We start from the raw sequence: 283,633 nt of genomic DNA, 5'->3' as shown, positions 1-283,633 counted from the left end.
CACCACTCACCCTCGAGCCTAAGTAGTGCTCGCGTCAAGCTGAGCAGAACTGAAGTCTTTCAGGGACATTATAAGTGAACATATTAACAAAGAGAAGAGTATCCTTGTCTGTTCTGCCAACAAACCATGTATATTTGGACTTGTCAGTAATTTTGTCATGACACCCCCACCCCCACAAAAAGCCTTACATAAGAAGTCAGATATGTTTGCAAGGAGCATCTGAAATAAGAGATAACAAATGTATACTAACCACAGGAAGGACACTTTTTTTTTTTTTTCCCTATTTTTACTTCTTTCATTAATCCAATGACTGGAGTCACCTAAAGCAGCTCAGACACTTCTTTCTGGCTGACTTTGCATCCACAGAATGCCTAAGACGTTGCTCTCCAGCTACTGATGTCTACATTGGCTTATATATCAAATCTGCAGTGATTGCAAGATAGCTTAAAACTTAAAATGCAAGTTTGAAGATCTTAATGAAAATTCTACCTCCTTTTTTGGCCTATCCAGTTTGGATACAAGCTAAAACAAAGAAAAAAATGACTTAGTGGAAACATTCATGCTGCAAAATGAATTCCCCTTATTACAGCCAACTAAAAGAAAAAGTGCTAAGAAATAATACTATTGTCCAAAATCTGGGTTCTGTTACCCAGTGTGCAAGCAGCCAATAGACACACACAGTCGAGATATCTGTTTATTTCATTTCTGCGCAGAGATGGGTGCTAGCTTTGTGGATTTACCACCACCCCTAAATGAATAATGACATGGAAATGACATGATAATGATGCTACCGCCTCTTCTTCGCTTCCTATGCTAATTAACAGGAATGTGAAAGTGCAAGCGCAGAGTGATTACCTGACACAATGAAACTGTAACCAATAGAAAGATTTGTATAAAGTACTCCCTGAAAAGTGGATATAAATAAAGAATGACAGGAGGAAGGTGCACTAGCTTTGTGGATCTACCAGCTAGCACCAATCTCTGCACAGAAATGAAATAAGTATCTCGACCCTGTGTCTATTGGTTGCTTGCACATGGGGTAACAGGACCCAGATTTTGGACAACAATACAATCCATATTTTCAATGGTATTTAGGTGTTGCTATGTATGCCAACTTTCAAATTAAAAGGATAGCATCTCTGCTTTGACAACTTTTCAAATATACGGAACTGTACTTTACAAGTTTATGCTACATGCACCCTTTTTCCTCCTCCTATGCTGTTTACTGCAACGTTACCAAAACAATCCTATTTACTGGAATACATGTGAAATGCTGTAATGTGCGCTAGATTCTCCAGAGCACAGAAAGATGAGTCTCTTCTGACAAAGTCTCTCCTCAAAGGTGAGTTTGTCCATCAACTTTCATTAGTTGTGGTCTCCCTTGCTACATAATTTGCTAGGTCCTGATTTGGTGGGCCAGTGGATATTCTAACATTCCAATAAAAACTTCCTTCGACAGCCATACCCCTTCCTGCTGCTTCCTCAGTTATATTGAAACAATTTAAAATCAGAGACCATTAACAGTCTGTGAAACACATATAGTTTAACTAGAGTGAGGCTACACCTGACAAGCTCAAACAATAAATATTTTAGAACTGTGCAACAACATTCAAATCAATTTTAAGAAAAATCAAACTTAACTACTAACGAAAACAAACCAAACCTAAAAGGAGCAACATAAAGAGCAAACAAAACAGACTAAGGAAGTTGAAATGCACTTAAAAAATTACCCACCATAGTGCAAAAAAGAAATGTGGTTGCCCAAGTCACTGGGACTTCTTCCCTCCCCGTCATGCGCCGCAGCATGAATGAGATGCAAAACAAGATTGGTGTATTTGGCTCTCCGAACCTTTGTCCTCCTCGTAAATAGGAAAGGTTGGAGACTTTCCTACAAATTTTTTTAAAGGAGGATGTATTCAGCACAAGAATTCCCAGGACAAAGAGGAGAGGAGGATATGAGGAACGAAACAGTTGTTGCAGAGATCTCTGTGCCCATGCCATACATATTTCAGTGATTTTTTTTACTTCAGCATAGCTCTGTAGCTAGTGACTGACAGCCCACTTGTAGCTGGGGGTGCATCTTCTAGTTCAGTTTCATCCCAAAGAAAGCCACTTAACGAACTACATGACTTCTCTATGAGGTGAATTCAAGTCTGGTGAGTGGGGATTTGCCTCAAAAGCATGGCACTATGCTCTTCTACTGAGAACACCTCCACAGCCGTATGAAGAGAGAAGCATTTGCGGTTAGAGCAGAATTAAACAGTAACAAGTTTTCCAGTTTTACAGCTGCCTTTTCCCATAGCAGTCTCACAACGAGTCTTTGCTTAAATAAATTCTATCTAAATCTGCACTTTTCTTGAGTAGGTAGGGAGGGTCTTGCCTGATGTCCTTCTTTACAGTGGGCAGCTGATTAGATTTAGCTAATTAGAAAATATGAAGAACTATAATACAACAGCTATGTGAAAGAACCCAAATCAATCTTGTTGAAAATTGGAACAAGAAAGCTATGCACAAAGCTTACAGGCATTTTGGTTGTCAACATATGTGTAGAGAAAGACAAGTTTTCTGATGCAGATAATGTCAAGCAACTTTGCATTTCCTTAATACTTGAGCTTTGTAAGAGCGGAAAACTTTGAATGCCACCACTTTTGTCATGAATATTTCACACCTCTCTAAGACCAACAACACTTACATACATCAGAGGGGTGCTATGAGATTTAATTAATGCTTGCAAATCACTGTGAGATACAGGGATGAAAGGTGCTACAAGACAGCGATATCTCATTGGTAAAACTTTTAAGAGTAGATCTTCAGCTGGTGTCAATTATCAGTGCCCCTCTGAAGCCACTGAAACTATCCAATGTATAACAGGCATTTGTTCCTTAAATCAAATGGATTTTGCAGGAAGAGAAACACCATTCTTGTTAGAAAGATATATGCAGAATAAAATGCCAGCTTATCAGCAGAGGTTCCTTACTAGCTGTCTCACAATTTTAAGATATACTTTGCTTCTGACAAGTGCATTTCTTAAACTACAAAAAGGTCTGTCTTTGTGTATTTTAAGCAACTGTCTGACAACCGTAAAAATGAAATGCTGTAGTTACTGAAAAATTCAGTCTTTTTTTATATAACAAGTATAGATACAATCATCACCAGATAAAATAGATTAAATTAAGTTGTTGCTGGTGTACATGGACACAGTAGTGGGACACAGACAAATGGAATAGGTGCTCTGTTCATGCCCACTAAGCAGCTAGAATGTCAAAATAAAGCTCTTTTCTACATGGCTTTGTCTATGAACAATTTCCAGTGCTCAGAAAAGACTACGAAAATCACCCTGCCATTCTCAGCTCTTATGACTCATTCTTGCAGGTGCAAACGGTTACCAGGGTGACACACATTCACAGGCTACAAGCCTCAAAATCATGTGCGATTTCTTACCACGTCTTGCAACAAGCTGCTGCACCAGAAGCCAGGATTCCTTCTGTAAGAGCTCAAGTAATTAACCCACAAGGCATGCACTGAGAGAGCTTGTAAAGGGAGCAAAGTATCAAAAACCATGTTGATTCCCTGCCTGTATTTTTAATACCATCTGTCAATATTGGCTACTACGGTTGCTTTCTGAGGCCAGAGTGCTTTTAAAAAGTTGAAGTCCTCAAAACAGCAGAACACTCCTTACTAGGCTTATATGAGGATTTTTCTAATGATCATCTTTCTAACATCTCACAAGCATTTCTTAAAAACAATGGTTAGCACTCACTTTCCCTCTTTCCTTTCCTCTTGCTCCATCTACAAAAAATGTCAGCTTTCTCTCAAATAATTTTCAGGCTAAAAGATAAAATATAATCCAAAGCTCACTCAAGAGTAAAATACCAATCCTTGTATATTAAAATTTGTGTGCATACACACATGCACAAAATCAAATGCAAAATAAGAAGAAAAAAACAAAACAGGTGAACAAAGTGTGCCAACCTGCTAAATCCATTCCTAAGGCTCACTGTAGGTGCTGCAAATCTCTCCTTAGGGACAGTACTTGACAATCATACTCCTGTGATAGCTATCAGTACACCTGCTGCCCTAAATTTGCCCAACTCCCTTGGTATTACAGACTCACAGCATAAAGATTATTGCTGTTTAGGAAAATGTGTGTGTAATGTCACTTCACCTAGGTGTGTGCAAGCTAACAGGATCTAGACATACTCTGATACTTCAGAAGATTCAAATGATGAAATAATGAATAATCACATTTATGTATGCTCTTCCTTAGAGGATCTCCAAACACTTTGTGAAAATATGATTTAAGCCTCACTGTGCCTCTCTGCAGCCACATTATTCTTATTTTTATCAAAGTAAAGGGAAATGTACAAAAAGAATAAGGATATTCCCTAAGGGTCCCATGGCTAGTCAGGTGCAGCAAAGAGAATTTAATTTATGAGTCTGAACCCCAGTCAACACTTCTGTTCCCTGAAGTAAGTAAACTCTTGGAATTATACAGCACTATATATGTTCCTACACTGCCTTGTACATTTTCTTTCCTGTGCTATTTGGGAAAATACCACATACACATTTCAACTCATTACAGCACCGCCCTCAGCTTCAAAGCATTTTGATTATAATTAAGAGGTTTTCTTATAATGAAGGTGATTATTATAAAAATGAAATGTAGCTGGGAGCCATGGGACAAACGTCTTATATCATTCTGTGAGAAGTAACAGACACATAGCAAAGCATGATCATAAATGCAATTCATTAAAAAGAGAAGTACACTTACATTGTCTCATAAAACAATTATGCTAGAGGGAATCTCTTTTTGTGGAAGTCATTTTATCAACACTTTCTTTCTTTCTTGGGAGACAAATGATATAAAATGCTCATTTAGTAGATGAAAAGATGTAAAATCTGATAAATAATCAATAGTTCTAAATATCACTGAAATGAATGTTTTTTTTTAGTTTACTAGCAGGAAACACGTTGTAAAAAACAAGGACAAAAACTGCATTTTAATTTAGACTTTGACAAGTTTTAGCACAGATTGCTTGAGTGATTCCTTCTGCTGAACAGGGACATACATATGCAGTCCAAGAGTCAGACTGCCAAAACACAGCCCTAAGAGAAGACGTACAAAAAGCCTTGCTGTGCCTCACTCAAACCTCCAGTTTGCTTTTCCCTTACAGTTTTAAGTTTCCCTTTGCAGTTGTGATTCCTTATAAGAAGTAAAAAGAACATTACTGTATTTGTGCAGCTCATATTGTGGTGGGGCGAATGAGGAGGCTACAAATGGAAAACTCATTCTGCAGCACTGTATGAACAACTGCTAAGGTTTAAAGAAATTCAGCAACAAAAATGATATCCTATTTAGACACAGACAGCAGAACAACAAACCTCATCTAACGAACGGCAGACCAGACAGAAAGGTTGTTTGAATTCAACTTTCATCACAAAAAGATGAAACTTAGGATAGTAACACAAACACTGGCGCATCTTTCAGGAAATCTGGGCAGAATTCCTAGAAAGCTTTTTTGGAGCTTGGCACCAAACGTAGCCAAGTTTTGAGTGTTCCGGGGCCAGCCTGCAGCCTCGGATTGGAAATGCGCAGTGCTGTTAGGATGATGTAAACTTTTACTAGAGAAGGTTCCTTTTGACAGTAAAAGGCACAATGAGACAGAGATTTTTCTTTATAGTTCACATTGAGTTGAAAGAGCTGCAGGAATCCGTTTTGTAAGAAGCTGCACGAACAAGGTGAAGGTTTGAGGCAAATAGATGTCGGCTTCTTTTCATTGACAGATTCCTTAATGCGTTCCAATTATGCTGGACTTCTGCGTAGTAACCGTTAAGCTTACAGACAGTAGCTTACTTTTTCATTTACTTTTCATAGGCTTCCTAGAAATAGTCTAAGAGCCTTGAAGGAAACCTCTACTGATGACTCAAAGTGCCACAAACAAATTTAACAAGTTTTTAATCTCCTGAGAAGGTAACAAAGCAAAATGCAAAGATGAGACACAAAAAAGAATTCAGTCTTGGAACGGAAAAAAGGACTCACTTGGGGAACTTTGCAGTATGACTCAACAGGGCTGAGATTTCATCTTGAACATTTAAAATTATGCAAAACACTAGAGAGAAGACTCTAAACTTAAAAGGGATGTCAGTCCCATAAACAAGATGGCATTAATCATTCCTATACAAAATATTATCATCGTGTAGTGTATAATTTTTGCTCAGAAAAGTTCTCCTACAGCCCTTCTAGAAAGCAGTTGAATGTTCCTGTTTTTTAATCAATATACTTTTTCTGTGGGAAATAATTTGGGAGGAAAGAGTAAGCAACAGTTTTAAAAAAATGTGGATTTATGACAGGGGCATTTCAAATTTTTCAAATCACATGCTTACACCTCCAGCTGTTTGGAGCTGGAGCAATCTCCCTTTACCAAAGCTAGCCACTGCTAGGTAACAATCTGGATGTTTGAGTCCCACTGGAACAAGAGCCATTCCTGGCATTGCAGACAGCAACACTATAATTGATTTGGCACTGAAAAATCCAAATTTTGTGCGGATTTTTTTTACTGATAGTTAGGAGATTCTGCAGGGTCAGATTCAGGCAGCAGTCTGCACTCGTGGACTTGCTAGCGACACCACACAGGGCATGGAGACGCTGCGTACGTACTCTGTGCCTTGATTTCTCCGCCTCAGAAAGAGGGATGAGCAGAACCTACCTGTAGTAGGCAAGCAAGTGCCAATCCACTGAAATTTACAGGACTGCCCTTAACTTACACGCTCCTCCTGCCTCATACAAAAGATGAACACAGACATGCAACAGTTATTTCATGCAGCCTTAAAAAATAACAAAGAACAGTTTTTCCACATTTGGCCTTTTGTTTGGGCAGGAGATAATCTCTGACTTCACTGTCCTAACATGATTTCTCCTCAGTAGCTAGTATTCACTTCTTTACTAGGTCATTCACAGTTTTAAATGAAGGACTTTAAAACACATGAAGCTAAAGTGACAGTACAGAAATAAAAATCACTCTAACATCATAGAATCATGGAGTTGGTAAGGTTGGCAGAGACCTCTGGAGATCATCTAGTCCAACCCTCACTCAAGCAGGGTCACCTGGAGCATGTTAGACAGGGTTCCATCCAGGCAGATTTTGAACATCTCCAGAGAAGGAGACTCCACAACCTCTCTGGGCAGCCTGTCCCAGTGCTAAAGGGACAGTGGTGTTTCCGCCCATTTTCAAACCGGGCACCTTTCGCGTGTCAGGCGAACGTGACAACCACTACATCAGATCGGTTCAGAAAAGATCTTTAACATGGTCTTGATTCTGCAGATCACTTATGCATATATTTAACTTTAAATCTGTGAATTATCATACTAAAGCCAATGAGTTCTTCATTTACTGAAGCACTTTGGTAGATCAAAGACTGTACTGTGATTTGCACAGGCCTGTCCCGTTATTTTTAAAAATAAATTTAGAATAAATATTAAAAAAAAAGAAACACTCCATATTTGCTTGTGTCAATCATCCCCCTTCACCTGACAAAAAAAAGTCATCAACCCCTGAAAAAGGCCCTGGCTGTGGGTTACTACATAGTCTGGAGATAAATATCCTGCAAGTACAAGCATTCTGTATTGGTCATTCAGAAACAAGCAGCCAAGATTTTCCACAAGAAATATTACATTTATAAGTACATAGCTTGAGATGCCTTGCAAAGAAACTCCATTTTGTATATCTTGGTTTTGTTCAAAAACAGGTTCTTTAAGATTATACCAGATTTGCCACCAATATCAACTGTTACTGACCTCTTTTGAAAGGCCTGGTTAACACCTTTGTAGTAGGTGACACCAGTGTAGTATGACCTTTTACTTAATTCTATATTCAGATTATTTTTTATTGTAATTAAAAGGACAAATTAGAGCTGAATATTCTAAAAGCTTCAAGGAACCTGAAGCACATTGTTTCTAGAGATCCATTCCTTTTCGGATGAAAAAGGAAACAACAGGATTTTTCTTCTAAATTGCATGATCTTAAACTACTGGTTGATTTTAAAGGTCTTGCTTTCTAGCTTGTTTGTACAATGTCAGCGTGCCAGGTACTCTCTACACACATCTGAGGAAAAGGACTTTCATGCTTTGATTGCAACTGTCAGGTTTTACTTTCCATCCTGCTGCAGAACTCATGTATGATTTTTAAAACTGTAGAGGACAAAGCACATGTTTTCCAGGTGTGGTTTAACCACTGTGGAACAGTCCTCCTACATTAAGTTCCTCTCTTTATATAGCAAAGCATTACATTTTATGGCAGCATTGGATTATACAGTCAAGTTCAATTTGATGTTTACTCTCAAATTATTTCTTCACTTCCATCATTTCTTCACTTCCATCTCTAATCAGCACTCTCTGAGCTTATATTTATATATTTGATTACCTGCTCCCAAAGGGACCATGATGGCATTTATTCTGTTTCCATCTCACCCTTCTGATTTCTGCCTATTGCTCTCTACCTTTTTAGATGCCTTTGTCTGCCACAGTATTAAATATGCCTCTCGATATTAGCGCTCTCAGTAAATTTCAGCAGAACTCCCTCGGGAGCTACGTGATACTGAAACAAGAACCACTGAACCGCTTAAGAACTTTGCTTACTTATCCCCATTAACTCCATCAGATCTGACAAAGTTTTGACTCAAGGCTTTAGTTTTGGCACACATCCAGTCAAAGAGGATTCCTTTGTCAGAGGAAGTCAGAGACACAAATTGGTCAACTTCTCTTAAATGCCAACTGATTTGCACAGTTTCTTCCTTCCTTTTAGAAAAGAGACCGGGGGGGGGGGGGGGGGGGGGCGGGGGAAGGAGAGAGAAGCCACCTCTTTTTCCATTCTGAAACCACAATGCACAAAAGATGATTCCCCATGAATAATACAGGACTAGTAAAAACACTGAATTGCCACTTAAGAGGGCAATATCCTTCCCAGAAGGATCACTTTTCATAGGTGAAATGGAATATTGTTTCGTTCCCTTGCTACTGAAAGTACTTGTTTTTATATAGGTTGTCTGTGTTTGCAACAATTCAAAATACACTGTGAAATGCAAATTGGCTTGTACAGATGGATATTCAGTTTATGAATGATATCTATCACATCTGGGCACTGTCTTTTGTGTCTTTCCACAACAAAGCTACCAGAAGTTTCAATTAAAATTGATCCATCTCTCTCCTTCTGCTTATCTGCTAGTAAGGTTTTTTCTCCTTACACACAGGAAACAGATACAGTAGCAGTTAATTGTAGAATCTTACTCTATTAGACAGATTGTAGAACATGGCAATTTGGTTTTATTACTTCCTCCTGGGTTTACCACTTCTAGCATCCACAGCTATTTATAGCTGAATTCTTCATGGTAGAAGTTTTAAATTTCAGTAGCAGGCTTTACAGAGGCAGATCAGTCTCTGACAGCCTGCACCCTTCTCAGTATCAAGATTAAAGATGTTTTGATGCCTAAAATGTGCCTCAGAATTTTCTCAGAAAGAGACCAACAAAGAGAATATGCAAGCGGCATGAAAACACACTCTCTGGCTTTCAGCACAAGAAAGTAAAATTTTCAGATTATATGTCCAGTTGAAATACAATCTTTCAAAAAAGGAGTAAAAGCAATCGTGGAGATGAAGCATACCACACCAACTTCTACTCAGTACTCCCCACTCTTGCCTAAAGAGGACATGAACTTCCTCATCAATCCTTAATGGTGCAGAAATTTCCCTGACTACAGCAGTCTACAGCATACTTTAATTTATTGCATTTAGGGCTATAAAACCATGTTTTACTATTGAAACTAATTGTATCTGACACTTTCATCACATTAACACACATTAGGCACCATGACCTTTGGATGATCAAGGAAGACCTAATTTAATAATTTAGAGATAGTGTGAGGTCTGAGTAGGCCCCAAAGGGGAAAGAAACATGTTATGAAAAATGATCCTATTTCACTAGTGGGGATATTTGCTTACTAAATCTGCCATATGAACTTTGGCAGCTACTTTACCGTAACATCTACAGGTCACATAACCACATACTGTACTCTAAGTCCTCAAAGTACTACATATTCCTTATAATGCTGGTCTTGTAATGCCCCATCACATATCCTCTTGGCTCTTTGAAGAGCAATCTACTTTTGCCTAAAAGACTCCGATCCTAAACCAGAAGCATTTCTAATATGGCAGCTGAAATAGCAAACAGAGAAACAACTGCAACTAAAGGCATCGTAATTCAGTTGAACCTTAAGGTACAAATTTGACAGCTTTAAAGAAATTACTTTGTAAAAAAAACAGTGTAATCAAACTTTGCTATTACTTACATATGACTGATTCTCATCAACTTAACTCAATCTTTACATGAGAGCAGATATAATTCAGTAAGAACAGACAAGTACTTCTTTTAACAAATTCATAGAAAGAGTGTGGGGACTAAGAGATGAGCAAATAGGCAAGGAACCAGGCCAATTCATTTCTATTCCAAAATAGAGAGGCCCCAGGAAAGTGCTTAGTATGTTCTTAGCCTTGGAACAAGTATTTGTATTCCACTGGGAAGTTTATGAGAAAATAAAGTAAAGACGTGGACATTAACATGCTTTATGTTTAACAAAAATGGTTTCTGGTACCAGGGTTTGAGGGAACTGAAATTCTCCCACTGTTCTACCTTTATTTCATGTCTTTTTTTTTTTTTTTTTAATTTCAGTAATTATTCCTTTATTAAGCTGGCTTTTCAAAATCTTAACATCAAATATTAGTTTAAACTAACTACAATAATTGATGATTGGTAATAGTAATCCTTTAAAAGGCTTTTTACTGAAGGTTTAACAACTGTAAAAGTTAAGTTTACACACTATTAAAGTGTGGGGCTAGGAAAGAAGCAAAACACACCACAAATAATTTATTCACAAAATCATCTGCTGTAATAAATTTTAATACCTAGGTTAATGGGGAAAACAAGGCCTTATAGGGAGATATGGGGCAATGCATGTATCCCCAAATTGCATTTGCAGTACAATTCCTTCTTGCTCATTACTTCTCTTTAAAGTTTTTACTCATACACCTGGCCAATATTTTTACAAAATTAATCACAATACAAATGTTAAATGTCATTTGTATTCAATTAATCAACTCTTGGGGACTAAGCAACTACAGATCTTACCTGTTGTCCAGAAGAAGACAGCTCCTCTGACCAATAAAGCAGCTCAGTTACCCAGCTGTTGGCCCTGCTTGCTGAGACCAGAATTTTTAAATAGGGTAGATCAGAGCATCAGCTGCAGTCTATCATGAGCTGATATTCACAGCTGTTAATCATCTGGCAGATAGCAAAACAGCATTACAGCTTTAGGAGCACAAGATTAAGTTGTTTTGCTTTGTCTTAAATTAATTCCTAATCCTCTTGGCATGAAAACTTTTACATTAAAATGTGAAATTAGTAAGTTAACACTTTGGGGCTCCAGTAAGAAAAACACACCTGAAAACCTGAAAAACACACCTTTCTCAGACAAGGCAACGTACTATTAAGTGTTTTATAAGACTCGTTTTGTCTGGGATGGGACAACAGAACAATGATATACAAGCAGGTAAAGTACAAGTCTATTTTAGCTGCTGACTCCATCTTTATGGAATTAATGAACCATGAACACCTTGATAAATATACAGCCTGAGAATGGTAATCTGTTGATACAAGATATAATTCACCATATGAAATGTACAGCAAACGCAGCAAGATTAAGGGAATTAAGCTTCGTTCTTGCTAACAAGCATGTATTTACTTTCTGCGACAGCTGCAACATCAAGGCTCCTCAAAAGCAATTAGCAAGGTGACAAGAAAGTAGTTATGTTCACTTTACAGGCACTAGGCAGTATTTATACTTTTGTTATTTTCACACCTTGGGCACAGTGGCCTAGTTTTCCAATTTTCTTGCCTCTCCAAACTATTAACGGTTGTGTCATGCTTCTCTCCCTGTAATGCAATTTTGTTTTGAGACAGATATACAATGCTCAGCATTTAGAGTATTTTCATGAACAACTTTGCACTGATTAGACTAGAATTTCATGTAATTCCCTTGTAAAGCAACTTAACTCACCTTTGTTTGTAGGGTTTACTAAAACAGAGCTTCCTCAGCAACCTTAATTGCTAAGTAGTTTGCAATGCTGCAAAGTTGGTTCAGGACATGTTGCCTTTCATTCTGCATCTCAGCCCAGCATGAACCTAGAGTAGGAATGATGTCTTCATTGACATAGAGGGATATTTCTTATACAGTCCCACCATCTTCATTGCAGAAATGCCATACGTATACTCTAACTGTCTTCCTTCTCTTTCTCTCCCTGTCTCTCTCCCTATCCTTTCTCCCTATTGGGTGGGTATTACTTGATCATTTATTCAAACAGTGATGCTTTCAAGATAAGATTTTCATAAATTAAGGCTTCTAGTTTACAGGATCCTGTGCCTTCTCTACTCTCATGAAGCTATTCAATGATGTGAAAACCTCTGATAAATTTAGGCTTAAACATATCTTGACCAATTGCAGGATAGCAGTAGACACTATGTGTTGCAAACTGTACGCGTGAAGTATGCTAATAGACTACTTCAAATTATAGTGTGCCTTGTGCTAGGACAGTTTTGCCAGAGGACATACTGGGGACACACAGAACCTACTCATTTTCACACAGCACACTCATATGTCCTACTCACATGAGTATTGTGGGAGTAACATGGCTCAGCACACATCCCTCTCCCTATTACTGTCCAGATTAGCTGAACGCTTCAGACACAGCAGAAGATAAGAGAAGGAGCACCTGGAATTAGAAATGAACCATTTCCACAAGTGCAGGCAGTGCAATGGTTGACGCTTATGTGCTCATGTCTTTGCTTTGGATGATGAAACATAACCTCGTGGAACATTAACAATACACAGACAGTTAGGTGAATTTACCTCTTTACCTTTTGGCTTAAAACCCCATCCTTTCCTTTATCCCCTTAAGCATTCGCACACTAATGGAGAACTGCCGCTCTGCTGGAAAAGCACATTATTTAAAGTGAAGGATAATTTTTCATATAGACTTCTGTTGGGAATGCGAATATTTTTTAAAGTGAAACAAAGCTTTTCTGTCATACAGTCTGTTCAGGAGACCTATTGCAGCACCTTTGTTCCTTCTAATATATTCTTCACATGAGAGGGGAAAGACAAAAGGCATATCCTCCTCATCATCATCTTTACTGATTCCTTTCAGGGGTGCTTCCTTAATGGAACCTTTAAACTGTTGCATCTAAGAACAGAGCTCATCCTTACTAATCAGAAATATGTACTTCAGTCTCAAGTCTTGACCTATTTTAGGTGTGGCTTGACAATGCACATAAATATGCTAAAATCTAAGTGAAGTCAAAGGGCCCACTCTCCCTTTTCAGATGGTTAACCTAGCTGCTTAGCTTTCAGTGTGATAACATAATGTGTACATCCTTTCAAACAGATAGAGTAAAAATCCAGTACCACTTTATCATTTGATGATGCTTAATATATGCTATAAATTTTCTATTAAATTATCATTTGTGTTAGAGAACATGTAGCATCTACAGACGGTGTCCAATTGACTGGTAATGCTTATTTTCCTAATGTTTTTACATCCATTTCCTGTTTTGAGACCATAACTTGATGCCTCCTTGTATCACACAGGACATGATAACATGGTGCATACTGAATCCATAGAAAAGTCCCATTTTCTGTTCAAGTGCTCCCTGTCCTTGAATAGTAGGGGATTAATAAATATGATTTCTTATCTTGCTAAAATTACCGGGCTTGCCAAGACCAAAATATCTTTTCATATATTTCAGCAAAGAGTCTCTGTTTACCTCAGACAGAAAATTATCAATATAAGATCATTATTGCTGGAGGGAAAAGAGAAAAAAATATAGCCTAAAATTTTTGAAACATAAGTATCTCTCTCTCTGGAAGGGAAAATTTAATCTATAATTTAGACAAACTGCTGAACAGAATGGCATCCTTCCTTGAAATGATTTTTACATGCTCTGGTGCCTTACCTGCTTTTGATGTGATAACTGAGCTTTAAAGTGCTGACTATCCACCTAAAAGAACAATGAGAGAAACTTTGGTCCTGCATATATTACGTGGAATAATTTGAAGAGGAATGTGACATTTGGGACCATTTTACATCTCGGCAATAGCACTCAAAAAGAAATATTTCAAGGAAGTATTTAATGTAAAATGGTGCAATGAGAACCCTGGCTTCCAATTTACAGTCTGCAGCAGCATTCACCAACCACCAATTAACGAGCCTCTAAAAATGCTGAAATCAAGCATATTTGGAGTAGGCAGGGGGGAGGAAGAGGAAGGAAGGAAGGGAGTAAGAGAGCAAAACTTTACAGCCAACAATATTTCCATAGGAATATCATTCTAGACTACTGCTAATAGAGCTAAAAAATAGACCAGAAAGAAGTCTTTCTGAATAGCTACCCTGTACTGCTATCCAGCTCTTACAATGGCAAAGCATCCTGTCTTGAAAAAATGCCAGCAATATCCCTCAAAAGATGCATCAAAAAACTGTGAACGGCACTGTGTTTTTCCTTCGTGCCTCTCATAAAACACTTCTGCCCTCTGGGAATCCTAGCAAGAGTCAGCACAAGACACTGCGCCCTAACTATATCAAATATTTTCTGCAATTTTTACTGTTAGCATACACAAATGCAGATTTATTTCATCATTCAATTTGTGAATCTGCAAAGGGAATTCCTAAAATACCTTCATTACAGAGATTACATCTGATTACAAAATACTAGCAGAGATGCCCTGCAGTTTGGGCTCCTGACCTCCATGAACACTACTGAAAGCTCATATTTGGGATTTAGTCATCATAACCTTTCACATCACCAAAACAGAAGGAGGAATGTCTTAGGCCATTTGTAGTGTTTGTTTTAGTCCTTTTGTATAATCAATTTACACAAGAATGCCATTCCCAGAGTTGCCACATAGACAAAAATAATAACAAAAAAAGAAAAATCAGCATGATTGAGTCTGATGTTTTTTTCTACAGCATTTCAAGTACCACAGCTATTCCACCCTGCAGACCAATTCACTTACTATCTTGAAGAGGCTGAGTAATTTTTGCAACAATACATTGGCCATTCACTTGTATATTCTTCTTAAATATGAAGACAGATGAGTCTTCATAATTACCCTCCAAGGAATATTTGTAAAAGTGCCAAAATAAATTTTATTTCAATGCCTTCTTTACATTTACCAGTGGCAACGGGAAATGAAACACTCCATTTAGCATTCAGAATCACAAACAGTATTCCATTTGTTGTCAGATCTTAAGGTTGCATTGGAGTTTCCAACATTTGATGTTTTTTCCTTTAAAACAACCAGAGTAACATGTTCATGTGAGAATCTTAGCTTCCATCAGATAAAAATTTTAGTGGTATGCAAAAAAACCTGGAAAATGTGAAATCCTCATGATTCAAAAACCAAGATGCAAAAAGGAAATTGAGCTTTGGATTAATTTTTATACAACTAGCTTTGTGTGGGTATCTCATTTCCTGAGATTTCAGTGTTAGCTGTTAACAATACTGCTATTGACTTATCAAGGTTCTTTAGAACATGTTTAGAAACAAGATAAGTAAGATTGAAATGCATTTATCAAAGATAATGTATGTATCCACCCTACTAACAAACATCTTGCATCTTCACAGTCTTCAAATGCGTCTTTTCACATTGACTCAAGTTGCTATAAATATTCATTCCTATTTCTTTTCAATTTTAGGCACTGATTCACATTATGATCTGGTAATATGGGCAGTAATGAGAGTTCACCACAGAGAATTAAGCTTTGATAACGGAGAGCCAGATACAACAGCATACCCAACAGAGAGAAAATAGCCTCCCAAAACCTTTGCTACAAAAATGCTGCTCCATTTTCTTCAACCTCACCTCTTCAGACATTATATTGATAAAGTAAATATATATATATATAGTCCTCTTGCAAGAAAGAAATGTCATGATTTTGCATAAGATTTATTACAAAAATATAATAAAAATATTTCTGAAAAGAAAGTTTATATAAGCGCACATCTTTTCATTTTTCTCCCCAGTCGAAAAACCTGAAAAACCCCTCTTAGGGGAGGGGTGGAGTGGGTGGCAGGGGAGAAACAAACCTTATGCCTGCACTTATTGAGAAACACTAAGACAGAGGTGTCAGCCATGCAATAAATATGAGCCCCTGTTGCTTCTTTAATTTCAGTATGTGATAGCAGGGTTGAATTAGGTTTCTCTATAGAAATGAGGAATTTCTCTCATTCTGGGACATATTTCTTTAAAGCATGAAACAAAAACTCAAGGCTAAACTAACATCCTCACCCATAAAAGAAATCCTATCAGATTGATCTATATTCCACTGCCTGTTATTAAACAGAGTATCAAATCTGTGATCATTATTACAAATAGGAAAGCTATATAAAGACATATTAATCTTACTAAGGATGGAAAAGCTATAGGCAAAAGACATGCTAGAGCCAGCAGGGATTTTCCATCAAGCAAAGAAATGTATGTTAAAAATAGGGCTCCGAAGAATTAGCAAAGCCAAACTTCAAAAATCCCTCAGAAGGTCAGAAGAGTGACGCACGTGAATGAATCCTACCAGATGCGCTCTCATGGCACTGAGAGTGTTACTTATCATGAGCCTTTTTACTGCAAAGCATGTAGCAAGTCGGCAAAATAAAACGAGGTGGGGGAGAAACAATTCGTAGTCTGAGTATTTTACTAAATTTATGAGCCTTTTCTGGAATGAACTGGAAAAGCATGATGTCCAACAGCTTGAGGCAGAGCCAAGATTTGCCATGTTGGGAAAAGCTCGCCTAAGAATTTGTGGCTGGTTTCACGGCGTATCTACAGGAGCACATGCTGGGATACAACACTGTTCCTTCAAAGCTGTTTTTCTCTGGCAGTCTGCACCACCCCAGTGATGTTTCTTTGAGGCATGCTTCTGAGCTGCTCAGTCCACTTCTTATCAGATCCAGTCTTGAAAAAAATATCTCTGTTTTTCACCAAACTGACAACATTTTGCACAAATATATAATCATCTATAAGACAACTTAATTTTTTTTTTTAACTAACATGTGGAATACGTTTTAAAGGAAGCACTGTAAGCTCCAAGTCAGCAGAGCTTTTTTTCAGATGTGATTACGCTCACATGATAAGGTTTGGATTCCAGACAAGCAATTATGGAATCAGAGTTTGATGTACCACTTGCTCCTCCCTCTTTCTCATGATGTTCCTCAGAATCCTCCATTTGCCTCATTTTTTTTTCTACCTTTGCTATTTTTGATACACTTGATTAAATATCTACAAGAGTTTCATGGATTCTTTTAAAACAAGTACACTGTGTCCTTCCACATTACTTTGTTTCTTGGTAGATTTCCAAGGTGTTGCTTCCAGCCTTCCTAGTCATGTATCAAAATTTCAGGCTAGAGAACTGAAACAAGAACAAGATATAGCAGGAAAAATGTTTTCTTTCAGCAGATATTTGAAGCGACAGATGATGTTGGTGAAGAGAGAGAATCATTGTCCTGGGGAGCAGCTGAGGACGCTGCTAATGGGAGACCATCCAGGACTGGTGGAGGGTGAGGGCCATGCCAGTGCTGGACAGCAGAGACAAGGCAGGCAGCAGAGACAAGGGAAACATTTTCTCAGTATAAGTAATGCAATATGCCTTTCAGCAGCCATTGCTCTTGCCATGACTGCGCTAACACTGACATATCCACATCCCGTTATTTATCCCGCGTGGCCACAGAAGCCTGACTCAAAGTAGTTTTCCAAGAGTTTGTTCAGTTTCTCAAGTTAATTTTATGACCTACAACATGCCTGAACTATTACTTCTACCCAATCAAACCAGTTTAAAGCTAGATTCACTGCACTTCAGTTACTGCCTTCTGGATGAGTCCTTAGAAATCCCACTGTGCAGAGCATGTGGAATAGATCAGGCTCTTGTCAATACATAGTCTTACTCTTAACAAGCAGTTTCTTTGGCCTAAGGTATGTCCTAAAACTGTAACTATTTCCAATGAAATAAATCTGTTGGAAAGTGCTGGAAGTTAAAAAGAAAGCTTGGAGCTTGTACCAAGTCAAGTAACTTCATTGCCTTCCAATTCTTCCACAATCTAAAAATACGTAAGGAGCCAGAGAATGGCCACTGCATATCCCAGGAACACAAACACACAAAAAATACATCAACATGAGTAATAATTGGAGTTTTCCAGCTGTTTTTTTTAATTGGAAAGCGTCAGTTTGTTTAAATTTAAAACTTTTTTTTTGTTAGAAACCATTAGTTTTGACAAAAAATGTTCACAGGGGAAATTTCTCAGGCCCAAAGAACCAGCTCCCAGGAGCTTGCACTACGGCTTAGTAAACTGCTTTCATATTCCAACTATTTCTCTAGCTGAAACTTCTAGAAATGCCAACGGACTTAGCAAAGTAATTTGTAGCCTTTATACAGTGAAAGCAGCAGATTTGTATGATAATTTGAAGGCATGGGAAAGTACACAATCTTCTTTTGACTCTGAACTGTTGTTCCACTTACAATACCTCAGAATGTTTTCAGAAACATTTTCTTTATGGGAGCTCTCACACTATTTGAATAGTTTTATTTGTATTCTGGAGCCTATTAGTTCAATAAGGTTAATCACAGTGTAAAATCACAAATACCAAAGTCCTTACAGTTCTTAAAATCCCTAATGTAAAATGATATCGAATTGAACAAAACACATAAGCCTTTTAAGATCTGGCATACTTAACACAAGTGTCAACGAAGGGGTTGCAAAACAAATCCATAGGAACAAATCTATTTATTTCATGTGTAAAGCACAATACCAAGAAATGAAGAACACCATCACATTAAGTAAAAATAGATCATGGAAAGCCTGGCTGGAAAAGGTATAAAATACTCCATCCAAAGATCAAGTATCTATCAGAGAGATTGCTTAGTGACTCTGCCCAAGGCACAAGGAGTAGCTCAGCCACGTGATAAAACTCACTCCGTATTAAAGACAAAGAAAAGATATGCAAAACCAGTTCTCCAGGACCCTTTCTGGTCTGGCAAAAGTCAGCATTGTTTACTGAAAGGTCCGTATTTTTGTATTGGCATAAAAGCTCCTGTTGAGCTTGAAGTTGCTTTAAAAGGAATCTCAGCCCACGGCACAGAGTCCGGGCTTAATTTATTATAAATTCTCTTGAGAAGGATTTTTGTGAGATAAACAGCCATTGAAATGTTTTTCAGCTGGAATACACACCCTCCTTTGCTTTTTATTACACTTACGTGGCTTTGTTTGGTCTGGTGCTGCATTTAATGCAAGTTTCCCAAAGTTTGCTTCCTAATGTAATCATGAACTTTAACAGCCCAAGTGACAGAGAAGTCAGTTCACTTTCTCTGTCAAAACCAATCAACCAACTAAAAAATCTAAGTGGTACATAACTTGGTTTTAAAACATCTTGAACTGCTCCTGCAAATTGCATCTGATACTTTAATGGAAAATAGCAAGAATCTGCTTACTATAATCTTGTGTTAATCTTGTATCTGGCATACATCTGTGTATTACTGCAGCAACTGGCAAAACTGGGAAAGCTATAGACAAAAGCAGTATCCTCGAGAGAGGAAATTTTCAACATTAGACGTGTGTGTGTGTCTGTGTGAGTGTGTGTACACAGCCACGCACGGGTGCGGGAGACTGCTTAAATTGGCCTTGCTTGAGAGGAAGCCGATATCTTTCCATGAGGATCAAATTTACCTCCGGGCATGCTCAGTTCTTAGAGGCCGGTCTGCTTTGCTTTATCTTACCAGATGCTCATCTTTTCATGGGCTATAGTTAGAAAAACGATCCAGAAAGAAACTCTAACCATAGACATTAAACCTCTGTAGAAGTTTTTAACTCATCACATGAATTCAGTACCATCCATACCAAACACTGCTGCGTGGTTATTTCAAGTTACGGCCAAAGCCAGCAGCTAGCTATCCAGTGCCACGGCAACTTGTCACAGATACAGTGAGGAAAGAGGCTAATCCATCTTGGATTGCAATGCAGACCCCAAGCAAAGTGCAGGGGGAATACGCAGGTTTATTCAGGTGAACTAAACTGGAGCAAAACCACAGACGCTTGTGGCTTTTTATTCACAAAATTATCAGTTACTCAATCTGCAATAAGTAAAGCTGAAGACAAAAGGAAAACAAACTCAGTTTGGAAACTGGAAAAATGAGTGCAAGGCAAATTACAATCTATGTTACTATCAGTCACCCACAAAGGGAACAATCCAAGAGCGTTTTGTTTACTATTAATGTAACTATTAAAACATGTGTTGTTCTTATCATATATAGCATGTTTTATTTTGCACCTGCTTTCAAGAGATTTATTGAGATAATTATTTAATTACACGTGAAATTTAAATGCCTAAAGACTATATTCCAAAAATGTTAACATCATGCAGATTCTCCACTATTTTGTCATGGTAACTAACTCTTTACTTACAATCACCTTTTTCATAATTGATGAATTGTGTTTTAATCTGTCACCTCACTGAATGACATTGTTTAATAAAATTCCTCATCCATCAGATCAACTAGTCAGGGATCTCAAATGAGCAATCAGAGCAACAAAACTCAATCCATCTGTATATTCAGTAAAGCTAGAAATACTAATACAATTAATAATAGGCAGAAAGGAAAAATGTACATAAATGATTGCATTGTAGTCACTCAGTTGAAGAAAGTTCATTTATTGAAGCAGAGTTGAAAAATGGGTTATAATCTTCAATAAGCAAAATTTACATTTTCACCAGGTAAACTCTTTGCAAAAAAATTAGATTTTAACATTCTTAAAATTTTGAATATTTACCAGATAAAGGACTTTTCCTAATACTTATTCACATAAAATCAATTCAATTAAATTTTTAAATAAAATCCAATTTTCTGCAACTTGATTGACTGGAACTATGAAGTGCTTAAAAAGATGCACAGCAGGGTGGCAAAAACAGAAAAATAGAAAAAAAAAAGAAAAAAAGGAGGTACAATCCTTACTACAGCATTTAGCACAATAAAACCAAGCCTGCTTGCCCCTCCATATCTATACAGAGTATTGGCTGTCTTAATACAAAAAACGCATTACAAACACCATCTCCAAGTGAGGTTCATCAGTATGCACCACCTTATTACGCTATAAATCCAGCAAGCACAGAATGTATCACCAAATTACAGTACATTGCAAGCCTAGTAATTGAATGTATACTTGGAGGAGATTGGCTTTGTTCTAATATATCCTGGTAATAGGACAGAAAAGAGTCAAATAAAGGCAGGTTAGAAGAGAATGATCTTTGAATTCAGTAATAGGGTATGTATCTTTTACATGCACGCTGCACAAGTTGTCTTTAGTTCCACTGACAGATAGTGTTGCTGTACCGCTAAGATGGTCTAATTATTAAACGCAAAGCCCTTAGCCCGAAGAGTGACCCTTTTACTTTATGGATAATCAGTAATAGATTTTTTTTTGAAAACATTTGCTTAATAAATGTATTTGCTGTTTACAAGATCAGACAAACAGTGCAGATAATTATTGATACGATTGGATTACACTAAAATCATTGGAGTTTTCCATCACATGTACACGCTAATACGCTATATAGAACATCATTATTAGTGCTTTTTTTCCAAATGAATAACTAGTACCAACTACTTCCAAGTTGCTTTCCTTGCTCTTGAAATGGTAACTGATGAGGTGCAGACACCTCATTAGCTAACTTGAATACTGTTAACTATCATAATTTTAACATCTTCTGATACACATTACTTAAGGTGCGCGTATTGAGGGAAAAGGGGCATGTTTCAGAGAAAAACTAGAAAACACACACAGAGAAAAGCCTAAAAGTACTAAGTAAAGAAGGAAATTAAATAAAAGCCCTAAATCTTAAAAATCTAAATAATTTTCAAGCCATCTACTGAGTCCTGGATGGGACTTTTTTCAGCATACACTACCATCATCAGTACCTATTTATGGGTGATTATCCACTTTGTTCCTAGGTAAAAGGAACAGGACAGTTATAAAGAGAGAGGAGAAGAAAAAAGCATTCAGATGTTCTACTCTGACAAATACTACACTAACCCAATAAAGTACGCAGTTAATTGCAATTATATAGAAATATGGTATGAGTTCCTGTGGGAGAAAATAATGTGCAGATGCAAAGCAGAGGGAAAGACACCAGCATGCAGTGTCTGAAGTCACCAGCTCCAGTCTTGACATCGGAGGCACCAAGGACGGGCTGCTCCACAAGCAAAGGCTAGCCGGGAGCCAAGGGCAACCGCAGGGCAGTGAGGAGCAGCATTCTCACCATAAGGGCACAGTCCTACACTGCACGTTCACCAGAGTTAGCCAAGATCAGCTATTAGTCCAGCAATCGCCAGGTAAGCCTGCAGTGATGAGGCACATTCAAGATCAAGCCAGGAAGTCAAATCAGCAAGGCAAGCTCAGGATCAGATAGGCGGGCACAGTGGTACCTACAACCTTGCTCACACAAGGACCAAGGGCAAGGATCTGAGTCTAAATACCTCTCCTAAGCCAGAGGGAAGAGACCCCAGACAATGCTTCTCACAACTATTTCTCATACAGCTCTTCCTCACAGCTTAGCTGTTTTCGCAGCAGTCTCATCTGAGCTTATGCAGCTGGTGCCATAGCAGAGCTACCTTGAACAGAGGTAGCTAAATCCCTTGGAGCAAGTAGGAGAGAGGTTTACATAGCCTGGTGGTGTACTCGAGGTCTAGACACTCAGTTAGCAGGCTGCATAGTTCACCCTAGAACTACCACCAACAGTAAGAGAAGAAATGACTTATAAGGAAGAGCAATGGAAGCCCATCTATTTTCCCTTGTCAGTAAAAGATGGACAGCTTACCCTAGAAAAGTTACATATTAGCAACAGGAAAGAAGTGCGTAACAAAAGGGCATAGAAGGACATAGGAGTATCTAGATAAATGGAGTGAGTTGAAAGAAGAAGATTAAGTGGTAGAACTGATTTCCCCATCAATGTAAATAAGAATGAATCAATTAGGGACCAATGCAGAAGGACTCCCTTTGCAAAATCAGGCCCCTGCATGAGTTTCTCTGTCCATGGGAATGCAGGTAATATGGGAACATACATAGTCTTGCTTAGAGGTTCTTATATGGTATGTTTTGTAATGAAAACCCTTTCCATCTTTTCCACCTGCATTTGTCAGAAATGGCAATGGACACTGAGCATCTGAAGTTCTAAATTTAGCATTTCTTAGTGACAATACTGACTTGGCAGTAACACCAGTAAAGTAAATGGAGAATCACCAGATTACTTCAATGCGTAGTGAAGAGGGGATAAAAGATAAAATGTGGACTTGGACAGGCTTAAAAAAATTGTGAGTAAGGAATAATGGATTAGACAAGAATAGAATATGCTCTCTGCTCCATTAAATCACACCAATCCACAGATGCTTATTTAAAGTTAAAATATTCAAATACCAGTTGGAAGCCATGGTAATATCTTGATTTCAGTATCAGCTAGTGATTAAATCTCAGGAACATTGCACTATTTAGAAAGACTGCAAGATGTGACAATCAGAATAGGCAATGTATTAATTCTTTGCGCTGCAGAACTCCCAAGGGCAAATGATTTTATGGCGGGAGGGGGGAATCTGACTGCATGACTTGAAGATAACATCCAACGTAGAACAGAGTATTTCTTTCAGAAACGCATTAACAAAAGAGGAATAGAACACAGCATATTTTAGCTTAATCAGAGGACTATGAATTATTGAATGGAATTTAATATACCTTTAAAATGCTGCTAAAGCTCTAAAAGAAACCCTAGCTTCAAGAAATTCTCTATTTATTCTGTATCTGTGATCTCCCCATTATATTTTTAAATAAAAGATAGAGATACATGCATACATTTTTTTCTCCTTTTTGCAAATACTGGCTCAATATTGGAGCAGAAAGTCAAACTGGATTCTCATTTCCTTCAGCAGCAACAGTAGGAATAAAGCTTCTGAAAAACAAGTTATTGCTTGAGCTCTTCAACAAAACAGCTGTTAGTGTGTACCTTGCTTTTCCCATGGCCTTCTATTGCCCTGGCAGCAAACTGCTCCAGTACTACTAAGCATATATTTGAAGCCAATACAGTTTTAATAAATAGACTTTGTTTTGAAACATTCTTAATAGCTGGATTGATAAAATCATGAGCACCAAGGCCACTCCAATTCACCTTACTGAAGGTCTGTCTATTTATGCAGAGCTGACAGTCATAAGTACTTATTTTTATATTTTTATAATGAACACTAGAGTGTACCTTAATAGCCTGAGAAGACAGTTGCATTGGCTGACTTCACAGGCATTAAGAATGAGTCTCCCCTTTTCAAGGTGCTTCTCTTCTACCACTGTACTTGCACCCAATGGAGACAAAAATCTTCCGACTTTCATCAGATCAAAGAGGAAAGCCTTCTCCGAAGAGTCGTCTATGCCAATTCATAACAATCCTACCTTCCTTTCCAGCAAGCAGATTCTGAAGCTACAGAGTAACACTTATCTCCCCTACCTATATATATATATATATAGTATACATACATATGTGTGTGTATATATATATATATTTGCCAAAGGGGGGACACAAATTTTCAATAGTATCAGAAACTGAAGTCATCAAACCTTTTATTAACTTCTCTATTCAGCAAGTCTCAAAACATAGGATGTGATTAAAAAAAAAAGAGAGGCCTTAAAGCATCCATCTGTCCTAAAAGGTATTTTTTTGTTCTCTCAGTTTAATTCTATGCTATTCTACTGGATCCTGACATGCAGACACACTCATTTCTGTATATCAGGCAGGAAGTACTCATTGAACATATTTTTTTTCAACATCTGGATTAAAAGGATACTGAAACAATGTTACCCTTGTTCTATGGACTCATTGGTCTATGCTTAGTATCTTAATTGCAGAAGATTCTGCACAAAGATACAGTATAAAGACTTTATTGGGATGTGCTCAACATGGTTGCATTATTCAAGAGTGACAAAGGCAGAAGTGAATTACACAAGTTCTCTCAGAGAAGCACCACTAAAACCTTTATAATGCTCCACATCGACAACAGCATTCTGTTTGTACTACATATTCCATGCAGAAAGTCTACTTCACAAATCTTTAAAAGTTTTTTAAAAAGGCACTGGAATATTTTGTGTGTTCTTTGGCTTGTAAATACAGATCCTAAACTCTTCTGGGTCAGATAGTACAGGGCTCGGAGGAAACTATAAAAACCTACAAAAATCTGGAAAGCTTTTGTGTACTGAAAATGTCACAAATTCTTAGGCCTGTTACTACAGTCCCTTTCAAGACTTAATAGCCAGAGTTACATCTTTCATTTGAGACAGAATTCCAATTTTTCAAACTAAGTCCTCCCACAGCCCTCAAATATGTACCAAAAACTATCTCTCCGCATGACACAAGTTGTTTTATTTATGGCACGCTAAAAATATACTGTACACTAAACCTTGTATTTTAAAAAAGTATCCCTGAAAATATATTTACTTCTTGTCACGGTATTCCAGCTTTAGTGAACTAACAGGCCTACTCCTATTGCACCATGACTACTTGTAACTGCTCAAGAAGAGAAACAAAGCAATGAGAACCTAGTACGTGAGATGTTCTATTTGTAGCTGAAGGGATATTGTTTAATTACTGGAAATATAAGGGAATTATGATCAAATTAGGACCTTCAGAGTGGGAATATCATATCACAGAGGAAATCATGTTTTTACATCATAATAAATCACAACCTAACATGTCACTTTGAATTAAATTTGAAAGGCTTTTTATTAACTCCCACATATCTCCTAGTTTCACGAATTATTGCCAATGGATCAATATAGAAGTTTTATTAAAGTTGAAAGTGTCTCAATATTATAAATCTAATTTTGATTTCTGTAACATAAATATTTTAGCAGAAAAATGAGTTAATTATCAGAAAATGCACTCCAAGTAAAATATTACACTGATGTAAAAACAGAACCTTATTTTACATCCTATCAGCATGCATAATAGTTTAAAGTCTCAGTACATTCCAGTCAACAATAATCTACACTTTAATTTTTTTTTCCTTAAAAGTTCCTTTTAATATTCAAGGCGGGGGGGAACACAAAATGATGTGCTAATTATTCCTTTCAAAATCAAAAAGGACAGGAAAACCACTATTATCCCATGTCTGACTTCATTAGTCCAATTCTTTTTCTAAGTGATCCCAGTCCTGGTCTACTGACCAAAAGGTATTACCGCATAATTACTTGCTTTTGCCTACATCCTTGGGCTCAATTTCTCCATTATCACATTAGCGTGGATTAAGATTTGCATGCAGAAGAGAATTCAGTGAACATACAGAAATCTGGATAGTTAATGACCTCTTCTTAATATGCAGGCTATTCTTTACATTAATGTAACTCCTTAGTGAGAAACACAGATATTTCACTTAGTCGAAGTGTGCCAAGATGTAAGGTGATATGAGTAAAATGTGCTTGCACAAATCCTTCCTGCTGTTAATCATCCAATCTTTTAATGTGTTACTCATTTTCACTGGCAGCTCGGTAGTGTAGCTAGCTCAGCAGCAGCCAACTAGCATTCTTGGTCATACCAGATGTCTTTCCTACAGCTACAAACGTGTCTAAAAATCCTCAAAAGACAGTTGTAGGCTCCTCTTATTTAAATACTTGAATTTCTCATTGATCTAATGTTTTAGATAATTAGATCAAGAATGTTTGTTTTGCCCCATCCTATGGCAAAAAAAACAACAACAAAAAACAAAACAAAACAATAAAAATATTTTAAAACTCTCCTGTCTAGTGTTTGAAGGAAGATGTTCACAACAAAACTGGCTTTCAACAGTACTGATTGTTTTTCATTTTGAAATAAGCTAACTGCACAAAGGAAGACAATTCTTTAAATTAAAACAGATTATCTTTAGTATTTAAAGATAATGTGATGTCAGTAGCTACTGGTGTAAAATACCAGCTGCTCAAGATACTTAATCTCAGCATTAATAGTCTGCCACTCTTCAAACTCCTTCCCTTTCAAAAGGCAACTCAAGTAAGTGTAAAAAGATATAGAACATCTCTGTTTTGAGAAAGTAATTAGTGTCTTTGCAAGGATCAAAAAATCATGCAGTATCTTCTGAAAATTATGTTCCTTTAAAACGATCTTGTATTGAATGCAAAAGATGAAAGCAAACAAGTTCACCAAATATTACTGGAATTCTTGCTATTGGATCCACAGCGTCCCAGTATCATGAAAATTCTTCCTCAGTCCCAAACCAAGCTACAGGCAATGCATGGACTGGTTTAGGGCTTGGATAATCTTCAATATAAAGATGAAGCTAATAGCTCTCTGTCAACAATCTCCACTAAAGAAGTTTTTCATACTGGTTCTAGTCTGAACTCAGGCCTAAAAACATTACCCTGAAAAAGCACTCCTAAAACAGAAGGGGCATCTCTTAACCTTGTTTAACACTTAGTTAACACTTATTAATCCTCCAGCCTGGATACAACTAAATTATCAACTCTGCATGTAGAACAAGTGATATACTCTCCCAACGATTTAGCAGCAAATTTGGCACAATTTCTAATGAAAGCAATTGTCTATTTACACAGCAATATACCCGGTACTTCCCAAAGATATGCAGAGTACCAAATTGAAAACGGTGAAGCCCAGTCCTGCTAGATTGCTAGCTCCCACGTCACAGCTGAGCGATACAATAAATAAGACAATGTAGAAAGTCTGCCTTCATTCCTATTGCATATCATTTTGGAATAAAGAGATATTGTTAGATTTCTTAAACCATAAAGCCTACACCATTTAGGAGATATAAGACATTAAAAACAGTAACAACAACAAAACCCACCTCTCCGGTATAAGCAAAATGGAAAAATGGAATTACTCAAAGACTGGCACAGCGTTATAATTGGATCATTTTCCCCAGTATATTTTTTATTCATTTTGCATACAGCATGATGTCTTCAAAGTTCTCCATTTCTTTGTGGAACATCACCCATTCTAAAGCATATTTTGCCTGAAACCTGACGTGCATCCTCAAATTAAACATTCTGAAGGGGTATTTCTTCTGAAGTAATGCATACTTTTCAGTCATTTTTCCTGGCTAAACTGTACAATGTCTGGCCTTAGCATGACTCATATACACAGGAGAATTCTCAAGTCTGCGTTTTATTATTGCTGCTAAGACAATTATATAGTTACAAAACATCTCTCTAGTCTTGACTGAGATTGTGCTATGAACAGGAAAATGAACTTTTATCTAATTTTACACACTAGTAATACACTAGTCAATGGCCCAAAGAGCCCTAAATACTAAAAAGCATCTTCATGTCAGAGAGAGTAGATTAGGAATGGAAAAGTTCCCACATAGGCAGTTTAGTGTCTCTCGGATGAAGAGATATTGACTAAAAAACCCTTACCTCCCTCACACAGATTATTTGAATCTAGGCATTTTCTGCCCCAAACGCCAGCTTTTAAGGCTGCAAAACAAACTGTTTCTTCAGACTCCTTGGAATATCGGAAACTGAACTGACTTGAAAAATTGAGCCATTAAGCATATGAATGGAAAGATTCAGGTAATGCTAAATATTGATACAAATGGCATAATTTACGCAGCTTAGGGGAAAAACTAGCTAAAAAAGACCAATTACCAGCTAGATTGCAAAACCCATTATGAATCAACTATCGATACTGGATGAAGATGGCTTTTGACACATGAGAATGTTTGTGTTTTGCCCCATCCCATGGCAAAAAAAACCAAAAAAACCCCAAAAACCCCAGATTATTTAAAAACCTTCTATTTCAATTCAGGCTTCACTGTCTGTACAAACACAGGTTCTGTAATATCTCTAAAATGGATTTTAAAGCTGATAGTTTATCACTGGTTTGATAGCATTCATAAGCAGAAACTATCATAAAATCTTTTGGTAACAGCTGTGCTAAGGGACACGAAGCAAGCTGTAGGAAGTTACGGAGAAAAGCAGAAAGTGGAAATGAAGGTGAACATTAGTTCAGTTTAGTCACTTGTTGCTAATAGATTTATGCAGCAATTAGCAGTAATGTGGTTGCATTATTGTTGATATGCGAGTCATCTGGAGAGTTCAAGCTTTTTTGTTTTTCTGAAAGTTTTTAGTATGTCTACCTAGAAGAAAATTTAATTTCCTATTGAAGGACAAACACAATATCAGATGTTTAATTTAAAACCTTTGCATTTCCCTCAACTACCAAGCTATAGCTTTGAACATAATAAAATAGAGAGATGAATGGTTTCTTAATTAAAAGGGAATTCAGAACAGAGCAGATAGCCCTGTGCATGGAAATAAGGGAGACAGTTTGGACCTATGTTACCTGGGGACTATACATCTCCATGAATTCTGTGATATACAGAACTTCACAGAAAATTCCCAAGGTAAGCTACTGTTGCCTTCACCTTTCACAAGTAAAATTGCAGTTTCACAATCAACTTGAAAAAAATGATATAAAAAGAATTATCAGCAATAAACATGACAATGTACCACTAGCAATAAACTTGCCAAGCATAGAAGCTCAAAAATGTGTTTTGTCTGAAAAGTAAACACATCTGAAAAAAACTTAAGAACTAATTTGCAAAGTCATCATATATGAGAAAGGTAACAGATTCTTCTTTTATGTCTAACGCCTAGGTTGAGAAGAAAACTTTCATGCTTTAGGGCATATCCTCAGCTGTAGTAAGATAATACAGCTAGCAAGACACCAACAGAGGCCTAATATCATTCTAACTTTCCCCCCTGAGGATCCTGAATCCTCAGAACTCAGTCCTCCTGAATCCATTACTGAGACTTGCTATCCACGTGATCTGTAGCATTCACAGTGCTGTAAAATACATCCATAATGTAATTGCAAAAGCTCTTTGAACTAACAGATGACTTCTGCAAGACAGGTAGGAGTCTGCAGGACTTTCCTGAGTCTAGAAATCTTTCCAGAGCAGTTAGTCAGCTGAGGAAACAGAACTGCTATAGGCAGATCCCAAAAGAAAAGTTCAGGTTGACCGATCCAGCGTGAAGGATCCCTCCCCTGCCAGAAACAAAGCAGGTATCCATCTGCACAAAGTGGTTTTAAATCCTTCTAAACAAACATAGTCTACCTTAATTCTTCGAGAGTCCACGTCTCCCCCCCCTCGCTTTTTTTCTCTCCTAAGTGTCCAAAGAAAGTGCTGAAATCTGCAGACCACAAACTTAAGAGGATCACAGGGACTACAGAGAAAGAAGCAGCTCATGTACGCGTGGCCTGCTCTGCTTTTTGATCATCACAGTAGGCCAGAAAGTCTCTCCTTCTGCTCAGAGCTGGACTTTGTGGAAAACATAACTGCTGCACAACAAGCAACAACTTCTCCGTTTTCAATGGTGTTGGTTGCATTTGATCATGTGCTTATAACTGCCACGATTTTTCTTTTGAAAGAAAACATGATAATGTTTACCAAGAGCTCCAAAAAATAACTTCATTTTCAAATGAAAGTCAACATCATGGATTTCTTCAGTATTTTCCTCACATCACAATAAAACAAACCAAAACCAGCTTGTGTCTTTAAGCAAACTGCTGCGGGGGAGGAAGGGAAGAGGAAGAGTCATGTAAACACTCTTTAAATGTTAATTCCAGAGTTTAATTGTAGCTCACTGCAAGCCTATTAAACCCTGACTAAGTGCACCTGACAGACTGACAACAGCATAATGCTAATGCATGCCAGGGAAGAGCAGTAATTAGCTTTTTTCAAAGAAAAGGGTGAGATTTAGGGGAAACTGTTAATAGAACAAAAGAAAATGGGGGGAGGGAGAAGAAAAAGAATGATAACTTTTTTCCTTTGTTATGCCTTTTTACATCTTACGTAAATCTCTCTGCAGAACTCTGAAGACTACGAGGATTGTGCTACAAAAACTTTTGAAATGGCAAATAAAACAAAGACTACTGGGGAGCAGGCAAGGGCTGTTTACTGTTTCTGTATGGACTCAGAACAACCAAGGTAATCCTGAAACTGATGTTAGGAAAGAATGTTATTTCCTAGTCTGATATTTCTGCTAACTTCACAGAACTGGAAATACATCCAGTGAATAATATCATTATAATATCATATATATCATATATATAGTCCTTCTTACTGTGTATGCCAAAAGACAGAACTCCTCTAAGCAGATGATGATGATGAAGGCAGAATTGGTGCATATCAATCAGCACAGATATCATAGTAGGTGACCTTCTCCCTCTACATACTTGCACTGAATCTCATTGCATGTGCACATTAAAAGTCAACATTGTGCTTTGGAGTACAACCTGATTTGTTTAATTCTAGATAAACAAAGATCCTTCCCCTTGTCTGAGATAACATCTCAAAGCTTTGAAGCTTTAAAGTGCTCTAGGCTAAAGTTTGACCTTTTGAAACTATACTGAAATATATACATTTTACCTGTACATTCTATCCAGCCTTCTATAATAAAAGCATAGCAAATTTCAGTAGGAGTCCAAGCTGACCTTATGGGAAAGAATCATTAGTTTTAGTAAAAGTCTCTTATAAATAGACTAGAATTTCATGTTATAGATCTGGTACTTCTTTCAGAGTGGTCATTTGCAGCCTAGTCCTTAAGGACTTGGGCTGTTTAACAATAACATACCTAGAAAATATATATAACATATCTAACAAATTACAATCCTACAAAAATCCACAACACTTCCAAGATTTCAGAGGTGCTCTTGGTGCTAAGACTGTTTAAGGTTACGATTTCTTTTCTGAAGAAGCATGGAACTAGTCTAATAAAGATTGCAAAAAAAAGCACATAGAAATTTGTGGCAGTGAGGGAACTCCAGAGAGATAATAAGCTGAGACCATACTTTGAGAACAGAGTTGGACGGGAACATCACTTCTCTTCCATTTGTAATAAATACTTTATCAAGACCTGGGAGCACATTTATGAAAAGTAAATGTGGTACCTTAAACTACAGCAAACTGATTTCACACTGTCTGCTTCTTTACATATATACCAGAAAGTTAGCTAAATAAGGAATATTTAAATTAAAACTAAAGAAATTAGACTTAATTTTCATAAACTGCTTCTATTAAGCTCATTCCTGCATATATCAAAGCAATCTCTGTCTAGAGTGCTGTGGTTTTTCAACTTATTGGTATTTTATAGACCACTGTGGATTCCCAGCCCCTGAGGTTCAGAACCAAAATACTAGCAATTAGCCATCATTTCTTTGGAAGAACATTTTGTGCACCTGATGAGAGACCTCTCTCTTAAATGGCTACCCCAGGAAAGGAGGAAAGTCCAAGAATTAAAGTGCCTTGGTAGCAATAACTGTGCAAGCTGTTCCATTGGCTCAGTCCTTGCTCTTTGTTAGAAATGACCTTGCAAAGGTAGTGAAGGCAGCAAACGAAAGAATTAAAACAAGGAAGGTAACAATTAAAGAGAAAGATCATGTGCTAGGAAGGAAAAAAGTCATCCTGATGGATCACAGAAGGATGTCTCTATTTTTTTTTCCAGTTTCCCATCCCTTGTAGCTATCTAACTTTCCGTATACTGTACAAAAGCTGGAATATCAGGCTTTTAATTTGTGATCTCTTACACCATTGGACAATACATTGGAAATTTTATGTGACATATACTGCATACTAAAAGATATGTTTTTTTGTGGATCCAGGAATTTCTTACTAAGGCTGGCAGTAAAGCATCGTGTAAGGAGGAATCTACAGGACTCAGGCTTGCTTTTGTCGTTACACAGAAATTTCCTGTAAGATTGATCCTTTTAGTGTTGGACCCAGTTTGTGTCTTTAATGACCCACTGATATTTGGAAGCATTTGTTCACAGCTGCCTCTGTTTCTGAATCTGGATCATTTCCATCATCTTAGATTCCTTGCAGGGGACTGTGGTAATTCATTTGATTAAGCCAACTTCCTCACTGTGTTACCATGTGTCTGCGTTCGAGCAGCCGTTCTGCAGCCCCTGAGGCTTCTCACCTTTTCCAGTTATCATTCAAGCCATGTGGCAAATTGGCAAGTAGGCAAGATGTTTAGTATTGGGAAAATCTTATGGTATTGGGTGATCTTCGAAGCACCTCACTTTCTTAATAGAAGTATCTGCAGCCACCTTTGGGGGAACTGAAGTGCACTAGCCAGGAACAAGCAGAGAAATTTCAACTGGGGTGGCAAGGCTGCCCACTGCTCCTTTTGTTCCTCACTATAATTTCTTGTCATTGTCAAAACAATTCTCTCCGGGTACACTTAGCATTCTGTGCCCCATCGAAGAGCTGGCAACCAGCTTCTGTTTGTCTCGGGTAGAAGGTCTGGTCAGCAGGGGCATCTAATGCATCCAAATACTATCTTTCCAATAAATTACAGATCATCGTAGCAGACGCTCAGCCAAATTGCTGGATTTCTGAACGTAACTCCCTATCAAGTCAAATGACTTTCACCTACCATGTACTGTGTTCTTACTCAAGGCACCAAGCTGAACAGTCTCACAGTTTCTCCTGTTCTATTTTATTTTCCCATGACGGCTGGGAGGATCGCCAGGGAAATCTAGCCAAAGTTACCAGAAGCATACGAGAGTACTACAATTCTCCATAACATGTCTAAGGATAATACGTTATAGTTTTCTGAGTTTGAAAACTTACATTTCTTCCTGTTGAAAAATTCTGTCATTTCCTTTTAAATAAGCAGACATCTTTAAATAAGCTGATTTCTAGCCTTAGTCTTGCAATAAGACAATTTTCTTGCCAGGCTTTCTTAAATACACTATATATTTATTCAGTTTTGTACTTTAAATACTGGAAAAGAATACTGAAAAAGATACCAATCATAAAGTGAAGATTATTAATTCAAGCATAAGCTTTGATTTCTAATAAGGCAAACTACGATATCCTCTGGAGATAACTGATGAGATGGTAGTTGAGAACACATCCAGTTTAGAGGGAGGAGTTGTCTACTGGAATCCTTTAATGAGCTCTGCTTTTCATTTAATATCTATAATACTCTGGTGTAATTTGTAGACAATACTAAATCAGAAAGAGCTGTGAATATCAGTCAGAAGAGAAATATTAGCGAGAGAGCCAGAGACATCAGTGAGCAGAAAATTACAGTATGAGCTTCAAATTAGAAAAATGCACATAAAAACATCTAGAAGACAGAATTCAACATGTGGCTGGCTATTCAGCGAGCAGTAGAAATCTAGGAAATACAAACAGAGGAAGAGGTGTATGGGAGATGGATGTAACATCAATAACAAAGGAAAACAGAGTATTAGTGCAATTGTAGTCTAAAGTCCAAAAGACAATACATCATGGAGCACAGGAATTGCTTCACCTTTGGACAGTTTTTAGTGTGATCAGAACAGAAAGAATGATGAACAGAAGAATGAACAACAGATGAATGTGATGTTAGCTGAAAGACTGAAAAAACCCAGGGAATTAAGAAAAGACCAGCAAAACAGATTAGACCATGGAAGAACTGATCTGTAAGTGAAATATTACATAATATTGTATGAGTAAATATTTATTCACCTGGCTAGATGAAAATGAAGACAGGAGGAGAAAACATAACAGCCTGCAAATATCTGAAAGGGTGCTCATGATGAAAAGAGAAGATCAATTACATATATCCAGGTCTACAAAATGCTAAAGTTTGAGATTGAATTACTGTACAAGTTTTAAATACCGAGCCTTAGACTGCTGCTCAGAAGGATGATAAGTCTGACATTGTGAATTGATCTTTCAAGAAAAACAACAGGAGTCTCAGCAAATGGAAACTAACTTGAAGAAAATTCTAGCAACAAGGCATCCTATAGTGGCATCAACATATTTAGCAGAGCTTTGCTATTCTATAGTGAACTGTGGAGACAAAATGGTTCTAAGGATCACATGAAACAGACTTTCACTCAAATACCTACATACGACCCTTCACAGTAATCTTGCTTGTACAGTGATGATTACAATAAGCATGGCCCAAATCAGGGCAGCTAAGCAACTACTGACTCCAGTCTGTTCTCCTGCAAACTCTGACTTCTTACATTATAAGCTGACAGTATTATTTTTTATTTTGAAATATGAATGAAAAACTAAAATAACTTGCAAATCGTTCTGTGCAACAGAATGACCCAATGATCCGGATGTGTTAAAATTAAATACATTAGCAACAACTGAAAAGCATGCTTTCATTAAAAGATCCAATTATTATTATAGCAATGAATAAAATCCTAGTCCTAGCCATGCACAGACTCTGTGAGACTGCACAGACTGTGCACAGCCATGCACAGACTACTACGAGAAATGGAAAGACAACAGTGAGATGGCACAGTGATGGAAGGGACGGAGAAAAATCCTAGAAAATCGTTCAGGATTCTGCTCTTTCTTATTTTGTTTCACCCTCCACTGAGCATCTATACTTGCTTTACTGATGCTGACTGAATGCTTTCCTAACATTCTTCTGGGGTATTTCTTTTATCCCCTTCCTGCTCAAATTTCATTCTTCTGATATTGCAGAATGAACATTAGTAGGGGGACTTTAATCAAGTTCAGTTGCAATAAATTTCTCCATAACCCTATATATACAGAACCTCAACTTTCACTCTGTCCCCAAAAGATGGCACATCAGATCAGAGTGCTCATTTAGCCCACCTGTAAATGAGAGAAAGCAGCTACGTACACAAAGTCATCTGAATCCTTTGCGACAGCAAACGGATTAGGGTAGTCCATACAGCTACTGACTCACGCCATCAGCGTAAATATAGTAAAAAAACATATTTGTAACCCCTCTCTTAAATCTCTAATTAACTACTTGCCAATTTAGGAAAAAGAACTATTCTATAAAATCTTTATCAGACATATAGTTAAACGTAAAAAGCTGCTAAACATAAAACATTCCTCATATTTCATTCTTCAATACTTCAACCTCTCATGCCTGCATTTTGTTCTCTCACTGTTTTCTGTGGTAGTCAGATGTGCATTCTCAAACTATAAAACCTATGATGTCAACTTCCTAGGCGTTTGAAGATATATTTACATATATCTTAAAGATATATGTATGATCTTTAAGATACATGTAAATATATCTTGGACAGAACATTCTAAGAGAAATTAGTATATTGAAAAATCCATCCAGAGCTGATAATATTCACCTAGGATTTGCAAAAACTCCAGAGAGATGTATATACAATTTCTGAGAAAAACCAATGATTGCTGATGTTATCTTCAGAAAGAGAAGAGATTCTTATTTCTTATAAATATATTTAAAGACTTGCACCACTCCAGGAAGTCTTGTAATGTTAGTATTTGCAAGTAACAAGTCCTCTTAATGAGGTATATAAGTACTTCTGATTATCTTGCACACTGGATATGGGACAAATAATATCCTAGGTTGTAATTTCCATTTTTTTTTAAGGCTCCCCACAGACATATTCCTCAACCATCTGTTCTCTGGACCCAATGTAAATAGATGTCTGCATTGTGCCCTACCTGCTGGGAAGGGACAGGCAGCTATCCCTGGCTTCATGGCATTGTGCTACCTCCCAAGAGAGGTATTTTTTCTGAAATAGAAAAGAGCTATCATGAAAAGCTATAAAATTATGAATAATACTGGGAAAATGAATGGGAAATGAATATTTACTATTTCATATAATACGAGATATGCAGGCCAACAATGTTGTGATGAGGTGTCTGGCTAAAACAAACATAAGAAAGCATAAAACAATTATATAGCTCCTTGTTGCAGGTATCACCAAGAGCAAAAGTATAAATGGATCCAAAACAGAAGGAGAGAACTTCATGGAATGCACGTCCATCACTATTTGTAAAAAACAAAACAAAACAAAAAAAAAAAATCTGCATATAACCTCTGATTTGAGATGTCCGTAAATCATTAATTGCCAGAAACAAGAAAGATGTGCCAAAGACAGTTTATGTGCAACATTTCTTACCTTCACAGGTTACCGCCACAGCCAGGATGCTGGGGTAGCCAAACCTTAAACTAAATCCAGTATCTCTGTTCTTATGCTATTACACCCTTTTTGTGAAAGTGTACACTTCAAAATGAAATAAATTGATTTTAGAAACAGCTGGTTTAAAGAAAACTCCAGTCATGTGCCTGGGGACCAGGAAAAAACACCCAACCCCAGGATCTTCTGTTTTCTACTGTACAAATAAACCCCTAAAAATTAACAAACAGAATCACTGCATTTGGCCTGTATTTCAGCAGCTCTGTTAATATTACTTTACTGATCTTCTCTCTTGGAAAGCACAGTATAAGACCAAGATGAGCTATTAACCTGCTTAGTCACTCAGGACCAACTGTATCTTCCACACCTGAATTCACATCTGAATCCAGTTCAGAATTAGCTTACTATTTCCAAGCCTTTCCCTACCTCTTTTTACTTCCTTTGGGGTCTTGACCCCATTGATTTAGTTAGTTTTCCTTTTATACACTGTCTTCATCCTTTCTTATCATCCTCTGAACTCTATCTGCATTTAAGCATGCGTCTTCTATTTACACTGAAGACCTTGAAAACATCTGCTTTGCAAGCCCAGCGATCTCCTCCTTCTAGCTTTTAGCCTAATACCCCTCTGATTTGAACAAACTTGGTCACTGGACACTCTAGTCTGCTCACAGTAAGGAAGACTGCAAAGAATATTAACTTAGCAGAAAATATCACCATATAAATCTGTTTGGATGCAATTAATCACTTGATAAAGAATAAATTCTGTTAGACCTTAACCTTTAAAACAAAGGCCATACTTGCTTTTTTGCATACCACTAAAAATGCATTTCATTTCAGTGTATGGAACGCAAAGAGAGAACTCCAAACTACGTATTCCCCTAGCTGCAGAGGCTGCTAGGTTAGCATCATCAAAACAAGAAATAAAGATGTTAGTGTTGCTAGACAACCAGTTCTTTTTTCAACCCTCCTCATGACTGAAGCTGTAACAGTAAAGAGGAAAATTTACTGCTATTTTTAGGAACCTCTTTGGATATATTTATTGTGAAGTTACTTTTCTAATATTTTTAATTAAGAAAGAGTCATACTCAGCTTAAGCCACTGGGTGTAGACTGGGTATTTATTAGTAAGAAAGTTTCTCAGAAGGTTTATGTGGTATAATAATTTTATTACTGTATTAAATTGACATATTATCAATTCAAAATATACTGAATTTAAAAGAAATTTTAAAGACATTTTCATTAAAACATATATATATATATATATATTTATGAGACTTTTAAAAATGCTTATTTTATATCTGCCTGTATTTCTGATGTACTAAATAGCTGATAGTAAAGTAGTAAAGTACTGCCTTTTTTCTAGCAGTTACTGTTAGTAGATATGGAAGCATGATAAATTCACAGATAGTCAGAAATCTTGATGTGCTTTTGGGTCACCATATCCATTCTCCAGCTTCCTTAAGGAAGTGCTAATTGAGAAATTAAGTAATCAAGAGAAATCTGAAAATTCTGTAATAATAAAAATCTTAACTCATCCTTGCTTGACCTAAATTGCCATTAGTACTATATACAGTATAATCATTTAAACAGCAGTAAATAGATCAAGTAAACATGATAAAATCAGGAAGGAAATTATACACATGTTGTATTATCGGCAAGTGCTGATATTTTGATGTGTGGTATGATACAGTAAGAGCTCATATTTACGTTCTGAAAGATTAAATATATTTAGTGTGTGAGACCAAGTAGAAAATCTTCAACATTTAAACTTAGCTTGGTATACTTCCTCATTTTTTATAGCATCCATCAAGAGAAGAACCTAAAGGAAACTCAATTATATATTTATGAGAGATGTAGAAATCTTCAGCTCTTGCTGAAATCTTGCTGAAAATTGTCCAAAATTTTCCTTTTTCTTTCCTTGCAGTCCATATCACAACAGATATATTGGATAAAAATGCCCTAGGTCACTGTAAAAATTTTGTCTCCCTGTCCCTCCAATTTCAGATTCAGATAGGTCAAAAGGCATAGATATTTAAAATATGCACTCAACACTTCCTCTCTCATATATGGATCCAAAATGAAAAATAATTCAGATAGCTAAAACAATAATACAATCCAAGCATACATTTAAAAAATAGATTAAACACAATCTCACTCAATCTAAGCCAATAACGAAACAACTAAGTAGAAGAATTTATAAAGTTTTCAGTGAAATCTCTCTCACTGTGGAGAATTTCTCTCTTTTCTTAAAAATGTGATGTGCAACTATCTTTATTTAACAATTCAATATGTTTTCTACGAAATGTCTGCATCCAATTTTGTAACATAAAAAGCAAGAAATGCTATATGAGCTATCAGAGACGGGATTTCCTTCAACCAGCTCTTACAAAAGCCAGCCCACAACAGAAACTTCCTTCATCTAAACTTTGGTCTCCAGCTGAAGGGCAAGGGACAATATAGAGGGACTCAGAGTAATATAAAAAAGGAAAAATAGTAGGGGAAAAAAGGGAGAAAGGGCCTGAGTTACCTCACTACCCCAACAGTTCATGGGAGCACAGTGCACTTTCCAGAGTAAAGTCCAAGAGACAAGATGAAAGTGAAAGTGCGTTTGCAGAAGGCCTACAAAAAAAATTACCTTTGTACTTGTGCCTTGCCTTTTTTGCACAATTTTTTCCACACACTCATTTCCTTACTGAGAGAAAATGCATTATATTGAGAGTGGATTTATTTTGCTTGGGCCAACTCATTCTAAAAAGATTTTATCATCCTGCCTCTCATCTATCCTGCGGAAAATGCCACACGTTCACTTCTACCACTGCAGTATGTGAAATGACCTCAACAAACACTTCGGAAAAACAGGTAGAAACACATTTGCATCTTGAAACAGGCCAAGCAAAATCCATTCTGCACAGAACCAGGCTTATTAGACACAGGGAAACTGAAAGCCCGTGGGTTCAATTCTGAAACTATACATGCTCAAACACACATCTCAGGAAAGCAGCTCGGCCAGAGCTTACAGCAAGTGTGGCTGGACAGACTTTGGGGTTATGCATTGCTTCTTTTTCCACAGAATTGATGAAAAAATTTCAAATTAGAATCCAGAATCTATAACTATAGTTTCCAGCCTATATTACAGAGCATTAGAAGTTTCTTCATTAGATTAGCTATTTGGATTCCATATTTTGTTTTCTGAAGACTGAGCTACTCAGTCCAAGAGTACTGAGCTACTGACTCCAAGTTAGGATTTAGAAATTTCATCCAGAAGAGTCATGCATGGGGGAGGGTCAGAAGAGGTGAGCAGAAGCTTGAGATAAAATTATTTGTCTACTGAATTTCAAGTTTCTCTTACCTTGTGAAAATAGTGAAGTTTTTCTCTCTCCAGATCAGAACATAATCCTGAGAAGTCCTTTCTACATGTAAATCCTGTCTCTGCTGAGGTCAACTGGGAGCTTTGCCAACAACTTTAATACAAGTAGATTTTCACCTTTCATGTTTAAATTGATCTAACAGTGATAGCTAATAAAGCTAATAAAGCTAAATTTGATTGTGCAACTAGGAGGATTAATATTCCAAGTCTGTAGACAGCTTAATCTCCTAAACATCAAATATAATTTTCTTTAAATATAAATTGTCTTTTCAATTTGAAGAAAGGATTTAAATGTTAATTACAAGCCTGAATATTTTTCATAATTCTCAAAGTGGCTGCAGCTGCATCAAAAACTTTAGGAAAACAAATATCCAAATAAAGGGATGAATTACTGCAGTTATTGCTAAGATGCATGCCACATCTGGGAAACTCTTTCAGGCAAAAATCTATGCACAGTTGGAAATTTGCAATAAAAGCAACAGCAGCAACATCTACTGCAAATAGCAATCCTTAGCAATAGAGAAAAGGGAGCAAAAATCTTCATGAAGACCTAGCAAAGAATTTTCTATGCATTTTTTATCATGGGAAAATTTCAAATTTTCTTACATAATTTTGGTCAGTTTTTAAAGATAAATACTAGCCAACCACATTCAGAAGTTTTAGGTTGTTTCATTGATGAAATGGTAGATCCTTAAGGCTCTTTCATACGTAAGATAGAGGGAACAAAATAAAGTTGATAAACAAGCAAACAAAACCTGTCTTTGTTTGCTGGCATCATTAAAAATGAACGGAGCAAAAAAGCAAGTAACTTCAAATTGACAAAAAGCAAATAACAAGAGGGTGAATCCTGAAACCTCCACTTAAATGTAGAGGCATTTAATGCCTTAAATACGGAAGCAGAATGAAAGCACAACAATTAGCCAAATTTGCTACTCAAATAATTGCAACCCCCCGGTCCCCCCCAACACACAGAAAGCAAATGCCCCCTTCTAATAAACAATTACAACATCACTCACAGAAGAAATCAAATCACCATCAAACAGCCAGTGCCACTGAACCAGCTGAACAGCACGAAGATAAATTCTAGATAGTCACAAACATGATAACTGAAAAGCCAGGGAACAGAGCAGTTGGGAGATCTCTCGGATGTTTTGAAATGTGGAAAAGTGTTAGCTCAACAAGCTGATGTGTCAAGATAGGGTGGAATGAAGACTACGATTGGTACATTTTATACGAATGAATTTTAAAATTTTAATTGTGTATTTAAATATGCACAAGTCCTATTTAAAAAAAATGAAAGCAGTATTTATAATATTGCAAAACATGCCCCTATTCACCATATATTCAAAGTTTGAAATATTGATATTACAACATTAAAACTAAGCTTCATTTACCAAACGAATTTTCATTTACCTAAACTAAAGAGAACTTATTTTGTAACCTAGAGACTTATCAGCTTGTTGGGAAATTGAGAAAGGATTTTTTTGAAAGAAAGTAGCCAAACTAACAGAGCATTAATTTTTGAGAAACTTTAGAACATCTTCAGATATATAATTTCTGATTAGCAACTGCAAATTATTTTTAATGCAGATGGACTGATTCTGGAATTCAATAAAACAAAAGTATCAGTTAAAGAAAACCAATGAAAAGAGAAAACAGTAAGTTCTCTAAAAGCCTAAACCAAAAAGGATTACCCATGCAAGATGTTTAATTAACTTCTTTTATTAAATAAATTTACTTTATTAAGTAAACCGGTCACAGCTACGTGGGTCTTATTCCCTCAGGCACGCTGAGTACCATGGCACGGAGCTAGGCTGAATCAGAACAGTCAGCTGCTGCAACACCTGCCGCGGTGGTGCCTGGTGCTACAGCCCCTCTGCCTGTCCCCGGGGAACACCCCAGCCAACCTTCATTAGGACTGCTACAAGGCAGACTTACAGACAGGGATGTCTGCTGTTCTACAGATAGAAATCTTCGCTAGCAGTGTAAACAGTGACACTAGTAACGGCTTTTAAGTAGTTATATTTTTTTTGTGAGGCCAATAAAAGTTGGGATTGTTCAGATGGTTTCCCGGGTGCATCCCTTTCCAACATTAATTCTCATGAGCATCTGCGGTCCATTCCCTGCAACTAGAGGACCTGCTGATAACAGCTCTCATCCCAATGAAAAGCAATAAATTTTCAACTGCATACCATTCCAATTAGTAGCTATTATTTCTGAACTATATGTGGAATTAAAACTGTTAAAAAAGATCTAACATTAATGGCTACCATTAAGAACTAGTTCATTCATGCACCTGGTTTGTCTGAAACAGCTGCAGTTATGGGGCATATGCTCAGGCTGCGGGACAGGTGCAAGGAACAGGTGGTAAATTCTGCAAAAGGCAAAAAGAGAATTCAATCCAGAGCAAGGTCAGGCACCTGGAAACAGCGCCAGACCAACCAGCCAGAAGGACTCCTCATGTAGCCCCCAGTGCTGGACAGAAGGACCCAAGATACTTGGTTTCAGGCATTGTTTCCTCCTGACCAGACCAGGAAGAGCAAACGGCAAGCGTACTCCTCCGCTGCAAGCCGTAGCTGCCTCCCTTCATCTAGGGGGTCACTTAAACTATGGCTGAAGTCAACTATTTTGGAAAGGAAAATACAATGCTGTTGCAAAAATAGTAGATGATTCAGTGGTTTCAGTTAAATTTCTGAGATTACCAGGTTTATATTAACCATTAACATTTGCTTTTGGCTCTGTGCACACATCCAGATTATTTTCACTGACACTATTTACTTGAGGACCTCGATACACAATGCACAAGGACGGGATAGAAGCAGAACCAGCAGATTCTGGCCTGTTGGCCATTTCTCAAACTGAGAAGAAAAGTTAATTCTTTTTGCTTGATACGTTTTAAATTGAAAATCAAAAAAAAAAAAAAAAAATCAAAAAGCAGCATTTTTAATGCTATGACAAGAACATCCTACGATGGGTTTTCAGATTTCCAGTTCTGCTGATATCATGCTAACATGCCTGGGGAAAAATCTCCCAGGGTTCCCTGTTTAGGGAAATTATGCAGATATTTCTTTTTAATCTTTAAAATCCTATAATATTTATTAAAATACAGTTTGCAGCTTTTGCAGTGGAAAAAAATGAATGTATACTCACTCAGCAGTTAGGAGGAAGCTAGCATCAGAATATGCATAACAGGAATAGAGTTACACTTAAATCTCACCCACAATTCCAGTAGGAAGGTAGCTGAAAGAAGCAGTCATAGGCTATCTGGTAGATGTAGAGGCCCAGCCTGTGTGAAGCTGGAAAGGCTAACGTTACTGTTTCTACTAACTCACGTTTGTGAAAATTAAAACTGACATCTAAATGTCATAATTGGGAAAGGCTGAGAAATAGCACACTCAAAATTGTCATTATTAATCAAATTGTCACTCTCTTTACACCTCCCTCCATCTCTATCATTATATATTATTGTATTTCTGATACCACAAACTGTGTTACAGCTGCTGACTGGCCTATGTAACAGTAATATGAATAATATGAGTAATAATATGAGTAATATGTAATATGAAACCTTTCCACAAGATACTGAATCACAGTAAAAATAGCTGCATTGCATTTGGTTTAGACAATCAACTACAAAACCTATTATTCATTTTGACTGCTATTCATGTTTATAATAATAACTGATTATTATACAATATTCCAGAGGGAAAAAAAGTCATAGAAAGACAGAAAAAGAAAAATCTTTAAAATTCCCCTGTTATAAAACTCTGTTCCCATTTTGCCAGATTCTAACCAGATCACTATTATTTTCTATACCTAAGTACCTGTCTGATATCAAACCGGGATTTGTGTTTGTGTGTATGTGCATGTTAGCACATGTGAAAAAAGATGAAAACATGTTTTTCCTATTTTAAAGGTAATACTGTGTATATGTATGTAATGTAAACATTTATATATGTATGTAAGCATATTCTACTGTATCCATGATTTACATTAGTGACTTATATTTTCCTTCTGTCTGTGGGAAATTCTTCTATGGTTAGTACATCCATAAAAAATCATCCTCTATTAATTTAACAATTTTTCAGTTACTACAGCTCAGTTCAGTTTTGTAAGTGAAATTCCCTGAAGATTGCCAGAATTAGTTATTTTTCCATTTGATACTGCAGAGAATGTTCCTCATCTGCTGCCAGTGCTTTTACCTTTGGCCATTTTCTTTCACTAGGACATTTTCTCTTTTTTCTGGATGATATTAATAAAGCCTAACCAGGACACCAGTAAATAAGCAGAGAAGTGAAAAGAAAGCCAGTGACAACTTTTACAGTCATAACTAGCATAGTAAATTATTACATGGCATTGAAACTGTGGTGGAACCTTACAGCCAGCAGTATTTATGAAAATATGATATACACTGCAAAAGCCTGATTTTATTAGGAGTTGGTAAGTAAAAGCATTTAATCTGACATCACTAATTTCAAAACTACCAAGGACTTAAAACTGAAATTACACACAAACTACTACAAGAACATAGTTCTTCATGCTGCAAAGCACGCATAGTGCAGAAGAGCTAAGCTTTATCCAATTTGATAGTTTGAAGCTAGCACTTACTATGATATAAAATCAAAAGTAAAAGGAAGTGAATGATTCTAGTTAGACAACTTATTGATCCATTTACATTGTTTCTAAAGCCTATTTTAAGAGTATCTACAGATAGGTTCTTTCTTAACATATACAGTTATTTAAGCTTAGGAATGGATCAATTAATTTACAATGAATGAAGATACAAAATGATTTTGACATGAAAAGTAACAGAGGTAAGTAAGTAAATGTAAAATAAAATAAAATAATTTAACGCAGGCAAACAGTATGAAAAACAGCCTTCTGGTCTATTCAAGTGGTTTAGCTGAAGAAGAAGTCAGACTACCACTGCCGCAAGATCATGGAAATATGTATTGTAAATTAATTTTTTTTAATGCAAAAAAACAAACAAACAAAAAAAAAACCAAAAAAAAAAAAAAAAAACTAAGCAAGTGTATTCAGCTACTGGACATCTACTTAACTCAAGTAAGCAGTATTTTTTATTCTAGGCACTTCCTGGAAGTTTGCTGAAAGTCACTATCACTTTAAAAGAAAAAACACCACCACCACCCCCCCAGATGTTTTCAGTACTATGTCTTTAACACTCATTCTCAATCAATAAACAAACCTTTTTCCATATACACATCCTTCTTATGCCAAGGAAGAGTGGCTGTGCTTAATAAATAGCTGTCTAATATTTATTAGATTCTTTAATTGCCAAAATATATAATTCTACTATTTATTTGTGAGACTGTTAATTAACACCTACCTTTAAAATTCTAGGCAACATTCTTTCACATTCATCAAGATAAATACAAAATATATTTCTGCAAATAAAAAGTGAAGCTGTATAACAACTTTGTAAATTAATACTGAATAACATAAATATACACAGCAGCAAGATCTCACAGCTGATTACAAGTGTGTCATTGAAGAGATTAATGGTTAACATGAAGTCTTAGGCCATTTAGGTGCATTGAAACTTATGCCTAGCTATGCCATGCATATATGAAAAGAACAAACCCTTTAAAGGTTTTGAACTTTTACACGAGTCATTTCATATTAACCAGTTTTCTGAAAGAGAGTAGTTTAAGATATATGGCTCAATCCTCTAGTGACTGGGACCATAACTGGAAAAAGGAGAATAATAAAATGACTTGCGCAGGTTGATTACTCTGAACACCGCTAAAGATGTTTAGTGATGTTCCTCCTGCTTTTGAGAAGCTTTACAAAAATGTTTCCATGAGTACACTCAGTACAGAACTGGGACTACAGGAATATGGGTATCATTTCTTCTCTTTAAAATAGAGGCCAACCCAGCCATTTCTAGGTTGTAATCACAAGTTTTGTTTCTCTCTTATCTTCCCCTAATGAAAAAAGCTGTTCATCTCATGCAGTTAGCTTGTTGCTCACCAGTAACTTCTCAAACAATTGCAAGAAACAAAGCATTTTTCCTAAAACTCCTGCATTTCTTCCTGTGATTTTTCTTCCACAAATGCCTTTCACAGATACCATTTTCTGCAGATAGATCTAACAATGGACATCATACTAAGCTGCATATAACTCAAAAGTGGAAAAGCTATTTCAAATACCAGTGTAGAAAACCCTGGCTATAGTATCTTTCACTTTCTTTCCTCTTTTTATTTTTCATTTCAGTTACTTCATCTTAGCACTTCCCTTTCCAAATTTCTATTTTGTTGCCGTGTTGGATGATACTGAATACCCATGAGACTTCGTTCTAAACTCTAGTTACAAGAATTTTTTTCCCCAACAAACCAAGCCCATCATACTGAGTATAAACCCAAAGACAAGACATCAAGTAGTCTATTTTTTTTTTTTTAATAAGGGATCATCTGAAAATGAAACTTCCTCAGATCCTGAAGGGCAGCCTTGAGAGCCCCATGGTTTGTCAGACTCCAGGCAGTCACAATGAATGACCTCAGTCAGTATTAGGAGACTTGTAGGGAGCAAAGAAAAAGGATTTCACTGCCTTCCCACTTTACCTCTTCTCAATCACTCCTTGTTTTCTGCTATTGAGATAGGAAATTGAAAAGACATAGCCTGGTACTGTCCATAATACTTTATAATCTCACAAAGCAGCTTGTCATGCAAAACCTGGCGGGATGCTGCCCTTCAGGCTTTACCTTAACACAATCCAAGTGCCATCTAATCTCACTGAGGTATAAGGCAGAAGGGCATGTAAAGGCATAAATACCTCAAAGATAAAAGGCAGATCGCAAAAGGAAGGAAAAGCCAAGCTTGCTGGTGTAAAAAGTTCAAAACAGACTATTTGTCAAGAAGATTCCAAGGAGCAGCTTCATATTCCTTACCTTTACATAATTTGTGATGAAATTTCCACATGGAAATTATTATTTACTATCTATTTAGATGTGCTGCTATTTAGGTCTACTAAAACACTGCTTACTAGAATGAGGAGCAAAGCAGTAAAAGAACAGGAAAGAATAATTTTTGAAGAAACAAATACAGGTATAGAGTTAACCAACATGTGCTGTGTGCAAGAAAAGACTGAGTGAGTATAACAGGTTTGTTCATTAAGAAAGAGGTAGCATGTGTGCTGATAAAATTAAAACAGAGTCAATTTATATAACATCATTTTAGGAAAGGATTATAAAGAGGTTGTTCTGGAGGAAAATTAAGATACTATTACAGATTTGCTAGATTAAATATACACACAGAAATATTTGTATTGTTACTAGAGAGACAAATAGAACCAGGATGTGTGTCATTCTGGAAGACTAGTTTTCCAGGTAGAAAAAAAGCAGTTAACAGTGATATTCCAGATATTTCTCAAGCTTGTAGCCAATAACTTTCTTTGTCATCTGTTAAACTCACTTTGGTATATAGTTGACCCAGGATGGAAAAGTGGATCACAGAAAATATTCTGAAGTGAAGCACTAGAAACTTGATTCAGACAAAGAGGAAGAAAGGTACACTCTGGATGTCAGAAAAAGTATGGATAAAAAAGGCTTATTAAAAGAACTGCTGTAATAGAGATAACTGTTCAATAAAGCTAGTTAAAATTTGGAAATGATATTGGAACAAATAGCAGTGGTCACATTTGGAAGGTGATCAGGAAAAACTAAATAATCCTTCTGCCTTTTTTCCATAGAGGACTGATGAAACAGAATTTGAAGCATCTGTGTACTGAAATGAAAACATCCATATTGATGTGGCAGCAAAACCCAGAAAAGAAGCATAAGAGGAACTGGGGATTGAGCAATCTCCAGTTCAGATCATGAAAGAACTAATATGTGACACTGTAAATCCAATTGCAGGCTTTTTTGATTACATTATCTAATCTAGTCTGGTACTGCACAACTGGAGAACAGAAAACATAGTAAACCATATTTAGTAAAGAAGGTTAAGTAACTACACACTACTCACTCTGACTCCAGTAATATGCCATTTTCAGATGGAAAAGAGATAGATTTGGGGGTAAATTAGGTAAATTCAACTACGTGGACCATTCCAAACTAATCTAATAATACCATTCTCTAAAAAAAATTAAAAACTTATTTTAGCATGGTGGCTTCAGAAAATGAATTCAGTAAGGTGGAAAAAGCGTATTTTTTTTATTTTGACCTTAATAAATGCACGAAAGTAATCCTATGATATGCTGTACACCAAGAAGATCCTTCTCCTAGTCCTATGCTTCCTGTTCAAAATCAGCAGACGTTATCCAGATTCACTTGACACTTGAAATTATTCTCCTAAATTTTAACTGTACTAAGAGGATTGACCCTCTGAACATGATGTCATGGTGACTAGGTTATTCTCTCACTGCTTTACATAAAGGATGCAACAGAAAAGAAACGAAAGACAGAAGAGAAAGCTGGGTGGAATTTCCCTAAGATTTTTAGAAACAGGTCACGGACAATCAAATAGGCTGCTTCTCCACGCCTAAATAGGGAAGGCTTACTTAGAAAGAGCAGTGGCTCTAAAATATTCCCAGTGTTGAAAAAATAGAATCTCTCTTTCCACTCGTTGCCCTATTTCTGGATTTTTTTTTTTTTTTAAACAAACCTAATTGTCCTTTATTGCTATGACCTCAGAGGCTAGATTCCAGTCAAATCAGGCATCCCTGTGTGACTACTCCGAGCTCTCCACAAGTCTTATGCAATTAAAAGCATCAATACTGGCACACATTAATGACAAAAGTTAATGTAAGGGCTAATTGAGACCATCTCCCTCACAGGCCATTTCGCAACATTAATAACACAGAAAACAGCCATTAATATGTAATTAAATTTCCAGGATGCATGGGCTATCAAGCCAGGTAGCTGGAACCCTTTTTCACACTTTTTAACCTCTCACTACCTCTCAGAGCCCAAAATAGCTACTGTGGCCAGCAAGACTGCTACTGCTTTCCCCTACGAAAGAGAACTGGCATGGTACCAAATACCAATTTTGCCAGCAACCAAAGCCAGTTCAGTGAAGCAAGCTGCATTTTCTAAACTTTACTCTACTGGGGAGAAAAGCAAATGACAGGTAATCACTAACCTGTTTTTCTGATGTGCAGGTATGTAAATGTTTTGCTAACTGCAGATACAATTCCTTGTTCACACTATCAATTTCAAGGCTCCAAATAACTTACTCCAGAATATGACTATGTTGTTCTTATTGACAAACTGGTTTCATTAACAAAACAAAAAGCCTCTGCAATTTTAATTGCTTCTTAATCTTTGCCCGCACTGCATCAACTGAAAAAGATGCAAAGTAAAAAATAAACCTTGCTAGTCTGGGGTTGAAATACACACTTCCACAACATTGTAAGCTGAATGCTAAGGTTTAATAGAAAAATCTTTGTGCCTAGGATCTTACCAGTGGTTTACAGTCAAGAAACAAGCTGTACATTTTCCAATAGATTTGTAATTTTGGGCATGTTTCTGGAACATTTAGCACTACGCCAGCTACTGTTACATGTTGCTGAGTACATCTTAGAGTGAGTGCACAAGCCACAGGACAGTAGATCACTCACGCCAACCTCAAATAATAATAAAGCTAAAATGAGCTACAGAGGAAAAGCATCCAACTTATCTTGCAACCCCCATAAATACCCCTCATTCAACTATCTGTTTCCTTGACAGCCACAAACTTCTCCCACCAAACCACAATTGCCACGTGTGTCCAGCTTCTGCTACTGCTTGCAAATTGCAATCAATATGCAAATAACAAATTATTTTATATAAAACATCACATTGAGATGAACAAAACTTGGCAGTTATGGGTGCATTAGAATGTAATACAACTTTTATATCTTCACAGCATGCTTCCTCTAAGAAATAGCCATTCTGCAAATGTTAATTAAGCCTCACAAATTTTACTACACTGAGGCACTGGTTCATTCTTGAACGTTTCATACAGATAATCTGACCATCTGCATCAATTCTTCAGTTTTTCCATTGACAAATCCTGTAAGTTTTAGTTTCCCATTGCCTCAGTGTTTTCTTATTTTTAAATTATATTTTAAAGGTGTAAGAAGTATTCAAAAACCCTAAATATTTTCAAAATATTTTCCAAATCCAGAACATATTCTTTTTTAAAATCAGTAAAACATTGGACTTGCTCTTCAGTCTGTGTATGTGTAATCACTTCTCAAATATTACAATAATCATTAGGTCGTCATTTAGGCAAAAATGTTGGAAGAAAACCATATACTTCATTAAAACTCCACAAAAGTACAATGGTTCACTGAAATAGTGCCCTATCCTAAAGACAGGAGCATTCTTAAGAGCTGCAGGAGCTGCCCAAGGACATCTGCTTGCTAGGCCATGTCCTGGCCTCTCAAAAGGAAGGTTACTGTCCTAAACTACAGGTAGTAGTAAAGATTTTGACTGTGTGCATGTGAATAGATATTTTATGTACTGTCAGGTTTTACCCATTTCTTTTTATTTTAGTAATCTGGAATAACACTTGATATGGCATACTTCCCAGCTGCTCTTGAGTGGTGGGATACTCCCTTTGGCATGCAATTTGAGGCAGAAATTTGCAGTTGGTATCTCACAACTCAGTCTTAACCACAAATGCTGGCTGGATCTATCTGTCATTCATTTGAAGTGAATTTTCATTAATCGGGATGAACTGTTCAAGGAGTTGTACCAAAACAGACAAATTTTCTGTCGGGAGGAAGGAGAAAAGAAAGGGTGGGGGGAGGGGAGAAGTCCTGCTATCCTATGATGTGAATGGGCTAGTATTTTTAGTGAAAAAAAAATGTTAAAGGATTGCCAGCCTCTGAGCTTTGTGAACACAGTTCTAGCTTTATAACCATACAAAAATTAGATTGCAAAAGTCTTCTAAAAGCAATAATGACCAAAATTATTATTGTCACATTTTAATGGAGCAAGAAAAAAGACATTTTAGACTTCATGCTCTTATACAACTTCTGATCCAAGAAGAAATTTTTCAGAAATTTTTCAGATAATAAAATATTGTTTCACAGTGGAAAATACAACTGAACTAAATCTTTCAATTGCTACAAAGTTTGTTTCCAAGGTCTCAGCATTCAGGTGAAATCATGCAGTGTTTCTCATCTATCAAGGCTACTGCTTTGGAAACCTGAGATATGATATCATCTCCTTTCTGCTCAGGTATGTTGATTCACTAATATAGCCCTGCAGAGCTAAGTTCAATCGAATATTCTGCAGTAACACCATAGGTATTTTCTACAGCATCGTCACAGGAAGATATAGTCAGAGGCAAATATTTTCAGAGATGGGTTGCCCAATTCATGATTTCCTATACACACTTAGATAGTCAAAATCACTGGCTACTGCACAGTTTGCAAGGGTAGGTGCAGAACTCTTGAAGACAGGCCAGTTATTTATATGAACGAAGGCTGATTTAAAACCTCACTGTAAGTGTAAATCCTGGCCAGACCATTTTAATATTATAAGTAAGGCTCGTGGTGAACAGCACAAAATTATTTTCTTCAGAAATACTCGATAAAATAAGAATTTGAATAAAACTGTACTTGAGAGAAAATGCACATAAGCAGAATTTCCCATTATCAGATTGGAAAATAAGGCTCTTTCCTCACTTCTTACATATCTGTGATGAGTTTACACACTCAAATGAGTTTTCAGTTACCACAAACACAGCACCACGAATGAAGTCAGCTGGATGTGCACTGCCAGAACTGGGGCATCTGCCACTGAAGGACACAGTAATTTGGCAAATACCTTTGGCTCTGTTCTTTGAACAGCTTTCTAGAATATGCTTTATACTTCTGAAGGCACAGACCATCTTTAACAGTGAATTTACTTCAGATTTTATTAGGCATACATCAGTGAGGATACTGTATTTGCTGTGACTAACAAATCATAGGTACCACCAAAAAAGGTATCAGAGAAACAGTCTTACTTAGGCAGCTCTTCTGATATAAAGCTTATTTGAGGTCAGAGTTTATCCTATACTGCTACTCTGCTACAAAAGCCTACTGCCAGAGCAAGAGCATTCCAAGCAAGAGCATTCCACTGGCCAGGTCAGGGACCAAAACTGGTCCATTTTTCCTTAACCTGTCGCATCAGGTTCAAATTCCAATGGAGGATGGAACCCAGAAAGAACTAGTACAGTATCCTACTTGGAATTTAAAGGAAAAACCTATAGAACAAAATGTTTTAAGTGAGTCGCTCCTGTTTTTAAAACATTTTTCATGTTTTGATATTAATGTCTGGTTGATAGAACATGAATTGACAATATAGTGACATTTCCATCAATGTGAAAGTTAGAATGAATTGTACCAGAATAATCTACTAGGTCTGTGATTCTCTGGACAAGTGTGAATCCCAATTATAGTCACTTTAATTACAGTAAAAAAAGACAATAATTGATTATTTCCCACCTGCTTCGTTTCTTGTCAGTAAACATTTCTATAAGCAGCCAACTTTTAACTACGCAAGTATCCATCCTGTGGGCAGAAACATATATGTATGTGTTATTATTCTGTCAGGTGATACTGGCAACATTAACATAGGAGTTCAAATCACTTAGGTCTCTGCATGCAGCACAGGTTCACACCTACAGTCAGAATTCACATGGTTAATGAGAGTTTTCTACGCACTATTGAGGTATGGAAGATACGCATATTCCACCAATGCAGAAGGAAAGAGGAAATGCTACTAAAGAAATTATTAAAGTTTAGGATAGTACTTTTATAAACTAGTTTACATCAACAGATAAGTATTCCAACTTTAATTCTGTGTCCAAAGAGAAGCACCCCTCTATCACCTTGCTGTGGTTTGGTGTCAGCACCCCAGGCTGCCAGCACATCAGCAGATACACCTGTCCAGCCTGTTGGCCATGCATGAAACCCCAGCTTCAGCCACTGCTTTCAGTCACTGCAGACAAACACGGTTAATAATTTTGTGCTAACAAGTGTCATTCAGACTTGTGCCTACACTGCCTCTCCCCGCCAAACCTTCCCAAGAGCACAGAATCTCCAAGGTCAAGCTCCAGTAGCATACAGGGCATCTGATGCACAGTCCTGCTTAGAGCAGATGTACTCCATGATGTAAAGTCCTTTTCTTCTCCTCTACCACCACAACCATTTTTCAGTCCAGATCTGTTACACAGATAATTTGAATTTGTGTACAATTCTGTTGACTACTAAAAGACTTGGAGGAATTGTGGATAGAAATCCTATGCACAGTTAATCCTCCTTGATGATGCACTTCTCCATGGTCACCCCTCAATAGTAGCAAAGATCCCTTTCTCCTAATGAATCTATGTCCACAGGGAGTTCAGATTACACACTTCTGCAGATAGTTTTCATGCTGTTCACTCACAGGCTGGAGGAGAAAGCTGCTTACATTTCACAGCAGCCCACGGCTCACGGGTATATGCTGTTCGTGAGAACACGCAACGTTAGCTATGCAAAATCAAAGTTAAAACAAAAGTTGCTATGGTGGTTCAAATTGACTATGGTTCAAATAAGCTTTTAGATAGGGGCTGCTCTTCTGTTTCACTATGAATTAATAAGGCTGGTAAATCCCTAGTACCTTTAGCAAAGTTGAAATTATATATATAATTAAATCAACGTTTTTTAAAAAGATCTAAAAAGCTCACATTTCATTCTCACAGGACCAATAACAGCCAATAACAGAATAGAAAAAAACATCATTCTGTACTCTGTAAAAGGGAAACACAGACCAAACACCTAAGGGATATTTAACTGGTATAATCATTTACAGTAGATGTGAAAAATCTAATTATCATACATTCAGTTTCTAATCAAGAACACATACACGTTTTAGATCTTCCATGTTTATGTCGTTGTTCTTTATTTCTTTTCCTAGTTTTCTCTGGGAATTGAAATAGGTGCCAATTAATCAGCATTAAAACCATTCTCTCACATCCACACTGCAGGAAATATAAAATATGAAACAACACCCCTTTTCAGAAACAGATGAATTTGATAACTGTTCAGAGCATCTAAACATGACACTCTTTTTTTTAAGAACCTGCTGCAAATATTTTAATAAAGGATGTCCAAAAAGCCCACAAAAGCTTTCCAGACTTTTTCCCTCCTTTGATAGAGGCTAAGAACTAGGCGCAAGTTGTGGGAACACTAGACATTGCTTCCTCTTTCCCACTGACACAAAAATATTTCCAGCAATCACAAACGTCTATGAAGTTGTCCCATACTCCTAATTTCTTAAAAATATGTCTATAAACATACAGAGAGACAAATATAGATATACAAGGGATGCACCTGTGTGTGTGCATGCACACGTGCGTATGTGTATATATAACAAAACAACTGAACTACGCTTTGGAGACTTTGGGCAGAAGTGAGCAGTGGGAAGAAGCTAGTAGCGTTTCCCTGGCGAAAGTCCTGCCATTCAGTGCAATGTTGCTCACTCCAACAGCTCAGTTTTTCCCCTCGTGAATTATGCCTAGCCTCCCGAGGAAGGGCCTCGTCTCTGGCACCGATTCCTGATATGTAGTGACAATCCCGATACGCAGACTGTCCAAGGACGATCACCAAAGGCTGAGAAATTATCCCAACCCAACCTTTTGCTGCAAGTAACCAAGAAATGTCTTCCTCCCCAGACATGTTGCACGTGATTCTGTGTTCCCCATCAGGCCTTATCATCTTTTTCTCAGATGCCAGAATTACTGCACTGCCCTTGCCTTTCCTCTCGGAAAAAACCAGACTACATAACTGCTGAAAGAACCCGAGTGCCGTCTTTCACGCAGCCACCAGGCAGACCTCTCTACCCGGCATACTCGGTGCGCAGCATCTACGCCAGCCTCTGACACAGAGAGATACTATCGCAGCCGAAATGCTGAGAAGTTCCTTTAGGCACAGACGGAAAAGAGGGCAGGACCGGGGAAGGCTTTAAATTCAGAGGGTGCGTTGCATATTGAAAAGTAACTTTGCGGCAGCGCGTGGCGAGCCGGAGCAGCGAGGGGCGCGCGCAGCCACATGGTATATTCCTGCCGCTGCCTCTGCGCTGCGCGGCGGGGTCGGCGGGCCGCCTGCGCCTCTCCCCCGCAGCGGGCTGCAGAATGGGACACGCTCGTCCCCCCGCCAGCCGGCAGCTGTCACACAGCGGAGGCAGCCAGCAGCCGGTGCAAAGAGCGAGCCCACTCTGCCGTTTAGGATGACTCACTGGGATCTGGCATTAATCTCCCTTTTTCTGGTAGTGGACGGAGAACAACCCAAAAGCTACACTGGACTAGATCAAGGTAAGACATTTACAAGTCTTTTAATGCTAAAATAGCCCGTTGCTGCGAGGGGTGCCAAGCTGTGCACAAAAGCTGGCACTGGAACTAATTCGGCGAGCGCTTTAACACCTGGTATTACATGCCACCAGTGTGTCTTTCTGGTGTTAACCCCGTGTGCACCACCGAGCCGTGCCCTGGGTACAGACAGCAGGTCAAAATATAGCACAGAGATTGCTTTTTCTGCCCTTAATGCAACTTTTGCAGCAGCACTTCCACCTGCTCTTGTTCAAATGAGAAGCTTGTCAATATTTCTAAACCATCAGGCGTGCTTTTGTGCCCTGCCTCTGGGAATACGGTGCATCAGGCATCTATCATGGACTCCTTGCAGATTCACTCCCACCACAGTTGTTTCATCACTTTAACGAGTTGAAATTCCACAATCCACAAAAACGTGCTTCCCCGGCACTTCCCCTCCCTCCCAGGAATTTCTGTAGGATCAAATAGATACTATTCATTTTTAGGCTTTTCGAAAGTAGTGCTCAGTAAAACCACCAGAACAAGTCTGCTGAGGCACAGGCACTGCACATTCTGCCTGCATTCGCATCTGCGTTTTTTCTGCTGTGGATCAAAAATTCAGTGTTGCAGGAGGATTTCTGAAAGGATAGAACATAATTCTCACACAGCAATTTATAGTAAAGGAAGGAAATTCTTCTCCGCTCGATTCTGAAATCTTGGCAAAATTCTCTTCTTCCATTTTCTGAGCAGGTACAGTATTTCAAGCAGAGTTATCTAAGCAGGTTTCTATTGGGGCTGTGTGATAGTTTTTATTTATTTATTTAATGAAAAGATTTCACCTAACATCTACAGCTTCATCTCAGTCAAGCCAATGCTTTTCAATAAATGGCTTGCTTCGAAGGCTGGCACCATTAAATTAGCACAGCATCACGCTTTTCTATGAACAGAATACCAGACCAGCTAGTGCCCCACTGCAGAATCTCACAATTTTACCTTTGGATCTTCTTTAGTTGGCTAACTGTAATGAAGACATTTGTTTCGGATTACATCTTCTCTGTACTGTGGAAAGACCTGCAGATGTGATTGGATGTACCTATGCTTCTTAGACATTATACAGCATTTTCTGCAACATCTTTTATGTAATATTTGTTCTAACTGTCTGTGCACCAGCAATCAGTTTATTAAGAGTTGACTTTTAAACGATACATTAAAAATTGCATTTGAAATCCACTAAGAACTGCCCTGACATTATTAATACAAAAAGCTAGCTCTATTCAAAGACCAGGCTCCACACTGATCACATCTACAGTGACAAGACAGGTATCAGCATTAACACTGAACACTATTCGGCATCCAGGTAGTCACCAAGACCCACAGTCTGTTGACCCAGCATGTGTATTTTTGGAAAGAACTTATGTTTCTCTCTAACAAAAAGACAGTAGTAATAGACCCTCCCCTTAGTTACTGCCACTCTATGCAATCTTTTAGACAGATTTGGGCAAAGCAGATTCTTATTTCAGAGAACTTAAAGCATTTTGGAACAAATCGCAAAAGAAGGGGCAAAAGAAATGCTTGATGTGCCCGCATGGCTTCTACCTGATTTTCCATCTGAATATGGTATATTTCTCCACTTGGTAAAACTGGAAAGCATTTACTGTTGTTTTGTTTTAAGATTATTTCTTATTATTTGGACAGAGGCCTTAGTAGGTATGTTCTTTGAATTTACCTTTTCTCCTTAGGGTTTGCATATTATACCTGATTGTAAGGGTATCAGACTATTTTGAGGGAAAGTAATTCCACAATACAATTCAGACAACTGATTGCTGCAATTCTGTCTTCAAATACTTGCAAATATTCATGATATTTAGTTTTATATCAGTAGCTATTTATTGCTTGCAAGCTGTTATTCACTTGCTACAGTAGCACACGTCATAGTCTCCAGAGTATGAACAGCTATTTTTGACCCTATCTGGCCAATGTATAGAATATAAAATTATCCTAGTCACAGGTCGGTGTTTTTTGGTTTATTTTCCCCCTCTTTGAAAGCATTAGTATATTATCAGTTTGCATCACTATGGCTCCTTTTAGGTAAAATCTTAGTCTATTTAAACGTGGACAATTCACCGTGATAACACTTTTTTGTAACTTGGCAACAAGAGAGAGAAGGGAAAAAAAAAAAAAAGCAAGTTACATCCATTACACATGCAAACCTTGTATTCTGCTGCCCCCATACTCAGCAAATTAAACCCTTATGAAAAACGACATTCTAGACTTATGGACCAGTCAGTTTAATATCATTAGCTAGGCTCACTGGTTATCCTAATTACAGAAGTCAAACACTGCAGGAAGCAGCTGCAGAGTCAGCACATGTGCAAGGAGTTGTCTGTAAAGCAGAAACACATGATTTTATTCAATTAATTTATTATTTTATTTTTTGTTGCAACACACATTATTGAGGAAAAGCATAGCATTTAATAACAATGTTGAGAAAATAGTCTGGCTACAGTCCAGGTGTCAAGAATTGTATGGTCATGTGTGGTTATCACTTGCCTTTCTCTGAAGCTTCATTTCTGGTGTTATATTTTTACTAAAATAAACAAACACTTTCAATGTCATTTAGCTATGAAGCTTGGGTCATTTATTTACTGGTGAGCTCAGAAGACACCAAGAGTGAATGAAATTTGTTGCAATGCTAATAGAGAGAGGTTAGCACAGCACTATCTGCTGTTCCACCCATCTTACTGCTCATGGAGAACCCATTACTAATGTGAATCTCAGTGGGGAACCACCCCAGGAGACAGATATGCCCAATTCTAGAGCTGATCCAGCCTAGAAAGATTAAACCAGTCACAAACTTTGCTCCTAAATCTCGGATGTATGGCTAATGGAAGCCAGGCTGCTGCTTTGACGGATGTTTGAGGATCCTCTCAGCTTTGAGTTACAAATCCCTCCTGGCAGATCACATCCACAAACTGAAATCAGGGGAGGAACAAGTTTACCACAGATAATTAGCTAAATGGACTTAGTTTTATAACTGATTGCTTTCACAAAGAAGATATTCAGCCAAGTTGTTCAACTCAAAAAATCACCTTAAATAGAAACTACTTCACTTTAGTTCCCATGTATTTCTGTAAATTGCATCTGAAGATAACCCCTTCCATCCAAATATTAGGAGCTCTAAACAATTTAACAAGGTTTTACACATTAGGAACACGCTAGCTCTTGATAACAACCTCTAGGAAAGTATCTAGTTCATCTTAACTACTTAATAAAGCATACCCTCCTGTATATAGATGTGTGTATATAGAGACGGGTAAAATTTCATCTGCCCCTTTCATGGTTCACTATTACTGGTCCTGAAACTCAGGCAGCACTAGCTCTGTTCATTGAGCACTGAACGCTGTCAAGATCACCTCCACCTCATTGCCTAGTACTTTAGTAAAAGGTAAACAAAAGTCAGCTACAGGCAATATTTAGAGTAGTTCCGTTAATCATTATTGACATGTTATATTAAGCTGAATTGTACACAGGCACTGGTTTTAAAACAGGGGACGTCACACACGTGCTATATTGCCTTCCTGAAACTTCTTAAAACATCTTCTAAAATCATCAGTTATGATAAAATCTAATCTTAGTCCAAGATTTAGGTGCTTCATAGGGATGGAAGTGTCTTTATTATTCAAAACATGCATCCAACTCTTATAATTAGATATTATATTTTGATAAGACCATGCTTTCTTCTTCAGGTTAAAGAAGTCTTGATTTCAAACATGCTTTAAATTAGGGATGAATGAATCAGAGAATGGGGTAATACTATCTTCTTTGCCTTAGTATCTCTCAGCAAAAATGAACACCTTGCTCTCCAGCATTTTCAGTCCATCTGAATCTGAGCCTTTGACCATCTGAACCAGAGAAGAGTACAAACAACTGAGCCACTGAGTCATTATATAAGAACTGGGTAATGTTTCTTAGAGTACATGCATTAAAGTAGTCTCAGGACCTAATACAAATACAAGAGAATACCTAAACTCCAATCACAACTGAATTTTAATAGACTCATGTTTAAAATAATTTCAGTAATATTCAGTTTTTACTTAATTATTTTGTTGGCACTATTTCCTTTTATCATTACAATCCTCATTATTTATTTACTTATTTTTAGCAAACCGTGTTCTATATTTTCATTGAGATAAAATGAAGACGGTGCAGTTTCCAAGGCACCATTTTTTTTCCTTTCTTGCTCAAATGAAAGAAATCCAATATTGCGTTCACCACAAATTAGTTTTTCCCACACTTTTCAGCTTTGCATATTATTTGGACTTCTGAAAACTGATGTCTTTCAACAAATGAAACAACAGAAAAATAATTTTTCTTTCTTTCATTGACACAAGTGTTTTCATTCCACAGCAGTTTACTTGTTTTTGTTTTTCTGTCTGTGATTGTGCTACAGATTTCCAAAATGGTGAGGAAACTAAGTTCAGGCTAGACATATTTTCCCTTTAGCTATTGAGACAACTTAGTTATTGACTAGTTTAGAAATGCTGCATTAAAGAAACTAAGAACAGTTCAAAATTGGAAACACTTATAAGAGCAAAGTCTATAGAGCAGTTCCAGTGGGTGATACATCTGAAATTATATTAGACACAGTATCGATGTTTGGCTATACTCTAAAAGCTTTAGGTAGCATTTATTTCCTGTTCCTGATCATGACTTTCCCAGCCTGGTCATACTAACTGTCTAGGCGAGTTTGAGAAAAATGTTCTTGTTCCTAAGGCACCTGCAAACTAGATATCATCTGGGCAACAGTTTGCAAAACATACCTCATCCAAACGATTCCTAGGTTACTCAGAAGACAATACCGTGATCCACAAGTTCAAGTAACCACAGTAAAAGCTATCCAGAACCATCTTTTGTTGATACAATTACCAAGATCGTCAATTCACAAAGAAGCTTCAAATCTGCAGCAACACATTACTTGAAAACATTTAGTGAAGGATAGATTTACACACTGCAGAGGTACTGGAATCTTACAAGACATGGCCAAACAGAAAGCTATCACAGTTTTCCTACAAAGTAGATGCAAAAAAAGCCAGTACCCCTTGATCAGAGGTCTCTCACGAGCTTATGTGAATTTACAGTCATTTTCATTATTTCAAACTATTTCTCTTACCTCCAATTGTTTGTGCTAATCCATACTGCACACAGAAGAAAATACTTGACTATATAGATACAAACTAAAAATTTCACATATTGTCACCTCTAAATATCTTCCCAACTTTGGAAAACACTAAAGCAGTTTGGTTAAAAAACAGTAATTATTCTTAGGACTTGTAAATAAAATAAGACTGCTAATGCACATTTTTGTTAGACAATGACTATGGAAGCAGAAATCAAGGCAGGAAGTAGAGCATAACTATGGCAACAATTACAATATACAACTTATCACAATAAATGTCACTCTTTCAACCACTCTTATACAGTAATTTAGAATCTTTGTCATACTCTATGTATTAGTATTCCCCTTGGGCAATACAAAAAAATTAATGCACCAAAATGCATAAGGGCACAAAGGAAGTATACGGTAGAAACAACAAAAATGAGCTCTCATTACTCTCTGTTGTAGATTTTTTTTTCTGTCTTTTACAATGAAAGGACTCAAATTTTTTCTTGGTCCTAAACAACCAAATCCTGTAATTAAAATTAAAAAGATAAGACACTCAAAAATCATATGGAAATGTGTGCACTGTGTGTATGCACATATGCATGTATGGCATCAAAACACTTCCAGATGCAAAAGCAAAAAAACTACCACCAAGGCAGAAATGCAACTTCAGCCTCCCAAATCACATCCAGACATCTTTGAGACAAGGCTTGAAGGCAGAAATAGTCACTTTAAATAGGTGCCCTCACATAAGTAGACAAGAACATTCAAGCTGTGAGGCATACAAGCCTTTCCTCAGGTCCTAAAGCACCTACAAACCCTGCCTTGCCCAAGTCCTCACAACTTTACCATCATCACTGCATCAAGTCCACTGTACTGAATGAGAACATAAAAAGCAGATGCCTGAAGAGATTATAAACCCTTCTGAATAGGATGCACAAGAGCATCTCTTTCTTGGTGTTAACCAGAATATAAGGAATATAGCTGGATGTTATTCACATGTGACAAGTCCAAGGCTGGAGTTTAAAACATAAACAACCTGTCTGGGGGGACTGGGTCTTGCTGTTTCTTTGATGGTTCTGATTACACAAAATGGTACTGACTTGGTACTACTTAATTCCCTGCAGTCTTGCAACCAATTAACATAGAAAAGCAATAGTTGTAACAAACACGAGATATCCCAGAATTTCTTAGCCTTGCTTTTTAGTCAATCAAATCCCTCTTTTCTCTTCTCCCACTTCCTCTTTATGGTGATTAACATAAGTAAACTCAAGTATACCAGTTGGTTCCCAGATGAATTATTGCAATCTAGAAATTACTCCATAAATCTTCAGGACATAGCTTAGGTTATAAAACACCTGCAAACCCTGCCGTGGCAGGACACAGTCGAGGTTTCTCTCTCAGGGACACTACGGGAGTGAAGTGCAGCAGAGCAATGGCATTTCCTACCAGGAGGCACCAAGAACCCTGCATACTGCAGCTACTGTCTTTGGAGGCTATAACAGAACAGTACTTGGGACTGACAGAAAAAATGAGGCAAAAAACAAGACAGTGTGTATGTCACCAGGAACTGCAGAAAGCATCTACCACCTTATAGCTGGTAACTACATAATAGCTAGTAACTATTTTAAAAGGGAAGGAAACAAGGAAGAAAGCCTTGCATTTCTAAGAATGCCAAATAATTCCACTGCTAGCTTCTTCACCAGGGAAATGGAAGAGTAAACTAAAACTGTTAGCTCTGCTCTGAAGTGTTAACCTGACAGTTGTGTTTGGTCTTTTGTGAAACAGTTTAATAATGCTGTCTGTGCCTTTACATATTCCTTATTGTTTTGCTCAGTCCTCTGTTGCCAGCAGTATTATGTTTTCAGTATTAGTAGTAAAACAATTACTGATCTTTACTGTTATTTAACAGGTTTGAAACCTCAAGGGTTGAAAATAATTAAGTTGGATACTTGCTTATAATGAAGTTTGATACCTGATGAAAAAGGAAAACAAAAAACTAACAGAAAGATCCATAAATATTAATGCCAAATGGGACCACTGAATAATTGAGCCTGACTTGCAGTGTATCACAGCAACCATGCAATTTCATCCAATTTTACCTGTGTCAAGCCTCGTATCTTGTAAAGATAATTCCATTGTTATAAAAATACATACAGATCTTAAAAATGATAATTCGGGCTGCCAATGTAGGACATTACAACTGCTGATCAGAAGACAGGGATCATTTCTTTCTGCCCCCTACATATACCTCAGACCAAATAAACTAAATTTGCCTTCCTTGCAACACATTTGCTCTGTCTAAATATGGCAATTTAATCACAAAATGTCGTTCTTAAAGAAAGTTGAGAGAAACCTAAAGAAAAGGAAAGCGATTACAGAACGTAAGTTAGGATTCAACATAGTGGCAGGCATGTCTCCAACTTATCAAAAAGTTAATAACAATGCCAGAAGTCTGAGGAGAAACCCAGCACTATCACATTATTCTTTTTTTTCCCCTGCCTGAATCATTTACTTTTTCTTCAGTGCATTGTTCCTAGATACTATGATAGGGAAAAGGAATACCACTAGGTTTTACCGTTATCAAAATTTTCTCAGTGCTGCACCTCAAAAGGTGAATGTAAATGTTAATCCTCTTTGTGCACTTTCTTACAAAAGGAGCATATAAAGTTTTCTAACAAACTCCTCAGTTCCCTCAATCATTCCCTGCATTCCAGCCAGAGGGGAGGAAAAAAAAAAAAAAGTTTGAAGTATTTCTTCCTTCTGCTAATGAATAAAAATAAAATAAACACACCTGAGGGAGAAAAAGAGAGGCAGAGTGAGTAGGAAAATAAAGGAAAGAAAAAAGCAGAGAAGGAAAGGGGGACAAGAAAATAAGATGTATTTTCTCCCATCCTCTACATTTCTCGCATTTATAATGCAGCTAGAGAAGAATCAATAAAAAATAAGAATTAAAATGCAAATGAATACAAAAGAAAAAAGAAGAAAAGGCAATAGTGACTGAGGATAACAGAAAATAAAAACAAATATAATAAAGTAGAAAATACAGATGATGCCACAGATGTCATCCCCTCTAAATCCAATCCTGTGATCCATACTACGGGTGGGAGCTACCATAAATGTCTTTGGAGCCAAATACGCCTACAAGGTGTCCGCACCTTCAGCTCGCAACCCTAGTGCGACGAAAGCAGGGGTCATGCCTGCTAGAGACAGGGGAAGTGAGAGAGCCATAGCATAGCAAGAGAGCTCTCAGTGTGGCATTAGTTCATAGTACATTGCAAAATCAATTCAGTACCATTCCTAGTCTTGCCAATCATCATTTTGAAGCCCTGCAGGAAAATGGATTTTCTCTGTGGCGATGGGATAGACGTGAATTTTGAAACTTCTGGCGGACAATTCAATATCTGCAGGGCTGCCTTGTCACATAAGCAGAATCCAGTCTGCCTTTTAGCATCTCGTCTCGTTGCTGGTACCCAAGCACGGGCGTCTGAAGGGAGCAGAGGCTTGTGGCCCATGAGGCTAAAGGAGAGCAGATTCTGTGAACTTCAAAAGAAAGAAAAGAGCTAGGAACAATCACTGAAGTAGCACAGTACACGATACTAGCATCTCCTTAAAAATACTGCAAGAGGGAAAATCTGTGGTCTGCTGAAGAAAATAATGGAGGGGAGAAACGTGGGTGCTACTTTACTACTAGTGTGAAAATTAAAAGCTGTAGAATTAACTGAGGATTCAGTTTTTGCTGTTATGATTCAGGACCATGTAAAGCCATAGCAATCTCTTCCCTGAACACCTCAGATGTGCCAGAAATAAATGTTTTACATCAGGTAACCAGCTGGGAATGGAAAGCTCTGTGATATTAACTCAGCATTTTAGGTAGGGAAAAGCTGAAGAACTGTCAGTAGGAAAACTCCCAAACATCTATTACTTCATATATCATCAATCTACAGTTGCTAAATTGCGGCATTGTTTTTAATCTTCAGATCTGTAGTGTTAACTCACAGTAACTAATATCCCATTCGTGTACTACTACTAAATGTATTTTGACAGCCAGAAAATTGTTCGTCTGCCTGAATTTAGGAAACAATTTATTTTCTAAGGTGAAAATGTAAATATAACAAGACACAGCAGCAGAGAGATCCCAGCCCTCCTTTGGCAGATCAGACAACTAATGGTACATATATTTGGCCCTCATTCAGAAACCTAAAATCACACCCATTTATGTCAGTACAGAAACTGCTTAGAGGGTATGGCCTAAAAGAATTTATTATTTGTTGTTTAAAAAAGTTATTACTGACATATTAAGACAGCACGTGGTATCATAATTGTCTCCCCAGGGGACTTTTGAGGGTATTTTGAGGTTGCTCTTTTTAGAAGCTCACAACCTTTTTTTTTAATATATACATACACATATATATATTTAAAACATAGCCACTATCTTATTTTACAACTCTTTAGTCACAACAGACAGTATTTTTCCAGCTTTTCCTCACTATTTGTGAGCTACTTTCATGGTTCTATTAATCAATTTGGGTAGAAACTTTGCTTACTAATCTGTGGTCATAGCTTACAAATAACCTGCAGCATCTTTCTGGAGTGTAGAAGGTCATTTAAAATCCTGGAATGAATTTCCCTTTTCCCTCTCAGTCAACAATAGTTTATTCCATGATAACAGCTCTAATTTGGGGACCATGAATTTTGTCCCGAGGAGGAGGAAGCTTGAAGCCCTACTTCTTGGCTTACCAGAGACTCACTGTTGACTGGGCTTATGAAAGCAGAGCAAGCTGAGCATGTGTAGCTCGTACGAGCCCCAGCACTCAGTGCATCACTGGCACAGGAATGTTTCCATGCTATGCATGGACTGGGGGTAGGCAGAGAAGGGAAGGGTGGTAGATAAACCAAGTTTTTCAAATGGCAGAGGATGCAAAAAGTGTTCCAGAGAGGGAGCGGAAGAAACGAAGTATAAAAGTTTGAGGTCCTCTCCTCTGGAACGTAAACTCCAAGTGGTATCTCAGCCTTCTGCAATCAGGCCTATCTAATTATATTTTATGTAGATGCAGTGCTTTCACCTCCTAATCACTATTCGGGTCTGACTGAAAATCCTCAGCTCATAGCTAGGCCTCTGTGAATATAAATAACTAAATGTCTCCAATAAGTGAGGCAGCTGACCCCAGGGTTTTAAAGGTCAATAATTTCTTTTTAAAAATCAATATATTTGTAACTAGCTAGTAAAAGCTTCCAGCCTAAAACATGCTTAAATGGACAATCCAATGGAGTTTTTTCCAAGCTGCATGAATTTTAACAACCCTCACACTTGTCAGTTTTCAAACTGTCAGAAGGTCTTTTCTAAGGAGTGGGGAATTCTGAAGATTAATTCTGTTCCTTTCCAGAAAGTCACCACCTCATCATCCCATATTCACTGCTTATCACATACTGTGGATACTATTCAACAGTGACAACTCTGCTGCATTAAAACAAGGAAAGTGTTTAGGCAACAGGTGAACAATTCTATTTCACCATGTCAAAGGGAAGCAGACATGGTGCTGCGCTTGGTTTCCCTGAAAAGAGCACGCACTTTCAGCTCACTGCGTTCTCCAGCTTTGCAGCTAGACTCATCCCTGTAGCACAGCGGATAGTTCCTTTCTCTTGCCAACATCTGCTAACATTCATTTGAAGCTTGAGCATAAATGAGAGCTTATAAATTAACTTTGAGGGCCAAATGGTTTAAACACAAGACATGCAGGGCTATTTAGACAAATTATTATATTCTATACTAAAAGGTATTCTGTGTAGGACTTAGTTACCTGTTCTATTTAATTTCTCAGTTAAATTGCTGGATAGAATTGTACTAATTAAAAAAAAAAAAAAAAAAAAAAAAGACAAAACAAAACCAAAATCTGCTTCAAATCACTCAAATGAAGTACTCAAAATATATGCAGAGAAACAGAGGTCATAATTATAAAGAATATGATGTAAGGACCTTGGAAAACATAAAACAATGGTCTTGAATAGTAATTTCCTAAAATCAGTTCAAATCATTTACTGTACAATACAGAACCTCTGAGGTTTTGAAAACAACATCTGGGGAGAAGGAAATGTTGGTCTCTAAGAATGAACAAACTGACCTGGACTCAAAAATTCATCTGAAAAGAACAACTAGGCTGGAGCAGTGAAGAAGGAGGCTCGAGAAAAACCAACACTCATTTCTAGCTTCTTAGCATTTTAGGACTATTTCATAAATATTTTATTACAGCCTTGTTTAAATAGCAGTAAATATCATTTTGAACTATACAGGATAAACTGTATAACTATTCCCCAGGGTTACTAAGGTCACATCCACTGTGGCACCCTGATCATGGTTTTCATACTTAACGCAGACACATGCTACAGCTAGAGACAGAAAAGAACAGTTTTTTCTAACCATTCAAACCATTTAACATTATTTGCACTATGCTAGACATCTAGAGGAAAACTAAGTAGCTTCTCACCAGCAAACAGTTACATAAATCTCTTCAGTAGTAACTAAGGTTATCTCATTCACCCTGAAATGATTTTGCTATTTTAATAATAGTTTAGTTATTGTTTAATCACTTTGGGTATATTCACAGCAACAGATCCCCGTTATACGGGAGCACAACTTGCAGACTCAGGGCTGGTGCAGACGTGGGTAAGCAGGGCCGGGTGGACACGGGTACGTACATACCACCCATGGCACCTGGCGCATTACTTAGGCTTGAGGCGCGGGAGCAAGAGAGTCTCCGCTTCCCTAGGACTTGCCAGGGGATCTTCCCAGGGTAGAAGACTTGCCTTTCTATCAGCTAGTGTTTAGGCACATGGTAGGACAACTTACCTTGTCTCAACAGCCCAAAAGAGAAAATTAATTCAGACTTAACAACTCTGTGCAGCTCTTCAGAGAGTTTGGCATAGGGACTGACCAGGGGAGAGCCTGCTGACTGCAGCCAGCATACACAGTTAAGCCAGGAGGCTTTTCAGAGAGAGAGGTATCCGCGGCACAGACAGTGCCGGAAAGCCCTTTTGGGGACTGCAGCAATGCATGTGCTGGAAACCGCCAAGAGGGGTGAAAGATAGATTTGGACAACTCTGTGACTGACTTCCTTGCGTACCTGGGGAATCGGCCAGTTAGTGCCGTTGCCTGTCACAGACACAGCCAAGGAGTTTGCCCCACTCCTTCGGCAACACACTATGTAACTCAGAACCCTAACCGACATGGAAGTCTATAAACTATCTTCCCCAGGTTGTCCAATACTGGTATGGATTCAAGGTTAATAAATTAGATATTGAGAAATTAGTCCCTGGGCAGCTGGTCTGGAGCAATCCTGGAAGGCGATTTTCAACGGTATTATAAAGACAAAGTTTTGGAGGCACTCATCTAGCCTTTTTCTGACATAGTTTTTTTGAGGCCGTACCATATAAGCCAAAATCAAAACAAATAATCACGTTGGTTTCCTAATGGCTCCCCAGGGGTGGTAGAGTGGGCACCTGCAAGAACAATGCTGCTGCTTCCAAAATCACTTTAAAGCTTTCACAAAAAACTTGTGCAGGTTTGTATCCTGCTGCGCTCCAAATAGCATCTGTGAAACCTGAAACAAGCATTTACTTATGGAGGGGACCTCTGTAAGTGTGACAAAGGACTCCATAACTGATGCATACAACCAAGCAGCCCTCCTAACAAGAGCATCATCATATATACCTATATTTATTGTACATGTGGTAGTCTTCATGAGCAATGAATTGCTAATATGCATGCTGTTTTGTGACAAGCTGCTGTGAAACATATTGTTCTCGTATGCACTAGGGATCTAAAGTGCCAGTTGTGCTTTTTTTTTTCCAAAACTTCTTGGATGACGAGCTTGCCAATCTGCACGTGGCATTTTGTGACTGATTAATTTTATAGATTGTACTAGGTAAGAATTCACTGACTTGCTGAATTCAATATCAATTTTAATCAAACTCTTGCTAATTTGGAGACATGGGGCGCCATTTTATTGGTTTGTGTATATTGCTTGCTCTCCATACGTATAAGTAGTTCAGAGAAACCTTTTGGCATACCTGTTTCTTTCCAGCTGAGGGGACCACCACAGAACAAGAAAGAATTTCTGAACAGTGCAGCAAATTATATATATCTATATACATCTCTCTCTATATAATATATTATACACATACACACACACATATATGCACATAAATAAACAATTCTAACATGATAGTATTAGGAAAACCAAAATTCAAATTAATGCTCTAACTAAAAAAATACCTGCATTTAACACACAAAATTCAAGCATGACAAAAATGGGAGTATTACCCATTATGTAGACTGCTGACTAAGCTCTAGAGAACCACAAACAATTTTATCCCATAGACAGTCGGCAAATATTGCAAGAGATGTATGAATCTGTGACTATCCTTACACTGAACTGTGGAACTAAATAAGGATTTGTAGGTGCTCCTGTTTCAGTATCATGCTCAACAAATACTCAGTGGGTTCCTGGGCCTGCTCCCCTTCTATCATCTCCAATCTTCGATAATCTCATCGTGTAATTCCACAAAAGCAGCTTCTGTGCTCCTGTTCTCAGTATGCTAACAGTAACTACATGAATCCACCGATTCTCTGAATGTGATACTCCACAGAATAATTTTCTTTTGTTGTTTCATGCAGCATCTCTATGCCCAGGCTCATTTGAAGGTGTCTAAGCCTTCAAATCTTGCAATAGCTGCTCAGAAAGAGAAAGGGTTCTTCTATTTCTGCTTTTAGAGATGTAAAAAAATCAATTATTAATAATTAAACACTACAGTTTTTTTTAAATTCATTTTTGATGTTTGGTTCTTTAATGTATTGCATCATACATCAATTGCAGACAGAGCCATTGGCTCCCCTGAATTTTTTTGAGGAGTTGGGAAGGAGAGTTGCTGCTGGTTTTGGGGGGATTTCTTTTAAAAACAGGTTGCCCACTGAGGACATACGTTTTAGAGCTCCTAGAATGGAAAAAAGCCGTTGCAAGTCAGGACAATGAAGATTTTTGAAAACCTGGCGACTACGCAAAACATAAATGAATGGCTTATTTTAATGACTAAGACAAGCTCAGCCAAGTAATTTAACCAACCAGCTGCACGAAAAATTTGCCAGAATCACCTTCTGGCAAATCATAGTGGGTGAAAGTGCTCCAGTGCTCCAGAAGGAGCACTGACAGGCACTGATAAGCTGCGAAGTCAGTGCTGTTTAACAGACAGACACCAAAAGGCTTCATTTACTGTCTAGAGAATCACCAAAGTAGAAAAGGGTCAAAAGAAAAAAAAGAAAAAAAAAACCCATTTTGACTATAGAAAGTTGTAGCAATTTTTCTTAACACTGAAATTAAATAGCAGCCTTGCAATAAAAAACAACAACTCAAAAAACCCTACCAACAACAGCTGACTTTCTACTCCATTGGTAACTCCTGTAGAAAGAAACAGAAATTTCCTTGCAATGCTTAACACTGACAGATATAGCTTATCAATAAGACTATAATGTTTTCTAAAAAGTTTTAATTTCCTGAAATTCCATGGCTTTCCCTAACAATTCCCATGAGACATGTGGCCCTGCAGCTGAATTTAGTTTCAAAAATTCCATTCAGACCAACAACAAAGACAACATCTAGCACAGATCCAGCAACACTGGTGGCCTAGAGGAAGCTTCATTGCACAATAACCAGTAATTTTTTAAAGGCACTTCCAAAGGAAAAGAAATAGAAAATCCCTAAATTTAATGAATCATTTGGCTGTGCCAGTTGGTAGAGCAGACTAGAGCTATAGAATATCATCTGCTACATCCTTGGAACAGTCTGCATTATGTATTGGGCAAAAATACCATCCTTTTGGCTTCTGAAGTCCTTTAAACTTCAGAACAATACCTCAGATTCTTCACAGATGCTTCATTCCAAATCTTCTTTTGAAATGGGTAACAATTGGGTTAGGAGCAAAAATAATCCTGTATTTAACTAATTTTTTTATTCCAACACATCGAGCTAAATGACAGTGAACTTTTTGCACTGATTCCCTGTCCACTTTGCTGAAAGTGCCTTTTCACCTAACACTTTCTTAGGCAGCTCAACACAGCCTAGTCCGTCCTTTATGAACATTGTTTATCAGAGGACCAGAGGAGTTGTACATAAATGTTACATATGCCAAGATCTTCAGATGGATGCTCTTTAGAAATACTCATAAAAGGCATATTCCCCTCAGAGTGATCTTTTAAGACAGCTCCTATGAAGTCATCTAGAATTTTGCTGTTTACCAGCAATGCAGCTAGCTAATGCCATAGTAGGAACAGCATGGAGTTTTACGTGCAAACACAGAGGTTGTACCAGCCTGCAACATGAGCTTCACTTTTTTTTTTTTTTTTTTTTTTTTTTTTTTTTTTTTTAGTGATTTGTACTAGGACTGCAGCAAAGCATTGCAGATGCTGAGAGGTTCAGATACAGCCCTTTCAAAATGGGGTTGTACCATCTTGACACTATTTTTCTTTCAAAAGCACCATTACAAGATCAAGTCATCAGGCTAATGCGTATCTGCTGGCTTTATCTAAGCCACTTGTAACACGTGCCTTGGCTATGCTAAGCCAATTAAGAGTCTTTTGAGAGCTGATACCATCTGTCAAAGAAATTGCTGGCAGTTCTGCAGGTAGTCTCCATCTCCAAGAGGGTTTCACATTTTACTACTTATTTCCCCTCCCAGTGCCAGAACGGAAAAAAGAAAAAAAAGAAAAGAAAAGCTTTAATCATTATCTATTGTGAAAAGATGCAGAAGAGATAAAGTGTGTGTGCACACATGCATGCACATTTGTGGGTTTCTTGTTGTTTTTAAGTTGGCATTTGGCTTTCAACACTCACTGCACTTCTGATTTTACCTTTAAGAGATGTAGGTTTTCAGTTGCCATAGCAACTCTATTAACAAATAGCAGCATAGGCTTTACACAAATGATGTGATTGTCAGGCACTGGGGGAGATGTTCTAACAGGTTTTTATTAGCATTTTTCACTAAAATATGTGCCCTCTGCTAGCTTAATGGCTAGCATAATTCCATTATCTTTTTGCTTTTCCTATTCCATACCTCTCATTTCATGACACCAAAGGTTTTTGTTTAAGAGGATGTATTTATATATGCAGCCTCTAAATTTGATACACTTTATCTTTTATGCCTGAGAAAGGCATCACATGATTGCACCATTCTTTAAAAGGCATAAACTGATTTGCATTAATGCTTCTCTTAGTGAGCTAACTAGCAGGCTCTAAATACAATTCCTGTTTCCAGCATTACTTAGCATTTTTACTCTGAAGGGGAGGGGGGAAAGGGAAGAGAATCTTAGAGACAGATGGAAGGGGGGAGAAAAGGTTCTGTACATCATCCAAAAAATTAATGATGTATCTGTTAGATTCTTTAAATGTAAAGATTTATAAAGACTAAATTACACAGACTTCAACACCTGAAGATACTGCATACTATTCATAGTTCATATGCAGTTCCTGAATAAATTACTGCTACTCCACTGGATTAAATATTCACTTTGGTATTTTTTTCCTAAAGAAAATAAAATTTAATTTTAGCTGAAATATAGTAATAGTAATATTTTGCATTCTGAAGTTGCTTCCATCTTCATACTTCCTCCAAAGCACTTCACATATCAGTCAAAACCGTTAATTTGAAGTACCTCCCATTTTAAAGATGAAGAAAATAAGATCCTCTCTCAGATCATGTTTAATACAAAGAGGTGATTAACTTTTCTCAAAACCTAAGCATATGCTCAGCTTTCTATCAGCAGAATAAGACAGGTGAAGTTTCTCAAAGAATGCCATGCAATAAACAAGAATTAATGGATCTGTGTAAATACAACTACAGTGTATAGGTACATACGCATGCTAAAGAGTAAACCTTAGCTAGCTGAGGAATTATTTTGAATTCATGTCTAAGCTCTGTAGACAACTTAGTGACTCTCCTCCTGCACTAAATTTGTTCTCACCTTCACATAGGTATTACAGTAGCTTTAGAAATCAAGTCTGTTAAATTCTCTTTTTCCCTTTTGTATCAAATAAATATGCTTTCAGTTTAGCTGAAACAAATAGCTATTGTCTGGAAAGAGGGTAAGGCACTACCCTTTCTACCTACAATTCATTTTTACCTCTGCAATGACTCCTCTCTTTCCATTGGCCTTCTTCCATCTGTGTCTAGTCGGCCTGATGAAGCTAGCAAGCCATACAAGCACTTGCCTTCAGCTGTTTAAGCCCACTATTCTCCTTTTTCATAAACACCACAAAACAAAATTAAAACAATTTTTGCTAGGAAGACTTATTTTTTAAGCATGCTCTGCTTCTCTCCCCTATTAGCTTCCCAAGTCCCCAGTAAAGTGTTAGAAAGTGTTAGTTTTGATATTTGACAATTTTAGCAGCTAATACCTATTGCCATCATATAGCAAGTGTGTCACAGGCGAAAGCTTCCTTTCCTTCCTTGCCAGCCGTATCTCCTCACTAGGACAGGCAGCTGCCTAGCTCACCTACCTTGAAGGCTGGCTGAGCTCTCTCTATGTTTGTGTGTCTGTGGCAGGTAGCACCTTGGAGAGCCTGCACTAGCCAGTCAAGCTCCTCACTAAATTTCCACAGGAACTTCTCTCCCAATATATTCTAATTATGCCTAAAATATTTATAGAACAGCTTCCACCTCAAAAATAGCTCACAAGACTTATATACCTTACAGAGGATTCATTTTACGTACTCCAGAGAGATTGCATAGCAGTTGCCTGACAGCTCACAACACTAGCACACTCTGTGAAGGAGAAAAATATGTCCATTTTACACTACAGGGAGAATTTAGATAGAAAAACAATAACTGCTTAGTTTGGGATGATGTTCTGTTAAACTCCTGAAGCTGCAAAAAACTTTCAAAGGTATTGTAAATGTCTATCAGCTTATATAATATTGATACCTTATTAATAATAGCTTTCACAGAGCAGCATTTTCAGCAGCACTACCAAAGATTTTCTTTGTAATTTTCTTTCTTAACAGAAATTTTGAGTTTTGATTAGACTTTTAACTAGAAAATGTTGGATTTTTTTTCCAAGTCAAGAATGAACATTCTAGTTTACAAAAGAAGAGACCCCAGAATAATTAGCAGCCCAGGGTACTGCTGTGGGTCAGGCAAGTCCCTATTTCAATACTCTTAAGAGCCATTTTTTGAACCAGCATTTCCTGTTTTCTGAGAATCCTCTTGGTAATAGGACAAGTGAAAGATGCTTGCCTAATCACTGCTTGCCTGCCTGACTGCACCACACTCTGAAGTCAGTTGTTACAATCAGCATTTTTCTTAAATTAAGAAATACTGTTTTTGTGATTAAGTAAAAGTGCACATGTAGCATTTTAAGTATTTTTTATTGTGCTGGAGAAAAATGCCAGACTAATACAGCCATAGAAATTGAAGCACTCCATTAAACCAGAGACAAGTACAGCATGGACAGTGGCAATGCAAGCTGCCTCTGCATCTTTGCCAGCCAAATTACATTAATCATGGCCTCGAGGGGACAGCTCTAAGCATAAGGGTAGTAACACTGTACCGCTATACCCACGAAAACCTGGCTTTACGGAATGATCCCAGGGAGTGCCAGTTGCATGGTGTGGACAGTTGCCCACCAGTAACCAGCCAAACCTATCAGATTATCAAACAGAAAGAGCCAAACAGCTGTCAGCAGTAACAAATTTTGGACATATTAACCAGAGGGGAAAAGATTCTTTATGTCATTACTAACCTTATCAGCCATCATTTTTTTTCATTATTTTAACAGACACCTCTAATGGATTAATAGCTATCCTGGCCAATAGCTTCATAGTTTCTTGATAACAGTTGTCATATAGATGCAGAAAGCAGCATGCGCTTTTACACTAATATTTTCTGCTGGAAATACCGAAGCTCAAAAGACATTGCCCCATTTGAATTGCCCAATTTATACTTTTAATTTCTACTTTAAAAAAGAAAATAAAAAGGAATCACCATGAATTATGACTTCCTGCTAGCTCATTATACATAGAGTACAAGTCCCTTTCAAAAGAACAGTAATAATATTATAACATAGAGAAAAAATAGTACTAGATATTCCTTTGTTATACTACCTCTCTCTTTTCACACGGCAGGTATTCCTCCGAGGGTTCCTTTGGGAGTTTTTTAAACAGTGATTTTAAGACCCTTACTGGGCGCTATTAAAGATCACAGTAATTTGGAAAGACTTGAAAGAGGAAATTGAAAGGAGAGGCAGCTATGCCATCCCACCAGTCTCAGTGCATCAGTCAACCAGTCAGTCTCTCTCTCTCACGCACGCACTTGTGTGTGCACACATGCATGTGCACAGAGTCAATTCTCTGTTGATAGCTACATATTGGAAAACATTCTGACACACATCAGTGAGAAGCAAAGACAACGTGGCCTGGCTGAAGTGTTTGAATCAGTCTTAAAAACTAGGTTCAATTCCCACCTCTGTGATCTTGGGCAAGGCATTTCTGTGCCTACTTACTATCATCTCCTCTTTTTTCATCTTACCTACGTGGATTGCAAACACTGCAAAACATATATGCTCCCCACTATTAGTTAATGCTGTTCTTACTTAGAATTTCATTCCCCTGCTATTAGGCAAAATTCATCACAAGCTTAGTGTCAGATTCATTGAGTAGCACAAAAGTAAATACTGTAATTACCCAGTTTAAAATATGACATTGTCAGTACCTGAGCTAGCTAAACCGGATACTCACTCAAACACTTTTCTGTTTTTAAGCTGAAACCAGGCACCATTGCACAAGCAGAAACATAACCAACTTAATTCACTAGTTAGAAATGGAATTTCTTTTTCTGTTCGCTCTTGTTCAGGTCACTATAGGTAACACCACAGGTAGAACAGCAGTCTAGAACTGATGTATTAATGCAACACTTTTTGTTAAGACAGTAATTGGAGGGGAGGGTGGTTTTTTTAGTGCCTGCAAAGATGCTTCAAAGGAGATTTTAAAAAGTAAAGGAGTAAAAATAAATAACAGAAATTGCACAACAGGAGAGAGGTGTAACTGCAGTACCTAAAAGTAAGCCCAGGATAACCGTTTGTTGTTTTTCAAATGTGAAAGATTTTAAAAAAATAAAAAAAATAAAAAATAAGATGAGAATTATTCCTTAAATAGATTATGAAAAAGATGAAGCCAGGCTCTTCACATTGGTATATGGCTGAAGGAAGGGAGGCAGAGGGCATAAGGTGAAAAGAGAGAGGTTCAAACTGAATATAAAGAAAGTTTTCCGTGTGATTGCCCATGAGGACAGCCAAGCAGTGGAACAGCTTGCCCAGAGAAACATCATCCCCATCCTTGGAGGTTTTCAAGATAAGGCCAGATGAAGCTCTGAACAATCTGGCCTGATCTCACAGCTGATCTCGCTTTGAACAGGAGGTTGGACTAGGTTTTCTGAGGTCTCTTCCAACCTGATTTATCCTATGATCCTGTAACAGGTACTGCCAAAAATAATCCAGAGATATTTAGAATGAAAAGCATTGCATGCATCAGAAAGAAGAATCAGTAACCGAGTTGAAGTGAAAAAGGGATGGATAAAAGGGACAGGAGTGCTTTAAGCTTTAATCTTCCAGAGCGATATGAAGACATGTTAATGTTGTTTCTGCAATATATAAAGGTTCCCGTTTGGAGGAGAAATACCACTGCATTTGTAAAGAAAAAAACAGAGCAAGAAGAGTTCTCATCAAATTTTCCTGGTACAATAACCTCCTTACAAAGTAGAATGCCTATGATGAATATATTACCAAGGTCATTTTGTACTTCAGTCTCAAGAGAACAACATTTTTTAGGGAATACTGACAAGTCTCAAGACTAAATTAAATGAATAATAGAAGTCTTCATCCTATATCAAAAAGTAGCAAATATAGAAAAATTTTGTCCTACTCATTCCTCAAAAGTTTAGTAGATATTTTCTGTACCTGCAATATTCACTCAGCAATTTGGCTTCACTTTCTCTTGTTCCTTTCATCTCTCTCAGCCAGTGGGTAAAAAGGCAAGTTACACATTGCTGACCCTGTGGTTCATCCTGAATGCAAAAATACCCTCTTTGTTTGACATGTGGTGTTAATCACCATCTTCCTCTCACGTGATGTCAGGATTGGCAGTTTTCTAGCATCTTCACTGGGTGGCCGTGTGCACATCTCAGATTTCTTCATTACATCCAAGAGTGGGTATCAATTACAGCTAAACTAACTCTTTTTGAAAGAGATTTTTGGGACATATTTAGTGTCTGTCTCATTTTTAGGCAATATTAGAGAACAGAGTTTATTCTCATTTCCCATTAATCTATATTGATATATGGTTTTTAAACAGTTTTAGGTTTTCTTTTTCAGTATTCATGCTGCTGTATCCCTCTCAGCTATTTATTTATAAGAGGGAAAAGCCAAGTAAAAAGCCAAGTATATTTCTCCACTCCTGCTAATAAGTTGACTGTTCTTTGGCTCAAGCTGTTCAATTTATTCCAGACTAGAGGAGGGAAGTTATGTGTCCTCAACAGTTTGGCAGTGTTGTGCTCTTAAACAGATGCTGTGTTTTACACCCCATACATATCACTGGGCTTAAAGATCTTTATACATTATCTCTTCTTGGTCTCTTACAGATGAAGATGCACATTAAAACTTGGTGAAATAACAAAAATTCTTGGACTAGTTCCTTTTGAAGCTTTGAGGTTTCACAGATATTCTTAGTAAATTCCTTATACAGTAATTTTCATTTCTTACCAAGAATCAAACTCTAATGAAAGCTGTGAAGACTGTGAACAAGTAACAGAAATATACAATGAACTTGAAGGAACTTCTCACTGCCGCTGATAAGTTCAGTTCATGGACAATGCATACGAAATGAATAGTTCAGAATTTCCCCTGTAATACTACAGCTAAAAAATATCAGCCTAGTTGGGCACCAAATGTTTTGGTCAATGCAAAACGTATTATGACTTCATAAAAATTTTTCTACCAAAAAAAAAAAAAAAAAAAAAAAAAGAATCCTAGGACTATGCACTGCTAGATTTTACCACGTGCCATTCATTCGCTCATTCTTCAATTAGGCAACTTCTCAACCACCTAAGCTCTCTGCATCACTAACACCAGAGAGTCTATCGTACATGTTAATCAATTACGTGACATTCTCTCCAAATAAACAAAAAAGATGATGCCCCAGAGAGAAACATTTCAGCCTAAACAGAGGTAATTATGCCTAGCATGGGACAAGTATGGACCTTACAAGCCACATGTAACACCAACACATGCTTATCCTGGCTAGCATTATATTCAGTGAGAAAGATTACTTTTATTACCAGTGTTAGGTTAAAATTCCAGTTAATGCAAAGTTTTCTCCTATACTGAAGTTACACAGGAAATTCAGAGCCTGAATATATTTGATAAATTAGTATAAAAAAATGCACTTCACATTATTAAAAGACTGACTAACTTCTGATGAAATAGCTCTACTTAAAACATGATTTCACAGAAAACCCTTTTCAAATTTGTGGCAATAATTTCTTATAACAGGATCCCTAGTCATAGATCTTCTGATCTTAGCAACAAGAGACTCAAAATGAAAGAAAAACGAAAAACATGAGTTTTTCTACTTTCACATCATATTTACTAAACAAAACAAGTCATAGAAGGTCAATCTGCAGAGGAAAGAACAATTTAGGTCAAAAAGTTTATTATAACCATCAAAATCTATAGTTATGAGTAACAGCAAAATATTCCCTGTTCTGGAAATGTAAATGTATGCAGCAGCATCCAGACGAAAGTTGTGGTAGGAACTTAAATTAACGATCAAGCTGATAAAGAACTAACAACAAATAAAACAGACTTTTAACAAACAAGTAACTACTTGTAACTACTTCAGCTTCAGCTTAGTTACTTCAGTAACTATTTACTGCTGAAGTAACTACTTCAGCTCTTAATAACAGTAATTAGCAATATTTTTTGGTTTCAAACAATTATTGTTATTCTGTTTACGCCATGCTAGTATTCTCAGTCCCAGTCTCAATTTTTTGCGTCAAGAATACATTATCACCAGAAACTGCTAAATGCATGTGTACGTGTGGCAATTTAGTAGCTGCAATAGAAGAGGTATATAATGCTAAACTTCGTCACATCTATATAACAGACACAAACGTAGGCAAAAATGGCAGGGCAGGATACAAGAATATTGGCATTAGGATGACCTTGGACTACTTATTTTACATACAAGCAATTACCTCTGCTCTGACAGCAGTTTTATACACATTAAATAAGGTAGGGGAAAAAAATTTAAAAACTCAATTTTTGAACTAGCTTCTTACCTTTTATAATGAAGGCATACATTAAAACACATGAATTAAGCAAATCAGAATACTATGCTCAGTGTAGAAAAAATCCTCACTTCCAGAAAATGACCTTTGAACAGAAGGCTTTCTGAAGCAGCGTGGCACAGGTGCTTGGGAACCACTGCTCCCAAGAGACCTCCTCTCCATCCATTCACAATCCAGGCCTGTGCCATGGTCCCAGGGGCAACACAGCAAGCTATACCCTTTCCCAAAAGATGCAAGACTGGCTTATTTAAAAACTACCACGTTCTTGCTCCTGTTTGCCCCACGTACCATGCCTCTTTAGCACATGGCCATGTCCTGGGGTGAGGAGAGTGCTTGCGGGCGCGAGCTGATGGCAACAGCGCTGCTCACAGCTCCCTTGCTCCAGTGAGCCCTAAGAGGGACCTGAACCAGGAGTCAGGGTGCCGGCCCCAGGCCTGCCTGTGCCTGCAGGGCAGACTTCAGCAGACACACAGTGCTTCACACGCCAGCATCACAGCAAGTTTCACAGGCCTCTGCCGCAGCCCCTGCGGTGGCACAGTCTGTCCTGTCCTTCCCAGGAAAGGCTGTCCTTATGCGACTGACACACTTCCCAGCTTGGAGCTGGGAGACAACAGGTCACGCAAAAGGAGATTCTTCAACAGGTTATTGAACAAGAAGCATGGGACTGAGCATTTTAAGGATGAAAATGTTTGATGAATAAAGTTTGCAGGCCTAAGAAATCTTTGAATTATTTTTAAATGTATTGAGTTTTCAAAATATCTACGATGTTCTGTTAGTTTTAGTAGTTTACTTAAACAACCTAAAGTTTAGCAAAACACGTTCTCACAGGTGACATACAAAGAACTTAAACTTCTGATGACTTACACAGTATATGTTTTAAAAAATAGGCTATACTAGTACTTCTTTTGAATTACTAAGCAATTGCTTTTTATATGCAGTAAATGCCTTTCTTGCATATCAGATCTATTTTAGGTTCTCCCATAAGTTTCATGGTCTAGGATATGTTTTGCTCAAGTCTTATTGTTAATTACATTTCTTTAAGTAACTATACATTGATAAATGGAAAAGATTTCTGAGAATATAGTAACTAGTTATCCAATTATTACAATAATCTTGACTTTCTGTCTTAAAGAGGATTGCTTGAAAGGACAGATTAAGTATAATACTCAATCACACAAATAATGAAAGAAATAAAAAGTAAGGCATTTAAATTTTACATGCACCTTTAAGGAAATAAGACTGGTTGAAACAGTACAGAAGCTTAATTAAAATTGAGCAGCTTACAGTTTACAAAAGCATTTTACTCAAGCTATGAGAATTATTTAGGCAGCTCTAGTTTTTTTATTTAATATGTTTATTTATTAGATGAAGTGCAAAGATATTTTTTGTTTGGCATTTAAGCTGAAGTTATTTCATTGGATAGCACCTACAGGCATGAAGGCAGCATGGCCTACAGTTAAAGATCACTTCACTTCTCATTACAAAATCTTATCTTTGGTTGCTTACATTTTCGACCATGAACTTTTCTATTACTGAAATTCAGAACTTCTGATTTACAGCTCCGCACAGCAGCAAAAAAATGCATATTATATCGCACCCTGCCTCATCCCTCAAGCACAGTTAAAAGTAAATAAGAGCAACAAGGATGCCTGAAAGCACAGAATAACTTCTATACACATAAAAACTGCATAGACTAAGATCGCAGAGTCTAGAGTAGAGATTTATGATATGATTAAGGGGTGATTTTACAGAGCTCTATAAAACTATGAGCTACAGGAAGGTTTGTAGTGAATTGCTATTCTCTGTCTGAAAATACTAGAATTAGAAGGTATATCAGATGAGGTTATTTGGTAGCAGGTCAAAAAGAAACAAAAGGAGGTCCAAACATATGTTAAATCAAGTACACTGAAATTCACTGATACAGAATGTTGCAGATGCCAAAACTGTACATGGGTTCAAAATAATATTAGGCAAATTAACAGAAGAAAATCATCACCAAGAATGGAAAAGCATGTTAAATGTATGTCATTATATACATGGGTTCCACCAGTGGTTGGACCACATTTGAGCTCATCTTTTGATATAGTTTAATCTGAAAAGAGTTTAGTTTGTGTACTCCAAAAACCACCTCATCACAAGAATCAGAGTTGTAAGTACGGATATTCAAGGCATTTGTAGATATTCAAGACATCTGCTTCAAAAGCATACTGTCAAACCAAACTAAAATACTAACGAAGACACACAAGAGTGGGTAAAGAGAACCATACCACTTGTACTTCTAAGAGGAATTTTAATCTAAGAGATTTTTAATCTCAAATATTCTTAAAGTCTTTTGCTACAAAACAGAATTTTTCTTTTTATCTAGACACATTTAAAACAAAGCAGAAAATATTTAAAAATATATGTCCAAAACCTCAGTTGATACTGGATAGAACTAGATAGTGCTAATCTAGATCTAAACTCTTCCATCCCTTCTTCATCCTTTTTCTCTTTCACCTTTCAATGTCTTCTGAAATACAGTGTAGGAGACTGAAATACTTATTTCCAATGTTTAAAATAAAGTAATAATTTTAGTTGAAAATGTGTGTGTGTGTGTATATATATATAGATAGGTAGATATATGTAGACAGTTCAGGTTATCAGAGGCTATACATAAATTAATCATCAGTGACTTCTTAACATGATCTATATAGCAACTGAACATTAAAAAACTCTTATCATTCATAATGCCAATTAGTTAACAGAAATCCTAACACATTTTGATGTTAGTTAACTTTAGTAACTGCAAGCTAATTAATTTGGGCCTGGAGGTATTTACTTATATTTAATAAAAACTTTGTAATCTGCATTATACATGGTACCAACTGTGCATCTGAACCACTGCCATAATCACTAAGTTTCAGAAAAACACGGTGATCACCTGATAGTTAAAGTACAACTACTATAACTAGCTCCTTTTCCTTCTTTCTCCAGTTCACTTTCCATCCTCAGTGCTGAGAAGCCCTTGGAGCTGCCATTGCTGCAAATCAGCATGATCTCATTAAGCTCAGGCGACCTGTGCTTATTTATACTGTGACTGCAGTCTACTCTTCTAAGAATTCAGTGAAACAAATCTTTATAAATATCAAGTGGTTATTAAATATAATATCTGGACTTAATTGTTAGATCATTAAACGTACATCAGATCTCTTTCAACCTAGGCATGAAATCCTAGAGCCTCTTAAATCAGCAACAAAACTTCCAAGCTCAAATCATGGTCAAGATTTCACTCCATATCTTGGAAAGGATTTTGTGAGTGCCAGGATAAGACCTTAAATAAATTCATCCTATTGATCACCCTACTAAGCCATAGTATTAACATTAAATAGAACATTATTTATGGGTTACTTGTCGGTTTAAAAGAAAGGACATGTCACATACTTTTTCTCCAACTTCCAAAACATGAAAAAATTAGTTTCTATTTACTTTCTACAATGATTTCAGAAACAATAGAGTTGTGACCACTTTATAAGACTTGATAGTAATCGACAAATCTGTAGACTATAACACCAACAAATAAGAAGTGGAAATCTGGGCATTTGGGGGAAAGGGATTTTGAATCAGCTGGCTGCATTTATGAATATCTGTCACCCTTCCCAGTGGGCCTTGGGAACAACTGGAAAAATTTCCTTTGGAAAAAAAAAAGTGTAAAAACTCTGTTACTGCAATAAAAGAATTTATTTTTGAGGTCCTATCCATTATTTCTGTTGTTTAGCTGCTCGTAACATATTACTGAGAAATATGGGTAGCACCTAATCATTCCCCTTTTGTGTTCACATTCAATCCAGAACCATTAGTACAAATGCATACAAGATTTAAACACATCTGAACACATAACCCTCAAGACACAACTTTCTGATAACCAACCCCCCCTACACTGCATACTTGTTCAAAGCAATCAGAAAAAAAAAACAACTAATTTATAAGCTCTGTGGCAAAGAAATGGATATAAATGCAGAGCTTCAGTGACTGACTGTAGGAAGCTGCAAAGTCAAAGTTGGGATTAAAAATCTGTTTCTGATTCCAACCATTAAGATTTTACCACAGCAATTTGATATAGATTGCTATTTCACTTTTCTAAAATGCGACTCCTGTGGGTGGCAAAGACTCAGTTATTTCCTACTATTGCTTGAAAATCTTATAAATATAATCTGAGATCTAAGAATTGTTTTTCTTCTGTTGTGCATAGTATTTCTCCCATTTTTTTTCCACTAGTGATACATAAACTTTTTATTTTTGCCTGGCAAAATTATGTGACATTTACTTGCCTTGTGTTTTAATCATCCAGTGTGCATTCTACAAGCAGGCAGGAGGTTGAATTAATAATTGGAAGGAAGCGTAATGAAAAGGTGCAAATGGAAATATACAAATTTGATGTTAGAAATTAGAAGCTATGATTTTACAAACACAACTTCTCATTTGACATCCTTCCTGAAAGCCTGGCACAGCCACAAATATTTCCCTAATGACTCCTGTATGTGCTCCCATCTATACTAAAGAGCTTACTAATACCATTATAAGACAGGATAGTTCTCTATCAAATGCTTTGTTTGGACTTTGAATCCAAACCCAAAATATGTGGTTTCTCAAAGTACTGCCCCCAGAAGAGGAATTGGCTCTCATGAAACAAAAACAGGTGAAAATTTTTGACGTTATCTAGCCAGCTGTATTTGTAATTCTTTAAACTGTTGGTTTTTCCCAAAATGAAGTTGCTCAAAAGGAGGAATGACAGCTAAAGCTAAAGGTCTGATTCAGCTTGCTTTGGGTTACCAACTGTCACTGTCCCTATGGACAAGCAGGAAGAGGTATGGCATCGTTATACAAATCCACCCAAACAACATTAAAGAAAAAACTTTACACTGGGCCAATGGCAGTCATAACTGCACCAGACAGAAGCTTTTTACTTGCATCTTTGTGAAATAAAAATAAGATTATATTATCTTAACCCTTATCTTAGCTAATTCTCCTTCTTGCTAATAGTCTTGCTGTATGTGCAGACAGAATAAGCAATGACACAAGCCAAAAATTCATATGGTCTGCCTGATCTTGTACAGAATGCATGTAGCCTATAATTTCTCTTAATGTCCTTCCACTTAAAGGAGGAGAAATACTGATTCCTCTACTGAATTATTATTATTATTATTATTATTTGTGATAGAACTGATCTGCAAAGCCTGGAAAATTTCAGGGCTGTAAGTAAGTAGGGCTTTATCAAGGGCAACACCTAATAATAATGCCAACATCCTCATGCAGGTATTAAGCTGTCATCAGAAAGAACAGAACCTACAGATCAAGAGGTACAAACAGTCCTTTGATAGACTGTCATTACATCTAGCTTTTTCCCCGCTCCCCAAGTGTTTCAGTATTGCATATGAAAGAGTAACTTCATGCTAGGCCACTGACAGCTTTTCATTACTGCTGTTTTAATGTTTTTCCATGGAGGCATGAAATCCTATTTGGAATTATCAAATACATTATGAAAATAAATAAAAATCTTGTTCATACATGTTGGGTCATATGCTTTAGCCTATATAGTACTTCCAACAAGATAAACTCAACAGGGAAATATTTCCTTTATGTTTTCAGATGTTTCATTCTTCATCAAGTGATCTGCAAACTTGCAGTCATACTTGGAAAAAATACGTAGAAAAGAGATGTTAGCACTGAATTTATTATTTAAATCCAAAACCAAAGGACCTACAACAGATTTTGTATGCCCAAGGCTTTACACCTGCAAATTGCTGTTAAAAAATGTTCCAACAGATGTTATTAATGTCAGAATGGAATGTCAGAAGAGGCTGCATAGATTGATCCAGGGCTTTAAAACTTGCAGTGGCACTTTAGAATAAAGTCACTGTTAAATTTAGAAAATGAATCATGCACCAAGTTTCCAGCAATGAGTGCTGTTCTAAAAAGCTAACCTAGAGCGTATTTATGATTTTACTCAGTTCCTCAATTCATTTGCCTCATTGCCTGCAACTATGCCATAGTGCACACCCATCTTATCCTATTTTCCACATTAGGTAGGGTAGAACTGCCTCAGCATTAGCAAAGAAGCAGAAGACCAAGGAAATTGTAATTTGAGAAAATAATGAATCAATAATACATTGTCTCCTGGTAATCAAAGTCCCATGATGCTTTTGCTAGTGTAGCTAAAGAGCTATAGACCAGACAGGTTTCCTGCAATTTGGTTACCTCTGGCCGTCCTCTTACCCAGTTTTTGTCTAAACTGGCTACTTCATCCAAGTAAAGGCACGTTTGTTTTTTAAGGTGCATCTGACCACTCTTTTCTGCCAATTGCCTTTTCACCTATGTCAAGCCCTGTAATGTCCCACCAGTGTTTACATCACCTAGCATTTGACTAGAAACAGCAATATTGGGAATGCTGACATACGAAGAACACCATATGGCTGCAGATGTTTTTAAGTACCGTGCTGTCTGACCTACCTACCAGTAAGCCCAGATGTCACAGTAATTAAAAACTGGCTACCATCCAGACTCTAGCCTATAGCACATTCCCAAAATTCTTCACTATGTAGAGCTACGTGAATTTTAGTAATAGATAATTCTAGGAAAAAGATTGAACCACAGTTAAGGTAATGGACACAAATATAAACTACGATGTGCATTTATAGCAGGAAGTAATTATGGCCCTTCCTCCCCCCCATACTGTTGGTCCAGTTAGTATATAAATATTCTTTAACTAAATATAATGTACTGGAATATTCATGCAGGTGTGTTTATTTTCACTCATCCCTTATTCATTGAATTCCAACTTAATTTCTATAACATTGCCCATAAGAATGTTTAATTTTTTTTTAATCACACATATGAGTATTTCTGCATAAAAAGCTTCATTGCACAAACATTTGTGCCAGGCAAACACCAAAGAGATATGCAACGAAGCATCTGCATTTCAGTATTTAAATATACATTCAAAGGAAATACTTCTCTAATATTCCTCTCTTAGCTCTGGAACACAGGAGATACATTTTCTGAAACAGCCACCAAAGCATTTTCATGATTCGCTTTAAAATATTTGAAAGAAGATTCCATACAGCAGCACAAGGACCTCTAAGAAGTGCCATATACTGGGCAAACATTTTTCTTTATTCTTAGCCACGACATATTTTCTTTGCATGCTCTAGAATAAATGCGACTCCTATTGATTATGTCTCTTTGAAGATCAAAATTATTAAATGTTTATTACGGAACATTTTTATCTTCAGCAGTCTATAAACACCCTCAACAGAGGCCATCAAAAAGCACCTGCTTACAAAGTGAGACAGTATTTTCTCTCTCTTCCAAGATATGGAACATAATGGTCAATCCATAGAGAATAATTGCATTTAATATCTAATTATCTCACTATGCACAGCCTTCACTGTGCATCAATGCTAAAGCTAGGCTGTTAATGTCATTCTAGGCTAAATGTTTGGACACAGCTACAGCAAAAGGCAAATGTCCATTATTATTGTTTTTGTTATTGCTATTTATTTCACCTGTACTCATTTCATAGTGATTATAATGTAGTGAACCAAAAGCAAGAGGAAACTTTGCTTAGACAAATCCTTAACACTATAGAAGGCCTCTCTGGATGAGCAACCAGTATCTTTAATGAGAAAATGCCCCAGTACTAGAAAAATTGAACTAGTTCCACTTAGCTAGTAGATTGATGAGCATAATTATATATCATTACAAAAAGGCCTGCTCTAATAAAGTATGAGCTGTTTGACCAGTTAAAGTACAGTCAAGAATTCTGAGGCTATACCAGACTCAGTCTATACCATTCTCCTAAGAATGGTTTCTTATGAAATTTTCAGTACTTTCTGCTTCGAAGTAGAAGTCTTTCTTATAGTATTCTGAACATTTCTACACAGAGAGTGATCCAGAGGATATTAAAAAGCATAAAAATAACAATTCAACTATTGTATGCAGGTACTTAACCACTTACACATATGGAGTCCCTATGTCACAACAACTCAGTATCACCTATATGTTATCTCAGTGAGTAACTGGGTTTTCATACCCTCATAGATTTCTACTGAAACATGGAGAAGCAAAGAGTTATTTGTCCATGGAAACATAAGACAAGTGAAGATATGGCAAGTATGACGAGTTAAGATATGTCTAGTTGTTCCAAGTACCTACCATAACTGGGAATAGATGAAATGGCTATCCAGAAGCCTTTGTCTTAACCTGCTTTAATCAGAATGCATTCCCCTAAGTTCAAGGGCAGTTGTTCATTCTTTTCAAAGTTTCTTTGTCTGCTCTGGGAACTGGGAGCCTGTCCAATCTGATTAGCTCATCAGTAAAGGTATAGAAGACAGAAGCATGCTTCTTAAAAAATCTGCTGTTCATTCAGCACCATCACTTTTTTTAGTATCATTACCACCTTCACGCAGACCTCCTTTCAGGACTGAATTAATGCTTTTTACTCATGTAGCAGAGATCACAAAAAAAACCCAGACACATGCTAGTACAAGTAATATTAATCAGAAATAAATACCACATCCCCCACCACAGCAACATGGTCTTCGCAAAAAAGGAATATGAGCAACGATACCCAAGTGTTACATGAGCAGTCAGTTTCCAAAAGAAGGAAACATCAGTGAAAGGGCAAACAATGCAAGTCCACAGGAGATAACTGCAGTCATGACACAGGCTGCTCAGATACCGTGATAAAAGAAACCAGATAATTACCTTAGACAGACATATTTGCCTGGACAGAAAACGCTATCCTCTTCTGTAGATGAGAGGCTCTATTAATAAGAATATTAACTAACTGCAAAAATAATTTATTTCCCTTTGCACAAAAGGATGAATTTCATCATTTGCGAAGTGGTATCCATCTGCCTCAAGAGCAAAAAATGACAGAGCACCAACTTTCCAATTTAACACTGACAGTTGTCTATGCAAAGCTCATATACAATCTAAAACTGCAGTACTAAGAATAAAGAAGGACTTTTCAGAGCTTTTCATATCACAATTCACATGTGCAGATAAGATCATGCTAGCTTTATGGTTTGTGGCAAAAGCATGACAGTATCCAAGACAACAGGACAAATGCTTATTACAAATGCTGCTTACTAAAGTATACAGAATGTGATGACCGGTCTATTCTTTCCTTCAGATAAAGCCCAGGGTCATCTCTATTGGAGCAAGATCTCGTTAAGACTAAAGCTTATCTCAGCTAATTAACTCTTGCATTTATCATGCCCCATTTTATTCAGCTGTCACATGGCTAGGAGGTTCAAATCAGAGAGGAAAAGGAGGAAATCCATGTGTACCACAACACTCATCAGAATCAAGCCATAGTAAATTCCCCGTGGCAAATCATCCAGGGTAAAAATGTGAGGTTAAGGATGAGCCTCTACAACTATATTGACACTATTCTGCTGCGCTGTATTGCACTTAAGCACATACGCTATTCTCCTTCTGTTAGAACTGATACGTAGTTAAGTGCTTTAAGCTTATAGAGTGGCACTGCATTTGAAATTGGGTGCCTTCTTGATAGGGAAGGATGAAGCAGCTCTTCTGTATAAGCCAGTCCTGAACTCCAGCAACTCCAGCACAGCCTGAACGCATTTTTGAATGTTGAAACAGGTTCCATTAAATTTCAATGCCCCTTCACTCTTATTCCTTTCTAGGCAGTTGAATGCTTATCCATACAAAATCTTATAAGTTATGTCCATCATTACTTTTAGGTTCATGGCTGCTCTGACTTCCCTGATAGCATCAGAATGACCTCATTCTTCACCTTCACTTGTTCGTCTCGTAAATAAATTTCTCAGGTTGCCTAAGTTCATTTTCAAGAAGTGTCGTCTTTTGCGAAGTGCCATAACACGTCAGTCATCTGGACGTGTGATCCTCTTTAGCTACCTATTTCATCATGAACTGCCTCAGCATGCACCTTTCTTTTGCATTTACGCACAGGCTTGATCCAAACATTACTGAAGCCAAAGGGCTCAGAGGAGCCTTTTTAACTTTCAACATGCTTTAGATCAGCCCTATTTTCTTACCTGCAGCTCTTCATATAAAAAAAAAAAAAAAAAAAAAAAAACACACAGTCAAAAAATTCTTACATCTGTCTGTGCTGGCCACGACTCATCATCTAATACAAATTAAATTTTTCCTTCCAAAAACACGACTACAATCTGGAAGAATATCAAAATAATTCCACTAATTTAAAAAAGCTTTTACTAGTATCTTCTAATTAATAAGCTCTTGAGTCATCGCAACAAACGTACGTCACAGAAGAAAGAGCAAAAACACTCACCCATGATTTACTGTATCTATATTCACTAAAAAAATTATGTGTGTACATAAATAAATATATATATATATATATATATATATATATATATATATATATATAAACAAACTCTTTGGGTAATCATACCCAATAAGCATATTTTCAGTATGAAACATTTTAATTAAATTAACTAAATTTGGGATCATGTTGTTCTTACTATGAGTTCAGCATTTTATTCAGTTCTTGTAACAGTGTAGACAATATCAAACCTCCTTTTAGTATATGAAGGCTTTTTCCCCTACAAGTAAAAAAGTTCCTGTATCAAGAGAAATTATTACCATACTACACACTCACAACTGCACTTGCAATTTTTTTGCAAGATGCCATATTTTATTGTGTCTAAGATAGTAAGTAGTGTCTAAGATATTTAAGTATCTTTTAATATCTGGTTTTGAGAAATCTTCAAAGCATTATCTGTATTCTCGCAGCAGATTTTGCTGAAGAACTCTTACCACATTTTACAAGATAGCAGACAGAGGCAATAGAGGGGTTAACTCACAGACATGGGGTATCTTCTGGGAAAAGCATGCTGTTGCCATTATAACCACATGCTAGTACGTTTTTTCCTTCTTTTATTTAAAGATTATATAAATGTTTAAACAAAGAAGTTATATGCATGTAGACTTCAAGATTTGCTAGCTGCTAGTGCATCTTTGTACTTTCTACTATAATGGTAGAGAGATGTCAGTCAGTTATAAACAAGCTCTAGGAATTAATTGGATGCTAAAACAGAAATGGAGTGGATTTGCTGCTATTCATCCCCAAAACCTGTTGCTTGTGCTTATTTTTTTTTCCTCTGATAATATTCTGCTGCAATTGTAATTACATTAAAAGGCCTAACCGGTAGACAAAATAATGTAGTTATCTCACTCATATAAAACCTGTTCTGTGAATGTAAGAAAAGCTAAGACTTTCTCAGCATGAAGCAAGGTTTTATAAGAAAATAATCCACAGCTTTTTCTGTAATGATAATTTGCATATCAAATAGTCATTAGTTTGGAGTAGTAGGAAAGTGTTTAGAAAAAGGTCAACTCCACATCCATTTTCATATCCATTAAAGGAAATAACCATAACATACTTAGAAATAATTCTAAAATATTTTAACAAAGCATATCTACTTGCTACTTGCAATTATTTAGCTAAGATTCCTGGGCTTAAATAAGTGATTTTTCAACTTTCCTGCATACTGAATGCAAGTAAAGAATCATACCTCTGCAAATTACAAAAAGGAAGTTGAATGTCAGAAAGGATATGAACAAAATGTTACACTTCAGAATTTAAATGCGGTAAGAATTCCAAAAGATAACATATTAGATAAAAAAGATTTCTAAATATTGCCTCAGAGAATGACTTGGTGATGAAACAGTCACTGGTAGCAGCTAAATGTGTGCTTATTTTGGAAAAAGCCAGGTCCCTCACAATTAACAGTGTTGGAAAATAAAAGGTCGGCAACTTGCTCTTTATTTAGATGCATCCTTCAAAATTGCATCACGTGAGAATCTTTAATATCACTAGAGAACATTATGTGCCTTATATCAGAAATGCCAAGATGCATGTTCAACAGTCTTTGCTATGAGCATTAAATAAAAGCATCCTCACCCATTTTTAGTTTGCCATCTTTGGCAGGCTCAGGTGGGTAGGGAGACAGGAGGACTTCTGTGCTTTTAATGCTCACTCCCTCTTTGGCTTAAAAAGAGCAATACACTGGGCAGACATGAAACACTCTCTTAGAGAAACAACTGCCCCATCCTCTCTCTCTCATTACAACATGCTCACCTCTAAAGTATCCAAGTTGTACAGTAGCCTATATTCATTGAACTATCTTATGCTATTGGCTAACTCTGGATATGCATAATTCTTGTAATATTTTAATTTTGTTGTCAAATGGAAAGGTAAATGTTAGTAAGAACTAGCCTGCTTCACTAATGTTTTATAAGGACACTCAAACTATTATCTAACTTGCAAACATGTTAAACTAGCAAGGCTAAATGCCTATACCTCATGAATAGAATAATCTCCAGACATCTATTTGTCAGACCCAGCTCCCTTCCATCTATTATGGGAAGGGATAGTCCCTCAGATAGTCCACTCAAAGCCCTAACTACTCTCTGTCCTTGTAATCATAGCAGCTGAAAGTCTCCATATAAACACAAATACCTTAATGCAGTCACCCTACTTTATGGTAAGATGGATTTTATAACAGAAAGCTTTCGTTTTTAGATTCTAGAAATCTAGTGATGTACCAAACACAAGATCTTTTCAAAATATGATTTACTAACAGCAGTATGGAAAGCCTGTGTATATGAACTACTAAAAATAACGAGTTACACATACATATTCTATATGTATCAATATTTCTTTTTTTTAATATGCCTTTACTTGACAACCGTGCATTAGAGAAATATGTTTTATGTTTGTCGTGTTAATATTTTACCTCTATACTACCCAATTTACTGCCACTAAGCCACTTAGCATTGGATAAGCGGAGGCAATCGTCATAACCACTAGTAGTCAAAACTACAGGTGGTATTAATGGGTTTCTCATCACTATAATGTCCATAAATTTCTTATTTATCTATCTTTTATCCAAAACACAGAATGTATTGTGGAGGAAGAGCAATAAGGAATTGCAGAAGCCTTTCTGAAGGCAGCCAATGCACAGTGTAACTCATAGTAGTAAATCATTGTTCTCTGTAACACACAAACACCCAACTGCACTTCTGTCTGTAAACTATAGCCGGAACCTTTATCCACTTTTGGGGCTTTGTTAGTATCTTTTGAAGACATTGTCTGAAGACAGCCTGGCTAGATTTGACACAGTAGTTTGACAGAGACCAAACATTACAGACCCGAGTTTACTATCTCTCATTCACCCCCAAAGCAGGTTCTGCAAAGCTACCCTAACAGCTTTTTTTCTTTTCTCTGCAAACACCACTCTTAGTAGAGGTCAATGTGCTGAAAGTATTCTGCTTCTCATTCTTATTCTCCATGGATCAGGAGAGTCTAGAGAAGCTCTTGCTCTCCACTGCCAGAGACACTGAAACTTTTCAGAGCAAGAAACACACACATTTCTACCTAGTGATAGCTTGCCTGTTAAAGGACTGGTACAAAAGGTAAAAAAAAAAGTATTTCTTTAGAATGCTGTTTTCCATAAGCATTTCCCTAATCAGTTTGCGTAACTATAACAACAAAGTAAATTATAACTAACATCGCCCTTTTTGCACAAACAGATAAACATGAAGTTGACCTCAGCTCATTTTTGAATGTAAACAGTTTTCGTAACAACAGTTATTTTCCCAACCAGACTCCACAGACTACGAGCTTCAGAGTTCTTAGAGCTTCAGAGACAAAGATAAAGAAAGCCACGTTTGATTTCTAGTTTGTATCGTTAGTGTAGGGAGAATGACTCCAGATATGCTCTGCTTCTGAGACAGTACATACAACAGCACATCCACTGAAATGGTTTCAAAACCTTTCAAAACCTCCTTGCATGTCTTCGCTTTCGTCCTGACTTGCGTATACTATCTGGAAGATTACAGGTGTTTTGAAGTGTAGGATTATACAGGCATCTAACAGCTGTGATAGAGAACAGAAATGCTAGCAATAACTACAATGTTTAACAAGAATTTCCTTGTAAGATCATCTCACTTTTCAACACAGCTGGAAGTCCTCAAAACCCAATTAACCCATTATAACTATTTTATTCAACAATTAATTTACCAACCAATTTAGTAGTCCTAGGCATCTTCCTTCCCACATATCAACCTTTCACATTGATATGGCAGTGGAGTGTCAAAAATAGCTTAAAGAACAAGGAGCTGTAACTCTCTAATGTTATACATCTTTACTTTTCAGTTAGTTATAGACTGATTATAGGAAGGGAGAGACTGATTATAGACTCTGATCCAAAACAGGTAGGAGTTTCCAAATTAGCCAAAATAGAGGAACTTGATAATTATTTGTGTTGTTGCTTTAAAAAAAAAGGAAGAAAAAAGAAAAGGAAAGGAAAAAAAAAGAAAAAGAAACAACCAATGCAACCAGCTAAGGTCACCTTTCTTCTAAGCTCAGGCCTTTCTACCAACTTAATCATGAACCTGTACCCTAAAAAAAAAGAGAGAAAAAAAATCTGACTCCAAATGTCTCCGTTATGACAGACATCATGAAGAATGCTGACAAAGCTACCTGTTCTTTGCCGCAGCCTTTGCCTTTCTGAAGAACGCTGTATAGTGCTGCAAGATACGAATAAAAATTGTGGGGGAGTACATTGCCACGGAAATACTTATGAATGCCTTGATTTCTAAGTCATGCTACAACAGGGAGTTTCCAGCATACGTGAATGACTCAAGTGTTTATTTCTCACTTGAAAAATATATCCCAATTATGTCTGGATTCTCAGTTTCCTCTTTTTTCATGATTTTCTCTCTTGAGTTGTACTTTGCAGCTCCCGCTCCATAGAATCATAGAATCGGTAAGGTTGGAAGGGACCTCTGGAGATCATCTAGTCCAACTTCCCTGCTCTGCAGGGTCACCCAGAACATGTTAGACAGGGTGGCATCCAGGCGGGCCTTGAAGATCTCCAGAGAAGGAGACTCCACAACCTCTGTGGGCAACCTCTGCCAGTGCTCTGTCACTCTCCCAACGAAGAAATTCCCCCTCACATTCAGGCAGATCTTCCTGTGCTTCAATTTCTGCCCATTGCCTCTTGTCCTGTCACACGGGGCAACTGGAAAGAGTTTGTCCCCGTCCCCTTGACACCCTCCCTTCAGGTACTTACACACATTGATAAGATCCCCCCTCAGTCTTCTCCAGGCTGAAGAGGCCCAGCTCTCGCAGCCATTCCTCATAGGGCAGGTGCTCCAGCCCTCTGATCATCTTTGTAGCCCTACGCTGGACTCTCTCCAGGAGCTCCAGGTCTCTCTCGTACTGGGGAGCCCAGAACTGGACTCAGTACTCGAGATGAGGCCTTCCCAGGGCTGAGTAGAGGGGCAGGATCACCTCCCTCAACCTGCTGGCAACGCTCTTCCCAGTGCACCCCAAGGTACCATTGGCTTTCTTGGCCACATGGGCACATTGCTGGCTCATAGTCAACTTGTCATCCACCAGCACTCCCAGGTCCGTCTCTGCACAGCTGCTCTCCAGCAGGTCAGCCCCCAGCTTGTACTGGTGCCTAGGGTTATTTCTCCCTAGGTGCAGGACCCTGCACTTGCCCTTGTTGAACCTCAGGAGGTTTTTCTCCACCCAGCTCTCCAGCCTGTCCAGGTCTCTCTGAATGGCAGCACAGCCCGCTGGTGTGTCTGCCACTCCTCCCAACTTGGTATCATCGGCAGATTTGCTGAGCAGGCACTCTATCCCCTCATCCAGGTCACTGATGAACAAGTTGAACAGAACGGGACTGGTACTGAGCCCTGGGGGACTCCACTAGCCACAGGCCTCCAACTGGACTCCACGCCACCAATGATGACCCTCCGAGCTCTGCCTTTCAGCCAGTTCTCAATCCACCTCACTGTCCACTTGTCTAACCCACACTTCCTGAGTTTATCTAGGAGGATTTTATGGGAGATAGTGTCAAAAGCCTTGCTGAAGTCAAGGTATACAATGTCCACTGCTCTTCCATGAAACTACTGTCTTCAACTTTTGCTTTGCTTTTCTGCTTTCTTCTCTAAACAGATCTGGTCTGAAGCCCCGGCTTTGAATACAGATTGTTAGACCAAAACCATCTTCCCCAACTATTGTTTGATGTTAACTGGTATCTAAACAAGGACTCAGACTTTTCAAAAATGTTCCCTACTCTTCAGTTCCTACATGGATGCTTACAGCCAAGCTTTTATGAGAAAGTATCATCCACTTTCAATATATAGAGACTAACTGTAAGGCATTGGTGTGCCTTACATGTGAATATGTCCGTTCATTTCCATCACTCCTCAAATATCAATTAATCATTTTGTTAGGACACAAATTACTAGCCATTTCTGCACTATTTGTGTGTTCCTAACCTACAAAGTAAGTTTCTACAAAACTAACAGACACATTTTTTGTATTTCCTCCTGTGCATGACAGACTGTCAATTTCCCAGTCTTTCTGCATAGTCTGAGCTCAGTGGGAATTAAATATTAAATTTTTGTCTTGACATACACATCTGCCCAGGATAATTCTCCTTCACTTTCTAGTCCATGAAACACCCACTGTTTACTAGCTATTCCATGTCGAAAATGTAATATATACCAATACATGCTTATTTAATCCTATCAAGTGTTTTGAAGGGGAAATGTAACAGAGGTCAGTACAATATCTTGCTATCAGCTTTTGGCAAATATTTTGTCCTTACTAGCATATTTTCTTGAACATTTGTTTCTTAAATAAGGTATAAATTCTCTTCTGTAATAGCAAAAATTGACAAATAACTTATAATGAAGCAAGAGTGACAATATAAAGGCTAATCCTTTGCAGATAGTAATGAGTGCATTACAAATTTTCTAATTAACCTTAATTATCAAGAGAACATGAAAATCAGAACAATATTATGAGTTGCTAAGCAGAGCCTATTCAGTCTGCCCTTTGGACAAGCTCTACTAAGAAATTATATGACCAACTAATAAATCCTCCAAGCAACAAAAAGTGGCAACTCAGAGTACAGGGTCACCTTTCCTAGATCATTGCATAAATCCTACATCTCAGCTTGTCTCTGCAACACTTCAGCTTAGGTTCCCTGGATACGATCAAAGCAGTGGTAATTGGAAGCACAAATAGTTGTCATTAGGAAAGGCAGACTTGCATGTTATTGATCCACCCATAGCTTTGTCCTATCTCTTCACCACCAGACTGTCCTCCTCTTTTAGGATGTTGTTGATGATAAAATACTTGTTCACTTAATTACTTTCATTAATGATGAATCTCAAGCTGCAAAACATACAACAAAAGACAGCAAGAGACTAATTAGATATTGAGTTGTCTTTATCAGATTAAGTTCAGTTAATCCATTAATGTTTCCCATTCAATTATTTCAGAATACACCTTTACTTCTTAGATGAAGTTGCCATCTAATCAAAAAAGTCATCTGACTGAGCACGAATTAAGTATACTAGGATAGTGGTAGGAGATCTAACAGCTACAGATAAAACTGAAACACTGGACTAATGAGTGGGGCAATGAGATGGGAATGTTATCACGCAATTTTTATCTCCTCCATTTTAAGGGGAGAAATACAGGTATAAGGGAAAAATACTATTACTTCTTTAAAAATGTGGTAATATCTTCCCTGTCTGAAGAAATTATATAGCACCTATCAGTATATTATTGGATCTCTATAGGTATGGCTTTTTGATATTAATCATGTAGCAGAACTGTGAAATCATAATGCACACAACTCATTCCTACAACTCCTCTCTCATTACCCACTAGTACAGTGTTGGATGGTAACCTGTAACACACCTCATTGCTACAGCATTTTTCATATGCAAAATAAATGTTAAGGCTTTCAAAAATCAAGATGTTCAGTTTCCTGCAAATTATTTCATTCTAAATAGCAGCATAGTCTTGTAACAAGAGACATAGTACCTTCAGGGCTGAGTAACAAAGTTCCCACTTACTCACTATGCTCAGAAGTACAATATTTCTTCTAATACCTGCTCAGAAAAATGCTTCACTCAGAAAAATACCAGTTCCAAAAGATAATTCACTGCAGAACTGTTCCCAGCAGAAAGTATGGGCCAGATTGAATCCTTTCCTAACCTATACAGTTCTCCAGCTGCATCTTGCAAGCCTTGTAGCCTGCACATAACCTAACACCCTGACAAATAAAACATGTATTCTCAATTTCAGGTTACAAAATTTACATTCTGGTAGGCTTATGGCCCTCCCATTTTAGAGAGCTGGAATTTCAATAATAATAATTGTAATAACGATATTGTCGGAGGGCTTCAGCAGTAGCACACAGTACCCAGACCAAGGGCTTTAGCTCAATCTGATCTAAGGGAACTATATGTAAGCAGTGTGTGTGGGAGCCTCCTATACCACTTGGCTAGATCTCCCCTTCAAGTAGAACTGTTTGTAAATGTAAATGTAGTTTTGTTCCTGCATTTGCTTGGTATTCTCATTCATTTGCTTTTTGTGTATCAGGAGTGGTGGAATTGTGATCCAACACTATGAAGAAGAAAGGAATTAGATTAAAGACTCTCCACCACACACAGATTTAGGAAGTAGCTGCAAATCTGTCACCAGATGAAACTGCCAATTAAAATGCATAAGAAAGCAAAAAACTAAGAGCAAACAGGATTGCAGTATCGCATGCTAATCTTCCATGTATGTTCATACCCAGCTGTTTCCCATCAAATATACAGCATCAGCTCCACTCACAGCACCAGTTTTCTAAAAGTTCACAGGATTCTGATATGCAATTAATAACAATGTGCCTATATTAAAGAGGCCTATATTTTGATCTGATATGGAGTATTCTGTATTACTTTTATTCCATTACTTTTGAGAATGAAATGCACTGACTTCAGAGTATTAAACCACAATTTTGCATTATTTTTTTTCTTTTGAAAGGAGTGGTTCACAGAGCTACATTATTAATGTGTAACCACAATCTAAATAAAAAAATAATCCGCTTGAAAACAAACAGATCTTTCTCAAAAGATTCTCTGTAAGACTATCTATTAGTAAGGAATTTTTCCCAATTCTAAAGTTCAGTGAAGCAAGCAGTTTAAGATATGTATGGTCACTTAAGCACTTCTGCCAAACTGAGCTCGCTATATTCGTTATATAATCTTTATTAGATAATCCTCAATACTATTTCAAACCACTTCTAATAAAACTAACATATAATAGAAAGACACTAAGTCAGCCAATCCCAGTTAGGCAGTTAGGTCAGTCATCTACAAAACAGAGCTAACTGAGCTCAAATTTCTTCATTTAGCTTGGGTTAAGAGCACATACACAACCAAATGCCAGGCATGAACTCCCTTCAGTCACTTATTTGCATGTCTGCACTTTATCCCATAGAATTACACAGAGGAAAAAATCCCCCAAATAAACAAATGTGACATGAGCAAAAATACTTCCCTTTGGGGAAAAAAAGTTAATCAGTTGAAAATGCAGCTATCCTACTATAGATTAATCTAGACATAGTAAGGATACTGCAATGGAATCAGGCAGAGAGCACTTAACTTCCTTGCATGGTATTTTTCTTACAGTGAAAAGTGTTTTAACTAGTCCTGTCAAGAAAACAGCACTCTTTCCAGGGGTTGCGCTGCTTCAGGCAAAATATACATATTGGGCTCTCTTTAAACCCAGCTCCACTTAGATTACTTATATTTGTTGCTTTGAAAGCAAACATCCTAATTTTTGCTGAAATGTTTTCTGAGATGGACTTTTTCTGGGGGTTATCCCTAAAAGATCCTTCTAGCTATCCTGTTTCACAGTCATCTTAGCAACAAGTAATGAACCTTTTCTTGCCCTGGCAGCAATGGTGATTTGCTGGAATAATTTTGTATGATCCATAAAATACAGTATAGTTCATCTCTCATCCACAAACTTCTTAGAAATCTTCATGGTCATTTTTATGGAAACAAAAACATACGGTCTGTCAGTAACTAGAACACCCATATTAGAGGGTGTGCCCTAAAAAGGCTGACTAGAACAATACTACAATGCTAGTAAAGCTCAAGCGAATTAAAAAAAAGAAAGAAAGAAAGAAAAAAAAAAAGGAAAGGAAAGAAAAGGAAAAGAAAAAAAATCCTTAGAATTTACTCATAACAAATTTAGGCAGTAAATCAAAAACTGAAAATGGGATACAAATGAATTCCGAGTCTCACGGCCAAAGCTGCAGGGAACAGCTTACCAGAAATTCAAAGTCTGGTGAATAAGCCCCTAAAGACTCACTTGGAAAAGCTTGAAAACTGACTGGCATTTTCCCATCAGGCGTGGGATGAAAAGCAAATCTGAGAGCTGCCAATATTTATCTCTCTACATTTGGAGACTGTGGTTTTTATCTGTGGAGGAAAGCAGCTGGGGAAGGGAGAGGCAGAAAGACTTTGTGAAACCAGAACAAATACTTTACAGTTCCACTTGTGTTCCCGAGAGATTTCTTTGCTGACATTAATTAAAATTTCTCTAAGGTTATGCATTTGGAGAGTTTGTTTTCTTCTCATTCTTAAATAACTTGTTCACCATGTGACAGACTCTGCTCTGCTCAGTGCATTAGACCCTGCAGGACAGAGAGAAAAGCATACAGGAAAACACTATTGCCAGTGATCCCAGGTACGTGGGTAGGATCACAACTCAAAAGTCACTGTGACAACCTAAAATATCCAAATATTCCATCACAATGGCTCAAAATGTTGCATAACCAGATAAATCTTACCTAACTCCTCAAGATTTAGAGATGACACCTGATGAAGCTGCTTCATGAGCCCTTAGAACGTGATTCCAGAACGTAACGGCAGGCTGTAACACACAAGCGCCAGCAAATCCTACTGCAACAGGTTAAAACTGCAGTCCTCTTTCCTGCTTCTCTGCACTCACCCACAACAGCATTAGCAGAAGGATACACACATAAATATCCATAATTCACACTATCTCAACTATTCTTCACAGCTGCTCTACGCAGGCAACTCCACACCAACCTATCCACCACCACACAACTGAAAACAATACCAAGGCCTTCAGCTGTAGACTTCCCATAAAAAATAAGTTTCTGACTTCACAGGAGTGATTTTGATCTATTTGCTTTGTCACCAGTCAAACTGATTATAATAGAACTAAAAATGGAAGTTCATACTTCTTCCATGCCATTATCATTTTAGGAAGACGGAAATACTACAAAATTTTTTCACCATCATGTTTTTATAATAGGATGTCATCTTTATTTCTTCAGGAGATTTAAGCAAATAGAATATTATACATGAGCCTCCTGAAAAGTGGAGAAAATTAGACTACAATCCCTGCCTCATTTTCTCTCCAACTTGAATCTTCAATGCTTAAAATTCTTGTTTTCTTCTCTATATACCTTTAGATTGATTTTTTTTTATTTCACTGCACAGTCACAGCATTAAATTCTGAAATATTCTATGACAAACCATACTAAATGATGAGTTTTGGAATTGTATTTTGACTTTCTTGTCTCTGCATCTGCCAACAGAAAGAAAGCAAACTTTCAGCTTAGAAAACAAACTAAGTTTTTAGCTATCTATTTAGTGGGATTTCTGGTTAGAAAGAACAAATGACTGTGTATGTGTGCTAACCACCAAGGGTTTAGATTGGTGATGGCAGTACCTTAAAAAGATCATGAGCCTGGGGTTCTTTGGAATGAATATTAAAAAAAATAAATTAAAAAAAATCAGATGTTTCTCCAAGTTTCCCAAGTTTACAGAACTTGGCAGAAAATATTGTGAGAAAATCTTTCTCAGAATTGCCACCATTTCAACTTTCTCATCAGATTACAAACAGTGGAATGATTGTCTCATGTGATGATACAGCATAGCTGGTTGTTACGGGAAGCTGGAGATAGTTGCGTTACCTTTTTTTCCCCACATTTTTACAACATTGAGCGAACAAGGATATTTTACATTTTATAACTGGGTTTGTTTCTTCCATTTTTAGATCTTAAAAACAAGCTGAAAGAGGAAAAAAAAAAAGAGCACCACAGTTCTTTTGATTAGTTGGGGGATTTTAGCAGCACTAACTGTAAGGCTTATTGGCATCTTTGCAGCCCTCTAAACCATGTCTCCAACTGCACTGAGAGTGACTGCTGTGGCAAAACCTGGCCAAAGCAACACAAGTTGGGAGAACAGCATAAAGTCAGCCCAACACCCCAGCATAGCGCAGGCAACTCTAATGGCAGGAGAATAGCTGTTCAGCATGTTGAGCTGAGTTGTCTAATCTAGTGATTAGGTTACAATTCTTCTGAAAAAAGTAAAAATTTTCATAATCTGAATAGAATCTGGTGACTATTCCTTCAAGGTTTATCTATGTCCTAGAACACCTTCATTTTTCTATATACTTCTTAAAGATTCTTTTTGTAGTAAGCGTAAGTAGAATTTTTTGTACTAAAATTAAGAAAATACACATGCAAGGAAATATTACATAAAGGTCCAATGAACTGCCATGCAGAATCTGTTTTATCCAGATAGAATATTAATGAAGAGTCATCTAAGACTCCAGGAATATACTATTAGTACACCAGGAATATACTATGGAAGATGCTAACTGCTTCTTATTCCATTTATTTTATTCGTTAATTTATATCAGATTTTGATTCAAAAAATACACTCACACCACAACGACATACAGTAACAACAAGGATTAAAGTTTCTCTTTATTGCTCTTTAAAGCTTACCTTGAAAAAACCTACCACAGATGACAGATGAGTGTTACTCTGCTCTAGCTTACAATATGCCAATTAGAAAAGCAATGTTCTGATTATTGTTAAAAGCACCTGATCAGAACCCACCAGGAACTGCCTTGTGACACAGGCTTCATTTGAAAGCAATGTTTTTGATTATCAACTATGTCATTGTAAATTCTAATCACAGACCAACTCTGCAGTCTGTTCAAGCATACTCTTAGTTGGCCAATATTTCATTATTTAATATACAATTTTGCAGTCTCAGAGGATCTGCGTTCAGCATTAATGATGTGTATGAACTGTGATGGATTAAAGACAGAACAAGCTACATAGTTTAAATTCTCACAAACAATTATTGTAGTCTTTATTTCTATCCAGCCAGTGACAAATGTATTGTAATAAAAGGTAAATACAGTGACATGTATTTTTAACCAAAGAACTACCATCCCTCAATTAAAATGAAGTTCTGGAAATCGAAATCCTAAAAAAATCCAGATTTAAATTCTGTGAACGACAATTCTACTACAAAACTACTATGATTTTGGTATGTCACAACCTCATCATGCCTTTGGGTACCCAGCGGTTAGAGGGTTCAATCACACTTGTTTAGAGGCGTACTATGATACTCAGTCATATCTTACTATTTTTCTAAATCCATATTAGATGTCCCATATAAAAGATGGAAGATGAATTCCAAAATTTTTTATTTAATTTTTAATTCTGTGCCCTTCAGGATGCAAAAAAGCATCGGTGAAAGTCAGAAAAAATATTTTTAGTGAAATTACTCTTTGTTCAAATATTATCTTAAAAGAAAAAGTGAGACAATATTTAAAACAAGTTTTTGTTTCACCAGTGTCACAAATGCCATAATCTCCAAAAAATCACTTAGCTACCAGTGCAGTTTTGTTATCAGGTCCAGGCTCCTCAGTGAAGACAGGAAATCATCTTTCCCCTGGCATGACAGTTTTACCTGTTACAACGGATCTTTCTAGTATCTTTTCTATGAACAATTCAAGTGCCATTTACATACATAAAAATTCTCTTAGCAGGCATGCAATACCTATCAGAAAACCCTAGTAGAAAGAGAGTTGAAATAAAACAGAGCATTTAAATAACACAGAATATAAAGTACTTTTGTTGAGAGGTTAAAAAAAAAAAACAAAAACAAACAGCAAACATACTGCTCTATTTTACACATATTGGGCAAATACTGATTTAACTGGCTATACACAGAAAAATCCTAACTTTCTTAGCTGTCAGGTATCTGCTGACTTCTGTTGTAAGTTCTTATCATGCTTCATATACTGTTTTTTCAGTTGTTCTATTCTCTGAAATTGATTTTTTTGGCATAGTTTTTCTCACATTCCTTTGCTTCTTTGCATCCAAGAGTCCTTCAAATAAAAGAAGCTTTACCTTTCCCCACTCCTCTCTCTTGACCTTACTCTATTGATATGTTTAGTTATTTTGGAGATTTTGATATGTTCCAGTTTAACCAACTATGTAGGCAAATATCTTCCACAAGAGTCTATGATATGATGCTCTGTACTAGAGTTTCAGTAGTACAGACAAGCTGCTGTTGGGCAGAATCATGCAACTTTCTCTGCCAGCTCCTCCTCCTCCTCCTATTATTGCTTTGCATCCATTTTCTTTCAGCTGGAACTCTTTTCTTCTTTTCTCCCACATTCATTACAGTGATTACTCCTTACTCAATCAGGAGTTTGGATAGTCTGCTGTTTGAGCCATGCCCTCTGATCTAAAAAGAATGAGTCTTTGGCTTAGCAGTGTGTCCTTCTAACCATACTCTAGGATATTGACTGTATGTAAGCACCATAATCTTCAGTGAAGATTATTATAAGAGATTCTTAGATGCCTTAATAAAATCAAATAGATGAGCTATTAAACAGCCTTCACTCTAAAGAGAGACTTATTTTATTACTGAAAGAAAGATGCAAGAAAGATGCACTTGTGAATCTGTGAATGAATGACAGAGCAGAGAAACTGTGAGGAAAGCTGCAAGGAATCACCACACTGAATCTGAACTGGGGGCACAACCCTGAGAAGAGACTCAAAAGGAAGCTTTTAGGCTAAATGATGGATAAGAAGGATAAGAGCAATTTGGACCCAAGAGAAAAGAAAGAAAACAGGTCAGCTATGGTTGATTTGATATCTGGTGTTTTTCAGGAAACAGAGTTGTGTACGTTATCAATTAATTAGTGCACTGCATCCAAGAAATACCTAGCTTCATCTGCTTTTTCAAATCATAATGAGGCAACAACCAAAGCCCTCAAGCTTGTTACCAAACATAATTATGCTACTATTTACCTCAGCTACAGAAGATCTCACCCTGTAGATATCAATTCAAGGTTTGAAAAATGGCTTTTGCCAAGTTCTTTTCTAAACACTCCTCCCCAAGTCTAGTCATATTAACACACTATAAGTATTGAGAAATTCTTCTCTGGGTGTTCCCTGTCAAGTGGGAAAATCAAAGAAATAAAGATGAATCAATCTTTTTCTAACTGTATACATGCAACTTCAGTACTGACAACTTGTTTTTATCTGTCACCATCCTGCGCAGAACTTCGCTGAAATAACAAGCAAAAAACACACCAGGCTTCCAATGCAGACAAGTTAAACCATAAAGTATAACCATAACACAAACGGTAAAACAGCTGAACATACAGTGAAGAAGTCTATACTTTATAGATGGATTTTACTAGTTTCCATGCATTTAAAGAAACTGCTTCAGCAGTTTGATGCAGAAGCAATCTGTTCTGGAGGGAAGCCAGTCAGTGCACATACATTAAAAATGGAAGAGGGAAAATAAAATCTAAAAGCAAATTACAAAAAAAAAAAAAAAAAAAGAAAGAAACCTAAAACAAATTCTAAACTTCCAGCGTATATGGATGAATAGCATGAGAAGATAGAAAGGAAAACAATAACAAATGAACCATTTCAATAACAGTTTGCCTTTGACCAGCTTTTTCTTCATTTTATGATCTTATGGTTCGTAATACACACTCAAAGAATATTATGTGAAAAGTGATTTGGAGGACTGCTACTAGATTCATTTCTAAAATAGTGGCCAATAAGAAGAGATATCAAGTAAATTAGGCAATTTCCTAGTTGAAAAAAGAACCATGAACACAGAGAACACAAAACATCACTCACACAAAGCAGCTATTCAGATACCCACAGGATTAAAGACGATTAGACAGGAACATTTTTCAATGCAGTCAATAGGAATTCTGAACATTCAGCAACGCAAAGAGTCAAGGCTCAAGCGAAGTATATGGAGACTACATTTTCCCTGTATTTTGTATTAATTGAAAAAAACAGCACTACAATCGATACAATCATTACGGACAAAAGGAAGAGGATATAACTAAGACTAATCAATAAATTGTGTTCGTATGCAAATTTTCTTCAGTAATGTGCAGGACTTTTGTCTTTTTTAACTGCTGTATAAGAAAGTGGAAGGCCACAGTCAACTCTAAATCCATGTGTATTAAAAAATATCTTCAGTACAATCTACAGGAAGTGATAAAAAGCATTATTTTCTTCTCTGTTCACATTCCTATTATATCACTACTTATTTTGCCAGCATTAGCTCATGATTAGATGGCATGACAGAAACAATTCCCAGCTAATAGTGATTGCACTAGCTATGAGAAGATACCTGTGTTCCATTAGCAGTATTTAAAATTTTCTCTAAATCTTTACAGGTTAAAAAAAAAAAAAAAAAGTATGATTTTGCATAAATATGCAATGTGAAATTGCAACAAATCAACCCCATCAGTTGTTTCTAAATGGTAAGATAATGATTCTCTCTCTCTGCAAACCCTTTATTCCTGTAAGAAAAGGTCGTTCCTTCTGCTTTGGTGGCAAGGATTAAGATTAAAGAATAGATTACACTAGCATTTCTATTTTATCTTTTACCAACAGGGTGATGAAGTACATGGCTCAGGGAGATCTGACTTTTTGAAGTTTAAGTCACAGCAATATAACTCTCTGTACAGCTGAGCTGTAATAATATAGACATGTTTTTGAAGTGTGAGGGTAAGGTCTTGAGCCTCTAACATGTTTAGTAAAGTACTGTATGCTTATAGGCCTGCTTCCTCTAACCACAGGATTGGTGTCAAAGGAAAAATAAATCTTGCCCTGTACAAATTAAATTAAGTGCATAAATATCTAGAGTATTGATTTGGTCTAAGAGCTTTTTATTCATGTCTCTCTTCATTTATTTTAAACAACTGCTGTAACTGGCACTGGAGGAACACCTCAGGATAATCTGTTCAAGGAAAAGAGCTCTCAGACCAACCTGATGTTAAAAAGACAGGAAACACCAATCAAGCAATTCCCTGCTCTGAAATGCTAAGCCAAAAAGAACCTCCCCTCAAGCCCCCCCCCAAACCTCACACTTGCATAAAGCCACCAACCCGTAATGGGAACCACAAGCTAGCGATGTCTTCATTAGTTAGCACTTACACACTACGTCCTTCTTCATTAGTAAAAATCTAAGCCTTGTTAATACACATAAATTAACATCATATTGGATCAAACCAAGATCTGCTTTCTCCTGATTTATGAAACTGCCCTTCTTCTCACCACTTTCTCTTCTAGTCTCAACCACCCACTTCCTAGAACCTTGTTAAAAATAGCTGCCTATTTGTGCATAGTGTAGCACCTAGAAAAACAGACCTTGTCGTATCTGTGCATCTGATCACAAACAATGCCACATGTTTGCAGGATTTTCCTTCTTTTTCGGAGAATCACTAGAATTGAGAAATCCTTTTATTATTAAAGTTCTTTCTAAGGTTCAGAGTGTTTTGTCCTTTTGAAAGGCTCAACATTTCTCTGCAAAACCCTAAGCCTACTGCCTCATGTTTTCTACAAGTCTCGTCCTTATATGATTTCTCTTTCGCTTTTCTCAGAAAGCAATTCCAAAACATCTTTGCAAATGGTCACTGTGAAAAGCCCTGACCATAATTCAGTTTGATCCCAAGTTTGCCACAGTTGCTTAACACCTTTGTGGAAACATCATAAAACTCACAGTTGTAGGTCAGTGAAAAACTTTATTATAAGTTATTTCTTTTCAACCTTCCTTTTCTAATAAATTTCTGCTCTCCAAAAAACATGCTCTCACAGAAACATTAACCCACTGAGTCCCTATTGCCAGAGAATTTGCAGTTCTGCCACTGCATTGACGGGTCACTTGGAACAAGTCATACAGGCATCTCAGGTTTAACAGAAAAAAAAATGTATAATTGAACAGATGTCAAGACCAATCTATGCAAAATATTTTTTTCAATTATTAAAATTATGATAGACCTGCATTTGTACAGCAAATATTCATCTACCGAACATAACTGCAAAGTGTATGGGTTCAAATTTAAATACACTAAAAACATCACCACCCTTTGACTAAAAAGATTAGTCTGTGTTTACAAAGTAGCTTTAACCCAAATATTTTTTTTGTAGAGTTAATATAATTATTTTGCTTGGTAGGAAACAAATATTATCTATCTGTATTTACAAGGATAGATGATCTAAGGAAATCTGAGGTTAAAAAAAAAAGAGGTTTTTGTTGCTTTGACCTGTAAAAATATTTTAAGCAATAAACATTTTGCAACACAAGTAAATATAATGAAAACGTAACGCCCAGTACTACTATATGGTTATCCTTAGTGTTTTCATTTTCATTAGTGTTTTTCATTTCTCAATGAAAAAACAACATTAAAATGCCAAATATCCATTACTATCACACAAAATACCCTCTATTTTTTCAAATCTTTTTTAAAAATAAAACTAAAAATGAAGTAAAATTTTGAAATTCAAATCTTGAAATAGACCATTCTAAAAGGATAAAACAGAAACACATGTGGTTTCCTTCCTCCTTCCCAAAATGTTTTTGAATTTTCCCCATATTTTACCCAGTAGAAAAATACTGCATTGGACCAGTTCCATCATGCTGTGAATGTTCAAACATTAGAGCTGGAGAGTAACCTTCTTTATGGTGCACTTTTACTCTCATGTCCAAGTCACCAAAATCTTAAGTTCTCAGTGAGCTTTGCTGCACTTCAGTTCTGGCATCACACTGAGAATTTTTTTTATGATATTTTTAGATTAAATACCTTACCACAATATTACCTTACTTCAAAATTGCCAAAATATTCTCTTAGGTCATTTTAAATACATACTAAGGCATTGGAGGAAGATAGTCTATTTCGAACTTAGACAAGGGAGCCTCTAATTTTCTTCATAATAGGAACCATTTTTTTCCAGTGCTCACTCATTGCTACTTTAGAAAGGAGTGTTTTGACAGGTTCCTTTGCGATACACCATATAATTCACACATCTGTTAGTGGTTTCTAGAAAGACTTGAACTGGCAGCATACAGGTTTGAATATTATACTCTTTTTGAAGGACAAATTAGAACAAATCTTAGAGTAAATCAGATCATCCAGAATGGTAGAGTACACAATGGTAGGAGCCCACAACTGTTAAGGTCTGACCTGTTAAGTTACTGAACAGGATTCATTTAATACTGTTTTTAATGTAGGTTACCTTTTAAAATCAAATTTAACCATTGGATTATACATGCTTTCTTTAGTAACCTATGCGACTAACCAAGAAATGCAAGAAAACAGTTAAAAAAGATAAGAATCAGCATCAGTAAACTTCAAAAGTTGTTCTGTTTCTTTCTTGCTCCTTTTTACCAGAAACTTTTGTGCACAATATGTATCAAAAGGATAAAAGTCAGATAGTGTTAGTTATTCATCAATATTTCATGCCTATAGGTCATTCATTTCATGATTCTCTCTAGTGGCAACAAATTACACTACCGCTTGACATTAACTGTCAGTTTTGCTTTGAAAATGGTTTTATTTACAGGTTATTATAAAATGAATTTGTTTGCTCCTTATGTTCCCCCAGTACATTTGAAAGTTAATTATGAAGAGACAAAAGCTAGTGAAACAATAATTCAGCGTTGTTGAACAAGGACAGGCTATTTGAGAAATGCTGTTTTCCAGCAAACTGCAATGCATTAACGTAACAAGTGCTGCAAAGGCAAGGCAGCATCTGTCACCACTGATAAATCACATTTTTGTATTGGGAGATAATGCAATAATGATGAGAACAAACCACAGTAAATGTCTTCAACTAAATTTAGAAAAGGTGCAAGACTTTTGAAGTACTATATGCCCTCCTAATATTAGCTTTTAACATAAACTGCACTATTATCAGACAATCAATACCCTCCAATAGCCCATCCACACAATTAATTTCTCTGTGCCCAGACTATAATGATGCAAGCTGGTCTACTTCAGGATGAAAATATAAAATAGGAATGTACTAAAATAAATAGTCCATAGACCTGAGAGTCTTGAGATCAAAAGCTTTTGTTTGGGATTCAAAAAGATAAGGACTAAATTCCAAGATTTTCTGTGCTTCTTTTCCCAGTGCTTACTTTGGGAAAAATGTGAATCCTTTGTCTAACCTGCCTGCTTAGACTATTGAACCTTTCCTTAATAAAGGATTGTCTCTTTCTACTGCATTGCATCTCCTGAGTACAGAAAATAAATACTGAAATCAAGGTAATTCTAGATAGCTATATAATTAAGCTCATCCTCAGCACTGATCATGGCTAACTGTCTCTGTGCATTTGCATACGTGCAATACTCTTATCTCACTATTCGGATCAAAGATGGGAAAAACTTATCAAGTTGGCAGAGTACCAACTGATACTCTTAGATGCTCAAATGGGACACATCTCAATTTTTTTGCACAGTTCTTCTTGCTCCTGCATTAGCAGATACCAACATACTGATTATTTCCATACAATAAAGATCTTTTCCAACTTGAAATTTACATTCTTTACTACATTAAGGTAGCTAGCAGAAAAAGAGTTCCCTGCAAGGCCTTGCAGAGCCTGCACTGGAAGAATCATGTGGAGAGCCAAGCAGATAATTTGGTCTCCCTTTCTAGTCATTTAATTCTAATTAAAATAGCATTTGCACATGCATATATGTTTGCATGCATGCTTACTGGAGCACGTGTAATTTAGAGGAGTGTTCAACAAAAAGCAGATTAAGACAGTCAACAGTTAGAGCGCACAGATTGCTGGAACAAACATTCCTACATTATGCTGTATCTGAAAAGTACATTTAACATCTCTTCTGAAACAAAATCAGATACACAGCAGAACTTGATACCAGGCAAGTTTTGAAAAATGAAACTTCCAAAGCAAGTTTATTGGCCTAAACTGTAACACTTCTATCTTTGCTCAGGCTTCAAAATTAGGAAGTGGAATGCAGTTCCATTTTGGGTATCTCCTACCTCAAGAATGATGACAAGTAGTAGCCCCAAAAAAGCTACTGCCAGCTCTTCCTTGGCATAATCATTGTGTAACACATTTGTACTGTTTTCTGAATAAGATTAATTGGGAAGAGTGAAAGTGCTTAATTTGCTAATTTCTTCACGATTTCAATTTAAAAGACTCAGTAATTCAGCTCAGTCATCATATACACTCAATTTTCAATAAATGCTTGTTCGCTTTCAGGTTTTTGAGTGATTAATACACTGTAACTGTGCTAACTGCAGGACATGAGCTATTTTGATACATTCTTATTAGCTGTTCTCTCAGGTACCTTCTTTCAAAGTTGGAAGTTTCTCCCTTCTAGGGAGAAATCCAGAAACCCCCTTTTCATTGGAGATTACTTTGTGTTGCATCATTTGTCATTTTATCTATCATGGACAATGATATTAAGAACGTGCACAATTATTAAGGAATGAGAGACTTTCATTGCAACCTTACTTTATAATATTGCTAGAGGAAAAAGAAAAGAAAATAAGAAGTAACCCAAACACACAACCCCCACACCCAACAGCTCAGAACATTTACCAAAATTAATTTATGGCATGAAGCTGCTGGCTACATCAAAATCCACCTTTTGTATCACTGCACGTCACAATGGTGCAACTACAATGGGGCATTTTTGAAAAAGCAATGTGACCCAAACATCCTGAGCCTTTATCACTGCCCATTCTCGCGTAATAAATACATGGTTCAATAGCAGAATTATATCAGTCCTCCTATTGCACAATTACATGGATTACTGTACCTGATCCCAGGGTTGCTTTTTAAGCAACAGGTATTTTAAGTCCTGCACCTTTAAAGACTGGCAGTTTCCATCTATGAGCATCTTAGCTTAAAAATTATTTGCAGATACAGGTATCTACTGAGTTAAGAAGTAGAGACGAATACAGCTTGCACACAAGGAGTTCCTCATTCCACTAATTTTATGAGTTCTGTTAATAAAATTTTTTTCTTTATATTGTTGCTCTGCCTTATTAGTCTAATTCCAGGAAATTAAAAGTTATGTTTTAAGAAGCACAGACAGGGAACTCTCTGCAGAAACTAAGGCTAAAGTATCTGTTTCAACGCTCTTTTATTGTAATCAAGAGTGATTTGGCTCTTCTCCCTATACCTCCATTTCTCTTTCATTCCCTGTCTTGTCTACTTAGATAAGACCTCTCAACTTGTCCTTTCTCCTCATAAGAGGGGTTATCTTTTATTTCATCCAAATATGGTCCGAGTCCTGTTACTGTGATACAGGCAGACTTACCTATCCGAGCCATAAAAATGTTGTTTTGTGGAGTATGTGGCAGCAAGAATAGTCTTTGGTATTTTAAAACTATATACTTGAATAGATTTTATAAAGTAATATTTGCATTCATTAAATTTTAAAGCCTCAGTACTAACAGGATTGTGTTGTCAGGATAGAACAGGTATCAAGTGTCTTAATCCCATTTGGTCTGGCCCATCTGGAAGGCACCACTTTGCTATATATGCATTCTATTAATCTTGCTGTCAACTTAGTTTTTACAATGCTGCAGTAATACTTAGGCATGCGATTTCCTGTCATTGACAGGGATTATGGGAACAATGTAGCACGATTACCAGAATAGCTTTGCTTTTACAAATGACCATTTCATTGCTTTCATGTTAAGAGAATATAACCTGATTGCAACAATAGGAAGGGATGAAAGCTGATCATAAATCTTGGTATTAGTATTGAAAATAGCTCTGAACTAAGGGTGTGGAAAACTCTCATTACATATCATGAAAAGATTCACAATCGATTGCTAGTGCTCATGTTGACACTATGGCAATCCTGCCCCCAGTGGCTCAAACAGAAATGTGATGTGATCATTCTAATTCTTTTCTGTTAATTCCCAGTCATTTTTTTATTATTGCAGTGATGTCAGTGGAAAAACAGGAAGCAGAAAAAAAAAATGTAAGAAGTGCAGAAGGTAAAATGGGTGACATGCTTGCTATCATGAATATTAATATAGTTAACAGTTAATATACATATACATAAATACTGACCGATTTCCAAGCTTATAGAAGTACCTTACACAAGCAGATATTCTGCTATAATGGTCCACCAAGACTTCTTCCTTCAAGTTCTCATTAGGATAAAACTTAGCTATGGAAAATGAGCTCATAAATGCTGGCATGCTACAGCTCATCCTTAATTTAAAGGAATACCAACTACTACCATCTCCTCCCTCAAAACAAAACCAAACCACCAAAACCCTCTTAATAATTTCTAGTTTGTATTGAATTACACTTTCCAGGCATTCAAGCTTATAAGAATTCAACCCTTTAACGTTTCAGATGCACACCTATGAATCAATCCAAAACTCTGCCCATAGTCTATTTTCTAGCTTTAAATATCTGAAAAAATAGTCTCATGGAGCTTATGCTTGAAATTATGATTTATTTGGTCCTTGCTTAGGGGCTTTCTCTTCAGGATAATTTCTACTTAATTATACCACAGGAATTGTATAATACAAAAACATATTACATAAATACTTTTCAGACTTTAACTCAAATGTTTTTCTTCAGTACTAGTCCCTCACCATTTCTAATGCTGCTTTAGTGATGTGGAAGTGACTCAAAAGTTTTGGGTTTTGTTTTTTTTAATGGAATGCATATGTTTTGCAAGAATGTATTTTACAATGTGATATATAGATAGCAAGTGTACTACATGTATTTCTCATGTTCACACAGTATAACTGTAGGATAGCCACATAAGAACTTGACTCAAAGTCTAGCAAAATGAAAAGAATGGGGATCCACAAACAGATCATTTGCTTGCTAAAGTACCTAGACCCTCTCAGTTGATTTTAAAAAAAATGTGTTTTCTCTCACAGAACAGTCTCTCTTTAAGCTCTTTTAGCTCAACTTTTTTGTTCTAATATAATCACATAAAAATTCAGAATCTTCTTTTAAATTCAGAAGTATTTGTTTAAAAATAATCAAACTGCTGATTAGAAGCAGATTGAATTTGTAGTCATTGACAAATTTATCTGATACTTATGGGATTTCACTTTGAAACAGAAGAAAGTTGGTGAGTTGAAAAAGCAAAATGCCCACACAGCAGCCTCAGCTTATGTCTGCATCCTCAAACTGTGAATTGGACATACATACAATATAAGGTAGTAACTCTGTCTTGGGAATTTAGCAGCACAGAATCAGGTCAACACACTTTGGGGGAAAAAAATGCTTACTGTGCAGAGCAGCAAGTAGCCATGATGACTTGCCAGATGTGATCTTGCTCACTGTAACACATTCCCCATATCAGCACTTATTATTAATCAAATGTTATAACAAGCTGCCTGCAACAGCACTCTGCAACCATGATCAATTAAGATAGTGGGTTTTAAAGGGAACTAAGTCACTTCTTCACAGCCTAGAATCCTGAGACCAAAAAATTACAAGTACAAATGTAAAGCTGCAGCAGGTCAATCACTCAGCCTATCATGTCCACTTTGAATGGCAGAGGTGCCTGTCAAGCAAATCAAAGGTCCTTTCACTTCATGTCTAGAAACACGGTAAAGAAGCATCACTATACAGTGCTGAATAGTTTCTGAATAAACAATGACACTGCTTAGTTTTCTGTAAACCATGGACTCTCTAATGATAGGCTAGAAGAAGAACTTGGTAACTAATGTTAAATATGTGCAGTTTAGGCCAAGTCTTTAGCTAAATTGCTACTCAGGCAAAAATCTTAGACTGACATGAATGTTAATTTTACCCTGCTAAAGTCTAAGTTACTCACGTATCTTGTTTCATGAAACAATTGGTATTACTACAAAGTGACACTTTTTCTGTGGAATAATCATTTTATTCACCCTTACACACAATCATCATAGTAAACAGAAACTACTTAAGTGTCCAGGAATTCTCACAGTTTTATTACATGAATCAATTAGAATTTGGAACAAATATTCAGCCAAAAACCAAAAAAGTTATTGCAGTTCAAACCTCAAAACATGCTACAAGCTATCAAGAAGGAGAAAATAAAATCTGTCAGTAACATATATCAAAGGAGCTACCAAAAGGGGCAAAGACATAGAAAGCAGAAATGAGAAGTGCAAAAAATAAAATATAAAAAGAAGAAAGGGGGGGAAGGGTTTAAGAAGTAGAACACAGGAGTTCTCTTGGAAGGCTTTGAATTCTGGCTTGGCTAGAACCTCAAACCTACAATGGCAGATGTAGCTGATGCAGGAGTAGACAAAACTTCCAGGGACTCCTTCCCTCCGTTGCGAAGGCAGAAGGGCACGAGACTGGTTCATAAGAGGAGATCAGCTTTGGCAGCTTTAGCAACCACTGCCTAATCCCTGACATAGCATTAACACCCATTCTCCTGCAGCGCCCTGCCAGTCCCTTGACAAGCACAAGCACCACACCACACCACTCTTAAGCCACAGGTTGCATATCCAGGCTTAGCCAACAATCCACTATTATTTACTTTAAAAATAGAGAGATGATAGAACTGCGGACACTGGACTAACTCTGGCATGCAGAGAAACTTCTGCTGAATGCTCTGTTTTCTCTCTGCTAGTAAGAGGTAACACTATCTTTTATCTTATCCTTTCACTTTCCTATCCCATTCCACTTCTCCACATAATACGTCAGGATTTTAATATGTATATCACAACACTTGAAGTCCATTGACCTGGAATGTGGTTAGAGTTTCTGGGAAGACAGACAAGTTTATAGGAGTCAATATGAGGTCCAGCCCTCACCATGCCAGACAGAGGAATCAGGCAGGAGTAGAGACAAACACTAAAGAGCTTAGATGCTAGGTCAGTAAGATAACACATTAAATACAGAAATAAGCAGGTATAGGTGGCAAAAAGGGAAGATATGGTGAAGAGAACACATGCACAAAATACTGTTAAATTCCTTTTCCACCAAGTGCACACAGGATAGAGTAGCATATACAGCTGCAGCAACCTTAGGAATGCTTTGGCTCTTTTGAATGTTCACACTCCTTTAATAAACCCCTAATGAAGGACACTGTCCTGACTATATGGAAGGCAAATACTCAATGACTTTGAACACATTTTTAAAAAATAAGCAAACTGGAGTTTGCTTTGCAGCAAAAGTGTTAACCTGCTGATAAGAGGGTGAGGACGTCAAAGAAAAGTATTCAACAGGCAGCACCAAACAATTTCTTTAAGCAGTATTTAAACTACTATTTTCTATAATCTTTGCTGTAATATATGTAGCAAAGATTATATGTATACCTGTACACAATCTTTATATAGGTATGTGTAAGATTTTATATATATTATATACACACCATTTTCTATAATATGTGCTATAATCTTGGTATGTTCTTGATGAGAGCTGTTTCCAAACTGCCATACCAATTATGAGTCATACGGATGTAATCCAAAGTAATACACTTGCTATCACTGATTACAGCAACTTTAAACATCTTAATCTCAAAGCACAGAGCATATGGTGCGAAACTACTTTGTATGACAAGTAGCAGTATAGGTAATTTCTATTTGGCAGCATGGGAATAATGAACAGCAACCAGAAGAACAGAAAACAATTAAAAACGCCCCACTTAGGTTTTCAAACTCAAATTTTCAGTTATTACTAAAATGTGGACAAGCAAAAACAAAACACATACCCTGAACAAAAACCTGAGAGGCCAGGAGGCAGCTATAGATCTGGAATCTCTCATAAACATGTTTATGGAAAAAAAAAAATCCCTACCCTCAGAGAAATGCAGTATTTTGTAAATAAGTTTTATCTTCCACTTTCAGTGGACTTGCTGCTTTTATTCCAGTGCCAAAAAATATGGTTGGGGTTACTAGCAGTGTGCTGAAGAGGAAAAGGGCAGAGCTCAGCAGCAAAACAGCAGGAATGCTTAAATCAGGACAGAGCTGCTGGGGCATGGAGAGAGGGTAGTTTTCACTGACACTGCCTAGCATGGGTTCTGGTAAACATGCTGCTTTTCTACCCGAACAACTGTGGCAGTTCATCTTGTCCTTACCAATAACAAAAACAGTGATGTAATAAGAATGCCCATAAATTAAATACTAACCTATCTGAAGCTAGAATCACTTATTTGGACACTTATTTGAAAAGGAAACCAAACCTTACTGTGTACATAAGTCCAACTTTCCATCCCATATCCCCCATCTGATGGCTAAGCAACCTCCCCCCCCCCCCCAAAAAAAAATACTACTTTGCATGTGATTCTGCAAGGAATTACTTTTCTCTCTTTCAAACTAGACCAGCACACCTCCATAGATACCTCCTATCAAAACTGAACTCTACAAAGATCTCACCAAACATTCATCTTATACCCTCCGCCACTTTGTAGATACCTAATAAATGAGATGTGCCACTTGGTAGCATTGACCAAGGAAAGGGAATAGGTGTAAGAAATAACATTTAGAATTACTGCGTGTGTTTTGGGATCGTGCCCAAACGTGCATGCCAGCGTGCGTGTTGGCTCTGACAGACAGGAAGGACCTTTATTCTGAAATACAGATGTACGTTTCGACACATCTTGTCAACACTTTGTTTCTTTTCTTCAAGGAACTTGCTGCCAAATTTGTAATAAAAAAAGGTATTCTTTCATTTTCCAAGAAATAACCTTTTTTACCCCCTATATTTCTTTTCATAATACTAAAAATAGTTTTGGGGTAATACAACAAGCACAGAGTACCTCCTCCTTAAGGAATGGCAAATCTATACCCAGCGCAGACTAATTAATATGGACTTAACACTTAACTGCACTCCAAAATGTGTTTAGGGTTTCACAAGAGTGGAGTTTTCACCAATCTGTAATGAAACATCTCTGAGCCAGCACAATTAGGAGCAAGGTTTTCAGTGGGCAGTTCCACACGGCAGGTGTAAGACAGTGCTCAATATTAAGGGGCAAGCAGTTGGTGGGGAAATAGTTTAAAAGTCCAGGAAAACCACTATGGGCTATAACCTTTAAAAATAAAAGCAAATGCCTGTACTTTTAAAAAAGTCTACCCTGCATATCGTGAAACAGAACTAACCTAGTAGTTTATAATGCTGCTTAAGTACTACACAGCAGTAACATTTTAAATCCTACTAATCTGGTATTTGTACTACAGACAGTTTTATATAGCTACTGTGTCCCTGTTGAGGCATAGGCACAATTTGTTCTTTTTTCTTACACTCCCCCTTCCATCTTTTTCTCCCCCAAACCACCTACTTTACGTCTGAGTATATCAGCAAAGGGATGAGAAAACATATGGGAGATTTAAGAATAAAAATTTAAGCTATATAGCAGAAAATGTTTAATTTATGCAAACAAAAAGTGGAAAAATCGCAGAATAAGTATAAAACTGCAGGCTATGACTTACACTGTAATTTAATTCTGCAATAGCATTTAAAAGACTTGGAGACTATAAAACTGTAGCACAATATTTGCTGTACTGATATGAGCTCTTTCCAGTATATATAAGCTACAGAATTAGTTAAAGCCTCAGTTCTGCAAAGCACTTAAGCACATAATTAACATTAAATATGCTTGTCTCATTGGTTTTTAAGGAATTTAGACACACACAACTACTTCACAGAACTAAAGGTGTCAAAGCCAGACCCTCAGCTAACTGCATTGTTTCAAGTGTGCTACAACGTACTTCAGATGGAAGTCTAGATTTAATTCCTCAGTTTTGGTCTACTGCATCAAAGAAAACTTGTATTAATCTTTTCTTGCGTCTTGAAAGGATATACAAAAGCAACCCATAACTTTAAGAAGTGTATCACAGAATGTGATTTTGCACATAGTCTGAGAAAGCCCAGAAATAGAATTCAAGACCTTCTGTACCAAAATCACGTGAGATTAAATTACTGTATCAGCCTCCCCCCCCCCCCGGCCCCGTTTACGTCATGCATCAGCAGTATTGTGTGCCTCTTTAAGAAGTGGTATACACAGGTACTTCTGCTATCAGCAGATCAGTTATTTCTCCAGCTTAGGTGATACAAGCTGGTGACATTCAGCATCTCTAATTTCTCTTTCTTCCTGAGGGATGTGTAGCAAGAATAAAACACACAGAAAATACTATCCACATACATACGCCTGATTCAATCCTTCTTACTGTTACATTCTTTTAAAATAATGCAACAGATAAATAAAAGATAATGAGAAAGACTTTCACAAAATATATACTTCTTGACTGAAAAATGTTGAAAATCTTCAGTCATCTCATTCTAAAATTATGTAGTATACCATATAGGGGTCTGGGAACATTTCTAGAGAAGGTCATGTATTTTTCTCATTCTAGAGAAAGAAAAACATAGGAACTGCATGACCTTTCCATGTAGCAGAGATGTCCTGAATGACAGGAAAATGCTGAATTCCCCCTACCCTACAATCCCTTCCAAAACAGACATAACTAGGCATTTAACTATCATGGATTTCTTAAGTCCACCATTTTAGACCAGTGTGGTTCCTCTGCAGAATATAAATTCCATCAGACACACTTAAATAGAGGACTATTCATCACATTTTTAGCTACATCTTTTGAGCTCCTTGCTTATGTAAGATTTGTCCAGCAAGTTGATTTTTTTCCTGCAGAGCTTCTTAGCTGTATCTTTTCCTACTTTTCAAACAGATAAGCTTTACACACAAGTTGATTGGATTACCCTGTGAACAAACTGGTTGGCAGAGTGGTTCACCATAGTCTAACCTATCATATAAATATGTATTAAAATATTTATTCAAGTATGTCTGTAAATATATCTATAAATAAAACCAAAACTAATTGCTCAGAATTTCCTTTCTATGGTAAATGGTGTTTTAAATATTTTACATGATTTATCTCAGAAAATATGCCAAAACATAAGCTCTATCAAAAAGCCACAGGCCTATACAGGTCTATTATTCAAAATGTAGCAGGATTCATTCCAGCTTAAATCATATACTCTCATCATATACTTTGACTTAAACAAGACTTTATATGAGACACTAAATTTATTTAGGCTTATATTATGCAGAGTACAAAGAGCAGTAACTCAAATGACAAAAGAAGATGGCCAATCAAGTGACAGAGAAATACAACTGACAAAAGTTTATATATTCATACCTTTGGGTGTATTTTGGCATGTTGCAAAAACTGCATACCACAGTATGAGTGGAAATAACTCAGAAAAACTATAAAAAAACCTCTAAAATTAAGTCTTTTGACTAGATAAAGAATGACCAGCCAAATTCCTTGTAAAAGCTAATGTTAATTAAAAGTAGGTGGGCCGTGTCTAGTTCAATACAGATGAGAAGACAATTCATGTGTTTTCCTATGTGTTTCTGGATAACCCAGTCTCTCAGACATCTCTACATGTGGCTACTCTGTCCCACATACAACAAGAAGCTTTTGCAGGAATACATTACATGAACAGCATTACATGAACTTCTGCGTATAAGTACATGCATCTTTTACAATTATGTTAATTACTTCTAATTTCACATGTTATTGCTTTAATTCTAAATCTGTCTAAAGGTATAGGCCCGGTCTCTTTAAATCTGACCTTCTCTTAATTATCCCTTTTCAGAAAACAATCTGACTATATATCCTGTAGCAATTCTTTTAATTCTTTCATATCTTTCTGTTTTAGATAATATGAATCCCAACCAATTTCATTCAAAGCCTTAAACAATCTTTCATTGTTCAGGCTGCTTTATACACAAACCTTGAAGTCTTTTTTGTAACTAAATATTTGGTTTCATGAATTCTTCTTTTATCCCTCAACTCTATGTATGGAGGAAAATGTATGCCCAAGCATAACTAATACTTGAGAGGCAGATTAAGATAAATATGTGATGAAGATTTTATTCTAACATAGACCAAATTAATGAAATTTCCAAAGGCCAAAAATGCAAATTTTCTTTTCTTACTGTTTTATTTTAGGATGGTTAAAGGGCTTTTTTTATAAAGACTATTTTTATATCTGTATTACCACTTTTGAGAAAACCTCAGTACTGCCTGTGTCTGTGGTGCTGATAATACTCAGTACTGTAAAATAAAGAAAATACGTACGGTGCCCAAGAAGATAGTGTGGAAATGGCTGAAATGGAAGTGAGAGAACAATATGCCCTACTTCCATGTATACCTAATATAAATTTATATTATATATGCGCATTGTATTTTCATGTATGTGATTCAGATACATAACATTAACTGGCTTTCTACTGGCATCATGACTGAAGAGAGTTATTACAAGGCATATGAACAGGGAACAAATAATACCTTGCAAACTGAGTAGGAAAATCACTCCATGCACAGAATTGAGGGCAAGTGTGAAAAAAGAACCAGAATACATGCAAGACAGACATTTAACACCAAGACAAACTGCACCTGAAATAAACCTCCAAAAGTTTTTCGTTTGGTCAAATGTTTGTTCCTAGGCATCCCATTAACTTTTAAGATATCCTGTCAGTACAGTCACTGCAAAGCCCTATCAGTGAAGGTTTCAATAACGAGCTAAGGTTCTGGATAAAGTGGCCATTAAACAGAAGTTATTAATTGAGCATTCATTTTGTATACTCTTACTGCTATATTAATTATATCGCTCGAATGTTACAGTAAACAGGGTTCAGTTTAGACAATCTTGGCTTGTCGAGTCCAGAATACACCCTTACTTACAAGCTGCAGAGGAGTGAGAATGCCAAATACTGTGCTTCTCCGGCTGTGCCATACATTTGCAAATTTTTTGCCGAGATGATCAATTGATATCCAAAAAGCAAAAAATATGCTGCCTTTAAAAATTAATACTTTGTTTCCCACATGGCATCACTGTTTTCAGAACTGCTATGGCATAAAAAAATGCAGGATTTTTTCTTCCTCAAACACCTTTGCATAATTTCTCCCTGAAACAAAGCCCTTAGGCAGCCAGTGGAATTTCTTTGATCTGTACATGTCATGAAGGTCAGAGATAAACTGCCCCATGCAATCTCCCCAAGAAGCCCCAAGAAGAAGGGGGAGGAGATGCACTGTTGAGGGTACTACGGAATGTGGATAGCTCTGGCTTATTCCAAAGCACTATGAGGAGATGGTGATTTTCCAATAGAGGCCGCTACAGCCTACAGTACAACTCAGAAAAGAAGAGGTGGCCAGGCAAAAAAAAGTATGTCGGCTTGGTGCTATACAGTGTTACAAAAGGTGTTCGGCTGGGGTTTTCTGAAGTAAGAGCACCTCACTAGTCAGACACTCCAACGTGAAATCAAAGGTTTACTAGGCTATGCACAAGGCTGCCTCAATGCAGCCATTCTGTACATGCCAACTTTTCTTTGCCTTCATTGTCATATGGCAGTGTAATGTATTGCACAAACATACTACCTGTTAAATTTACTCTCTTTTCGTTTTAAATCTATTTACCCTATAACTTGCTAGGTAATTTTTTTTCTGCATACTTTGCAATAAGAAGTCATTCTCACAGCCTTCTTTCATACATTTTACATATTTTAATTTTTAACCATAAAGGCCATTTTCAATCCTATGCTACTAATAGTCATTCACAGTTGCCTAATATTAATTAAATGTGCATACTTAGAAACATTTGTGACAATTGTTACAAAAATGAAATTCAGTGCAAATGCAGCCAATATGTTGACAGTAGTATGCACAGTACTAAGTAAGGCAATTTTGTAAAGAGCAAAAGAGCAAAAAGTGCATTAACATTATTCAATCTCTTCATTCATATCATACTCATTTTGTTACAGAAAGTGGCATAATATCCTCATTTAATCATAGCTATGACTGTATTTTCTGATGCAGTATTTGTGAAGAGCACAAAGATGTGCTCTCTTCAGCATATCAGAAACTTGTTATTGAACTGATAGTGCCTTAACTGAGGCAAGTCCCAGATGGGAGCAAATTAAAACTTGATTTCAACTTAAAGTGCAGGAAAGAACTTAATCTACTTAAGAGTTTTCATAATCAGTGAAGACATTCCCTAAATACAATGGGTGGAAATCCGGTCTTTCCCTTCTCCCCAGTATCTGGGCAAAGATCTCTCCTCTGTGGAGCAACTGCTTCCTGCTCACTTGTTCCTTCCTCCAGTGTCAATGACTAGCTGATCAGCAACATATCTTACAGTGAAAAAGCATGCATAAAACTCACCATCTAGCAAAGGTGGAAAAGATACTACAATCCAGTGCTACGTTGTTGTTGCAGCAGAGAGACTCAGCACAGCTGCAGCCAAACTTCAAGAAAGGTCTTCGTAGTATCCTTCAGTGCTATTACGAAAGCTCTGGCAAAAAGAAATCTGCGGATGTCTCATTACCAATTTTATAGCAAACAGCACTGCCTCAGGGGAGAGCATTTGTCATACCTGGACTTGCATTCTGATACAGAATTTTCAAGACTGGAGTTGGTCTACATCAAGTATTTTAATCAAACAATTCTTACCATTCTAGAAAACATTAGAAGTCTTTTTGATTTCAAACTGGTAGCAATTTACAACATAGATGATAGGGTAAAATGTGAGAGACAGCATACAGGGGGCAAGACCAGGAGCAGGAAGTCTGAAGGCAGACTACTTATCCTCTTGCTTTTATTATTATAATTATTAATGACAAACACTGAAAGACTAAACGGGATGAGCCCTGCTACTTTAAACAATTTATCAATGCATTTAGAAATCTTAAGAGATCTTTCTACCATCTAGGGTCATTTTGATAGAAAGACCTGTAAACATACAAGATTTTTTCTTGTTAAGAATCAAAAAACAAGGTTTTCAGGAAATGAAGTTAAAGGCTGACTGTTCTCAGTGCAGTAATTCTGTCAATGTTTCCAAACGGTTAAATCTCAAACTGAGTATTTATGAAACCAAATATACATCTACACATGAAAATGTTAAGTATGATATCTAAAATGAGCCTAGAAAAAGCCACACATCTTCTCAAGAACCACATGTTTCTGCTTTGAAAATATCCACAGGAGTGTCTATAGTGATTAAAAACTGCCAACCAACTGAGCTAAATAAGTTAATTAGCACTAAGGAAGTCTCAAGTGATCTGCAGTTTGAGGCATTTCTCCTTTACCTAAAAAAAAGGAATAAAAGTTGCTTTAACTTTTTATATGTATATATACACACATACATGTGTATATACATGTTATTTATTTATTAAAGGAAAAGATTCACATAGTTCACATAGTATGGTACAATAGGCAAAGAACAACCTTGGAATGAATTTCAGCTCATTTCTCTTCTACCATATTTTTTATGCTTGTTTAGTCACAACACAAAGCTCATCTGATAATAGCAGGCTATATCTTCCTATATCAAGTGCAAACGCCCGTGGTCAGGAAATTTACTTTATTTTACTTTACTTTGTAAGTTCAAAGAAAATATCTGATAGAACTGAATCAAAATGCCCCGCAACTCTAACTGAGTTGTTATTATGGTATATGCTTCAAAAAAAAAAAAAACTATCAAGCCATACTGAAAATAAATCCATGATAATCTATTAGTTGCTCTCTAACTGTGCCCATCCACACACACGCACATGTGCACAGAGCATCCTACAGCATCAGGAACATGGGAAATAATCTTTATTTTACTATTGCAAATAGGTCTAGGCAAATACTGAAAACAATTTTCTATGAATACTAGTTGAATTTTTAAATTAATCTGCTATTGTATGTATGAGCATCTGTGTTTATTTTCTCTGAATAGTCTATTTACTGGCAGCGTTTCTAAATGAATATAAAGTTCCTGGCAGCACAAATCATGCAAACAGAATTCATTTCTTGCAAGTGTTCACACCAACCCCAGTTCAGCAAGCGTCTTACCCAGTTAAAGAATAATATATGTAAAATGCAAAACACAAAAATAATAAATGCAGATGAATTAAATATCAGAGAAGTTAATAAAACATCTCCTATGTCAGCACAGGGTCTAGGACCATGGAGCTGGTGACAGAACATTCAGTCAGATTTCCTATTGCAAATATTCACAATTAACTGCTTATTAATGAGCTGATGAAATAATTTGACAAATTCTCTGTGAAATACATTTGGGAAAAATGCCATCCCTCAGTGACAGTTTGTAGACAGGAAAAAAGAAGAAATTAGTCAAATTATTAGTACCAAATTATGAATAAAGAATGAATTTAGACAAGCATTTCTAATGACCAATGTGCACAAATGAAGAACATTAATAATAATTGTAGAAATGCAGTCTCTGTACATTCCGCAGGTGCAGTGAACCAAATGGTTTCTTTGAACAGAGCCTTTGAGAGAGAAATGAGGGGTGAATCAAAAAAAACCTACACCTTCTACACCTTTCATCCCCCAAAAGAAGAAAAGCTGAAAGTGCCATTGCTGTTTGACAGTTCTTCGCACAGTACAGTAGTCATATTCCAGATGTCTACTATTTTACAGACCTTATTTTTTTAATTCCATGAATGGCATAGTCATATTTGAAAAACAAAGCTCATAGAGAGGCCTCACTATGAGAATATGCCAGGTCCTCTAACCCCTGGGAATAAGGGGGGTTCAGTGTGGTTATCCAAGAAAGGAAACAAGTATGCATCTGGAAAAAACCAGCTGTAATGGACACTTCCTTCATCTTAGTGAGATTAGCACAAAGTAAACAGTCTGGTACTGCATTAGGGATCATCAGTGTCATTAGAGCTGAAAAAAATCAGCTAGGTATAATAAAAGTATTTTGGCATAGATGAAATAGTAGCAAATACATAGTAAATGAGACAAGCCGATAGCCATAGAGATTTCTTTTTTTAATTAGACAAGCGGGTATTGCTGGGGAAAATACACTAGCTTTTTCTCCACAATTTCTTCCTCAGTCTGAAGCAGAAGCAGTAACTTTTAAGTGCTAGCTGAAATCATTAATATTTTTTGTTTGATTCAATTATGCTAAACCATCAGTTTGACAGAAAGTAGGCGGTAGCAGAAGGAGATGACAGTAAAAATATTTTTCATCTATTACATTTTACGCTTTCTTGAATCATTGTGCAGCAAAGTAGACCAAAAGCTTTCCTAAGTACAGCAACACAGCAAAAACTTGTTGGACTAAGCACCTAGTTTTGTTTAACCATTATTAATCAGTTTGAATGAAAATGGTCACGATATTAATTTATATTAGCCTTCTAAAAATTATTGCCATACAATCAGGTCTTTAAATTACCTTTTACAACCACCAGTGAACCACACACATCTAAACTGTTTTACACATACAAGGAATCGTACTCATTTTGGTTTTAGACGCACCACCTCTGCACCATGCCTTCTTTACTTAACTTTTGACTACATACATTTACTAACCATATTCTGAAGCTGCCAATTTCATAAAGAAAATAAATAAAAAGAAAACACATAACCAGTGGCTTATCAACTTGAAATACAAATTATACACTAGCTATAGCTCCAGTCAGGCTATCTGGGTCACACAGCTAAAGTTCGCTCCATTTAAATTCAGGTTGGTCACTTCGGCTTGTTTTCAAAATTATTCAGCTGAGAAATAAGCATTATGAGATTGGTCTGTTTTTCTCCTGAGGTAAGGTAAGGGGGGGGGGGGGGGAATCAGAAAAACAGAAAAAGAACCTGAAATTATCAGCTGAAGTTTCACAAGGTTAAATAAAATTCACTATAGACTACATATATATATATATATATATATATGTATGTGTGTATATATATATATATATTTCAGGGTGGAGGGGTTGTTTTTGTTTTTTTAATAATGGCTAAATAGTTCCACATGGCGATATTTAGTCAGTATTTGAATTGGAAATAAGCACTCTGTCAATCATTCAGCCAGTGCAGGAGGTGAAAGTGTGGCAACCACATCTGAGGGAAAATCCTGGTTTTGTTCAGTATGGGGATTTGAGAAGACAATGGCATGGTTAGCAACATTTTAAATCATTTACTTGCATCTTTTTTCTGCATTTTAAATTTTATGGTGTGCTCTAAATATAAAGGAATCCTTATTCAGACCAGAACTTCATGTATACCAATTTATGGCAAATACATTCCCCTTCCTTAAAAGGAGAAATTATCCTTTTGTTTGTTTTACTGAGCACTATATCCTTTTGTAGCAGATATTACTAATGTAATCACCTGTTCAGTACAAACAATGAGTAACAATTAATCCTTAACATACCAACACTTCGAGTTTCTCCAGTATCCACTATTATGAAATACTGTCAGGTAACTCAGTCATCTGCAGCATTGATTTTGCCATAGACAATCTGTTGTCCTTTAGTTGCCAAACCAAGTGCTTTGTTCCCTGGTAGACCAGCAATCCAAGTTACAATTTTACGCAGCTTCACTTGGACATATGGAAGACACCCATTCCTACCAGAATAAATAACGCAGTGAATTTCTACAGATCACAGAATCCTTGCAACAAACAGCTGGATGGAAAAGGCAAAGAGACTGCTGACTGCTGCTTTGAATTAGAGCCCTTGCAGATATCCATCTCACCCATTTAAATGCTTCCAAGCAAGTCTGTTCCACAGAATGCTAAGTCGCCAGCTCTACAATTTATTTCCTACTGTAGAAAACTTGCTTACTTAACCTCCTGCCTAAAACATCCCTTGCTGCCATCATACAGCTTAGCATTTGCCCTGCCTTTGGTCAGCACACTACTCTCTATGACAAATTTTTTCAGATTTTAAACTTGTACCCTTTGCTAGGTCCTTGCTTCTCTAAACTCAGCCACATTAGTTCCCCAAGCTCTTCCCCGCAAGTTACATGTTCTGAAGTTATAATTTTTTGCTGTTCCCTGAACTCTTCCCCCCTCTCCGCATTTTCTCCACCTGCAGTGCCCATAGTCAGGCCAGCCTGGCCACCCGCTCACCTGGAAGGCACCAGAGGGAAGCGATGGCTTCTTCAATGGCTTCTCGCGTTTTACACATATCGCTCTTGGTAATTCTACTCAGAATGGAATTTTCTTTTTTTTTTTTTTCTTTTTTACCATACCACCACACTGTTGGCTTATATTTAGTTTGTCACCCACTGTAAACTTCTGTACTCTTTTCTGCTGTACTACTGCCTAGTCAATTATTCCCCTTTTTGCATCTGTAGGTTTGAGTTCTCCTTTCTAAACTTCCACCTTGCTGCTCTCCAACCATTCACCAAGCCCTGTCCTCCCCTGTGCTGGGAACCTCTTGCAGCTTGGCACCACCGGCGGGGCCAGGCAGGGCGGCGCCCTTAGGGCCTCTGGGTGCCTCAGGGCCTGCCGCTGTCAGCTGCTGGTGCCGGCATTTGCGTTTGTGTTTTTTCCAACGTCAGGGTTGTATCCGATACTCTAGATAGACAGATCATGATTTATCACGCTGCATCCATCTCTCCTCCCGCTTCTCGGCTGTACGCGTCCCGAGCTGGCGCGCCGGTTAGGCGGGATCCTGCCCATCCTCCCTGACTTCTTGCAATAAGTCACTAAGAGTTACTTGTTTGCTTGCTTCTTTAGATTACCTTGAAATTAACTCGGAACCTTTGCATTTCATAAAACTAGTGATTATTTCATGTATTGCTATTTGTAATGTGTTCTTTCAACAGTATGAGCCAAGATCCTGTCTCCCTTGTACATCTGTTAGTTACAACCAGTACCTGATTGCAGTTAGTCTTTTCTTTGGTAAAGAAAAAGCCACTGGACATTTTGACCTCTGTCAAACACCATGAGGATAACGAACAGAACTTTAACAAAGCCAGACTGAATCAAGGATTTAGGAGAGTTTTAACAACTCATATATATATATAGTATATATATATATATATATATATATATATATAGTATTCAGGCCTCTTTCATACATTAGTCCTTAGCCCTATGGACCAAGATAAAAACCTTTCTTTAAGCAATAATTAAAAGCAAGTTTTATCCTATTATCCTTAGCTTTCCTTAGTCCTTAAAGCACATAATCCCAAAGGTTCAATACTGCAGTAACCTACATTTTTTTTCCAAAAGATTCATTTGTATATACAGGATCATAACCTCCTTTCACGTATCTGCTCTAAGTGGAAGCTTCAAAAAGTTCCTACTTTACAAAGAGGCATATTTGTATTTAATATTCATCAAAAAGTTTATTTCTCCAGATAGAGAGCACAAAGAAACCATGCACACTATTCTGCATTGATTTTTAAGTCAAGACAGTATTGAAACATTTTGAGAGTTGTATGTTTAGCAGAGCAGCTGAATTATTTATTGCAAACTATCTAGCAAACAGACACATTTCCCCAGCTGCTCTTCAATCACATTGGTGACCTGGTTATACGATATAGTGGGAACAGGAGAGGAGCCTAATCTACATGTAACTCCAAGATCCTAGCTGCTGTATCTACTGTAAATCTTCTTAAAATAGGAATTAATACAAAAGAAACAATTTGAAGACATATCCAAAACAGTAACTCTACTATTCACAAAAAGGACTGGAGTCAGAATAAGGGTGCAAGCTTCATCACTTTCATCAGTCCTATTGAATTGCTGCTGTTTATCTGTACATTTTTATTCCAGCTGTGCTACCTACTAGAAGTGTCAGACCCTACTTTTGGTTCATTAAAGACAGTATTATGAGAGGTTTTGTGGGTTTTTTGCTGTGCTTTTTATTTTGCTTTATGATACCTTCTTCTGAATTTTATACTCACTGTTGCAATCTGAGAGAAATTCAACATGCCTTTTATGTAGAGGATTTACTTCCCAATATTCAGTTTGGGACCTAGGTCTTCAAGAATGCTTCAGCATTACGTCTTTTCTAGTTGCTAGCACACCCACAGTTCTTATCTGGATGATGAATTTAATTTTGAATTTTTCCTGCTTTTAGTTAGAGTTTGACTTTCTATATCTCTCTGAAACTATTCAATGCAATCGCTAGCCTTTCAGCGTGAATAAAGTCAGTTTTGCTTCCTGTTACATACATTTAAGTTAGTCACTTCTCTACCTAAGGCTACTCACTTGTCATCTTGCCTCGTAACTATACGTAAATTTCTCTCCTTTGTATAAAAAACATTAAATCTCATTTTATTTCAGTTAACACTGTCAACATGGAAGGTAATCTCCTTGCTAACACTACTGTTGATACAGAGTCAAGTTGCCTAGTGCACACGTAGTGACAAAAGCAAAAATGTGCTTTGCGTCATTCTTCCTAGTTGCCTTTTGACATTTTCAATGCCTTTTCCTGTTCCAGAATCTCTCCAGTATTATTCATATTGATCAAAGAACAACTGATTTCTATTGTCCTTCCGCATCACAACCAGTTCCAACCCTTCATTGTATCACTTCATAATCATAACATTTATGTCATGTTTGGATCTGTATGTTTAAAAGCATTTTAAAAGTAGATGTACATTAGAAAAAATAAGAGAAATGTGGGAAAGTAAGTAAAATAAATAATAAAATCAAAATCATCAGAAGGTAAGTTTAACTCTGCTAAATTTTGTACTACCTGAAAAGATGACTGTGTAACTTTGGACAGCAATTAAAGATAATTTTGAAAAATACTTCCACACTCGAGGATCCTGCCAACCAACTCACAATCATGCGAGCTTTTCATTTCCCAGAAAGCAGTCTCGCTTGCCTGTTTTCAAACAGTTAAAAACATGCTGGCATCTCTGAAAGCCAGGACAAAAAATATGAGCAATACCAGAAGAATATATCTTTGACCAGAGCTATTACTGATAGTTAACACGGCTTTTGTAATGAAAGATCTACATATCTTCAAGGGCTATAGGTAGGGAAATTACACCCAAATAAATGCCACAATAGAAGCAAAAATCTGATCTTTCACTGAATCAAACACATGCTCTGAATAGGGCATGCAAAAGTCAAAATTTGAGATACACTTTGAGCCAGCAGAGCCTGGCACCGTCCTTTTCCTCACACCCATACCTGCTCTTTCCTGCCCAAACACTACCCCCTGTCTTGTGCTAGCTAGCACAGGGGTTTTGATCGCTACTTGGTAAATCCAAACTCTGGGGCTTTAGCTAACCATTTTACAGCAGTTTTGTTTAGTGAGTTTTGGGCTGCTAAGTGATCAAATTATGACTGATTTTGAAGGTTACAATGGTATTAAGGATGGGGAGCAAGATACAAAGATGAATGAATGCGTCTTTGCACGTCCAGTCTCTACCACACGTGAACACTAGTTTGACAGATGTCATAAAGTACTTATTATACAAAGCTTGTAGCTAATACCTTGTCTCAGAGACCATCGTTTCAAATGCTGCATTTTTGGATGAGTGCTTAACTAGAAACACATTGGCATCTGCTTGGGGAGTTCAAAATAAATGCTATAAGCAAGACAATTTTTATTGTCCCACAGACTGAGCTGATTAAAATAAAACAGGGTACAAGGCAAAAGAGAAGCTGAAATGATATGCTTTGAAGTGTATTTCTTTCTCACCCTTTTGTAGATCATTGTAGTGAGTGGCAAATGATAGTGTCACCCTAACACACAACAGAAGGAGGCAGAAAAGCATGTACTTTGCATGGCTAATGGAACAGATTGCTATGTCTCTATATCGGTAAGGAGTTCTCTGCAATTCATCTGTTAAACTTTTACCCAAGAAGTAAAAGCAATGGAAATGGAAGTCTAACAGCTACAGAGTATTTTGAAAAGCCCTTGCTTTTCACACAAAGTTAAAGAAAATAATTACTTGAATGAGACGACCTGATTTTTGTTTGCTCATAAAGCTATCTTCTTTTGGTAGACATTTCTAGGCTTCAGTAACAGATTCAAAGTTGATTCTGTACAAATGGAGAAAGTAAATTCTAATATCAAATGGAATTTTACATCTTTTAAATTTTGCATAACTAGAACTATTCACCTAGGCAATCAAGGGATATATCTCACCACTAACAGTCTTTTGACTGAACTGAATTCTCAGTTCTTGTTCAGTGGTGGGTGCAACCTCTGTTTAGAAGTGGAAATCTCAGGAAGTCAGAAATGCAACTGTGGAGACAACATTCTGAGTGACAGAAGAACACAAAACAAAACAGCAGTATCAGTCATGAACAGAGCATGAAGATCAGCATCATCCAATCTTTGGCTGCCCATGCTTGGCTTCTCACTTTAAAGAGGAGCAGATTTCAAATATAGCATGCACACAGAGTTACTGAAACAGAGATAAAACCAGAAAAGATAAAAATCCTTGCATGAACATTGTCCTATGACTTAAAAAAGGGGGTGGGGTAATGTAATTTGATTAAACTCAACATGCTCCAAAACCAGAATCATTGTTATTCAGTAATGTCTTTATGAAACAGAGATAGCAGATTCTGCGGAAAAAAACAGAGAGAAAATATACAGCTCTGAAAAGAATGGACTGAAAATGTAGATAGAGTACACTAGAGACTGCAAAATCAACACCCTCATTTTTACTCAATAGCTAAGCATACAGCGTATCACAGTTACTGATACATCTAACAGCGTTACCATATCACCACAACCATGTTTCAAATAAAGTTACCATCGCTTTAGCATATCTATGAACTCTAAACCAAGAACTTCAAAGTACTTCCCTTGCTGGTTTGTATCTCCCCAACAAATAAAAACATTGAAGTAGGTTCATATCTGGGAATCCGAGTCTGCCTCTCTTCCCACCAACAAGAACCTCTTCTAAGAGGTTCTGACTATGACTCATTTCTCAAGTGTACATACTGGGCTCATTTCAACTAAAAAGTGGTGCATCCTGTTCTTGTTATATAAATAAAGGGGCCAACTTAAGTCACTTTTTCTTTCCTTAAAGTGATTGCTGTACTAGTGAAAGATGCCAAAATGACAGCTCTGTAAGATAAACTTCACCACTAATCACAGCGTGGAAAAAGTTCAGCCCAAAAGGCTAGCAGACTACAAAAGTAGTAATAGTAGTTCTTTTCTTACTGTCCTGCCAATGCATCCAAGCTAGCAGCGGTTCCCGAGCTATTGCTTTCCTTGTTTGTCTTCTCAGCTGAAGAGCCACTAGTTTGGATACTTTGGGGTTTTTGGCGGGGAGGAGAGAGGGTTTTGGAAAGGTAGGAAGAGCCTTCAATAAGGCAAGAATGTTGCATGCAGCCACATGTGATAATCCATTTCATGTAGTTTAATCAGATAACAACCAATTGTAGTCACTTCAGTTTCCATTAAAATCTTTATTGCACCCCTATTTTCAAGAGCACATCAGCTCTTGAATTGATTTCTAGTCAGCATTTCCAGGGTAGCATGCCAAACTAGTCTGCCTTCAATAATAGATTCATAGACTAAACTTTTTAACAATGCTTATGTTATTAAAATTGGTTGGTGATGAGAAAAGCAATTTGTTGATTTATTCAAATTTCATGGATTTCTCTGTAACAAAATTACCATTGAAATTTCAACCTGCATTTTAGCATCACAAATGACAGAGGACTTTTGAGAGCTACTGAAGAGAGTAGCTCAGAAAGAAGTCTTATGGTCTGATAACAGACAGTGAATCTACAACTACTTGGAATGCAATGTAACATTAAACTGCAATCATTCTCTGAAGAAAATATATGAAGCAAAATGTTAAATCACAAACCATGACAAATTTGTCTAGCTGATGAGTGGTTCCAGACCAATAGCTTTAAGCTTCCAAATTCTTTTTGCTCACAGAATTAAATGATACAAATGGAAACAGAAAGCAACAAGAGCTGCAAGCATGAAAAACAAAAACATAATTAAAGGCATCTGAGAGTTCATGTCTTTTACTGCCTTCTAAAAACAGACTATCTGGAAAACTAGATAGATGATATTAATGAAGAATCAAAATATAGGAGCTGAAAAATTGCAACATTTTTCTAACTAGACCTGATAGTTACTGCCAGCGAAAATTCTCATTTCCCTGAACCAAGGAGTCAATACAACGTTTTAAGCAGATGTCAGTGCAACTCTTTAAGCAAATCTGCAGACAACAGCAAGAATGTTACTTTCATTTTTATAGACTAATATAGCAACTTTCCTGGTGAGATCCCCTAAAAACAATAATTTTGCTGATGTGCTTAGATCTCAGAAAAGGTAGCTGCTTGGCTGTGTTTAAAAAACATATCACAGGCAACTAGAATACAGCAATTGCTTACTCACACCTGATGCAGGGGCTGACAATGCCAGCAAGAGACACACTGTTAGACGTAGCTAGTTCGGCAGCTCGCCACAGAGAGGTCCAGCCATTTAGCAGTACAGAAACCCAGGGTCTGGGGCACACAAGGTGAAGGTAAAATGCAAGAATGGGAGTTAATAATTTTAACATAGCACTAGAAGAGGTTTAGACTACAGAAGGATTAGAGGTTTGTAAAATTCCCCAGGGGCAAAGCAGACAATGATTTAGCTGAACTTCGCTGTTCTGCTTGAAAGGTGCCCTCACAGATAGGCAATTCATTCACTTCCTTCACCTATCTAAGAAACATCATGCTAACTTGAAGACAGAACACGTGAGTTTTAGTAGAGGAACATCCTTGTTTTTTGTTGCATCTGAAGAGATCCCTGGCATGGTTAGCCAAAATTCCTGCTTCCTATTCCCCTGTTCCTTCTACCCATATCATACAACAGCATTGTGCCTGCCTTCTTCTCTTTTTTGCCTAACAGTAGCTGCAATCCAGTGATGCCTTGCAAATATATTCTCAGACCATAAAGCCCTTCCAATGAAATGCGTTATACAATATTACTGTCATGAGTACTGTCAAGGAAATGCTAGCTCAAAGTGAAACACAGCAGTTGCTAAGAGACACTCTAGCAATACTGAAAAGAGATGGGGAGGATCAGCTACTTGTTTGCTGACATATATACATATATGTGTGTATATATATATATATATATACACACACACACACATATATATATGTATATATATTTAAAATATTCATTCTTGTAATTTGGGGTATTTACATCTTCAACCATACCTACATATTCTTAATTCTAATTTATTTTTTTCCTAAAAGAATCCATATGTATATTATCATTACTAATTTAATTTCCCCTGAGCTTTAAGAGCATAAATAAATTAAAACCCCTGGATTTTTGTAGAATGAACTGATAGATTTTGGTACGTTTTGTGGCAGACAGGACTCTGCTTTCCTTTATCATAGATCACCATAACCACAGAGTTTTCTGACTTGCAGAAAGGTACTTCCACTGTACAAAGGCTCCAACAGATTTTGTATCTGGCCTTCTGATACAGAGAAAGTTTTTTTTTTGTTTGTTTTTGTTTTTTTTTTTTTTTAAAAAAAAAAGTTTAGCATACTTTCAAGCAGGTAAATATTTGCATAGCTGCTTAAACAATGCATCAACAGGAAATGAACATTCCTTAAACTTTTGCAAACAATAAGCAACACAAAAATAAGAGAGTATTACGTAAGCCTATCTGGTTAACAGAATAATGTTAGTGTACCGTTTCATCCTTCTTCTTTATTGCAAAAACAAAAGAATTTCCTCCATGTAACTGAAACAAATGAGTAAATGAGATTTGAGTGGGAACAACACCAACAAAAAATAGACAGAAAATACCAGTTTTTTTTAAGGACTGTAGCTCACTCCTATAGTATAGGGATCAACAGGACAAAACATACATTAGGAAAACTTTACAAAACTTGCCAAGTTAAACAGTTAAAAGGTGGTAGAGGATACAGAACAAAACAAACAAGGAGACATCCTACAAAATTTTAATCTAGTCCTTTTGTATATCTGCAGCACAGTAGAAGCTGTCTGTGATAAAGACTGAGGAAAAAAAAAAGTTTCCAACTTAGCAACTGGGAAATATTCCATTTTCTTCATGGAATTCTTCATGGATTTCTGGCTCAGAAATTGTAAAATTCCCAATCTGTACAGCACATGAGACAGAGGTTTTACAAAACAGTGATGCTCACAAAGGAGAATTATCTTGTACTTAAATGAGTTAGAGAATCTGTGGAAAATAGCTACTCAAATAAAGACTACAAAACTACATACATATAAAACAAGATAGAATCTAGAAAAACTATTAAACTATAAAAGCAGCATCGAAATGGGAGATCTTAACTAATACTTGGCACTGCCACTCTAATAATATTACTGTAAAATATAGCCTTTATGCATAAGAACAAATGGAAAAAAAAGTTTTATACTGACACTAGTGTGAGTCAGCAGCAGAGTCTGCTAGAGTTTGTTCAAAATTTTGATAACTTATTCTCATTGTAAAACTCTAAAGAAACAAATCAATTTCAACAAGCTTTCATTTAAAAAAGAAAATCAACAGGAAGCCTTTCAATAAGATGAAATTTCTTCCCCCAAAGTTCATTTTACACTGTAATTTGTATCAAACAAAGCAACCCCAAAACCCAACTGTGACTCTACCTGTTTGATTTTTATGAAAAATAGAACATTTTGACGGACAACAGCAACTATGGCATGCTGTCATTCTTTCGAGGGGATAAAAATATACTTAGCTGGAGTCAAAAGTGGCCCCAAATGGATTCCAACAGATTGGAATTGTGTAGGCATCATTTGGATTAGCGTATACCCAGTGTATTTTTATTTCTTCTTTTTCCAACTTGAAGATTTTACACAGACAGAATGGGAAAATTTTTCTCTATTCCTGCTACAAAGCATACTAATACTATTCAAAAAAAATGGCCACTTGAACGTTTAGCAGAAGAAAAACCCTGTATTTTTATCTCTGAAATTATTATCAGAAATAGCTGAAATCAAAGCAAAACAACCTAAAAAAAAGTAACTCAAGAAATCAGCCAAAAACTAGACCCTGTAACAGGAAGTGTCTGTAAATTTCAGTAGTTCAACCTGCATATGAAATCTGTAACAACAGTCATAAGGATTTGTAACAGAAACACTGTCCGTTGTTAAGTACACAGAGAACCAGTTTTAAAAACTCTCATCGCATAGTTTTGAGGTTTTAATGTCATCATAAGGAGGATTATATTAAGAAAGTTGTCTTGAATCTATGATTCCATTCCATGTCTGTTTTCGTCAGGTAAAATTAGAAATTTTCCATCATCTGCTCTTTATAGGCTTGATACTTTATCCTTATGTTGTGATTATTTGGGTATAGAGTGTTTAGGGTGAAAAGCTTGCTTTTAATATAACTGATCATAAGGAAGTGAGTATCTGTAATAGTATCCTGTACAGTAGTGGAAAGATTCACTCTCTCTGTTTAGAACTAGATAAGCATTCATGAATAGGCCCATAAAGTGCAGATGAAACTCAAGGGAGCACGATCTGTCAATCAGTTTGGTGGTTTTGGGAGATCATAGACACATTTTCGTACAAGTAATTGATTAAAAAAAAATGTAAGTACTCTCAACCTGATCTATTGAGTTTCAGACAGCAAAGCCAAAATGATTTTTTCAATACCCCTCAAATATGTATAAAAATAAAAACATAAATATAATGCAGATATATATTACATAAAAAATAATTATCTTGCTTATAGTCATTACCCAAGCAATATATTGGTCTATTAGCTAAAATGGAACAACTATGCTCTGCTCTGAACTAAATAAAGTTTCTACCTTAGAGCACAAACCATACTTGGGGAAGTAAGTAAAAGTAAGTGATTTAGGACTGCTCTCCTATTACAGAAGCAGAGAGCAGAAATTCTTCTAGTCAAGAATCCAGGTGAAAGCTTTGTACAAAGTTCAAAGAAGTTTCTCCATTTTGGGGCCATTCTAATAGTAAATGTGAACATTCACTATCGAATTTGAATACCTGAGAATTTTCCTCATCACCTTCCTTCTTAGTAAATTGATGCAAAGCTCTTGGATTTCAGTTTTAAATGTGATAAGGAGGTTAGAGGGTTTAGGGAACAATGTTCCCCCAACTTTTCCCTTTTTCCCTACTATAGCTCTAGTAGTCTCAACTTGAACCATAAAAAAATGTATAGGAAGGTGACATGTATTCAACAGAGAAAGGAATGAGAACACTTGACTCATTTATAGGCATTTTGTGGACATGAGATAGGAAATACATGATACAAATATATATAACAAAAAAAGTTAAATATTGAAGTGACTGAAATCACAAGCTATGCATAACAGAATGTATCATTCTACAGAAATTAAGGTAACAGTCACCTATTCAAAGGCCACTTGGTGAAGCTGAATGATACACAAACATAGGAGGATTTCCCCCCCCCTTGTGGATTTACCTTTTGATCACCTAGCAAAAGAGAATCTATCAAAATAGGTGACACATTAGCCATTCATCTTCTGAAAATTACTTCAAAAATAGGAATCTTTCAGTGTCCAGCATTATCCTTCAGGCAACATTCTTATAGCTGTAATTTACTACTAAGAGCTACATGGAATAAACACATTATCATGTCTCCTCATCAGTTCTACAGCTTTACAAATAGTGGCTTCCTGAGGCCATTTAGAGAATTTCAACATCACCAAAACACTTCAGCAGCAGGAGCTGTAAATTTTTTACTATGTGGCACCTGGCATTTGATCATCTGCATCACAGAGTGTCAACTGCTTGACTGCAGTACTCTCTCTTGGAAATCAGTTCCTGTGCATTCTGAGACTGCCCAGGGTATGCCAGGATTAATGGAGATCCACAAGACATAATCACAAGCTATATAATAACTACTCTAGAAGTCAGAGAGATAGCATAGAAATCAGTAAAATCCATGGTTGTTCTGAGTTACCTTTGAATTCCTCACAAATTCATCATTCATTGTAACCTTACTAGAAGCTCAACATTTCTCAAATAAGGTAAATATTTTACTGAATTTAACAGTGTGAATAGGAAAGTAGATCAAGCATAAGATCTGCTTCAGAAATGGTAAAATGTACTTTTATTAATGAAGTCATTTGAGTACTTTACTACAGTTCTTAAACAGGAATCACAATAGAAAGTATAATGGAACATTTTAGTCCGATACAGTTACCAGCAAATGCAGGGTATCTACTGCCAAGTAGGATTACAGAAATTGTTTCTGATTACTCAGCTAATATTTTTGGTGACATATGTGATTTAGATGGGTCAACAATATTATACTAATTTAAAGAAATATCACTAATCTTTAGCTCTCAGACGACTATGAAATTGCCTTCTGTTCAGATTATATATTCTATACTCATATATTATTCCTCTGTTGAACATGCAGAAAGGGAAGTAAGGGAATTTGAAACATCTGAATGAATTCTATGTAGGAATTCACACAAGAAGTTTGGAAAAGCAGAGAAATAAAACAAGTGAGAAGGAGGCTGGACTAGACAACCATTTGTGGTCCCTTCCATCCCAAATATCCTAGGATCCCCTGTGCCCATCATTCCTAGTCTTCTGCCCTCTAGCCTAGTCCTAGACATTAAAGTCATAATGTCATCACATTACAGCTTAACTGCAGACCTCCTTTTACTGAAAATAAACAGATGAGTCTCCTTATCAATCACCAAAAGACTAATACTCAATTAAAATTAATACTCAATTAAAATTTCCAAATAAGAACAAAAAATCAGGACTTAGCCCAAGTTTCATGTTTGCGACCTTTACACTTCACTGTGTGGCACCCTTTTCCAGGATGTTTACTTACATTATATATAAACGGATATGATAGCCAGAAAAAAAAAAAAGAAAGAAAGAAAGAAAAAACACCCCACACTCCTTAAGGGCTGACAACCTCACTCTGAAAAATACCTGCCTCAGCTTGCTCCACTACCAAACCATTCTCATTTCCTCTCTCATTAAGATTCTTCAAGCAAAATAATCTCAACCTTCTTAAACTCACATTGCCACTCAGGACCATGACCATGTAATACTGTTTTTCAGGCTTTGATAGTTGGACATTTTGTCTGCTGTCCAAGGTTTCAGCCAGTGATTTAGTTCTTTCATATGTTAGGATGAGAGACATATATAAGCATGACGAATGATTGCTGTTCCTATTTTTCAAGAAGATCTCTAACTAATAGGCCCATAAATGCTCAGTTCAGCAATAAAATTATGTATATATATTTGCACAATAGACTAACAGTTCAGAAGGGGGCATTATGGACTGCTACATAAATAAATATGCATTTGTAAGTCATCTGTTTCCTATTCAAATTATTGCCACATTTCAGGTCAATACACTATAAACGTACCATAAAGTATTTTGAGAAGATAGACAGCCTTTTTAGCAAAAATAACCATCTGCTTAGCAAGATCCTAACAAACACTAAACATAAAATCTTTCTCAACTATGCCAGGTCTACATTCTAAAATGTGCAAGCATAACATACATATATAAAATTCTATTTTATTTACAAAGCAAGCAATTCTTCTTACATTTAGATTTCTTAAGCCACTATTCATCAGTAGCAAGGGAAGGAAATGTTTGCAGAACAGCTGTGGGGGAACAATCAGAGGAAGAAGTGGCCTGTGGGTGTCAACCATCTGGGACATCCCTATTGTGTCACACCTTCCTTGCGGTCCAAGGGACATAAGGAAAAAAACACCTCTGCAAGTAAGGAAAAGTTGTGCGCTCCTCCTGAAGTGATAGCTTGCGTGTCACAAGCTTACACAAATAAGCAGCTGTCACGGCAGTCTGCTCTCTGGCCATGCTCCAAATCCACCCTGAGCATGCCGCAGGTACAGCTGGCTACAGCCCAGCCGACCCCGGCAGCCAGAGGGCTGCACCACGGTGCTGGCATTGTTGCTCCTCAGGCAATGAGCAACATGACAGATTCTCCCACGTATAATGTTCAGTGTGTAAAAAGCCTCAGCAGACAGCAGAACGAAAGGTTTTGTCTCTAGGGGGATAGTAATAATTATAGCCATGAAAAAATACTGTCAGTGGATAGAACTAGTTTGTTTGATGGCTTACATTGGCATAAATCCCATTAGCCCAAGAAGAAGTTTTTTCCCCTCACAGCATTTACTGCTGTTACTTCTGAGGTGTTTGTCCTCATGTTCAGTAACAGGACTTTTTCCATACAGATAGAGTACAGAGGTATTGGTAAGCTGTGAGTGATGAAAAATTTAGATACCAGGCTTTAGTGGCACAATAAGCAGAGACACTGAGCTACCTGTGCTGCTGGGATCAGTACCTGCACAGCACCCCTGTACAGAGCAGTCTTTACTATGAACAAGAAATACCATAAAACCAGCTGTTTTCATCTGTGGATTTCAGAATGCTATAAAAAATGTTTAATTATCACGATTCTTAGCCTACCAATGCTTAAACGATCTTAGAAAAGGTATCTAGCACTTGGCGGATAGTTGCCATAGCTATTTAGCATTTTTTTTAGTACTCATTTTAGAGGCATCAGTTGAACAAAGACTGGGGTTGAGCTGAAGCAAAGTAAAGAAACTGGGTGTCTGATGACATTTTCACAGATTTCACTTTACAGTGGCAAGATTCAAGCAAAACCCCATGTATTTCAGATGGCTTCTCAAGTCCGAAAATCATTCTCAATAGATAGACAAATTATAGTGCAAAGACAGGAAACATTTTAGACTCAAGTACAGAGTCAAACAAATCACTGAAGAGTAAAAATTGATTCCATTTACTATGAAAAGGCAGCACTTTGAAAAGATTAGACTGTGTTGTGCTATTCCATTAGAAAGCAGATGAAGTTTGAAGCTCTGCAGAGGCATTCAGATCAGGTCTACGAAGAGCTAGTTCTGACAGAAACATGCTGACTAAGAAAAATTCCCTTCTATATTTAAAATGTGCAGCAGATGGTGCTAGCACTAGGATGCTGCATCAAGTTGTTATGACTATGGGCACTCTCATCTATCGCTGTAAGTCTAGAAATGGCATCAACCCTGTGCAGGTCTCAGCTTGAACTCTGCAAAAATGCTCCAAGTACTCACATGATTTGTTGAGTACCAAGTGCCTTTGGGTCAGGCTTCTTTGGAAAAGCTTCACAAATTACAGTCCTATGGCTTAGCTGGACTTAAACTTATGGCTTAAACTTTTTTAAAAAAATAGTCATGAAGCTGGCAACCTGCATCCTGTACTCACTGAGTAAAAATTTTCCCCTGCTCCCAGCATAAAGCCCAGCTTCCAAAGCTTTTGGAAGTCTTGGGTATCTCTGTGTGGTATACCAACACCACACAGAGATACCCAGACCTGGTGGTGTACCAGAAGGTGTGCAGTGGGGTGCCCTTGGGACTGGCACAGGAGATGCCTCACATCAGCAACTTGGCAGCTAAGATACCCGCTGCACTTCAAATCGTCCACAGAGCTGCAAGGTACTTGCAAACAGCGGAAATTCACTGACTCGGAGGTTGCATTAACTAAATCTTTCAAACGTGTCAGCTAACAAAATTGTCCCTAGGCTGAATCTACTGCCCACTCTCTCCTCCTCCACCTCCTCCTCACAGAGGGAAAGGCATACGGAACACTAGCAGTCTCCCTGTCTTCCCACGCTGCTCACACATCTTTCCTGCGGCTGCTGGTGGCAGCAGTGCAGCCTCCTCCGTACAGGGCTGGACCAGTGAAGCAGGCTCTCTTTGCCTGAAGGTTTCAACACATTCACACCCACGTCAAAGCTAAAAATCACACCATCATGTAGTTACTGCTCCCGGTCACCTTCGCACTTCAGCAGCATGTGCAATCTTCTGAACAGAATGAGACAAATCAGTGAAGAAATTCCCTCCCAGCCTTCTAAAAAACCCACAATATTTTTAATGAGTTATTAAGCACACAGCCCCGCTGAGTGATGATTTTGGATTTATAAAGTATCTGTGGCAGGAATTTTTTATTCTTTCTTTCTCTTATCATGGCAACCAAAGTATTGAAATGCTTCAGAGTAAGATAGTGCCTCACAGTTTATAAAATAATGTTTATATTACATTTTACTTGTTTCTCCTTCTATTCTTTTATAATGAGTTAAGCATTTATAAACCCTACTTAGAAAAAATACGGTGAATCTCCCCCCCCCCCCAACATTCAGCACTTTTTTTTCCGCCTGTTTTAGAAAAAGGATATGGATTCACTGTACTTTTAATAGAATTAGTGGTCCAAAATTCTAATAAAGGGCAGAGACTGCAAAATAGGACCTACCTCTTCTCTTAAAATCACAGAGCACATCTAAATGGACTGGTAAAAATACCAAGAAAATCACTTTCTATTATGATCACTAAGGACAGTTCTGTGGCGATTTGATCATTCACTTAGGTTTTTCTTTTTTTCCCCCCAAAGCTACAAAGCTCAAGATTCAGGATCCTAGCTCTTCATATCCTATCTGCACACAAGCAGCTGATGCCCTTCCTCAGTTTTTCAAGACAATAAAGAAAGAGAGGGTAATTTGATAGCTCTAAAATATTGTGTATTTGTGGAGCAAGGTAATCGATAGCTGAAGGACTCTCTTAACCAAAGTAAGAATCAAATCTGTAGCATTTATCTCATACCCAACCACAATGAAGAGATGGTTCTCCTTAAAATAACTGAAATTATTACTATAGCATTAAAAATTTTACTTGTTAGTTTCCTGACACCATCAGTAGACATACAATAGTAATGATGAACGTCTCCAATTCAACAATTTTGTGAAATTTGTTGCCAAAATCAGACCGATTTCCACAAAAAGAGGATGCTCCATTAGCAGGAACTGTCCTGTTTTTCTGTTGTTACCCTAGCTAAGACAACAGAACTGTCTCTCTAATACTTATTTGAACAAAGATAAATTATTTCCCTTAGCTAATGTCTTATGACAGCACTTTCAATCAGTTTACTGCAGCAATGCTTTAGTTACACATTAACACTGCTCTACATTGTTTATATATACTTCCTTTTGTATACTTTTATCTTTATATTGTAGGCCACAGAAAATGAAAAGACTAAAATCTCTTTTCACACCTTAGGAAGTTCAAAACTAACAGCAGTCAACCAACAGACTCTTAGTGACGTTAGAGGATTAAAGAAGAAGATAGAGCACATCTCTCTCCACATTCTTCTTCCCACATTTTAAGATGGCAAACAATAGCGAAAAAGAAATAACAAAAGTCTTTAAAATTGGCTGGAAACAGCTTTAAGGCTTTCTGACCAGTGTGATAGAATATTGGGGACAAGACAAGATTCTGTTCTCAGTTCTTAATAAATGAAATTTCCAAGAATTATAAATGCTGAATGCTTCCATTAACAAACACTTCCCAAACACTTTCACACTAATACTGATTCTATTATCCATTTGCTGTAGAGCTGCAATTATATAGTCTTATGCAAATCAAAACAGTGAGTGAGTGAGTAAGGAACAAACTCTATAAAATAATCATGTCAGATTTTTTAGTTACCAACAGTTATTATATTATCCCATGGAATAATATGTGCATAATCAAAATCTAGGGGAGAAAAGGCTGACAGAGAATACTGAAAACAGATTTCTGTTGCATTGATTTTATGAAATGAAGCACAATGTGGAAGAACCAACTGCAAATTCTATCTTTCTGTACAAACCGATTTTGGAAAATGTACAAAGATTAATCATCTGATAATTGTACTGTATATTGTAAAAGAAAAACAATTTTACCATCTGATTTAATATTATCATGTTTCATTATCCTAAAAACCTTCTGTGATATTATTAGTCCCGTAAGTACATTTGCTTTTTTTTTTTTAATATACAGTATTAGCAGTCTATTATGCACCATAGAAAGACACTTACTACTTTTGAAGAACAGTATTTCCATGGCAATGTAAGTTATCTGTAGCAACCATCTCCCACCATCATCTGCCAACATTTAAAGCTGCTGGAGCTTTGCTTAAAAGAATAAAATTTAAAAAAGGTTACAATAGAGACTTTAATACTTCCCCAATGTATTTTAGAGATGCTTGCTTTATAAGAGCGTTTGGGTCATAACATTTTGTAAGCAATTTAAAATCTCCTTGATTTCTAGATTCAGGTCCACATGATGTTGGCCTACATTTCCTGTGACAAACTCAATAGGGTAAAGAAGTCACAAGCAGTACAGGACCACACTTATAAGACCTAAACGTTTGCTTTCTTTCCTTTGCAAATATACTGACTGCGTAACGTTAAGTGGATAGGAAGCATAAACACACAGCAGGACGTGCATGAACAATATCCACTTGAGGTTTTTTGGTACACATTTACAAATATAATTATGTTAGTATAGATAATGTCAATAAACTCATCTTCAGCCTGACATACCAGATTCATTGTCTCCAGAAAGTGCAACTGTCCAAGTACGTTAAAGCATCTGAGCATTCAAAATTAACAGAGACAGAAACACAGTTCTGATCAAACTCTGCAGTAACATTCTTATTTGAGTCTTAGAAAAAAAATGGAAACAAATAAGAAAAGAACATTTACATCTTAACTATTCTCTGATTTAGGGCTTTATAATTTTTACCAATAAAAACCTTACAGCCCTAATACCAGAATACTAGCTGTAGTTAGAAACGTATGCCCTATCTCCTATCCACACAGCAAAATGTGCAGGTGAGTTCCACAACCAATACCTGATTGCATGGAAAGGGATGAAGTTCAATTACTGTGCTGTAGCTGTTAAGCCTGGAGTCATTTTTCACTATGCTAGAAATACAGTGTGACTGACATAAAAATTAGGATATTTTGACATAGCAAACTGATTATTTTATTTCTAACCCTCACTGATAATTATCCCAATTTCAGTCTGATCTAGCTGAGAAGGAACACAAAAGCCTATTACAAATCCAAGCATATGGCATCAATCAAAGGAATTTAACTTTCTTTTCCAGGGTAACACTATTTTCTTTAGTAAGATCAAAAAATAAATTAATAAAAGCAGAACTGATCTGCTGCTTTCTTCTTCATATTCTACTTCAGGAGGAGAGCAGCAACTCAACTGCATTGTCAGCAATGGACATCAGCTTCAAGACAACTGGTCTCAGGCCTGCTACTCACTTAATGACAATCTTGCTGCTTTAGCAGAAATCCAGCTGGATGATTGTTTATGTGCAAATAACAGTTACAGTTGAAGAAAAGACCAATTTTGTCATCTTAATCTGGAATAGTAAAATAGTCTTCTCGACTTAATAGATAAAACACATCAAAAAAGGGTTTGCACTGGACAGAACAGAAGCTGAATTCTAGAGAGTGGTATTAAAATAACACCTCCTACAAAAGAAACATCTGATCCAAAGGCAAACTTCAATGTTTTGTCACATTAAATATTCACATTGATGTCAAAATGACCTGCTGCCAAGGAATGCCAAACTCCAGGGCCATTCTAAGTAGCACAGCATAGAAAAGTGGCTCTACCTCGGTATCAAAGTACTGAGCTTTGTAACATCATTCTTGAACACTTATGTCCCCAAGATACCTGGACTATGGAGTGGAGTCTTGCTGAGAAAACATGGCAGCTGCTCAGGGAATGAGGAAGCTGAGGAGTAGGCATACATCCAGTCTAAATCATGCGGCAAGAACCACTTCATGCACACCATCCTGACTGGTACTAACAGAGGGATTTCTCAGGTTCCCTGCATAAATATGTGCCCAATTACCAAATACTCCGTGTTACTGCTGAATCAGTGGCAACAATACTGTTTAATATAGTCACTGACCTTACAAACTCTTCGGATTTGAAGAATGTTTTAATTGCAAAAGACTAAGCAGTTAGAAGCTAGAAAACTTCTCTCATCCCTTGGTCCACTACGGATTTTTAAGGTGCCTAATACTTTACTATTTTCACAGAATCGGTAACATTGGAAGGGACCTCCGGAGATCACCTAGTCCAACCTCCCTGCTCAAGCAGGGTCGCCTAGAGCATGTTAGACAGGGTTGCATCCAGGTGGGCCTTGAACATCTCCAGAGGAGACTCCACAACCTCTCTGGGCAACCTGTCCCAGTGCTCCGTCACTCTCACAGTGAAGAAATTCCCCCTCACATTCAGGCGGAACTTCCTGTGGTTCAGTTTTTGCCTGTTGCCTCTTGTCCTTTAGCACGGGACAACTGAAAAGAGTTTAGCCCCGTCCCCTTGACACTTTTTCTCTCCTCTCTTGAAAGGAGCTTCTCTCCAGGGCTGTTCCTCAACAGATCAACAGCAGAAGCCAGCAAAAAAACCCCTCCAAACTCCTTTCCATCCATATGGCTTCACATATATGCTTGGTATCATAGAAACAGAATGCAGAGGTACAGATGAACAGCAATACAACTTCACCACATTCTTTCACAATGCAAAGCGGACCTAAGAATTTAATAGGAAATCTCTTATGTGTTTAAGTCAAATCATTTCATGGAGGAATACAGTCAGCACAGAGCTGGAGCAAGGCCTATGGTTAGGGCACGTGACGGAGTCAGAAAGAGAGGCAGAGGCAGTACCCTCAGCTCAGCAGAGCAGCTTGTTGCTCAGGCAGCCTCCAGCCCAACCTTTCCCTCCACCTCTTCTTGTGCAGCCTCAGCCAGTGCGATTGGCATCGCCTGACACGTGGAGTCCACCCATACCTGTCCGGACCGTCACAGCATTCTCCTGAGCTGGTGAAGGGAGAAAGAGACAGTGGCCAGGCACTCCCTGAGCAGTGTCTGCTGGCCCTGGGCAGGCATCAGCAATTTGGATAGTCCCTCTGCCCTTAATTGAGAGCTTGTCCCAATAGTTTCTAGGTAGACAGAAATCTGGAAGAAAGGAAGGAAGAGAAAGGAGGCAGCTCCATGTGAAAGGGGCAGGAACAGACTTGGAGGCATGAAAATGACCCTGACATTTTTCCCCCTACCAACAGCGTTTCAGGTTCCAAATTCCCTGAGAATCCTCCTAATTATTTTCCACGCAAAACATTTTTTATCCATTAAAGCTCTCTCTGTTTTCCTCTTCAGCTACACTTAGTTCTGCCCCTTTCAAAAAGGTGGGGTATAGCAAGAAACAAATCCCTGGCAGACATATATCTCTAGAGCATGTTGCAGTCCCAAGGAAAGAAACAAGTATTACTTCTCATAAACTGCCCTTTCAGAACTTCACCCAGGCAACTAAAAGTCCCCTTACTCCTGCCCACATGTAACTGCTTGTGAAATCATTTCCTGTTATCAATCAGTAAAGAAAGTCTAATATATTAATACATATCACCAAATATCAGAAGCTTCAGGAAATAGCAAGACTAAGGTTATAATCTTATATTCAATTTACACTGCTTTAGCATGACAGCTACAGCAGCCCATCTTCAAGCTGTTCAGCTATGCTGTTACCATAGCAGATTTTTGTACAGTGAATGGCTTAGTATTAAAAGCCTCTATGTTAAATTGCTGGAAGGGTAACATTGCATCAGTAAGGACTGTTACCCTGCATTTCTTTTTCAGTCCACAATGCCAAACATAAACCATTAAACAAACTGCAGCATTGTGAAAAATAGAGACACTGCATAAACTGATGGTGCATGCTGATAGCGTGAGGAATTTGCATTGATAGCTTCACAAGTTACGTACGGTTCAATGACATCTCTCATTCCATAGTGATCAAAAGTTGGGGGCAGGGAAAGAAGACAGAAGGGAGGAAACAACTAAGTGATTACAATGGCTGAAATAATACATGCTAAAGAGGTTTTACGTTCTTGATTGCTTATGTACACAAACACATACCTAACAAATAGAAACATTAAATGCATACACATACTTATAAAGCTTCTACAACAATTTTTGTGATATTGTAGATTATGGTTCCCTGACCACTTATTCCTTCTCATTTAATTAGATTGGGAAACGTGTAATAAACTGGTTTTGAGCAATAATTGAAAATCCGGCTTTGTACATTGTGAAGACGAGATGATAAATAAAATGATAGGCAAAAGACTGCTAAGAAGAAGGTTAAGGCTCCAAAATCATTTTATGAATCACTTCACGTATAAGAGGAGCATTCAAAGGTTAGAAAAGGCTGTGATTAAAGAGGTCTGGCAATCTTGACTTCAGCCTCTGGGGTGTTATGATCTGGTCTTTAAATGACACAATCAAACTTTGCTCACTGCGTGTACACAGCGAGCCGTGGTCAGTGAACCAGTCATTAATTAAAAATTTGGTTTAGTCTCTCCGTTTAGCGTAAATTGCCACCATACCGATATAAGACATAACAACAAATGACATACTAACCAAAAACTGCTTTAAGACAGGAATCTTTCTGCCAGAGCTTTCTCACAATACCCATCACTTTTCTGTGTGTTTCACCAAGAGTCTTTATTACACCCTGCTTTGGGAGGAGGCACTATTACTGCCTCTTTGTAGCTATGTAGTTTGTCACTCTACATCAAACTGAATTGCAAATTTAAGATCCAACACTGAAAAAATAAGAATCATAGTTAGCAACACTCTGAATAGTACAGTTTACATATCAGCCTCAAGTACGAAATCCTGGCGGAAGGAAAGAATGTTTTTAATCAATATGTGTAAAATCCACCCAAATAAAAGCAGAAGCCAGTAAACGTGGGAGAAATAGTGATGCTACATATAAATTATACAGAGGAAGCAATTCACAGATTGTTGATTGAAGCACCATGTAAATACAGTAACAGACCACCAGTAATTTTTTCATTTTAATCTCTGTAAGGATACGTTTCAGCTACATCAACAACACCCTGCTGAAGTATTTTTTCAAACAAAAAGCATATTTTTAATTGCTGATGTCTTGTTTTAAGCACACTCATCTTCATCCCTAACTTTTTAGAGACTCTTCGTAGAATCAGAAACATTGAAATCATTCTGAACTTCCATGACCTAATAAATCCTAAATCCTACTGTCTCAGCCATTTTCTTCAAAGCTCTCCTTTGCCTTACTGGGTTGGAATTAAAAAGACTACATCGACCTTGGAGAATAAATCAACAGAGTATCTCTGAATCTCCCCATAGGTTTCAAGCACTTATAATTCTCTTGTCTTCCATTCTGAAAGGTTTTACCACGGTTGCATGTTTTTCTTGTTGTTTTTAATGCAGCAAGAACTAAGATAAGAAAGAAAAAACATCAGTCCATTATACAAGCTTCTGAAGGCATTAGTTTTAGTAATTTTTAACTCCTTCTTTTGCCAAATATTTTATCCAATGGCTTAGGCCATTTTTAATGGAAATAACTGTTCCCTGTGAGAAAAAAAATCAAAACTGACAAGACACTCTCAGTTTGAAGAAATTGAAGGAGAAGCTCAAGAAAACAGTAAAGAAAAATACCTGAATCTTTTTACAGAACAATACTTTGTGACCCAAAATATTCAATGTGTTGATGGGAGACTAGGAGGAGTAAGAAGAAAAAGAACAAGAAAAAAGATTTCTAAACAGAAAAAAGCAAAGTACCCTCGAGGAACAAATTCAAAAATGTTTTGACATTGTTCCCTGCTTTTCTGTAAGCAACATATGCCATAATTTAACTCAAATGGCCTCAAATATCAGTATAGAAAAACCTGATTTTGATCATAAAATTTCATAATTTAAAAATAAAAGTTTTGGCTACAAAAATGTGAAAATACTATTTCAATTTTATGGACTTTTAATGACTGAAAAATACAGAAAAAATGACAATCTCTGAAATACTTTCTTTTATGCAAATCTGGGTTTCTCAGTGAAAAACTGAAAAGTGGCAGAAACATTCTATAAGTTTAGTTTGTGGCTTTTTGAAAATGAGGCAAGTATTCCAAATTTTTAAACAAGGGCCTAGTTCAATGAATTATGCTTTGGTATTGAATTGTAACCATGCCATTCAGTTGTCACATTTTCTTCAATTCAGCAAGCACTGGCTTCTATTTGCTTAGTACACATTGTAATAGTTTACTTTTGACTTACATGTCTTAATGTTCCTGAACCTATGACAGCAACATGAGCAGGGTATTTTCCTAAACCAGAGTTTCTCTGATCTTGGAGAAACCTCTACCAAACGCAGGTTCTTCTGTTGGCTGGTGCGGGGGGGGAGGTGACTTGACATGTAGAGACATGTATTTCGCCAACAATCACTGATGATGGAGAAATAAACGTGGAAAAGCCAGGGCAGCACAGGCAGCTGTAACACGAGTCACAAAAGCATTTAAAATAAATAGCAATCAAGCCCCTCAGACTAAAGCAATTCTTCTGAGGCCTCAGCCTGGTCCTGGAGTGCTGCTAGTTGACTCTGAGCAGCAAAACATAATATATATTTCTTTTTGTTTATTTGTTTATTGCCATGACAGAACCGCTTTAAAAATATTTAGATACTGGAAGCTCACAGAAGATATGTTTACATAGCTGAAATTGTGAAAGGATAGGAATTTCTCTGGAGTACAATGATCCAAGAGATTTTATCCCTTGGGCAGAAAATTCTAGTTCTCTAATCAAGATAAATTATGTTTCACTAATGCAGACAGTTAGTAGATATTTCTCAAACAAACAGTATAACACAAAATCACTTGATGATACACTATACCAATAATTTGGGTGTCTGGGTATTTGGGTGACTGAGTATTTTGAGGGAAGGAAATCAACAATGTTAAACATGTTAGGACCAATTTTCATAGCAAGTTAAGCAGCAAAGTTAGTCAAGTGTTGGCTAATAGAATATATTCATGTTAGCAATAGCTTATGAACCTCCACGCAAGAATTTTTAAAACACATTACTCCTTTCTTCTACAAGTCCAGAAAAGCTGAAGTTATCACAATAGAAATAAAAAAAAATAAAAAATAAAAATAAAAAAAAAAGAAAGAAAAAAGATCTGTTTGGTAGTTTTGCTATTAACAGTTCTCCAACAAAAGCAATAGGACTGAAGCTCTTCTGCCATTGGCAAGACACACTTGGATAGAAACCAGGATACATTCGAGGTACTTTGTACCTCTAAGAGAATCATCTTTGTAAATGATAAGAGAGCTCAGTTCAAAGGTCTACGTAGTCTTTGCCTCCCCTGCCTTACAACGAAGTTTTGACAATCTATGAAACAAACTCCTAGGCATTCAAACTGAGTTGATACAACCAGTAACATATTTTACAGCATAAGAGTACTCACTTCTAACTTGATCTACAGAAACAATTGTTTTTTCATGTAAAAAATACCGTAACTCAGCCACGGCTAGCTCTTTAAGGCAATTCAGTAGACATAATATTTATATATATCTTTGATTTGAACAGCAACAAAGAGAATCATATTTGTTTTATGACTCAACTTAAAACTAACCAACCACTTTAGCATTAGTATTTGGAAGTAGTTTCTCTTGGAAGACTAGCATTTACCCAAAGATTTAATGGGCTGAGCTTTCCATAGAACAGTAAATGGTGAGAGGTAGGAGGCTTCAAAAATTCTGGAAAAAGCACCAATATCTCCATACAACTCTTAGTATATGTGCACTTTTTCAAGGGTATCTAAAGGGCAAAAGATTTCCTGCAGATGAGACAAAACATTCACTTGAAATAGATGTGACAAATTTCTGTAAAATTAATATTTTGTAAAGTCTTTAAATGTTCCTGTTACAAACCACAAATTGCTTAACATGTCACTGGGACCAAAGAATCACTAGAGAATTGAGCAACTTTTAAAAACTTGCCAAAGCCCTGTGGTTAAAAGAAAGTAAGTAAATAAATAAATACACTCAGTTCTCCAGAAATCAGTAGTGTCTATAGCAACAACATAGAGCTTAGAAAGCTGCTTTCCAAAAAAAACTTAGCAGAATGTAGGGTTATGAAGGATGTTTATGCCCAGTGGACTCCATTAACAAACAGTTTCTGTTAAGAGAATGGTTATTGCTGAACAGTCATAAAGCCTATAGTTTCTTTAAAAAACTAAAATAGTCACTTAAAATCCTGGAAAGGACTGACTTTGGTCAAATTATCAAGGGGTCAAGAGCTAAGGCTAACATATGAAAAAAGTGACTTGGAGTCTTTTCAGATAATACAGGTAAGATTCAAGTCACTAAGACATGTGGAAATCTACCCCACAATTTTTAGAGGACCAACCAATGCAATCACCAAACTCTGCATATTTGGGATGCAGAGAGCACAAAGCCCACTCGATTAAAGGACAACACATAACACATAGCATCCATTTTCTAAGACGTTAAGGAGAACTAAGAATTTACAGTCTTGTCAGCCTACACAGCAGTACTGCTGAAAAATATCAGAGTGCTAATATGAATCACAGTGGAGTCAATTGCAACACTTGCACAAATAACAAAAGCAGATCTGGAAGGTAATAAAAGGAATATTGTACATTATATGCACACACTATACAAGATGGAAGAGGTAATTATGCCTTTCTTTTCAATATGTTCAAATGGGATACCATGCTCAAAACAGAGTTCTTCACTTTAAAAAGGACGTAGACAACCTGCAGTGTCCAGAAGGGAATAGCAGAAATGAAAAGATGTTCTGGAAAATGAAGCGGGATTGTTTCATTTAGAAAGCACCAAGCATCATTTCCAGTAAGTAGAAGATTACCATGAAGCAGACAGTGTTAATTGTTCTAAGCGCCCATAGGTACATTGTGGATTGGGAAGGGAAGCAGAAAGGAGGTCATGAAGAAAAGATCTCTATTTGTGACAAAGAGCATAAATATAAATTAAGGAGTTGAATACTGTGAAAATGTTGACCTGTTCTGAGTCATTTGAACCGAGCAGGTAACATGCAGTCTTGGTCTTGCACAGGAGTGCAAGCTTTGCAGCATATGGAAATGAACATATCACAAGACTGCACAGAGGAGGAATGAAAGTGAGGAACGGAAGAAGGATCCTTACAAAAACCACTCCTTAATAACATGAAGACACTAAATAATCTTTCTTAGTACAATGCTTCCTTGATATTTGTAAATAGTTTAGAAAAATACCACCAGGAATGTTGCAGGCAGATCTAATTTTCCTCAGCATAGAGTGCTGAATGAGGTAATCTCTTGAGGAGAAACATTCCAGCCTTCTTTTCTATTAAGTTATTATTAGATGCAGGGAAAAAAACCACAAATATTTTCAAGTTATAGTATCTAAACTACAGCTTTAAATGAGATTATTCAGAGGAAAGTAATGAGGCTCATGTCCTGATGAAACCTTGCTATAACTTTGAGATCTTAATGAAGCAGCATTGTGGGTTTTGGTGGTTTGTTTTCCTCAGATGACTAAGTATTCACCATAACTCAAAGTATTTAATAGATAAGGAAGTCAAACAGCAACAACAGTTAATGCATTTACCTTTTTGTATGGTTTAAGTTTTACTCTTTACTTTGAATGAAAATAACCAAAGATTTTTAAATCAAAAAAGCTAATTTATTTGCTAGAACTGGCCAGCAACAAAATTTAGGGTTCTTCCAAATTGCCAGTAATTTCAAAGTACATTAATATTGGAAGATACCAAGTAGCTTGAATTTAAATTGTGAGCATCTGCTTTTGCTTAGCTTTTACATATTTACTTGCACAAACAGCATTAGATTTAACACATATATTACACCTTTCTGCTTTAGGTTGTTTTGCTTTTTTCCCCAAAGGATAAATTATATAAGAGAAAACAACAGGACCCTGAAACACAAGTACAAGTCAGTAGTTTTGTGTGGATGTTTAGCTAATGTTTATTCATTTAAGATTTATGACTTCTGCATCATCTCTCATTTCAGATTAGTTGTGTGTGTGTGCAACTTGCAGTTCATGTGCTATGCTTTATCACTGCCTTATGGCTCTGGTGTTTAATGAATTAATCTGTAAGATTTCCAACCAAAGCATTTGCTGATGGCAATAACAAGGAAGATTCAGCTATAGATTTTTAAGCATCTCCTACATCATATTAATTCACATAACCTTTATCATAAAATGCCCTCTCTGTAGAAGTCATATGAACAGTAGGGAGAAAGCATTCTCTAGTCCACAGCAAAATGTTTGTCATTTTGGGATTTATTTATAATAGAATTTGAGTTAATGGAGATGGAGGCCTACGGACACTGCATCAATGCTTTAGAGCAGTAAGGTTGTAGCAAGCTTTTAGCAAAATACAATGATTCACCAGGCTAAAAGTATACACAGAGCAGCGCTTGGCCGAACCAACACATTATATTGTTAGTACATATTCATGCAACTTGGCAAAACACAGTTCCTTCAAATTGTAAACATCATTTAAAATAATTGGCATCATCTTCCAATTGTGCTGTCTCTAAAACCTCTAGACAAAAAAGGGTTAAACTATCCACACACTGTAATCACGCAACTAGCTTTATGGCTCCCTTCACAGAGCTTAATATTAAAATCATGGAGACTGTTGCTTATGGGAAATTCATAATTAATAAAAACTAAGTGTAGCATTGCTTTCAGTGACAGACTGTTTACAGACCGAGTTCTCATCAGCTTTGTACACAATCCTTTTAGAGGAGCTTGTGGAATGTCTTTGCAGAGCAATGAACACCCACAAAATTACTGTGAGTATTCTTGTCAGAGTTTCCTTTGGATTAGCTAGAAATTCCCATTAAACATAGAACTTCTGATAACTTCTATGTACTATTACATACTTTAATAAAAGCAAAACAAAGGTAATCTTACACTTTTCTTTTGCACCTGTTGACTCTTCCAGAGCTAACAATTCTTTATTATATCTTAAAGTGAATGTTAATAGCTATAGGAAATGATAAATTGACAGCTATTGCAAATAAAGAGGCCTGTTTATCTAAATGACAGACACAGCATAGGCATCCTGAGGGCAAGTTTCCCTTACACAGGCTGCCCTCCTGCTGATCTGAAAGGATTACTTCTAAGCTTGAGATTAGCTCCTTGGCCTTTCTGCTAAGACTATGAGAAAAGGTCGTCTTCTTCAGTCAGTTATTATAGGGCTACCTTTCCACTCACAAATGACTCACCCCACTGCTTCTCAATCAAGCTTGCTCAGGTAGAAAGGGCACGTAGAAATGCGTGTCAAATAGCAAACGGGCTTTCCGACACAGGACATAAAACTTTTTCACTGTGAAGCTATGTAATAATTTTCTTCTGTTTATTTGCAGAGTGACAGCTGGACAACTTTTGTGTTTGAAAATAGTTAGAAGAATTTAAATTAATCTAAATTTACTAGTTTATTTTAATTTGCTAAGTAATAATATCTAACTAATCCATCTGAACTGAAGGAAAAACATGCTCCAAACCACAGTCAACCCTATCAGGCAGCCAAAAATCAAATACTAACAACAGCAAAGTCAGCTATTCAACTTTTGTAGTTTCCAAGTAAAATATATTCACAGTGACAGTTAAGAAGCAAGAAAGAAAGCTGTAGGAGGAAATCGATAAACCATTAGGATTATTGCACATATACATGAATTATGTAGGTGCAGCTTGGTGCAGCTAGAGAAGAATGTTGAGGATTAAAAGCTGAATGGAGCATTAGCAAAGAACTGGAAACATTAATATTCATTATCTACATTTCCATACTACAGTCTTACTGCACCAAGTCACACCAAGATGAATACGTATGGGGACAGTACTGAATGCTCAGGCAAGGTAGGGATTTGGGATACATTCCAATCCTACTTCAGGATGAGTAATGACAGGTGATGACCAAAAAAAGAAAGCCCTAAAGAAAGACCTGAAGATGGCTGGTTATCAGACACATATAAAACTCGCATATTTAAAAGAAAACCACATTTTATGAAAAAATCTCACAGTATTAGCTTTGTCAAAATGCATTTTTATGTGAGATGCTCAGTTGCTAACATATTCACTAATAAAATTTATAGCACATGCTTTTGCTAGCCAAAGACAGCAAAAACCTCATCTAGAAACTTGTGACAAAATAAAACTAGGCCAGACTGTTTATGGTCCTCTGCAGATTTGAAAACAGTCGGAGCAGAAGAGGAAGAAAGCCACACCAGAGAGTGATCTTCCAGCTTGTGGACAGAGTTCTGCTCATAGTTCTTTTACAGCTTTCCAGTACAACTCTCATCCAGCCTCCAGGGCTTGAATATGTAAAAGAGGCCTCTGAATTTAAATGACAAAGGGTAAAGGTGTTGACTCAGTTTAGAAATTTAAATTCAGAAGAGAGAAATATTTGTTGCAGCCTCTGAGACTGCAGCTGCAGGACTGCCTAAGCCTAGGTGATTGCTGGCTCCTGTAGTCCCACCTCCTCACCTGCTCCTGGCCATATATTTTATCCTTTCCTTTGCGTCAGTTCCCAACACTGATCACATTCTTCACTGAGCCATTTCAACACGCTAAGACTGTTGGGAGCTAACCAAACAGTCAAAAAGCAAACAATTTTCTCACATCTAGTGACACTGAGTGACAAAAATCTGAAATACTCTGTGGGGCTACAAAGATGATCAAAGGACAGAAGCATCTTTCTTATGAGGAAAGGCTGCAATAGCTGAGCCTGTGTAGCCTGGAGAAGAGAAAACTGAGAGGAGATCTTATCAATGTCTACAAATATCTGAAGGGAGCATGTCAAGAGGATGGGGCCAGACTCTTTCAGTGGTGCCAAGTGATAGGACAAGGGGCAACGGGCACAAACTGAAACAGGCAGTTCCACTTGAACACCAGGAAAAACCTCTTTCCTGTGAGGGTAACAGAGCACTGGAACAGGTTGTCCAGAGAGGATGTAGAGTCTCCTTCTCTGGAGATACTCAGGAGATTGCCTGGACACGATCCTGACCAACACGCTCTAGGTGACCCTGCTTGAACAGGGGGTTGGACCAGATGATCTTCAGAGGGCCCTTCCAACCTCAACCATTCTGTGATTCTGGAAATCACAAGTCACATCTCCCAGCCTATGATCATTGCAAGCTGTGCTGTACAAGTAATTCTGCTAACCAGGTCCTACAGAGAGCTCTGTACCAGTACATTTTCCAACATCACCTCTATCCATCCAGAAGCTCCCAGGGTTCACTCTCCTCCTGTGAGCTGATGGGCTGAGAAGTAGGGGATATAGGAAAATGCCAAGTACTTGCATCTGCTTCTCATGAGAGTATAAGGTATGGAATTGCCCTAGGCTTCTGCGAATTTCCTCTCTCTCCTTCTACTCACCCCATAGGAACAGGGATGAGAGGAGAGAGGAGGAAAGTATGCTTACTTTCTGCAGCAGGTTTGTTAGATGTGAAGGTACCTGAGAGAAGGTTTTTTTTTTTTTTTTTTTTTTTTTTTTTTTTCCCCTGGCTGTGCCCAAAATACGCACTGCCAAACAAACCAATCTGCCTTTATCCATTTTATTCACTGAGTCAGCAATCAAGAGCAACTCAACACATGTTTAGCAATATCTACCAGTCCTTACTCATTAAAAATATCAAAATAGGTATTGTAGGAATGCATACACTCACAGCAAAAAGAAAGTGCATGTTTTCTTGATACATCAGAAACAAAAAGCATGCATTTTCTTAGCTTTATTAATGAAATACACAGAACAAACTAACCCGATTGAGTTTGTATTCTATATGCTAAACGCACACAGAGTATCAGTTTTAGAAGACTAGGGAAAGAATAACACTTGAGGACAAATAATAACCATTTTATAAACACAAATCACAATTCTTGCAAAATAATTACAAAGTTAAACTGAGACAATAAAAAAAAATCCTCATTCCTTTAATGAGAATATTATAAAGCCTGTTACAAATGATCACAGCTGAAATTCTGGCTGCAGATTTCTTTCTCTACAGGATTTGGTGAATTCATTGCTTGACTTTTGTATGTAGTACAGCAAAAAAATTAATATGTTCAATTTTATATCTACATGATGAAAATCTTAGAATCAGAGACCACTAACAGCACCATAATGTGATAGCCCTCCAAAGGCAAATAAGATCAGCTTCAAAAAGAAAGGCATTTCTCATCTTTCCCTGTTCGGTGGCTTTTTATACTTCCTAGTCTACAATGTTGCCACATTTCTTTCTGCAGACCAGCTGTAACTGAAAGATAGACTCGTACCCTGCCTCCATTACAAAGATCTACTAGGAAAAAGCAAGTTCGGGAAAGAGAGAGAGAGAGGGAAAAAAAAAAAAAAAAAAAAAAAAAAAAAAAAAAAAAGCTTTTTTCTATTTCAAGTGTTCAAACTATGTATAGTCCTATAGGATTAATTTATTGCTAGATATTTGTACAATTGTTATTTTCCTCATATCAAGTTATATTTCTAAGTGATTACTGCAATAGAAACAGCTTCTTTGTAGCCATGGCATTCCACTCTTCTCTACCCACATTATGATCACCATCATCTTTGCATACATAAAATCAATAAAGTACAATTAATTAATCTAAATGAGATTAAGATGAGCACTAAGCACTTAAAAAAACTATTGTAAATAAGGTAAATAAATTGATACATAGTTTTGTCAATTTCCATACAATTTTAACAAAACTATTTAGACTATAACATCAACCTACCACATACAATGATATATCTCCCTATATTCAATGGCCTGTTCAGCCCCTGGTTGAATAGAAAAACTGGGAAAAGGACAAATACTAGATGGCTGCATTTGGATGCATATACTAATATTTTATAATTAGTAGCAATGTTTTTTTGAATTATCAGTGTGCCACAAACAATGACAGAATATTAAAGCAGCACCAAGAACGGAACTTTTGCACATTTCAGTTAACAGATCAATCACATTACTTCAGCAAAGTCCCTTCTAATTGACACAGCGCTAAGCTGTCACAGCGTTCCTACCATCAGTTAAGATAAACAGGCAATCTTATATTAGTTCAAATAAGCCTAATACCCCAGTTCAGAATAGTACATAAGTGAACATTTAAAACACATGGAAGCAAATGCTTTAGATGAAATTGTGAACTGAGACCAAAGTGAAAGAATTAATGCATTCACACCATCTCCTACTTTTCAAAGTACAAGCTATTTCAGCAATCACTTTCTTAATGTGCTGAAGAAACCAAAAAGAAAGAAATGACATAGAAGCAACAAAATTGCTGAGAGTGACTAAAAACAATACTGTTACGCTTGTGTATAAAGAATAGTCTTGATGAGTCAAACTGTTAACCTAAAAAGAAATTAAAAAATAGTTTATGAGATAATCACTTTTACCTTTAAAGATCATCATTACTACAGCACAGAGAGCAAGCTTTGCAGTTGATTTAGCAAACTAAAAATTCATAATCATCAGATAAACTGAGCAGAAACAAAATATAATTTCCAGCAGGAACATTTAAATAAATGAACACAAACAAAATAGCTTGCAAGCATCTCCAAATAAAGAATGCCTCTCTTCTAAGCTGACAAAGAAGCAGAGACAATTACAAAAAACTCTATTACATAAAGAAATAAATAAAGGTCTGAACACATGGAAAGGTTTATTCAGAATTAAATGTGAATTAAAACAATGCCCCCAAAGGTCAGAGAATATCAATTTATACTCAAAAAACGCAAAAGCCTATTTACAGCACCAAGCACAAATTTCCTTTCTTTAAGCATAGTTCCAACGTATTTTAAAATGTAACTCTGCAAGCTTCTACAGGCTCCTTGACCACTTTCCCTCAAACATCTGGCAAAGGACCTGCCCATAAATGTGTTCAGGAAGAATACGCAATGGTAGTTTTGGTTCCTAGCTCACTCATAACTATTTTCAAAGCACTCTGTTTAATAATCCATACCTTTCTGTTAATACTGATAAATAAATTAGTGGCCTAGTAAAATTCCTTAACTGCGGTCCTCTTCTCTCTAGAAATTGGAATTATATTATGAAATCAATGCACACAAGTCATCATACATCTGTTATTAATGATGTCGGTCATTTTCCCTTAAGAGGAAAACATTAGTCAAAAGAACAGAGACTGTGATTAAATCACACTAGCAGGTCAAAGATTGCCCCATATACAGCAGGCTGATGGCAATTATCTTTAATCCATAACAATCCTGCTAAATTTCTGACTTTTAATTAGATTTCTCATAAACAGATCCTGTTAAATTTCCCCTGAAATCAACAGAAATCATCCTACCAACTTCAAAGGGAAATCAAATCCAAGAGAACAAAATCCAAATGCAAGAAATCAAATATCAGAACAGATCATTAATATTTCTGAATCAGATTCCCCCTTGTTATGCTTTGATATTCAGTGCAAATAGTTTCCTCTTTGGAAACAAGAGACCATGTGTCCTTGGCTGACAGGCGCTACTTAAAAATACAAGTTCTAAATGATAAATCATTCTTGTCTTTATTCAGGACAAGCTTTTTCACAGCTGGCTTGTAAGATGCAGTGAAGAAAGCTGATAGCTACCGTCTACAGATTCAATTCTAAAGTAGAGTTGACATTAAATGACACAGATGAATTCTTTCTAGAAATGTAACTCGAATAGGTTTATATCCAGAGAATGAATGTTTATCTTAACATTTTTGATATAACTAATGCAGTTAGAGGATCATTCATCATAATTGGTACTCCTGAGATAAACAAAATTTGATATTTTTTGAGAGGTAAGGAGCATAGCTGGTAGTTACAGGAGGCCACAAGAGGACCTATCAGTTTGTGAAACAGGATACTATAAGCAGGTACAAAGGAACTCAGAGGGTTTTGCTCTTTGAAAGGACATTGATTGGATTCTTGGTAATGCTCACAAGAACTTTAACAGATTTGTTTAAAGTAATCATGAAAAGATGTGAAGATGAAAACAGAAAGCACATTCCTGTAATTTGTATGCAACCTGCCTGCAAGTATGCCTAAATGTCAAGCTTGTGTATAATCTTTTCAAATTCAATGAAACAAAAACTTTCAAATGATTACACACGTTTCTTGTATATGAGGATCTCAGAAAGGACGTGAAATACAGTAGGGTATACTTTGCATATATGCTGCAAATAGAGAAAAGAGACAAGTCCTGGATTTTCACAACTCATTTACACCTCTGTTTTGCTCTTTATTTTTTACATTCTTCTGATCTGAGCAATGCAAGTGGATAAGCATTAGTTTTTACTGTTAACCATTTTTATCAAATATACCGAAGCATGCTTGAAAAACTGCTGGTAAGGCAGATTGCAGACATGCTTCTTTTAGGAATTGTTGAACAGATTTAAGTATATATCTGGAACAGGCTGTAACATGCACAGAACAGGCTGAACAACTTACTATGTTAGTGCAAAAATAGCACAAAAGTTTTCCTGAAAACTAAATGTATTGTAACAAGGATATTTTGCTGTTACTGAAACCACATCAATTCAGCATAATAGCACTGTGCATGATGTAAAGCTGAAAAATCAGTTAGCTGTAAACATTTGATGTTTATTCAAGCTAATCAATTCTCTAATAGCTGCAATATTCAGATGAGAAGCTCATGAGAATAGATACATAATTAGTTTTCCAGTATTCCATTTGTGCCAATTCCATAATGCTTCTATTTTGTATCCAGCAATGAACATAGAAGGGAACATACTAGATTACTGGAGAAAGATAAACACAGTATTTTGAAAGGAAGTACTCATTAGATTACATGCAAGGATGCTAATTGTAATGCTCAGGAAGACTCAGGAGGGAAACATTCAATTTGTACGCTACTAGAGCATAATAAAGTGATGAGAAATAGCCAACACAAATTTGCCAAGAACAGAGCATGTCAAGACATTCTAATTTCCTTTTTCAACAGTATAAATAGCCTAGTGGCTAGGATAGAGCAGAAGGATGACTTACCTTAACTATGGTAAGGATATTTGCTCTGTCAAGGAGAACATTCTCATAAGGAACCAAAGAAAGTTTTCTCCACAGATAATCACCATAAACAGGATGCACAATCAGCTAGGAAATCATAATGGAGTCATAGTTATCAGTGGCTTGTGACACAGGGTCTACACTGTGTTCTGCCTGGTGTATTTATTATTTCATTATCATCAGCAATTGTATAAATTACACATGAGAAAATCAGGAATGCTACCAAAGCATGGAAGACAGCAAAAAATCAAAATCTTAACAAACTGATAATTAAAAAAAAGGGGAGGGGATGAAATTCAAATTAGACATGTACATGGTAAATCCAGAGCTTTGCTAGCAAATATATGAATACAAAAGAAACACAGTAAGCAGTAGGTGTTCTAGATTGTAATATGAGCCAATAATGTAACTCAATGAGATTGATTGAGGGGAAAAAAAAAAAGTAATTCTGAGAGATAACAGGAATGTGATACGCATGGCTGTGGTGGTAATTATTCCATTCTTTTCACTGCTGTTGTCTTACCAGCTGGAATACAGTGTTCAAATTTCAATTCCTAACTATAAACATTCACAGTGTCCCAGGAAAAGCAAGCAAAGTGAAAGATATTGGAAAATATCCTATGAGGATATTTCACTGCAATTGTTTTCTTTAGAACATACACACCAATCAGAGAGTAGAGAAGATATGATAATAATCCCTCTCTCTTTCATTAAAATCTCTAAAGAACCTTTTCAAAAACATGTGTTAAGAATATTGTCTATCTTGTCTTTGGTGGATTTTAGGTAATAGCTAAGGTCTCCTTCAGGCCCCATTTTTATGATGCTGTCCCTGAAATATTTCCAATAACAAAAATATTGAATGCCTTCACTGTATAAAATAGATGGAAAAGCAGATGGGATTTTATGACAAATTTGTAAATGATAACAACTTAATGAGGTAATCCACATAATTCAAAAGTCAAAATTAAAAACCTATTTAATCAGCAAGCATCTAATCTAAAAAATAAACTATATAACATTCTTCTCAAGGGAAGCATACACTATGAAACGATAATACTGCAAAAACATGTAAGAGAACTTCTATTAGGGGAACAATCATTGCTAGTGTCCCTACATGCTACAGTAATCACAGAAATGAAAAAATGAGAAAAGAATTCTACTAGTAATTCAGATTTAACACCCAGTAATCCAGGGAAAACTCCTCTTTAAATTGCAGAAAAAAATAAAGAGAATAAAACTAGTATCTGCCCTCCAAATTACCAAAAAAAGATATATTTAGTATCACAGAATGATGACAAGGAAGAACTTAAGGAGAATCAACTCTCTAACTACTCAACTATTTAAAACATCTACTCTGGCACTGACCTCAGTGGATGGAATTGCATGAAGCTTGTTAACACAGATTAATCAGACTTTCAGGAGATCATATGCCAGTGTTAACTATCTAAAACAATATGGACCTCATTGTCACAGGGCTACGATTAATTACGAATAAGCTTTGTAAGACTTTTTTGTTGCTGTTGTTATGAAGTTTCCCTTCAGTTCAGTGAAAGCTAAGAGGCACTTGAAATCACTTAATTTGTACAAACTGAACATTAAGTTCTACTGGAAATCTGCATGAAAGAAGTTCACCCACATGCATCCACAAAGGAGAGAGGAAAGATTGCGTGCGCACGCACACACACACACACACACAAAGACAGTACTATTCTGAGTTTCTTCGGGGGTTTTGTACTAATAAGTTAGCTGAATAGGTCACAGGATTGAATGTCAGGGGAACTGGATTCTTTATCTGGCTATGCATTAACTCAGAATGGCATCAGATAAGATTCACTAAGCAGAGAGTCCAACTTCCTTATTTGAAAAACAAAGTGGTACATTTTTGGAGCTCTTCATGGTCTATGAAAAAAAAGTACTAAACTATTGTTATTCTGAAAGGCAAAGAACGCAATAAATACCAGAGCATTGGTGAGCAACATTGCATCATGTTTTAAGTACTTCATACATTATTCTGGATGTAAGGCAGTTACCATGTGGAATCTGCAGAGCAAAAACATTAGAACTACAACATGCTTGGCCTCGTTGGGATTTACGCACAGCAGTGTACCAGAATTGTTACATAGCTCTCAGACTATGCAACACAGTCTCATTCCTGACGGAGCAAATCTCTCTATGCCCACACATGAATATGTCCCAAGTCAGCAAGCGAGAATCACACTACAGGTTTTTGGCAGGAGTGAACATGATAAAGAGCTACAGTGACTCATCTGTTCACCTATATCACATTCTATGGCACTCAGACCAAGTTTAAGCTGATAGCATGATTTTACTGGAACTAATATATTTAATTCAGCTGGGAATCTCACACACTGCCATCTTCTCGGTCTGCAGATTAAAGAAAAATATGTAATTTCTAATGGTGACTTTGAAGTCTACTCTTATTACAGTTTGCTTTAAGATATGCTTTAGCACCTGACAATTTCTGGGCCCTAACAGTCAAGAGTGCTACATCATATATGTGGTACCTCAGCTCGTGTATACTGCCTGATATATTAATAAATCAGTCAGTTGATGCATTTTGCTGGACTACTCATGTAGGCACCAACATTAGCTGATAAAAATAAATGCAGGTCAAAATTAGCTAAATAACAAATGTTGCCTTTCAAAGCTGAACGATCCGAACACATATATTACTGTCATGAACCTTTCACTGACATACCAAACATAAGCCAAAACAAGGATTAATGAAAATACATACCCAAAATAATCAGGCAGGACACTTGCCTGACACTTGCACTTCTCACCCTTATTCCTGATTAGCTCAGCTTGTGTGTACTCATTTCACATGCAAGCATGTCTTTTTCCTGAGATGTACATGAATGTATGACAAAAAGCAGACCTTACACTATGCTAAATGAGTTCAGCGACAGGCACTGGAGTGCCTGTTCACCTCTGAGTTTCAACACATTATTTCCAAACTGAGATTGATTCTCTTGAGCAAAGGATAAAAAAATAAGGATGAGAGGGTTGGAGGTGCTCATCTGACAGTTTGCAACTCTGGCAAGGCCATTGCCTGCAGTGCCACAGCAAGTGCACAGGCGAGCAGCCGGGACAAGAGGATGCTGAGGCATCAGGCATCATTTTGGCTTGCTGTTGTCAGGGAAACTGCTCCCTGGGTACAAAGCACTCCCTATGCCTGACTCCTACAGCACCTCTCACATCACTACTGTGAGGGAGCATAGCAGAAAAGAAAATAAGCAAATCAAAAGCAAACAAACAAGAAAACCCCAAAGATGTTACCTGGCACTGTGGGAAAACCTAAATGCAAAGAATTGTTAGCAGGTGCTAATGACTGCTGCAATAAGTAATTGCTGTAACAGAGAATGGGCTTTGCAGTACAGGTCTTTTCCTCTGTGGTCAGATATGGGTACTAATAATCCTTTTTAGCACCCATTAGTTTTTTTTTTTTTTTTTTTTTTTTTTTTTTTTTTTTTGTGATGATTGTCCCATTTCTTTAATACCAAGGGTGACTTTCTTGCGGATGTTTTCCACATCACAACATGCGCGTAGTAAAAATGAGAAGTTTTTCCAAGAAATGCACGCTGGCAATTTTTCAAACTGCAAACTAGGATAGGTGGAGACATTTCAGTTGTGAGAAAGGCTCAACAATCATCAGTGTCAAATCATAAACTACCCTGTCACCCACTGGTTATAAGAAAAGGAAGAGGGTGAAGAGATGGAGGGTTGTTCAAAGGAAAGATGCTTGCTGGATTTTTTTTTTTTTTTTTTTGAATACTCTCCTAAATTATTTCCTAAAACTGGTCCATAGAATTTCTCAAATTGTTTAGAGTAGTCTGTGACAGTATCCACTATATGTTTAAACATTAGAAAAAGATCTTTCATTAAATTAATTTAAAGGCAAGGTGTTGACTTGAATGCACGACATTGAGATATCACTGATTCCTACTTGTTAGACAATACCTTGCATCTGCCACACATTATCAGCGATGCTACTTCATGTGATGTAGTTCTTATAGCCTGCAGACTGTGATTAACACAGCCTCAGCTCTCAAAGCTTTGCCTGTACACTTCCATCCAATCTAGCAAGAGGTGTAATACAGTGAGACCCAGTTTTCCTGCAAAGCACTAGAGGCACAGCATAGCGCTTGCTGTTTAAAAGAAACACCACAGTTCAATGTGGGATAATAAAACTCTCCATCAAATAGATGCAGCTTGGGCATTAGCTAAGAAAGATTCCTCTATATTTACCATGATGATATGCCTTGAGTGGAGTATGCTTCTCTGGGGAACAGGATTGTGGCAAAGCACTTACTAAACAAGCACACCACTGCTATCTTTTTGGTTTGTTTTAATGTAGGTACTTATCCACAAGGAACTGAAACAAGTTCAACAACATCTTTCAAGTTAACATCACCAATCAGTCTTCACACAGCAACAACTGTTAGTCCTTGCTATTAATTTCACTTCCTGCTAAAACAATTCAGAGATCTGGAAGACAAAAGGGATAATCATCATCATCCAAGTTAACTTCCTACATAATATGGAACAAGTAATTTTCCTTACTAATTCTCCCGTGAAGACTATAAAAACTTTCAAATACAAGACAAAAGAAGGCCATGCAGACCCTAGCTAACACGGCCACAACTCCTATTTCTTACTGCTATTTTGAAATCTATTGCTGATACTGATACTGCTCTAGGGACCTTTTGAAATAGAAAAGAAGTTTACACGTTGCCAAAGTATGTTAGCAGTAGTCTTGTCTCAGTCTGTTCCCTATCGCCTGCTCCATTCTGACAATTCCATAATATAAGAAGTGAGGAATGCTTCAATCCTGTATTAAAAATAACAAAGGAATGCCAAAACAAACATGCAAAATAAACTCAAGCAAATGCTCAAAAACAGAAGGACATGACCAGAAAAATAGAGCCCTTGGTTTTTCAGTGAAAACTGCCGTATGGCAGGCATTTTCTTATATCACCTTATCCTGATATTTTAACATATAAATTTATATATTTAATATGCTTTTGATATCATGTTCTTTCTTCCATACACTATTCACAGCCATAAGGTAAGAATCTGACAGGACCTTCCACTTGAAGCATTCCTTGTACATTTTCTATAGGGTGAGATGGAATGATGACTAAGTTGTTTTGATTTTGATCCTGTTTGTCACCACAAGTTTTATTTATTCATTTAAGTTAATTTTCTATAGATTGGCCTTTTGCATCTACTAGGAAAACTGTATGACACTGAGAAAAACAACAGCAGTGATTCATTCTAAAAGCAGAGTTCAGTCAGCTGGCCCTAAGTCCAGACTTTGAAACGTTGATGCTTATTTTGTAAGATTGTTATGCCACAATGGCAATATTTTCTGAATGTATTTGCAGGGAATTTCAAATTCATAATACCTGTTCAGCTCTTCATGGCTACATGTGTGCTGTTGACATCTGCATTTCCAAGTTTATCTTCTCTTTTGCTTCACTTCAATCTAACACAATACTTCCACCCCTACCTTTTTTCCAGAAGTATTCTGGCACCCTCTCTCATATTGTCATTTTGCTTGGAATAAAGCATGCTTCTCAAACCTGTTCACCTTCTTCCACATTCTACCGCATCCAAACATCTTTTATAGCAGCTCTCATGTTGGGACTGTATAAACTATTTTGACATCAAAGAGTTCGGAACTGCCTGTAAGAAAGGAAGTTGCTGAAGATTTAGGTGAGAAATTGTTTGGTGCTTTCCAGGCTGGATTTTTGCACTTGAGCTTTTTTTGCACTCCTCCTCAGAACAGTTACTTCTTCTACAGCTTCCGCTTTGGTCACAGGGTTAAACCCTGGGGCCTCGTTCTCTTCTAAGGATCCTCATTCTATTTTTGGGACACATATTGTGAGACATCAGAAAATACAGGACTGTGGCAACAAATAATAGGTAAAAGCATTAGATCATACAATGATCGAGCTCATTGAACAGTCAGGCTACATAGAACCACTGAAGGTAAATAAAACAAAAGACTCCTCCCTTCCCTCTTACATCCCCCCCCAAGAAAAGCACACTTCATTTTAACTCAACTTTTAAACCAAAGAATGTTTTGAGGCAGATAAAGGATAGTTCATCCTGAATGTAAATATAATGTGATTCACCAGTGATTATACACTTGTTTTTAGAGGAATTTAACCTCCCAGCATGATCTGAGAATAAATATTTAGACTAAGAAAGATGACTGAAAATGGAGATAGTGACCACTGAAAATTTGGCTCAAAACTTGCAAACATTGAGTCTGTGCCAAGCAATCCATTTCACCAAAGAAACTGCCAGTAAATAATCCATTTCCTGAAAAGCGTACAGCAGCTCTAAAGCCAGAAGTTCCTTAAAAGTAGAAATCATTTGAAACAAAAAAGGCAGCAGATTCAGTACAAACAATTTACCCCCATATTCCGACATCATAAAGAATTCTACACAATGAAATAGTAAGACATAGTACAACCTTGCCAATTAAATGCCCATTTCCACTTTTAAGTGCTGAAAATCATTAGGACACGGATGAAGATGAAATTGTAATTAATAAATAAAAAAATATATATTCCATCTTCCACTTCTCCAAGAATTCTTCAGAAAAATAAAAAGAGTCAGTACTAAGGCAGCCATGCAAATACCAGACTGGAAATGGACAGCAGACATACAGCTATACTTACTTGTCTAACTTCCCACAACTCACAAAGGACATCTATAGCAGAATCAGAAAATGGACTTGTTCTCATCTCACGTATTAAGATACTCCAAAGATTACATTGTTTTACTGCTTCATGGAGATATATTTTAATCATATTTTTAATACTAATACATACCTAAACTATCTTTGTGCACATACACATTACTGTACGTTCTGTAATTATTATGGGGTCAGCAAAACATTACATTTCTTTGTAAAGGGCCAACGTACTGCTGTGATCGATTGCAACACTGTGGAACAGGAGACTGTACTCTTTTTGCAGCACTACCAATATGGGCAAAATACTATTGTTCAGAGCACACAGATATTTCCTACTCAGATGGCCAAAACCTTTATTGTCACCCTGAAAGCTCTCCACACATAGCATCTGTCTAGTTAGTATTCACAGTATGACACTGCCTGACTCATTCCCGCATAGGCCTGAAACAGAGGGTGCCGTGGGATCATACCGGTTGTGAACTAAGGCCTGTGTCTTTATTTTACAGTGTCGTTCTTAGAAGTACTCTTGCTATAATAAAACCATTTAATGCCATCGCTTCCCTGCAAAAAACAGCATCAATATTGCATAAAAAAATTCTTCAATAAATTTGTGTGGCTTTTTGAATGAAACAGAGCTACAGATAAAGCCCAAGGTTAAAATACAACATCCTGGGATGTCTTTGCTGCGCGGTATCTCCTCAGTTGCAAAGACTCCAGGAACAGGGTCACTTGGAACAAGGTCACTTCAGAGTGCACAAAGAGAGCAAGGTAACTCCTTCTGCTTATGTGCATACAAACTGATCATCTTGAGTAAGTAATGTTCCCAAACCATTTTGTCCAGTGTTTAAAGGTCTGATTCTTGCAACTGTCTCTACAGGTCTAAGTCCCACTCTCTGGCCTAAAGCCTAGGCACAGTATTGTGCTAATGCTGAGGTACTGCTTCCAAATATATTCAAGTACTTCCAAGGGCACTGATCAGCACCAGCTCGAAACAGCACAAGGAACTCCTGTGTCTGCATGATTCTCCTCTGTGGAATGAAGATGTACTCTAGGAGACCTGTAAAAAACTATGAATTTTCACCTCCTTTGCTAGGCATTGTCCTGTAACCACTGCACCAGCAACAACAAAAGGAAAATTTACTTCTATTTTAGAGGAAAGTCTTAAGATAACATAATTCGCAATCTGTATGTTTTCCTGATAGATTTACAGATTTATCGTATTTTTGATATTGTTTAACTGGCAAACATAACCAAATTTGGTTTCCATCCTGTTGCTATCGTTATCAAAAATAAAGAAGCAGCTTTCTTTCAAATATAGACACTGATTTCAAGCACAAAAACTCTAACACTCTGTTATACACCAAGTTGCACTGGGCAATCAAAGATCAACTTTGGAAAGTCACAAATCAGACATTATGCAATGGTATTTGGGGTCTTTTTTAAGCTACTTCCTCTTCCTGCTTTAAATAAAATAGAGTGAACACAGTTTTATTCTCAATATATGTGAAGTAGAAATAGTTCAGAGAAGGTGACAAATTTAAATATTCCTCAAAATCTTCACTACTAAATAAATGATTTAAAATAAAAACGTAAAAATTCCTGCATGCTGAAAAAGTATACCTATTCTCATTCACTGTTAAGTACTCTGAGTTTACATTCAAAATAACATAAAAGGTTCAACATCAAATTATGCTCAGAAGTACAGTTTGTGCATTACTTCTTGCAAACCACTTTCTAATGCAACAGAGTAATAATAGAGTAACAGAATAATGGAATAAAAACAAACTTTCCCAGGCCAAGTTACTTTGCCTCCCACATCAGAATATCCTGTTTGGAATTTCCTCTCTCTCATGGCTAGCATCTTCTCCCTTTCAGTAATACAGGAACAGGAAAGCAATGGAGATCTTGCAACATCGCCACGTTCTAGGTCAGTATTTGTCAGATCAGGATCTACTAACAAAGCTGTATGTGCTATTCATCGAAGCAGAGTCTCCAGTATCTAGAAACACCACAGATCAGCACAGTGCCAGATAAGCCTAACTTCTCTATATGCCATGAGACACTACTGAGGTTACTCAGATGCAATTCCAGACTGAAACACAACAGGGAGCCCTGAGAGGTCTCCTGAACACAGAGGCTTCTGGAGGCAGCCCTTGTACGTCTGCATGCACCAGCTTTCCTTTAGGTAGTCCACAATGAAACAACCCCTGCAAGTGCCAGTAACTACCACGAAAGGATCTCAGTTCAACTCAGGCACAAAATGCATCAGACCAGAAAGTTTTCTTACTGGAATCACTGTAGGATATTCCTGCATGCATGCAGAGTACAAGTATTCAGATCATTTGGAAGTGTGCACACACCCTGACCTTCTTTGGGTCCTCTCCAACCACAAGGCATTCCTTCAACCACTTGAAGCAGTAAACAGCAGTAGCCATCATCAGAGGTCTGGGTCTATTTGCTTCCAAATACTACCTATCACACACTGCTGTTGCTACCACTCTCGTATTATTTGTGCTGCCTTCAGTACCATGAACAATGATGCTGGTCTCCCAATGGTCAGCAAAAAGCTTCAATTTTTATTTTTACAGTAGCCTATTGCTATTACAAGCACAACAACTTCATCAAATCAAAATCTGTAGACTGTAAAATTTCACTAGCTTCCTTAGTAGCAGCCAGTCAACTGAAAAGCGCTCCCCACTATTTTCTACTGCCACTCCATCTTCTAGCTGCCAGTAAACCTGCTGGATTTCCAAGAAACCCACACCATAACAACCTCCTACTGGCTAACCAAGATATCTTTTGCTATCTGACTGCTCATGGTCCTCAACTAGTTGGAATTACGAAACTGTTAGACTCTGTGAATTTCCCATCCTCTTTTCCTAAAGCTTTGCTTGTGTATCATTTTGCTAACAGCAGATTCAATGGAACTGGTGAATAAAGTAACAACTATCAACCAGCACCAAGCAAGAAAACACCAAGATAACTTCTAGCATCAAGTTTTTGAGTCTTAATGAACTGTAAAGTCAAAATACAGGTGCCACATAGGTACAAAAAAAATGGTTATATTCATATGTCGTAGTGACCTTGACATTGTTTAAAGATAACATTCCATCAAAACTAAACTGCAACAGTAATATTCAGAAACATAATCTATTTACCAGCCACCCAAATCAAACCTTCACATAAGTCAAAAAAAGGGCGGAAAAATGAAAGTGCCAAGTCCTTCCAAACTTCCAATCACAGTTTATGGCTATCTCTATGTTTACAACTAGAAATATTAATCATAATCTGTCTAGATAAGTCACACCTTTTGCTTAACAGTACTCTAACACCTTTCTCAGGAAGTGTAGCAGTTCTAATCTTAAGCCAGCAGCATGTATGGGTCTTTGATATTAGGAAAAACCATAGCCACTTGCTCTCAACAATAAATAGCACTTGTGCATTTAAAAAAATGTATTTGTGAAATTAATTTTATGCTATCGTAAATATGTCAACAAGGAATATGGATCAGAGATATCACTGATGTAACTATTTTCCAATTCCAACTACCATCCTCAATTCACTGCAAAAAATATCCCCCCCCTAAATACAGCAATGCGTGTCAGATTTTATTAGCTTTCTTTCTTTTCTTTTCTTTTCCTGCAAATCACTACATAAAAATAGCTAGGTGGAGGGTAAAAAAAAAAATAAAAAAAAAAAAAAGAGAGAGAACTTTTTATTTCCACAGTAGTTTCCCACTTCTCCAAAAATAGAAGCACTGTTATTTTTTTGTACTTGCTGTAGGTTCCACTACATAAAATTTTGAGAGCCATGGGGGTTTCCACTTTGTATGAACAGCAGTACATTTCATTATCTGTGCTAACAGGAAGCTGTTCTCTTTGAAAGAGAGAAGTTGGTGCATGTTTTGAAGTTACAGCCTCATTTAGCCCTATATGGGCACATCCAGCTTCTGCTGAAACTGAGCCCATTCAGTGCTTGGAAACACGATATGTGGCTGAGAGAAGCAGAATGAGAAATGACAGTGTGTTGGTTGCACCCATGAGTACGCCTGATTTATAATGCAGCAACTACAATAGCTCGCACCTTGCTAACGCTAAAGGTCAAGATAAACTTTGCCCAGTAACTGCACATGGATCACAGTTAGGCTACAGCATTAACAGGCTTTCTCTGATTCTCAGCAAATTGCAGGATGTCCTGCCCTAGAGGCCTCATCCTCATGAATAAACAGAGAAAAGCGGTATGCTGTAATGGGAAGTCAGTACTTTTGCCATTAAAGCACTTCAGGCATTATTGACAGGAATTGGTATGTATCTTTACAAGGAACATGCATGAACACAGCTGGCTTCTAGTTAATCATATTAACTGAAAATATAATCTAAATACAAATGTATGCTATGTGCTAATGTATGTTATGTCCTAATGGCTTTTGCAACAGTGGTTAGGAAGGCCTGCTAGAAGATCCTCAAATTATTTATATGGAAATCATCTTCATACTCAAAGCCATTATAAATGCTCTCCTGAATCAAGAACGTATTTGAAAAAAAAATAAAAAAAAAAATAAGAAGAAAACAACAGTTTCACCCCAATTCTAGCTAAAATCTGCAGCTGTTACCACAACAAAAGTAAAGAAGCACTTCTTTACTGACATTATTAAGGAAGAAACACTATCTCATATAAAAGTAACAGAACAATGTATGTCCAAGTCCCCATGGCATTTTTCATGTTTCCTGCTAAAAATCTACGGGAGTTTGTTTCAAAGTTGTAATGTGTATTTGTGTACACTGTGGTGTATTCTCTCTATATTTATTACGACTAAAATCAGCTCAAACCTAGGTTTGCACTGGTTTTCAGGACTTGAATCATCTCCTGTTTTATCTTAGGTGTTAACAGAATGGTTACTAGTTCTTTTTTTTTTTTTTTTTTTCCCCATCACAAATAAGACAGTTTGGTGATGAATATATGTTGTTAACAATTTACCCATCATTCTGATGAGACACGATTGTGCTGTTACTTCCTTTATCATGACATAGTACTTATTTCTTAAGAAAAAAAAATTTTTTCTTCTACCACTGTAACTCTACAACAAATTCCACAGCTTCTGTTAAACACTTTTCAGCATGTAGTTTTATAACCCGACAATTTTGTAATATAAATATTATTGTTACTATACTCGATATTGATTCTTAATGTTTTTCCAGTAGATCATAATGGAGGCTACTCTGCAAAACAGCTGTCTCCCCCCTTCCTCCGCCCCCCCCCCTTTTTTTTTTTTTTTTTTTTTTTTTTTTTTTAAGTTTTGACCCTTCCAACTCTTTTCCTATTCTTCTTCTCCTGACACCTAGCATTTAAAATTCTGTCTTTGTCCCTCTCTGCTATCCCAGAATTTGTGCTATTTCTTCCTTCTTATGATTCTCACCTCTCTAAAACTATCCATGCCAAATTTTACTTTGACACTGCCATGCATTTTCAGTGGTAAATAACAGTATGTTCTGAATAGTAATCCATTGCACCCCTCATTTTAAGGGGAAGGAGGCAACACACATGACAAAAATCATAGAGTGAAATAGCTGGAAGTCCACCCAACGAGAAAGGCTGGATGGCAGAACCACTGTGCAATGCTGCTGTAAAGAAATGCAAAGTAAGTATTATTTTATATTTTATGATACTTCTGTAAAACTCCCCCCTTTTTTTTATTTGAAAGCACTGAAAGACTAATTTACAGTTAGAGATTTATATTGCTCAGGAATCACACTGGGCAGTTGTATAGTCGAATAAAAATTAGTCCAGCCATTAAAAGACTATGTAAGCTGGTGTAGAAAGAATCTTGGACTAATACGAAATCCAGCTATAGACTTGGAATTGCAGGCAAAAGACACTGAACAATAGCAACGGTTCATTGTAAAATTCCATATTGCTGATAGCTGCTTTCAACAACCCCCGCCGTCCAAACTGCGCATCTCCAACCATTGCCCCAGACAAATCTCTGGGAAACGGACTCATGTGCTGCTTGGACATCCACTTCAACATCCACTTCTCAGATCTCATCTAAATACATGTGTTACTTGTAAAAGACAAATCCTTCCTATCCATTACCTTTGTTCGCCTAGAATACTGTGCCCCACAGAAGATTAGAGGAAATGTTGTCCACTAACCTCTTCCAAACATATCCTACAAGCATGCAACCATGCCCCTATCTTATTACCTTCTTTTCCTAAACTGCTCTCCATTTTTCTGGCATTTCCACAAAGGTATGGGAATCCTCTTAGCAATTACCTTTGTGTCTTCTTCCTCATTTCCTTTTACCAATTGTCCAGTTTCCCAGATCTCATTATTTCTGCATCCTTATTTAAACTTCTATACTGTTATTAAAAAAAAAAAAAAAAAAAAAAAAACTCTCCCCCCTCCCCTGACAAATGCTGTCTTCATTATCTCTACAAACTGACATTATCTACATAGAAAATTCCTTTTTCTATTTTCTGATTTATCTCTGCATGGAATATTTCATATTGTACACACATACGGTTAGAGAAAATTATTTCTTTATTATTACAAAAAATATAACATCATTGGGGAAACCCATTCAGGTTTCCACTCAGAATCCATCTAGTACTTTCCTGTCTGATTTAAACAAGCTTCTGAAGAGTGCTTTGTATACTGTGCATATTACTTTGAAAAATTAAGCACAAAAGAATCATTGATCGAACATTGATTTAAAAAATCCAACAAGTTAAATTCTAGAGTGTTCCTATCTGTTAGATTTCCATGAAAAGTATTGCAAATGATTTCCAGATGTATTTATAGGAATTTTATATTTTACCCAAATAGATTATGAATGTTAAAAATTTGAGAAATGCTGCTCTAAAGTCATACCAAACCAAACCAATAAAAGAATTTCAGATAAATTATAACAGTAACGATATAAGAAGATAATTACAAATACCTGCCCAATGCCTACTTTGTTTCCTTCACAGATCTATACACTGCTCTAAATGGCATATTAATTCCAATAATACTATAGGGAAAACAGTAAAACAACACTAGTTTCACTATAATTCAATAAACACCGTGGTAAGAATGGAAGTTCCCAGTCATTACCAGAAGTAACACATGACACCTACGTAGTGGAAGACTGAGACTGTCAGAATTTCCTCTTGTGTATTACCCTCCATTGCACTTTCAGTTTTTCGGGAGTATAATTGTAATGGAAAACAAAGGACTCACCACAGTCCACAACATACTTTGCCTTAACGTACACATGCAAGACTGGAGACAATTTTGAACAATCTATTCTGTGGCAGCATAAAACAGGGACAGACTGCCCCAGCTGTGAGAAGACATGCTCCTTGAGACCCAGGTAAGTCTAACGCAGTGCTGTGCTTTATACTATCTGCTCTTGTGTGCTGCTGGTGTTTGAGGAGTCAAATGCACCTCCAGTCAAACTACAGTGAAAACATCGCTGTGCTAGGTATGGCTACAGCAGCGACTTCCACAGACAGCTAGCCATGCAAGATTTAGACAAAGTATTTTAATAGTGTAGTATACAGGAAGCAAAGTTACAATTGTGATGCAGTTTATAAATTCATGGATTGCTCATGTATTATTTCATAATTAGATTATATGAAATGAACTGATTCTGTCCATAACAAAGATGGCAGCTTTATACAGTGCTATTGTAGAGAAATGGAAACAGCGGTTGATTTTTCATGTTATTGTACAAGAATGTTTTTTTCCTTTTGAAGCAAGTGTGGAACACTACAAAAGACAGTAACACAGGATCTAAAAGAATATTCACCAAGCAAGACGATTTCAGGATTGGCCAGACAAGTTTGAAATGATGTAGTACACTGAGAGACCTTAATCTCTAAATCAAAGTTCAGCTCTCAAGGGAAGTTTGAATCTACCTCTTGGGATCAGCTCATGCTTACCCCAGGCTCAGGTGGTAGCCGCAGAACATCAACAATCAAATTTCAGATATGAGTCAAATTTAGATATTTTAGTTTAAAATTTCATAGTCTCTTTTTTATTTCAAGTTAATTTATTAAACAATCAGAGAACAATAACAGCACTGGATTTTCAGGACATTTGAATTGCAACAAAATATCCTCTTTTGTTAGTGTACACAGCAGCATAAAACACACTTTCTGTAAGATCAAAAATTAGCAAGTATACATTATAAATAAAACCAGATAGAGAGCGTGAGCTCTTATTTTCAGACACAACATTCTAGGATAATTTGCTTCTGCTAGATCAAATATGCTATCATATTGCTTTACAGGGAAAGTAATGTTTCTGCTACAACCAATAAGATCCAAAGCATCACCAAGTTTTTCAGACTGGTGAATTTAAGCATTAAGTGGATTGGTAGGGACCTGATGCACATAAGCCATGCAATCCCTTGAGAAATGATTTTCAAATTAACTAATAAGATATTGTACTGCTTACAGCTTATTAGAGAGAAACAGTGAGCAGCAATAGCATATAGCTACCAAGCCTAGGATTTAAGAGTTGGATTTTGCTGTCACGTCCATAATTCTTAGTGCATTGGTTATGCAAAGGAGCAGGTGAGAAGAGGGTTTAGTTTCATATTAAGGAAAGTAAAAAGGCTCTACAGCCATGTAATTGCAGGATTAAGAAAAAGTATAAGGCAGTTTTGCTCTACTATTTACATATCAAGACAATTTATGGAAATCCTCATACAGAAAATTTCAATAATGGAACTGAGATTCAGAAACAGCTTGATCAAGTTAAAAAACAGGAAATAAAAATTTTCATCTTGAAACACAATGTGCAGAGAAGAAAACGGTAAATTTTCACAGGATAGATTATTAAAGGTTATTTCGCCAAGGGAAAAGTATAAGATGTGATAGCTTCTTGGCCAACACTAATAGTTATGATAGTACTATCTCTGAAAGTTTCTAGATATCCAGACTACAGTCTACAAGTCCATAGGATTTTTTTTTTTTTTTTTTTTTTTTTTTTTTTTAAGTATAACAATATTTTGACAATAATTGCCATTCTTCCTGAGATGGATTGTCAAGGTACAAGGACAGAGCACGCACAAGCCTTTAGAATAAGCTGGTACAGACAGTACCACGGTACATGGAGAACATTTATGAGCAGAGGAATATCAAAGATGACAGACAAAATAAGTCAAATTACAAAGGTTTTCAACAAACCTAGCAGGGCAGAGAAGCTAGGAAGATTAGAATTAACGACAGCAATAGTCAGATTTGATAATGATATATACAAACCTGAGCACAGAGAATAAGAGGTTATCATAAAAAACAACCTTTAGCAAAACTGTCGCTTCAAAACCAGAAGGGCACAAAATTTGTCATTATGTGCCATAGTGCATCAGTGAAGTAAAGACTATCCAGCTAGTAAAGAGAAGAAACCAGAAAGCAGGACTTGGAATAAAGTAGCACTACAGGAGAAAAATACGGGACAAAAGTAGTAAAAGTCATTCACTTTCATCTCATAGATGAAAGCTCTTTAGAACTAGTTGTATATCACTGCAAAAAGGGACAATTCAGAATAAAAATATAAAGCCATTTTATAAGTAATGATCAAAGTAAAAGTGCTTTGCTTGGAATAAATATAAAGCCAGTGACCACCTTCTAATTTGTGAAACCAATTTCAGAACCTTCCTACCGAAAAAGTTACCATCTTTTTAAATATAGGTGACATGTTAGAAGAGCTAATAAATGCATAAATAGTTTATATGAAAATGTGGGTTATTAAAAAGACTATTTGATGCTCAAAGTGTAAGATTCCTTAGTTTTGACCTCTAGCTCTGATCTTAATGGAGTTAGATTACCCTTTGTCACACAGCCATCCTTGCACAAGCCCTTGTACAACTTCTCTCCTTTCTTAAGGATACACAGATCAACATCGCTGTCACATTGCATTAGGCAGAGAGCTGATAAAATATGCTGGGATTCCAAGGTGACATAGCTTCTTTCATTACATTTGTCACAATATTGATTAGATTAGCTCTGAAGGCCATCTTCGGCCTGCTACTGACCCATCACGTCCTCCTGGGAAATTCTGCAGAGTAGAAAACAAAATTGAAAATGACCAGAACAATGGAGATGTTCAAAGATGTTTATAGCTCATGGGACTGAAAAAGATGTGATATGTACTGTGTTTTTTTTTTTTTTTTTTTTTTTTTTTTTTTTTTTTTTTTTACTAACTATACATCCTAATCCAATAATACCAAACTTGACAATTAAATATTACATTATGTTCTTCATAGCAGTTAGCTTTTGGGAGGTGAGTAGTGGGAAAACAACATCAAATATTTTTACTTCATTCTCTAGAGCATTTTAACAATAAAAGATAATAGCATGGTTAAAATGCTGCCTAGCTCATTTACCCACTCATATTTTTAAGAGGGCAAAAAACAGGCAGGTTCAATCTTTGTGGAGCATTATATCAATTGCCTCCCGCATAATGTTTAGTTTTAAATATTACACTGCATTCAGAATAAGCGATGATATCTCAAAAATTGGAGAACTGTGCGACAGAGCCGTATGGTATTTGGTTAATCACAGCAGTAAATTGTTAAAGACCCATATACCTGTTCTTACATTTTCAACAGGCTTTACTTACTGGCATGAAACACATCTAATACAATACATGCCCATTCATTAATGTAGCCTCTGTATGCAACGATTTGACAGCTCTGAAGGTACAAAGGACTACTCCGCACTGCGAAGTATGTTTTGTGTTTCAGACAGAATGGTGACCAGGGATTCCCCACCCCCGCAAAAGCATAAGATCATATTTTCCTATCACACAGGGGCTACCTTTATAAATACCATAAGTATGTACATCCAAACTACAGGGAGTCTGAGCAGTAAGTTCAGTAAATGTCATTCCTTTTTCCTATGCCTTTACCTCCCACATATAACACCCACTTCTCCAGAAGCACCAAATCTAAGATTTTCTTTTCTTTCTTTCTTCCAAGTGCTCCCTCCTCCTCATCTTCACACAGCTTTATAAAATAACTAGACAGTTAGCACCCTTTCAGTAAAATAAACACTCTCATCCACAGTAGAGAAACTGTAGTACATTTGTCATACTCCATAACAACTGTCACATTCAGTAACACCATCCATGACTAGATGACATAGAAATAAAATAAATGAAAAAACATGTCAGAATTAAAGAAAAAAGAAAGCTGGGATTTTCCTCTGCATAAAACTTTATTTTCTAAAAGTACCTATGAAAATACGCATTTCAGGTTGCTACTTTGATCTTGCACCTTATTTTCCATTTTGCAGCTGTTAAGCCTTCTTCAAAGTCAAGCCCAATACATTTCTTTGGCTTGTTCTTAAACTAGTGATATATTTTTTCTGGTCATCAGAAAAAAGAGTAGAATTCTTTTATATAATCCTAGCTTTTTTGAATAGAAACTTTTTGTATATTCCTGAAAGATTTGACAGGGTAGAATTAACAAAAACTGAAAAAGATCTAAAAACAGAGGGAAGGCAGAGAAAAAACAATAATTGCTTTTGGACTCAGTTTAATTAAACTTGCTTTAAATATGCTCAAGGATACTTCATTTGAAAGTGCTTCATTTATCTATAGCTGTAAAGATTACTCTAAGCTCCAAGAAACTCAATCAAGGTATCTTCATGCTTTGCAGAACCTTGCCTGTAGGTTAGTACTGTGCAGGCTTCAATTAAGATTCAATAACAGCTTTTACATCCAAAAACTACGTTTGCACCTTAAGAACTTGAAAGAACTGACATTCTGAGAGATGCCTGGGAATAAGGGATTGAGTTTTTTATGCTTTAAGGGCTGAAAATTTTGAGGAAGGTTTCAGCCAGAATTATAAGATTTTTCCTTGGTAGGGTCCAAGTCATCTCCCAGACAAAAATGTTCAGAAGATCCTCTCTTGAATTCTGAAACAACATTCTCTAATTGTACCAACTTATGCCTTTTCTCACACTATTAAATTAACGTAATATAATAGTTACATCTTGTATACATTACAAAGCAGAATAGCAAATCCTGAGCTCAAAACAAAAGAAAGGGACATTCCTTGAAATCACTATATACAAATTGTTAATTTTGTAATCAAAAATACTTCTGCTGTATGCGTTTTAAAGACAAAATCTTTTCTTTTTTTCAGCTCAGTATAGACCACACAAATGTAAAAGATTTGTCTTGGAATTCTTCATTCATTCCATGTGTATTAACATGGGAAGTACTTCTTCCTCTAATAAAGGAATATGCAGTACACTTACATGGAGAAAATAACATTTTTCTGCTTCCTCTTGTCCCACTTCCTCATTCTTCTCTCTTCACTCTCCTTTCTGCATTCACTTCTTGTCCATAAAACTTTCTCTCATCCATTTCTCCTGCTCTTCCCCTCAAGCATTTATCTGCTTTCCACCTTGTTCCCTTCTCCATGCTAACTAAATAAGCAGCCAACTATCTTTTGTAGCATTCTTCTTAACTACATTCCTCTCCTATCAATTGCTAGCTTTTTTTCCATTAATTACCACTGCTGTATTTGGTTATCAATAATTTATTTATAAAAAATTATTATAGGACTTATTTCCTCTCTCCCATTCCCCATCCTCTTCTCTTGGGTTAAATGAACAAATCATGGATTCCCACACACATGAGTATCTAAAGATCTCCATTTTTTTAACTGGTAGTTTGTAACTCAGGACCAAACATTTTGCTGAAGGCTGGAAGCTCTTGCAGTTCAAGCTGATAGACCACAGACTACTCCAGAAATCAGCTTGACATCGCAGCTTTTAGCATTTTTTTAGCATTTCTTTCAACGACAGTAACAGAAAGCTAAGACCTCCTAACGCAGCTGTCTCTTAGCTGCATCACATTTGCTGCTTGCAAACTTTAGGTGACAATTGCAATAAAGAGGATAGGGACGCTGAAAGCAATGTAATTATTTTGGACTAAGGACCATTAGCTTGTGTTTGGGTGCACTCCTCTCCCTGGTGACCACTTCAGCCAGAGTCTAAGCTCTATACAGGTCCCAAGACTGAGCTCCCTTCTCACCTGCAGAGAAAGAGCTTGCAGGTCAAGATTGAAGAGTGCTGCAGAACACGTAAAAAGATGTGTACAGCTACCCATTTTGAAATTGCTGATATTTTGGACGATAAAAGAAGCTTGAAGTCTCCAGGGCTCCAGCTTCATAGGCGCTAAAAAATTGCCTTAAAAAGAAGAGAAACAGAAGCAGCAGGGCAAAAGTGCTTATCTCTGTATTTAGAAGTTCGTATATTTAAGGCCCCTGAGGAAGGAAATAGGAAACTGATAATGAAAAATATTAGATTTGAAATGCTGAAAATAAACCTGATTTTCTGATATGTTTTAGCTCTTCTTTTTTAAAAATGAGAAACATACCTTAAAATGAAATAAAAACAATCCACAAACACAAACCCAAAACAATTTAGCCATTCAACCAAAGGGCAAGAAGTTAGGAAAATACAGGCTAGGAGTAGTCTGGCCAAAATTTAATTTGCTTTTAGGGACTGTACATGTTTATTATCAACAACAGGCATCCCATTATAGTTTTGGCCGCCAATAACGGAAATGAACATTACTCATCTATTATGCAAGTAATGGACTGTCTTATGACAGAGTAGCTCAGCCCTAAAACTGAGTCTCTTACCAACAGATACAATCATTTTATTTTAGCCAGTCTTCACTTTTTAAAGAGTAATTTAGAAGAATAACACATCTAGGATAGCATTATTTGTCATATACTGATGATGCTTGCTGAGGTAACGCTGAAAAACGTGTACTGCGGCTTTGATATTCATTTGAAATAAGAAGAGCAAATCTGCACTGCCTGTAGAGAAGAGAGATGGGAAAGACAGAGCAGCAAAGCAGTAGCCAGAAGCAGTAAGCTGAAGTGGGGTATGACCAGTAACCCAGTTATCTCTATATTCTGCAAGGATCCCTTGGAGCCACAGATACTTCGGACAAATTAGAGCAGTTACCAAGGTTCCTCTCACTTGTATCATGGGGCAGTGACGTGTTTCAGGACTAAGAAAGGGATGGCAGTGCTATCTGACTGCACAGAACGCTTCCAAACTATAACCAGAATCTGATAATGACTTTTTTTAAAAAAAAATTACCTCCTGCCACATCTTTTCTATGGACAAAAGCTCTGAAAATAGTGTTTGCATACTCAAATGAGAGAAGGAACTCACATCTCTTTCCATCCTTCATTTCTTAAGGTCTTAAAAGAGGATTGAGGGTGCACAGTAAATAAATGGCCTAAATTTAAAGAATAGACTGTAAGCAAACAAAACTTTGCCTCCTGCAAAACACTAGTCAGTGTGACTAATGGGTCAGGAATTACACCAAATAATTGTAGTAGCTTTCCCTGTAGACTGATAATACCCAAGAGAAAAGAATCTTCTCTTTGAAGGAGAACATGAAATTTATTTGCTTATTCTGAAAAAATAAATAACTTCCTAACTGAGATAGATCTCTTTTTATAGAAGCAGCATCTTTCCATTTTGATTGCAAATTAAACAGCAAAAATAGGAAATAAACAAGGCAAGCAGTCTTTGAATGTATGAGACAAAGAAATATGGTTTAAAGAGCTGTAATAATACAAACAGAAGAACTACAGCAATCTAGCAGTAAGAAAGAAAAATGAAGCTATCTGTACGAAGCAGTTCTTTAATTAATAACGGTAAACTGACAGGCATTACATCTGCTCAGTACCTTCCAGTATCATGACTTGGAACTGCACTGTAAAACCTGTATATTCTGCTAACGGCTCCTTTCTTAAAAAGTTGCTCGTTCTAAAAGAAACAGAGCCTTGTCAGTAGAGCAAGTAAAGAAGGATTTAGAGCTTCAACTACTGCTGAACAAAAATAACATCTCAGAGTCTTTGGGTCCTGGAGTTGCTCTCACTACTTGGTGTTTTCTCACTATTCAGACCAGGCAACAGGCATGCCGTGACCAACCTTAATTTTTAAGGAACAACGTCTAACAGGCTACAGAATTATTGAAAGGATACAGAAAAATCCATAAAAATGACGATTAAATGCAGACATATATGTTAGGATATAAATTAATACCAAAGTAAGTCATGCTTCTTGAGCAGAGCTACAGTTCTGGGGCTCCCTCCCTTGCTGGTGGCTTTGTAAGGCCAGTTCTTTTGGCAGACTGTGCTTTCAGTTTTGTTCCCTTGACAGCTAGCTCATTTCACCACAAGTTCAGCAGCTCTTTTCTGCACTGATTAACGCCCCAACCCTTGACCTGTTAACCTGTGTAGTAACAAAACAGAAGGTAAATGCTCATAGCACCCAAATTTTAAATGGGTGTAAGTAAGGACCTTCCTCCTGTTTGGTTACATTAGAACTTGAAGAGTTGCTTATATGAATAAGCACAGGCCTTTCCCACACTCCCCGATCAGCTTCTTCTGAAATTTAGTCGTAATAAAAAGTAAATAGGTAACTGATTCAACAAAATCTTAAATAATTCAAAGGATAACATTATTTGCCTACCTGAAAAAACAGTGGCCCACATAACAATAAACAATCTTTTAATCAAGTCTAGAAGAGGATAGATGACAGTAAATTTAATTGCATTTCTAGTGGGCAGTTTTAAAGAACCTGAACCCTGCTCCCTCAGAAACCTGAAATAGCAAAACAAGTTTTAAATAAACTTCTTTTGTGTGTAGCTGCAGGGAACTGTTCACAATCAAGCAGCCCTTGAAGTGCTCTAGTGCTATTTGCTGTGAACCCAGGCCAGTTATAAAACTGATCAAGAGCTTCAGCTGTGCTATTAGTTTTGTTCATCATGATGAGCTTAACTAAAAAACCCTGAGAAAAGCAGGTCATTGCATGATAGGGTCTTGAAAAAAAATCTCAATACTTCTAGGGACAGGAAGCCTAGAAGGGCTGTAAAATTGAAAACGAATGTTCAGATGAGAGCTCAAGTTAGGGAGGAGAAGATGCCTCTGGCACTCAAAGCACCTGGGCTCTCATTCCAGCCCAGCAATTTACTGTATAACCCAGGCTGGCTACTTCTATTTCTACCTGCCTCGGTTTCCATAAATGCAAAGCAGAGAGGTTGTGAACAGCTAATAGCACAGCTCACTTCTATCTGGTTTTGGAACACTTGTGCGATAGGGCCTCAAGGGACTCCCACACTGCGCATGCACACACATGCACACGCATGCACTCGCTCAAATCAATTAGCAATAGGTGTGTACTGAGAAATCATTCAGTGCCTGAGCGACTTTTTTGAAGCATAAAGGACTTGCATTTCAAAGTGTTGTTTGCGCCATGCAGTGAAAGAAGAGAAGTTTTATGCTTTAAAGGCTTTGATTTCTTGATTTTTTCAAAGGGCAGAGAGTAGCAAGTATCAATGTAAGACTCACACAACTGACTCCAAAGCACTGTTGTATAAGGCTTGGTGGTGGAGGCCAAACTCAGTAAGCAGGCGAGGCAAACACTTCAGAGAGTCTTCTCTGCAAGTCAGCTTACAGGTAGTATAAAAGATTACAGCCTGAATGCATTCAAGCTACCTTCCCTGCTTTTAAATGATGGCAAGGAGAGAAACAGGTATGTTTGCTAGTATTAAAGTAAGCCTGGAGAGTATAAGTGAATGCTTTCTCTTGCTGCTCTTCTAGTTCCTGTGCTATGCAGTGTGCCAAGCAGACCCTGCTGTTGAACAGCTGGAACAGCAGATACCGTCACCACTGTCACAAGCAAATATGCAGCCTTAAGGATATCCACCATTAACATCAGGAACAACTGACAGACCATTCCTGTGAAAGCGACTGGGTGCTAGTTTGTCATGGTTCAGTCTGACAAATTTTATGGTCATTTGCTGCTGCAATGCACTTTGCAATGCAATACAGTCTTAATTTATTGCTACATTATTATCCTCCACTTAGGAAACCTTTGCCCCTGTGTTCCGATCCAATTATTTTCAACTCTCAATCAAGTTCCTTTAGGCACAAAAAAATAACTGGGAAGGGGAAAAGAGGGAAACAGTTGGTCATGCCTATAATCTTAGAATTCTATCCATACTACTAACCACAAATTATTCTTTTACATGATTGCCAGGCAGAGAATGCTTGTGCCATAACTTCATACTCTGGGTTTGAACACTCACAACATCTATTTAAATTAGCAATCAATTAGCACCTACAGCAATTAACATCACAGAAACGCAGTACTTCAGTTTTGCATTCTCTAGTTGTTCTTTTCTCCTGTTGCAACCTTACAGTACACAGCTTTTTTTGACAAGTTATCTGTTTTTTGTTCAAGAATCCTGGGTGTTTTTCCCCCAGATTTGCAGTTTTAGTTAGTTACCATATCCTCAAGGAGTATATACAATCAACGCAAAACATCAAACAGAGCTCAACCATGAAAATTACTAGGTATGCATGACTGACTTATTTTCTCATTGACAGTAACTATCTTTTTAACATTACAGACATAGTATAGACCCAAATTAGTACAAAATTCATTTTTGAAATCATAGCAAACAACAGCATTCCACTTCTGACAACATGTGGAACGTAGGTACATTTCCTGACGTGGTGGAGTGCTGGGGTTTTAATAACATTTTTATATGACACGGAATTAATGTAAAAAGCATGATAAAACCACCAAGCTCAGCAGGCTCCATTAGTCATTACAAATCTGAAACATGGGCTAGGTTAATGAGGTTTTCACCAAACCCAAGCAAAGTTTCAGGAGTAAGGATGATTTTAGCATTTTAGGTGGTAAAGTCGTTTGGGGCAAGAGAGTCAAGAGCAGCTGTTCTGGTGGAGCTCTGCGTTTGAGTTTTCAGAGTACATTCTAACCCCTTTAAACTCAAAACAAAACTCATTAGGTGTGAACTGAAATAAAGAGATTTGAGTGAAAAGCCTGAGAGTAGAAACTACTGATCTTAAGAATCAAAATCAGTGTTCAGGCCTGTGCTGCCCACATGCTGGCAAACATGATGCAAGTGTGTATGTAATTCTAAACCCAGTTAATTTAGCCTAAGAGTTTTCACTGAAACCAAGGGACTGGGAGATTGGGGAAGGAGGGAACTAATTTGAAGTGGCATCTCCTAATGAGCAAATAAAAGACGAGAAACCTCAGGATCTACTCTTGCAAGAGCAGGGAAATTACCTTTGTACATTTGATTTTTCATGAGATGAAAGAGACAAACAAAGAAATAGAACTGTAGCTACAGAGGGAAAATTAGGAGAAACACAAGTTATGTGATTCAGGCAGCTTCAGGGAGTGCTGAAAGATTTTAGAAAGCGAATAGATTTCTTTCTCATTAGTGTAGGGGCCCTGACTCTAGATCCACTGAACTCACAAGTGGAAGGCTATTCAGCTCTCTCCTTTGATTGAAAGCAAGAGCCTGTTACTTATGAGCTATTGGTAGCTTTCCTTTTAATAAGGAGTTGGGGGAAGGGGAAAGAAAACGCCTGGAGGAGAGGTAGGAAAAGATGGGTAGCATAAAACGCTGGTAGCTTAACATGGGATTTCAAGGGATTTGCAGGACAGGCCTTTGAGAAAAGACTAAAAGATTGCAAGGTAAGGGATACCTTTCCTGGGTTGATTTTTCTTTTTTTGTTGTGCACAGACGTGTTAATTAAGAAGAAAACTTTTCTGTATCTTCAATCCACCTTTACCCTCCTACTTTCTCACAACCTTATATTTATTCTGTTAGCACTTAACTAAAAGAATTGCTGATTTTCAAATTTTCTCTGGTGGATACTGCCTGTATTTGGATACTGCTAAAAAAAAATTACTAAACAAAATCCTGACCAGCTTCGCTGCTGCAACACAGAATGTGCAGCTTGCTGATCTGACTTGTACGCAGCCATTAGCTCTGTTCAGACTTCGTGTGGGCTTGAAATGTTCTTTTAGTCCACTGCAGCCGAAAACTGGATATACATTAATACTAAAAAGGATATGAAAGAAATTATGTTGGGACATTTACCATAAATATATATAGGCATGCTCCTTAAAATAATTAGGAATGTAAGCAGATTTAGTTTGCTCAATACTAAGCACTGTAATGCTAGCTAGTTTTTTTATGTTAAAAGATATAGTTTTCTATTAAAAAAGAAAAAAAACAATAGGAAGAAGTTCTTATCTATTCACACACATTGCACATTTTCATGATACACATTTGTAGGTGAACTGCAACACAGCAACAACGCTCTGCCTTGAACATGTACTTTAAAAAGGACAGAATCTTATATCATACATTCAAAAATTTTGAAAAAATAAATTTACTTTTTTAAACTTTCAAATTTTAAAGATATTTAAAGCATAAAAAGCTTCACTCAAAAATAATATGAATTATCACAACGATTATTATAGCAGCAGTTTAAGTGTACTTCAATTGTAACGTGAATTGTAAAAAAATCAAATTTTAAAACCTTGATTGATGTTTTTAAAAGATAGAATATTGGTAGTATTAGAATTAATATTTAAACAAGCAATACAGTCACAGAAAATGCTTTAAAATCACCCGCTTATAGCCAAATTTGTTGAAGCAAGGCATCTTCAGCTGTTTCAGTCTTTGGAACAATTCATAATTGGATCTTTTGAGAATGGCTATTTTATCCTTCAAAGGTGAATTGCACATTATTTTATCCTACTGCAACATTCCAGACCATGTTTCAGACTGCAGTGCACAAACCCATTTTTTTTATATATATATATATATGTATGTATGCATGCATGTATTTGTATATATGTATAAGTAATTTGTATTCTTGAAATCAGGTATGTATTTACCTACGAGCTATCCAGTTAGCACAGCTAAGTGTGATATAATGTGTGATATAAAATTCTTTCAGACAAGAATTTCAAAGAATTACTGACTGACTAACTACTGGAGTTCTGTAGCTGTACAGATGGGTGTGTGTACAGGAGCTGACCCAAAGTCTGATACAACTCAAGATGACACATAACTTATACAAAGGCAAACAGAAAAAAAAAATAAAACTAACATTTTTAAAACTGCACTTTAAAAAAACCTGAACATCAATGGACTTGTTAAATGTTCCTCCTTCTCCTTTTTTTAACCTCATCAGTACCTCAAAAGAAGAATTGTAAGAGGTCTCATAATGGAAAAATAAGAAACCAAAATGCTAAAAGGGAATAAATAAATCTATCAAATCAATAACTGCATTCTAAAAACAAATAGGATACTCTTAAGCAAACAACCTGACTGCTCCAAAGATATGCCATAAATAACTTTGGGGGAAAGGAGAACACTTTATAGTTATCCTATGCAACATTCCAGACCATGTTTCAGACTGCAGTCTGAAACTTTTTTTTTTTTTGAATCAATGATATGAAAAGAAGAATTGTAAACTGAAGAGAATTGTGATATATTTATAAAGCAAGGGATTAGATTTTCAGTTACAGCTGTTAATCTTACTGATGTCTATCAGTGTCTGAATCCAGCTCAAACTGTACTTTGCTAGTTTTTATCTGCTACCAGGGAGCATGTATCAGCCATTTGCAGTCTGTAATAACTTCGGTTATCATCTCCTAAACTGAGTAGAAAGAGTTTGGTAGGAACCTGAATGGGAATCCTCAAGATAAATCTAAGTCCTACATATGTGTAGTGACTTGGAGTTCAGTACTATAATGTGCAAAGTGCTATGGTCTTAATTCTGCAAAGCTCTTAGTGTGTAGAATACTAACTCACTTTTACAGAGGTAACACATCCAAAGTTAAAGAAAAAAAGTAGCAGAATCTTTGATATACCTAATGCAAAAAAATTAATGATAATTTATGTCTCTGTTAAAAAACAAAAAACAAAAAAAAAAAAAAAAAACACATGCAGAATCAGACTTTAAGAGCCAAGCACCACAATATAGAGAGAGAGTTTAACAAAACAAATGAAAAATAAAATAATAAAAGAGACCAGTTATCTCAGTAATAAAAACAGTGACTTGTGATAGTAGAAAAAGGTAACAAGTCTTATTACAAATTATGCAGTAGACCATTTTAGTACTTAACAGGTAAATCCCAAAAGACAGTTTTGCTTTCAACATTTCATACACTGCAAATGGTTATAAGCATATGCTAGTGAGAGGCTTTGATAACAGCAACAAGGTTACAGGGAGATAAAGGCACTATAACATTTATTGGGTTGCATGAAGCATATAAATTAGTCAGGTTCAAACTGTAGCTATTTTGAGACATTTGCAAAATTACAAAAAGGAAATAGGCACATGATGTCCTTGAGCCTTTGCAAGTTTCCCCTTGTTTGACGTGACCAGTTTCAAACCAGCCGCAATCCAAAGCAGTTCAAGCAGCAGCCTTTAGCCAAGATCTAAGCTTTCCTTTTCAAATTCTCATATGCTCAATATATCACCTATTCCTGCACTACAACCCATATGCCTTATTACTTTCCCAGTCTCTTGGGGAAGTGGTGTCATTTCAAGCCGTAAACTTTCTGTACAGCAAAGCAGGAGATAGCATACTGCTTCCTCACAAGCTGAAGTCAACAAAATTACACAGGAAATCCCACCACTTCAATAGCAGACAGCTTCCCAATCTCACTGTGGTCCTCAACAGTTTCATCCAAATTTGGGTTGGGGTGGGTGGAGGGAGAAAGGAGGAAACAGATATGAGTAAAAGAAAAACAAATTATGGATACCTGGAAGTAGTGCTGATTTCTGGAGAACAGTTCTGCAGCAATGTAGGGAAAGGAGCGATTAGATCACATGGAAAATTTACCTTTATTGAGGGCTTTATCTAAAATTTTTCCAGTTACCTAACTTAATTCTGTTGCCTACAATGAGTTTTATTCCAAGGCCCATATATGCAGGACTGGACACAATAACCTACAATACTCTTTCTAAAAGATGATGATTCTTCTATTATTTATTTTTTTAAAGAATAAGGAATGTCCCAATATCACTAGCAAAAAATATTTCCTAACTCTTTAAGACACACACATTCTTATACCACAAGAACCATCCTGATTGCTGACTTGATGTTCTTTGATGTGTGAACATATAAGACAATTGGAGACATTCCAATTTTCTCCAGTTCAAAGTTAGGCCAAAATTAGAAGCAGTTATGAATAATGTATTAGGTTTTAGTAGAAACAGCCATGCTGAGCAGAATAAAGATGAAAGTTTAGCTTAGTGGTGAATTTGTGAAACAGGTAAGCAACACAGCTTCCTCAAACAGACACATTTGGAACTGCACATTCTTAGAAGTTCAATTAACAAAACATATGTCAAAATAGAGTTTTGTGACAGATTATAAATTGCTTTCAAATGCACTTCTGATGTTTTCAAAATAATATTAGAAGCTTAAGCTTTCCGTGAACAACTTCTAACTTGTTGTGAGGCTTTTTAAAAGAAATAAGCAAGTATCAAAGAACTTATTGTATGTTGTATTAGCCTGGAAGTTGGTTTCCAGCCAAAGGATGCATATGGGAGGGGTCAGTAAACACTAATGCAGAAGATCTTCAAAGGATGGTAGGCAGTCGATTTCCATTAATTTCAAAATGCTTCCCAATTTCCTGAAAAATCCAACCTTTTAATTTAGTTAAGAAATAAACTATTTCCAGGTTCAGTTATGGTTCCAGATGCATAAGCTACTCTTGCTGAGACATCTATATTATGTTCCAGATAAAATATCCAGTATGCATTCCAGCATTATCTTATATTACTGGATTTTTTTTTTTTTTTTTTTTTTTTTTAACACCAGAGATGCACAAGGCTACTACTTTGTTTTTTTGCACTCTCATCAGTAATCTGTTTTCCATTATCTCGCTCATATCTTCATAGGGGCTTTTTTGTTTTTTGGAGGTTTTTTTAATATATAACTGTAGGCAATTTAAAGAAAGTTTTCTGGTAAGGTGGTGACTGGCACTTAGGCACAGTTCCTTATTACCCTATTGATAGTTTTGACAAGAATAACTGACAACAGGCCAGAGATGATTTTTCGTCTTTTGTGTGCATGAAGTTATCTTTACTGGCATTTATAGATGCACTTGTTGAAATCCTGTGTTAACCTCAGTTTAGGTTTGCTAGTATTTTGCAAACTGTAAAAGTGAACTAACTGTATAAATTGCACATTCCCTAGATTTTCAGTAGCAGTACACAAGCTTTTGCCACAAAAATTTTTATCAGTCAGACTCATTACAAACTGCAAAACAATCAAGTACACATTTTAAGAAACTGAAATTCCTAGAATATATTTTATAAAAATTAATGTGTACCAGTTATCATGAATCATCTGCTGCTGAATCATGTAGCACTAGCTCAACTCTAAGCTTTAATTTGCCTTAGAAAATAACTACCAATGCAAACCATTAGCATATAGAATCCTAGAATCCTTTTCATATTTTAAAATCACAATTCTTAGGATCAACCACTCCACTTGAACAAATCCTTCTTTACTTCAGTAGACACAGACATTAGAGGAGTAGGCACTCACCTAGAGCACAGAGTGGGACTGTATTCAGGTTATGATAACTAGGTTCAAGAAGCCAACACCTGAATGGTGTTAGGAGTCTCAACTTCTTCCTGCATCACCCAATTTTTATGCTGGTGAAACACAGCAGATCCTATAAGAAATATGCAAATAGGAATAATGTTATTTTCTTCCCCTTTACAGGGCTATCTTGCACAATGTAGACTATGCCAAAAAAAAAAAAAATCCATTATCTACTTCTCTCAGTGTTGGAATGCAGACTTGTGTGCAATGAACAGAGAATTTTGTGTATAGTGTTTAATATTGTGTTTATTATCATTCTTGGAATGCATATAGAATTACTACAATATAATGTCTCCGGTTAGGTAAAGAACTCTCCCAATTTTTGCATGCAATATAATGAGAAAAGAGGAAATCCAAAAAAATGCTCATAAGGAATTATTCTTCTACACAAGAAAAAAAAAATCTTAGAGTTCTCAAATTTTCAGTACTGCAAAACACTAAGTCATTACTATTAAGTGGCTGCACTTGAAGTGAAGGCATTGTGAAATTATTTTCCTGACTGTAGATCTTATGGAAATGTAAGAGTATCAGCTGATTACAGCTCCCTTACAATTCAGAAAGTTAAGGGCATTGTGAATAGATTGTCCAGGAAATTTGAAATGACACAGAAAGCTTTTACTCTTAAGGCATCAGCTCAAATCTCACTGAGATTGTAAGTAACTTAAAGTTATTATCACACTGTTTACCAGTTTAGACCACCCACCAGCATGAGTGAGGGATGGGGAAAGGAAAGAAAAAAATCCTTTTCATTCTTGCTAACCAAATTAATTTTTTTTAATATTATCCGTTATATACTATATGCAAACATAAGCTTTAAGTAACTTATATTTTACATGTATAGTTATGCTGGTTTGTTTTGAGAAGTTACAAATAGAAAAATTAAATACAAGGAAAGACTATATATTTTTTTCTGAACAAGTAGGGTAATGGCCACTCTTCTGAACATCCATTATTAGTTCTTCCAGAAATTTATTTTCATTGCATCCATTTCTTAAAGATGGCTATGCATTTCATAAACCCAGCCTATATCTCTCTATAGTTTGTCTCCCTACATATATCCATGATCTGGACCATTTCTACCTTGTCCATATCTTGGCAGTTGGGGTAGGAGGGAAAAAAAAAAAAAAAAAAAAAAAAAAAAAAAAAAGTAGAAATAGGAAACATTCAAGCAGCAAATATAGAGAAAATAGAATCACAGAAGCATTCTGTGAATTCTACAAAGATTATAGACTTGTGAACCCTAATTTCAAAATCTTTCACTAACATAACTATTATCTCAGGGAGCCTTGGGATCTCCACACAAATAAAAATAATTTAAAAATCCAAATGCACAGATAAATAAAGAAGTCCCTAAATCTCAGCTAAGAGGCACGTAAAGTAAAAAAAAACTCCTCATTGCGTGTAAAGCTTTCGTAGACCCAAGAACCTAGTCTAATGAGGAACACAAGTAAGCAAGAAAAAAAGGAAGCTTCCTCTGAAGAAATTATCAGTTTTAAGTTACCCAGATGTTCAGGCCCTGGGGAATCCCCTTTGAAGTTGCTAGCTGGGGTGATACTTGTTTCAGGCCACTGGAGCAAGGCAAACAGCAACAGTAAGGTTGAGACTCAGACATACCAGAACATACAGAGCTCTTGAACTTGCTATATTTCTGTTTTACACTATTTGATTCTTTTTATTCTGGTGAGAAGGAAGGAAAGTATATAAATTGCAATACTTCAGTAAAATGACAAAAAAGCTCCCTAGATGATCTTTAATATTGAAGCAAAGAACTTAAAAAAGAAAAAGAAATAGGTGACAAGTTCAATATTTACGATCCTACTGATATAAGTATTTTGCCTCACTGAAAATAATATTCATGCAAAAATTCCTGTAACTAGGTATCCTATAAAATAGTTAAACTTTAAATGAGTGTCAGTCCTCAATGGTAAAGCCAAAAAGGTTCAAGACTGTTTTTCGTCATCAGTTATTTGAGTTGTGACTTGGTCAATACAGAGCACAAGGAAAATAAAAGCTGCAGGGAGATATAAAATCTTATTTATTTGTAGTTCACTTATGTTTATTTCCATATACAGAAAATGTCATAAAGGGTTGGGCCAAAGTAGCTGAGTCACATTAATTCTTTTACTGTTATGTTAAGCTGCTTTAGCAAAACAGAAGACTAAGTAGTTCTTAATTTCACTAACATATAGGTAGCTCAAAGAAAAAAAAAAGGGTTTATGCATATAGTAGCTTCCCCCCCACCTGCAGATTAGTCCTCAGCTTTGTCCAGGGCAAAATGTGACCATACAAGGTCATCATATTTTAGCATTTCCTGTTCAACAGTTTATTATTGAACAGTTTGGGGCTGTATCCTAGGATGTACACATATTGAATTAATATGCAGATATAGATACATATGAACTACTTCCCAGGTAGTTCAAACTATGCTGAAACACACCTTAGCTGATAGTCACATCTACAAACACATTTCTAATTAGGTTTAGAGGCATATATCTAGCTCTTGTAGTTCATCAAAATATTTTCAACAAAATAAATTTACATTGAAGATTTATTATTTTTGTGACAAGTTCTTGCTAAAATGAAGCCAAATTTAACTTTATATTCTCAGTATTTCCTAAAATCTTTTACTCAAGATATTAAGACTATCACACCTCAAGGTTCCTACTTCTATTTTACAACATACAACCTTAATTATCCTGTGAACTAGGTAAATTTTAGTCCACTGTACAACTTCCCTAATAATAGCTGCTGCACTTCTTTCTTGAGGCATGCAGGAACTGAATTAGTAGTGATAATTCGAGTCAGACAGATATATCACATGCCCACTAGAAATTTATTTGCAGCTGTACCAGTGTATGAACGAGCAAGTTACTGCAAATAAACTCATCGGCCTAGCATTTCTCACCATTAAGTGTAAAAGAAAACTCACAAATCCGAAGAGATTGAAAAAGCAAAACAAGAAACTGCCTCCCCCCACTGACCCTAATGAATCTTACAAAATACTTGTGGGTATGTAAAGTGTTGCTGCTTTAGCTTCTGGCTAAAGCAAACAGGTTGTCTAATCAGATTCGTAATTTTGATCCACTAATTGTGATGCCCTGAAGCCTAGAACACTAAAAATAAGCTTCTTTTTTTGTTGAGCTGGTTAAAAAAAATATATAGCAACCCACCTGCACTTAGAAAAAATACTGTATCAAGAAGATTGACATCAGCACACATGCAGATTTTCTTGCTCTGGGCACCAAATTGCCGATGTATGTACATGCTCCCTACTTGGCATAACTGATTTTCACTTTCTGCATGGTGGCACATCATTGGAATAGCTGGTGTCGAAGAAAGCATGAATACGCAAGTGAAGAACAAACTAGCTAGGCTAAGACCAGAACTCCTTCATCTTTAAGCTTGAACCCAATTTAAAATTTATTATCAGTTGTTTTTAAAAATTCAGCCTAAGACCACCCAAATAGAATTAATGAAGAGAGTGTATATTACATTGATGTATCTCTGTTCTTCTATGTTAGAGTCATAAATCAAACAAATTCAGAAACATTAAAGGCAGTTTTTATATGCTGCTTTTTCTCTTTTTGGAAAAGAGATGAAAAACAGTGAGCAGACTCCATCACTTCCAGAAAACATATAACACAAATAGGAATGGAACAAATCTGTATTATAGCAGGAGCAGCTGTTCAACTACATGCTGATTGCCTAAAATGGCATTTACACATGACATACTGTAGTAGTTTCTTTAAGTGAAGCAGGCTAAGCCAACTATCTTTCTCCAAGATTTTTTTTCCCCTGCTCTCACTCTTCTGGCTAGATCATGTACACATTCAAATCACCTTTCTGAGTTCATCAAACCCATACTGTGTTTCTGTTGCTATATCTTGGATTCAAGAGAGGAATATCATCCCTTTTATCAGTCCTTTATAGACTACTTCATCCATAGCAATGACTAATACAATATGGACATCCATGATATACTCCAGTGATATTTCCCAACTGGATGTACCTTGAATTCCAATTAGCAGATAAGCTAATTCCTAAAAACTACAAAAGGCTGAGACTAGAGCATCTATGAAAATAAGGAATCACATAGCTAATTTCATTAGACAACAGTGCTAAAATAATCATTACAATATCAGTTACTACTTAAGAGCCACACACCAGTATCACAGTCTTGCGCTAAGTTATGTTAAGAGTCTCCAATACTGTCCGAGGCACAAAAACTGGAAATAAGCACCATGTCCTCTTTATTTCCCAGGAAAGAGTTTTCCTTTCAATCCAAGTGGGAAATTTAGTATTGAGCATCAGTGGAAGATTAATTTCTCACCACTCAACACACAGTTAGTTATTCTTAATGGTGGGCCACAGGGCTGATCTTGTGCTAGTACAAGCTTAGTTTGATCCACGGAAATGTGACTTAATTTTCAAAAAAAAAAAAAAAAGTTTTCCATTTCAGATAGTACTGAAAATAGATTCAGTGAAGAGCCGCATCTTAAGTTGTTCTTATTTTTTCAGCTTGGTTTGCTCTGAAAATTACTATATATATCAGGAGTAGGGCCAGTTAAGACCTCTTCAACAAAACATTTTGAAAATAGAAAATGCCTTTTTCAACTTACAAATCGCATCAGCTCTGACAAAGCTATTATGTGGAAAGATTTGTCGTGCCTAAGTCAGAGAGAAAGAGAAGGGCATGGTCAATATAACTAGAGAGTGATGGTTAGAGCATTCAATCTCACTTCAAGTTCCAAGCTCAACGAGTTTCACTCTGCTCACAACAGAGATTCGCAAATGTCTCCTACTCCCATCTGCTGCCAAGTTATTCACATGCCATCAAGTTATTCTGCAGCACGAATCTCTGAGATTTAGAAAACCTCAAATTAATCCAAAAGTGGTTTGAGAGCAGCTTTCAAATCTTAAAACTTTTATGAAACAGGGAAGCCTGGATCATCTGTGCAGCCCTACAAATAAGACTAAAACCTAATATTCCCTAAAGACATTAGCCTGAGGCTTTGGAGCTCTACTTATGTTCATCTCCTTAAATTGTAAGTTCCTACAAACACTGCACACTAACTTGCACCCATGTAAAAGCTCCCTCTGAGGCCACTTGTTATTATGGTTTGTGGCATTTGATAGTGTTTCCTGGACAAATTCCTTTTTTCAGGTCCAGATAAAACAGTGCAGTCCACAACCAAGGCCTAGATCAAAGTATTAATATATCTTTTTAATTCATCAATTTCTTTCATGTTCTAAGTGACAACATTAGGCTATATACATTAGAGTCTTCTGAAATGTAAAACTAGAGTATACTTTCATAACTATGCTTGTAAAGATGACTGTGAGCATACGAAAATGTTCTCTAAAAATCACACTGCTTTGCGGACGTAATGCGCTCTATATATTATATAGCATATATATATATATATAAATATATAGAACACAGAATATAGAATGCTAACGCCTCTATGTACCAGTCTTTACTTTAGAAAGTATAGAAAGACTTCTACTTCTATACTTTAAACGATCACATAGATCTATACATAACAGTTCCAACTTGACTTCAGAATAAGAAGCAAGGCTATGTACTAAACTCAGCCTTGCTTCAGAAGACCAAAGCAATATACTATATTCACCCAACTGTATATACGCAAGAGTGGAAATGGACAGACTAAAGGCTTGATCCCATCTTGTTATTTAATTAACACTATGAAGAATGCCATGCACAATTAAGGCCACTTTCTGTGCTGCCTCCTCTGTTTATGACTTTGCTTTGTCTAGTGCAAATGCTGGGTCTTTAAATCATGTGGACATATTCTGTTGTCTGAAGCCAAACATAATAATAACCAGATCTGCGTGGAAGGTGACCGACAAGTGACTTGAGTAGCTTGACAATGAAAGCTAGAAAGACAGTATTTCAGAGAAATACTTAATACTTAAGTTGTAGTCAAGATCAGCATTCACGATATTCGTAATTACTTGCTTTTCTAAAGTACATTAATATTTTAAATATCCTCGCAATCACATTTGAATACGTTATTTCCAAAATACTGCTTTATAATCTTGATAATCACTATGGACTCAATTTCACACTCTCTTTCATTCATTTTCTTTGTTAACATTCCTTAATTTTATTCAGTTACTGATACCTACCTAAGTAAAAATGTTAGTATGCCAGAAAATTGTACTCACAGTAAAGAAAAACTTTATCTTGAAGAGCTTACTGCCAAAATATGAAAACCTATGAGGTAAGCAAAACAGTGTGAAAAGGTACCATCATCAACACCTCACAGATGACAACTGAGGCACAGGGGGAATTAAATGATTTGGATAGCCAGTCTGCGGTCCAGGCAGGACTGTAACTCAAACATTATCAGTCACAGTGCAGGTCATTAATCAAAAATAGTAGAGCCTGTTATACTCTATATGCTGATAGTAGCTAGTTTAAGACAGGCTGAAGCAACATTCAGGGTAAGAGAGCCCTGGCATTGCTACTGCTGACTTGCTCTGATGGAGAGACTCCTCTGACCAGCTCCACAGAGCCACAGGAGCGTTGCTTCAAGTCCTCCTTGTAGCTACAGAGCAAATACTGACTCTACCAATTTAATTTGGTCTTGGGCCTCTCTGCCAATAACAAGCAGCATTGCCTAGTAAAAACCTCTTCGAAATACAAACAATTTGTTGAGGAACAGAACCTGTTTAACTACAAAAATGCTTAAACCTTCAATAGTATCTACAGATCTCAACTTTCCAAATATAGATAGCAAAAGGTCTTTATAGAACCCTTTATAGAACCTTTATAGAACAAGAAACAGCCATAAAAAAGATAAGATGATTTCTCTGTTACATTCTATGTGAGCTGAACTTAAGGTCCTCAGCTTCTCTGGTCTGTGCAAGATACTTTTTTAACATCCCAAGGTTGTGCAATATGGTGCCCCAGAACCTAAGTGTCATGTATGTTAGAGAAGATATATTTCCCTAAACTTGCTTTCTCCAGCAAATACGTACCAGCATACACACACACACATATATACACACACACTTTTTTGCATATGCGTGTAAAAGGTATGCAAGTGTGCGTACCTATTTTTATATAAATATACATACATGTGTATGTATACACACACATCTGTATATATACATGTATCTATATCTATAGTGTGTGTATATATATATTTGAACACACACCCTTACGTACATATTTTAAAAAAATGCAACTCAAATCTGATGGACTGCAGAATGGAGAAGAGGAAAATGAAAAAAAAAACACTTTGATACAGTGCCAACAGAAACAATATAAGAACCTATATAGCATAGGATAAGTCCCTCTGTAAATTACTTTGAGTTTAATCCAGCTAGGATGGGACTAGCTCCTGTACAGTCCGTGTTTCAGAGGAGAAGTATGGTTGGTCATCTAATCCAAAATCTGGTGAAAATTCTAGGTGTTCTTCACTGTATCTATGCTGATGGTTTAAGCTGTCCTTTGACCATGGACCCTCAGAGAGGATCTATGCCTAATTAGTATAGTTTCTTTTAATTTTATTGAGACATTCAGAATTCTTTATATTTCTCTGTTCCAGTGACAGTATACATTTAACATAATGGTCACCTAGCATGTCAGAAAACCCCAAACAACCAAAAAATCCCACAACCCACTCCCAAAAGGGGGCTGCTTTTACAGCTGATTGAATTTGTGAATAGAACCCAATTAAGTGTGTTTTACTAACATCAAATGACATATACTTCTACAGGCCTCAGCAAATGTTTCAGTAGGGTTGAAAGACAGATTAGCAGAAACGGAATGAGAGCTGACATTTGTTTTTCATCGGTACTTATTTTCAGATACTGCTGCTGTTCTTAGCTGTAAATATTAGATGAGTTAGTGTTTGCAGTTAAAATGGAATATTATCATATTTTATTATACAACATTAACCTATGCATTCCTACCTTCTGCTTCTGACAGCCTTTTACAAAGATCTTAGACATTACAACAAACTTGACAAAACCTGTCCATCACACCTCTCTAGTGTCATACACTAACATCCTAGAGTAATATCTGAACAAATCTGACTGCTGGATTCAAAGCTCATGTATCTTGGGACTTCCTTGTTGTCAAAGGTGGGCAACAGGCAGTAACTAAGGAAAACCTCAGTGCGAATCTGGTACCCATCAGATTTGCTGCCACATCTGCATACTTTAGAGATTGTTCAATACAGCTAAGATACAGAAGCTGAGACTTCAGGAGCAAAGCACACTTGGCAGGGAGGAAAAGAACTGACTTTTCTGGTTGTCACTAGAGAAAAAGCTCATTTTATATAGGGAAAATAAACTCTGCAGAAGTATCTGTTAGGAGTTGCAGGCCAAGAAGGGATTTAGTAAGTAAGTGGGGATAGGACTACACATTTGCAATAATGAAGAGGTAGAGTAACTACAAATTTTTTAAAGTAATTTCTCCTTTAGGATGGATGACAGCGCTTGTCATCAGACATAGGATTTAGAAGGGCATACATTAATATATTTATTTTCAGATGTATGTTCCTGAATATATTTCCTTTGTTCACCTACCTAAAACAGTACGCTTACTTCCAAAGGTTTTTTCACATTAATCACTGTGGAGAAGAGTCTCTAATCTTTCTGCTACATACTCAGAGTCCTAAACAAATGAGGAAACCACATGGAGACAAAGGCAAATGCTAAATTATCCCAATTCAAAGCAAATGAGAAATAGGAATGTAAAACTGTTGGGGATGGGGAGGGAGGCGGGAAGCCCACCAAGATGGAAAGATAGAATGCCTCAGTTCCTCCTGTATATAGCTAAGGAAGCTTGGGGGACAGCTGGATGTGCCCACTGCATGTTTCCATGGATGATCAGGCTCTACCTACATATCCAAGCCTGCATACAAAACAACAGGGGCTGGCCCTGCACCAATCTTACAGATCAGAACTATCAAATGATTGTGCTTGGGCAATTTAGAAGGAGAAACAACTCCATTAAAAAGAATAAAAACAGCTATTAGAAGGGAGGGTTAGGTAGTAGTCTCTCAGTGGTAGTGTAATTAGGGTGGGTGCTACCACACACAGTTATAAACAGCTTAATAGGGAGAATCCCTTAATTCCCTTGTGCTACTTCATTCTATGCATCATGTTACAGAAAGCCACACTATGTAATAAGCACAGTACTCATAGGTAGTTCAGACTAGCACTCTCTATCTGCCTCTCCTCATTCTACATTTTTCTAAACATGAGAGAGCTCTTGCTGGATGGGGACCTGACAGGCAAGCTCACCTAGTGCACCATATCTTTGGGGAGGTAAATTTCCCTTTCATATCCAAAAAAGTATACATAGCTAAAGAGTTTTCAGAAATGCAAACACTACATTAAGTGTAAGAAGAACGGTCAAGTCATCTAAAATTTTTCCTGAAAACAAAACAAAGATAAATGTTTCAAGACGTACCCTTTGAGAAAAATAACAGAGACTGGGTTTATCTGTTTTAAGCCTGTCAACATTAGCTAAACTCGTTTGTGATTAATGTAATTTTAGTTCTATCTATCAGCAACCCAATGACCAGATACAGATGGGGTAGGAGATAGAGCGCTGGACACGCTTACCCCAGCAGTCCCCAAGCCGCCTTGGCTCAATTTGTTTTTCATCCAGATACTGCCTGTGGATGCCACTTCCTGCTCTCAGAAAGCCCCATCTCTGCACACCATATAGAGAGAAATGAATTCACAATATTGTTTAGGAAGCACAGTGTTACAGTACTGCCCTCTCCAGCTCTGTCTGCTGCTTTCTGATCCCCTCTGAGGCAGCACCAGTCTTCTCCATCAGACCCAGGCTGGATGGAACAGACCACTGCTGCTCTGTGCTTCCCAGCAGTAAGCTGTTTGTTGACACTATCTATCTGCCTATCAGTGTAAAGGCTAAAAGGCTCCTAGCCTAGACTTCACCGCCTTTCTAACAGGATAAGGACAGAGAGGGAAAATACAGCTAAGCTATCCAACCTGTTGGACAAGTCGAACTTCCCGACAGGCAGAGAAGGTGGTCGCTTATTTTCAAACTTGTGGAGAGTCTGTGCACCCCCAACACTCCACTCAAAACCTCCACTTCCCTCACGTTCCCCCCACAAACCCCAAACCTTCGCACGCCTCGCCCCCGTCCCAACCACCACGCACTGCTCCAAAATCCCCACCGCACACGTCATCCCTCTCACTCCCAAACATCAACCTCCCACACACACCCCCAACCTGCCCACACACGCCAGAGCCCCCACAACACCGCCCTTCCCCGGCCAACTGCCACCGCCGGAGCACACCCACGCCACAACCGTCGCCCCCAACCGTCCCCCCGGCTCGGCTCCGTTTGAACGGGCCGCGCTCGCGCTCAGCCAACAGGGCGCCGCGCCGGGCCCTGACGTCACGGGCGGCGGGAGCGGGCGGCCGCGCCGCCCTCCACCATGGCAGGGTAGCGCTGTCAGCCCCGCGGAGCCCGCCGGGGCAGCGCGTCTGGCGCGGCGTGCGTGCGTGCATAGCGCCGAGGAAAATGAGGGTAAGAGCCGGGCGTCCGCGCCCCGCCTGCCGCCGGGAGCCCTCGCGAGGGGCGGGCGGCCCCGGGGGCTGCGCCGGCTCCAGGCGGGGGACCCGCCGCGCCGCCCGGTGCGCGCTCCGGGATGCGGGGCGCTTGGCGGGGAGCGATAGGGGCTGATTTGTACCGAGGCAAGAAAAAAAAAAAAATATATATATATACATATATATATATCTCGGGTCGAAGGATCTGCTCGCCCAACGGACTTGGCGCGCCCGCGGGAGCGGCTCGGAGCGGTGCCGGCCGGGGGTGGCGGTCGGTAGCGGCCGTTGCGCTCCGGCGGCGGGAGCGCGGCGCGGGCCGCGCCGGGCGCGCTGGCGGCGGCGGCCGGTGCGCGGGGGCGGGCGCCGCAGGCTGCCCGGCGCCGCAGGCTGCCGGCCCGCACCTGCCCGACCCCGAGCTTGCGGAATTCCAAAGAAACGTTTGGGTTTCAGCGCTGGAGCTACGGCGCTGGCTGTTTACAAAGGCGTTAAGCGTGCCCTCCCTCGGAGCGTGTGCGTTAGGAGCTGCCTTCCCCGGGAGCAGGTTCGGCGTGGCCCGGTGCGCTCGGTTCACTTGCTGTTTGGGGGAGCTGGAGCGGGCGCTGCGGGGAGCAAGTGCCGGCGTGGACAGGCAGCCCTGCTGCGAGAGCTCCCGCCTAGGCTGCCTGCGGGCTCGGTCCGGTAGGAGCAGCCAAGATCATTACAGCCCCTCCAGAAAAGGGTCTTTGAAAACCAGAACAATGCCGCAGCAAACACTTTAAATGAGCTTAAAACGGTTAATGACAAAAACAAGATCTGTTTCTTCCTTAGACATCTTTTCAGTGAACACTTCGTTAGCAGTTAACTTTCCCTTCAAACCCTGTGCAGCCTCCTATCGTCAGCCAGAAGCACCCGTCATACCCTGGTCCACCCTGAAAGTGGCTATCGATTCTATTGCTATGGGCCCTAAAAGGAGAAAAACCAAAAACAATAAGAAAAAAAAAAACACAAGTTACTGGCAAGTTACAAAATGCGCATAGGAAAGCTGGCTGCTTCGTCATTTGCTCCAGTGGTTTGTCAGACTTGTGCGTGCTGCAAAGCTTAGACCTAACGGATCAGTCTGTGAAATACTGAGCATTCTCAATGTCTCAGTTTGTGCAGCAGCAGCATTTTTCATTTGTTTTGAAATGCCATTAGATCTTGCATATTGTGTGTGCGTGCCAGGACACGAGACACTGTGACCTGAGCAACACTCGGCAAAGTAGCCTTGTTGGTCACTACTGAACAGCTGCTGTATTTTAATTTACAGAGAGCTGCGCTTCCATTATGGCTTGGATCTGTATCGCATATTAATACATATAAAGGTGTTCTGGTTAAAGCCGCAAAACACAATTCACTTTACTAGCCTATGTACTGTGTAAGTAGGCTTCACAATGGTAAACAAATGTTGTTAATTCTGGTGTTTTTGTTTTTCCCACACGTAAAATTTTCATCTGAGCTTAAAAAAAGAGAAAGCATATTTTCCATTCCAAGTTGTAAACATGAATGATTGCTTTTCAAAGTTTGTTTGAAAGGAAAAAAAATGTATCACATTAAAAGAGTATTAAGTACTGAGTTGCTCTGAAGTGATGCCTAAAATCCTTATACCATTTATGGTTTTCAGTTCTTAAGCTAATTTTTGAAGACTTACTAAAAGGAGAGAAGGGGACCTATGTCTGTCCAAGACTTAAGTACAGTTAGAAATAGCTGACAGTTTGAAGGTACTAGTAATGGCCTAATGCCATTTCTCTATATAAACACTTTTCAGAGTGTGACATCTTTGAGACAGAGGGTAAGACAGCAGCTAAAGAGTTCATGGCTGATGTTTTCTTCACTTTACTTTCTTAAATGATCATAACTATTTCAGCAGTACACACAGAATTGCTTTGGTACTGATACTTAATTGTAATTTCAACCGTTCCATACAGTAGCAGCATATTTGTTTGGCTTTCAGCGTATATTTAAGTGGTAGCGAGTTTTTAAAATGAAAAACAAAAACAAGAGCTTACGAGTGGTAACTACAACATACTGATACTGCTTGTGGCCAAGGGGCAGGGGTAGAAACCCCAAACCTTTGTGTGGTTTTTGTGTTATGACAGCAGGGTTTTTTCTTCTCCTAAGCAAAAAATCTCCAAAGAGACTGTTATTAGGGTTATATATAACAGTATATACATTCAGTTCCATGCAACTGATGCTGTTGTATACTAAAAAACGTTAGTTTTGTTCAGATAGTAAATCCCCCACTGTTTCCGGTGACATCCACGTGTCAAGAGTACATGCAGAAGAAGATGCACATTTGTCAAGACCTGGATTACATCTACTAGAAGAGAAGTGGTGGAGGATTTATCATCACAAATCAAACAATTTGCCCCCCCCCCCCCCCCCAAAAAAAAATCAGACTTCAAAGGGTAAAAAGAGGAACATTAAGCCACGATCACTTTTTCAGTTGTTCAGTAAGGCACTATTTTGGCAATTATAAAATTCAGAAGGTTTTTGAATTTTCATCCCTGTATAGTTTTTCAGGAGAAAATTGGGGGAGAAAGGAGAAAAGAAGTGTGTGTGTGTGTGTGTGTGTGTGTGTATATATACATACATACACACACTTATATAAAAGAGCTTATAACTTCTGCATCTATGGCCTGAATAACACAGTTAAATGTGCATTTCATACCCAAAAGCCAACTTGCAAATATGTGACTGTTTAGATTCAGAACTCTAATGCCCAGGCTGCATTCAGTCAAATATGTAATCGTGTTAAATTTATGCCTCTGTAAAACCCACACATAAGACATCCTCAAAGAGAACTTAACCCTTTTTCTTTTTTCCCCACTTCTGCAGGAAACTATGCCCCAGATGCCAATATTTTCCAGCATGCTTGGTTCCAGTTGTAGTGGACAAGTGCAGCCCGATATGGGAGAAAGGTGTTGCGATCCTGTTTATCAGGATGGAAACCTTATTTCTGGATCACTGGAGGTCTTGATAGAGCGCCTAGTGCCCACCATGGACTATTATCCAGATGTAAGTAGACACTGGTGGGTTTTTTCCCCATGGCTTTCTTAAGATCCTGATTTCTGCTTCCTCAGAAAATTCCACTCCTATCTGAATCAGGACTAAGATACAGGATTAAGATACAGGTTAAAGATATGTTTGTTTTGCTTGCAGTAACCATTCACAAAAGATGTTGCTCCCTGGGGACACTCTCCCTTCTGCTTTTATATAAGACAATTTGTTAGAAAGCAAGCCTTGTTGAACCCAAAGGGGCACCTTAAGAGCTAATTAAAAGCAACATTCACAACAGATTATTTGGTCTCTCTAAGCTGCTTTGGCTCTAATGCAACCAATATTACCTAGGGAAGTAGATGAACTCTTTCAGCTAAAATCAGCTCTAGTTCTTTCTTTCAGTTTATCTCCTAGTTAGATCATCAGAAAATAAAAATAGAATTTAATTAAAATGCTCTTTTTACTCAACACATTTTCACTGGCCAACACTGTAATGATTTGTTTCATTCCATTATGAGCCTGGAAATGATTTTACAACTGATTAAACATCCTCACCGTGACATGCTGAAGTAAATACTATGTATAACTACAGGGCATGCAATAACATTCTGGACCTAAGGTATTATTAAGTGATCATTTTAACACTTAAAATGACCACTTGTAAATATTAAAGGTTTGATCTTTGGCAGCTTGTTTAAGTGAAAGAGATTATGTACCGTACATTCCATTTGAGCTCTGAGGAAGTGGCAGCTATAGTAGAAGCATCCTAATTCTTGGTTTAAAGGCTAACAGAGTGACTAGAAATTGCAATTGGTATTGACTGATACATTGAACTTACACCCTATTGCCTACCTTATTGTTCTAGCAGGCTATGCTGGAAAATAGACCTTTTATCAGTGTTTCTCAGTCTAACCTACCTAAAACTTTTTACTTTGGTTTCACAATATGTTACCATAAAACCTCCCAAAACTTGCACATACACAGCACCCATCTTCACAATCACCATGCACAAAAAAAGGCACTCCCTATATGAAGCTGCCAACAGTTGTCAATAAAAGATTAAAAGAGAAAAACCAGGATGTTTTAATTTTCCACTTCAAAGTAATCCTAAACCTCACATTTAAATACACTTACGTACAATTGCACTACCTTTGACAGACGCTGACTTAGTACCAAGCCCTTAGAAGACACAGCAGGCAACATTTGTTTGGTGTGCAACCTCTATTTGTCAACCCTCCTCCCCCCGCCAATAGCACGTCATAGAACAGATGCAGAAGAAAGCAGCAGGTAGAGCTTGAAGGGAACCTTTGAAATAGCGTGCAACAGTTAAATAGCTTTAGGCTGCTGTAGTTAAGCATTCCAAGGGATCAGTTCCTTGCCTTTTGTTCAGTATTAAAATACAGTTGCTTGCTGCTTGGATTTCTTCCGAATCTAGCTAGTTTTTAAGTAACTGCTAATGCATGTTCCTTACTGTAATATGGGATCTATTTATAACACAGCTACTCTGAAAGTGATTCCACAGGGTGAGCATTACTTAAGGTTATTTTGGAATCCTGCTCATTTCCAGGCTGCTGTCCCATACACTGTGTGATAGAGCATTGCAAACCAAGTAGTCACGGACCCCACTTTGGGAGGTTACAGTTTAAGCAGACAACAGGCTGACGAGGGAGACCACTACAACAAAAGCAAATAAAGGGAACTCCTGGGAAAGAGAAATGGAGAACAGTATTAAACAAAACATCCCCTGTAGAGCAGGGCATATTCTTTTAGTTAGATCACTCAATTAATTTAGCTGAAAAGGTTAATTGTAAAACAAGTAGATAAATAAGCCTTGAATAACATAAAGAATGAGCTTTGAGTCATCTCCAGACCCAGGATTTCTATTTCAATTCAGTTTCATGTTTGTACTTAATTTCATGTTCATTTCTGTTTTTAGGGAAGTTGCCACAAAGGGTTAGAGCAGTTGCCATTTACTTTGATATCCTGTCATAAAAGAATAGCCGATGCTGGATGTTCAAGAGAAAGGTATCAACTCCTCTCAGTCTCATGTCACTGCCTACATGTGCAAAGAAAAGCAGCAAGGCATCACCAACTCATTCTCACCAAAAGTCACTATTGGAAATGTCAGCAGAGATTACCGTAGCATCAGAGCAGCTCATTTGTAAGCTGCTGAACAGGAGCTTTACTCACCCAAACTTACAGATTCACACATCTGAGCACCATGCTTAGAAAGCACTCCTGCCTGTGTCGACATTAATCTAAAGATCACAGTAACCTTTCAGATAAAAAAAAAAAAAAAAAAAAAAAAAAAAGTAGGGGTAGTAGGGGTAGTAGGGGAAGGCAACCACAGAATATCTTTCTGTGCTGGTTGCAGAGGCAAAACACAAGTGCGTTTTGCATGCATGTTGGCAGAACAGGAGACAGACGAGGGAGGACAGGAAAGATAAGGGCCTACACTTGTGTACTGCTCTTTTGAGGCTTGTTTGTGTACAAGGACTTGTTCAGCGCATAGGAAAATGTATACTCATGAGACGGAGGAGTTCAGGAGGTTAGGAATGGAATGTACCAGTCTGCAACCCTTGTGCCCAAGCTAGAAAATGTTTCAAGCAAGTATTTCACAAACAAGAAGTTCCAGAATGAGCAATGAGCACACAAAGAAAATATTTTCCTTTTTTCCCCCCCACTAAAGATGACATTAGTACATTCTTGGGTCAGGGAACAACAATTCCTTCTTTAGTCTTGTGTGCTCTCTCTCTCTCTTTTTTTTTAATATAATTCAGCTCATCTCTTAGCAACAACTTTCAGCACTAAAAGAATCTGCCTTCTTTTTCTCCTGTAAAGCACAAGCCTCTTTTATGTCAGTTTAAGTTGTCCCAAGTGCAGAGAGGATTTTTTTTCTTGTGCTCCTGAATACCTGTAATTTTTGTAGGGTAAGTGGAGTTTAACTTTCAATCTGACAGCTTATGGAAGCTTTTTTAATCACTCTGTGTCAAACCACCTAGCTTCACAGCTAAATTTCCTTCTCCAAATCATCATCACAGTCAGAGGGACTGCTTATGAGAGATTATGGGCGTTCACACTGTGATAACACATCTTGCCTATAATGTAATGTATTGTAATGTAACGAAGGCAATAATAGTACTACAGGTGTAACAAATCACAGAAATCCTGAACCTAGATAAGACATACGATATATGTATGAAATATTTCTTATCCCAAACAACTACGTTTGTAATCACTGAGACCTACTACAAAGCTGAAACGTATGACTTAGTTCAACTTGAATGTTCTTTATTGTACAGGAAGTGGTTATTAGCATAAAGGCAGAGAGATGGGGCTCGATACTTCCGTCAATCATAGGATTTTTAACTTGCTTCTTAATTGTACTTCCTCCCCATCTATGCCAGCATAAACAGTAGCACTATTAAAAATAGAAACCTAAGAAACAGGTTCAGATACCCAGATGTGTAAACCAACATTTCTGGCCATAATGGAACAAGTCTTTTCTGAAGTACCGAACCTAATCTCAGTTAAGTGGTGATTTTATTAAAAAAAAAAAAAAAAAAAAAAAAAAATCAGTACACCAGATAGAGGGCAGAAGTATAATAATTTTTTGTCAAACCTAGCAGTCTAGTAGAAAACTCTGTAGAGGTCAAGTACAGCTATTAACTGATTAGAGAGAGACACAAATATGCCTAAAATGGAAAGTACATACTTTAATGCCCATGTGTCCTCCTGTACCTTGCCAGTTCTGTATTTTTTTTTGAACATCACATAAATCACTGTCAAAGAGACAGAACAAAAGCACAAGTCATCTGGATCAATACAGTTTGAAGAATATAGATATGATACTGCAAGTGAGACTTTCTCAGATTCCTTCTGGGTAAACATTATCTGACACCATACAAACTTCCAGCAAGGAGACCTAGACTAGAATTAGTGTAAGAAGCAAAATTATATCTTTCCTTAGAAGAATGTGTTCCAGCTTATCAGAGAGAAGGTCACTGGCAGGGCAGCACAGCTTACATTTCAGTTGTCTGCTACCTACATGTGAAGGCATCTTTTTTGACAGGCTTTTAAACTCCCCCAAAACACAAGAAGGTGGCTAAAGGATGAAAGTCTCACTCAAAGTGCATAGTGTTTTTTATTCTGCTACTCCTAGAATTTCAAAATAGGGTAAAAGCAAGAACTGCTTTGTTTTCCAGAACAAAAATTTTCACATAACCCAAGGACAGCTGACACACCCAACGGCCAAATTCCTTTCCCAGATAGGCCAGGCTCACAGCTTTAAGTTCAGGGACAACACTGATAGAAGTGAGCCCAGAGTTGGCTATAAAAATAATAGGGGAAAACCAGGCATAGTCTTATCTAAAAAAGAATCCCACTATTCTTTCTCAGGCTTAAATTATGAATCAGGAGTGTATCAGTTTAAGGATCATTATCACATGCATAAGAAGATCTGATATGTTTTCCCATAACACAACCAAATCTCCTTTCGTGAATCAGGTTAGCTCTTCAGCCTAATTTTTAATCGTGTCCGGAACACATTGCAGCCACCACCATAAATTTATAAAGCTTCTCCGAAGCTGACATGATCGTATCAACTGTTTCTAGATGCAATTGTAAGAGCTACGCTGAATTTTCTTTACTTTTTTTTGTGCCATTGTAAATGTAAAAATAAACTCTGAAATTCTAAAGAAATACATGAACAAAACATTGAACAACCCCTTGATTCTTAAATTATCCCAACTTGCATATATGCAAAATATTTGTAACCATGTTATCTATCCATATGTCCTGTCTCCTGCCCTGGCCCCCCACTAGAATTTGTGGAGAGCCTGTGCATTAGGTGGCCTCAGCTGTCAGCATCCTGTAGACACTTCCATTCAATGGAAGTGTTAGTCAGGAACTTGACCCAAACTATTCATGTGATATGTACTAGTGAGAGGGAATCATTTTTCATTTATGGCACATTTTTGTTGTAATTAGATAAATCCCATAATCTTTTTTAAGTGATTAAGATACCATTATTATTTGACTACAAGCACATTTTAGAGGCTACAAGCAGTAGAATTCAGAAGTTAATGCTACAGGTGCCATATTTTAGATAGCTGGTCTTAAATTTTTGGATGTCTCATTTTAATTGTCCAATCCAAGATAGTATATACACACATTGACTGTTTACATGCACAGCTGATTGTAGCCTGCCAGCTACATTTCTAAAAGCATGGTGCAAAGTAACAATAAACATTACAAACATAACATAGGTTAATTGAAATCAAGAGATCCTCAGCAATTTCCTAACTCCAAATTCTGTCACAAGCCTGAAGAAAAAAACAGAAGTCTGTGACACTGAGACACTCCCATAGTTATGCAGTAGAATACTTTCAAACACAGAAGCCACGCTTCAAACACTTACAGCAAGAGGAGGACACGAAGGCATTCTCAAATCAACTAAACTGTCCAGAGTGCGATTCAGAATGCATCACCATTTTTAAATACAAATGAATAGCCTATTTCTAATGAGAAATAGTAATAATTATTGGCATTATTGTTAGTATTTATACTCAAAAGACTCTGAAACAGGCTCCAAATAGGCTAAGCCAGACTTAAAACCGAGTTATTGTCATATGGTCACAATCTAAGCTGAAGTATCAATGAACGTGGGAAAAAGGATTGAAAAAAAAACCTGTACATGAAAAAATTACTGCTGTGGTTTGGAATATTCACAAAGAAATTTTTTGCAAAGTGAAAAACAGTCGCTCTTAAAGAAACAAAGCAGCATAAATAGTGGTGTTCAAGAAGCATAACGCTCTACATCGAACATATTTCATTTACCTTTTTGGTGAGTAACTACTAAGTAGGCATAATAAATTTGGTGTTTTAAGGAGACAAGTAGTTTGGTAATCTGAACAACAGCTCTATTAAGAGAAAAATGCTTCTACACTGAGAAAAGGCTTCTACACTGTTAACAGGGCTGGAAAAGACCGGTCTCTCTGGAGGAAGGAGAAATTATACAAAGTTTAAATGAAGGAAACTTACGTTTGTGGTTTATGGAATAGCTTTCATTATTAGTCTCCAGGGAAGAGAGATAATTTCTGTTAAAGTTATTCAGCTTGCCTTTTTCTCTCTGCTCCCACAGAGGACATATATATTCACTTTCCTGTTGAGCTCACGAGTCTTCATTCACCCACATGAGCTCCTGGCTAAAGTGGGACAGATCTGCATTAAACAGAAGCAGCAGCTGGAAACGGGGACTGAGGCAGAAAAGGTAAATCAGCCATTATTTCCTCAGTTCGGTGTGCTACTATCATTTATTTCCCAATCCCTCATTTTCATTGTAGAGCTAAATAGATTGATAAGCGCTAAATAGATTGATAAAGAATAAACTGAAATTGTAATCAGTGTCTATTACTGAATATGTTTTTATTTATGTCTTTGTCCTTTAAAGGCTTTCGCTTCCTTGCTAGCCACAGACAGATTATGTAGTAGCTTAGCAGTCAGATGCAGCAGTAGGAGACATGACTTTGCTCTTAAAGCTACAGGTCAGTGCTGTGCACAGAAGCAGTGAGCATCTGGCGTGAAACCTGCCCAGCAAGCAGCTTTGCACTTCTGGGCTTTCGCTAGATTCCTTCCTAAACCTGATTCCTCTTTTTCCACTCACCTTTGTCACAGCTGTTAAAGCTGAGAACTTTGCTATCAGCATCCTGAAAACGTTAATGGTGTTTTAAATTGTTTTAATAGTAAATCAGTAAAATTGCCTTTGAGCAAAATTTGGGGATTCACTGCTTTAAATGGTAGCCTGTGCTTACCGTATGTAAGCATGCATGGTTTACTACTAAACTAGACTGGCTCAGTTTGTGATACACACTGAATGTATTTAAGTCCCACCATTATAGAAAAAGTGTACTGAAGGAATGATGCTTCAATTTCAGTCAAATCTGGGGTGCATATAGGGGCAACAGAAGCAAAGATTCTTTTAAGCAAATGTATAAAGAACTGTTGTTCAAATCCTAGGCTTGATTGGGATCCGTTTTTCTTTGTGAGAAACTATATGCTTATATATCCAATTTGCAGCATGTTGAGAGTCCCATTTCCTTTTCTCCTTGTTGCATCAGGACTGAGTGGGGAGCACAGAAGGTAACCTTGTGGTTAGGCAATTCAGAGTTTTCAGCAACAATATTGACCTGCAGCTTCCCCTCCCCCTTACTTCTCCCAGTTTGTTTTCTCCTATGTCACAATGTTCCTCTACAGAAAAAAAAAAAAAAAAAAAACCACACACAACCACTTGATGCAGAATGACTTTTCACCCAGGTCAGTTCTCTGATCCAGTCACCAAACAGCTATGTAACCAGTCATGTTGGTGCTGGGGAACTCAAGAAATAGGAGGAAAGAAACTGCAAGGTATACTACATCCAGCTTTGCACATCGAGGTGACAGTAGTTCCTGTCACCACCCCAACCTACTTCATGACCAAGGAGCCCCAAACTGGTACTCTGCAAATTGCAGTGCTCCTACCTAACTAAACAGGAGAGGTAGGAATTTGCAAGAGATGGTGGAGCAGGTAGCTGGGACTGTCTGAAACATTGGACGAGAAAACTCTGTGTAGACATGTGAAGAGGAAGACTGACTGCTGTCAGTAGTTAGTGTCAAAATTCATATATAAAATATTTGGATTTAAAAGTAACTGGATATAAGATGACACTCTTCTGTGTGAATGCCAGTACACTTCTGAGTTTTTAAAAACAAAACAGTAGCTAGAGACTTAAATTTACAGGCTGTTTAGAGATAAGGTGTTAGTGGTAAAGTAGTGTGACCGGCTTTTCAGCAGACATTAAAAGTAGTATGACTTCCACCCTGAAATGACATAGCATTATATCCTAACAACAGGATATAAATTAGAGCAGTTCATATTCCAAACACCCACACTCTTACACCTTCTGCTAGTTATTGGGAAATGGGCCAACAGAAAAAAACAACAAACAGCAGGGTGACAATAGAACTTAGCTGTTTGGGAGGCTGCTTTAGTTTACATGCTTTGCTATACCCCTGATCCCTTTCTGCCTCCTTAGTATAAACTACAGTTTTTTCATACCCACTAAACACAGAGTTCTTGAAATAATACTACATAAACTTCTGACACCCGTCTGAAAGGGCTGCTTAGCAGACTTCTACTGCAAACACCTGTATGTATTACAAATTGCAAATGCTAGTGGCCAGATTAAACATTTATCTTTTTCTATTTAGCAACAAATAAAGGTCATCTTATGTGCAGCATGGAAGTTACTGACCCAAGGCACTCCACATATTCACAGTCATAACCCATTAAGGTACCATCAGCTCCCAGCACCTTATAATCAAGTGCCTCAGTAGCAGGAAGTAGCTGACAAAGAGAGTTAGAGCAGATTTGATCATTTCTGATAAGAAATTCACATAAACAAATTCTAAAGTGAGAAGCTGGGTGATTTGCCCCAAGCAGCGTGAGCTGAAGAAACAGCAAGGAGCCAGGTTTTGAGGTTATGCACCACAACGCTTATCACTCCTTTGTTTTTGATGTCACCAACTAGCAGAGTAGTCCTATAGAAAACAACCCAGGGAAAAGCGGATTAAAAAGGAAAACTATCTGGGTTGTTGTAGAGCCCATTTAAAGTTCTTTTGACCAATCAAAAAAAGAAAGGATTTCACGGTGTAAGGCATCAACTGTAATACACAAGTCAGTAGTTAAGCTTGACCATAAAGAATAAAACTTAACTCTCCAGAAGTGCACCAGGCATTGGAGGGGGCCAAATTAGACTGTCTTAGGAAAAAAAAAAAAAAAAAAAAGCACTCATATAGTATTATTCAGTGATAAAATGGTTGCCAAAACCATGGTGGTACTATTTCCACAGCTTGAGGACGTATTTTTAATCAAAGATTTAAAAATAAGAAAGAGTGAAAGAGAGCAAGAGTAAAAGAGGAGAAATGTTAGCTTCTATTAGTATTTCAGAAGAGGCCAGACAAGCTTAAAGATCCTAAGTGAGATTTGGATCTGCTGTGAATCAGTATGAACTGATCAGAGATGGTACCTTCAAAAGCCTATAATTTCCCTCAATTTGGCTTTTTAAACCAAAAATGAAGACAGTATAGCTAGGTTGTTCTCATCAAACCTTTCTTTCTTGCAAAAGCTGTACTACTGCTGCTCATTTCTAATTGGTAGTTGTTTCTCAGTCCTGTCTGTCTTTTGTCTCACACGTAATAGGTCCGATCTGAAGTACTTTAACTTAAATAGAAGCATTTCTCATGTCAGATATTTATGGGAGAAATATTCCCATTGACTCCAGAGAACTCTATATCAAGCTTCACAAGAGGATACTGAAATCTGGAGTAGAACTATAGAAAGAATAGGTTATCCATTTGTTATAAGCGTGACATGAATGTGCATGTTGCTGCCCTCTATAGATGTGTGATTTTTATCTAGGTTATCACAAATCATGCGCACCAAGCCTGTCATGCTGCTTTGTGTTTTATCAGAACACAGGTGAACCAGGAATCTTTTATTTTGCTGTACTGATGGTTTTCAGTATTGCAGTTGGAAAGAACACCTCATTTTCATAAGCTTTAGAAGCATCTGATGAAGCATTAAGCTTTTTTATGCCTGTGTTACTGAAGAGTAACATGGTTTGCAGTTTATCTTGCAAAAAATGCCTAGCTTTCCATCAAGAGGGCAGCAAACCCTAATGACTCTTGTTTACAAGCACACAAGTCAGCATTCTTACAGAGCTAATTGCCATGGCCAAAGGAAGGATTTTGGATCCTTCCCCCCATCCTTCCTTTGCAGTTTCAAAAGTTAAAAAGAAGGGATAGTCAGGATAATTAATATCAAAACAGCTATGTAGAAGCTTTTGGTGAACAAAAGGAGAGTAGGCATGTACTTGTTCACATTAATTGAACATAACCCACTACCTGGCTAATTAATTCTCTAACATCACCTACAGGTTATTATTTGCTGGGCAAAGAAGCATGAATTATGTTTCCCTTGAGGCAGATGATGATAGAGAATTGGAGGACAGGCAACTATAACCTGAAGCTTTGTCCCCCTCTATTTAGAAAGACCATGAAACTGGGCTTCATAGGAGCTGCACTTGCAGAGGTTGCGCTGTTCGAGCCTACATCTACGTATCCATATATTTTGCAGGAATGCCTACTGACGGCAAAGAGAACAGTGACATTTTCATTTTGCCATCACTGTCCAACCATTCAGTGCTTCTCACTAGCAGGGCCAATGAAATGCTATCAGTAAAATCAGCTAGGAGAAGCATACTATCGGAGTGCAATTTTCAGCTCTGAAAAAAAACAACAAAATTCCCTTCAGACTTAAAAACAGAACTAGTTGAGTTTCAGACCGAAAATTTGACTGTACATGGTTTAATTTTAAAATTCATATTAACCATTATTAATGATCCCATTGAGAATGAGAACCAGTACCAGAGTATGCCAGCAAGATAATAGAAAGCGTATACAAGAAATAGTTTAGTGTGGTAGACTTTTGGTGTTGGTTAAATAAACAGGGAGATACTGTGATCAGAAGATGCTTTTGGGCAGGAATTCCTACCAATTCTTATAAAGCATTTTCTGCTTGTTTTTTTTTTTTTTTTTTTTTTTTAAAAAAAACACATTCATTTCCTGTAGTGACACTCACATGCTAAGTCACTTCTTGTTACCCCTAAGAGACTGCTGGAAAGCACAAGGAGGAAAGTACGTTGCTCACAGTAAGGAGGAACTGCTGTACAAAGGAATTTCTTTAACTTACACAAGTAGGGAGGTAAACACAAATGAAAACTTCCTCTTTTTCTTAGTGCGTCACAAGTTGGGTGGGGAGGTAGACATAATGTGAATTAAGTTTTGTTTCTTTTTGTTCATCAAAAGTCTTTTTTAGCACACATTCTCCCAATTTCACAAGAGTATTCCTCTGGATTTACTGGTGCAGCTCTCTATTACTACGATACTGGAATAATTGGCATCCAGATCAGGTCTAGCTGATAAAAAGCCTCAGAAGATTCACTGGTAACAACAGAACTTAGAAAATAGCTCTCCCTCCCCTTTCTGTAGTTGATGGCTTTTTGAGTAAGAGCCAACATTTTATTTTCAAAATCCAATTTAATTTAGGTGTTACAGAGAACACACATGTCTTTCCTGTCATTTATTTATTTTAAAATACAGCTCAATCTGGGGAGTCTGATAAGTTCTATAGAACAAGAATTTCATTGTGAACATTTCTCGTGAAAGACTCTTGGTTCTGCACTGCAGTTTGTATGCATTTGAATTAAAACACTGCTGCCTCAGATGGCATAAATCAGCTTTGATTGACTTCAGTCAAAGATGACACTTATACTATCCTGTCATCTTCCCAGCTTTATACAACTAACCTTGAAGATATTTTCAAAGTATTTGGTCAGAGATATTGCCAGGCTATAATGAAAGTTGACTAAATCATATTAGTTAGGGATCTAGCTCACAATTTAATGTTCTAATGTTCTTTTTCTCCCTCTCACCTACTACTAATGCAAAGATTTTGTTCAAGGTTATCTGTAGTTTTATGCTAAGCTTCATCAGGTATTCATTCACTCTGGAGTAAGAGAGGTCTGTGGTCAGTAATTAACTCTCTCTTTTTTTTTTTTTTTTTTTTGGCTAGGCAAAGCTAAAATCCTTTGCTGCCAAGATCATTCAGCTCCTAAAGGAATGGACTGAAACTTTCCCCTATGATTTCCAAGATGAAAAATCTATGAAAGAGTTGAAGGAGATTGCTCACAGGATCACACAATGTGATGAGGTGAGGGAGAAAAATTGTGAACGGGAAACTAATATTTGTGTTAAAATTTGTATATAACATGATAAAGTATACATAAAGATTTCCTCTCTTGCTCCTGAATCTTCTATTTGCTATATTTAATTTCTTCTTCTTACCCTTAGTGAGAAATAGCCATGATGATACAAACAATAGATACAGTGCAGGAAGAGAAAAGAGAGAACAACTGTAAAGAGAAAGACTATACAGGCACAAAGTGGTTAATTTCCATGACAAATTACGTACCATCCTTCGTACATTATTACTACTCTGTATGCCTAAGTCCCTTAGGATGTATTAGCTAGCTGTATCAGATGTACTCTAGCTCAAGATGAAAATACTTATGATTTAATAGCTTAGTCCCAGCTCCTAACAATAATCACATTGACTTTTTATTGCCACATTTTAGGTGTCACGGGTAGTGTTGTGACAAAAATGCTCCATGAGCCCTACTAGCTAGTCAATGACCAGGCTTAACAGCTGCGAGTTTTCAGGTCTATGAAGAAAACTAGAACTCACAGAAACCTTTTTTTCCAAAGCAAATGGCTAAAGCAAGTTCAAACAAATAAAACAAGTGTTACTGGTTTTCTTTTGTTGTTGGTTTCTGGTTTTTTTAAACAATTTACAAAGCCTACACTTTTTCTCGTTGAAAAAGTCATTATAAGTACCAATAGACAGAAGGCAGGATAAAATCAAGAACTACAAGGGCATTAACTCTAAGGAGAAGCGTTTCTGTGAATGTGAAGGCCAACTGAAGTAGATGCTTCCCAGTTTTGGGGATCTCCCAAATGTTGAGGTACGTTTAAGAGTAATTAGTGGGAGATGGGAATACGATTTTATCATGTGTGTGCTTTCGTTGATTTAAGTACAGAGAAATGAAAAACAACAGGTTTGACAGCACCAAATGAATCGGTGAGAAGGCACTTAGGTGTTACCAAGCTGTCAAAAGGAAGTACATCAGTTTTGTTGCCTCAGCAATGCAGTTTACCTGCTACTATGGACGTGTCAGTGCCTTAGTAGGAGGGGAAAAGGAGACAGTATGCCTTCTATTCCCTTTACAGACAAGGATAAAGAGTGTGCTTTGGCAGAGATACTGCTGTGAAAGGCGACATTGTAGAACGGCAAGAGCTTGTCTAGTTAGTTTAGTTTGTCTATTATTTTGAACTAGAAAAACATTGTGCCTTTTCTTCCACTTCCCTCACACTCTATTATGCATGAATAAATTGTCATTTGGAGAAAAAAATGTCTTCACAGAGTGGCTCAGTGCTGTGGTATCTGAGGTTTCTGATGACATTCATTAATTGCAGTGTCATAGTATTTATGTGCTTAACAAGGCTACAAGTCAAGTTTGATCAGTGAAGAGCTATGCTGCATCTGACCCCTAGGAAATGTAATCTGACACTGACAAAAAGCAGCTTTTCCTCTCGGTATCTGTTCCCTCCCTTGTGCTCTAAGGAGTTACTGTGCTCCAGCAAGGGATTAATGGAAATGCTTGCGGGGTGTTATTTTGCATTTTAAACCTTTTCCAGATCCCCTTAGAGCACTATTCTCTATGTGTAGGATAGGAGATAAACAAAGAACTCATACAAAGTCACAATCTCATCTTGGTGATGTGAGATAGCATAACAAATAGTTATAGTTCTTGAATAATTAAAGATAAAGGAAGAATTTGATCATAGCACACAACAAAAAGTGATCAAGTCATGGGTGGGCTCTCAATAATCTTCACATTTAATTTATATCTGATCGCTGGGTGACTAGCGAAATGCACTTTGGCCACTAAGGATAACGTGCACGCCTTCACAAGCATGGTGCCAGTGCTGATCATATACGTAAGGCCAGAACTGAGCCTCAGATGGAGTGAAAGCATCTTGTTTGAAGTCAAACAAGGTCAAATTCATGCATACTCATTGACACTGGAAGCCAAACTCAGTAGAACTGTATGCGCTCAGGCCAGCTGAAAGTTTTGTCTTTATTTTTAAAGTTGAAAGAAAATTTAAGGCAAGACTACCAGTGAAAACTCTTAAACAGCATTTCTCTAAATATTAAGATACTGCTAAATTCACAATAGTTCAGGTAAATAATAGTTTTCATGTCACTGCAGTTTCTTCGTTCATTTTTACATAGTATCTATGAGACTCTCACTTATCTTCAGATTTGATTCCATACAAAGTTTGCCTCCTCACAAACACATTCAAGTCAGGCATTGACTGAAGTCAGTGATTCACAATATAAAACTAAGGATATCAGAGCCCAGAACTAATTCTTCTATTTCTCTTCCCCTCTCCAAACACACACACACACACACTCTCTCTCTCCACTCCCCCCCCCCCCCATCTTGGCATTTCTGAACACTTGCAGCACAATAACCAAAATGGCACTAACCAGCTGCTGTTCAGCAGTAATCCAGTTGCCTCATCAAGATGAGCTATGCTGCCTTCAGCTTTTCATTTGATTCCACTTTGGAGTCAGATTATTGCCTTATAAAGCAGCATTCTGACACTGTTATTGCTTAATTATGCCACACAATATACAAGTATTTGGTAGTCATCGTCTCTCACATCTGCTACATAATTTCAATCATCACTGCACATTAGTGGCTTCTTTGAATGATCACAGATTCATTGCAGTTCTTTCTAGTGCATCCAGTTGACTCTGGCTTAAACCAACACAGCATGCTGTAGACTAACAGTTAACACCGTGGCCAGCTTCAAGAGAAGTAACTTGGTTGAAACCAAGAGAACAGTAGTATAGGGAAGAGAAGGACCATCTTTGGTAGAACTAGTTACTTAAGCAGAAGAACGAACAGGGTCAGAGATACTGTGTCACTTAGAGTAGTTACAGGAAAAATGAAGGTGTAGAAGAGAGATGAATTTAGTTCTTTGAGGCTGACCTCGTAAGGAAGCATCTATAGGACACAGTCCATGGCAGAAAGAATTCAACTTGCCTTATTTGTCAAGAAACAGTGTTTTGATTGTATTTCTGTTACTTTCCCAGTATGTTTCCGTACAGATCCTACATTTAAAATCTGCTCCTGACAAACAGGAGGGCATTTTAGTTGTCCAGGAACATAAAGACCATTGAGTTCCTTCCTCAGTCTTCGCGTGCACCCATAATCACTGTTTGAAGCTCAGTGTCAAGCCAGGGTATTTTACGGGTATACTCCTAGATACAATGAGAATTCCCTGCATTCTGTGCTAGATAGATTTGACTTGATCAGTGAATCTGCTGAGAATGAGAAAGAGCTTTTTGGCACTTTCTGTACAAAAGATCCAAGAAGCCTTGTGGCAAGCAGCTCAGCAACCACCTTTCACTACACCCACTTTTAAGCTCTTGACCCAGAAACCTTGAAGTAGGTTACCAGTCAAAGCAAACTGCTGCAAGCAGCAGACCAGCCAACCTAGTGAAATAGAGTTGGGAAAGAAGGCAGGCATAACAGTTTTGTTACAAAGTTTATCGGAGTCAGAAATTCTTTGATGATTTACACCTGTGAGAGTTAAAGCTTTTCAGTAGTCATTGTTTCCCTCTTCCACTTAGGAAAATGGAACAGTGAAAAAGATCATTAGCCAGATGACACAGAATCTCCTGGTGGCCCTCTCTGCACGGAGTCAATACCAAGAAATCAGAGAGAAATTTCGGCAACCTGTTGCTGACAAAGGAACTATCCTCAAAAATAAGCCACAGTCAACTCAAAAGGACATCCTGAGTGTGTGCTGTGACCCGCTGGTCTTGGCTCAGCAGCTGACCCATATTGAACTGGTGAGACATTAACTTGGTGTGAATTATTTCATTTTCCATTTATTAAATATTCATATACTTATCGCTATAAACTTTGCTGTAGGCTTTGCTGAAAGCCTTCTATATTTTGATCAAAATATACCAAGTTCTGAACAAGAACAATTAGACACCATAATTTTAAAAGCCTCATACATCTATACCATAAAACTTCAAGTCAGTTAAAAAAAAAAAAAAAAAGGAAGATGAAACTTACCAACATAATCTTTTCGTTTTGGATTTATTGATGTGTTTTTTCACTAAACTCACTGTGTGTCTGTATAATGACAGTATCTCTCATCTCCCTGAACATAGGAAAGAGTGAGCAACATTTACCCAGAGGACCTGATGCAGATTGTCAGCCACATGGACTCCCTGGATAATCACAAGGTATAGGAAGGGGTATGGAGGGAAAAGAAACAAAGAATGACCAGGATAAAGAATGGTTCAAGTTTCCTACATGCAGGAAAAACCGCCGTTTTCTAACCTTCTTTGAGCTCATGCCTTAAGAGATACCCAATAAGATTTTATCAAGACATGAAACAGGTTTATGCTTTGGTGTGCTGACTGTATTGCGACACAGGATAGGATTAACACACGGCCTTTTCTCTTACAGTGCCGAGGCGATGTTACCAAAACCTACAATTTGGAAGCTTATGACAATTGGTTCAATTGTCTCAGCATGCTGGTGGCTACAGAAATTTGTAGGGTAGGTACTAGTAGAAGACAAGATGGCAAAATCCTGTCCTTAAAGACAAAAGGCAGGCAGTGGTCTAGGAGAGATTTAAATATTAGCAGTCCAATTAAAGATAATGGCATTACTCAAGATCTGTGTTATTTTAATGCTTGTGTGTTTGGGGCTACATTTAGCTTTGAATGTGTTCTCTAGTTTTGTGTAGCTTCCATCGTAATACCAGTTATGCTGTGAAATGGAACTTCTGTGAAATTTGAGTCACAAAACTCATTTGGACTTACATATATGTGTGTGTTCATCAATTCTCAAAACTATTCATCTTTAAGCATAGGTTTACTTGGTAAACTGTTGTCCTTCCACTGAATTTAGATATTATTAGTACTGCCATATATTCACTTTTATTGTGGAAGAAACAGCAATGAATCTTCAGAAATGGTGAAGAAAAGTGGACTATTGGGTAAAAAAAAAAAAAAAAAGAGAGAGAGAGGGAGAACATCCACATTAAAGGTTAAATGCGGCTTTTACCATCTATAGTGACCAAAGAAATAAAAAAATACACTGCCTCAGAAGCCCTTTCTTGCATATGTATTCTCTGTCTTTTGAGATTCCTATTAATATGCACCAATTTTGGCAAAACAGTAGTCCCTCTGTAGAGACCAGCTTTCAGATGGTCACTGCAGTTTCATCAAGTCTCACGTGTAAACCCTAATCTTGAAGATTTCCTTCTCCCACAGAAACATATTGCAAATACACAACCAAAACATCCTCTGGAGTTGTCTGACACAGTCAATACGTTTGTTAAAACAGACGAACAAAAATTCTTAATATACTGAAGACTAAGCCAAACCATTCACTACCAAGCCATTTTCTTGTGATATGTAAGCAAAAAAGTATTTAGATAACAAAGTGCATTCTATTAAAAAAAATACATACATATATATATATATATATATACACACATAATTTTCCTAGCCAAGAAGTACTCTGTAGTCCCACTCATGAACCATTTTTATGTGAACCAGACTGAAGTTCTAGATCATGAGAAAGATTTTGATCAGTAAACAAGATCTGGGAGAAGATACTAGCTTTCTGAAGAGAGATTGATGACTTTTAGAAACACAGCGCTATATATTAATTATGCTTTGCCAGATATAAAAGGAAATTGGCAACACAGATGTCCAGCATCACCTGCTAGATCCTTTGCATGTTTACATGAGTGGTAATTTGTGTACGTTATCATCGCTACCTGTTCTCAAGAGACTGTACAGTGTAAAATGAGAAAAATCAGGACATGGCAATTGTTTGTCCTCACATCTAGGCTGCTTTCCTCTGATCTTAAGTCCGTCTATGGGTATATGCATTTGCATGAATTTTTTCTTCTTCTTCTTCCTGAGGCTTAAATTTTTTGCATACCTTCTTCATTCAGAATAGGAGATTCTTGTTTTCTCCCTTTTCCAGTAAGAGGAAATTGCTGGAAGTGTCCAGCTTGTTTACATAAGATTCCCCAAGACACTGAACTTCACGTATAAACATGTATAAACAAAAAATTACACTCCCTCAGTTGCACACATGCCTCTTGGCAATTATGCTGTATATAGGGATGGAACATATAGCATATAATACAGCTGGACAAGTAATTAACAGTAGACCAAAATACTACTGCTATTTTATTAAAAGAGGAACCTTAACAAAATACCCCCAACACCTATATCATTGCAAGATCTGATAAAGTCTCCAAATATTTATTCAGGCAGCTGACTATAATGCCTTTGACTGACTATCCTACTCATCTAAATTTCAGGCCATTCCTTCCCTCTTAAGAGATCTTGTCTGTTTCAGGTTGTGAAGAAAAAGCAGCGTACAAGAATGGTAGAATTTTTCATTGATGTGGCAAGAGAGTGCTTCAATATTGGAAACTTTAACTCAATGATGGCTATTATCTGTGAGTAACCTTGGCATAGATGACAAAGGCACTCCATTTTATAACCCAACTGGCAAAGGTACACTCATACTTAACATAAATTAGCTGACCCCGTCAGTATACACATTCCTACAGGGGTACCAACAACAGATTAATGCAGTTGGGCGTTAGCTACAGATTTTGTTTATCAAGGTGAATTGCCTTCCAAAGCACGAGTGCATAGTGCTGACACACAAACACAAGGTAGAGTTGTTAACCCTGTATTGTAACTCAGTTATTTTTGTTTTTGTCTCTCTCCATTCAGCTGGCATGAACTTGAGTCCTGTGGCACGGCTAAAGAAAACTTGGTCCAAGGTCAAAACAGCCAAATTTGATGTTTTAGAGGTACATAAAAAATTTTGACTTCGTTTTTTTTTTTAAAAAAAAAGGGGGGGGGGGCAAAAAAAAAAAAAAAAAAAAAAGCTTTCAAAGGGTAATTCCAGAAGGAGAGGTTTGGATATAATGCAAGTTAAAGATCACAGGCACCTCTGTCAATGGTCACCAGCATATAAACATTAGGGAGAACATTGCCTGAATTTCAAACTCCCTGCTTAGGTACAAGGAGAGGCTGATGCAAGTTTTGTTTTCAACACTTTCGAATACTGAAATATTTTTTCAACTGAAAAATCTAGGTAGTTCCCAACTGCTTTGGATATCTGTTTTCACCCTTCAAGCAAACAAATGAAGGCCTTTTGCTACCTTTGAATCTAATTGAAGTACTCCATCTAGTGGAGATCTGGATCAAAACAAAGTTAATTGAAATCAGCATCAAAACAAGGCTAGTGACAAGCTAAAATAATAACCGTTTTTCCCCAACCGTCATTTGTTATCTCCTTTCAATCTTTCACTAGCTATTGAAAGACAAAACATGGGTGTGAAGTCAGTGCAGCACCCTCCATTCGAACAGGATAGGAATCAGATGAAGTTTGAATCCAAACCTCATCAGTATTAGGTATTCTACCTTGAAAGTTTAAAAAGGAGCCCAAAGAAGTCATAAAGAATAACTTCTGTCTTGATTAGATCAACACCTTTTCTGTTTATGAAACATGTAAGTCTTGACTGTGTTTTTTTTGCTCCCACAAAAACAGCATCACATGGATCCATCCAGCAACTTTTGTAATTACCGCACAGCCCTGCAAGGAGCAGCACAGCGATCTCAGACTGCCAACAGCAATCGAGAGAAAATTGTTATCCCAGTTTTCAACTTGTTCATTAAAGATATCTACTTTCTGCACAAAATACATACAAACCGCTTGCCCAACGGGCAGATAAACTTTAAGGTAGGATTTTGCTATTACAGAAACTGTAATGCTAGCCAAACGCTTTACTGGCAGTTTTAAACTTCTAGCTCATTATCTCACCAAGCTCCTTAAAATTAACTGCCTAGATTGCAGCAATGCTGAGCAATTTATCTAGAGGAAAGGATTGTAAGGTCTTCATAGCAAGTTTCTCTGAAAGCTAGCACTGCAGTTAGAGTATCTATGGTGCATATCCACAGATCACCACTGCATATGGTGAAGGCAATACATAAAACTGCTGGAATGTTACTGACTTCTGTTAATAGATTAGTTTTTAAAGTGTACTGAAGTAGTGATCAATTTTTCTTAGTTTTACATGAAGCAGGAAAAGAATGCACTGCAAAACATAAAATGCACATAAGCAGAAATTACTTTAATAATATTGATTACCAAAAGTAATGCGCAGAAAGATTAAGAAAATAAGAATTTCAGAAGCCAAAACCTAAGCATTAGAAATTACTTAAATGGTACAGAAATAGTCTGATACTAGCTAATTTGAAAGGGAATTCTCTTCAAGGAAGGTTGTGCTCATGCAACATTTAAAATAAAGGAAAGAAATAAAGAAATACAACAATTTTAGTGTATTAAGTACGATGGAGGAGAGAAGACTTCATTCCTTCTCACATCTGCTCCTGCCTTATGCTCATAAGAGAATGGGAAAAGCAGGGAGGAATGTTAAAATATGGAAAGTAAGCCTTTTGGTGGCAGCAAGCCTTTAGCTGATCAAACTAGTAGTCACTTCACTCTAAATCTTCAGAGCTGTTCTTATTGCGTTAGCTAGCTGCAAACACTACATGTAACCCTCACTAGCAAATGGTATTTAACAGGTCTTCAAGGGAGTTTCATGTCTTTGAAGAAATAAACAATTTACTCTTCTCGTAGGTGAAGAAGATTGAGTGCAGCTGTCTTTTTCCACTTATGTTGAAGAATAGTTTAGAATTCTAAGTTAATTTTAAGGTGGAGATACAGGTTCCTATAGAGAGAAAGATTGCAGAAGAGGTTAAGAATCTCCCAAGTCTCTAAAAGCAAAAGGTAACACCACTAAGTGTGCATAATTTCAGCAATCAGTGAAGACATTCAACCATTTGGAGATTTAAGAAGGGGACAGGGAAGGGATAGCATCTACAGCACTATGGTCACTGGTGTCAGATGCAAAAGGGAGGGAACCCTGAGGAATTCTTTCTTTACAAAAATTTGCTAAATATGTGGAAAGAGATTGTGATGGTCAGGAGCAGCAGTTCTAATTAGAAGTTTAATATAACATCAGGAGAGAAGTTTAAGAGAGGTTATTGCAGTCTGCCAGAGCAAATAGGGTAAAACAAAGACTTGAAAGCTTGCTGTTCAGTAGAAAGGTCTTATGAGAAATTACCCATTATGGGGGAGTCATATATAAATGTCTTCATAATTCTCATTGTTAAAGAGTGTCTCTCTGGTATAAACAGTTCTCATTTCTCATTATTAAAAACAAACCAATGTTTTTTAAAGCAAGCAGATCTTCCTGGCTTCTAAGGGATTAGATGATTCTCAAGTCTTAATTTTATCTGGAGAATAAACAGTAATAAGAAATAATAATATGCAGAAATATAAGCTACTGTTCTTTTGCCTATAACCTAGTTGTATTTGATCTTGCACACATAACAAGAAAATGCAGGATTTCTTTTCAGTACTAGCTAAAGTTTTTGGCTTTTTTTTTCTCTTAAGTGAACAATATTGGCAGAAGTTCTGCTACGTAAGTCTTACTTAAGAAATCTACCCTTTTCAAAACAGATTAACAAGCAGGCATTCAGGAGTCAAATGTTACTTGGGTTCTTTCTCCCCAATTAACACAGTAATAAAGATGCATGTTCAAAGGACCACAGCCCATCAACATCCTTTCGAAATTTTGCCTTTAAGATCATGAGGGCAAAATATACAAAATGAACCCTTAGTAGTTATGCATTTCCTAACATCCTAGGAAGGAATGATACCTACAGTTTCTGTACATTATTTTAATTATTTATTAAATATTAGAAGCGCTTTAGGAACAAGTCAGGTGTGTTATATTTAAGTTCAAGGTTGGAAATGTAAAAAGTAAAATTAATGAAAAACATCTCCTGACCAGTTCCACTTGCAGGTTAATGTAGAGAAAAGACACATGGGCCAAGAGCACTTTGTTTTCCTTTAGTCTATAGTATATTACAAAAAGGTTGATGACTGGAGAAGAACTGAATACAGAAGAACTGATGAGTAAATTTGAGACACGAGCAGAAAGCGAGGAACTAGGACAAGAGAAAGAGATGAAGGAAGCAATAAGAATAAAAGTTAACAAGGTAGAAGATGAGGTAAGGGATAACAAGAGCAGAAGCACAAATGAGGGCAAGATAGAGAGGCCCTGAAATTGAAACCAGAGAACTACTATTTGAAAAAGAAAATAACTGTGATTGTAATAATATTCTTTTAATCACCTCATACAGAAATTCTGGGAAATTTCAAGACAGATTCATGATTTCATGACATGGAAGCAGGTCGAGTGCCCTTTTGAAAAGGACAAGAAGATCCAAAGTTATCTGCTCACAGCGCCCATTTATAGTGAAGAAGGTAGAGCAAGTCTTTCTGTTTACTGAACTACAGACATAGAGCATAGAGATGAAAGAATTAACATGCAAGAGAAGTATTCAAGAAGCATATATTACCACTTCTCACATTGGCTTCAAATGAGGATAACAAACTTCATTATTCACATTGTTAAACTGTACCTGCTATATTGTAATTATTATTTTAAGTTAAAGAACCCGTATATCTGATTGTTCTTATTTTATTACCTAGCTCTGTTTATTGCATCCTTTGAAAGCGAAGGTCCAGAAAATCACATGGAAAAAGACAGCTGGAAAACACTCAGGTATGAAGTCTGTTCAGAACAATGAGTCTTTTTGCAGACATACACAGACACGCGATCACTTCATATAACACTTCTGTATATTTAATTCACAATCGCATCTGAGCCCTGATCACATTATAGAATGCGTATAAAGTATTCAACTTTTCCCCTCCTGGTTGCATACACAGCTTAAGTACTATTTTGGCCCAAATGTAACGTTGGGCTTTTATTTTCTTTCCCCCTTTCCGAAACTCAAATTTGAGAAAAAAAAAAAAAGTGCAGTAGAGCTTGGATTTTGAAAGAGCTTTTCCAGCCATTTCTAACTGTAAAATCACTGCTTGAACTACCAAAGAGAATATACTTTGTTTAGGCTGCCAAATACAACAGAACAGTCCCATTTTGAAACAGACTACAGAAGTACTTCAGGAGAACAAATATGTAGAGATAGTAAGAAGGTGCTATTATACATCACACCCATGTACCTACAGATCTTCTAAAGGGATGAAATCTTAATATGGACACCCTAATTTTCAGTCTACTTTTAAGGGATGAATGACTCATGCTTGCTTCTTCAGAAGGGAAAGCAGACCTTCTGTGTGCATGGTGAGATCAGTTAATTAAGAACTGGGCTCTCTTAATTCTCAGACCAACACAGAAAGAGAAATACAGGCTTTTGTAAACCATGTTAAACATTTAGATTTGACATATCAGTACCAGATAAAGACAGACTGAGGAAGATGGTGCGTCCAGAGCTTCAGCCACACTATATTATGACTGTATTATACTAGAGGAGACAACGATCCCAGTGTTGCTTAGGAAGCTTGCTTAAGCTTTTTAGTTATGACACTTACTGAAAACAATATACTTTATATTAAATCCAGTGCTGTTCATCAAGCAATGTAAGGATGACAGAGGAAGGTACATTATTTACCTGAGCACATCCTATGAGACCTGAAGCAATGTTAGGAAGCTTATATTTTCATTTCATGTTAAGTCAGCATCTTTATTGGAATTCATAGGGATATTTTAGTTTATAGCAGTTGAAAGATCTGTTCCTTGAAGAAAGACTTCCAGCTACTGATATGTCCAACCTATCTACAGTTGCCAACCTTTACTGAAACTATAAAGCTTTTTGTCATGATAGGATAATTTTAGTTATTTATTACTTTTTTTTCCTAGGACAACTCTGCTTAATAGAGCCTGAGATTTTGAGATCTGATCTGCAGACTTTGAAGCACACAGAAAGAACATTTTTAAAACCTGAAAGACTTGGGTTGAGCTAAGAAAGACCTCACTGGCTGAGGTCTGTTTTGTATATATAGTACCTTTTATGAATAAAATGTGGTAAATATTTCACATGTCAACCTTAAGGCACTTAAGTGAAGGGGTTTGGGTTTTATTTTAATACAAGGGCAGGGCCCTGTTCTCAGAGTTGAAGTGTATCATGGGAGGTGGTATCCCTGGGGAGGTTTTATTCTATCAGCATCCAAATTTTTATTTTTTATTACTTCCACAAAAAAAAAAAAAAATGCATCCCAGTATCGCCAGTGTTCGGGTTAAATACTCCATTGGACCAATAACCTACAAAACACTCAATATGTTTCCTTGACTTGAAGAGCCTCGTTCAAATCAGTGAGGCTGTTCATATGCTTGGTTAAGTGTGTGTAGAGTCAAGGCCTTAGACATCTGCAGTAAGCATGTCCCTCTCCTACATCAGAAAATAGTGCCTTACAAGGTACTGAAATTGTTTAGTGTACCTTCTATTACGCTGGACTGGAAGCAAAGAAAATAAAAATATGGATGTCTCAAAACCAGCTACAATGTACTTTTTAAATAAAATGAAGGATATGGCACATGAAGTAAAGTATACCTGCCTGTAACATTGATGGTGCAGCAAACATATTTTTGTTACATGATTTAAAGAGGTAAGATAGGATAATTGCTGGGGGATGTGCGTTTGTGCGCATGTATGTGTGCGTGCATGTGTGAAGATGCACGCATGCCTAAGTTTTAATACTCCTGGAAACTATCCTTTAAGTTCTGGCTGTCAGAATAGTTTGTGTTTTCCTTTTCTAAAATCAGGGATTTTTTTTCTTTTAATTAAGAATGTAACCTAGATTCTCTCTGCAAAACATATTTGATGTGTTTTATTCTCCCAAAAGTTGTTTGCCAAAAAAAAAAAAAAAAAAAATCACACATGAGTTAAGGGAAGGGAACTAAACTCAGATGTGAAATTTGAAGCTAAGGCTAAGATTTCCAGAAAAGCTTAAGAGTTAAATACTCCATCTCCACTGAATTAGGCCTTTAATTCCCTTGGTTCCTTTGAAAATGCTAGTCTATGCTAACAGACAATTAAAACACAGAAAAACTTAGATCATAAGTGTATTCTAGTATTTGAAAAGCACCGATTAAAAGCGTGGGCCAATACACTGAAACCTATGAGAAAACACCAGAGGAATTCGATCAAGCCTTCAAACCAGGACAGCATTAGAGACGATCAGTAAACTTGGTGTCTAATTTCTCCTTTTAACCTTGAGGTTATGGCTAATTCAGCTATCAAAACAAGCATAACTCAGAAGCTTTTATGAAGATGTAAGCTATCCATTTCTGGGGAAAATTACACATTTCAAGACTTTTTCCTCCCTTGATCTCTGAGTTAGTTTTTAATTTGAGCTTACTTTCTTTTCTCCTGTTTTGTTTAATGAACTACTACCCATGAATATCTGCTATCCTTTCCAACAATTGTTCTCTGAGGGCTTCAGGTCTGGATATTTATAAAGATGAGTTGATCCAGACAGTTATATCAGAGAAGATTTTTTTTTTCAAAGCCCTCTAAAGCTTGAAACGGTTACTGCCCCTCCACAAGGGCCTCACAAAGCACCTCTGTGCAAGCTTCTTTAGAAACTCTCAAATTTGAGTAGGTGGGTTGCAGCCGTCTGCTAATACATCTTATTCTGCCCTCAGTTGAAGGCAAGGGGGCAAGACTAGCTGGACCGAGGGCCTGGTTCGTTCTGGCCCGGTAGACTCTTCTCAGTGAACGCCTGCAACCACAGGCAGCACCATCGGTTTCACGCAGCATTTGCATTCACTGAGCAGCGATCGTCTGCTGTGTTGGCCCTGCAGCAGGGTGCAAACAGAAGAGCCTTCCCTCAGCCTGTTTCCCCCTCTCCCCCCACCATTGACACGCACTTAAAATAAGAACAGTAAGCTGGGGTAAGGGGAGGGGGAAAATCAATATTTTACTATTCCCATAGAACTGAAATCGAAGAGAAACAAACAGAAACATGAGATAAATGCCGCACAAAAAAAAAAGGAGAAGGAATACTAACTGTTAACAAGAACAGCCCAGAAAAGGAGAGGGGATATTTCTTGTGATCTGCTGCTATTTCTCCTGTGCTGAAGTACTGATCTTCAGCCCCGGATTAGAGTAAGAATATTTATACTGTATTATTACAGTGTTTTGCACTTTCAGAGATGTTCTAGCTAGTAACATTGTCAGACACTATAAAAGGGATTGTATATCAGCTTTGTTTATGTAACTGAAATTTAAAAGGGATGCTTGAAATTTAAGAAAAAAATATATATTTGAAATGCAATTTTAGAACACTTTCTGTAAATGTATAAAAAAGCTTTCACATGAATGTGCACTCCACTGGTCAATCAGTCCTAGTATATACTTGAAATCAATGCAGTATCTACATTGGTTCCTTTTTATTTTTCTTCCCTCAGTTTGATACATTCCTTAAATCTGTGTTTTGCTATTCTGAGCTGAAATGCTAAATATAAAGCTGTACCATAAAGCAGGATATTCTGTGTTTGATTGGACGTACTTGCATTAGTAATAAAAAAAAATGTTGCTTCCACCAGGCTAAACTTTTTCTGTGGTTATTTTTCACTTGCAAAGTGATCAAGCCACAAACAAATGGTTGAATGAGGTGAATGAGCCAAATACACAAGATACTATTTTTAATGAGCCAGTTGGTTACCTAAATTTAAACCCCCACTTATAAGACACATTATGAAATATTCAAGATCCTTCAAACAAAAGTGAGCACAATACTAACCCAGCAACATGCTGCCACTTGTAATGTGTCACCCACTTCTGCAGGGTCACCCAGGACGTAAAGCAAGCGCTGACCTGTGATGCGAATCCCGCTTTCCTAACGCACGGTCCTACCCTCACTACCTTCTTTCCCAGTGACGTAAGCCATTAAAAATGCTGGCCCTTGCAGCGGCAGAGCTCTGCAGGTCGCACGAGCGTTATTTTTTTTTTGTTTGCTTAAAACACTCAGGGAGGATTGTTTTGGTAATAAGGCATCCACAGTATTTAGAGTAGAACAGTACAACTTTCAGTCATCGTGGCTCATTAGTAAAGATAATGATGTTTACCAGAATTAAGAGGATCTAGCAGACAAGAGTCCTCTTGATGGCCAGTTCATGCGCATAATTAACATGCATATTACAAACTTGAAAACTCGCTTTCAATTATGTCCCATCCAGTGATTAGGATAAGTTAGCTATTTACACAGACATGAGAATAAATAAAATCGCTTTCCAGACCCTTCGCTTCCATTAAAATAGAACGCAACTGTGACAAGTGCTAATTCAATGCCAGTAAGAGATGTTTAGTGATATTAGCAGCAACTTGATTTATAAAGTTAATAGCTTCCCCCCCCCCCCCCCCCCCCAGCAAATAACATCCAGGTAGCAAAATTCAGCAGACTTGTTAGTAATTCTTCAGAGGACATAGGCAAACACAGGACTTTCCTCCTCAGTCTGAAACGTATCCAAGTTTGTTTTTATCAAAGCAACATTAGTTTTCCAACTACACCAAAAAGCCTGTGAACAGCATTCAGAGAAACAGTTTTGCCTTACGGCTCTCTGCAGCCATTAACCAGGGCCACGTGGACAGTGAGCTACTTGCCCACCAAAAATCAAATTGCAGAAAGACATTATCCTAAGCCAGCAGCGCTTGCTGTCTAGGAAATTTCCGGGCCAGTGAGCATGCGAGTATTCACAACAGCTGTTTCCAGACGCTTCCTCTCATGCTCATCGCTGGCAAGGCAGAGATAACTGGCTGCGCTTTGGGGGTTCAGCACATCTCCGCGGGGCACCGGCACAGGTTCCTGCCTCTGCAGAGCTGCTCACCCACCGCTGCCACCCCCACCCGGGGGCCGTCGCCGCAAGGCGACGCTCAGCTCTCAGATACCAAGCTCAGTCCTAAAAGGTGGCAACAGCAGCAATCCAGGGAACTGCTATTTCCGCGAAAAACTCCGAGTTCCTTCAAGCAAGCTATCACTTCAAAAAGTTGTTATTTAGGAAAGGTCTTCTCAATCGCTAGCCGACGGCTTTTCCCTCCCGCCAGCCCAACAATCCGCCAAACCCCGCCGGCCGGCCGCAGCCGTCAGCGGCAGGTTCCAGCACCCCGGAGGATTTTCCCCCTTTTCGCAGCGTAGGTGCGGCTGGCGACCCCCGGCAGCCCGCGCTGCTCCGCCGCCGTGCTCGCCGTCAGCCCGAGCAGCCCACGGGAGAGCGAGGAGCCCGCGCGGCACCGCTGCCGCCGAAGAGCGAGCGGCCGGCGCCCGGCAGCCGCGACCCCCAGGGCGGGCAGCAGCCCCGGCAGCACCGCGAGGCGGCTCAAGCGCCGGTGGCCGCGCAGCCCGGGTGCCCCGCGCGAAGCCGCCCCGAGGGGGGGGGCGCGACGCTGGGTTTGGTACCTGTCGGCCGAGGCCGTTTGCGCCAGCAAAGGGTTTTATAGGAGCGGGGCGAAAGCTTAGAAAGACCCGAGGCCACAGACCCACGCAGGGCACCAGAGCCGACAGGCAGCACTGGCACCGCCGGGGCTGAAACGCTCCGGCTACCGCATACGCAGATTTACAGCTGCCCAAATAAACCAGCTAAATCACTGCAGCCTCCCAGTTAGACACCTTAATTCAAGCTCAGGGTAACTTGTTTCGCTTCTCTCTCAGGACATGACTAAGCTAGCCAAGACACAGCTGTGTTTTAATACAGCCTTATGCAAACATTGAGACTTAAACATAAAATAGATGTGTTCAGCAGTCTACCTTAAATTAAAAAACAGGGCTTGTCAGCAGCAGCACCACAGAGATAGAAACCAGGACAGCTGCTCCTTGAACTCTGTACAAGGTAGCTCTAACCATCAGCTGCTTTACAGAAGCGCACAAGGTTTCTCACTAAAAACATGAAAGACATCCCATGTTTGGGGCAATCTAAGACTAGCATCTCAGAGAAAGTCAAGAAAACGTTTGCACTGCTTTAACCCCCAAGGAGAGAGCCCACGTTACCTGGGAGCGGAGCAGGAGGAACTCGCCTTGCTGGTCCCGGGCGCAGGCAGAGGGCAGCCGACAGCACGGCCATCCAGCCCCCCGCAGGAAGGGGCCCCGCTCTCCCAGCTGGCCCCAATTGCCACCCACAGCCCTCGTGGAGCCAAAACGCGCCGCAGCTGTGGCCACCACTGCTCCTCTCCGTTTGCCAAGGGCGCTGGCACCTGTGATTGGGGCTGGGCCTTCCTGCTCCTGCTCCTGCTCCTCACCCCCACCACGGAGCAGAGCGGTGGGAGCTCCTGCGACTAGGCGGAGGTCACTCGGCAACCTTGGCTGGGCAAAGAGCTTTCTACCAGAGCCGTAGTCAATGAGTTGTTACCTTCATGCTGAATCATCATTAAAAACTCTCTGAAGCTCTTTCCCTTTCATTTAGAGGCCTGACAAAGCAATAAATAAATAAATAAATAAATAGCTGTTTATTTTAAAATTATTTCTCCAGTGTGCATTAAGAACCGCTGCTTAGACAGTGCCAGCACTGTGTAACAACAGCTCAGGGCTTAGCCACAGCTTCTGCGCTTTGCCCCCTTATCCCAGCCGCCAGTTTTAACCACCGCCAGGGCTGACCGCTCAGCGACACGATTCAACAGGTCTGCAGAGAAGGTCCCGCAAGGAAGCGTCCCTCGGTCGGACGGCGGGCGCATCGCAGTTCACAATGGAAAAGGCTTTTATGGAGTGAAAAAAACAGCCAAAGGAACCCACGTATTTTCTCCTGAGTGCAGTGGATCCAGGACAAAATATTTCCGCATAATTCTTCACTTATATTTTTCTGATTCTCAAAAACATCATCTCCCAGTCCCGCCGACTGGCATGTGTTTAAATGCATTCAGCTATACACTAAAGCGCTGAGCACAATCTGCGCTCGTTCCTACGAGGCGTCTCACGTAACTGAGCTGCTCTCGCTTTGACCTCTCTAACCAAGAACGCTTTCTCTTTCCTGCACAAACGCAAGTTCCTTGCGGAAGGTTTATAATTAAGGCATATAACAGCTAAAACAAAGTTAGATTTTATCTTCGTTCAGTGAAGCACATTCCCATTCAAAGAAATATCACTGTATTTGCTGCTCTCACACTAAAATGCGATGAGCTCTCCAGGAACACACAGCTGGCTTTTTATACCTGGGCTGCAGCTTGAAAAAAAGGAAACCAGCGTATTTTATAAACAGCATCTGTCAAAATACAGCGTAGCTTGGCTCCCGGGCATCTGACCCGAGCCCTTAATGTGGGCAGAGGGGTGATTCAGAGTCCAAAGCGTGGTGGTCCCAGCTCTTGCTCCAGGGCGAGCGCGCGTGCCTTGGCGCTGCGGCCCCAGCTCCAGCTCCAGCCCCCCGAGGCAGCGGTGGTGGGTGAAAAGTCCTTTCTCCAATGGCTGGGAAGGGAGGCAGGCCGGGACCCCCCACCTCCTGCCGCTGGCCGGGGAGCAGAGCCGAGCTCGAGGAAAGGCTGGGAAGGGGGAGTGGAAAGCCCTTCGGAGCTGACTGCTCCGTTCCCCGCGTGGCCCCGGCAGAGCCCTACTGCGGCGGAGCAAAGTGCCCCAGTAAGCTCGTACCATCACCCTACATCTTCAGTCCAATGCCAGGAGTTACAACTTTGAGCCAGTCACTTAACTAAAATTTACCAGCTCTTCAGCCAGATTTATTCCACTACTGATAATCTGACCGAGCCAGATTTATTCTGATGTGGTTGATGCACCAGATGATGGTTGTGCTGCCGTTCAGAGGGACCTGGGCAGGCTGGAGAAACAGGCAGAGAGGAACCTCATGAACCTCAACGAAGGCCAGTGCAGGGTCCCGCAGCAGAGCAGGGATAACTCCACACCAGCACAGCCTGGGGGCTGGTCGGCTGGAAAGCAGCTTTGCGGAGAAGGACCAACCAGTTGGCCATGAGCCACCAATTTGCCCTTGCAGCAAAGCAGCCCAGCAGCCTCCTGGGCTGCAGCAGGAGCATTGCCAGCAGGTCGAGGGAGGTGACGCTGCCCCTTTGCTCTGCACAGGTGGGACACACCTGGAGTGCTGCACCTGGTCCTGGGCTCCCAGTACACGACTGACATGGAGCTACTGGAGTGAGGCCAGAGGAGGCCACGAGAATGATTAAGAATTTGAGCATCTCTTATACAAGGAGAAGCTGAGAGAGCTGGGGCTGTTCAACCTGGAAAAGAGGCAGCTCAGGGAGATCTGATCAATGTGTATAAATACCTGATGGGAAGGAGTAAAGAAGATGGAACCACTCTCCTCGGTGGAGCCCAGTGATGCGACTCGAGACAACGGGCCCAAGCTGAAGCACAGGAAGGTCCATCTGAATAAAAGAAAACGCTTTTTTACTATGAGGGTGATCATACACTGGGAACAGGTTGCACAAAGGTTGTGGAGTCTGTATCCTTCGAATAACTATCAAATATCTATTTGAAACCCAGCTGGACACGGCCCTGAGCAACCCGATCTAGCTGACGCTGCTTTGAGCAGGAAATTGACTCCTGAATTTTTCAGGGCCCTACAGGCCTGGATTTCCTCTTCCCTGCAATTAGCTCTGCTCCCTGTAAGAGCTGCCTGGGTAAGACCACGTTGCTGTGGCACATGCAGAGTGGGCAGCTCGTTCAGAGCGTGGGCAGCTGTGCTCTGCTTGTGCTGTGGCATGAAAGTCAGAGATGCTAAACGGGTTGTGTGCTATGGTAAGTCATTGGAGGTACCCTGCGATTAGCACTACGATGGTGGTAATAAGTACAACTCTAAGCAGAGAATGCCCTCAGATTTTGCTACTGCCTAATAATGGATTCAGTGCATACACCTCACAATGTGGTAATGTCTGCTATTCTGGGAAGATGATTTTACTACTAAGAATCAATCTGCAGAACATTTACAGCAGGAGAATATTCCATTTTAACAATGCTTTACAGTTTATGGGATGGTTTATTAACAACTTTACATACAAATTGAATCAGTTACTTGAAGGCTGTTATCCATGACTTTAAACTTGCACTTCCAGGCAATTATTGCTAATCATGTATACCTCATTTTTTCCAAAAACTTCCAAGTTTTGGGATGAAGAACGGGGGAAAAAAAGTTTCCAAGTTCCTGTGGACTCCAGTTCCAAACTTCTTTTGCTGCACAGCAGCTTCGATGCTGCAGACCATTTTTGATCTACAGATGCAGACAAATGGCTGAAATAAGGAAGGAGAACAACGTAATCTGTGATAAGGACAGCTACCGAGCAGAAAATAGAAGATAACAGATCTGTCAGCAGCAACTGTCTGCTGGGTGCCAAACCTCTGAACTAGAACAGGAGCCTTTTGGGGGCAGTGGCTGGATGGTAAGAGCTGAGCTGCAGCAGTGCTCAGCACCTCCGTAGGACTTCAGCATTCACTCCAGCACTCACCAGAAGCAGTGCAGCGAGGGGCCTTTTTGATGCTTACTCTTGTGCAATGGAGCCAGGACAGCAATAACAGATGAAGTTTTAAGGGCTGAGGTCTCAGGAGATGGTTCACTGGCATCTTTACCCAAGTCTTCGTGCCTACGTGTAAAATATTTGCTTTTAACTTCCTCGCTATCTTATCACTTTGTTAGGAATCACCCAGGTATCTTAAAGGATTGGGAAGCAGTCTAAAGGATGCGCCCAAAGTGGTGATTTCCCCAAAACAAAATAACATCTGCTATAAATTTATCTGGGGAACTGACTCTAGACTTTCATAACTTGTCTGAAAACTCACTTGAAATGCAGTAAATAGCTAGCTGAGCTTTTGCTACAAATAGTTATTTGAATTTGGCGTGCACTCCACCTTGTAAAATATCATTGTAAAAAATGTCAATAAGACAACTTAAAACAATTCTAAAATGCAGACATTCATTTATTATACAGAGAATATCATTTGCAAGATGTCTTGCAATGCATTCCCTCCGCTTTAAGTACAATACAGTACACCGCTCTCCACAATAAGTTACATAAAGGCAAATTCTATGTACACATAAAAAGGATCGGTGCCAGAACTATTTGTATAGCATATCTGCTATTTGGAAATCAAACATTTAAATCTCTTAATTGCCTTCAGAATTTGTGAAACAAACCAAATTGATAAACAGATCTTAATTAGCTAAGAGAAGGATTTTAACTGCCTTCTAAATTCAGTGGAGACCACACAAATGGTTCAACTACTGAATCAGCATTCTCAACACTCATTTTAAAAAGAAAGATACAAAAAAGAGGCATGCCATATGTTAGCATATAAGACAACATGGAGAAAAATGCCCTGCCTGCATTTTAGCTGTTTGTGTACCCTGGAATATCTGAAAGTAGGGAAATAGTAGTGCCATTGTACAAGGCACTAATGAGACCACACATGAAACACTATGTATAACTCTGTTTGTGCCTGTTCAAAAAAATTAATTCAAATTGAAACAGTGAAGAATAAGGCTACCAGGATTATCCGTGGAATGAAGTGTACCCTGTGAAGAAAGATTGTAACAGCACTTGCTTTTTCCATCTAGTGAAACAGCTAACAGTCTATGACTGCTTTCTAAAAACATGCCACGAAAATGTCAGATGAAGAGAGCAAAGGGGCAGTATGGGCATAGCAGCAAATGTGTATTGAAGTGAAAAGATAGTTTCTCAACTTTTAAGGCTGAGAGGTACAGGCAGGACCTTTCAAGAAGGAGTAGTGAGGCTAAATATCCTTAAGCAACCGAGTTTGTTTAACAGCTCAGCTCAGTTAAAAAAAAAAAAAAAAAAGAAAAAAAAAGAAAAGAGCCTAAGACACAGTGTCTACTGTGGCAAAAGACTAGACCCAGAAACAAAACTGGAATTGCTTGACCCATCAGCAAGAAAGTGGTATTCTTTTACAGTATGAAACTGCATTAAATGCTTTAAAAATTCACGTTACATTTTCATTTTCCCTCCTTTCACATAAATTACTTCATATTCAACAATGTGAATGTCTGTTAATACAGGAAATACAGCACCAAGCTACTGCTGTGAAGTCAGCAGTCTGAAGAGTTACAGTATCAATCAGCATATCCTGTATACCTTTTACACCGAGATTCTTTTCCATACTTTTCTTGTTCCACACTTTTGTCTTGTTTCTACAGTGGAATGTAAATATAGCAGCCCTCTAAAGGCAGAGTGCAGTGAGCCATACAAGACTGAAAATACTTTGAGACAACACAAAGGATATAATTTAATCCATAAAATAATGCAGATATAAGAATCACAATGTACCATGTGGAAAAGTGTTGAGTTCTACATTCCACTGATGTGTTTTCCCAATCAATACTGAAGACACTTTCCTTGAACTACATAAGCTTCTTGGATTCTTATTTCAGGTGCTGGAACTGGTAAGATATGTAGGTAATAGCATATCAGTCAAAGAATTACTTATAAAACAAAAATAAGAACCAAAAAACCCCTAAACTCTTCTTTACTGAAAAAGAGAGGCACTGCATTTTTAAGCTGAATTAAGGCTGTAAAATGATGCTGGTTCATTGTGAATTTGAAGTAGTCATCTTCACCCTGACACAGGGCTCCATTTAACCCACTGCTTCGCTGTTAGTCCTATAAGCCTGTTTGCGGAGATGAGTCTCAATCTCCTCCCTGAAGACCAGCATGCCAAGGTGCGAGTGAGATGCTTCATTCATGGCTTTGGATTGGATACACATGCGATACTGCTCCGGAGTCAGTTCGTCTGCACAATGTTTCTCATGCCAGAGGTGAAAGAGACCTGGGACTGGTGTCCTCACCACAATAAGGTCACCATGCAAGTACTTCCTGTAAAGGTGAACATCCTCTCCGCCCCAGCCTTTCACTTCCAAGTCAAACCCCCCTATGAAACAACATCAGAAAACATTACTTTGGTATAAAAGCTAGATCTAAAGCAAAAAGAGCAACAGTCCTTACAACAAATCTTATATGACACCAGAAATTCTGGAGCAGTTAACTACTCCATGCCAAAGCACGACAAATTGAGGGAGAAAAGCTTCAAGCATACTGCATCCTTTGTGGTGGAAACTGCCTAGGACATAGATCATGCACTGCTGGCATCAGGGAGACCCCTACAGAGTCTAAATTGCATTATGCATGACATACCATATGACAGCTGCAGAAAATGGTAAGCAAACCTTACTGGGTATGCTTTTCTGTTATTTTTAGCGATCATAATGGATTTTAGCATCCGGATAATGAGGCATTCATGCACCATATGAAAAAGCCTTCTCCACAAATGCCAGCAATTACTCCACAGATCACAACTCAAAACACTGGACTAAGAGAAGGAATCCAATTCCACCATTTTAAGTTCTCTCTTACCTCACCAGGACCATAGCAAAAAATTGATCCAGACTGGTGCACAAACTCAAAACTCTAGAATTCTGTCATTTTCATTTAGCACATAACATACACGTGACAATTTGACTGTTAGTTAATGCAGTCTGATTTCTAGTAACTATATAGCACTTAAGGCAAGCAACACACCACCATCTACTTCTGCCAGATTATTTTCAAGACAGCCTTCTAAATTGAAGTACATCAAGCTGTTCTGTGTTTTAATGGCATGCCACAAGAGGGTGCCAAAGTACACTTTTAAAATCTTAAGCCACTATATCCAACTATTACTACTCAGGCTGTTTAAAAAACAAGAGAAGTGAGGTTTACCTGGGAGGTTTCCTTAGGAGATATGCTTCAGGAAATTGGTTAATTTGCCTCACATGATCAAAAAGTACAAATAAATGATTTTTAGAAGTTCCTGAATGAGATGCTGTTGATATTAATGAATGTTGTGGCTTTTAACAACTGTTGGTCAGATGGCATGTCAAAAATCTAAAATACTAATCTAACTCTGTTCAAACTTGACAGTCAGCAAGTCTGACTGCTGGATTCAGTAAAATAGTATGAGCCATAAATGTATTACTTCCTTCAAAACAGAGAATCAACTTTTGAATACTTTGCTACAAAACAATTTTTTGTTTAACTTCATCTTACCAACAGTCAGAAAGTCTGTCCGATATTGACAAGTCATCCCAAAGCCAAAATCCCGCCAGAAACCAGAATCCTTCTTGTGTACCTGCAATTTTAAAATGCTACTGTTTTGAAATGTAAGATACAACGAAGGAAGTATATTGTATTCAGTTTTGTAGAAACCTAAATTCTCTTGATCATTTGCCCCTGCGGGGTACAGCACATAATGTTTCAAATATTTCTGTGTCATAATACAGTGCATACGTGCAGACCTAATTACCTGTTGCTCGCTTCATCATTCTTTTCTCTAATTCCAAATACTTACTCTCTTCGCAGTTTCCACTTCAACCTTTCTGCCACTCTACTCCTCTGTTTTCTATATGTCTGCTCAGACGAAACAGAATTTTTGGTAGTCTGTTACCAAATCATCTGTTCCCATTACTCCACTTTCTACCCATTTTCTAATGCCACATTTGTCCCCTTTTGTTTTGATATTACAAGAAAAGCAAGTTTTAAGGTTGAAGCCAGCAACCATACAGCTGTTGGATTCAAAGCAAATAACAAAGCTGTCAGGCTGAAGTTCAGTCCTCTCTCAGATGTGACTACTTCAGGCCATAAGCAAATCTTCCCTTCTAACTTCTGCAGTATTCTAGAAAACAACTATTTTGGGGAGTGGGGGCAGCGGGGTGTTCCTCTTTTAGTAAGATTGTGTTGCTGTTTCCTTTCTCTCCTCCAAACTTATCTACCTCAGAAGTCTCAGCTGTTAAAACCTCCATTTCATTTATGAAGCCTCTTAAAAGGGATGATAAGGATGGACATTGATTGCGACCCTTCCATCTTCAGCCAACAATGATCTAGAAATATAACCCTTCCTCCTTTCTGCTGAGCACAAACTTATCCTTAAATGTATTCTCTCAAATGTTTGTGGGTTTTATTTATTTATTTTCACTACAAGCTCCCCTAAGAAGCAGTGTTTCTCATTCAGAAAACAAGATGTAATTAATTGCATAACCACCAATGATTCTGGTGGATGTTGGATGGCAGAGATAAAGAAACAGCTTGCATGAACAGGACAGCTATACACAGCATGAGCAGAGCAACTTGCCCAAACATCTTGCCTACCTCAGCTTAAACAGAATTTACCCTGCAACTATCCTTTGGCAGTTAACAAAGAGAAGCCTGTACTGAGGGAAGCTCATCAAGAAGTGTTTAGGTGGTTTTCTGTTCACACCTTCTCTGGCTTCTGGAGCACAACAGAGACAGTTGCTGCCATGGTACAGTTAATGCCTCTATCCCGATAAAACCCTGTCTTTCAAAGCCAGAATTAAGCATTAGGCCAGAACTACCAACTTCCTTTCATTAGCTGCACATTTTTCTAAAATCCTGGTAAAACTCCAGTCTTATCCAAGAATATATGATTTTTGCACTGTTTGATAAACTTCTTTCCCAAGTGCTTTGCCTATAAGGGAGAAAAGTGCTTAGATATTTAGACATATTGTTCCAAGAATTCCCAAACACACTACTAAATCACACTTAATTTTTTAAAAACTTCATTTTACTTAAAAATTAAATAATATATGGCACAACTAATTTTCTTCAGAATAAATCAGGCTACTTACCAACTGCTGTTCCACAGGGGGTGGTACATCTTGGTTGGCATAGACTATAGCAGGATTATAGAGGCTAAATACCACAGGGTAAAAAACCTTTTTTCCTAGAAGTCAAAAGATAATTATTTTTTATGACCATCCCCTTCCAGAAGGCAAGAGGAAACTATAGAAGTCTCCCCTCTTTGTGAAATGTTATTAGCCATCTAATGAAAACCATTAAGTATAAAGTCTATCTGCTAGGATTTTCCACTTAGGTAGACCATAACATCTTATGGGGCAGAGCCCACAGCAGGGAATGTATATATGCATGCAAAATAAATAGGAATATTTTGAGAATTTTTTGCTGTGTCATCCAATGTGATCTCATGCTAAGAAGTCAAGCTACCAAAATAACCAAGACCAAGTAATACCCCGCATAGCCTGAGTTTTATTTAAAGGCATGTGATTTCCAGTACGTATGAGCCCTGCAAAGTCATTAAGCACTGTAACTATCTTGATTATGCTGATACACCAGTTCTACACCTATTACAGAAATCTGACAAACGTTTTTCAAGCATTGCCAGGAGTGCACGGCCATCGGTGATAGCCCACAAGAATACACAGTATTCTGACTTGGGCACTAGCTCTGATCATGTGTGAGGTATCTTCAGGTCTCACTTGATGCAGAGGCGGCATACTGTCAGCATAAATTGTCCAGCAGTCTCTCAAACTCCCTTCCTTGTGAAAATTCAAAGTGTTCCTCTTCAAAGTTTTCCCAATTACTTATACAACCCATTTCATGAAGTGCAGACACAGACAAAAGTAAAAAAAAGAGTAAGAATTAGAACTCAAATATCTGATCTACAGCAATGTCTCTGTCCATTACATGAAGAAAAATATCTATTTGTTCCAAACTGACACTTAAAGAATAAGATTTCTGACTGCAACAAATCTGTAATAAGAGTAAGCATTAAAAAACAGAATAAAAATATGTTTGACAGGAAGAGTCCTTAGTGGAGTGCACAAAAAACTCAAGAAAGCATTTTTCTTCTTGTAGGAATTTGTAGAACAAGTAAGCTTCATAAACTTGAGAAAAGCTGGTCAGAAAACTTCAGAGCCTGGTATGTAAACATGGAACCCTAGCTCTGCCTCAGTCTCTGTAAGGAGCATGTTGTGTAGCTTTACTGCAAAGCACCTGTGCCTTGGCCATACAAGCATTAGAGATTTTTGTATAACAAAATCACCTTCCACTTCTGTAAGACTTCACACAGTTTTGTTACATAAAATCTCCTACAAATTAACCATAAAAAAAAAGTCTGACTTTCTTATTTAGCTAAATCAATAGAAGATGTGAAAACTTATCTATTGTACAAAAAATACAATGAATTTTTATCTCCAGACACTAAGGCAGAAATTATTTCTCAGTCTTCATAGTATTTTCTTTTGAGCACAGTTATTTTCCCTTTTGCTAGATGCACGCTATTGAACAGGTTCTACTATACAAAGCAGTCTTCTCTGCTCAACTCAGGACAGTTTAAAGGCCAAACAAGACAAGACTCAGTTACAGCAACTTAAAAGGAGCATACCAGGCTCAGCATTCAAGCGGCAACTGTTCAGGAACTCAGCTGTGAAATAAACATCAACATCACAGAAGAACATCAGGACCTCGCCCTTCTCCCAAGCTCTGGCACCCATGTCAAGTCCCCGGCCACGGTTAAATTCCTCATTCAAAGAGACAAGTGTGTAATTGTGGAAGTTAGTTTCTCTGAAAAGAAAAACAGAGTCAAATTCAAAATAAAACCTTGCATGGGAATACTTTTCCAACATTTTACAGTAATTTAATTTTGAATATTTAAAAAAATCCAGTTATATATCAGGATGAGAAAAAATCAGTTCTACTTAGTTGTCTCTTTTTAGACAATGCAAACAGATGGACCTAAGTCTTATTTCATAACTTAACCTTGCAATTAATTATTCAGACAAATTTAAAAAAGCCTTCTGGCAACAGATGCAAATTGAAGTGTTCTCTGAAATTATGATGGCATCTGAAAATTGTCCCCACAAACTAAAATTCCCTCACTAAAAAGGTAATATCCCTGTCTAATCTCCTGAAGCCTTCAAGGAACTCAAACCAAGAAAGCCAAAGTCCAGCTCTACCAAAATCATGAGACAAAAGCTCATTTGTACATTGATGCCACCATAACCTAGTCAATTTACTTTTTCCTCACTATTTCATACCGGCAGCATATATGCGCACACTTGCTGCAGAAGGAAGAAAGTGTACCAAAGGAAACTGGAAATATACCTGTGGAATATCTTCAACTAAAATAAACTACTATTTCCGAGACACTTAAGGCAATTTCTTGAAGATACAGAGTAAAAATATTCAAGAGTAGCACCATTAAAAAGGTAAAGATACAGACGAAAACACAGGAGTCTGCTGCACTGAATCCAATTTTAGGCAAGAAGAACAGAAAGCCTCGTGGCAAGCGTAGCAGGGGGGCAGAAAGTGCCTCAGACAGAAGAAGCCAGCATTCACCAAGCTAAATGTCATGGTGACTTTACAGGAGTAAGAGAGAAGGAATTCACAGCTACCTAAAGGTTTCTATGCATGACAGACCAACTCACCACGACATTTTAATCCAGCAACACAACAGTCTCCGCCAAATACATTTAATCAGAAAAGCCTTGGTCCTGCGTTGTACGAAAGGGACATGCCAGCTGCAGGCTCATTCTTGGCCAACGAATTTAACAGGCTCCCAGCTCAGGAAAGAGAATACGAACTCATGCAGAGAACTAACTCCTTAGAGACTGATGGACTTAGCTGCTCTGTCTGAAAGCAAGACAGGTTTCTCACCTAACTGGGCAAAGCTGTCCCATTCCTCTGGAGACAGAAAAAGGAACATCTGGGAATTTTATATCCAAACTGCTCTAATGCTATTTACTGCAAGTCATGACTGATGAAATACCCTTTGTTTGTATTTGTTCTATAGGAAAAGGTAAGTCTAGGGTACATTCTGGAGTTAGTACGTTGTACATAGAGGATAGAGGACAAAGCTTAACCTCTCGAGCAGACAGACTCAGCAGCCCACCAGCCCTGATTACAGCAACCAGTCATTTCTCTTCCTCATTATTAAAGTAAGCTCTCCAGTGAAAGAGCTGTCACAATGTGTGTCCCAGTTCAGTAACAATTAAATATTGTGCCATTAATTCTGACTAGTCTGTTAACGTGACTGAATACGCACGGCAAAACTGATTCCTGTACTTTTTGGTGCTGTCAGATGGAAAGCTCAAAGCCACTGTTGTTAGTATTTCTTAGCCTGTAACTTGGATTTTTAGTTGTGCATGCCTTCAGATAGAGAAAACCCAAATCATGGCCTAAAAGTTTACAGGAGACTTTTACAACTTAAGCTGTGAAATGCCAAATGAAGAATTATTCAATGCAAGTAAAGCTTACTTTCCTTAACCTGTAACAGTCTCTGAAATTCTTCACTTTGTTGTTTCTTTGTTTTTAAAAATATTGTTTGTATTGACTGATGTTGGATATACTTACCTAGCTACAGACTCTAGGATGCTTTTTACTTCTGATAGTCCATCTTGTCCAAAATATACCACAGTGAGATGAACACGCTTATCCTGATGAATACATACATCCCTATAAGCACAGAGATAAGCTGCTGTTATTACTTGCAACACAATAGAAACCTCAGGTACTTTAAAAAAAACATTGGCAGTCAAACAAGTATTTTGGTGAGACTTCAACTAGCTTCTAAAGAAAGCAAAAAAAAAAAAAAAAAAAAAAGTTTTCCTGCTTCTTTCCCCATCTTTTCCATTTGAATTGGGAGGTACCAATATGGTGTGCTCATTCCAACACCGTATTTTAGAAACAGGAACTCAAAAGCTGATAACTACAAAAATGAGCGTGCTCAAGATCAATTTCCAAGTTCACAATGGCCCTGGCATTCAGTCTAAAAGGGGTTTTGGTGTAGTTTAAGAAGCTCTTATATCCATTTAGAAAAAACATTTTCTCCATACAATAGGTTCAGTTACAAACATTTTAAGGTAGTTGCACAAAATATTGGAATCATCTGTTCTGTCATAAATCCACCAGAACAGAAATTCATTTGGAAAATGAAAAAATCTGAAAGTCAGCAACATAGCTCACTGTGTAGTCTAACGCACCTACCTAAAGTTTTGCATAAATTGTGCAAATGCCTCAGTTCTTCCAGCAAGAGGAACAATAATGTTAATGATTGATCTAGAAATATCGACTGTTTCACTCTTCACTTTCATGAGTGGTCCAAAAGGTCGGAACAACGTGACATGCCTGTATTCCATGCCATCCATCTTCTTATAAAACAGTTCATACTGTGTCCCCTTATCTCTTTCTGTACGATAGTAACCTGAAGAATAAGTCACAGAAGTAATTTATGAAGTCAAAGATCCCCGCAATTTTATTTCAGAAACACCGTTTTTCTTGAGAACTATAAAGAAATAAAAAGAAAGCTATTTGGGAAAAGCTTATCTGTTTTTTTTCCCTAAAATAAGCAAAAAAAAAAAAAAATCCACAAATCACTATAAATTACAATCACCCTTCTGCTTTCTTAGCACTGATCTGAGGAACAGTCTCAGACCAATAGCTCCCTCTCGTTTCTCAGAGCTCAGCAATAGCTTTTTCATACATCAGCTTCTCAGGTAGGTTCTCAAGCAAAATAAAAATCAGGCATTTCCAGTGAAAGAGGAATTCAGCCACATTACATAATATTGCCTTTTCTTAATCCGTTCAGTTAGCGGCCATCGTTCCCCCGAGCTACTCCACAGTAATAGGGAAGATCATGGGGCCAGCAACGGACCCAACACAAGCTGCATGCAGAACACACAAAATACAACTTGCTTGGCAAAGCCCATGAAATCTGAAATATGATACCTGAAGAATATCCCTACGTGATAAATGCTGGAATACTTAAAACTATTGTTTCGGTTGCTGACCACAAGCTACAGTGTTTTTTTTCCCATGAACAGGGACAGTGGCATTTTACTACAGACATGGCATTCAAAGGATGTAGACAGAGCAAGTTTTCTAGGTAACTGTAACACTTTATTTGATAAAGCAATTAGGCTGCTGTAAATAACATTATCTACTTAGAGAATTTTACCATACAGTACTTACTGGGTAACAGAAACTATCCTTTTCAGGACAAATATTTAAAGCTATCTGACTGCTTTCATTTAAGACTCACCAAGGAATTAAGCCAAACCACACAGCCTCTTCAACATTAAACCACAAAGACCAAGACCAAGACTCCTCCTGTGGATTCAAATGGATTGCTAATCCCACATCTGTATTATTACCTCATGCTAGACTGAGGGCAAAAAGCGATGACAGGAAAGATATTCCAACAGAATTGTTCTTTGCTCATCCCATCTCAGCTCTCCTCTCTCCCCGCAGAAGAAAAAAGGTAGAGTAAAGTTAAAGAACATAAGCTACATAATGAACCAAACACCTTTCGGCTGAGCAGGCCACGCACACGCCCCTGTAAGAGCTACTGAATAGCTACTTATCCCAAAATGGGACAAACACCAGTGCATTTCCAGTCACTTGACAGGCTGCAGCCTGACCTGCTTTTCCTCCTGCAAGCAAGCCTGCTGAGCAATTGTTCCAGCCTCCCATCTGGGAGGGAGGTGACAGGAAATGATCCATAAAGGGTTCTGGTGACACAGAGGCTTGTTTTCTGTGTGCTGTACTGATAACGTCCTTTGAGTTATTTCAGTGCTTTTTCAAATGAAATGAGGACCTGAGAATGAATGCAGAGAGGAGTCCTCACATTAAGAGCTTATTTTAAAACTTGCTTCTTTCTAGCTCAGGAACTAGAAAGAAGTGGTCTTACAGCTCTTCCACCTTTCCTCTGAAGACACCCATCTCCACACCTCAGGGCTTTTCCTGTGTCAGTTTTCATCCATGCTCCTTTCCTCCCATTACTTTCTTATTCCATACAAAAAGCAGAGGTATGTGCATGCAGTCTTGCTGCAACTTTCTTCCTCTGCACCCCAGACTTCCTCTCTACCTTCACTCTCCACCCAGCTGCTTAATGTCCTTTACCTCAATCTACCTAACTCTTGCAACAGCCTTCTGCCTCAGCTTCTTTCTCCCAGCCATTCCCCAAACCACTTCCAACTTCCCTTCCTTCTGCCCTTGTCCTATATCTGCCTCTCTTTAATAGCAACTTCCCTATTCCACTGCACTATTTTGCTGCATCTCTAAAGCACTTGCTTGCAGGTGAGCACGTGCACTAACGGCATTTACAGAAAATATTGATCATCATCAATAGGGCCAGTGGGAGACAGGGTGCAACAGAATAAGCTGATACCATGACTGAAAGTTCCTGGTGACCAAATAAAACCTTTCAAGTAGATGCTCTCTAGCTATTTAACACAGTTTGGCAATGCAGTCTTATTTAAGACATACCCATCCATATTTATTCCTACACAAAATAAGCACTACATTCTAACATTGATGACAAGCATGATGATTTCATATTAGCAAGTTAATTACAAGTATTGAAAGGGGTGTTTCAGTATAACAGTGTAAGTTCACAAAATTGACTGCTATAAGTAGAAAAAAAATCATAAATCTATCACTCCTCCACTCCCACATTTTGTGCGAAATAATCAGTGTTTTATCTGGAAAACAGCTTCTTGGTTAGAGGAGTAGTCAATGCTCCACAGTGTTTTCACACCATGTTCTTATGTGATATACAGCAAATACTTTACATCACTACTCCTGGGTATATTAACATTCAATATTGTATATTCTTTTCTCTAGCATAGAATAACTATTTAAAGATGAAAATACACCCTCACAGTAAGCAAAGTTTTTAAAAGTATCTGTCATAATTGCTAGTAGCTTATCTCTCATCAAAGGAAAAGCTTAGACCTCTGTCTACAACATGTTACTAGTACAGACCAATCAAAAAAATTCTTCAAAACAATTTAAAAAAATACTACTGTATTTTTTGCTTTGTCTGCTATGTGTTTGTAACTTGATCGAGACTAATGTACAAGTCCAAGTTGGAGCAGAGCCTCGTGAACATTGATTTGTTGGAATGTAAGAGTCCAAAGTTGTCTCAACTTTCTACTATCGGCCCACTTTTCTATTTTATTTCAGTAGCAAGCACGAGCTCCTGAAGTTGTTTTTCTTGCTATGAGCTAACCTCGCTAGGTAACCTACAGATTTAAATGATTTTATGAAATTATGACTTCTATGCACTAAAAGCCAGAATTGAGAACAGCCAGAGAAAGTTAACATCTGTTTTACTACATAGTATATACAGGTTAACATTCAGGAATGACTCATTATGTAGTAAAGTCACCGCTACCTTACCTTCCAACTAGTATACACTGACTACCACTCAAAATAAAGATCCATAAGCAAAGTAGTAAAAAGCAGCAGAAATAGTTTAATAGTGTTACATCCATGAAGCTTTGCTCAATTTGCAGAGAAGTTCTGTTTCTCACTATGGTAAGTTTAATCTTAGAAATATTGAGGCTCAATTACATTTTTTCAGTGCCTAAAGCTGTTGTTCTATCCCCTTGAATGCTTGTAGTCTTACATTTGGTGTTACCAAGGAAGTGTTTTGTCTATAAAACCTAAGCTTTAGGTATCATTTTTTATTAAAATTCTCTGATGAAGTTCTCAGGATGCTGTTTTTCTGATCGTATGGGCAAACTCAAGGGGATGTCTGCATGACAAATGGTCCACAAGGTTCTAAGGATGGCAAGGACTCTGGAAAAGGCTTGACTTTGAGCATACAGCATTGGGGTACACCATTTTTCCCATCTTAATGACATATTTTGGATGAAGAGTTTTCCCATGAGGCACAAATCTAAAGCTAGTTACTGTTCATTCCCAGCTGGAAACACAGAAGCAAGAAAAGCAGACTCAAACAGCACTCAAATTCTAGCAGCCATTCAGTAACAGTATCTTTATTACATATTCATGAGACTAGATTCTAATAAAAATGAGTAGCGCAATAAAGTCCCTAGCTGCAGCAGAACTTTATTTTGAAAATAAACTGATGCCTCTATTTTCCAAAGATTATTTTTAAATGGCTATTCAATAGAAGAGCTTTCAATCCAAAATACCCCAAATAAATGAGCATGAGCTGAACTCAAAGTAAAACACAGATGCCCAGGAAGTCTCATGCAGAGTTTGCATCACCATGCAAGCCTCAAATGACACAGGCTTCTGAAGAAAAGGGATGGAGAGAAGTAATATCATTATGTTCTTTTCTTCATCCTCTGCTTCTCATTATCAGACATGGAACTCAAAGTTTCTATTTTTAATCAAGACCTCTCTTAGAATGCCTAATTCAGCAGTTAAGTTCATAGTTTGTAGTCCTAAACCCCTTCATTTGTGAAAATACATAACATCACAACTTTGTCACCTTCAGGGGTGGTTTTTCAGCAAAGGAAATGTTGTTAGAACTAAAGAAAAGTTTTTTCCTCATGATATCCCCAGAATAGTCAGAAGATCTAACGGAAATACTAAGAATGTAAAGCGGCTCTCAAACAGACTTGCTGAACAAGATTAAGGTCAGATTTTGTTCCATTAATATTACCTTGAGAATTTTAGAAGTTTCCTTTTGGGTTGCAGAGAGAAGAAGAAAAGGTAAGTGTAGTAAGCACAGCCCAAAAGAATAGAGAAACTTGAAGACTTAAAAAAAGGTCACTTCCTAGAATGGGTAAGGTTCCTTCCATAAGTGGTAAAAGTCAGAATATCCTCATGTAAAGAGACCACAGAGGCTGAGAAAGCTGTGGAAGAACTGCATGAACAGTTGGATCAAGGACACAGTAGAAAACAGACCAGCAACAGGAATGTCACCATTCATCAAAATATATTTTGAATTTTTTTGGCTTATGTGGTATTAGGGCTGTAAAGTAACATATATTTTTCTCTATCATGGATGAAGAGATTAGGCATGCATTTCTGAAAAGACTAAGATAAAAATATAAATTTAAACAAATTTAAATAGGCAGAATAGATTAGATTCAATTCACATCTTTAGTTGTGGTTGTCAGAAGTGACTAATGTAGGTGAAAGAGTAAGAAATAACTTTTTGATGCTTTTATAAATCAAGACAGTGATACTCTTTTCACTGGGCTTCCAAAATGATGTAAATACAGGGGAAGAATAATGTAGGACTTGTTCAGTAGTGATGAATCTTTCATCTTTTTATTTTTATTTTTTTTTTTATAGACCATCCCATCTAAGAGTATTTCTTCAAAACTTACTTGAAAAGCCACCAAATTTTCTAAAGACTTACCAATGTATCTGAAAGTACATACTACAGGGGATTACAGAGCTCAAGGTTTAGTCTAGTATTTAACAAGTCTAAGGAAGAGCTGAAATAATTCCCAGAACCAAACATTTACCTACATGAACAATTGGACTGTTGAGGTGGGAAGTTAGAACACTTTCTTAAAATAAGCATGCCTGTTTCTAGTTTAGTTTATGGCAGTGGCACAATTTTGTGGGCAGTGGCATAATTTTGTGGGTAAATTTCTGCAGGTAGATATGCAGTAGTTTTGAGACAGCATTCCTGCAAGTCAAGACAAAAGTAAAATCAGTACATCTATTTTAAGTATAAATTGTGATGGTTATGCATTAACTCATGCAATATCATGTTTTTTCTCCCCCCCAACCCCCAATCCTCCAAAAACCTCCAATCCTCCAACAGTTTCTCAGCTTCCTGTACCAAACTGCATAAAGCTCTCCTCTTAGTCTTGAAAGTCCTAAATCACTTGTTCCAAGACAATCTAGCAGCAGCTGAGGATACAGACTTAAATGACAAGTTATTTGCATTACTTCAAGTCAATTTTAACAGACTTTCTCTAAACAAGCAATACAAATTTGGCAACAAAGTAGCACTCAGGATATTTACAGGAACAGTTGTGACTTCAGTAAAGGCACTGGGTCTGCTATAAAACTTGAACCCATCTGTTTACGATAGTTTGAGGGAACAGTATTTTTCCAAATGGAAAGACAGGAACTTTCCAACTGGGCTTCCATCACCAGGCTGACAAAACAGGTAATGAGGCAGAGTCTTTTGCAGGGCTAAAGCATTAGGGAATAGGAGGTTCCATTTTGAGTTGGTTCCATTTCTTAGTTCTAAATTTTGGAATAATAAAAAAAGCAGCTAATACACCAAAATAGTTTTTTGCTGGTCCAATATCTAAAATAGCCCTAGTATTTTTACATACACATAAAAAATATAATAACCACACAACTAACAACTGCTGGCTGAAATAAGACAAGGATATCAATCCTATATGTATCCCACTGTGGCTCACTATGGTTTGTTACTAACACATACGATATACAGCATTTTTTTTTTTTTTTTTTTTTTTTTTTTTTTTTTTTTTTTTTTTAAGTCCTGTGTAATTTTTCTACAGTTCCTCTAGCCTACGCCTGAGGACACTGCCTTTACAGTAAAAAAGTACATTAGTTCAATTTCCAGAAGACATGCTCTTTGGCTCCCAATTATCAATACACTGCTGTGAATAGAGGCAGAGGCATGAAGTGCAATTCTAAGGGGGATTCCCTTTTACAGTAAGGCTCTTCCATTTATAACATGCTCCAACTTTTGTGTTTTTCAAGGCAGCATGAGCTGTGTAATACTGCAAATACAAAAACAGATACTAGGGCAGTTTTTGATTACACTTATCTCCATCAGCATTACACTATACCTTGAAAGCCAAGTTCTTCAGGAATTACAGCTACTATATCTTCCAGCTGTGTCAGTAGAAGTGCTGAAAGCATACCTTCTATTTTTGTTTCTACAGAAGTGTTCTGTAATTAAATCTACAAGCATGGAAAAAGAACTGAAGAAAGAACAGGAGAATGTAAACAAATACTAATAGTAACGGTCATATGTTTCAGAGTAATGCATGTTTTGTCCATTAGTTGCACATTTTTCATATTAGGCTAAGTTCAAGGATTCATAACTTAACTGACTCCAAGAGTAGTACACCAGTCTCCCCACTGAAAGGTCTATCCAGGACACCAAGTTCTTCAGCTGACATGATCAAGACACGTTAATCTGTCAATACTCTCCTTTTAACATGACTGTGCCAACTCCACAAGAATCAAAAGTCTGAATGCTAAAGGTGGCATAGAGATCTGTGAAGAAAAATACTCTGTAGCTTCACAGCTGAATAGCTTAATTATGCAGGGACAAGAGCAAGAGAATCCATTTCTCCCTCTCCACCACTAGTTTTACTTGAAATCTTTCAGTTTAGTACCATAAGGACAAACACAGACCTTCAGCTAAAAAAAAATAAATAAATAAAATAAAATAAAACACCACACACACGCATACACAAAAGCCCAAGTATTTTATGCTGTATACTTACTGTGGTGAACCTTTTTTCTGAAACACATTTCTTGCTCCCTACTTAAAACAAATCATCAAGTAATAACATTCTGATTATGAGAGGTAAAGATTCTTACTGCATAATTTCTGTTCAAGACCCTATTTGAGCAGGTAAAAGTGCCAGAAATATAAACATTACTAAATGCCTATTGGCAGTTCTGTTAACTGTCTGGAAAGCATCTAATAAGCATTCACCATACCTTCTATGAAATCATTTTCATTATACAGCTGCTTCTCTCCTACTCCGTCATCCTCATCTTGCCCATCTTCTTCATCCGGATTATTGATAACTTCCAGGCCAGCCTCAATAACTTCGACCAATTCATCTCGTTTATCCTTTCTAACAGGTTTTTCTTCTGGATGTCGAGTGAGCCCCATCTCTAACTGGAATACTTTCATGGACGTAAAGCTTTCAAAAGGCACGACGCCATATTCACTAGGCAGTTTAGCCCCTGTGCTCACCTCAGCTTTGTCAATCTGGGAATGAAGAAATTCTAGGAGATCGTTAGATGCTTGTTCTTTTGTGCCCTGGTAGTTCATACTGTTGATCTTGGGGCTCTTTTTCTCCTGCAGGGTTTTCAACTTATCACTCATTTCCTGAAGCTCTTGCTTTAGCTGGGCAATCTGACGTTTCAGACTGGTAGCTCTGTTTTGGTAATGCTCTTCTTGTTCCTGCAGAAGGGCTTGATAGTATTCTTTACCCATGTTCTCGCCTACGATCCCGGGCAGAGATCCATTACCCTCTGTTTGTGGGGCACACTCCAGCAAGTACATGAGCAAGATTAAACTGAACAGTAAGGCCAGACCCACTAACAGCCAACGAGTTCTGGCTTGAATTATTAAGCCTCTTCTAGGCATCCTTACAATATTTCCGCTTCCCATCGAAAAAGAGGACTTCTCTGCACGTACCCTTCTGGGAACATCCCCCTGGGTCCGAATCTTAGAAACTGAATGAAAGCATGACTGCAACAGTTAATATAAGTTCTGATATAGCAGCATATAAGCAGTTTTTAACCGTTGCCTTAATCATGTGTTATTAGAGACATAAATCTGAAGTTCCTATGTCATCCATGACCATCAACTGTAAGCATGGCTGATGCCAAACAATTTGTTCAGGATGTCCCACCCCAAAGAAAACAAAAACCCATGAAAGGGGAAGAAGGGAGACATGAGCAAGGAATCATATTTCCATGTCTTAATAGGAATAGTTATGGGGTTTTTATTTAGCCCACTTGAAGTTCAGCAAGGAAAGTCTGCAAAAGCTGTTTTATAAGCTTCAGATACACAGTATTTAGTTCTCCCCACTATGTAAAAATCAGGAGTCTACAGTTTAGTAATAGTAATTTTCATTGACTAGTCTGACATTTTCCTCTGGCACTTGAGTATTTTATTCCACTTCTCCCTCCTTTCTTTGGAATCTGTGGTTTGAGTCAGCAGAATGAAGACAGAACCTAAAATTAAAAGAAAGGTGCATATTAGAACTACAAAGCAGCAGGTAATTTGGAAAACACATTAAGAAAGTTATAACATATGGACACAAAGGATCACTGGGGGAAGGGGCAGGAAAAGAAAGAAAACATTATTTCTTTCCATTGCATTACCCAACAGTGACTGTCTGAAACACTGTCTGTTACTAATACTAATACGAACAATGTAGTGAAGTTTTTCACATAGATAGTTAAAACAGTAAGGGTTTTTCTAGTCTCAAAATATCATTTTTTGTTTTGTTTTTTTTTAAACTGCCCATTCCTCCTCCAACAGAAAAAGACTCAAGAAACAAAACCCACGCATGCCCTTCCTATTCCTCTACATTAAAAAGAACCATTTTGAAGCAGCAGAAGCTTGCGTTTCCATTTGCTTTCACTTTAAGTAAATATCTTTCAGGGAATAACTTTACTCACATACAAAGCATTGCAGATTTAAACAAAGGTCACACAAACAGCCTTTCAGGACAGGTCAAAAATTCAGCCGAATTTCAAATGCAAATCTAGATTTTTGATTGAGAAAAAGCATACGCAGACTATCAGTTCACTAACATTTTTCTCTTGTTTTAGATAGACCAGAGTGAACTTGATAGTTTGAAGGTCAGTCACCACCTATACTACTGACCAAACAGGCTAGGAGAAGATCAGCAAGAGGAGGACAGTTACATAAGAGTACCAAAAATGATATTCCTAGTCTGAAATACTGTATATGGGTCTGTTTCAATTATAATATAAAGACTGGGGGGGGGGTCAAATAAACTGAATGTATGCTAACCTCCCCTCCTAAAGCTAACAAAATACTTCTGTTTAAGGTTTTGCTATAGAAAATGAGTAAAGCTTTTTATAATTTACCCAAGGATCTACTAGCTCTGTGTTCATTTTGATTGGGTTGTGTAATTACTCTTGTGGGGGGGGGGGTGATTCTGGGACTTCAAAAGCAGTTTAAACTCCGCATTTTTATGGAATGAGAAAAACAGGAAAAAAATATTCTACTCTCTATGGATTGACTAACAGATTGTTATCTAACATTGCCACCAACCAAAAACTCAGTCTTCCTCATTTCTTGCAAATAAAAACATGCACAACACTTCATGTTCTTAGGGCATAAACACTGATTATGTCCTCGCAACTTTTTTCCCTTTCCATTCTGCCTCCAGCAGGAGGATGTGGCTTCCTGGAGTACCAGGTACCATGCAAGAGCAGTATCATGATATTCAGTATCCTCATTTGCAAGTAAGCTCCAATAACAGAGCTTGAAAGATTAAATAATTTATTCATATCCCCCAAACCAATTAACAGAATTGCTGATCTTAAAACTTGCATAGATATTGTATTACTCTTGGGTTTGCACGAGCTGCATCCCAGGTGTAGTCCAGCTGAAGCCTTAGGACCGCTTGAAATAGTTTTTAGTATTTCTACTGGTGGAATCCCTGCCTATGAGCCAGTTTAAGAATAAATTAGAGTCTTTATGGAGGAATTCTACATACAACAACTTAGAGGCAATAGATATCTTAAACTGAAGCTTTCCAAATTAATATGAAACTACTGAACACTTTAGTACAAAATAAGTAACTATTACCTAAAAGTAATTCAGTTTAAGTCCAAATAGGACAGAAGTTAGTCATTCTTCACCAAAGAGGTACAATATTATATAAAATGCAAGTTAAATGTCCACAAAGTAATCAACACCAGATGTATCCTCAAACTTTTGACCAGGGTCCAGATGTGGTGCATCAAGGCAGATAGAAGAAAAAACAGTCTACAAGACAAGACTAGTTCACAGAAATGATGTAGTAGTTTTTATTCCAAGTTTTTACTGAAGTTGCCTGTAGGATGTTTTTGCTCATTTTGTGCTGAATGCTTGTTACTTTAGGAAGCAAAAGGTAAAGCCACAATTAACAACATAAAGAACATTATTTCTTTAAATCTAGATTTTAAAAAGCTAGACTGTACTAAAGCCTTTCCACACAGAAGCTGAGACATCATAGGTCACTCAAGGCATATTGAGAACAAAGATCAAACTACAAGACTTTCATAAAAAAAAATGACAAATCCCATCCCAAACAACATTAACAGCAATAATAAGGTTATGCAGTATTTCCTCATCTCTGTATACACAAACATGGCTATCATGTCAACACAGAAATTAGCTTGTCAAGTTAGGAAGAGATGCTTTTGGTACTGGGGATGAGGCAGGAACTCAGGTAAGCCATGCAACCTCCTATCACTGGGGGCTTTACGCCATCACTAACTATTGTTAAGGCAGAAACAGATGTCGCTGGAGCTGAAGCATTATTTTAGGCTGAGCCCTGTGACCAGTGCTGATGAATCACTAAATTTCTTTAGGTCTTATTTATCTCCTAGAAGCAAATCACAACACATTTCTTCATGTGGTCTCAAGAGGAGAAAATGCATTAGGAGACTGAGAAGCCCTTCAGAGAGGATTAGCAAGGGGCCATGAAAGGACAACACTGCTCTTAAGTTCCTTTAGTGTAGCCAAATCTATATCATCGCAGGCACAAATAAAAACCAGCATGCCCACAGACTAGCCATTTGTTAGCCTCAAGACTAGCAAATCCAAGAAGAAAACATCATAAATAACTGCAGATTTTTGATCCTTACCTACTGGCACCTTACCTACTTACATTAGAGATCTGTATTACGAAGCACTACCTTACAGAGCACTTTGGAGAAGCAAGTAAGCCTACTGCAGAAGCAATAGAAACTACACATTAGGTGGGCTGTAGAAAACTCACTTGTTTTTTTTCCTTTTAGGCTGTAATTATTCCCTTGTTAGTTGAAACCCTTTTCTAGGGATCTGGTGACAACCTTATCAACAAGGCAGCCTTTTGCAGGGACAGGTCTTACCCGATACACCTCTAACAGTTTTAGCATGACACTATTAAGAATAGGTAGTTTTCCCGCTACTGATTCCCTGTGGCTTTCAAAGGCAAGGAATATCCACGCAACCAGTTATGTTAAACAACAAGACTAAATTGCACATGGAGAACTAACGGTGCAAGTAGTTTATGAAAGCTACAGAGACTAAACCAATTTGAAGTATTTAAAAAAAAAAAAAAAAAAAAAACAAGAAACTTTTCAGTATTCCCCAGATTCATCTTCTCCTCCCTTCCTTTAAAAGAGGCTTGAATTTTTCTTGTTCACAACCTTCACAAGCGCTATCCTACAAAACAGTTCCAAGGATGTAATAGTTAACAGCCAGTAACAGTGCTGAGCTCCTTCCCCCCACCCTGTCTTCTCATACTTGCTCTATGAGAAGTAAGAGATTCGCATACCAACACCTTAGCAATACGGGAAGCGGTCATAGCCATGAACAACACCCTAAATGCAGTGGTGAAGTTTTTCATTACTGCTGCTACAACCTTTCTTAATCAGCTAAACAGTTTACGCAGGAAAAGCACTCCTGTTTCATCTGGTTTCCCCTAAGAGAAATGGAAGCCAGGAAGAATCTTAGTTTTCATCCCATCGGAAGAGGTGGTTTAACAGGCCCTCTATTTCACTATCCTCTCTTCTCAGAAATGTATAGTTTCGTGCATTCGCAACTCAGTTTTTCTATGAATTAAACTCCTTCAGTAAGATCTGGCACACCACCATTATAGGAACATTAATAACCTTCTCCAGGCTGCAGAGGACAATTGCAAGAGAAAGCAGGCTATGAAACACGATGCAAAAGCACACAACTACCACACTATGGAAATGAATTTGATGTAACATAGTACATTCTAAAGTCTGTACAATACAGCTACCTGGAAAAATAAAGAGTAATCACACAGCCCTTGGATCTGTATTCCACTGTTTAAAGATTAAACAACAAATCTTAAAACTGCACATGCTGATATTTCACTTTTTTCTATTTCTTTGAAATCAGTCTATTTGCAACTATCCCTATGATCTCCAAAGAGTGAGCCAGCTGATGGTCAAACAATGCTACAAGATTTGCAAGTTTTCCAGAAGCAACTGGTTGTTATTCTTTCTGCATTTCCAGGGCCTTATGTATATTCAACTATGGAAATGTTTCTGTTCCTTACAAAAGAGCTCATTGATTCGCTAAGCACAAGGGAATAGACCAGCATGCTAATTGAAAATGCTTTTTAATTTGTTTTTATTATATTAGCATTCTGTTTTGGTTCTTTGGTGCAAGGGATGAGTCCTTCTTTCTAAAGGGGGGAAACACAGAATTGGATCACTGCTGTAAATGTGAATGTTCTTGATTCATGCCAGACTGTGGACATTCCTCACTTTAACATGTTCTATTTCAGACATGTCCTTTTCATTCAGCACACCCTAAATGGTCATACTTCAGCTGCTTATGAAATTCCAGAAGATTCTCATAGTTTTTTTTTTGCTTGTAATTTCACCCAGATGCCACAGATGCTGTCTTAAATCCCTCCACACACATTTATTTCTCTCCTTGAGAAGTTATATACTGAAATTGTAAGAGCCAGCATCATCCCTTGAATGTTTTGCCTTACTCAGTTTTTAGTGACATGCTGTTCTTCCAGACTGCTGGGGAAGCCCAGCTGCTTTCTCACTTAGTGAAAGTAACACAAAGCTTTTTGTCTTTGCTGTCCAGGACTATCTTTGTGTAACTCCAAAACGAAAAACCTCAAGTCATACCTTCAGTATGTGGAGAAGCATGTTTGCTGCTTACACAGCTCGGTCCACTAAGGTAAGCCCTCAGAAGAGAGGCACAAGGAAAGCTGTTTAATGTTGCATTACAGTTCCAGTCAAATCAGGACCAAAGCCAAACTTTTGTGCTGTTGTGAGGGTTAAGAGAAAGGGAAGAGTAATGAAGAGAAAAAAATCCAGGAGAGTATTGTATTGATATATGAATATAATCACCAAATATTTTAGACCCCTGCAATTAATAATTCAGAAGTTGGGTTAATATACATCCCAATCAGTGCTCGCATAAGTTGCATGTAGTTATATCAGAGACAGAAGCAAAAAATTTTAGAATTTAGAAGCAGTTCTCAAACAGAACAGTCGCTACAGAAAATTAGTTTTTCCAGAGCATTGCTGATCCAAACAGAAGTCCAAGAGTTAGAAAAAATTCTCTTCCTTGGGAGACTGGGAGAACCTGTAGGCAGAATCAACTCCATGTCAGATCTAACTCAACCCCATAACTTGGGCTCTTCCATCCTTATGAACTTACCTCCACCTGACTGATAAATATGCAAGAGTTAAATGTATTCCTGCAGCTCCTGTCCATTAGTCATGCTGCAGACTAAACAGTAACAGATACGTAGTCTTCCATGTCACTGCAGCCAGCCTCAGCCGTCGGCTAATGGCCCGGGACAGCGCCGAGCTGTCAGTGTAGCACTGCTCATATTCACTCCATTTTTTCTTGGTCTCTCTCCATTTTTTTTTTTTTTTTTGTTATAAATCTGCACTGTAAAACACAGAGTTCCCTGGCAGTGGGGAAGGTGCTGCACATCAACCCTGAAGAGGATGTTATTTCATTTTTAGCAAAGGATCTGGAAAAAAAACCCCACACAAATGACACAAATTACTGTATACATTATGAAAAGCTTGTAATTAGGTATCAAGTATCAGAGCTTATCTGCAATAGGTAAATTCAGACATTTGTTTAGTTCCTGCATGGAAAGGGAGCGGGGGGTGGGGGAGAACCACAGATGTCTGGCACAAGAATTGTATTAAAATGTGTAGTTCAGACATGAGAATCTGTACAAAAAAAGCATTACTTGAATGATGTGCAAACATTCACAGGATTTACCGCTCAAAAAAAGTCAGGCTTAAGAAAAATATTTTCATATGCAGCCCCTTTACAAACTATTTATTTTACAAAAGCAGCATCACGGTCTTGCCAGCAGAAACACCGATCTTTAAGAATTAAGATTAATCCTCCCCAAGTCTCCACTTTCACATTAGAGATCCCAGTACACTGCACAGATGCAAGGGAAATACAAAATCCCATGTTACACACAGCTCCCTTTCAATGCTCGACCTCATAGCTTTATCGACAAGGAATTCTGCGTTTTTCCACTTCTGGACAAGGCTCTGAGCCTGTACATTAGTCACACATTCAGCAGACTCAACTGAAGCAGCACACTTCATACTACCTAGAAGCCTTCTTTAAAAAGAAAAGAAGCAAAACATGTATGTAAAATATGCAAAAATATGATTTCATTTTAACAGTAAGGTTGTATCAACACAGGGTTGAGTCTACCTACATCTGTCCTATGAAGGACACTGGAGCAGGTCATGTTCTTCATACACTTTGGAACCTCCTCCTCAATTTCTGCCTCATTTTCATCAGTTTCCTGGTGTATACTTTTAGAGTTGGCTCAAGTCGATATAAAGCAACATGCCTGTGCGAGGGAGCTGCCCTGCCCTGCCTTCCCACCACATCCCCCATCTCCACCAGTGGGCTGGCACTAGCATTCTCACAACCAGCAGATAAATTAGCAAGATGGTCTGACAGTACACAAAGTGCTACGATTTTTAGAATCGACTTCCAGCACTAGAGCTGAAGTAGCGGAGAAAGCAAGCAAAAAATGATATCCAACACCACAGAAACGGTGATACTGTCGACACAACACTCCCTGGAAAGCCAGTCATGCCCATACCATCATCCTCAAAAGAAGAAAGTGTTAAACACACTGAAACAGTCTAAATATAATACTTACAATCTATGTGAACAGACAAGGAAAACAGACAACAACCTTTTTGCTTAAGTGATATCTTCCATGGCTTACGGAGGCAAGCAAATTATCACACGCTCCTGCATACTTTGGGCCGACACAACAGCATTCCCTACATAATAAAATGGGCAAATGAGAGAGCAATGTTGTTCACATGATTTACTTTCTACTTAATCCAGAGCAAGCAATGAACATAATAGGAGACCTACTTGGTTTCCACTGAAGCCAGAGTAAGCTCATTTGTTTGGGAACTGCTGAACTGAACTTGAAACAAAGAGCTACACTTTAACTAAGCTGTTAATTGTTGTATTTATTTTAGGTAAGGCACGGAAATAGAAGTCAACTCAGCTCTTCTGCTGTTTTTATGAAAACTGACATCTGCTTGGTAAGGAAGCCAGGTTTAAAAAAAAAAAAAAGAAGTCTTAGGTAGGCCTAGTTGAAGGGTTCTGCTGGTTTCATTTCTAACTGTTACTGAACAGCTAACCTGAGAGACTGAGCAGCTTAAGTTTCTATTTTACATAGACTTTCCAATAGTTACATTATTTAACTCGTGGGTTTTTGCATTGCTGTAGCCTCTACTCTCATTTTCAATCTGGCATAAAAACAAACTCCAAACCTGGAAAATTAAGTCATTTTCCCACTATTGTAAGAGACTTAATGGAACAGCAGTATCATATGGCTACAATTATTTTGCCTACCAAAACTGCCTACCTTGGAGGCTGTTAAAGTTTAACCTACAAATAGTAGCAAAAGTTCAAGTTACTACCTTGAGAGAAGCACTTTCTCTTGGTGCGCTAAACAGTAAGTTATCTTTAAGATAAGCATAAAATATGACAGGCCAAAAACCTTCACCTGTTTTTACCACATGCTTTGCAGTAACATTATTAACTTGCTCTCCATGAAGCACTGCATAAATTACGTGGGGAACTACGATGGGAGCAGGCTGCTTTATTCCACGTGCAGCGGCACATCTCTGCAGCAATCTTGCTCAGTTGAGAGCACTCAAGCCTGCTCACCCACGGCTGCCTGTCAGAAATGAGCCTCTGCAGGAAGCAGGAGTCGGCGCTGCAAGAGCAGCTCTGTTCCGGGGTGGGGTAGCGCTGAGGGTTGTCCCTCTTCATTCAAAACAACTACTGGGTGAGGAAGAAAAACCTTTATACTCATTTCAGCACAACACAGCAACAGTTGCTGCACAAAGGATAAATGAAACTTAGAATGTTTGATTAATTTCTTAATTCTACAGCATTTTTAGGAGACTTTATACAGGAAAACATGGTCTGTTTTCAAAGGAGAAGAAAAAACCAGTTGCTCTTAATGTGCATAACCTTACAGTGAACAAGGAAAGATAAAATATTGTTTACATATGCAAAGAGTACATCTAAAAACACCACAGCTAAGAATTTCTCCCAAACGGGGGTAGGAGGTGTGCTGCAGTCAATGCAGTGTAACTGTCAAAGGCAACTAGTGATCCTAACTCAACTGTATAGTATTTACACAGCATCTATACCTTTACTCATGCCATTTCCTACCACTACAAGAAAGAAAAAAAAAAAAAAAAAGAAGAAAAGAACAAAAAAATCCCCCCACACCCACAAAATGAAGTCTATCAGTGGTGAGAACAGCAGCAGGCAAAGACAGAGCTGAAGATGTGTTTTGGGGATTTACTCCACCTAAATCTACCATGTCTATGATTGCAGATTCAAGTGTTGTTCTGTTTTCTCACATCTCTCCCAAATATAACTTAGGTCTCTATGTATAAGATCTAGACCCTGTAGTTATTGTTGCCTGACCACAGCAAAAATATGCTATTCCAACATATGTAAAACCTTGTGCTATATTTAAAGGGTAGTTATCATCCAAATTCCTACACAGAGCCAGAGGAACACTTCCCACTGTGGGAGGTAAGGCAAGGGGGTATATATTCAACAGTTGCCTTACACTTGTGAAACAAAGCTAAAACTCTGCAGAACAAAGAATTCCCTTTGAAGCTCACAAAGAGACCTAAAGTGAGATGGTTATTGTATACAGATTTCTTTTTCACCCTTCAAAAACAACCCCCAAAATCCTCAGATATGGGAAGGAATAGTCCTTAGCTACAGTGTTACTTCTGACAGTTTCACAGCTAACTGGCCAACATTAAAAAAAAAAAAAAAAAAAAAGAGAGAGAGAGAGACACAATCTGGTGGAGCAGTTGGATTTTTTTTCCCTCCCTCCATTATTTGTCTGTGTCAGGAAACACTGTTTTCATGGAAGCACAAAACCAGATTATCATGTATCCATAGCAGTTAAAATAAAAGCAGTGAGAAGTCAGATTCTCAAACACTGCTGAATCTTCCTTTAAAAAAAAAGGCTTTGAGGAATCTATTAATATCAGTCTTTAACTCAACTGCCTTGATACACTTATGTTTATAATTTCATAAAAAAAGCAGTTTCATTAGACAACTATGCACTAAGTATTACCACAGCAGTGTTCTCCTTAAGGTTTACTGCCAAATTCTGTGCGTGGTACACTGGACCATGCAGTATTTGCATAGAAATCTTTTTATTGCAAGTTTGAAGAGCAGCAAGTCATGCACTGGAAGGCATTTCTGTACACTCTGCCCACCTGGTAGTTTGGCTTGAGAACTACAAACTATCTAAAAGTAGTCAAAAATACAATTTGATATAAAAATTCCAAGTATATTGCCTTAAAAAAATCATTTTAGAGATGGCTTTTTGTTTGTTTTTAATAAATGGAACCAGCTAGCTTAAGTTCACATGTGCTGTACAACAACTCTGCTATTCCTCAGCCAATAAATCTAGAATGGAAGGGAAAACACAGCCTATAAATATTTTTAGAGTAACTAACAATTACAATAGTAGCTCAAGCTCTGCTTTCAGCGCAACAAATCAGTCATGAGTATATGCCACCAGAAATGACAGCTAGCTGCCAAGTGATTGAGAAACATCTGGTGCATTCCAGAAGTACAACGAGATGCACTTATTTCATCTCTATCTTTTGAGTTTTACATTATAACTGAGCAGAAAGTTGCTCTTAAAGGACTAGCAATAGTGGATTTCATTTGAAGCAGAGAAGCTAACAGTTTGTCAAAACTATCCCGATACTCCTTTTTTTCCCCCCCCCTCAAAATAAGACAACAATTAAGAAAAACGCTACTATAATGAATAGAAACACCAACCACAACACTCCACATTACCCTCCATTTCTGTTTAACTCTTCAAGTCCTTGAAGCTCATCTTTGGAACACTGGGACCATCTTTTCCTCCTTTTCTCTTCAAGGACAGGATAACGATCATTTGGAGAGGAGAGAAGCCTGGAGTTTCTATAACTCCTTCTCCCATGAAATCTTGCTGGTCTCTTGTGCCATTCTTTCGCGATGCTGATATTCCATATGGTCCTGACATTTTTGCTGGCCAAGCTTCAATGACAGGGAAAGATAAGTGGTTACTGTAGAAACTTACTGTGAACAGTTATTCAAGTGACCTATTTGACACAGGACACTGGCAAAAGCTTCTACTACACTATTTCAATACTATTTTAGATTTTGTTACTTCCTCCTCTTCTCCCTTCAGACCATCATCTTGAACTCTTGTCACTTTTCCACCTCTTGCATCTACCCAGGTAAAGTTCCAGGAGAAGGCCAGGAACTTACACAGATAAGAAGCAACTTTGAAAGGTTAAATGGAAGGGTGGGTGGGTGGGGGGAAAAAAAGAGTGAATTATGTCTGAACTCTGAAGAAAAATTACTCAAAACCAGAATCCAGTGTAGTATTTTGGATGCTAACACAGGCAACCCAGCAGGAAGCGCTTGCACTGCACAGCCTTATTACCAAAGCTCTGCTTCCAGGCTCTGCTGGGGGAGGGCGCAGGCACACCATCTATGTCAGCCTCTGGCTAGCCTGTACTAACTACTAACTACAACCGATATTTTCTCTTCTAGCTTGTAAAATCAAAGACTTTTCTTTAGAAGACTTCTACCTATACCAAAAGCTCCCAGATCACCGCAAAGGGGGACTAAACTATTGCCACTTAGCAGTCCTAGTTTCCAGTCTAAAAGAGCACCACCAGCAGCTTAAAGTCCTGCTGCCCACAGGACTGCAAGCAGCATCAACAGTGCTGATAAGTATCTCATTTTTGCAACAACTGCTTGGAGAAAACTTTAAGAGACAGCAGAAGTGCTACCAAACATCACCTGAAAGCTATCACCCAAAGCATGCTTTCAGGAGAGCTTTAATTTTATAGAAACTGATGTCTTGGACCTCCACATAATTTGACAGACCCTAAACTAAGCTCAAGACTAGCTCATGTTTTGAAGTACACACTGAAAACAAAGTGCTAGTTTACTTCATATTTTCTCAACCATGCTTTAACACAGCAGCATTTTAAACAGGCTTCAGTTGCTTTCTGCACATTGCTGCTGAATGCTCCCATGCAGCAGCAAGAAAACGCTGCCCAGAAGAACTGTTCAAATATACTCCTACAATTTCTCCAAAGAAGATAAACGGATGCAAACTCCAGACATGCACCCTTCAGTAGAAGAAAGCTTACTTTCGGTAGAAGAAAGATACCCTCACAGAGCATACACTTTGCTATCTTGTTACAATTACCTATCACATATTAAATGCAATATTGGATATGCCCCCCCCCCCCAAAAAAAAAAAAAAAAAAAAAAACTCCAAACATCTACAGACAACAATTATTTGGAGCACATCTTCACAACAGCACCTCAGCCATCATTTTAAACTTGTGTGATCTCTGCAAGCTAGAAGCTGTCCTTTGCTGTCTTTCCCTTGCAATCTGCACCTGGAAAATTATTATGGCCATTTTCCTAGCAAGATTAGCTGGGGCTTGTTATTGTAATGTGTTATTACCAAGCTAGCACAGCTTCATATACAAACTTTTAGAGAGCTCAAGTATTTTGCAGTTTTGTTCTTCTATGAAAATGCTGACCTACTGTCTTTCTTTGCAAAAAGCATGACTAATACTGCAGACATACTAAAGTCCTTTTTTGGTTGATGATCATTTGTTTCCAAAGTCAAAAATAAGAGGCAGATGTATACAGAGATAAAAACTAAGGCTATTTAGCAGCTTTATCTGGAAATATTTAATACACACAAGTACTGCATTTCTCAGCTTACCTTTTAGTCTGGCCTCTTTCATGTTGTATTATGTTACTTTTGAACACGAGGGAATCAATCTTGAGTTATATTCATCTCAAAGAAAGGACTCAGAGCCACTAGGTGTGTGGTAAGCTCCCTCTCCAGAGTATTTGTTAGTCAGGGGAGAATTTCACTACTATTCTACAACTGCAGTATTGATTTAATTTAAAAAAAAGCAAAAATAGCAAAGTTAAGTTTCCATTACTCAGGAGAACGACTTCCAAATTTCCACATCTGCCCCTCCGGCCCCTTCCCAGCTTTACTCCAGCTATCTTTATGCTACCAAAGAATACTATTCACTTTAGTTGTGCACATGTTTTCTTCAGTTGCCTTTTGTGTACTTGCACTCAAACTTTCAGGTAGAAATCATGCTCACCCCTCTATCTGTTGAAATAATGACCTAATTGATAGTTTAGGTTATTTCTTCCATAATTCAAGTAGTTACTGGGAACATTCATTTCAGGCACTAGAAAGACATTCATACTGGCCCTTGGCTACTGATCCAGAGTTTCAAGACAGGTTCTGTAAGTGAAATTCCTACCAGAAACCACTGTACCATGGAGGAGATTGTTCCTCTTCCTCTTCCATCAGCTAGAGTAATGTTTAATAGGAGGAGGAAGAGGAAAGAAAAACACATAGCCATATCCTTTCTATCACTCATGCACAGAGCAGTCAGCAGTATCCTCAAAAATATCTATTGAGGAGCCATTCTCAATAGACCAGGTAGGTACCAGCAGAGAGGACAGAGGCTATCAACCAAAAAACTCCATTGGATTTAGTGAGGATTAAAAGAAGCAATTAGAACAAAGAAGGCACTTGTACCGGGTAAAGTTAATCTGGAAACAGGTTTATCACTATAGTTATTTTTGATTACAGGGGGAGATGATTGAGAATGGCAGGATAAATATGCGCAAGATTTCCTCATGTGGTAGCCCCTTTGCCTACCCAGAGGCTTGTGTGGATACACTGGGCTTCACTTCAAAACACTGATGCTTCATATATGCTCTTTCCAGCTCTCACGTTTGCATTCTAGCACGTTTACTTGCCAATTCTATCAATAAACTAAAAGTTTTAGAACCCTTGGTGTGCATTTGTAAGTGGGATAAGCCTTTAGAAGCAGTTAAGGTAGAACATGTACATTCTTCCCTGCTTTGAAATAACTATCAAGCAAGCATCTCTTACCAGTCTTAAAATATACAAAACCGAAACACTGGAGAACATAGAGCCAACACAGTAAGAGGGCAAGCTTCTCATACCTGTTTTAATATGCTTTATTTTTACTTCAGCAAAATCTGCTAGGATGAGCAAAACAAGTATACTTTTCCTTCCCTTTGTACCTTTGCTCTTCAATACTGTCCAGCACGTAATTGTCAACTGTGGCAGGGACTACATATACCTTTGACCGATTATCTAGTTATTCTAGGAATAACTTCCTTGACCATTTCTCAATTACTAGTGTCTGTCAGTACTACCTATTTAGGTTAGGCACACAACTGTAAGATGCCCAAGAAATAAAGCAGTCTATCTTGTCTACATCTTTAGGTATTGCAGTTGTAACAAAGATTTTTAAATAGGCTTAAATGGAAGCAGCAGCTAGATGCACCTAAAAAAGGCCCATACTCCATATCCTGCTCTACTCACCCTGCATCAAAAGACACTGGTGACAAAGATGGCAATAACTTGCTGTACTGTTCCTTCCTTCAGGAACGTTTCCTTTCAAGTGCAGCACAGAAAGGAAATCAAGAGTACTAAAATAAGCTTATGCTTTCAGACTTCTCTAATAATCAGTAATATAACTGAGTGGTAGGCTTTTTTATTATCATTCAAAATGAAACTGTTGTGGCAGATGGTACAAAGTGACCTTTTGCAAGTTCTTCTGCAGTTATAAGATGCAGCTCTAACTGAGAAGTAACACTATATTCCCATTCCCCTACATGAGGATTACATTTCTCTGGGAGCACCTCGTGATTTACAACCTCATTTTCCCATTTACAGCACCAAGCTTGCGAGATCATAATTACTTGCATAGATAAAGCACAAGTTTTTTTTTATTATTATTATTTTTTATTTATGAAAACCATTATGCTCCTAAAACGTTTTCTTTCTGTAGTTGCCCTTTGGGAACTTTTGTTATTCTCTTTTCTTCTAAAGCATAAAATACCTCTTATACTCAAAACTCGTCTATGTTTACTATTTTATTTCTCCAGCAGCAAGATTATTATAGTGTCTTCCTACATTCTTATTATGGGGTGTTAGTCTTTCAAGAGGGTAGAAAACAGATGAGCCAAATGAAAGCACTAGCTGAGAATATTATCAGTTCCAATGCCACTCAAATCATTATCCAAAGCTCAAATATTCTTCCAATTCTGTGACCCTGCTTCTGCCTTATTTAAAAAGGAAAATACTGCAAGTCATGAAACTTGCTTCATAATGACAAACTGTTTCAGAGCTAAGAAAAAAAACATTGTGCAATGTGTTTTCTTCAGTGAAAAATCTGACCTCATGTTTCCCATACCCACTCCCCCAAGTTCATTTTTTTTCCTTTTAATTCATGTCATTTTGGTCATCTAATTTGCAGAGTAACCCACCAAACAGTTCTAACAATTAAGAAAGTAGCAGGCTGTCATGCAGGGGTACCATGCTATGCCAGGTATGTCTGTGGGTCTTCTTGGCAAGAGACCTCAGCTACTTATCACTTAGCTATGCTCTCAGATGGTGCTTTGCACTCCCTTTGGGAGACCTGTATCCTGAGGCTGGAACTTGAAAGCAAAGAATTTGCATTCAAGAAAAACTTAGCGCAACTTCTACCACGATGCAGCAGCCTTAATGACAGATTTGGGGTTTTCCATTTGTGTGGGATTATTTTTTTTAAACCCCTAAGGAAACGACAGAAGCAAAGTCATGGGATCAAGAGAAGGAACAAACTATTCAGACTCATCAGGTCTTAACTGACTGAAGTTTGTGTACATTTCCTTCAGGAACAGGTAAGTCAGACGATTTCTATTTGTGCCATACAGTCCTGTACTTTAAAATATGTTCTTAATCTCTCTGCTTATTGGTGCCTTAAGACCATGATATTGTAGCAACCCTTGTGGGTCTCCTGACACTAGTGATAAAGACTCACTAGCAAGAGTCTCCCATGAAAGCCTCAGGGTATAATTGAGGCCCACAGCTAACACCCTGCAGCAAAATGCATCTACCTCCACTGACAACTACTGGGAATATTTCCAAGTTACTCTGTCCGAGGACTTACTATCTAACTAATAAACAAAGGGAGGCCAGAAGTTTCCTTCAAATACGCTAAAGCAGAACAAGAACTTTCAGCTAAGGCAAGAAAGGAAGAAACTATCTTACTCATGAGCCATGGCATCTACCACGCCTACAACAAAAAAAAAAAAAAAAAAAGAAAAAAAAAAGTTTTTTGATCTCAGTTTGAGGGATATTTGCTCTGTGTTAAGACAACCTCCTCCTTCATGCACCTCTGAGTTCCCCACCGTAGCAGAACACTTTGTTCTTATCAACCATTTAGAAGATGGGATCATTAGAAGAATGGTCCTTAGAAAAGATGTGTGTCTCAATTTCCACCTGAGAGAGGGACTTGCAAGAAAAAAAATGAAAACCCCTCAAACTACAACAAACAAGAATTAAGTAGATCTAGATAACACTTAACCGAAAATAAGTAGTATTAAATTTAAGCTTTTTTACACTCAACTTTAAGAGTTTTAACTTGCAATTGCAAATTAGAATCCCTGTTTCTGCATTCCTCTGAGAAATTAGTTTCAGCATTAATAGAGTATACAAGAGAGTGACGATGGAGTTTTACTTTATGTTGTTCGACAACATCATCAGAAGTTTCCAATTATCATTATTTACAAAAGCACAGAATTTACTAACCAAGAATCTAGATGACAAGAAGCAAGTCATAACTAAGCAAAGCTAAGTACTAGTCTATTGAAAACAAGCAGCTCTTGCTCTTATCATCCCTTCTACTTTTTTTGTGGTGGGGGGGGGGGCAGGCAGGGAGTAAGAGAAAGGAAAGGAATGGGAGTTTCTCACAGTTTTTAAGCATCAAGTCAAAACCCAAACACCAAATTGCCTCTACACATAGCAATGTCATTACAACCACTCCAGCTCTGCACTGCCATCAGTTATGCCCAGTCACGAGATAGGAGAAACCAGTAGCGATGCTTCTGCAGAGATATTTAACCTCAGTATTTTCAATACTATCTCCAGATGCCTGTTTCTCCAAAAACATGTTCTTCAGCGTATTAAATGCTAGTCAATGGAAACATAAGTGTGAGGAGGAAGAGACAGAAACTTCATTGTTGAGATAATGCTAAGATAAAACCAAATTACAATCTTAAGGGCCCCGACACCTGACAGATTCAAAAATGTCTAGACTGGATAGGTCCAACCTGCTTATCTCCCCAGCGACAACCATCATTCCTGGAGCAAACAGGACTCCGCAAACCCAGACTTCAAACACAGTTGACGGTGCCCCGCTCCTTTTCACCGCGGAGGGGATTTTTAACACCAGGCTGGAGCCCCGCTGAATGCACGGAACACGAGGGGCAAGCGCGCAGCGAGCCGGGCAGGGCACAGCTCCGGCGACGGAGCCGGACGGGGGCTCCCAACCGGCTGTGCGCGGAGCGAAGCGCATCTCGGAAACCAAAGTTTCGGGAAAGACGCTTCGCTCGGCGCAGAGCGGGGGCTGCCATCGCCTCCTCGCACGGAGCGCGAGGGCGGCGCGGCCCTGCGTGGGACCCGCCGCTGCCGGCGGCCTCGCGGCAGGGCGATGCCCGCACCGGGGCCACTGCGCTTTCGGGAAGGCAGACGCCGGGGGCGCTCCCCGGCGCCTCTCCCCCCGCGCAGCCCGAGGACCGCCGGGGCCGCGGACAGGGCGCCGCCGCGCAGGGAAGCCTCGCGGCAGCCACGGACCCCACGGGGTCCCGGCCGGGGCCGGCGGCGGCAGGAAGCGCAGCCGGGCCAGGAGAGCCGGGCCAGGAGAGCCGCGCGGCGCGACCCGCGGGGAGCCCGCGGCAGAGGGTGGGGGACGAGACACTCACCGGCGGGGCGGAGGCGCCGCCGCCCCGGTGCCGCGGAGCAGCGGCCCCACTTCCTGTGCGCTAGGAAATGAGCGGGCGGGGCGGCCGCGGCCCTTAAAGGGGCCGGCGCCAGCCTCGCCCGCCCTCCGGAGGCGGTGGCGGGGCCGCCCCAGCGCCGCCCCTCCGCCGCGGGGTCGGGGCTGGGGCCGGGGCCGCGCAATGGTCGCTGCCTTCTCTGCGGAAGTGGCGCCACCAGCCCCTGCCCGCGCCGCCACAGCCGCCGCCGCGCGGAGGGGAGGTCGGTGGCTGGGAGCTGCCGGGACGCCTCCGCCTGAGGCGAGCGGGGCGGGCAGGGGACGGAGCCCGGGCTGTGGCCGCGGGACTGCCCGGCGCGGCAGGGCTGTGTCAGGCGCGGAGCCGCCCCGCTGGTGGCCCTGAGGGGCCGGGCCGTTAGCGCGCGCGGCCGTTAGCGCGCGCGGCCGTTAGCGCGCGCGGCCGTTAGCGCGCGCGGCCGTTAGCGCGCGCGGCCGTTAGCGCGCGCGGCGGTGCCCGGGCGTACGGGGCTTTGGTGCGCCTTGGAAACGTGAGAAAGGTGCGACGTTAGCCAAGTTGGGGAGCTAAAGAGTGAAGACAGCGTGCTCTAACGGGAGATCCCGCTTTCTGTCTTACTCAGCAATACTAGTTCTTAGAACTGTAGTATACCGGTATATAACTAGTAACGTGTAAAATTCAGCTCTACCGAGGAGTATTTATCTAGGAAGTTGTTATTTGTGTATGTGTACCACCATGGAGCGTTTATCTAGGAGGTTTTTACTCGTGTATGTGTACCACAACACTACAGACCACATATTGTACATACATACATCTTCCATGTACGAGGGCTTTGAAGTTGTGCTTTCATGAGCCGTCTCATCCGAGGAGAGCCGGAGGCCCACGTGCACCCACCGCCCCCTTACACCGTACTGCTCTCCGCTGGTCTTCGCACGAAGCATGCCGAGCAGCCTCGTAATTGTGCCACTGCGCGTGAAATACCTGGAAATAGCTGCACTGCTGAGGACCGTGTTTGTTTTGTGCTGACTGGACCTGCTGCCCTCTGTCTTGTAAAGCTATTCGTTTTGGACAGGTATGTTTTATTCTTTGGCACAGCACAGTTGTTCTCCTCTCCATGTACACCCTGCAGCACTGCATAAATACTGGCGGCAGAAGCTGTTATCCAGGCCGTGAAAATCAACTGCTAGTAAAAGTACAACTTCAACCAGCTATCATAGGTTTTTCGGTATTAACAAAAGTATAGAATTGTGCTGTTGGCTTTATGGCCGTGATGTAGGATCTGTAACAAGCAGATCTACTGATAATTATTTTCCACTTATCCTAATAATTATTTACAGTTCTGTATTTCCAGAGAACATTTTAATTACATGTTTTTTTGTTTGCTTGTTTGTTTTTCTGCAGGGCTTAACCTTAAAGGATGCCAGGTTTAGGATCTCTTACGTTTTTCAGCTGTCTTGCATGAGGAGTGATCTGTAACAATTTGGTAAAGCCAAGAACAATTCAGGAAATGGATCAGATAGTAATGTGGTTTCATAACTATGTATCAAGTGGTTTTAACTCTCTAAATCAAAAACTGATATATACAGTCAAAAGCTGCTAAAGACATCCTATAAAGATCTGCACTTCCCCATTTAACGACACTCACTACTAGTAATGCTAGTTTACCTGCATGAAACAAAGGTAAATGTTAAGTGCTTCCAGCAGCAGAGCCTCACTTTGCTCTCAGCACCAGAGGCTGCCTTTTTCTGACACATTATTGGTATGCCAAGTCATCTACTGTTTTGAATATGGAACAACCTTCTGTCTTCAGGCACACACAAACTACTGCATTCATACAGAGCTACAGGCTGTGTATGCTGCACAGCCTGAAAGGGGGTTTAACATTCGAAGTACTGGTGTCTGTTCAGTTGAGATTCCAGACCCTCAAACAACATAAGCAAAGATGGTCTTTCCAGAGAATGCCCAGAGATGAAGTATGATTTTAAATAAACAGGGGTTTTCCATAGGGACTGAGAACTATCTTACTAATCTTTGCTGTCAGGGTCCACTTCATTGCTCTGTTTCATTAACATCTGGTTTGCTACCGATAGCAAGGCAGCATATAGGGAAAATGCACTGCTGCTGGAAGAATGGCTTGGCTGGTGTGGTTGGTGTGACCATGTTTTTCCATGGTTTTGACGTGGGTGCTTTACTATAACTTGAAACTTGTCATGAAGCTAGGTTCTCAAAGTTAGATATTCATCAAAATAAGAGAGGCTTATGGAGAAGAGAGACATCAGCAAATTTTAGATTTCCACATTTGCTTTCCTGAAACTAGGTAAATGTAGGTACATTCTTCTTTTTTTTAAAAAAAAAAATATGTAAATATACTACTATTTTAAATCTGACCTTGTGCTAGGTTTCAGTGTTGCATATTGCGGATGACAGAGCATCTCCCAGCTCTTGTTTGCATTCTGTACAGTGATAAGTGGATAGGAGTTTCGTAGACACTTGACTATGTTACTCTACTGATAATGGAGACTGCAAAGTTCTCTAGACATAATATTCTTTGCAAGTCCAAAGTGATAACAGAATGGAAATAACCATTGCCACCAAACCAATTTCATTAACTAACTAATGCTGTAATGTAGGTCTGAAACAAACTCTGGCAACCGTGAATCACCCATTGGTTTGCTTATGAAGAGCAACCAGACTCTTAATACCGTCCTTCAGGCTTATCAGCTACCAGTTTTCTGTGCAAGGGCTAGTTTGCCACTATGCGGAGAGATCTCTACCGTGACTCACAGGAGACTGTCCACAGAATATGTTTTCTTCTTTAAGTGCCAGCTTCCTCTATTTTATAGAGGGTTCTTCTACTTCCAGAAAGATTATTTCCTTTTTCTTTGGATCAAGAGAAGGAAAAGGGAATAGATTTCTTATACTACAGTAACAAGAAGCTCGCAATTCATAGCCATCTCTATGGGAGGTTTACCGTAACAGGAAAAGCTATCCCACTGCAGTTATGCTAGGTATAAGTTCCAGACTCTTCTATCAAAATGACATTCAGAAATTAGACGTTCCTTCATAACTCAGACCTATGTTTATGCTGACAGATGGTGTAGAGTCTATTTGGTCTTAGTCTCACAGGCCAACGGGGGAATTTCTAGTTTGTTTGTGAATAAATAATGTAATAAAAACATTTAGGAAATGCCTGTGTTTTAAGACACAATTCATTTTAGCCAGGGATTCTTTTTAGAGAGGTATTTGCAGATGTCCTAACATCTGAAAGCAATAAATATGGATAAAGGGTGACACAGCTTTGTGTTTAATTAGAAATACTATGATAGGATGATTATTTTACAGAGAGGCAGACTTTAAAAATGTTTTGCTAAAGCTTTAGGCAGTGTTGTTTTTAAATTGCTACAGTTAGGGGAAAGGAAGTGGCTAGCAATAACTGATTCTAAAAAGAAGAAGAGTTTTCCAGAACAGCATTAGCTCCAGCCTCTAGTGGTTTTGGGGGTATTTTTTTAAGCATATGCGTGGGCTGGAGGGGAAGGAACAACAGAAAAAAGAGAGAGGAGCTGATCTGAAAACATGATGCCAAAGTGAAAGAGTAATGTAAATGAGACCAAAGAGAGAGAGAAAAAAAGCAATCCTTCAATACTAGATATTTTTATTCTTTTATCCTCTTGAGTCAAAATGAAATGTATGTGTGAAGTAAGAAAAACAGTCTGTTATTTTGCCTAGGATTTTAGAGCTTTAATTGCCAAACAATAGTCATTAGTTTGCCTTGACACAGGGCTTTTTGTCAAATACCAGAGCTCAGTCTTACTGATGGCACAATTCCAACATTGATCCCATGTGAAGTTGCCTTCTTTATCATTTTAATTCTTGCAAATTATTTATAACAGAGATACTGAACAATGTAACCAAAAGTATAAAGAATTTTTAATATTCTGAAATAAAGCAGCCTACAGCATTTTGATCATCTTGAATTCTATTTTGTTCCCTTAAAACGTGCATTTCGACCTTCTGTTCCAAATTGTATTCCATAACCCTCTTGTCAGTGGTCCTGTCCATCTTGTTGCTATCAGCTATGAAATGAGGGGTCATAGGAGGGGCAGTGCATTACAATAGAATTAATTTAAGTTTGGACTGCAGAAAGCTAAACTGTACTTCAGGCTCTGCTAGTGACCCTGAAGCATGAGCCTCAACCAAGTCACCGAAAGGCCAACTTTGTTCTTTATGTGTATGTTCCTTTCAAAGTAAAAGGGGCACTATGCAGTTTTCTCATCATGTGGCATCTATTGTGAGTAATAAAAGTGCTTTGAAGCTCTAGATATTTTACTTCTAGAGGCTGAAATTACCTCTTGAGTTGTGAATAGGTATAGGAGAGAAAGTGCGTATGTAAAATTACTTTGTACCAACCAGCAGTGTAACTACACTATGCATTAATCTTTCTATATTTAAAGTTACTGTTCCCTCTGCATTAGTTCCACATTTTAATTTTGGCAAACCTCAAACTTTTGGCATATATATCTTTGAATGATGAAGAACTGCATTTGTTTGCATAGTGTTTTGGTATCAAATAAATGTTAATTCTTTGGCATCAAACTACACCACATTTTGGACCCAGATGCATGTATAATGTTTGGCAAATGATTCCATAGATTGGTTTTTGCTGGTGTTCTGGAATCAGAGTTGCTAAATTGCTCCCTTTTAAAAATTCCCATTAGAAAACAGAATCTGTACATGCTTGCCACAGTATCAGCTAACTTTAAATCCTTGCATAGTCCTGCTGTACATTAAAGCAGGCTCATTGATTTTTATACTCACTGTTGAAAACAGAAGTTCTGTTTATCCTTATTAGGAAGGATAATTGATATAATCCAAGTTCACTCTGTAAGGTAGTATAAACAAGAATGAATAACTTTTTCTCCTTTCTGAAAAGGCTTCATTCTGGTGACAAGAATGCATATTACAGTCCACTTAATTCTTCATGAGTAGTGACAATTGAGTTTAACTTTATCAATAGTATGACTTTAGCAACTTCAGAAGCTTACAGAGCAATGTTTTAGAATAGTTGGGATGCAATTTCTTAGAATAACTTATCTTTTTAAATCAATATGTAGTTATTGTTAGCAACCAATGTTTGCCGAGCTCTTTAATGGTAGAAAATGGGTTCCAGAAACAGTACTATGTGAGAAATAAAGGTTTTCATGCTGCAGGCGAACAGGAATGTACAGCAGTAGTTCCAAAGAGTTGTATTAATTGCCCAGATGCTGCTCCTTGTTCCAGCTGAAAGCAATATGCAATACTCTGCAACAGTAGCTGACCATTTTCCTGGCCACGTGGCCTTACTTGTTCTGGCAGGCACAACGGGTTATATGGCGAAGGGCTCCACCATTCGTTTTCAACTGCATTATTCAATATTCACACCAGAATAACCATTAAAGAACATTATAGAATTTAGTCTAAATATGTAGTGCTGACTTTCTGTATTGGTTTATTTAAAGATTCCAAGATGCCTTTATTATATACCTTCCTTCTAATGACACCAAGAAGTGCTGCAGGCATTTTTCTAAAAAGAATAGACAATTCTGTCACAAATATACTGACTACGAAGCCGCTTTGAAAGAAGGTTCCAGCACCTGTATTCTGTACCTGAAATGGAAAACAAATTAAAAAGACTTTGACTAAAAGACAGCGCTCACTGCCAAGGAAAACATACCAAAAGTGATACACTTTTTTTTTCTTGTCCAGAATTACAGAACAGTAACCCATTAAAATTACAGCATAATAAATTTTATAACAACCCTATCTACAAAATATATATTTTTAGCTTTTAAAGAGTAGAATTCACTTTGAAGATGCCGTTGATTATTCCATACATGAGGCAATACCAGTCACATCTAGAATGAAACAAAATACATGAAAAGAAGATTTAAGCCACATGATCTGTGGTGAACCGTAGTTAACTCAGAAGGTAACAATATAAATTATCAGGATCTTTTGGTTAGTTATCTGGTTAGGTTCCTCTTCATGCTTAAAGCTTAGGTACCAAAGCTTAAGCTATTACAATAAATATTAAATATCTAAATTAAATACGGTATCTTTACCAAGGGAATTAATTGTGCTTTAGGATGAGATACTTCATTTTTAATACAAAGTATTCAGCATATCAGTATTTAATGTGCCTTACTGCATAGTTGGCGTTGTAGCTACTGCACTTACCCAGGAGACAGAAAAAAATCCACTGTCTTCCACACAAAGCAAAGACAAAACTACAAAGAGGTACAGTATAGAGACTATCATCCATGTTGAGCGATTAGTAAACATCTGGTACCCAACAGTTGTTCTTTTTTTGTACAACAGACAGGACCAAAGACAAAGAAACTTACTGTGTCTTCACTAAGACGTATTAGAAAGGCCAGGCCTTGTTCTGTACAGTACTGGCCCGTTTTTGACAATATTCACCTACTCCCTTCCAGCTTTTGGCTGCTGTTAGCTACAAGCTTGTCTGCAACTGCCTACAAACTGCTCCATTTCTTTGAGTCCAAACTCCAATCGGTTCGTTTACAAACTAAGCTGTAGTGTGCCTGGTGTTGCTTGTACCACTCATTGTTGCATGTTCAAAATGTTAAGTGGAATGTTTTCAATCTTTTAAAGCTTCCATAATATGAAATGTAAATAATAAATTCACACTAAGACTTTATCAATAGTAGTACTTAACTGCCAAGGGTTGAAAATTTAATCACAGTGTTAAAACAGTGTAAGATAGGGCTTCAAGGAATATAGGATATACTATTCCATCGTCAAGAGAGAACCTGCTTGGGTTCCACACAACATCAAAATACACCTAGAAACTACCCACGTTATATCTCAATTTAACAGTTGAAATCACTGCATCACATGTATTTAGATTTTCATGGAAATCAATATCTCATATGTGCATAAAAATGGCAGCTGATTGAGAAATGCGTTTAAACACACTGTTGAGACTTCAACTTGCTGTAATATCCAAGTGAGGATGGACTTAACCTATAAAGCCAGGCTCAAATGTTCCTGCACTGCCTTTCTAACTGTCTCACAAGCTTCTCTTTTTGACTTAGTTGTTTTGTAAAACCTCTTTTTCTGTTGTTTTGTAAAAATCTTAACACTCCTCACACATCTAAATAAAAGAGATCCACATCAAATTAATTCAAAGCAAGATTTTACCTTAGAAATGCAATTTAGAGCCAATCGTAGGACAGCTGAATAGCAAGATGCCTTGAAAGTTTCTTGATTATGTTCCAGCTTCTCAAGAGCAAGGAAAATTTGTTCCTGCTTCTCCTTTCCTGCTTCTTTTTTTAGAACAAAAATGACAAAGACTTGTCATTCATCTGCCAGCCTACTACTCTTAAATAAAGGAATATATGAGTTCAGGAGTATTCATTCAAAGGAATTGAATACTTATAAATGACATTTTTGTTCCCTGATTTTTTTTAAAAAAGATATCTTTCACTCTTAATTTAAATTGCAAGAATGTTCCAGTTACCATTGCTAGACTAGCAATGATTTATATTATTGAATAAACACATTACATCTATGAAAGAACAAACGCAGAGAAAAAAGTTTTTTTTAAAATAATTGTGTTTCTGCAACTCATGCATCTTAGAAACTGAGCGATTAATTGCAGGTTGTGTTACAGCCACTCCAGCGTACTGAAAATGTAAGGACCTTCATAATAAAGACATTTATGTTTAATAAAATTTGGCCAAGTGTCTTAGCTGAAAAAGTTACTTCAATCGTGGATGCTAACAGGCTGCCATTAGTTGTGTGTGTGTGTGGGGGGGGGGGGGTTAAATGTTCAATATTGAAACTCTGAACTCTTAAGCATGAGCCCACTACATGCTGGATGCAGCTGGTGTGGGCTGGTTGTACATTTTGATAACAACCGAATTAAAGTGGCACATCCTGAATCCTGCAATTAAAAAAGAGACACGAGACAACCAACAATTGGGATGCTGCTCATGTGTTGTGCTTGCGCACATACATTAGATTAGGAAAAACTGGGTGCTGGGATTCAAGAGGGAGTGCTGGAAGGAAGGGGTCCCAGAAGGAAGTGATTTTGGAAGGAAGAAAGGGGCCCAGAAAGAAGAAAGTGAAGATTGTGGCTGGAGGAAAGATACTGGAAGCAGGGGAAGACCCTGCGATCAGATCCAGCTGTGTGGAGCCAAACACCAGGGACCTCAGCAGGTAACAGCAAAAGCAGTGGCACAGCACAAACCCGCACCACCGTCTGCCCCATCTTCCCAGGCCAGCAGCGATCTCCCCGCCACGGGGGGAAATTGAGATGCAGTGAGCATAACGCTGCGAGTGGGCAGCAGGTGAGATAATCAAACAGGAGGTTAAAAGCTCTGATCTTGCTGGTTCTTAAACAAACTCCAGCATCCAGATCCACTCTGGCTTGTCGCTCACTCTGGCTCACCTGTGACACTCCCACGAAGAAAGGCTACTTAATTGCTGGGGGGAGTGTGCGATACTTTTGTGCATTTTCTGTTGCAATATGGATTATACAGCTAATAATATAAGGTATGATACCTTCTCCCTCTGATCCTCTGACCAATGTCCAAATCTTGTCATGAAAGACCCTTACCATATTTTTAAAGCCTTTTATAGCAACAAAGATAATATCTAGTCTTCATACTAGTGTATTTCCAAGTCTAACAGAGCTATGACTAGTGTTCTGTTGCCTAATACACAAATCATTATCATTTAAAACAGTAACTCTTACAAATAGTCTCTTATTTAAAGCTAAGCTTTTCAAAATACTTATTTAAAATTTAGTAATTTTAGTAAACCATATGGAAGACTCAGTTAAGCAAATTAAAATGATTTAATAAACATTTTTTGGTTAAAAAGTCATCTCTAATGATAACTTGTTGCTATGTAATTTGATTATTTACAGTATCTTTGTGCCTCTAAAGCTGGTGATAAATGTCTTTCAGTACAAATTAAAATATTTTCAGTAGCGTTTTTACAAAAACTTGCATCATCTGTTTCTGATCAGTATTTAATTTTCATAGTTCATTTTAACAAATGATCCTGGAAGAGCAACACTGAATGAGATTTTCACCTGTCATTTTTAAAATAAAAATCCTTACGATAGCATCAACTATGTACAATCTCTGGACCAGGCCACTGTTTAGAAACCTGCTCTGTGCAGGGAAACCAGCTAACTGTTTAAATGATTTCCTGACTCAACCCTAAAATCTCTTATCAGTTACTTAATCAACCCTATAGCAGAAAGAATCATTCTTGTCTTCCACTGTGTCAAATCAATCGCTGACACTCCCGACCAAAAGAATTCCTGGAGAAACCCTGGAGAACAGTCAATCAGCTTGCCAGTTGATTCTTTCAGCAGCATACACCTTTAAAATAGAAAATTTGGTATTTATCTGCCCTATGTATTTACATGGGCTTGTTCTACTTCTATTATGCTCTTGCAAGCTTTTCAGTGGTCTTAAAGAACGACCCCGTTGCCAGCTTTCTCAGGGAACGATACAGCCTTCTCTGCTGACTTGGGATTCCGCCCTTTCGATACTTTCATTCCCAATAGTTGTAGAATTGCAACATCTATGTGAAGTTACTCCAGATCTTTGTCATTATTTTAGAACTTACATGAGATACTCTGAATACCTGGATGTTATTCTTGTTTTTGGCAGTGTTCTGCTATACGAGTAGAATCAGAAAATCCTCCATTTTTTGTTGTTGTTGTTGTTTTGTTTTGTTTTTGATTTGAGCAGGGCTATGGATTACTTCTCTTTTAATGAAATCTGAAACATCAAGAAGTGGGATTGCATTTTTTTCCCCCTCAGAATAACTTTTAAAAAATTCTCAAATCTAGGCAACCAAGATTTTTAGTTAAGAAATGCTATATGATTGTAAAATAGTTTCTGTTGATTTAATTTCTAAAATAAAGCATTGTAAATGTAGACAGAAAATTACATTGGCAGGGAGTTATGAAACTAGCAAATGTGGAAAATAGTAAATCAGCATACACATCAAACTCTTTCAACTAAGATGATGTAAGCAGGGAAAGCCCTGGTGCCAAAGCCGAATAGCTGAAACATTACGTAAGAACTTTAACAAGTGTTTACGTGACTTGTGGAGTGCTGAAAATTCACCCTGGAAAGTGCAACATCAGAGAGAGATCCAGGTCTAGACTGAGTTTCCTCAGGAATTCCTCAAATATCAAGACAAGGGCCACAAATTCAAATTTAGCAGTCCAAACTTTCTTGTTTCAAATGAGATGTTTACCAATATAAGACAAAAACCTATGAAAATACATGTGTGCTCTACCCAAATTACCTCTACTGTATCCAAACACAGATTGGATCTTGTTCACATTTCTGAAGCTCTTAAAGATGCCAAAGTTTTATTTTGGCATTCTAAACCTTCCTTTTGTTGCTGGGAATAAGTTGAAAATGAAAATCCAGATGTTTTCAGCCGGTGATAATTGCACTTTTAGAGCAAGTCACAAACTGAGATAGTTAACAGCGAGAACCCAGTGTCAGAAGTGCCAAGGAGTTTTAATAGCTGTAGCTTTTAATGGGATGAAATGTGTTAGCTACAACCCAACAGAAGTAAGGATAATTTTTTGTTTTCATAACATCACAGCTCTGAGTGTATGCAAACACAAATCACCCTGTTATTTATCAGGTACTTTCCTATCATAACAGCAATGGATATATCTAAATAGATGATGAGACTAGACCTGCACTTCCCTGCGAGCTCCCTGCAGGCCCTACGCTGATCACTGCAGTGCTGCCTGGCTCTGCTGTGTCCGTGTGCCTGGCAGACAGGGCATCTGTGTCCTGCCTGTTTTGTTAGGAGCTTGTCAGTTCTCAGAGTTAGAGAGTGGGAAGGCAGAGGAACCGATCCTGCAGAATACGGATGATAGAAAACACCCACTGTAGACACGCACCTACCAGAAACACCTACTGTAAACATCACTATACTTATTCGAATTATGCACATC

The 283,633-nt window shown here is 37.8% G+C and overlaps 2 protein-coding genes across 7 annotated transcripts; one reads left to right on the top strand and one right to left on the bottom strand.

Annotated features, from left to right (window-relative positions):
- The first annotated feature begins 55,440 nt into the window (after positions 1-55,440).
- RASGEF1A (RasGEF domain family member 1A) lies at positions 55,441-231,784 on the top strand. 4 transcript variants are annotated; one of them, XM_062580825.1, is made up of 14 exons: positions 55,441-55,728; positions 173,952-174,066; positions 205,340-205,519; positions 211,644-211,772; positions 217,173-217,310; positions 220,863-221,084; positions 221,415-221,489; positions 221,716-221,808; positions 223,633-223,735; positions 224,019-224,098; positions 224,842-225,033; positions 227,505-227,628; positions 227,857-227,929; positions 229,088-231,784. In XM_062580825.1, exons 2-14 carry the CDS (start codon positions 174,025-174,027, stop codon positions 229,110-229,112), a joined length of 1,476 nt encoding a protein of 491 aa, XP_062436809.1. In that variant the 5' UTR covers positions 55,441-55,728; positions 173,952-174,024; the 3' UTR covers positions 229,113-231,784. The 4 variants fall into 4 exon arrangements, with proteins under 4 accessions (XP_062436809.1, XP_062436812.1, XP_062436810.1 ...); XM_062580826.1 differs by lacking the exons at positions 55,441-55,728; positions 173,952-174,066 and adding an exon at positions 175,652-175,782; XM_062580827.1 differs by lacking the exons at positions 55,441-55,728; positions 173,952-174,066 and adding an exon at positions 202,382-202,466.
- Positions 231,785-238,068: 6,284 nt separating this feature from the next.
- Positions 238,069-272,673, bottom strand: CSGALNACT2 (chondroitin sulfate N-acetylgalactosaminyltransferase 2). 3 transcript variants are annotated; one of them, XM_062580823.1, is made up of 9 exons: positions 272,602-272,673; positions 265,573-265,794; positions 254,406-255,656; positions 246,960-247,176; positions 246,327-246,428; positions 244,360-244,538; positions 242,804-242,898; positions 241,209-241,290; positions 238,069-240,054 (listed from the first exon to the last, which is right to left on the bottom strand). In XM_062580823.1, exons 3-9 carry the CDS (start codon positions 255,085-255,087, stop codon positions 239,762-239,764), a joined length of 1,650 nt encoding a protein of 549 aa, XP_062436807.1. In that variant the 5' UTR covers positions 255,088-255,656; positions 265,573-265,794; positions 272,602-272,673; the 3' UTR covers positions 238,069-239,761. The 3 variants fall into 3 exon arrangements, with proteins under 3 accessions (XP_062436807.1, XP_062436806.1, XP_062436808.1); XM_062580822.1 differs by lacking the exon at positions 272,602-272,673 and adding an exon at positions 267,515-267,589; XM_062580824.1 differs by lacking the exon at positions 265,573-265,794 and having other exon boundaries at positions 272,602-272,667.
- Between the last annotated feature and the right edge of the window lie 10,960 nt (positions 272,674-283,633).

Source organism: Rhea pennata, chromosome 7, assembly GCF_028389875.1.
Source record: "Rhea pennata isolate bPtePen1 chromosome 7, bPtePen1.pri, whole genome shotgun sequence".
Taxonomy (NCBI): Eukaryota; Metazoa; Chordata; class Aves; order Rheiformes; family Rheidae; genus Rhea; species Rhea pennata.
The sequence above is the reverse complement of the archived record's forward strand: the minus strand, read 5'-3'. Positions and strand labels throughout refer to the sequence as shown.

What these genes read in the sequence shown, in the direction of transcription:
- CSGALNACT2 (XM_062580823.1), bottom strand. Translation starts at nt 255,087, where the DNA reads ATGGGAAGCGGAAATATTGTAAGGATGCCTAGAAGAGGCTTAATAATT. An exon ending in TGAAAATGATTTCATAGAAG is followed by an intron (nt 247,177 to 254,405) that starts GTATGGTGAATG and finishes CTTATTCTTCAG; the next exon opens with GTTACTATCGTACAGAAAGA. An exon ending in CCGCTTGAATGCTGAGCCTG is followed by an intron (nt 242,899 to 244,359) that starts GTATGCTCCTTT and finishes TTTGACTTCTAG; the next exon opens with GAAAAAAGGTTTTTTACCCT.
- RASGEF1A (XM_062580825.1), top strand. Translation starts at nt 174,025, where the DNA reads ATGGCAGAACCACTGTGCAATGCTGCTGTAAAGAAATGCAAA. An exon ending in CTGCTGTAAAGAAATGCAAA is followed by an intron (nt 174,067 to 205,339) that starts GTAAGTATTATT and finishes CCACTTCTGCAG; the next exon opens with GAAACTATGCCCCAGATGCC. An exon ending in CCATGGACTATTATCCAGAT is followed by an intron (nt 205,520 to 211,643) that starts GTAAGTAGACAC and finishes CTGCTCCCACAG; the next exon opens with AGGACATATATATTCACTTT.